Genomic DNA, 212,305 nt, shown 5'->3' with positions numbered 1-212,305 from the left:
TTTGGATCATTATAGATGCATATCAAATGAGTTATTAGAACATGTATTTTGTGAATTTATTAATATGCAAGTATAAATTCATCTGTCAGGGGAAAAGCCATGACCATTTAGTAAAGACTTGGCTGTTAATGACTTGATAACAAGAAAGAGTTTATAACAAGCCCATTGTTTTTCCTGTTGTTCTGCTGGCACATCATTTGATGACTGTTTATAATATAAATCACTTTAAGAAGCACAGATAACAGTTATCCACATGTTAATATGCTATAGTATTATAGCGTCAGATGTATGTATGATGTGTCCTACAAATATTTGCTGTAGCTAACACATGAACACATGAGGAAAACACAAACGTAAGAGTAAGGCAGGGTTTTTCCCTTCAGAGAATTTATTGATAAGATCCATGGCAAAACAGCAGACAATCAGGTTTTACAATTTCATCTTAAATTTGAATGAAATGAATGAGTTTTCCTTTAAAAGGATCACCGTGATAAAGTGGCATGAAAACAAAGAAACTTTGGGACAAATGGAACATGGAGAATATCATAGAGGTATATGCTATAGACAGAAAAACTGATACTGAGGAAAGAATCATAAACGATTCAAGGCTACAGACACCCATACCTTCAAATTCAAATTTCCATGTTTCTTTTTACAACTCACAATAAAGCAGCAAGAGTCCTTGGACAAGACGTACGCATGGACTTCACATCGTCTTGTCACTGGAAACATTTATAGCTCCACAAGCTGAAAACCACAGTTTGCATCAAAAGGACAGGTCATTCTGCACGTGGCAATGAGTAGATAGTTGTACAGAGCAAGGGGAAGGACAAATCACCAAACTATAGACATATGGCCACAATTTCAACCAGTTTGCTTACTCAGGGCTGAAGAAAGTAAAGCTGAACAATATGAGAGTTTCTGACAAGCAAGTTTGAAGAATCTTTACATATGTATATATTCAAATACTTCAAATGAGCATATCAGCTTAATTTGATTTCCCTTTGCTTTGATTTCCCATGACCTCAACATAAAAGCAGACAAAATGATGTACATATCTCTCTCCTGCAGTCAGTCAAAGACATGTTTCAGCCAATGTAAATTCGCAAGCTTCAGCAAGACTCTTACCCCAAGAATGGAGTCCAAACCACGAGTGGTACACAAAGCCAGTGGATGCTTTACATACCACAAACTGAACTCACTGTACAACAATCAATATTTGACACTCTATACAGAGAATTGCTAAAAATAAGTTCAATGTGGCTCTCAAGGACGGACTTCAACAGTGTGAGTTCAGTGTCACATGCTTTACATCTGCCTCTGTTTAAAGGGTTCGTATTAACGCGCTGTTGGTTAAAGTGGTTTTACAGGGACAATGGAATACTAGCTCCTTGTAAAGATGCATTAAAGGGATGCTTCTCTTTGTAATTAGATTCCACTGATTTACCACTGAATTTTTACAGCCTGTGTTGTATTAATGTAGTAAAAGGGAGCAGCTAGCAGCTTGTGTGACATGTTGGTTACCTATAAGTATCATGTTATTACTGCTGAACACACTATGGTATGAGGTAAATTGCTAAATGGCTGAATTTGCTTATTTCAATGCTTTTCATTAGTTTCTTGTCTTACAGTAAAAGCTCCTGGTGAGTATTAAAGGGAAGATGCACTTGTTTTATACACTTATATCTGTGTACAGGTCTTGGGGCTTTTATTTGGCTTCAGTAATAAAGGCCATAGACCTCTATATAAAAGATGGACATGGTCACCGGTGACTTCACCCACTGGTTTCCACACTCTGCATTTTAAAACCTCAACATTTGCATTTTGGCTCTAGCTGTGCCACATTTTTAGAGCCAGGAATGACGAGCGGGTGGCGGTTTAGTTATGAGTTAAGTTATCAGCAATGGTAGCTAACATAATAGGCAAACTGCATTCGTGTCTTGGATGTCACTCTTTGCGCCACACAGCAACTCAATAACTTCCAGAAAAGACATTAACAGCACAAACATGGTAAAGAGGTCCAATTCAGGAAGTGGAATTAGGTAAAGTGATGATTAGCAGGAAGCTATCAACTATAGTACATTTAGCAGCCACCAACTTTAAGCCTTAGTCAGATCCAAATGAGTATCTGTACAGACCAAAATGTTTCCATACCAGGCTATAAACATGGTTAATTCTGAGGTAAAGTTTAACATGGGGGGCAGTGGGATTTATTTATGTTTAGAACCAGTGGTCACTCCAGGAAATGTGGTAAATGCGTTAAACTTTCATAGATTATAGATTCAGGGCCCACAACTTAAACAATTTCAAGTACTTAGTTGTTTATTTGTACATAATTTGGGCTTCCAGCTCATGAAATCCATGAAAACATGATTTCAAAAAATTAGAATACTATGAAGACATCAGCCCAAATTTACAAACGTACAAATAAACAACTAAGTACTTGAAATGGTTTAAGTTGCGGGATCTGAATCTATAATCCTGAAAGCTTAACGTTTTGAATGGAATTATGGAAATAAATAAACTTTTCCATGATATTCTAAGTTTTTGGAAAGGGTCTGCATACTCTGACCTCATCTTTAAAACTTGTATGTAGGCAATAGGGACACTAGGGAAAAACAATTAGGTCTACATTAAGGCCTCACGCCCTTAGAGGGACAGGCTTCAAAGGTTATTAGTTTGGAAACTGGGATCAGGCCCTTTCCTTTCATGCTTTACTGTCCACATGCTTTCTGTTCATCAGAGCTTCAGCACAGTCTCATAACAACATCAGTGTTAGCCTCTCTCACTTCTCAAAGCCTTTCAATTGAACAACTCTACAAATAATAATTAAAAAAAAGAATTACAATAGAGTTTTTTTTGTGACTAGCGCAGCCAGTTCTATATCTTTGGCAGGGTTTCTGTTATTATGCAGACCCCTGCTGTTAGCTAGTGATTCAAGATAGCTCTGTAATGCATCCAGCTGTGTTTATGCTAATTTATGATGATGTTGCAAAGCAGTACATCACAAAAAGCCTTCATTTGCTATGATACACACATAAACAGCTCCAAAGGTGAGCGTATTAGCACCTAGGGCCACGGTCTGAGAGAAAAAAAAAGTTTGCAATTTTGACTGTTTTAAGGTGACATTTACTTTGCTCCAGTGTAATATTCCTTACCTGGACAGACTCTGTCTTCAGTGATCAGACAGTCATTAAACTGGGTCAGCTCTTCCTTCAAGAGTTATTCACAAACATGAATACTGCTACTGCAAACCCCTTAAAATATACAAATTCTTGAATTCAGTGATAGTACTTGTGAAGTAGCTAATCTACAATCTAAAAAATCTGTCAGATAAAAATGATTAGTTTATATATATATATATATATATGTACAGTACAGTACATATATATATGTACTGTACATCTAAAAATACAGTTTATTAAAGCTTTGCAGGGATTATAAGTGACACATGGAGAGAATGCACAAGCCAGGTGAGAGCTACATACTGTATAAGGATATTGTGTTGTAACCCAGCGTACAGCATAGCAGCGACCTATATACAAACACAGCACTGTAAGCGTGTGATGCACTCTAGTGTACAGCGCCGCAGTGTGAAGCATGACCTGGATTATGAGGAAAAAGGCTACTAAATATTTCAGCACTTGGCTTTGGGACGCATGGCAATGAGGTTAACACTTCTATCCACTGCAGGGGACAAAGGGATAAGATGAGCCAGTAGTTAATTTAACCTAATTTATTATAGTTTTGAGGTTTTCTTACATTAGATTAAGTTTACTCTACTTCATCCTGCATACCAAGAGTTATGCATTTAGCTATTACTTCTGAAATAACAATCATAAAGATGCAGGTAATGGATCAAATCCTCAGTTTAGTAGAGTTTTGATCATTATATCGGTTATGCTGTGTTTAGAGTTTGATTGGTGTAGATATGTGTTAATTAAACCAGTGATTTTATAACTATCTGTATGGGGCACAGGAATATTTTATCTTAAACAGAGTTGTTGTTTGTTTGTTTTTTTTACTATATTTTTGACTATATTGGTGTTTTATGTTAAATGTTGTTAACTTTTAATGCAAAAGTTGATATTGTACAGTTGAGGCCAACAGATCTGGGTTTGTTTTCATTTGCTTCATTTTTTATTTAGTTTATTTTTCATGTTTCTTTGATACAGTGAAGAACCATTATAAAGATTTAATATGTTTCAAAAACTTAATAAATTTGTTGTGCCACCTCCAAAACTTTTTGTCATGACAGTGAAAATGAAAAACAATGAAAATACCCTCAAAGCAACAAAGCTTTCATCCAATTTAAGCTTTTCCTTAAGAGGGACAGCGGAGTATCTTCATCTTTTAGCACTATAGACAAAAAAAGCTGTAATGTCTATTTAATAACCGGGAGTTGAGATCTAATTCTAAATAATTACACGTAGGGTTAGAAGAATGGTTTGTTACTATTTTCTCAGATGGATCATCATCTGTTTTAAGCTCAACTTCCCACATTTTGAGATGAAATATCTTGTTGTTTAGTTGAGTTAGCTACGTCTGATAAGTTTTCAGGCGAGATATAATTTCCTGAAGTTATTACTCCTCTTAGCTAAAGGTTGACTCAAGTAAAAGCTGGCTCATCGTTACCCATTCTCCCTTGCATAGCCTTGGAAACAGGAGCTTCTTCTTCCAGAGTCACTCATTACTCTAGCTATTATCAGGGTGGTTTTTTAGCTTACTAATTTCACCTTCATCAAATTTCACATCACATTTCTTAAGCAGCAACTGGATTCTACAAAGGAGATCTTCCGATCCATCAGGCTGGCCTTTGACCCACGTGGGCCTTTTACACAGTTCCACTTGTAGTTTTTGGCAAAAACATTTCCTTATAAAGGCCCTGATTACTTTTTCTTTTAACCAGGAATGGGACGTGTTACAGGCACATGTAGGTATTACTGGGATTACAAGGAGGAAGGACCTGAATATAGATTAACATTCTATACATGAAAGCCTCGTCCGATATAATTTATCAGTCTATACTATGCAATAGCATCTGTGGTCTATTAGTACTTTAAACAACAGACAGCTAAGGTAAAACACACTTCCTGCTGGGGATTGGCTTGAGTTTCAGTTCAGCAGCCACTTCGTCATCGTCTGAAGCTGTGATTGGTCACAAATCAGATCAGGGGAGGGACATCGAGTGGCACATTTATGCAGCACTGCAGCATTTTTAGCCACAGAATTCTCTCGCCCCCTTCCATGTAGAAGTAGACACAGGAAGTAAAACATAAACCGAGTAGTGGGGACCGATCAGGTAAAGTGTTCTGATTGGTCGGTAAACTCGTCTTCCTCGACTCTCATTGGCTCCACTGCCCCAGATGAGTGTTGCGACTGGCTCGAACAGCTCTGTGTGTCATCCTCGTACTCTGCCATCACTGCCCTTGTCCTCCTCCTTGGGTGCTCCTCTCTCCTCTGCACCACCCTCTCCTTCTTCTCCTCCTCCTCCTCCTCCTCATCCCCTCCCCTCTTTCTCCTCCTCGCCCCTCCTTTCCTGTGCTCCCCTACTGTCCACATGCTCTCCTCCTCATCCTCCTTCCCTTGTACCTCCCTGTCAAAGTCCAGCAGCTCTTCCATCATCTCCTCTATCTCCATCTCTCCATCCAGCTCTTCCTCTACTTCCGAACGGAGCTCGCCCATGCTCTCAGTCCGGTTGGTGTCGTCTGTTTCCTCCTCTTCCCCAAGACCCCGTAGCCTTTCAGGGGGGTCGCTGGCCTGGCTCTCTCCAAACTCCTGGATGGTGGGCAGGTTGCCTTGCTTGGGACAGCGCTTCCTCAGGCTGACCAGGAAGGGCTGCGGCAGGGAGAAAATATCCACATTGTTGCCCAGGTCAATCCATGTCACGCTTGGAAAACTGCCCGGATCCTGAGGAAAACAATATTCCCATGTTGCAGTATAAGCACTATGTTCAATAGGTATTTTCAATATAAATGCAACAAATCAAGCTAAAATCCTCAAATTGGTCAGTCTGTTAGTATAAATTTCAAAGAAAGAAACAAATAAAAACTAACATCAGATTAGATCACAGAAAATATTTTTTGATTTGTCACTTTCTCTCAGATATTATTTACCCATGTTTTGAAGAAAGAAAAACCAAGCTGCTCTAGCTAAGTGATAAAAAGCCTTAGTTGTTAAGGTGGAAACCTGGAATCATTCAGGAACTACTGGAAGACTGATTTCAGCACTGAACACTAGTGAAAAATACTTTGCAAAAAGGATTATTAGTGACTTGAATTTTATATTGTAGCGCTATCAAAGGCTCAAAACTAAATTTATTTTGGTTTAAGCAACAGTTTCCACTTTTCTGGAGTTTCCTTTGTCAAATAGAAGTATATAGTAAGCAGCTTCAGACACTCCTAACATCTGAGGGATCTGAGTATATAAAATAGTAAAAGCACTGTATGAAAACATTGATATCTGACTTTCTGACCTTCAGGGCATCTGTCAGCTCCTTCAGAATCGCTCTGGTCAGCCTGTTTCCGTTCAGTGCCAGAGTCTCCAGGTGTGGGAGAGAGGCCAGTGTGGGGAGCAGCAGGAGGAAAGCCTCGTCTGTGAGCTCAGTGAAGCCCAGCTCCAGGCTGATCAGAGTAGACGCGTAGCGCTGCAGGTGCGCACACAGACGCTCCATGTCCCGAGCTGTCAGAGGGATGCCGGAAAGATCCAATGCCCCGCTGGATGGAGGGGCTGACAGCACTGCCTTCAGACTGGAGACAGACAGAAAATGATGCTCTGTGTCAGTTATGAACTCCAAAAACGTTGGATGCTTTGCAAAATGTAAACAATGAAATGATTAATTAATGATTTGCAAATCTCATGAGTCCATATTTTATTCACAATAGGGCACAGAAAACATTTAGAATGTTTACACTGAAACATTTACAAATAATTGCATTTTGAGGTAAATTTCACACAGCACGTCCAGTGTCTCTAAATAGGGGTCGTGTCTGAGTACTCTTACTCTGTAAATAATTCACTTTCTGACCATTTATCCACAAATAATTGTTATTGTGTAGCATTATATCAGCCGACTCCATTAGTCATAGAAGTGCTGCAGCTTCACAATTTTTACAACAGAATGGCAACGTGTGAATAAAAAAAAGGCAAAAGTGGATAAATCTTTCTTTCCTCATTTCCAAACTCAGTGACTCACATCGTCTGTGGCTGTGCAAGTACTGACTGAGATTCCACTTTTTCCACTTATAAACTCTTTCTGCCTGATTTAAAGTCTGTCCAGCTCACTGTGTGGAACTCATTGGATTTAAATGTAAAGTAACATAAGGCCAAAACTATCAGTGACACTAATAAGTCCTTGTGCAGTCCCTGGCAGAGAAAACTGTATTTAATATTCAGTCATGATAAGTCGTATCACGGCTACTTAATGAGATCCAACCATCCAAAGATCTCTGCCAACCACCATCCAACTCACACTTGTCTGTCTCAGACGTCTGAAATAAGCTTCAAAACTAGAAAACAATATGGCCACACTGCATAAGGTCAAGTACATTGGAAGCTAATGGAAACTACAAAAAGAGCAGGCTGGGGTTAAAGGGATATCTGGGGGCACACAAGCAGAGAGACAGACACACTGAAGGGATTTAAGGCTTAAGAAACTGAAGTGCGCTGAATTAAAAAAATTGCAATTGAGCATCAAATCACCCAAACCTTTATACTCTCCAACTGCACGGATGCAGCTAAAAATAAACCCAGCGGGTTGCCTGGTCGAGAATTACATAATGAACGGAGCACAAAGAATTCATCTGGGGTCGGGTGAAAAGGAAGAAGAATACTAATCAGAAGTTTCATTTTGCCATCTTGCAAGTGAAAACAAGCCGTCAGCCAGCACCAATTATTGCTTGCAAATAACACACACATTGTTGTGACGTTCTGGGACACACACAAAGGAGGATATTTAATTGAGGATTAACCCACTGGAGGTAAATCTGCTTCTACCAGCCACTATGGTGGTGCCACTGCCAAAACTTTGTGCCACGAGCGTTTACATCGATGGAACATGAGACCTTCAGCTCTGAGCAGCACAAAGTTTTCTGAGAAACAAGTAGCTGTGAGATATAATTGTTATCATCAACAGCTGAGTATGCTTATCTACTCACATACCAGAGGGACATGAGAGGCATCAAAGGCAGAGCAGCCTAAAGCAAAGCAGTGGGTCAAATTTAGACCTCCAAAAATGTTTTCCTCACTATCCCATACATTCCAGAAAGTCTTCTGTCGCCAGAATGTATTTTTAGTTTGATTTGTGTGGGGGAGGGGAACCTGCTGTCTGTCTCTGGTATTGGAGTGATGTGTTCATCCGTCTTTGTCACAGTGATGGTGGGGTCAGCAGAACCAGCATCCTATCGCTGGGGTTTTTTTCTGGGGGTCTTGCTCTAAAAAGGTCATATCTGTCACATATACAACCCGAGGCCAATGAAGGCCATACACATATAGCAAGAAACAGCTCTTTTAATTAGCATCAGTATGCTATGCCATGATTTTCCATGTTGTCCCTTTATGTCAGGGGTGTCCCACCAAAGACTCCAATCTGACCCACTGAGCAAGTTTGGAAAATGTACAGACTTTTAACAATTTACTCATAAGTTTTACATCACAATAAAGACTGTAAAAAAGTAATAGATAAACAATAAATGACATTCCTGGTTTTTTTACTCTGTGGGTTCAAGTAAAAAAATGGAAAAAAAGAAGAAGAAATACTATACATTTTCCAATTTACAATTACAGGGCATTCATATCTTCATTTTACACATTTATTTCTTACACTTTAAGCTCTAAGAGTCTAAATCACAGCTATTAAATGTGTAGTTAGACTTCTTTTCACTAACAGAAAGGGGAGTTTCACTTATCCAGCCCACTTATGGCCAAAGTATGCGGCCCATGAAGTAAAATGAGTTTGACATCCTTGCTTTTGTACAGTGTTAGTATAGTGTATTTAAGTGCCTCTTGATGGGTTTGTGCTTCTCCCGTTTAGTTTTGTTTGCTTCTCTTGAATATCCACCTTCTGCCTCCATGTCCCTGAAACTCTGGTTTTTCAAACTCTGGATGTGAGGTGTATTTCTGTTTAGCTGTCCAAGAGATGTTCCAGTGACTGTGAGAGTTTTTGTCTATCTGTCATGGCCCGGAGTCTGACTCCGTGTTTATGTTTAAATTTATTAATATTCTGTGGTTTTGTTTATTTTGAGTTGTTTGCAATTATCCCTAGTATTTTGTGTCCTCTGTGCTCTCCTGTTCCACATTTCAAGTTCATATGTTCTGTCTCCCCAGTCTGTGTTAAGTTTGCGTGTTTAGAGTTTTGTCTGTGTTTCCTGTTTTATTTTGAAGGTCCGTTTCTCTTGTCAGTGTTTCTAGTTTCGCTTCCCCTTGTCTCATTATGTCCAATTAATCCCACCAAAACTACAGTGAGGTTTTGTTTCCTCATGTCTTTGTACATTCAGTCGAAACCGTTTGAGTGAACTGCAAGTCACGTTTCTTTTTAAATTTACATTATACAGCCTACGTTTTAGTCCTGACCTTCTTGGATATTTGTATTAGGGGACTGAAAATATTTTCAGCCCTGATTCATACAGTTAAAACTAAAAAATCCTGTTCTAAAGATGCTGAATGTCTAAAGCAGCTTATATTTAAGTTTAACAAGCCAGAACTTGAGAATTTGGGGCTTTTTTTTTTTGTTAAAAATTTATACTATCACTTCTCCAGCCTTGCACAGGTCTACAGGGTTTGTCACTTGGAATATTCTCACCTCACAAGGAATGTAGAGCAAAGACAGTAAGATCCTTGTAAAGGGAACTAGAATCAATCAGATCCTTCAGGTGGATGCTGGCGTGAGTGACATGCTGAAAGCAGCAGCAAGAAGCAGCACCGCATTCAAGTGAGCGATGTGGAAGCGGCTATGCAGCAAAACAAGCAGATCACTGATAGTTCACATACACCGACATGACTGAACACTGGATATGTGTTGCGGTGAGACCAGTATGTCATGTGAGCAGAGCTGCCCGTAAAATCCTTTCATCAAGCATCCATTAAATTACAACTTTACAGACTTTTGGACAAATTCCAATGAAAATGCAAACAGACTTGCAGCACGCTGTGTTCTCCAATCGACAGTGTGCAGCTGCAATTTCAGCCTCTGGCCTCAATGTGACAGACGGCATGTTAACAGCCTGGATAGCTCTCGTCTGGTTTCTGCCCCTTTCACATCCTTTATCTCTATTTGTAATGGATATGCCTTTCTGGGATGGGATTTGATGAATTCCCCGAAGAAGTATGCAGCCTGACATCTTAAGGGATCTTAGCATGTCAGTGCAATTTCTTTCCTCAGTTACTAAGAAAATTGTAGGATTGTACAACACTTTAGCGATGTAGCAAACTAAATGTAGAAAAAGGTTGTTTTAGCAGCAGCTAAATCCTGACACAGAAGCCCAGCCACTGGAGTCTGTTTAAATCAAGCCACCATATTCTGGTATGCGTATTAATCCACTGCTGCAAATAGTCCCTAACATTGATGCTGGTATTTGTGTGAGTAACCTTTGCTAAAACCTACAGGAGCAGTTTTAGAAAATGGCAGTCTTAATAAGTTATATAATCACCAATCAAATGTGAATTAGTGATATTAAAGATTCAATAATGTTGGCGACATCACAGTGAGGTGCAAAGTTTCACTCAGATTTCCACTTGCACAGAAACCGCTCATTATACTGATACCGACTGCTGGCATGGGTGGAGAGCTGGACCGAAATAGATCCCTGAGGTGTTCCCTAAGGATCAATTTTTTTGATCTGATGACACATGACCTCTGAGGCTGCTGTCTGACGAATTTCAAATATCAGAATCTTTTACTGCTAAACCAGGATCAAAACTGAAACCGGCCTTAAAACTGTCAAAGTTTCATATTTTTATGCAGTGCTCCATCAGCTGCAGCTCCAACGGCAAATGCAGGTCCATGTCATAGTCCAGCACTGGTTTCATGGTGTTTCGGACTCCGTAACACTCTGGGTCTAGGATGAACTGAGCAGAGGTTTCTCCGCTCTTGGGTGGAGGGCTAGTGTTTCCGCCCTTCAGCCTGACCACCTGCATCTCATCACCGGCCAGCTTCAGCACCCAGTCTCTGCCAGGCTGCTTCTTCAGTGTTTCTCCATGTAATTTCGGTCTCTGCATAAGTGTGCAGGAACCAGCTCTCAAAGGGTCCTTCAGACTGGATGGATTGTTGTAACTGGCTAGCAATGACTTTTAATTGGTCAAAATAAGAGTCAAGTAAATCACTTGAGTATGGTGGTGGTCTTTCTGATGGGAAAAAAAAATGGTAATGCATATGACCAAATGTGGTTTGTACAGCAGTTAATATAACTGGAAGCTTGGCCATTTAAAAAACAAACACACAAAATAACTGTCTTTGGAAAGCGGTTAATGGAAAGGCCTAGGATTGCAGTAGCCTGTATAATGGCGCACGCAAGTACAAATTATTGTATTTTCTCACACCGTTTGTTGACAGTGAGAGAAAAATAGTCCACCTCTAGCTACTTACATATGTACTTTATAATTCCTTACAGGAAACAAACTTAGAAATAATGCAAATAGGGTGGAAAAAAACACCGCCAGGCTATTGTGGCCACCCCTCACAATCTGGGTATCAGACTTCCTCCCACATTGGCCCAAGAGGTTTGTGCGGAAACCCAGCTCAACGCAGCAGCCCATTTCCTCCTTTCTAAGTGAAAGTGTGCTAATTAGTTAACACAGCTGGTGCAGCAATGCCCTCAGCTCTCCATTACACGTGGTTTGAAACCGTTGATCTAATTGATAGAGCTCATAATCTCCTCCCATGCTCACTGCTCCACCCCAGCCCAGCTCTGTCTGTGCGGAATGTTTTTCTGCCCTGAACAGGAAACAGACAAACACACACAATTGTAGAAAACATTTATACACTTATCAGCCTGAGGGCTATCTTCAATCATAGCCCTCCGTCTGATGTGTCATCAGCTTGGACAAATGTTTCTGGACTACTTTCCCATGGTTTGCCACCCTCCCCGGTTTAAAATAATAAATAGAACAGGCAAGCCTTGCAGTGTACCCAAAACAGATAAGATGCTGAGAGAGCTCATGATACATTTGGCTTCAGATCAGAATCCCACGCTTTAGAGAAAAAGACCCCCCCCCCCCCCCGATCAAGCTGAGATCCCCTCTCCCCCAGATGAAAAACAAACAGGAAGATGGTAGGGTAGGTCATTTGAGGCATATAGACCAGAAATGTAGACTTTTGACAGTACTGCTTTGGAAGTATTATATTAGAGGGTCACAGCTACTGTTGTTTTGTTTATCAGAACACCAGTGGAGCACATTACAAAGACCTGTATTAACAAATGTAATTTAAATCATTTAATCTCAAGGTGCTTGTTGATAAAACACCAACAAGGTCATGTTCCTCTATGAACAGAGAGCTGGTGAGTGTGGGAAAGAAGAACTCCTTGTTCACAAGAAGACTCCACCAGCAGAGCCTGGATCAGCCACCCACATGACTGGTTGGGAGTGCGGAAAAAGAGAGCAAAGAAGTGCACAGAAAGTAAAAAGAGCCAAACTTGGACTAGGAAAACACACCTACAGTCTGCTTTGGAAATCTCATTGTGTTTCTTTTCTTTTTCTTTTCTTTCAAAAAGAGTGTACAAAATCTGAATAAAAGTAAAATAAGTAGTAGTTAATAACACTTTTATGGCCCTTGTCATAGTATGTCAGTCACATTGAGATAACAATAAAAGATTACTGTCAGTAATAGAATTATTTGGCTTGAACTTACAATATGATCCTTTAAATATCCTTACTGTAAACACAGTTAGCCAAAAGGTTCTTTCAGCTGCTCCTTTACTCAAAAGGGGTCACCACAGCTGGAAGCACCACGTCTTAATTTGACAGTTTTTACTTTTTTAACAGTCACCCTTCCTGATGCAACTTCTAAGCTTTTTGTCTATTTTTTTGCACCAGTGATCCTTCCCTTGTTGGGCAAATGTGCAAACCCCTACACTATTAAGCTAAGTTTAAATTTCACTCACAATCATAATATGAAACAATAACATGAAGTCTGACACTGCGGTGGTTCAATGGCTAACACTGTTGCCTAGCAGCAAGAAGCTTTGTATTTAACCTTCCTGTGGTGTGTCCAAACACATGCATGTTAGATTAGCTGGTGGTATGGTACATGGACTGCAGGTCAGAGTCAAGAGTACAGTCACATTACTGAAGTGCATCATTAAGCCCCCCCGTCCATCACTCCTATTGCAGACACCAGCCTTTTCCTCCTTTTCTTAGACTCAGGGCAGCCTGGTCACTACACTGACTCACTACACCTTCTTGTGGTGCAAACCAGTATTACAAAGAAATTACAGTCCAGACATGTTTTAAAATGTAGTTAATATCTCTGCAGCGCATCACATAGATGTTTCTGATATAAATGACAACTTCATGTCAGTTGTTTCTTCACATTATGTTGATAGTTTTAGTTAATTTTAAAAGCTTTAAACTATTTTCATTTACAGTACCTTTAATTCTTCTTATAGCTCTGTGGGGTGCTATTTGCCTTGAACACACTGTCATTCTTGAGTATGAGCTGGATGTGACCCGGTATGGCCTAACTGAATGTGAATATTATAATATGTTATAATCTAATCTATTATCCATGATCATATTTGGAGTTCCCAACGTTCCCATGCTGATAGAGGTTACACAGGTCATCGGACTAATTATAACACTGTATGTTACTCCTTCACTTTTCCCCTGATGTGTGGTCTGTATGGAAAAAAAACCCAAAACAGGGGCCTCATCATTGCCTGAATTTCATATCGCATCTCAGAAAGTGCCAGTTTTGTCCCGGCGCATCTTCAGTACGTCACTGTGGGGCTGCGTTTCACCTCCATCCCTGCACCATCCTCTTCGTGTCTGTCTCATTCTGACTGCATCTCTCGATACGATCTGTCCAGCTACATATATATCTCCGTAAACCCACATCACACACACACACAATCTTCTCTGCATGATCACTTCTGCTGAAAGATCTGAAACCACCCGCTTCTTTCCCAAAAAAGATTCACAAGGTGAAACTAGGTAAAGCTGTGGCATCCTCTTCAGACAGGAAATGTATATAAACCCAGCAGGGGAGGCTGGGATGTATACTATATTAGACAATGTTCTTAATACAGATTCAAATCCTGACCTTTTTTTTCTGCTCTACCTGCCTGCCTGTGTGTCTGTCCGCATCACAGATCATTTATCACCCCGTCAGCTGGTGTGTGTGCTCTGTGCTGTGACAGAGAAGGTGACGATCACAAACCCTCTTCGTTGGCTCCTGTGGAATGAGGCATAGAAGTTCTGAGTTCTGCTGTTACCTCACAATCGAGCAGAGAGAACTTTTGTGATATGTTCGTGTGAGACATTTCAAGAGTCGTTACTGACTCCTCTCCAGATGCCTAGATCTCTAGTTGTATCCAATCATTCTCCATCAGGAGCCGCATTTATGCAGAGCCACTTTCCAAGTAATCACTACAGCATTTGATTAGGATGATTTCAGCCAGAGAGAAGTGAGCTGGGGAAGTATGTATTATTAGACAAAACACTAAAACCACCTGATGCTGTGCAGGTCTGCCAAAACAGCTCTGAGCTGCCGCAGGACCCATGGGAGTTTTGCTTTGCAGTGATGTTTAGGTGGGCGCTAGGTGTCACATCAAAGCCTTCAGTTTTCCAGCAGATCGCTGCGTTTCAGCATGATGATGGGTGTTATTCACATGTCACTGGTGTTAATATTGTGGCCGATCATCAATTTCTCATGAAACAGTGTGATGTCTGTTTTTCCATCTTATTCAGGTGACGCACACGCGTATCTCCCTGGTGTATGTGTTCAAGTAGCTGAATCACAAACACCCGGTGACTCATGTAAAGCTCTCAGCTTCCTTGGATTCTTTCACCGATATTCAATGTTATATTTACATTTATATTTTTATGAAGTGAAGTGTCTTTTTTTTAAGTATTCTATGGACCATTTATGAATTAACACAGCAACTAGTAGCTGGAAAAACTGAACCGATATTTTTCACAAGTGTTTGGTCGGTGCTGTTGACCCATCCATCCACCCCAACATCTCTGTTGCTTCGACTTATCAACGTGGTCCTGACATTTATATAAAATAAATATAAATGGCCTGTATTTATATAGCGCCTTACTAGTCCCTAAGGACCCCAAAGCGCTTTACATATCCAGTCATCCACCCATTCACACACACATTCACACACTGGTGATGGCAAGCTACATTGTAGCCACAGCCACCCTGGGGCGCACTGACAGAGGCGAGGCTGCCGGACACTGGCGCCACCGGGCCCTCTGACCACTACCATTCGAAGGCCCTGACACCATGAAACATGTAGCTTTAGACTGTAATAAGGCACTTTATGGGGTATTTGCAGTTTGAAAATTACTTTGAAAGCTGACTTGCAGCATAATCAGAAACTATTTGGAATTTTCTGCTTCATTTTCTTTCATATGTGAATCTGGACGTAATCAGCATGTTGAAACTAAAAATGTTTTCAGTTAAACAGCTGTTCTGTCTACAAAAATCACAAAACCATACCTATTCAATTTTTCAAAAGCAGCAGCTTTTTTAAATTTTAAATTTGTTTTGTGAGCAGCAAAACCACACGATTTATATTTACTCAACTATAAATTCACTGTAATTTACTGAAGCACATTTGCTAATTTCCACATTTATTCCAGTGTGTTTTGGAGTCTAATGATGAAGTCTGCACTCTGGTGAATCAATTTAAAGCCTCAGTTCTTAATTATGTTTTAGATATAATAAAATAAATTCACTATTTACTTATGCTAAATAAATAATTATGATCCAGTCCAATAGGACATCTAATTGAGAAGTTTGGGAAACAGACTGGCAACCAGTCCAGGGTGTTCCCTGCTTCCCACCCACTGTCTCCAAGGATAGCCTCTAGCTACAGTGTGATCTGAGGAAAAGTAGCTTTGAAAATTAGCCAATTATAAACTAAATAGGATTAATTGCCTATCGACACCTATTGGTCACAGGTCCTGTATGCGTTAGAAAATTGCCCTTTGTCTCCAGAGGATAGGTCAGCAGAATGGGCAATAGGCTTGACAGCCAATTTTTCCACATAGCAACTAAACAACAAGCAACTAAAGGGCACCAACAACTGCAAATACATACATGTATGTTTTTGTGGCCTCTCATGGCCAACTGCTGATTACTGCATCTTTAAGTGCCAGATACTCTGAGCTCTAATCAATTTTCACTCTTATAGGAAAAAAAAAAGTTTGATATAATCAAAGATCAGAGATATTTTTTTTAGCCTAATAATGTCCAGAACAAACAGTGACTGCAGCAGATAGTTTCCATTCAGTGATGCATCTAGAAAATACACTGAGATCAACTGAAAGCAGCTCTGTACAAAGTGTCTTTATCTGTGCCGAGCAGTGGTGGGGCTCAGTGGGTAATACCATTATTCACACGGCTACAAGAGGTCATTGGTCCACTGTGAATAAATATGAGTCACAACAGATGACAGTGTTGTATCGTGCAGGAGGACAGGGCTGCAGAGGAAAAAAAGCAAAGCCTTAGTCCCGCTTTATCGGATTCCAGTGTACTTAAGTATGCATATTCAGCCATGCCAATGCCTTTATAGTGTGACTGCTGAGGCTTTATGTCACTGTTCAGCTGTCGGCTTTACTTCACAGACACAAACAGCAAAGGTTACATTTGAATTTCCTGGCGTCACCACAATGCTTTATCTGACTGGGCTGATCATGTTTCCACCAGTATGTGCTTTGCAGACGAGAGTGGACAGACCCTTTGGCGCTTTTCTTTTCTGAAGCAACAAGAAGGTGCCGGGATGTAAGCGTTTTGGTTCATGACGCCATCTGGCCGCACAAATTCACTGTTTCTTCTGAGCCTTTTGAGAGCACATCATTAAAATGAGCCTGAATCACCTTTTCTCCTGGATCTCCTGCTCTTGCTGCATTGCCATTGGTTGTGTGCTCATCTCCTATATTTTTAGAAATGGGTGCTTCATTGTTTCCTCTTTTCTTTTCCGTGTGCTGCTAGCAGACATTGTAAAAGGCAGATCAGTCTCTGGGTGACCGTGCTGTACAATTTCAGAACCACAGAGGGCAAAGAGAATGATTCATAGGGCGAGTCGGGGGGGAAAAAGATTAGGATTAAAGCGGAGAAAGGAAATAAATCCAAGTGCTTTTGAAGTGCTGAGATTAATTCTGAAACTTCATTATCTCCCGACTGTACGTTATAGCTGGCATTAATATTTCAGTGCTATTCTGATTAACAAATGGACGTTCAGATTCAAAAGATACATTTTTAAAGCATTTTTTTTCATACCCAAAGCAATCCAGCATACATGCACTAAAGTTTTTTAATAATCCAAATTTGCAATTACCTACTTCTTACAATTAAAGGAAAATGAGACAAAAGGGTTTAGGGGTAACTCCACCTGGTCATTACATTAGTGTGGATATTAAGGCCTTTATTAAGCTGTTACTTTACCTGATTCACTCAGTCTTGTATCTTGTTCCTCAGGATGATTTGCTGTCCAACTATAATAGCAGTCGTTGTCCAGCAGCTCAAATTTTAGAAAAGCAGATTTGAGAAGCACAGCTGAAATAGCATTTTTATGACAGTAACAATATAACCACGAATCTTCCTCCACTATTGTTCAATTTTAGGCCAAGACCATAACAAATGCATCCGTATCTAATGAGAATTTGATGGTTTGATCCAGGAGTTGAAGCTGTATCACAACTACTTTCATACATATGTCAGGATGTTAGTGGGACAGTTTGAGCTCTTGATGGCGACTGACCCGGAGCCGCACCTAGCTGTGTGTCTGAGGTTAAACAGGATTATTTTATTATTTTCACATCACTGTATATTCAGTAACTGTGTGTGTTTTGAGCTAGGAGCACACTTGTTACCAAATGCAGTGGTCTGAAAAAAGAAAAAAAAAGGGCTGCAAATTCGCCCAGCAAAATTACGTGGTCGTGTGAATGGCTGCATTAAGAAAAGCTGACTCAGGCCAGATGTGATTCCTTTTTTGTGTGTGTGTGTCTCTCCCATTTGGTTCTTTAGCCATCAGATGTGATTCCTAAATATCACAACACACCTGATATCTGGTCTATAAAGTGTAGACCTGAGCTGGTACAAAAAGACTTACCCTGAGTCAGCGCCCATAAAAGTTGGCCCATAAAAGATCTAGCTGTAGACATTCATATGTATCTGGATAGATAACAGAGCAAGGCCAAAAAGTAAGCCAAAGCTGTGGTCATCCCTGAAGAATGAATACAACTCAAAAGTTCTTACACTGTATAAACACACTTAAGGCTTTAGCTACCTTAGCTTTTCTAAGTGAGTTAACCTGAAGTTAAACATTTCAAACTTGACTCACTAAATATGAGAAAAGACAGCATAAAAAATAGACTTGAAAAGTGAAGCTAATGTGGAAAGGCTTTACGCCTGCATACTTAATGGTCATCTTGATCTTCTATAGTCCGTTCCATAAATCAGTTTATGGCTCAGTCACTCATTGCAGGTCACGATTTAAAAAAAACAAAAACAAAAAACATATGTAGTCAATTTTTGTAAATTTGGGTCATTTTAAGTGTCAGAAGTGTAAAATATCCTTTGCCTCGTGACTTGTGATTAAGAAGTTGTCAACCAGTGAGCGTGCTGTTCACAGACAGATCCACCCCTCGCTCACCACATCTGCTTATGCAAATGCAACCAAGAAACCCAGCAAGGACTCTTTTTCTGAGAGAGGAGATTTAAACTATTTAAACTTAAAGCCAAGATCTACATGACAGTCATACGGCCGGTGGCCCTATATGCAACGGAATGCTGGCCAGCCACCAAGAAACACGAGCAGATCCTCAACGAGACAAAGATGCTCAGGTGGATGGAGCGCTTAACCCGCCTGGATCGTGTGACAAACGAAGATGTTCGAAAACGAGTCGGAGTTGCCACGATTGAAAAGAAGATGAGGGAAATGCGCCTACATTTTGGCACGTCATGCGCAGTGAGGAGGATTCGGTGTGAAGAACAGCCCTCCGACCGCGAGGAAGACCGAAAAACCGGTGGATGGACGCAATCACCGAAGATATGCACGCAGTGGATCTCACCCCAGAGGACACTCAAGACTGATCCAAATGGAGAAGATAGAGTCACGCAGCGGACCCCGTGCTGGGAAGAGGCGAGGAAAGAGGAGGAGGAGGAGGAGATTTAAACTATGTTTAAAAAATACAAAAAAACCCCGCAATACAGTGCTCACTCTTTGCCTCCCTTATTCTGCTCATTTACAAGCATATAAAGACACTGTGATTTTTAAGGCCCTATTTTCACAAAAACTTATTTATAAAGAATAACAGAAGGAACAGTTACTACCAATAACACATGCTGCATCTTTATTTTTTGATCTTTATTGCATAAACCCATCCTCACTAGAGGGATAGAGACTATTTCAATTGACTGTTGCGCAGGTGGGAAACTGGAACCCCGTATCTCAACTGGTAACAAGGTTTTTCAGGCACTTCATGAATACTTTTGTAGGAGTCTCAGAGTGAGACAGAAGGGACTTCTGACATTTGTAACTTTGAAAACTTGACTAAAGAAAGGGAAAACACGCAAAAGCGTAGTATGGCCGTTCGTTTGGAGGAATGCTAGCAACTTGCTGCTTAGCATAGTGCCACATTAGCAGCTAAAGACACACACATTTCCCTCAGGAATTCATACTAGACCTTATTTAAGACTTTGTAAGACTCTGTTAACCTTCCTCTACAGTCACAGTCTTCATCACCAGCTCATCTATATAATGCTTTAAACAAAAGCAACATCGATGGAGCGTGAAAGGATACAAGCTGGCAAATCGATGACTTCCTACAGGTGGGAAAATGGGTTAGAAACAAGAACGGATATTTTCCAATAATTGCCTCTTCTCTGTCTGACAGGTGATTCTGTCAAGTCACGCTGGCCATTCGTCTTTATCATCTGCTCTTGCTGAGTGTACCTTCAAATATCAGAATGTCACATGTTTGCCACTCATTGTTCAGATTGGCTGAACAATGAATGAAGCTTTCTTAATTTTTTACATCTCCCCTGACATACAGAAATCTAAATATAAGCAATGGTAACACCCTCTCTGCCTGGTTTTGCCTCCTGGTGATGGGAAGCAGACGAAGGAGATATAGAGTCAAGAAAGGCCTGGGCGAGGCACAGACAACCTGAGTCAACACTCAGCTTCTCTCTGGGCTGGCTGTCAGAGCTCAGGTGGGAGGCAGCCTATAAATCTGTTGGCAGGGCAGCGACACCCAGCCAGTCAGCAGGCGGCAGACACATGGCTGGCAGAGAGCCCGGTACAGAGACAGACGGACAGAAAGGAGAAGACTGAGGAAAAATAGATGGCAAGACAAGGTACAGGGCGTGCCACTGTCTGAGGTTGTGTGTGTGTGTGTGTGTGTGTGTGTGTGTGTGTGTGTGTGTGTGTGTGTGTGTGTGTGTGTGTGTGTGTGCGCGTGCGTGCGTGTGTGTGTGTGCAGGCAGGTTAGTGTGTGTTTCCATGGCAAAGAGTGCTGTGGTCAAGCAAAACCTCTGCAAGACCTCATTATTTCCCTTCCAACATCATGAAAAACAAACGAGCCATTTGGAAAAAACACAACAAAGGACACAAGGGAGACAAGACAGAAAGAAACTCAGATCTACGTTCAGTTGGTTGGCATACAGGAAGTTGTTTACACGCTGGTTACTGTAACTAGTCAGTGTCTTGCCAGGTAAAGTTTTATGACTAGCTGCTTCTAAATCACTGTGGGATCCACACAGTCCATATGACTGCAGTGCAGTAAGTATCCAGATGCTAGTTTTACTAGCAGTGACTTTAATCCTCTAAGTCTAACTAACACATTCTGAAAGTGTGCAATTTGTATTGGTAGAATTTGTGTCTTTCTGAGAAACACTGTGATTGCAATTTCTTCAGCTAATAAGAGTACGTTGCCAAAAATGAGGTGCTCAAACAATCCCTTTCATATATAGTTGCATAGTGTTTGCAGCCTGCCTGGATCCAGTCAAGGCTGCAAGTCAGAAACTTAACACCACAACTCCACTAAGGCATGACAGTAGATTGTTATTTTAAATTTTTGATTATGAGCTCTAGGTGTTGTGGTGTGGAGGTATATGAAATGAAATATGGATATAGTACCAATATTTTAACACGTCCTGTAACTGTTGTTTTTATGCTTTCGTACAGCTGTGATTACAGATTCTGACCCACTCCATACATTTGTATTTTAAGTTTAATCAGTTTGATAAAAAGAAAAAAATACAACACAATAAAAATGTAATACAGCAAAAATAAGTTATGCTATTTGTATATGTGCAGTACTTTGTGAACCCTGGTTTATTTAAATTACTTTAAAAATGAAGGCTGCATGGTATGGACATATGGCACAAATGCCCAGCATAAATTACTCATGTTAAATTGCACAATTATCGGCATCCTACAGAGCTCCCCAGATAACACCATTTCAGATTAGCAGGTAAGCTAAAGGATGAAGAGCAGCCAGTGTGGTCCATGTTCTGCTATCCTCTATGCTGTTGCATGCTGGGGGAGCAGGCTGAGGGTTGCAGACGCCAATAGACTCAATAAACTGATCCGTAAGGCCAGTAATGTTGTAAGGATAAGATAAGATAAGATAAGATAAGATAAGATAAGATAAGATAAGATAAGATAAGATAAGATAAGATAACCTTTATTAGTCCTGGATGGATGGAGCTGGATTCCCTTAATGTGGTGTCGAATGTTGTCCGAGATAAAGACAATTTTGGATAATACCTCCCACCCACTCCATGACATGCTGGCTAGCCACAGGAGCACGTTCAGTGAGAGACTGAGATTACCAAAAAGCACCACTGAATGACACAGGAAATCATTACTGCCCGTGGCCATCTCCCTGTACAACTCCTCCATCTAATACACTGTAAACACTGCAATAGTTACACCCTTTTTGCTCATGCTCTTTCTACTCTGTATTATTCCTGCCAACATTCTTGATATTTATTATTGAGTGATTTGTATATATTGTTCTATTTCTTAAATTTCTTAAATCTGTAACATATTGTATTATTAAATAGTCTAGTCTGTTTCTGTTACCTGTTATTTATACTGGAGCAACTGTAACCTACATAATTTCCTTAGGGATTAATAAAGTACGCTGATTCTGATGCTGATTAATAATTAAAACAACATTTTTAGATCTAACAGTATTTTATGTCATTCTTATGGCATATCTACTCCAAGGCTCTTCTTCTGCATGCACATTTTCAGGAGCTGAAATCAGCGGAGGACCATCGGTTTAAAAAAACTATCTACAATGTCCATCAGAGTCTAGCAAAGCAACCTGTAAGTGAATCACAACAATATGACTAATAGCTTTATGACGACGTTTTTCTTTTCCAAATAACCAACAGATATCATGACAACACTGCTCTCAATGATACTATCTCATGAAGTTTGACATTTTGGCACACTGATGGGAAAAAAACAAGACAAAAAACAAAACTAACCTGTGTGTTACACATATTGTACTAACAGCACTCTCAGACACTATACAGTATTATCTAAAAGATTACTGTGTTTTAACCTAATACCCTAACTGATGCAGTTAGAAATGAGCAAACATATTACAGTATGAGGAAATGACTTTGGCCATGTCCACACCAATACGTTTTCATTTGAAAATGCATCTTTTTCTCTCAGTTTTGGCCTTCCCTCCACACTAAGATAGCAGAGGACGTTACACAACAGTTGTTTTGTTTGCTCTCAATTTTGACAGCCCTATTAAAGATTAATATTAGTTTGTACAATTCTCTTCCGCTTTTGCAACTTTGTACTTTTGTGTTACTCACAGCAACAACTCCACCTCATTGTTAGTCCATTTAATAAACTCTGTGCTTTTCCTCAACATTTTGCCGCGACGTTTCAAAGAGCCGGAAAGTAAATAAACGGCAGACAGAAATGAGGCAGGTTGAATCGGTTTGTGTTTTATGCATGCACAGTATTAGAACATAAGCGTTTTTGTCCGTTTCAATGTGGACGCACATGAAACGGTCGTGAAAACGACTGAAAATGATAGTGTGGACGTGGAGCGTTTTCAGACAAAAACACCGTTTTCAAATGTATCCGGGCTAGTGTGGACACAGCTTTCGTGTATGGCATTTAAATTTGACACCAGAGGTCTGTGTTCATTTTCTGTTCCACTTATTTTATTTTACCGAGAGAGGTTAATTTACCCATAATTTAACGTAAGTTTACTACTAGTAGTTATGAAGGCCAAAATTAAAAAGCAAACAAACAAGATTTCATTGACAGAATGAAGTAGCTGTGTTAGTAATCTGGCCTAAAGCTCTTAATGTTTAGTGATGATATTTGTGGCGAGTGCGAGCTGTTGAGTTTTTCTTTTCTGTCTCCTGGCTGATTCTTCCCACCCAGAGCACAACTTCAACCAAACACAGCTGACAGGCATGTGAAGATGCCTCTTTTTGAGGCATGATGTCTTGTGGCTAAAAAAGTAAGCAGACCCCGAGAATATACGCTGTCACACTGTTTACCTCACAGTTTTCTCTGCGGGGGTTCAAACCTCAGAGTAAAGCAGAGAGGATGTCTGCTGGCTGCTCCGCACATTCAGCTGTGCAGCTGCCTCGTTTCAGACCACTGAGAGGACTTACTGAGGACACTGAAAGGAGCTGTTGTTAAGCAGCCAGACCGCTAACAGTAAGCCTTCACAACTATTCTCGATGAATAGACAATAAAAAAAGTGCCAGCCGTGATTTACATTTTATATGCAGTCATTCTGTATAGCAGCAATGACTGCTGAAGTGTCTTTAACTACTGTCATCTCACAGAAAATTCTAATCAGCTCGGATAAACAGAGCTGCAAGGAGTGCTGTGCAATACAGCAAGTTTGGTACCGATCCGATGTCAAGTAAATACAGGGTCAGATACAAACACTGACACCAATCTAGGAGTCTAATAACTTTTATGATATTTCATCTGAAAGAAAAAACTACTTTTCAATCCAAGAGGAAGAAGTAGTTTTCTTGGAGGCTCACCAGCTTTTCAAAGTTTCCTTTACGTATGAAAAACGCTCGGCTTTACAGGTTAGACGTGTGAAAGAGTTAGTCACTTCTGAGTCATGATGTTGGCTGCTCCTATGTGTTTAACATTAGGTGGAGATTATATCAAGTATTCTGAAAATTTTAAAATTGCTTCAGAAATGATTAAAAATGTCATCTGTAAACAGACATTAAAAAGCATGTTTACAGCCTGATCAAAGCACAGCTTTAGTATCTATAGCTCAGGGCTGCACAATCCATTGAATTTTGATTCTAATCACAGTTTCGAGCTTCCCATAAGTTAAATTAACACAATCAAGACAAAAAGCAAATCAAGCGCTTCCTAAATCAGTGCCTGATCATGTGGAATATCATCCACTGTTTGAAAATACTTTACATTTACGTAATGTTAACCAAGGTCAAATTCCAGGCAATGTTGTAGAGTTTTGCCTGCGTCAGAGAGCATCACAGCTAACTTAATCAACCGTCTGAAAACACATCACAAATTGCAGCATAACCAACGCATGAAGAGCAAGAAAAACAAAGCAATGCTTATGTGAATTATCCAACATGAACTCAGATGCCCATAAAAAGTGGTTCTGTACAATTCATGCATATGCATCCAGCTCACAAAGACAATCACCAATCAATCACGTTCCATTTAGCCAGAGATATGTGCCCAATAAACATGGAGAGTAACAGAGGATTCAGGGAAACGGTCAGCGTGATGGACAAAAGATATGTTGTTCCCTCGTGCAATTGTTTTTCCAGTGTTTACAAAACGTCACAGGGGAAAAGGACGGGAATCTCACAGCCGTTGAGTGCTACGAGTTTTATTCACATCCATCATGCAGGTACAATGGATGGATATTTTGGCTTCAAGGAGATGATCTAAGGTCAGGTGACCTCACATTATTTGTCTGCAGAGATAAAACACGATTGCTTGAAAAGTTTAGAATGAATTGTTTTTGCTTTTTTTTTTTTTTAGGTGATATTGATAATATAGCATTATTATCACCTTTAACATCTGTCCTGTTCGGCAGTTGTAACAAGCAGCAGTCACGGTCTGAGTGTTTTGTTGTGCCAAATTTATTTGCTTTCCCAGGAGGAGCACTATGGACTTTTGATGGAGGTTAGCGCGCTCGGAGTTCTTCAGATTTTCTTTATGTTTTTCTTTTTATCTCCTTTCGATGCGCTGAATTTAGGCAAATAAGAAGGACTGATTTTTTTTCTCAATGCAAAGATTTGTGCATTAGTAGGAAAGTCGCACCACGTGGATGTGAAAGCAGTGTTTATGTGACTTGTGATTTGAAATTGGAGGCAAGTTTTCTTCATGGACAGGTGTGCAGACATGGGCAGCTGTAGCTGAACTCTGCCTGCTGCACAGTGAGTTAACTGATGTATAACTCATCCCTCTGGAGTCAGGAGGCTGTTTAATGGCCTAACCATACAGCAGACACAGAAGCAGAGTAAAAGTCTGTACCTCTGTTTTAGTGGTCACAAACCATGGGCTATACCCAGATAGACAGTACAGGAAACACACATGGCCAAACCACAAGGTAAGGCAAGAGACTAAAATAAGTCCCATACCCCATCCAAAAAGAAAGAAATTGGAAAAACCTTACGAGGATAAAGTGAAAACAGAGAAGAAAATTGGTAGCAGGTCATAAATAGGAAAATGAAGTTTGGCAAAATTCTGAGACGGTCTGACAAAGGAACAAAGGAAAACATGGCTGCTATTGTACTGGGTGAGCAATTAACTGACTGGAAACAGTCGCAACAGAAAATTGGTGTGAAAAATAAAACAGGGAATGATTATGGAGTCCATGTGGTTTGTTTGACAGATATCTGTCTAGATTCACCGATCTGTAATTCTCATGGTGTCAGTGCGTTACACGGGTAAGGTGTAATTCATAATTTAAAGATACTCCAAGTGTAGAGAGTTTTAACCATCTCTTCACTAAGAAAATACTAAAGCTCAGCTTAGCTTACTTCTAAACTTTGCACAAAAAGTGAGGACAGTTGTGTCCCTAAATGATGCCACGATGCATCTGTGGGTTCAGCAGCAAAGTTGAGTATATGGGTTGCTTGCCAAAGCTCTGCAAATGCCAAACAATCAACACAACCACATTGGCTGACTTTCAACAAATGTTGGTTGAAGAATGGGATGAGTGTGAAGCTGGTGACCAGCATGAGGAGGAGGTGCCAAGGCCGTTGTGGCATGTTGTATGGCACTTCCACATGCTACTGAGACTTGCTGAGAGTTGTTCGTGGGTACAACCTACATACTCAGAACTCTATCATTACATGTTCTACCTGAAAGATTCAGACAATACACTGGCAAAGCATACCACACCCACACCCTAACTCATTAACAGCCAATTGCTGTAGGAATTTAAAACATGTAAGAATTCAGTTTTAGGAAATTCACTAAAAAGAGTTTCAGTTGCATAGCTGTCCTTTTAACTGGACACCTGAGTAAAAGCACAAGCTGACCAGGGTTTTTACACAGCTGGAAACAGCTGCTGCATGGATCATACACAGAGACACAGGTGTTCTTCAGCACCATCAGAATTAACAGCCCGGTCTGAGAACAAAATTTCACAGAAATCTGTTTGTGTTCATGAACAACATTTTGTTATGTTTTTTTCCACGGCATATATATATATATATATATATACATATATATATATATATATATACATATATATATATACATATATATATATATATATATATATATAGATAGATATAGATATATAGATATATATATATATATATATATATATATATATATCTTCCTAAAAGGTTCACATTCAGATGTTTTAATCCACATCAACACCAAGGCTAGATTCTGTAATGTCATCAGATATCACAATAGATGTTTTTCTTTTGAGCCATAATCCAATCCAGTGTTGATTAGATTACAACTGACCACCTGGACCAATATTAATGTCCCCTTCTCTAGAGATTTAAATTCAAATGAGTCTTTAAGAGACAATCCTCCCAGTTGTCACCCAAGAACTGTTTTTTGGTTCCTGACATAAAATGGAGCTTAGAATGGAATTAGTATGGAGATGTATTGTGTGTCTGTGTGTGTTTGTGAGGGAGGGAGGGAGGGGGGCAAGCTTTGTGGTCTGTACAAATGGATGACTCAATCTCTGCCCTTGCCCTGAGCCTCAGTGTAAATGGACCCTGCCTCTCCTCTGGCTAATCACTCCGACTGGAGTTCATGACAGCCTTAAGTGCCGACTGCACCGCTGTGTTATTAAATCCAATCCACCAGTCAGGAATTATTTAGGGTGATTACCAAGTTTATTTTAATTTTCATCTTCAGCTATCACTTGGTTGCATTAAAGCGGAGGCACAGTGACTTTTGGGCTCGCTCAGATAAAAGGAGAGCAACATATCATTTTAGCTGACCGTGAAGGCAATGACACACATAGACACACTCACTCCTGAAGACACTCACCAAGGGTTCAATCTTATGGCCATATTGAATTACGTCTCTCCACTCCTGTGGTGCAAACTGCTTGGTAGAGGAGGTGACACCTTGCATTTATGCTAACAGCCGAAGAGAAGAGATTGCAATTTCCTGCTGATTCTCCTTTCTCACAGCAGTGGGGATCCTTTCTGCTAAACCATCCCACTACAACGCCAGTCTTCCACCATCTGCTCCCACCAGGCTACATTTTATAGCAAGTCTCAATTTAGGTTGTGCAACATGACAGAGAGATTAGCTTTGCAGCTGAAGGGCTAAAGTACAGAGACACACAACTTTCCAAGTTTTTAGGATAAAAAAACCCAATTCAATGATACAATGATGGATACAAATATGATTATAGAGTAACTTTTTAGTCATCCATCTACCTTCTACTGCTTTGCAGATCCAGGCCATGGGAGCTGCAGTCTAAAGACTGGCCTCTGCCTTCTCGGCCACCCCCTGGTACAACAATGTTGACTGAGATAAAGTAAGCAAAGGGCTAAATAGCAAACCGAACATGGTTACAGGTCACAGGATAAAATTTATTACTGATTAAATCTCCCTTAAATGCTATACAAACATTCAGACATCACTGCAGTTGAGACGCCTCAGCACAATGCTGCTTCTTTTCCCTCTCTGGGAGTTGAGGTGTTAGCCTTTAAGGATGTTGTGGGCTGAAATGAGAGAGGCCTTGAGTAGTCTGAGTGCTCTAAAGACAACATATGCCCCGAGGTTCTAACAAGCCCTTGCCTATAGAGGCAACTCTTTTTGGGCGCTTCGGCTGCAGGCTCATCCTGTAGGTCACTACCAACACTTTGAGGTTACAGGTAAAGGTAGGAAATTGATAGCTTGACCTTGAAACTCAGCTTTCTTTTTACTGCAATGAAATGCTACATCATCCACATTACTGCTACGATTCATCTGTCAGTCTCTTGTGTCACTCTCCCCCGACTCATGAGCAAGACCCTGAGATACCCTGAGGTCCGTCACTTGAGGGAGGGACTTATTTCCACACTTTCCCAGCATCTGAACTATGTGACAGTGTTAGAAGTCAGTTTGTTTGTCCAAGCACACAGAGGATTTTTCAAGGTCAAATCCTGGTTGTCCTACTAAAGGATTCTGAGGGCACAGCTGGAACATTCATAAACTAGATCACACTCAGGGTGGCTGGAGGTGATCACGCTTTCAGAAATCCATCACTTTGATTATCTGAAATATGGAAAAGAAAACCATAAAGAATACAGAATTCCATTCAACATTTATTTTTTCAGTAAATTTTGGAACAAAAACCGACCTGAAACATCAGGTTTACATAGTGCAGCTTACTAAAAGTGGTAAGATGCCAAAATTAGAGAAAGTTCCAGAAGCTGAGGCTGCTGCGATGTTCCAAATCTGCCAAGAGCTCCCAGTGGCGGCAACAATTTGTTGACCTGATTCATAAAATGAAAAAACAACCTACAGTACATCTGTCAGCATATAACTGATGTGGTCATACACTTGGTTACATGCACTTCTTAGTTAAATCTGCAGTTATCAAGCTCAGCTCTCTTTTTTAATGTATGCTTTTCATTGTTTAAATGTAACCTCTGCTGTCTCTCTCTGTCCTTTTATGGTCGTGGTCGGGCCTGATGACACATGACCTGATATCCCAGTGTTGGTCCAACATCATCATAACTTTGGTCGAGGATCAAGATTGCAACTGACCAATGTGATGTTAACAGTTAACATTAGCCAAGAAGTTAGCTAATACTTTAAAAAAATTACTACTAGAAAACCAACATGAGTAACCTAAATTTGGCTAACAGCAAACCTAAGTTGATAAAAAATATTTATTATGATGTATAAATGAATAAAGAAAACACTTGAAATGCCGATTATTTCTTCCAGAAGAAATTTTTATATTCCTACATTCCTGCAAAGCTATGACATCACAACAATGTTGATCCTGAAAAAGCACATTATGATGCTGCAGGGATATCAGATACGTCAGCTGCCGACAGTCATTTAACACAGCTCTGTGTGTAACACAGCTCTGTGTTAAATGAATATTGGCAGGCTCTATAAAATTTACAGAGATTGTATTTATTAAAGTGGAGTGTAGAGAGGAGCTGAGAAGGGACAATTCAAGTAAAAAAAATATTAACTGAGTTGACGATTCAACAATAAAATAGTGACACGTCGCGACACAGCCAGAGGTTCAAAGGAAAGAGTTGTTGGAGTATTCCTTACAGCTCTTAAGGTTTAGATTCAGAAGATTCTAGCCTTTGACTTGGACTCCTATATAAACCAAGTGAGACTCACCAGACATTTAAGAAAGTTCTAGATACTCCCTTTACCCTTCAAAACCAGAGGATTCAAATATCCTTTTTTCCACATATGCAGCAGTGCACCCTAAACACCTGTAAACAGGCTTTGATTTATTAAAACAGTCCACAACAGGATTTAGCCTTTAATTTCCTTCTTTGACGCATTTTTGCTGATGTTTAACTGCACTTTGCAGATCAAGTATCACTACATGTTGTGCACCAGAGAGCAGAGAAGTATATATATGCTTTGTATACAGTACATGAATTACCTTGAGTGTTTCATATATAGCACATTTACTGAGAAACTGCTGTGGTAATGCAGGACCCAGCTTATATTGGAAATTTCATTTCGAGAATTGCTTTAGAGAATTTAATCTTTAATGGCTGTACTGGAGCTGAGCCAAAGAAGCATATGGATTAGTAGTTTATACTTGGTGTTGATAACTGATTTGCATATTGTGTAACACTGCAGTGTAAATACAGACTTTCCACATGATGCAGGTGCAATGAAGAAGAGTGGTGAGAAAGCTAAGTGCTGAAATGCAAAGGGAATCAAATAAATTACTAGACATACAGACTCGTAAAGCAATATTTCCAATTTTAACTGGGACTGAAAGTCAGAAAAACAATACACAAAAACACAGCTCAGGAATTATGTATGAATAAAAACAATGGTCTTCTGACAGCCACAGGGAAGCCGACAGGCTAAAGTGAGTCAGTGAAGGTGACACAGAGAGGAAAGATTTCATCTCCAACTGTGTTTGTGAGAGAGTGAAAAAATAAAGAGACACAGACATCACAGAGCTTTTCTTTGGCATCCAAAGCGGCAGCAGATGATGACACACTGGTGACACACTAGGATGTTAACAAAAACAGAGATACATGCTGTACGACACACACTCACCAGGCCTGAGGTTTCCTCTTGAGCAGGCCCTGTCTCCTCCATCGAGAGTGGGGGCTGAGATGGTAGGTCAGCTGACGACAAACCTTTTCCATCGCCCCAAGAGAGTCTCCCTCCTATTGAACACACACAGACAGAGGCACAAAATATCAGCTTAATTACAGACGGCAGCCAGAAAATAAGAAAAAAATTTCTTTGTAGCTTTATTTTCACAGACATCAGTTCTATTGGTATTTACATGCCCAGCCAATGACAAAAATTAAGAACGAGCTAGCAAGTCAGCATACCAGAGGAGACAGCTAACGGCATATTTATGTTTAAAGTGTAGTTTTTGCACCTTCTTGTTTGTGTGTATAGTATATTGTTGAAATTGTACTTTTCACTGCTCCTTGCATAATTTGTTTTACATATTTCCGAGGTGCTTTTTAAACCAAGCTTTGTAAAACAGCTTAGGCTAGAAAGACAGCCTGCATTATCAACATGTAGAAAGTGCAAAACTGTTAGCTGATATAGCATCATAACTCCTTTAATTTCTCCTTAAAATATCCTCCTGTTGGTTTAAATGAGAAATTACTTTAAACAAAGCAGCCCCAATAGAATAAGTGATTTTATAATGGTTACATCCATCGTTTATATAAGGGGTCCCCAACTCCAGGCCTCGAGGGCAGATGTCCTGCAGTTTTTAGATGTGTCCTTGATCCAACACAGCTAATTCAAATGGCTAAATTACCTCCTCAACATGTCTTGCAGTTCTCCAGAGCCCTGGTAATGAACTAATCATTTGATTCAGGTGTGTAGACCCAGGGTGAGATCTAAAACCTGCAGGACACTGGCCCTCAAGGCCTGGAGTTGGAGTCCCCTGGTTTATATACAGTTTTTGAGTTCTAACATTTCTTTGTCTGCTGGTTGTGAGATCGTGTCAGTGATACAGTGTAATGATTTTGTGGTGAAGCAGATTTAACACTGTGATTAGTCACTTACTGGTTGAATAAACATAGAAAATAGGTTATACTGTCTACATACAAGATTAGAGATAAATATATTATAATATTAATCTCTGGCTCTCTTCCACAGCACGTCTTTTATCCTGTCTTCATTTTCTTACACCAACCGGTCGCTGAACCTGGTTCTGCTGGAGGTTTCTTCCTGTTAAAAGGGAGTTTTTCCTTCTCACTGTTACCAAAGTGCTTGCTCATAGTGGTCATATGATTGTTGGGGTTCTCTCTATGTACTATTGTAGGGTCTACCTTACAATATAAAGTGCCTTGAGGTGATTTGGCGCTGTATAAATAAAATTGAATTGAATTGAATACAAGATGTATACATTTCATACCACTGGAAAAAAATGCTCTCACGTTAGAATATTTACAGTGGGGCAAAAAAGTATTTAGTCAGCCACCGATTGTGCAAGTTCCCCCACCTAAAATGATGACAGAGGTCAGTAATTTGCACCAGAGGTACACTTCAACTGTGAGAGACAGAATGTGAAAAAAAATCCATGAATTCACATGGTAGGATTTGTAAAGAATTTATTCGTAAATCAGGGTGGAAAATAAGTATTTGGTCAATAACAAAAATACAACTCAATACTTTGTAACATAACCTTTGTTGGCAATAACAGAGGTCAAACGTTTACTATAGGTCTTTACCAGGTTTGCACACACAGTAGCTGGTATTTTGGCCCATTCCTCCATGCAGATCTTCTCGAGAGCAGTGATGTTTTGGGGCTGTCGCCGAGCAACACGGACTTTCAACTCCCGCCACAGATTTTCTATGGGGTTGAGGTCTGGAGACTGGCTAGGCCACTCCAGGACTTTCAAATGCTTCTTACAGAGCCACTCCTTTGTTGCCCGGGCGGTGTGTTTTGGATCATTGTCATGTTGGAAGACCCAGCCTCGTTTCATCTTCAAAGTTCTCACTGATGGAAGGAGGTTTTGGCTCAAAATCTCACGATACATGGCCCCATTCATTCTGTCCTTAACACGGATCAGTCGTCCTGTCCCCTTGGCAGAAAAACAGCCCCATAGCATGATGTTTCCACCCCCATGCTTCACAGTAGGTATGGTGTTCTTGGGATGCAACTCAGTGTTCTGCTTCCTCCAAACTCGACGAGTTGAGTTTATACCAAAAAGTTCTACTTTGGTTTCATCTGACCACATGACATTCTCCCAATCCTCTGCTGTATCATCCATGTGCTCTCTGGCAAACTTCAGACGGGCCTGGACATGCACTGGCTTCAGCAGCGGAACACGTCTGGCACTGCGGGATTGATTCCCTGCCGTTGTAGTGTGTTACTGATGGTGACCTTTGTTACTTTGGTCCCAGCTCTCTGCAGGTCATTCACCAGGTCCCCCCGTGTAGTTCTGGGATCTTTGCTCACCGTTCTCATGATCATTTTGACCCCACGGGATGAGATCTTGCGTGGAGCCCCAGATCGTGGGAGATTATCAGTGGTCTTGTATGTCTTCCATTTTCTGATGATTGCTCCCACAGTTGATTTTTTCACACCAAGCTGCTTGCCTATTGTAGATTCACTCTTCCCAGTCTGGTGCAGGTCTACAATACTTTTCCTGGTGTCCTTCGAAAGCTCTTTGGTCTTGGCCATGGCGGAGTTTGGAGTCTGACTGTTTGAAGCTGTGGACGGGTGTCTTTTATACAGATGATGAGTTCAAACAGGTGCCATTCATACAGGTAACGAGTGGGGGACAGAAAAGCTTCTTACAGAAGACGTTACAGGTCTGTGAGAGCCAGAGATTTTCCTTGTTTGAGATGACCAAATACTTATTTTCCACCCTGATTTACGAATAAATTCTTTACTAATCCTACCATGTGGATTCATGGATTTTTTTTTCACATTCTGTCTCTCACAGTTGAAGTGTACCTCTGGTGCAAATTACTGACCTCTGTCATCATTTTAAGTGGGGGAACTTGCACAATCGGTGGCTGACTAAATACTTTTTTGCCCCACTGTATTTGTGATTTAACATTGCATCAGCCTGTAACAATTTCTGTATCTGTGCTGTCTTTGAGGTACCCTGATACCAGAGTGGTATCAGATACAAACATCTAGACCCACGCTATCACTGGTGGCCTTTTTTGCCATCACTGGATTTTGCTAGAAAAACAAGTTGTGATATATTTCACAAACAATTCACATGCAGTGTAGAGTAATTGGAAGCATAAGATATTTAATGCTGCATTGATATGGCATCAGATAAAGAGTGTTACCAAAAAACAAAGCAATAGCTATCGATCTATCGTGGTTAACAACATTTCTGTTAATTTCCTGCATTCTTTTGTCAACAGGTCTTTACAGGTTAGTATAATAGACCTTATATAGGAGTTGATTTAGTTTCTGGGTCTAAAAAGCGAAGGCAATGTGGAAGTGCCTTAAATCTGGATACCATTTAATGACCTGCAGGGGTTGACGCATCCGCTGCCGAAGAGCTTCAGGTGTATAGAAGTGAAAACAACCCTCGGGCTCCATGCTCTGTGACCTCTGCAAACATTTCCTTGATGATCTTATGGGAGTCTTGAAGAGGATAAATCAGGGTTTGCTCATAAGCTAATGATTTATTAATCACAAGTTTGACAATGTATATGCAGTGTCCCTCGCTTTCTCAGTCAGATCCATTTTTCATCATGTCTGGTTTCAAAATGCCAAGATAGCAGCAAAGTACTCAGGTTTAAGCTTCACAACTGGATTCACTAACCAATGGATGTCACAAAGGTTATGTCCTTGTTTAATATACTGTCCATGTTTGGGAGAGCCAGGTCTTGGGGAATTCTATACAATAGTACATTGCCAGCAATTTATGCTTAGTATGTCAAAGGAAAGAAATATATAACCCTTTGCTAACAAAGGACAAGAGGCCTGTTGGTGACTGTACATGTTTCTTCCCTGACCACAACCATAACATTTGATATCCCAGTGTCGGTGTTCTTCCCACATCATCATAATAATATTCGTCCAGGATCATTATTGCAAGTGACAAATGACATCTGATAATCCAGTTAGCATTAGGCAAGAACAAACAATAAACAAATCAACATAGGTAAATTGGGCTAACAGCAAACTTATTGTAAAATTAATAGAGAAAGCATTTGAAATGATTACCTCTGTCCCAAAAGAGAGTTTTATATAAACAAAGGCCCATTTTTCTTTTCCCCCCACATTACAAAGCCATGACATCACAACAACATGATTGGTCAGTTGCAGTGTTGATTCTAGACCAACACAGGTTACCAGTTCCACCTACACACCAGCCACCTAGCAAATCAAAATCTGAATTTCAGTTGTGTCTCATTTGCAGGAGCTCACAAGGATTTTAGGTTGCCAAGAAGCGGCCGAATGGTCCCTCAGCCAGTGTGGCTTTAATAGGCCTCTCTATAATGTATGAGCATCAGTCATCACTTATGAAGCTATTCCACATATGAACTCAAGTGATACATATGCATGTACATTTCAAACTATGCAACAAGTATATGATTTTGATGTCAGTTACGGGTGTTGCTAAGTTGACATGAGGAACAGAGAGGAAATGTCACGTCTGACATGGCATCACCACAGAATAAAAGAGGGCAGTGAGGTGCTACAGCAGCCAACAGGAACTGATATAATTCAAGGATACAAGGACCACTGGAGCAAAGAATTACTAAACACACCTTCTGTCAAGTTTCTGATATGACAGGACACGCACAGACACACACACAAGTCTGGGGACTAGAACTCTACAGGGTGTGCTGATTGGCTGCCCATAATCAAACCATTTGGTGCGCTGCATCACAATCACATTGTGTCATTAAGTCTGAGTGTCTGAATTGCACCTTTACATTCAGTGTGGCACTCTAAAAATGTTTTTTGATGAAACAGAAAAATGTCATGTACCAAGCATGTTCATGACTTTCTTACAATGGTACAGTCCTCCCAGGGCCTTGGATGAGTGACATGTAAAATTACATCTGTTGCTTGTGACGCAAAATAATGGTGACTCATAAATATAAATATAATCCCAGAGATGGCTTCTTAGTTTGTATCATAGAAACTAGGAAGCAATTTGAGAAACGGTGTCACCCAAACCCTCCACTACATCGTAGCTGTGTGTGTATGTGAGACTTCCACCCACACTGAAATACATTTATTCAGGTGGTTAGTCAGGTCCCCTGTTATCCAGTACAAAACAGATGGTGGAGAGTTGGGGGATGAGGAGGGGGGCGTGGGGGTGGTAGGGTTGAGGGTGATGTCAAAAAAAGCTCTTCTATGTTCCCCTGTTGTGGGGTGAGGATGGATGTTTGTGAGCGACTAGGTTAAAAGCCGAAGGGCAAAAAGTGGAAGGAGAAAAAGAAAAACTATGTTCTTGCTTTTGAAAGTTACTGACTCTCTGCCCAGAGGGGAGCTGATGGAAAAATTCATTTCTCAAATTAAATGAAGTGATAATGACTTCCTTTGAGAAACTGTGAATATGTTCTGCAAATGTATGTGTGGTCAAACATGGCAAAAAAACAAATTGAGAAGGCATTTTTGTTGTGTAAATTCAGATTTTTTTGATTCCCGCATGCTGTGACAGAACAAGCTCTTATTTTCGAGATTCAGCATGATAAATGTAGCCCACAGTATTTTTTTCTTTTCTTTTTTTTATCTTTTGTTTTGTTTCGACTCATTTGATTTTGATTCATTGATTCATATCAACACTCATGTTTAAACTTGTGCTTTACTTGAGCCACAGTGAGTGTAACAGCTAGCACCTCAACCTGACTGAAATGCTGAGCTGTGCAACAACAAATCCTGCAAAACTCAAAGTGCTTAAACTGTCACGTTCCCTGTGTTTAACCGGCTGGCTCAGTGAGGCTACAGATATTTGTTACGGTTTTCTCCTACTCTTGCTCTCTCTCTCTCTCTCTCTCCTCCTTGCCTGGACCTAGCTCATTGGCCAGCACATCTGAAAACGGTTACTCACCTGCGGCTCATCATCCTGCCACTCCCAGACGCTATTTAAGGCAGAGGCTCAGTTCTTCTTATCGCTGGAATGTTGTACTACACATTTCAGGGTAACCTCAGCTCAACCTAATCTCGTGATCCCTCCTGTTTTTCTGGCATTGATCTGTTTTGTGCATAGACTTCTCTATCCTATCCTCAAGCCCTTCCTTTGGATTTCCTGAACGCGTGCGAGTTTGCAGAGTGGACTCGAGCGAAGAGGAGTGTGTAGTGTGGCGTGGCTGAGGAGGAGAGTGAGAACCCCGCCCGCAATACCCCGTGGACTGTTGAAGCCCCATGGATTTCCCTCACATTATACATATATATATATATATATATATATATATATATATATATATATATATATATATATATATATATATATATATATATATATATGTGTGTGTGTATATATGTGTATATATGTATATATATATGTGTGTATATATACACATATATATATTGTTGGAATGCTACTACGCAAGTAACCCTGGCAGAAGGGGTTACATGAATAGGATGAGGGACCTATGGATTCTTCGATACCCAACATCCACAATGACGGCGAAACAACTAGTAGCTCAGTGTTCCAATATTCGAAAGAAGGGACTGCTCTCACAGCTAGAGATTGACGAGGTACAACATAAATGCTACGGCAAGGGGGAGCCAGGACGCCAGGTCAGGGGGGAGATATCATCACCCCCACCCGAGATTGGGAACCAAGCCCCAAGTGCGATAGGAGAAGGATCGTTGAGTGCGAGAGGAACTGACCTGAAAGATAGGTTCATGGCCAAACTTGAAACCTGGACCCCCCGTAGCCAAGATTACGTGAAGTACCCTCAGAAGGTCTGCTAGATGATGTTAATGCAGCACTACGGACAATACCTACAGCCACGATTACCGACACTAACAAGCTGATCTAAAATACGGCAGCAGTGATCAGTGAGATCACAAGGAGCAGTACCCTCCATGGAGAAGGAGGCTAGAGGCTAAGATCAAGGTAGCACGGAGGGAGGTTAGCCAACTATCGGAGTTGCAGAAAGGCGCGATGAGGAAGGTGCCTAAGAAGTACAGGAAGCTGTCCATACCTGCGGCCTTGGAAACTGCCAAGCAACGACTCACAGCCTTGGCCAGTCGCTTGAGGAGGTACACCAGAGAGATAGAAGGCAAGAGAATAAACCAGCTGTTCTCCACGGAACCAGCCAAGGTGTACTCTCAGTGGCAGGGGAACAATATGAGAACAGCACCACCAAGGCTGGAGGCAGAACAACACTGGAAGAGCATATGGGAGAAGGACGCAACCCATAATGGCAATGCTCAGTGGCTAGTGGCAGACCACAGCGACCTCCCCGAACAGGGTCCAGTAACCATCACAGTGGCCGATATGCAAGAAAGGGTCTCCAGTATGAAGAGTTGGACAGCACCAGGGCCCGACATGGTTCACGCCTACTGGCTGAAGAAGTTGACTGCACTGCCTGGCAGCACAAATGAATCAGCTGCTAGTTGACGAGAGACACCCGGAATGGCTACCCAAAGGCCGGACAGTCCTGATCCTCAAGGACCCCCAGAAGGGACCTGTCCCCTCCAACTACTGACCAATAACCTGCCTCAGCACCACGTGGAAGCTCCTGTCAGGCATCATAGTGGCTAAGATGAACAGGCACATGGGTCAATACATGAGCGGGGCACAGAAAGGGATGGGCAAGAATACCAGAGGCGCAAAACACCAGCTACTGGCAGACAGAGCAGTCAGCCGAGACCAACCTGTGCACTGCCTGGATTGATTACAAGAAGGCCTATGACTCAATGCCCCGCACCTGGATCCTGGAATGCCTAGAACTATATAAGATCAACAGGACCCTGAGAGCCTTCATCAGGAACTCAATGGGGATGTGGCGGACAACACTGGAGGCCAACCTCAAGCCCATAGCACAAGTCACCATCAAGTGCGGGATCTACCAAGGAGATGCTCTGTCCCCACTGCTGTTCTGCATAGGCCTGAACCCCCTCAGTGAGATAATTGACAAGACTGGCTACAGATACCGACTACGAAACGGAGCAGTTGTCAGCCACCTCCTGTACATGGATGACATCAAGCTGTATGCCAAGAGTGAACGAGACATCGATTCACTGATCCACACTACCAGGCTATACAGCAATGACATCTGAATGTCGTTCGGGCTGGAAAAGTGTAGTCGGATGGTAACAAAGAGAGGGAAGGTAGTCAGAACGGAGGGGATCAAACTACCAGAAGGCAACATTGCAGACATAGAGGACAGTTACAATACCTGGGGATCCCACAGACGAATGGGAACCATGAAGAGGCCGCTAGGAAAGCTGCAACAACCAAGTAACTGGATTACATCCGACTCCAGCAGGCTACACAGCGTGAGGTTAGAGACTGCTGTGTCTTTGTTTTCACGGAAACATGGCTCAGCGACAGAGTACCGGACACCGCTATTCAGCTAAATAGGCTGGCCTCGTTTCGCGCCGACAGAAATGCAGCTCTGTGCGGTAAGACTCGCGGTGGCGGCTTGTGTGTTTACTAGGGGTGCAACGATACACAAAATTCACGGTTCGGTTCGATACTTTGATGTCACGGTTCGATATTTTTTCGATACAAAAAAAAATGTTCATGCCTTTTTAATTTGTCATTTATTAAAATTATAAATATATATTTTAACTCAAAAGTACAGTCTCAGCAGCATAAGGAGAATCATGTGGTAACAGCTGTCTAAATGACTCGGCTAAAGTTAGTAGCATGCTTGTTGTTTTTGTCTTTGCACTAGGATGATGTAAATGTGCAGTCATATTCGTTGTGTTCCCACTAGTGCTTTCAGGTTAATCTCGTTGAAATGACCTTAACGCCACAACACGGCAAATCTCCGTTAACGAGCTACCGCCGATCGCCCCGTGCATAGGGTTGCCAACCGTCCCTTAAAATATGGAATCGTCCCGTATTTCGAAACAAAAGTACACGTCCCGTATTGAGCTAATAAGGGACGCACTTTGTCCCGTAATACAGTGAGAATCAAAAGTAGTCTATAACTTTTAATGGAATTAACGCTTTGTTTGAAAACATAATTCCCAGCCCCTCTCCTGCTTTGTTACCAATGAGCTGACAGCACACTTATGACAATTCGAGTATGACAATTCAGATTACCGCTCATCTCATTGGTCGAGGAAAGGTCGCTTGCGGAGAAAATACCGGAAGACAACAGATGACCACAACAACAAGCATGGCCAACAGGGAAACAAACGCCGACACTGCGGTGCAAGTCTCGGACGACAGTACACCTAAAGCTGGGCAGACACTGTGCGATTTTTTCAGTCACGTTATTCAGCTCCTGCTCAAACTGCACGATTGACTCGCAGGGGTTAGAAGTTCGTAGGTCACGATGCAGGTCTCACACTATACGGCCCGATGCTCTGATGCGACCTGAGTGCTCACACTGTGCGTCCATAAAATTAAGGTTATAACAGAAAATCTGTCGCTCGCTCTCTCTGTCTTTCACTCACACAGACACACCACCACCATCAACTTTGCTAAATTGCTAATGAAAAACATTGATCAGGCAGCTGTGATTGAGCAGCAGTGTAAATCCAACTATTTTCACGGTTGTTGTGGTCGTGATCATTTTGTGATGCCACATCGAAAAGGCTCGGATGAGCTTTCCAAAGTTCTACAAGTTGTGCCTCCATCGCTTGTGTCCAGATCACACGCAGCACAGCCGTGCTGCTCCGTCTTTTTCACCGACGTTTACGTGTTTGCGCGTGAGCAGTGTGAGCGGCTGTGGTGAGACCCTCACGAGCGATTGATGATCGGGAGCTGGTCGTGAGGTGTTAATCACTTCTCGTTACCCCACGTATACTACACGACGCACGATGAAGGCCAAAATCGGGCCGATCGCCAAAACCGTCGCACGACTCAAAAATCTTCTCAAAATGGGCCAAAAGTCGCACAGTGTAAGCCCAGCATAAGCCCAGCATTAGAGCAGCAATATTTGTTCCCCTCAGAGAAAGGGAAGAATGGGAAAAGGAAAACACCTGGCTGGAAAAAGTTAATATGGGCATGTGCAGTGAATATCAGCGCTATGTGGCCAGAAGTGTGATAATATAACTTATTTTGTGTAATAAACAACTGCAAGGATAGATGATTACAACAAATAGATGACTAATACATAAAAGTAATACATAGGTGAATAATGATGATGAGTTATGATGCGTAATCATGGGAACAAGCGGGTTTACAAACAGGAGCAGCTGATTACCATTAGAAAAGCTGAAATAATACCTCAACTGAACTCAATTGTACTAAATGCACTAAATGTGCACTGTTACAAGAATGTTTTTCTTTCTATTATTTTCTATTATTATAAGTTAAGCAGGACAGAGTTCTTTTAAAGAAAGATTTACTTATATTCTCAAAAGTTAAGCATGACAGGCTTCTGTTTAAGAAAGAGACCTGTTTTATTGTGTTAATGTTGTCATTTTGAGCTAAAAATAAATGGCTAAATGATCACTTGTTTCACATGTGTTCTTATCACAAAGAATAGAATATGCATCTACTTAAATCAACTTCAAGTCAAATGGTTAAAAAGATGGCCAACACGTTAACAAGCTAACTGCGCTAACACACTAGTTCCCACCCATGTAATTGAGCATTGCATGGCACATCCAACATACTGTTTTACTTTAGTCCATGACTCGCTTACCTTCAGGGTCATACGTCACATGAAAACCAAAATAATTCCAAACGCCAGATCTGAATGAGAGTGGGGGAGGTCCATGTTGCAAGGAGAGCTTAACTTCTGTCTTGCTAGCTTGCCCTGCGCTCTTCCTTCTGACTATGCTGTCTGTGTTGAGCACTTAGTGGATCTGCGCTCGACAGTGCAGCCTAGGCGGAGTAGTCGAACGCAGATTCACTGAGCGCTCAACACAGACAGCATCGTCAGAAGGAAAGTTGATAAAATAAATTACAAATGTTGTATTGTTCGATACATATGCGTACCGAACCGAAAGCACTGTATCGAACGGTTCAATATCGATACGAATATCGTTGCACCCCTAGTGTTTACATCAACGCGAAATGGTGCAAGAACTCTGTGCTAGTTTCTAGTTATTGCTCATCGCTGGTGGAGTTTGTGACTGTTAGATGCAGACCTTTTTATTTACCACGGGAATTCACCACTGTTTTCATTATCGGAGTGTACATTCCACCTAGCGCTGATGCTAAGGAAGCGCTATGGGAACTATATACAAAGATCAGTGAACTGCAAAATACACACCCGGATCAACTGTTTATTGTTGCTGGAGATTTCAACCATGCAAATCTCAAGTCAGTGCTTCCTAGATTCCATCAGTATGTGGACTTTGCAACGAGAGGGGAAAACACGCTGGATCTTGTTTACACAAACATCCCCGGCGCATATCGGGCAGAGCCCCGCCCCCACCTCGGCTACTCAGACCACATCTCTGTTATGCTAATTCCAGCATACAGACCACTCGTCAGGCGATCAAAACCGGTTCTGAAGCAGGTGAAAACCTGGCCAGCAGGAGCCATCTCTGCTCTTCAGGACTGTTTCGAGAGCACTGACTGGAACATGTTTAGGGAGGCTGCAACTTACGGCGACTTCACTGACTTGGAGGAGTACACGTCATCAGTGTCCAGCTACATCAACAAGTGCACCGATGACGTCACTGTCTCCAAGACCATCATCTCACGACCCAACCAGAAACCGTGGATTACTGCGGAAGTGCGTGCACTTCTAAGGACCCGAGACTCTGCCTTCAAAGCGGGAGATAAGGTGGCACTTAGAAGAGCTAGGGCCGAACTTTCTCGGGCCATCAGAGAGGCGAAGCGCGCACACGCCCAGAGAATCCACAACCACTTCAAGGACAGCGGCGACACACGGCGCATGTGGCAGGGCTTACAAGCCATCACTAACTACAGGACGACATCACCTGCCTGTGACAGTGACGGCTCCCTCCCAGATGCGCTGAACAACTTCTACGCTCGGTTCGACAAGCAGGATGACGTGGCGGCGAGGAAGACCACCCCTCCTCCGAACGACCAGGTCCTGTGTCTCACTACAGCTGAGGTGAGGAAAACTCTACGCAGAGTCAACCCACGTAAAGCTGCTGGACCAGACAACATCCCAGGCAGAGTGCTCAGAGAATGTGCTGAACAGCTGGCAAATGTTCTCACCGATATCTTCAACATCTCTCTGAGCAGTGCCGTCGTTCCCACGTGCTTCAAGGCCACCACCATCGTCCCCGTGCCCAAGAAGTCTTCTGTGTCCTGTCTCAACGACTACCGTCCTGTTGCACTTACACCCACCATCATGAAGTGCTTCGAGCGGCTCGTCATGAGACACATCAAGACCCTGCTGCCCCCCTCACTGGACCCACTGCAATTTGCGTACCGCCATAACCGCTCAACGGACGACACCATCTCCACTGCACTCCATCTTGCCCTCACACACTTGGACAAGAAGGACTCACACGTTCGAATGCTGTACATAGATTTCAGATCAGCATTCAACACGATCATCCCCCAACAACTGATCGGAAAGCTGAGCCTGCTGGGCCTGAACACCTCCCTCTGCAACTGGATCCTGGACTTTCTGACCTGAAGGCCTCAGTCAGTACGGATCGGGAACTGCACCTCCAGCACCACCACACTGAGCACTGGGGCCCCACAAGGCTGTGTGCTCAGTCCTCTGCTGTTCACACTGCTGACTCATGACTGTGTAGCAACACACAGTTCAAATCACATCATTAAGTTCGCTGATGACACGACCGTGGTGGGTCTCATTAGCAAGAACGACGAGTCAGCGTACAGAGAGGAAGTGCAGAGACTAACGGACTGGTGTAAAGACAACAACCTGTCTCTGAATGTTGACAAGACAAAAGAGATGGTTGTTGACTTTAGGAGGACACGAGGCGACCACTCACCGCTGAGCATCAACGGCTCCTCTGTGGAGATCGTTGACAGCACCAAATTCCTGGGCGTCCACCTGGAGAAGGACCTCGGCTGGTCCCTCAACACCAGCTCCCTGCACAAGAAAGCCCAACAGCGTCTCTTCTTTCTGAGAAGACTGAGAAAGGCCCAGCTTCCACCACCGATCCTGACCACCTTCTATAGAGGAACTATCGAGAGTATCCTGAGCGGCTGCATCACTGCCTGGTTTGGGAACTGTGCCATATCGGACCGCAAGACCCTACAGCGGATAGTGGGAACAGCAGAGAAGATCATTGGGGTCTCTCTCCCCTCTATTGAGGACATCTACACCACACGCTGCATTCGCAAAGCCACCAGCATTGTGGCTGATCGGACACACCCCTCTCACACACTCTTCACACTCCTGCCATCTGGAAAAAGGTACCGAAGCATTCGGGCACGCACATCCAGACTGTGGAACAGCTTTTTTCCACAAGCCATCCGTCTCCTCAGCAAAAAGGGACTGGACTGACACACACACACACACACACACACACACACACACACACACACACACACACACACACAAACAACCATTATCACTCAGCTTAACTCAACTACCTCAAAACATTGAGACTGGACTGACTAATCAGCACAAGCGCAAACACACTGACCTACACCACCAAACTATCGTACACACCAACCTGTAAATGCTCTTTTGCACAATATTATTACTGGACTTTTTGCACTGACTTCTTTACTTCCTAATTTTTGCTGCTACACTAAGGAATGTTTACTGTTCCTCCACTACCTCAACTCATCATCACAAAACCTTATTATTATGTTACGTTGTGTTTTTTTTTTTTTTTTGTCCCACTGTCACTTTGCTGCTCTTGTTTGCACATTTGCACGTGCACTTTGTTGTCTGCTGTCTGTTAACAAAAAAAAAAAAAGTCTTCCTTAGATAGTTAGTTTTTGTTGTAATTTATGTTAGGTCAGTCTGTCTTGTCTCTGCTAGCCAGCTAACTAGGCCTCTTAGTTAGCTAGTTTAGTGTTTTCTGTTAATTTATGTTGTAAATTTATGTTGCATGTAGCACCTTGGTCCTGGAGGAAGGTTGTTTCGCTTCACTGTGTACTAACTGTATATGGTTGAAGTGACAATAAAGCCAACTTGACTTGAAAAAAGGAAAAAAAAAAAGTCCTGACGAGTCAGCTGTACGGTAAGAACAAGATCCGGGCTATCAACACCTACGCCCTGCCCGTGATCAGGCACTCTGCTGGGGTAATAGGCTGGCCAAAGGAGGAGATAGAAGCCACTGACATCAAGACAAGAAAGCTCCTTACCATGCATGGAGGGTTTCACCCCAAGTCCAGCACCCTGAGGCTGTACGCTAAGCGGAAGGAAGGGGGCCGGGGACTGGTGAGTGTCAGCACCACAGTCCAGGATGAGACAAGGAACATCCACGAATACATCACGAAGATGGCCCCAACTGACCGAGTGCTCAGTGAATACCTCAGGCAGCAGAAACCCAAGAAAGTGGAGGGAGACGAGGAACCATCATGGAAGGACAGGCTCCTGCACGGCAGATAGAGAAGGTGGCTGATATCCAGAAATCCTACCAGTGGCTGGACAAAGCTGGACTGAAAGACAGCACAGAAGCACTAATCATGGCAGTACAGGAACAAGCACTAAGCACAAGATCCATTGAGGCTGTCACACCAGGCAAGACCCCAGGTGTAGGCTGTGTAAAGATGCTCCAGAGACAATCCAGCACATAACAGCAGGGTGTAAGATGCTAGCAGGCAAGGCATACATGGAACGCCATAACCAAGTGGCCGGCATAGTGTACAGGAACATCTGTGCCGAGTATAACCTGGAAGTCCCGGGGTCAAAATGGGAGATGCCCCCAAGGGTGGTGGAGAATGACCGAGCTAAGATCCTGTGGGACTTCCAGATACAGATGGACAAAATAGTGGTGGCTAACCAACCGGACATAGTGGTGGTAGACAAACATGAGAAGACGGCCGTAGTGATCGATGTAGCGGTTCCAAATGACAGCAACATCAGGAAGAAGGAACACGAGAACCTCGAGAAATACCAAGGGCTCAGAGAAGAGCTCGAGAAGATGTGGAGGGTGAAGGTGACGGTGGTCCCAGTGGTAATCGGAGCACTAGCTGCAGTGACTCCCAAGCTAGGCGAGTGGCTCCAGCAGATCCCGGGAACAACAGCGGAGATCTCTGTCCAGAAGAGCGCAGTCCTGGGAACAGCTAAGATACTGCGCAGGACCCTCAAGCTCCCAGGCCTCTGGTAGAGGACCCGAGCTTGAAGGATATATAGCTCGGTATGTATGTATGTATACATACATACATACATGTATACATACATATATGTCACTTGGTGTTTTTTGTGTGTAAATAAACCTTTGCCATTTACTCCAAATCTGCACCTGAGTCTGTTCCGTCATTCGTGACATAAGCAATGTTGTAAATAAACGTGGGCTATAATTCATCCAAGATGAAGTGCAGATGTTAAAGATGTTAATACAAAATAGCTAAACTGGTTCTACAAGCCAGGACAGGCTGGCTGTAGTTTTTCCACATGATTGAGTTCTGTGAAAACGTTTTGCACAGGGCTGTAGCCGATGGACTAATTGCAGCATTTCATATATACATGTCATGTCACATGATCAGGATTTTGTTTTAAATATTCTGAGTGAGTTTCGGTGTTGTTGCAGTGTTGAAATTACAAGGTTGCTCTTTTGATTTGCTTTCTTTTGGAAAAAACTTTTATTGATACCTGAACTGAAACAAATGCACACCTTATTAGCTTTCTGTTGTTCCAGACTGTAAGATACACTCTGTGACTTTTGATCTAATAAAAAGGCAAAAGTTTGAATTCAAGTTTCATACTAACAAAGCACCCTCTATCAGCTGCTCCCTTTTTACAAAGGGTCACACAGCAGATGGATCTACATCTTTGATCAGACACACATTTTTACACTCAACGCACACCCCGGGGTCTCCTCCCAGTGTCAAGCTGCGATTTTGAATATGTTAACCATTGCACTATGGAACCACCGTTCATACTAATCAACTATTATTATTTATAGGCAAATATTTGACCCTAATTTCTCCTTCTTTTTATTGTGTGGTCTTTTTTACTGGCACTCTTGGTATTTATTGTAAGAGTGGTCTCATGGTGTCAATAAAGCATGAGAGAATGAGAGAGAGCTTGTGTTGTTGGGAACAGCAGCAGTGTTCTAGCCTCACTGCATGCTTTCCACCTTTTCCTGCATCCACTTATCACAATTCCTTCATCTGTTCCCTCCTTCACTCTCTCTCTCTCTCTCTGTGTTGTGTTTCCCCCCCTCTTTTTCCTTTCTTCATACTCTGGTGTCCTGCTTCCCTCTCTCCTCTTCCTTGTTACATTATTGATACAGAACACATCTGTGAATCTTTCCAGTCTCCAGAGAACTAATGACCTCTCCATCCTTTACTCTCCACCCCCACCTCCTTTTATTTATCTGTCTGCCTCATCTCTACCTCTTCCCTGCAGGCTAGCAGCTGATGAGGTTAGTTTGCACAGTACAAATGGAACCATTACTTTGGTCCAATTTTTCATGCTCTGCCAAATGACCATTTCCTCTGTACTGCAGATGAATTGTTTGGATAATTCAATCTTATTGCTCTTGTTTCAGTGGTCAGGAGGTGCAGGGGAAGACCTAGCAGATGGCTGATTTGGAACAGTGGTTTGATCTCAGGGAGTTATCACTCATAAAGTCCTTGCAGAGCTACCTACAGTGCTGTGCATAAGTCTTGAGCCACCACTTATTTCTTTATATTTTGCTTTCAAGGAGGCAGAATTGGACATTCACTGCTTTTTCACATTTAGTTCGTAAAAACACATCTAATAAGCACATTAGTTCCGCTTGAAATGAAAAGCTCAGCACAGAAATTATTATTTTAGAAACTATAATTTCCTACTGACTGTGACATTACGTGCTGTGAGTCATTCTTTGTCAGACAAACTTCATGCTGAGCAATAATATCCTTGGCCATTACTAATAATCTCTTAGAAAGTAATATATTTTGTGGGCTGACAATTGGCGTCTGTCTTGTGTCAGTGACGTAAAAGACGGATTTAATGCAACATGACCATTCAAACAGCAGTCGCTTTCTAAAACGTCAGATATGTATCGTATTCAGTGCCACATACGAAAGTGACCCAGGTCGGATTTGAAAATATCAGATTTGTGCCGTTCACACTGTCATACCATGATCGGATATGGGTCGCATAGGGTCAAAAAAGTCGGATTTGATGCGCTTTCGCCTGAAGTGTGAACGTAGCCTAAAGGACTGAATGCAGCGACTGAGTTCATTTGGGTGTGTTTCTTGCTTGTTCTGATGAACATCCATGCTTGAATGTGCGAACTAGCAACACTGTAAAACCTACTATGTGTGATCTTTTAAATCACAATGAAATCACCTTTCATCATCATGCTTTTAGTCATTTTTAGTGATGAGCTCATACCATAGTGAGGCATCCATTGTCTGTCCACATTTCACTTTAAGAGTTACTACACCTCTTAGAGTACTGGTTAGAATTTAATCAAACTTACACACAGTCCTTACCTGATGAGTCTTTACTTGTATCGTGCTAAAAGTCAAGCTCACGTTTATCATTTTACTGAAATATATAATTACATTCATGAGCACATCACTGCGACATAAATGATATCCTGGTTTGGGTATTAACTGAGATCTGTGGTAATAATTTTGTCATGGTCCAAGGTGTATGCCTTCTCCGGCAGGGAGGTCTGTAAACCTTTCCACGTGTCCCTTGTTGTTGCCATTTTGTTTTGTGAGCGTGTCTGCAGGTGGCACACAATCAGTCTCCAATCAGTCTTCATCCTCAATCAGACTCTGCACCATTTCAAACCCAGCTTCTCCTCCAGTCCTTGCCAATCTGTCATATCTGCATGATACATGCACATGATAGTGAACTGTAAGGCTCAAGACTTCAATAAATGTACCTGATTCTTGGTTTAAGAACTATAATCCAGCTTTGCCCGGCTGCCAACTCTCTCAAACCCATATCTGCACCTTCCAGTCCAATCTGCCAGCTAAAGTAAAATAAATTCTTTACGCTTGGACTCAGTGGGTTGCTCTTTGGTCTCTGCATCAGCAAATGTTTTAATAATTCAAGGGAATGGACTGGTAAACTCTATGAAGGCTTTAGAAACAGCAAGAAGGAACAGAGAGTTAATGGTGGCTGAGTACACGGTATCTTGTTGTGACTACAGACAGTCTGTACAGTCTGGTGCCTGCATGCATTTAATTGAAAATCTTCCACGTGCATACATATAATGAATGAGTAATGTAAACAGTAGATAATGAGAATCCCCATCAATACCCATGTTCAAATGCCCATCTTAACAGCTTTGAAAGCTTGTTCCATAAAACTGTTTTAGCCTCCTACATAAAAAAAACATTTTGGCAACTATTAAACTATAAAACCACTGATAAAACTATTTTTATTCATTTGTCAATAAACTGTTTTGAAATCCTTGCAATTGTTCCACACAATATTATAGAAATATGTCAAAAAATACATAAATAAAAATTAAATTTAAAGTAAACTGAAATGACAAAATGTCACTAACAAAAGTCTTGGCCACGACTATATACAGGTAATTTCATTCAGGTGGATTTTGTCAATGCTAAAGATAGGAGCATGGGTACTTTGATTGACAGGTGCACCAACACAGGTAACTGGTGCCTTTTGGAACAATTTATATTATGTTATTAAATTACTGATTTGATGGAATAACAACATGGACTGGATGTTAACTAACAAAGGGGAAATAGAAATGATTCAATTAACGACAATTACCAATCCCTGTGATCCAAATGATTAGTTCTTACATTTATATAGATCTAGATTATCTATATGCGCTTCCTATTAGGCTGTGACGCTGGTCTCCTAAATTCGAGTCGCTTATGCTACATTCACTACGCAACCTGTGTGGTACAGGATCGTGGGGTGTGGCTCTAACTCTCGAGCATAAACAGCTTGGATCGGTGGATTTGAGCCACACGACCTTCATGGTGATAAAAGCACTGCTATGGAAAGTCTTAAGGTTAGTCATGGGTTAAACCAAACAAATCAATCACTTTTTTCTTATGCTTGGTGCACTCTGAATCGCCTCTTCGCTGCTAGCTTCTTCAAATAGCTCCACGCTATAAAAAGCACCTTTATCTGTGTTTGAATTAGAATGGCTCTAGCTGACATTTTGAAAAGTAAATGAAATAATTCAAATCTGATAATGTGATGAGGTGACAGACTGGCAAATATCTGACATTTGACTAACCGCAATATGAGCAGAGATGAACCCGCACACATCCAGGAACAGATACTGTTATTATGAGCAAAGTCAAGCTGAGCTGTCCGATTCACAGCTCGAGAAAAGTAGAGACACAGACACATAGATGGAACAACACATAGACAAATTAGAAATTAAGAGAGCAGACAGAAGAGGTGTGAAACAGGAGGAATAAAGAGGTAAAAGAACTGAGAGCAGAAAGAGAGAGAATCGGAGCAGCTGCAGTGATAAAGCAGCGAAGCTTTCCGCTGCTCTAAGTAAAGATTCACTAGTCACCCCACTTAGCTGGAGTCACACAGCAATGAATAGACCTTTCACACACTCTGTGGAGGCTGCTGTGCTGCTGTTTGTGACACCAAATGTGTGAGAGCAAGTGAGCATTTGAGCGGCTGCACATATATCTAAAGCGTACGCTTTTTTTGTTAATCAAGTCAAATCCTTTAGCACATCTGCAGGCTTGTATCAGCATGCATATACGTGTGCTAATGATGGATGTTTCTTAACCTTAAATATGAATGTGTGCATTTGGATGTTGCGGCTGGTCTTCACCAGCTGTTGTGTGCTTGTATTTAGAAAAAGGTGCAGGGTATGTGGCAGGAAGGATTAGCGAGTTATCAGAATGTGCTGAAAATCAGCTCTCAGCTGGCTTGGGGCTCTTTCAGTGGCAGAGCTGTCAAAGGTGGCAGAAGTATGGTTGGAATATGGTAGAAATATGTGCTGGCAGGTTTATTTCAACATAAACCTCCTAAAATGTCTACATATTAATAAATAATTAATCAATCAAATCAGGGACCAGTGGTGCATGGAGCCTGTCCAACTAGCCAATTTATAATTCAGTTGGTACATTTTCACAAGTTTTATCAACTACTGATCAAATCCAACGTAGAGCTCCAGGTTGTGAACTTTCTCACATCATTACAACATTTTATTGTTGTTGATTTATTTATTTCCATCCATCCATCCATTTATCTGCCTTCTACTGCTTGTCTGGAGTCACAGCAGTCTAAGCAGAGAAGCCCAGACTTCCCTGACCTCGGCCACCTCTTCCAGGTCATCCAGGGCAATACACAGTCGTTCCCAGGTTAGCCAAGAGACATAATCTCTTCATTGAGTCCTGGCTCTGTATTGAGGCTTCCTTCCCAGTAGGACATGCCTGATAGGTGTCCAAGAGGCATCATAGTCAGATGCCCGAACCAACTCAACTGTTAATTTATTTCAGGCCTAAATTTCCCTATAGAAATTCCCCAATTTCCCTATTTTTAAATATGTTTTTTTTCTAAGACTCAAGCTACAACTGTAGAGCTTGCTAATAAATATAATTAGCAAGTATGAACCTGTTCGGTAGAAAAATGAAGCCAAGGGTTACTGCCGCTTCCACAAGTGAGTCATTCATTAAAGACTTCCATGTTAAAACTTCCAACTAAACTGCATGTTTACAGCCTCAAATAAAAAAACGACAGGCTTCACTTCATAACAACTCTGTGGGAAGCGGGGCGGTTGGAGGTTCTATTTACCTGATAAACACTCGAGTTACAGGCATGAACTGGCATTTCTCTGAACACACATTTGTTTCCCAACCTAAACTGACAATACAGCATCTATGCTCATCTTTATCTCTATGGTACTTACCCTACTGTTACCATCAACTTTATTTTTTATTTTTTACAAAAGAAAATATATCTTTTTACAGACAGGAAGAGTTAAAAGACTTTTTTTTTTTTACAAAGTCAACAACAACAAAAAAGAATCAGCCTAAAATCTTCATGTTCAATTGTTCAGCTGGTATCAGTTCCCACTGTTCACTCTTTAAGGTAGGCTACATAATTTACTGCTTCCTCTGTCTTTTCTACAGCAGTAAAAGATGCACCAGCGCCTGTGCTACACCACTGTGGGTGTACAGCAGCTCTTAATCTTTTCATGTGGAAACGCAGCTTTGTATTATGTGCAGCGCTGAGGAGTGACAGCTGCTGGTAATTGATATCATTGCAATGAATTCCGATCAATTTTATTTCGATATTTCACCTCAAGGCAACTCTGGTTCAAGTTGATTATTTCAAATTACTACTTCAAATAATCAAATTTATAATACCTATTTAAAACCAGCATGGTGGCACAGTGGTTTGCACTGTTGCCTCACAGCAAGGAGGTGCTGAGCTCAATTCCACCATCAGGTCTTTCTGTGTGGAGTTTGGGAAGACACTTTTTGCTTTTGTGGTGCTGCCTGATGGGAATGTGTTTGCATAGTCTGGGTACTCCAGCTTGCTCCCAAAGTCCAAAGACATGCAGTTAGTGGGGATAGGTTAATTGGAAACTAAACTATCCATAGGTGCGAATGGTTCTCTGTCTATGTGTTAGCCCGGCGACAGATTGGCAACCTGTCTGGGGTGTACCCTGCCTCTGGCTCTAAGACAGCTGGGATAGGCTCCGCAACACTGAAAAGGATAAGCGGCAGAGAACGGATGGATATTCACACCCTTGACAGGCCACACCTCTAAGCTAACAATTTAGCTACTAGTTTTCCTTACAGTTTATGCTAAATGGTTCATTTTCTCATTAAATCTATGTTGACCTTATTACCACATGCAGTTTCCATTAACACTGAAACAGATATCTGACAGTCAGCCATGATTAATAAGAATTTACCCAATGCATAGCAATGTCACTGGGACTCTTGTCACTTGGATATTTTTTTCTTTCTGATTTTGAATTCTTACAGCTAACATGTCAAAAATAAATGCCACAATAGTTACAAAGACAAAAAGGTGTAGCCTAATTTTAGAAGTTGTAACAACTAACCCAACAGAAATTAAAACAACTTCATTCTAACTTAATAGACAAACTTCTATTAATGAAGCTATGAAATGACATTATGACGCATATGCTATGTGTCATAATCATTCTGTTGTCTGACTACAGAAATACCATAGTATTAATAGTATTCACAGCCTTTGCTCAATAATTTGGAAGCAATTACAGGCTCAAGTACCAATAAACTAGTTTCAGTAGATTTCTGGTCCTCCCCTAGAGTCCACCTTAAACTTCCACCACCACTGGTGTTGACAGTGCAGCCTCCGTGATTAATCATTTTCATAATTTCATAGAATTTATACCATAAAGGTAAAAAAAAAAATGCTCATTTTCTTCTTTGTGGGTCTTTAATTGTATAAAATGAAACATGCAGCAACTTTTATTAAACAGAAATATAACAGCTCATGCAGTCTGTCTGGGAAACTACATTTAGTAACACAACACAGCACATTAATATATATACCTGCTTCTTTAGATGGACCTTTAATGAAAGGTCACTTTGCTCCACATTTGACTTGATGAATAGGATGCAGTTTGATTGGTCTCATATTTACTGTAAAATCAATACATGCTCATCTGGGATTGACTGTAATGTGTTTATATCTACGTGTGTGGGAGATGCTTTATTATCGACAGTGGCAGTATTATCCAGGAGTGTGCTTTCTTTCTGATGTTTAGTTTTCCTTGTTAGTTGAAAAACAGAAGCTCGATATGTATTTCAGGGTCTGTTTCCCCTTTCATTCACTTATACAGGGAGTGCAGAATTATTAGGCAAATGAGTATTTTGTCCACATCATCCTCTTCATGCATGTTGTCTTACTCCAAGCTGTATAGGCTCGAAAGCCTACTACCAATTAAGCATATTAGGTGATGTGCATCTCTGTAATGAGAAGGGGTGTGGTCTAATGACATCAACACCCTATATCAGGTGTGCATAATTATTAGGCAACGTCCTTTCCTTTGGCAAAATGGGTCAAAAGAAGGACTTGACAGGCTCAGAAAAGTCAAAAATAGCGAGATATCTTGCAGAGGGATGCAGCAGTCTCAAAATTGCAAAGCTTCTGAAGCGTGATCATCGAACAATCAAGCGTTTCATTCAAAATAGTCAACAAGAAGCGTGTGGAAAAACCAAGGCGCAAAATAACTGCCCATGAACTGAGAAAAGTCAAGCGTGCAGCTGCCAAGATGCCACTTGCCACCAGTTTGGCCATATTTCAGAGCTGCAACATCACTGGAGTGCCCAAAAGCACAAGGTGTGCAATACTCAGAGACATGGCCAAGGTAAGAAAGGCTGAAAGACGACCACCACTGAACAAGACACACAAGCTGAAACGTCAAGACTGGGCCAAGAAATATCTCAAGACTGGTTTGTCTAAGGTTTTATGGACTGATGAAATGAGAGTGAGTCTTGATGGGCCAGATGGATGGGCCCGTGGCTGGATTGGTAAAGGGCAGAGAGCTCCAGTCCGACTCAGATGCCAGCAAGGTGGAGGTGGAGCACTGGTTTGGGCTGGTATCATCAAAGATGAGCTTGTGGGGCCTTTTCGGGTTGAGGATGGAGTCAAGCTCAACTCCCAGTCCTACTGCCAGTTTCTGGAAGACACCTTCTTCAAGCAGTGGTACAGGAAGAAGTCTGCATCCTTCAAGAAAAACATGATTTTCATGCAGGACAATGCTCCATCACACGCGTCCAAGTACTCCACAGCGTGGCTGGCAAGAAAGGGTATAAAAGAAGAAAAACTAATGACATGGCCTCCTTGTTCACCTGATCTGAACCCCATTGAGAACCTGTGGTCCATCATCAAATGTGAGATTTACAAGGAGGGAAAACAGTACACCTCTCTGAACAGTGTCTGGGAGGCTGTGGTTGCTGCTGCACGCAATGTTGATGGTGAACAGATCAAAACACTGACAGAATCCATGGATGGCAGGCTTTTGAGTGTCCTTGCAAAGAAAGGTGGCTATATTGGTCGCTGATTTGTTTTTGTTTTGTTTTTGAATGTCAGAAATGTATATTTGTGAATGTGGAGATGTTATATTGGTTTCACTGGTAAAAACAAATAATTGAAATGGGTATATATTTGTTTTTTGTTAAGTTGCCTAATAATTATGCACAGTAATAGTCACCTGCACACACAGATATCCCCCTAAAATAGCTAAAACTAAAAACAAACTAAAAACTACTTCCAAAAACATTCAGCTTTGATATTAATGAGTTTTTTGGGTTCAGTGAGAACATGGTTGTTGTTCAATAATAACATTATTCCTCAAAAATACAACTTGCCTAATAATTCTGCACTCCCTGTAGAGGATGTTGGATAATATTATCCACTCGACAATTCCATTTGTGTTTAAGCACTAATCTGCTAATCCTGTCCTTAGCTAAAAGGTTCTCAGGACCTCTGTTTAGTTATAAACAGTGTGATTAATACTCCACTGACATTACTGCTTTTTATACTATCCGACAAGCTTCATCAAGAAATTTGATACTGGAAAAAAAAATGCAACCGGCAATATAACAGCAGCAGCAGCCATACACACAACCACCACAGTATAAAATAAAGTGGAAGTGCAGCACTCAGTGCGCATTGTGCTAAGGAAAACATGCTCAGTCCGCCTCAAAGCAGCCGGCTTTATGCAAGAGCAGGTTGAGTGCTGGGTGGAAGGGGTCTCTGGGAAGACGCTTTTTGCTTTTGTGGTGCTGCCTGATGGGAATTTCCTGTGTAGGGGAAGCTGTGGACCAGTATGTGGAACTGCCCGGATTCTCAGGGCTGCAGTGACAAATGCCGGAATAAAAGGAAGTGCATTCACACAGTCAAAGATCTGTCAAATATTATATTACTCTGCTTTTGTAGTTCATAGTTTTGGTTTTGCTACAAGTCTACCTAGACTACCTTTACTGTTTCAGTTGACTTTCACACTCTTGCCGTGTACCTGTCAAATGCCTATAAAAACATCAAGATTAAATATCACCTTATATATGCCGAACCAGTTCATCTGCCCTTAGGAAACAAGGCTTAATGAAACAGTCGAATATACAGGACTGAGCATCTGACAGCATATAACGTATTACTGAGAGGCTCAAATTAGATCTTCATGCAGCCAAAGACAAAACATTTATCCTTAACAAGGTGTGAAATTGTTTTTCAATAAAAATAATTAGCTGTCACACAAGGGAATACAGAGAGGCTGTTTTATCCAAGCCTTACAAACATAACACACTCACTGGCCCCACTTCATTAACTCAAATACCTAATCAGCCAGTCAGACTGCAGCAGCTCAGTAATGCAGTTAGGCATGTAAACATGGTCAAGACAACCTGCTGAAGTTCAAACCTGGAGCCTCAGAATGGGGGTGAAATGGGATTTAAGTGACTTTGAGCATAGCATGGTTTTTGGTGAAAGAAAGGCTGGTTGCAATATGTTAGACACTGGATTTTCCCACAGAACCATCATCTAGGGTTTACAGAAAATGGTCTGAATAAAAGAAAATATCCAGTGAGCAGCAGCTCTCTGGTGAAAATGCCTCATTGAAGCAAGTGAATAGAACTGAATCTCTGGCTATACAACATTTTTTCCCAAGACTGGAAAAATGTTGCCTGCTCTGATAATCTATCTATTCCATAATTTAAAAAGAAAAGAATAAACACTGTTATTGACAACCAGGTCAGAAAAGTAAAAGAACAGCGATGCAATGTGTCAGACAGAATGGCCGAGTGAAACACGTGAGATAACACCTCTCTGTGCTTCTGTCTGTACGCTATGTTGTGTTTCTCTCTTCACTGAACAACACCCTTTCTCATTCCTGCTCTGTTCTTCTCAGACACAATCCATTCCCCTGTTATGAACCACACACAGTACCCTCCTTTTTGACTGTAGCTGTGTGTCAAGCATTTCTCCCACAATGCACCTTATTGCAGTGATATAAGTGAGTATTTTATACCTTACCCTTTTCCCTTAGACTACAGATCACTGTACACAATGTTTTCATTAAAGAAGTCTGTCTATAAAGTGAGTCTGATCCATTTGTTGTCTAGTTGTGTAATCTAGTTTTACTTTTGAGCTTAATTTGATCTTTCCAAAGGTGCACCAACTATTCTTCAAAATAAAGTTCCCTGGCTTATTTAAGCATGAGATAAGCAGAGAAAACTGCAAACTGTGTACGTGTTGGTACACATCAAATCAAATCAAATCAAATCACTTTTATTGTCACATCACATGTGCAGGCACACTGGCACAGCACATGCGAGTGAAATTCTTGTGTGCGAGCCCCACAAGCAACAGAGATGTGCAAACACAACAACACAAACGAGCAAAATACAAGAATGGCCAACCTGAAACTAATAAATATATGTACAATATATAATAGTGTATGCATTTCTGGATGTGTATACTAAATATTTTTCTACGTGTGTGTGTGTGTGTGTGTGTGTGTGTGTGTGTGTGTGTGTGTGTGTGTGTGTGTATACACATTTTTACAAATTAAATAGTAAAAAAAAAAAAAATAATAATAATAATAATAACAATAATAATAATAATAATAATAATAATAAAATATATAAAATATACAGAGTTGAAAATGTGCAAAACAAGTGGCATTTATATACAGTGTGGAGTGCATAATGTTGAAGTTCCAGTAGTGAAGCTGAGGTGTCTATGACGTGTTCAGCAGTCTGATGGCCTGATGGAAAAAGCTGTCTCTCAGTCTGCTGGTACGGGACCGGATGCTGCAGAACCTCCTTCCTGATGGAAGCAGTCTGAACAGTTTATGGCTGGGGTGACTGGAGTCCTTGATGATCCTCCCCGCTTTCCTCAGGCAGCGCTTCCTGTAGATGTCTTGGAGGGAGGGAAGCTCACCTCCAATTATCCGTTCAGAGCACCGCACTACTCGCTGGAGAGCTTTGCAGTTGTAGGCGGTGCTGTTGCCATACCAGGTGGTGATGCATCCAGTGAGGATGCTCTCAATGGTACAGTGATAGAAGGTCCTGAGGATGCGGGGGCTCATGCCGAATCTTTTCAGTCTCCTGAGAAAGAAGAGGCGCTGCTGCGCCTTCTTCACTGTTTTGTTTGTGTGTACTGACCACGTAAGATCCTCAGCCAGATGTACTCCAAGGAACCGGAAGCTGCTCACTCTCTCCACAGCAGCGCCGTTGATGGTGATGGGGGTGTGTACTTCTCTGCACCTCCGGAAGTCCACTATCAACTCCTTTGTCTTTGCGACGTTGAGGGTGAGATGGTTGTCTTGACACCAGTGGGTCAGGGCGCTGACCTCCTCCCTGTAAGCCGTCTCATCACCGTTGGTGATAAGACCCACCACTGTAGTGTCGTCCGCAAACTTCACAATGATGTTGGAGCTGTTAGTGGCTGTGCAGTCGTAGGTGTAGAGTGAGTACAGGAGAGGGCTAAGTACACACCCCTGTGGAGCACCAGTGTTCAGTGTGATGGGGGATGAGGTGATGCTGCCCAGTCTGACCACCTGGCGTCTGTCAGACAGGAAGCTAAGGATCCAGCTGCAGAGGGAGCTGCTCAGTCCTAGATCCTGCAGTTTCCTGTCCAGCTTCGAGGGAACGATGGTATTGAATGCTGAGCTGTAATCTACAAACAGCATTCTCACATACGTGTCTCTCTTCTCCAGGTGTGACAGGGCAGTGTGTAGTGTCAGGGCTATGGCATCATCAGTGGACCTGTTGTGGCGGTATGCAAACTGTAGAGGGTCCAGTGAGTCGGGTAGTGCAGAGCAGATGAAGTCCCTGACCAGCTTCTCGAAGCATTTGCTTACGATGGGGGTCAGGGCTACAGGTCGCCAGTCGTTCAATGAGGAGATGGTGGAGGATTTGGGTACAGGGACGATGGTGGCCATTTTGAAGCAGGCTGGGACTACAGACAGAGAGAGGGAAAGGTTGAAGATGTGTGTGAACACTCCAGCCAGCTGAGCCGCGCATGACCTGAGGACGCGGCCGGGAATCCCGTCCGGACCAGTAGCTTTGCGCGCGTTCACCTTCCTGAAGCACTTCCGCACATCCTCCTCAGACACAGTGTGCGCACTGACGTCATCCGCGGTGCGCACACTGTCCGGTCTCATGGTGTTCGCTGCGTCGAATCTAGCGTAGAATACGTTTAGATCCTCACACAGAGAGGCCGTGGTCTGCGGTGTGCTGGTTTTCCCTCTAAAGTCTGTGATCGTGTTTAGTCCCTGCCACATACTCCGAGGGTTGTCAAACTGTTGCTCCACCCTGTCCCTGTACTCACGTTTGGCTGCTTTGATCGTCTTCCGGAGTTGGTAATGTGCGTGTTTGTAGTCCGATGTGTTCGCGGAGGCAAAGGCGGTGTTCCGTGCCGCGCGAACATCTCCGTTAATCCAGGGTTTTTGATTTGGGAAGGATTTAACTGTTCTGGATGGGACGACATCTTCCACGCATTTCCTGATAAATCCACAGACTGAGTCTGTGTACTCATCAATGTCTCTGGCGGCCACGTGAAACATTTCCCAGTCCGCGTGATCAAAACAGTCCCGCAGCGCAGACTCCGATTGGTCCGTCCAACAGTGCACCGCCCTCCGGGTTGGAGCTTCCTGTTTCAGCTTCTGCCTGTAGGCGGGCAGGAGCAGGATGGAGCAGTGATCTGATTGGCCGAATGGGGCGCGGGGGAGGGCTTTGTACGCATCCCGGAAAGAGGTGTAACAGTGGTCGAGTAGCCGGTTTCCACGTGTGTTAAAAAGGATGTGTTGATGGAGTTTTGGTGAGACTTTCTTCAGGTTTCCCTTATTAAAGTCTCCGGCTGTGATAAACGCTGCCTCTGGGTGTGCGGTTTCCTCACTGCTGATCGCGCTGTACAGTTCCCTGAGTGCACGGTCAGTGTCGGCTTGTGGGGGTATGTAAACAGCCGTAATAATCACTGCTGTAAATTCCCTCGGTAGCCAGAATGGCCGGCACTTAATCATCAGGTACTCCAGGTCCGGTGAGCAGAAGGATTTGACCGGGTGCACGTTCGCATAATCACACCAGCTGTTGTTGATCATGAAACATACACCACCGCCTCTGCTTTTCCCAGTAAGATCCTGTGACCTGTCCGCGCGGAGCACAGAGAACCCCGGCAGTTGTATTGCGGAGTCCGGTACTTTGTCCGATAGCCAGGTTTCTGTGAGGCAGATCACGCAGCAGTCCCGCATCTCTCGCTGGAATGAGATCCGTGCCCGAAGCTCGCACAGCTTGTTCTCCAGAGACTGCACATTAGCCAGTAATAAACTGGGTAACGGTGGTCTGTAAGTGCGCTGTCTCAGTCGAACCAGAACGCCAGATCTTCTCCCTCTGCGTCGGCGTTTGCGGCCTCCAGGGCCAGAGAACAAAGGCGTCTCAGGTGAGATGAATGGGGGGTCTGCAAACGGAGCGTCCGTGTTGCAAAACTTGAACTCCGGAAAGTTATAAGAAAGACCGTCTTTTATGTCCAGTAAGGTTTGTCGGTCGTACACAAGGAGACAAGTGCTGCTCGTGAAAAAATAAAGGAAAAGTAAAATTAAACACAGAAGAAAGCCGTTGCTTGGGGGAGCTCGCGACGAGGCTGCCATACTCGGCGCCATCTTGTCAATGTCATCTTGACATTTGCAGTATATTTCTGTACTACATGTCGGAAAGTTTAGATGGCTGTCTAATAGCAATATGAAAGGGTGCTATTACATCCAATGCTATGCTAAAATTAGCTTACTTAAAAAAAATAATGCTAATCTTCAAGTTTTCATGTTTTGTTTCTAAGCAGCAAGCAAGGCAAAAACTCACTTTAATGGGGAAAGAGCAAGTCAGTTTCATAAACTGCATATAAAAGATGGATAAAACCTCTTGGTTATAAAAAGCCAAAGGGGACTGTTTTCACTATTGTCATTGTAGTGAAGACTAGATGTAAAGAGCTAGCATTAGCTGATAGCGTAACACTTCACACTCTAATCCACTTTAAGTCAGTTAAAACCTATATGCCTGCAGTCTAAATGCTGAAGTCAAGGCTTTCAAACCAGTGAGTGATGCCAAATCTTTTATATGGAGATTATGTGTGTTCTGGGTGTTTCATCAATGATCCTTGTCCAGGATTACTAATGCAGTTAGCCTTTTTCTTTGAGAAAGCGCATTATGTTAGCAAGCATTAATGGAGATAACTTGATTTAGGGCATTGGTTCTCAAACTTTTCACAATGAACACAACCTCATAAAATATATGGCTCTTAAAGTACCACCCTTATGACTGACATTAAAGTACAGTAGTATAGGCCTATTTAACACCACATACAGTTTACATGAGACAATTTTATTTCTTATATGAATGTTATTTATTTTAACTGTCATAAAAAGGATGTGACAAGTGATAATAATAACAACTGTACTGCATTAAAACATTCACAGCAGGTGGGATATCCGATCTTTAAGTGATGACGTATAAACCCTGCTTCCCGTTCAAAACTAATCTGCGTTTATTAAGGCTGTTGTGTTTTTAACGTTTTAATGCTTTGTATCTTGTTCTATTTAATCTAAACAAGCCCCTAAATAAAGGCAGAGATCACTGTGGGCCTATCTTGGTTTTTGCTACCACTATTCATTTCAAAGCTCAGCTGTTAAACCTTACGATGTAACTACAGCCCAGCCCATACAGCAGTATATTAATGACTAACCTCGTATTGTTGATGGATTATCTCAGTTGTTCTCCTGACTGACGTTTGGTCCATTTACAGCATCCTGCTATGCGATTGCATTTGTCCCTAACATTGGGAACCCTCATGTTAACTTTTATCGAGTGGAAAAAAGTTCGTTTTCATCCTCCAGCTTCACTGTGTTAATGTGTTTACATCATGCAAACATAGCTGTGTCGCTAGCGATCACATAGCACACCATTATATACCAGCTAGCCCAACTTCAGTAACCCTACAAACATCACTGCTGTTTAGTTTCCTGTCTTCATTTATGCAGCATATAGCAGAGGTGTGTGTTTTAATTTTTCAGAAATCCCCCAATAAGTAGTATATATAAGACATATATCATTTGATCTTAAACAAAAAAAAAGAGACTTCCCGCGTAACACTAGAGGGAGCCCACGTACAACCAGTGGTATGCGTACCACAGTTAGAGAACCACTAATTTAGGGCACAAACATGCTAGTTATTATTATAAAAAAAAATCTGAAGCTACTTTTTATCAGATAAATCATAATCAATTAGCAAATTCTGAGCACATTTTAATGACCACTAAATCACTGTGATTTTTACTTTCCAAAATTATTGAAGGCAACAAAAACATACCAGCTTTTCATTTATTTTGAAATTTTTGAGACTTGAAATGTAAAATGTCTGTCTCTAAAGCACTTTGGGTGAACCTCTGTTATTTAAATATTTTATAGAAAAATAAATAAAATAGATGCAACAGTCAACACAAAAAGGTTCAGACATTTTTCATAGTGCATGTTTGAGGTGCATCGTTTCATTTCCAAAAAACTAATTTCAGTGGGCTACACACTGAACTTAGAGCATAGAAACAAAGCATTGATTCTATCACACTAGTATAAATTTGTTGGTGTCTATACTAGATCGATCGGCCCACCTCTAAATTACGTGGGGACTACAAAGATTCCCTGCAGAAACCTAAATCAGGCATAAAATATCATCAGAGGGTGGCTGCTCTCAGTTTTAGGCATGTCTAGGCATGTCTCGGTGTGTACGAGGGAACGCAAACACATGGTATCCCTATATAATTGAGCTTTCCACAAACATACACACTCACACTTGCCAGCGTAATTAGCAAATTCTGCCATGATGACGCACAGCTGGTAAAAATGTATTGACTCTTGGGCAATCATGGGTCTGCACTAAATATTTGCCATTAGTGTTTCTTTGCCTTTTCTCTGTGGAAGTTGTGCAGATATGCAATACTTATTTTTCACATCTCAAGCATTCTGTTTTCACAGGAAACCCATCAAATTAAAGTGCAAAGCCTGCTTTAGAAAGGTCAGGATTTATGGCCACAAATCACTCACATATAGATTATACCAATTAGTTAATCATTTCAGTAATGTTTCTGCATCATCATAGGCTGAGAACATTGAAATGGAGTCAGTGTTTGCTTGAAAAAAGACTTTTAACGCAGCCAGCTTCAGGGCAACAGTGTTTCACAACAGAATGTACTGAAATGACACATCAGGCCTCTGAATTCCTATCTTCATCTCCATCACTCCTTCTTCCTTGTATTATTCATTGTGTGTCGCTGCTTCCATGCTCTCTTTCCCTCTCCTTTTCTGTCCTTCAGTGACACCGGACTACATGAGTGAACAAACACAAGCAGCAGTAGTTCCCTCAAGGACGCACATATAATACACAGCCACTTTAGAGCACTTCCGTAACCAAATAGTATCAAAGAAATGAGTCAGGAGATCATCTGATAGCAGCAACGCAATAAATAGCATCAGTCAGTGACAGTGTGTGTGTTTATGTTAGCATGCCCAGGAGCCTTTACAGTAGGAGGTACTAGGTTTTATTAACATTTATTTACACTGTGTGTGTGTGTGTTTATGTTAGCATGCCCAGGAGCCTTTACAGTAGGAGGTACTAGGTTTTATTAACATTTATTTACACTGTGTGTGTGTGTGTGTGTGTGTGTGTGTGTGTGTGTGTGTGTGTGTTTGTCCTACCGTCTTGGGGCAGTGTACGTATCGCGCCAGACTGATAATCAGATCATGCGTGATGGGATCAACCAGGTTTCTGAAGCTGGCGTAGCGGTACAACACGTCATCCAGTGATGTTGATTCCATGCCTAGGTCCTACACACACATTAAGTAAGACCATATGTATTAGCAATATATTTATGTAGCACATTTCATATAAACAGGCTTTACATTAAAAAAAAGGAAAGATAATGAGGGAAAAAAGAGAAAAGAATACAGGTTCCATGACTGCTACGAATTCATTCATTCCCTCATATGTAAGTCCGAGCGAGTATGTCAAAGACGTTTACATTCTGAATGCAGCTTTTTAAACTTCCCGACCCCCTAAAGCATTGAATTAAAGCCCTCTGAACTGCTTCCTGCTGTCTGACTGTCTGGTTTCTGGAGAGGAGGCCAAAAAACAAAATTTGTCACATCTCAAGCCCCATCAAAGCCAATGAAGCATAAACCTGCTGGCAGAGCTTCACGCATGAACAGCAGTCTTGTTAAAACTTCAAAAGTCAACATGAATGACAACGCCACATGAAAGTGTGCAGGAGAGGATTAGACTGCCACAGTTGAAAGTATTTTGAGGAAAAGCTCCTGTCACTGACTTTAATATGAAGCCTAAAGCAGAGCACAGGCTGTGTATGCTGGATGCAGTACAACTGAGCAAAACAACCATGCTATGCTATTTGTTTGAGCTCAAGTCACTGATGACATTAATCATTTACATTATCCATCATGCTCCATTATAAGGACCCAAAAGTTGATTTGTTTGGGAACAAAATTAAAAGGTTAAAACACTAGCAAAGCTTTATGTTTGGGTTTTTAACAAGTACAACAAGAGTATGAGAGTGCTCCATGTAACACAAATACTACTGTCAATCTTGATGTTTTTAGAACTTAACTAACAGCGGGACCAAAAATTGTAAAGTTTGTCCTGAGTGTGGGAGTAAAGGAAAGGTCACTTTCTTGGTAGCATGAATGTGCTCATTTCATGGCAATCTGCCAATTAGATTGTGAGAAATCCTGACATTTTGCTCTAGCTCGTGCAGTGTGCAGGGGAAAGGTTTAATCTAGGCACAAATTTGTTCTGTAAACGTCTGGTCCAGCTCCCAAATACATAACTGTAGTTCTAAAATACTACATTTATTTCCTGCTTGATCCTGTCAAAGCAGAAAACGCTGGAACACCAAAATATTCTGCATTTACGCTTTGCAGACCACGAGTGAGCTCTAGGACTCTCAGTTTTTTCTGCTTGAGTGCTCATTTTTAGCTGTGCTGCTGGCAAGACGTTGTGGATGGTAATGTCCTTCTGCTACCATCCAAAGCATTAGCCTATATATTTTACATAAATTCAGGGTTTAGTAACAACTTCTCCTCAAGCTCCATCATCAGATCAACTAATTTATCTAATATCACACTTTCAAAGCTAATGACCATGCTTAAAGCTTAGGCTGCACTTTAATAAAAAATGTCACTAAATATTTCTTGATGCATGCTCAATCATCCAAATAAGTAAATTCCCAAAAGTTCATTCTGTTGTGGTTGAATCAATACACTGTGTGCACAATTATTAGGCAAGTGAGTATTTTGGCCATATCATAATTTTTATGCAAATTTTCAAGCTGTATAAACTTGTGTGCTTATTGGATTTAAGCATATCAGGTGATGTGTATTTGCATAATGAGTGAGGGCGTGGCCTGGGAAGATCAACACTCTATATAAAAGTGTGCATAATTTCTATGCAGCTTCTCTTCCTCAGGCAAAATGGGCCAAAAAAAAAAGATGTAAAGGTATTTCAGAGGGATGCAGCAGTCTTGAAACTGCTAAGATATTGGGGCGTAACCACATCAAATGTTTTGTTGCAAACAGGGTCGCAAGAAACGTATTGAGAAAAAAAGACGGAAATTAACTACCAAAGATTTGAGAAGAATCAAAAGTGAAGCTATCAGGAACCAATTATCCTATAGGGCTGCCATATCCCAGAACTGCAGCCTACCCAGAGTGTCCAGAAGTACAAGGTTTTCAGTGCTTAGACACATGGCCAAGGTAAGGAAGGCTGAAACCCCACCACCACTGAACAAAACACACAAGTTGAAACATCAAGAATGGGCCAAGAAATATCTGAAGACAGATTTTTCAAAGGTTTTATGGACTGATGAGATGAGAGTGACTCTTGATGGACCAGATGGCTGGGCCCATGGCTGGATCTGTAAAGGACACAGAGCTCCACTTTGACTCAGACGCCAGCAAGGTGAAGGTGGGGTACTGGTATGGGCTGGTATTTATTAAGATGAGCTAGCTGGGCCTTTTCAGGTTGAAGATGGCCTCAAAATCAAACTTACTCCCAGTTTTCTTCAAGCAGTGGTACAGGAAAAAGTCTGCATCTTTCAAGAAGACTAGTATTTTTATGCAGGACAATGCTCCATCGCATGCATCGAAGTACTCCACTGCATGCTTAGCCAGTAAAGGCCTTAAGGATGAAAAAATAATGACATGGCCCCCATTCCTCATCTGACCTAAACCCTATTGAGAACCTGTGTGCCCTGCTTAAGCAAGAGATTTATAGTAGAGGGAAACAGTACACCTCTCTGAACAGTGTCTGGAAGGCTGTGGTTGCTGCTGCACAAAAAGTTGATCATCAACACATCAAGAAACTGACAGACTCCATGAATGGAAGGCTTGTGAGGGTAGCTATATTGGTCACTGATTTTCTTTGACATGTCAGAAATGTTTATATGTAAATTCTGAGTTGTTTTATTACTCTTACTTTAATAATTGTGCACACAGTGCATAGTTACTAAAAAAGTTACCATTTAATATACTTATAACTGCAAAGAAATATAGTTTCGGTATATTTTCTTTTGAAGTTAACATTTGTGAGACCAACTGATAGTGAGGGCAGGATTTCTGTTTTGTTTGGGTTTTTTTTTTTTTTGGGGGGGGGGGGGGGGGGGGGGTTATTATAAAATACAGGAAAAAATATTGGGCAAAAACAGTTTGCCACTTTGGTATTTTGTGAAAATGTATTTCACTTTGGGGTAAAGTTAGCGTTCCCCAAGATCAAACTTCAAGCTCAGATTTATAGTCGTGATTTATGCGCTTCATAAAGAAAATATTGAAATTGTATATTTTCATTATATGTGTGGTCTGTATATGTCCCGTGTAACAGGATGCATATTGTATCCAGTATGTAATTTGCTTTACTAACTTTTTTATCTATACCATTATTATTTGTGTGGATGCTAGAATGCTGCTTGGAAGATGCTCTGAGAGAAAGAATGTGTGTAACAAGAATCCAGACACTTTTTAGCCTGTAGGTAAGTGCAGATATATTTTCATGTGTTTGGATTTGTTTTGCAGGCATTTTATTGCCAGCTGAGTGGCAACAGGACTGACCTTTAGAAATGAGAGAAAAGGGAAGAGCGAGACTGATGGATGCTCAGTCTCCTAGAGAAAGCTATGATTCACTGAGGTTTCCATGCTGCTTATTGTTCTGCGTAGGAGTGGCTGCAAATAATGACAGCAGCTTCGACTGACACAAACACACACACACACACACACACACACACACACACACACACACACATACATACACACACACACAGGGACATTAATCAGCGGCTGTGTTTTCAGATAACGGTGGCATTAATAGTTAATAATCACCACATAAGAGAAATGTATGATTAGTTCATCAACAGGTGTATGCTATAGTGGTCAGCGACAGTAGCCTGAAAATAACTGGCTAGTTTTAAACCTTTCCACAATGTCTGACTTCTGGCTTACAAACCTCTGGACTAACGATGAGGTCTGATCTGTGAAGTACACTAACAAGTGAATGGAAGAAAAAAAATCTGTCAGCAGAACTTGTTACCAGTAGTAATGGATTTAATGAATATATGGAAACAAAAGTATCCATTTTTGCTCAGTTTAGGACACTGATTATATTTCTAGAATTCTTCCAAGTTTTTCCAAGAGCCTAATTTCATGTTTCAATACCACACTAACAATAGAACAGGGGGGGGGACAAGACGGGAACAAACAGTGCACTTACAGAAAAATAAAAAACCAAAGATAGTTGGATAACTCATTAGGATGTGGTAATAACTGGGAACATTTAGCGTGTGATAGGAGAAACTGTATGTGTGTGTGATACTTCTATTAGTTAACAGCTCGAGAGAAGAAAGATAATTTTTTTTTTACATTAGCTACTAATAACGACAATCATTATGGAAAAAACATATAAATAATAATAATCACTATCATCGTTATCGTGTGCGTTCATTTATATTCACTCCAGAAAGGTATTACATTATTAACGTTACCCTCTTATGAAATATGCATGACAAAGCATAAAAATGCATAGTCTAATATCCTGGCCTCTGTGTGTCAAATGCATAGCCACTCACACACATGCATACTGAGAACAGTTCTAGTGAAAGCAAAGTCCACACTAATTAGGATCGGTCAACATCAAAGCAGTGGTTGGAACCCAGCTGAATATTAACAAAGGTGGAGCTGAAGAGACGCGGCAAACACAAACACAATGGATCAAGTGCAGCTCTTTGCTAAATAAAAGGAAATGGCAACAGAGGCAGGTGGAGCTATATATGAAGCAGATGTTGAACCTTATCAAAAATCACATCCTGACCAAACAGTATGCGCCACCTCTGACAAGACAGGCCTCCATTTTGTTATTTTTGTAAGAGAATCTGGACCGGGATCTCACATTTGGTAAAGAATAAGAAAATAAATGCCATATTTAACAGCCTTGCACAAACACGAAATGACATGTGGAGCAATCACTGTCGATTGTCACTGTCGATGAAGAGCCACCTCGACAGGACAAGACTCGGCTGACAAAGGTCACTCTTTCGAGGATGCCAATGTTCACATTTTGGACAGAGAAGACACGGTTTGAAAGAAGAGTGAAAGAATCCATCTATGTCCACTGTAAACGACCATCTTTGAACAGAGGCGGTGGCTTACGACACCAACCGTCTGCCATCTATAATCCAGTTTTGAGATCCTTTCCCAGACACCTTAACGCCCACTCACATCCTGGACCATTTGACCTCAGGAAATCACATGATAGGGTGGGGCTAGGTTTTACAGCGGGTTCACCTGAAACCTTGGCTGATTGTGACCCACACCAGTTTTCACCCCTTGGCTAGTGTGATTAGGTAGAGTATCAACAGTGGGTTCATGACCCTCTTGGGGGACACTCCCCTAAGACTTAAATCTGGGACTCTCCAGCATTTGACGTTAGAATTTAAGAAGCTTCTCGGATGAGAGGTGAAACATCTTCAAGCAACTCAAAGAAGTCCAGACGTTTTTCTTTCCAAGCTCCTTAGACTACGATGACCTGGATGACTGAGAACCTTCACAGACACTGTCGATTATGTATTTATTTATTATTAACATGGTGCCAGCCTGTGGTTCAGCTTCCGCGACTCCCTTCCATGTCGAAACCATCAGCCGCAGTTTTGGCTGAGGGCAACAAGGGATCTGTTTCTGACAGGCCAGCTTGGTGCGCTAGCCGTTGTTGGAGACCGTTAGTTAGCTACCATCTGGCAACGCGAAATAGCCAACACTCCTGTCTGTGGACAGCTAGCTAGCCTATGAAACTAGCTAGCTTCTTAGGCTACCTAAGAAGCTAGCTAACTTGAGATATATGCCCTGAAATGAGAATAGGTTTTTGAATACCGACTATGTAACAGTGCAAGCTATTTAAAGGTTGGGTGGCTCTGCCCAATGTGATTGTGGCAATCAACACCCAATCAGGATTGGCAGAATGAGATACATGCTTCTGAGGAATACTCAGGGAGGTGCATCCCATAGTGAGACATTGAAACAAATGCTAAGAGTCAGAACCTTTATTCACCCAGGAAATGAAACTCCTGAGAACAAGATTGTCTTTTAAGACAGTGTCCAGGGCCCAGACAGGCAGCATTAACCTAGCACGTATGAGTCTACAGTATCAACCTGTTAATTACAACATAGGCTCACCCTAAATCATGTCCTGATATATTGTCTTTGCGGACTCTAATGAGGACCATTGTTTATAAAATGTAGATCATGCTGTTATTGAAGAAAACTCTAAGGTAGCGATGGAGCCCATAAACCAATCACTGAGGAAGTTGATGGCCATTTTTTCATAGGCATGCATACAACCTGAGGAGTCCCCCCCCCTGCTGGCCATTTGAAAGAATGCAAGATTCACACACTTTGGCATTACCACAGCCATCTTTTATATTCAATCTATGCATAAAAGTTATATAGTGTATATGCTGATCATATATTGGTAGTCAGATAGTTTTTACTATTATATGTATGCAGACATTAAAAAGAAATTCTCACATGACTATATCTTTTTTTTCTTTTTTAATTTTTGTTATTTAGATTTATTTTATCATATTTTTATTAATCCAATGGCGAGTCTGTTCTAGTCTGTTCTTCTAATAAACAGGTTAACTGGCTAGTTTATTATGACAATTATGAGGGAAAGAGTTTTCTTTTTTTTTTAATCTTGTTTTTCTATCTATAAAACAAGGGGCAGCTAATGTAACTGTTGGGGCTTCTTTCATGACGTTTTGACTGCCATGTCATTGTCTCTATTGAAATGGTGCCCGACCGATCTTGAATTTGCTTATTAGCACTGCCGGCAGGACTCAACCCATGGTGATTCAAAGAGCCGCGGACAATATGAATCATTCAATCAAATGGCACCATGTTGAGACACTGCCCCTCAAGTGCTGATTAGACAAAAATAAAAGATGGCTGAGCGAACATCAGTGCAATGTATGGAGATAGATCCACTCTTTTATGACGTGCTTTATCAAAACAGCACAAAACTCCACAGGGAACTTCTGCAGTTCTGGGAAAACGGCGAATCTTTGGAGGCTCTGGACACAAATCATGCTGCTGTAACATGAAGTCACGGTCTTTGTCTTGGTGTCCTTTACAGTTCACTTCCTTGGTTATTTTGAAGGTTTTCCTGTGTTTTTACATCCTTACTTTTTCTTTTTCCCACTCTTTCAGTGTCATACACAGAGTTGAAACATCTTAATAGCCCTTTCTCCTTGATGTGGATTTAGTCTATGCTTGTTTTAATCATTTTTGCCATTTTTCTGTTCAGCCCTCATCACATATCTAATAAAATAATTTTAGCAGCACATGTCAGAGTCGAACCTTATCCATAACGGTAGATTTGGATTTCATTTGTGTTTTCTAACATCACTGCCACAATTCAGATCTATGGGATACCTCCTCACAAGGCAGGTGCCATTCTTTCATCGCATGCTTGTGATGAAACAGAGTTTGGTGAACCAGACTTACTCCCTGAGTTAAGCTCCACAGGATTTCAGCAGCTGACTGGTATCTTCAGACGTTAGAGGCAACCGCAACGCTACACCACTGCTGCTACTACTACTGAAACCCTGGTCACATGTGATGGCTTCAAAAAAATCCCATGCAGCTGAGTGGAAACACCTGAAGGAACCCTGCCAGATAAATTTAGCGCCAGTAAAGCATGCTCCGGCGCTCTTTCTTACAGTTAAGCGATCAGCTGTGAGGGGGCCCGGGGGCGAACGGTGTAGAGAGATGCCAGTTTTTGGTTGCGAGTTAATTGAAGAGCATTGATTGAGAAGAAGGCCTCCTCATTATCTCTTAACAGAGCTCCTGTTTCATTAATCAATGTCTACTTGATTCAAGCTCGCCAGTTTATCGCCATTGTTTCCAAGCAACAATAAAGAGACGCTCGTAACCAACACACTCTTCAAAATCAGCGCTTCACTTTCATCTCTCCTTGTTTCCCTTTCCCTTCTCTCTCTCTCTCTGTCATGTTTCCCTCTAAGTGCTGTCTTTCACTGTCTCTGAAATCACTCACCACCACTTCTTGTCTGTCCTCTGCTTTAGCTGAACACTAATGGTAGTCTTTCTTTTTTCTCTCCTCCTGCTTCCCTTTATTCATAGTAATTGTCTTTATCCAATTCATCCTGTTTCTGTCCGTCACATACTGTTCCGGCAGAGCACAGGCCCTACGCAACATGAAACTAAATATCATCATTATATTACTGGAACTCCTCCAATTATGCCTTCATGACCCAACATCAAAACCTGTTATTATCTCTATTATGTTAATGCAAATGTAAGGCAACCCAGTTTGTTTTCAGCCTTCTCCGTTTGGCCTCTAAAGCTGGAACACCCTGCTGATAAAGAAATACAGACCACATCCTTCAGTCTCCAACATCCCTGAGTACCTATTTGGTACTATTTGGTGCTCAGGAAGCAGCACCTCAGGCTTATAGACATACAGCTTCCCCAGATTGCTGTTTACTGATTACTCAGTGCTAGTTGGACGTTTTCTTTCCACCACTCAGCATTACAACAAATGGCCTAAATCCTCCATCACTAAGCTAGGCTATACATTTTATTATAAATAAAATAATGAATAAATTATTATAAATAATAACATAAATAATAATTATTTGATTATTATTGTTACTGACACCATGAGAAAGAACAAGGTGCTGATAGAGATCTTGTAGATATAGTAGTGGCCGTTACAGTGGTTAAATTGATTGCCATTAGGTAGAGGTACCTGAAGCAGCCATATAAGCTGCTTCTAAAGTGGAAAATCTCTAAAAACAAGCAAACAAAACAGATCTAAAAGTAGCTTATTCTTTCAAGAGGAAATAGTCTGAAATTCCTACAAGAAACAGGAACCATTTGGGGAAGTCGATTTTTCTACCTGTTTCAAACTAAATCTTAATCATATTTTGTTTCAGGCAGTTCTGCTTTCAGGAGGTTTACGAGCATCTGACTTGGAACTTGTGATGCTGAAATAGCTGATTGTGAAAACAGAAACAACCAATAATAACAAAATAAAAGAATAAGTGCTGGAGGAACTTGTACCTGTTGGGAAAACAATCAACTTGAGCAATTAAATTAATTCTTGAAAAATTAAGTTTCCTGAAACTTTTTGTGGACCTATAGTAAACCAGTAAGCATCCTGGTTCATTTCAACATCTTATATGCCTAATTTTCCCATTTTTGTGGTTACTGGCAGTCTAACATGGAGTGTAAGTGGGGAAAAGGCTATGCACAAAACATGAATTATGAGTCTTTCTAGATGGAAGTCTCAGGTCTGTTTGGAAGTGCTTATCTCATTAGATCCCACACTAGGGATCACAGCCTGGAGAAAACTTACTAGATGACCAAATTACCAGCGTATTAACATTAATTTGTTTACATGGAAACAAAAATTGTTTCTTTCCACGTCTTGAAATTAGCTAGACACAACCTCACATGAACTACAAAACATTGCATATTACACTGTGTCACTATTATTTCAGCATGTGAAAACATAAAGTATAATCTCAGTTACAAAAACGTTGGGACATTGAGTAAAGTGTAAATAAATACAAAATGCAACGCCTTAAAAATCTCACATATCCATATTTGATTTGAAATGGGATACCTAAGGCATATCGAACATTTAAATGAACAGATTTGACTATTTCATGAAAAATATTAGCATGAAACAAGTTCAGGAACATTTTTACACTGATTGGTTACTTGTGTAAAAAGTTGAAAATGTATTAAAAGATCATCTGAGAGAGCCAGTGATTCTCAGAAGTGTAGACAATTGCAGATTAATACACCACTGTCCAGACTCCTAAATTTGCAAAGATTTTGAATATCTCATCATCTCCAGTACATGACATCATCAAAAAGACTCAAAGAATCTGGAGGAATCTCTGTAAGCAAGGGACAAGGCCAGTCCTGTATTGGATGTCCTTGACCTTCAGGCCTTCAGACAGCACTGACAGATGTGATCAGGAACACTTCCAGAAATCACTGTCTCTGAACACCCACGTATGCAGGTTAAAGCTCTGTCATGCAGAGAAGAAGCCATATGTGAACATGATTCAGAAACACTGCTGTCTTCTCTGACCCAAAACTCATTTAAAATGGACTGAAAGCAGAAAACTGCTTTGTGATCAGATCAATCCAAATCTAAAATTCTTTGTGGGAAACATGAACGGCGTATCCTCCAAACTAAAGAGGAGAGGGCCCTTGCTATGAGCATCTCTGGTGATACTGGGGTGCATTATTGCCTATCAAAAAGGTAGCTTGCACATCTGGAAAGGTATACACCAGGGGTCCCCAACTCCAGGCCTTGAGGGCCGGTGTCCTGCAGGTTTTAGATCTCACCCTGAGAACCTTCACAGACCTTTGTGTTAACGTTTGCTTATCACCGCCATCTGCCACCAGTGCATAGAGCTTTGATCAGTAAATAGTAACAGAACAATTCTGATGAAAATCTCCAAAGTCCAAACAGTAATCTGGGGAAGCTATGTGTCTATAAGCCTCAGGTGCTGCTCCCTGAGTTTGAGTCACGAGGGGATAAACTATAAACACTGCCAGCGTATGGGCTCTGTGAAGTGTGTCGAAATCAGTTTCTTCCCTCACTGTCTTCATCTGCTCTTTTTAGTTTCCTTACTGTCACAGTAATAAACACAGATTGTTTCTCAGAATTTTACCCCTGTCATCCTCAGACCCTTCCCTTCTCTGCCGCTCTCCACATCATCCCATTCAACTGGTGGCATTTTCTTTCTCCTGCTTCCCTTTTGTTTCTCGCCACACCAGATTCTCCCAGCCTGTTGTTGGGCTTTTTCTTCTCTCTGTAGCAACAGCAGCATCCAGACTGAGAGAGGTTGTAAATCACAGCACTCTCTCCACTCTGTACCCATGCAGCAGACTCAGGCACTGCCAGGCATACTTGCAGGGAGGACGTCAATTCATCAGGCATGCAGGAAGTCAGTCTCTGAATGGCTTCAGTCAGTGAGCATCAGCGGTTAGTCTGAGCCTGGCTTCTCTTTCAGCATCAGTGTTGACATTAACTTAAGGTAATAGAGCACGACAGGAAAGAACAGAGGAAGTGTGCAGAAAGAAAAAGCATCATTCACACAGCAGACTAAGCGACTACCTGTCGGAGCGTCTTCAGCATCTCCGTGGCCTCATCCTGCTTGCCCTGTTTGGCCATCAGCATCATCTCCTGGATCATGCCGATGCGGCGCTGGTAGGGTGGTGGTGGCGTCCCGCTACGGCTCAGCCTGTCCCCTGACTTCAGCATGAGGGAGGCTAAGATGTCTCCCCGCTCCTTGGTGGGTGTCCGCTTCCAACTGTGCTGAGGACTCGCTCCTGCAGGCTCCTGGCCTTTAGCCTGCTTGGCACCCATGGTGCTGCCTCTTAATGTGAACTCTGGCAACAAAGAGATTGGTCCCACAGAGCAGTCATGCAGCGGCAGCTTTGATTCCTGTGTCAGACACCTGCTTCAGTAAAACGTCAGCAGCTCATCACGTCTCTGTGAAATGTGGAAAGTGTGCCTGCTCCCAGAGTACAGTACAACACTGCAGATACGCTGAGAAGGAGCGCTGGTAGTTTTGTGCTGTTACTCACAGGAGCTGGAGCTCATGTAGGGAACAGGTCTTTGGATGCTGCCTGCCGCATGGCCGCAGAGCGCGGACTCAGCAGAGTCAGGCTGCCGGAGATCCCCAGCAGTGAGTCTGCCTCAGCGACAGCCTCCTATCCCGGACCCAACTTCAGCACCAAATATTTACCCTCTCCTCCTCCTCCCGAGCTGTCCTCTAGAACACAGCGCTCTGTCCTGGAGCAGAGGAGGAGCAGCGGGCGGAGGATCGCTGCTGCATGAAGCAGGGCATGGCAGTGTTTACGTCTGCGGTGCTCCTCGTTCTGCCCTGTCCCTCCTCGGCCGCTGGAAGTCCCGCTGTACCTGCAACAAAAGCAGCGCTGGTCCTCCTCCCGGCCTCACTCTCCATCATTCGCAGGCAGGAAGCAGAAGTCGCATCCGCGCCTCGTCCTGCTGTGTGCAGGCTGCGGCTCAGCGGGCTTTGACAGAAGGGGCCGGACTGAGGTGTCCCCTCCCCGGGACCGAATTATGTATCGCACCCTCTGTTCGAGTGCACGGGGGCGCGCAGCGAGTGCACGTGACCGCAAGTCTTCCTTCCTCCTGGCGGGGTGATGAGGAGAGGCAGGAGGAGGGCCGGGAGGGTATGAGCACTGCCAAGTGTCTAGTTACACGGCGCTGACGCTCCGTCTCCGCACTTGTGTCAAGCCAGCCTCCAATTCGAGACTTGCAGTCAAGCCAGCCTCCAGTTGATTTTACGTTCCCTGTGTATTCAAAGTATTACGGGAATGGATGTGGAAACCGGATTTCAAAATAAAAGCCAACTTCGAGTGAATTAACAGATATGTTAAGAACATAATAACATATAATTTAGGCTTTTTTTTTTTTAGAAACTCTAATGTTACATTTACATGACACAGCCTTGTACCCTAATTGTGCCCTGTCACTATCAAGGCCATCTTATTTTGGATTTCAAAGTAAAAGCCCTGTGAATCTTCATTTTTGAACTACTCTTTCAATGAATTCATAATGCTCTTAAAAGCAAAAGTCGTATTTCCAAATACTATTTGAACTTTGTATCAACACTTTCCAACCGCAGTCTTTTTCACAGTAATACCATATCAAATAAATTCTTTCTGATTTTGCTTTTCATAGTAATGGCCCTTTGAAATTGCCGATATTTGACTTAATCTCCTAACGATTCAAAATGCTCTAAAATGAAAAATTCTTGTTTCCACAGGGTAATTCCACTTTAGATCAACAGTATACAACCCCGCAGTGATACCATATCAATATCAAGTCATTCTGATTTTGCTTTCAAAAATAAAAGCCCTTTCAAATTGTCCATAATTGACCTAACTTTCAGTGATTTCAAAATGCTCTAAAATGGAAAATTCCTGTTTCCACAGGGTAATTCCACTTTAGATCAACAGTATACAACCCCACAGTGACACCATATCAATATCAAGTCATTCTGATTTTGCTTTCAAAAATAAAAGCCTTTTCAAATTGTCCATAATTGACCTAACTTTCAGTGATTTCAAAATGCTCTTAAATAGAATTTTGCTGTTTCCACAGGGTAATTCCACTTTAGATCAACAGTATACAACCTCACAGTGATACCATATCAATATCAAGTCATTCTGATTTTGCTTTCAAAAATAAAAGCCTTTTCAAATTGTCCATAATTGACCTAACTTTCAGTGATTTCAAAATGCTCTTAAATAGAATTTTGCTGTTTCCACAGGGTAATTCCACTTTAGATCAACAGTATACAACCTCACAGTGATACCATATCAATATCAAGTCATTCTGATTTTGCTTTCAAAAATAAAAGCCTTTTCAAATTGTCCATAATTGACCTAACTTTCAGTGATTTCAAAATGCTCTAAAATGAAAAATTCTTGTTTCCACAGGGTAATTCCACTTTAGATCAACAGTATACAACCTCACAGTGATACCATATCAATATCAAGTCATTCTGATTTTGCTTTCAAAAATAAAAGCCCTTTCAAATTGTCCACAATTGACCTAACTTTCAGTGATTTCAAAATGCTCTAAAATGGAAAATTCCTGTTTCCACAGGATAATTCCACTCTGTATTTACAGTATACAGCCCCACAGTGATACCATATCAATATCAAGTCATTCTGATTTTGCTTTCAAAAATAAAAGCCCTTTCAAATTGTCCATAATTGACCTAACTTTCAGTGATTTCAAAATGCTCTAAAATGAAAAATTCTTGTTTCCACAGGGTAATTCCACCTTAGATCAACAGTATACAACCTCACAGTGATACCATATCAATATCAAGTCATTCTGATTTTGCTTTCAAAAATAAAAGCCCTTTCAAATTGTCCACAATTGACCTAACTTTCTGTGATTTCAAAATGCTCTAAAATGAAAAATTCTTGTTTCCACAGGGTAATTCCACTTTAGATCAATAGTATACAACCTCACAGTGATACCATATCAATATCAAGTCATTCTGATTTTGCCTTCCAAAATAAATGCCCTTTCAAATTGAACATATACGGCCTACTTTTTTGACGATTTCAAAATGTTCTTAAACAGAATTTTGCTGTTTCCACAGGATAATTTCACTTTAGGTCAACAGTATACAACCTCACGATGTTACCATATCAATTTCAAGTAATTCTGATTATGCCTTCCAAAATAATGGCCTGTTGAAAATGCCCATAATTTACCTAACTTTCAGTGATTTCGGAATGCTCTAAAAAGGAAATTTTCTGTTTCCACAGAATAATTTCACTTTAAATCAACAGTATACAACCCCACAGAGATACGATGTTAAGATCAAGTCACTCTGATTTTGCCTTCCAAAATAAAAGTATTTTCAAATTGCCCATAGACGACCTACTCGTTTAACGATTTCAAAATGCTCTTAAATTGAAAGATGCTGTTTCCACAGGATAATTCCACTTTAGATCAACAGTATCCAACCCGACAGTAAAACCATGTAAATTTCATGTTGGTCTGATTTCGCCTTTCAAATTAATGGCCCGTCGAATTTGTCCATATGTGATATACTCTTTCAATTATTTCAGAATGTTTTAAAAATGAAAATTGCTGTTTCAACACATATTGGGTTTTCATTTTGAAAAGCAAAATCAGACTCAATTGATTATGACAGAATTGAATCATAAAGATGATGTAAAAGGAAGCTGAAATTGCCACTAGGTTGTAATTGATAGTACGTTTATATTTTAAGTCTGTGGAAAGATGTCATTCTAAATAAAGAAATTACAAAACAGCTTGCAAACCAACCATGACATCTTTCCACAGACTTAAAATATAAACGTACTATCAATTACAACCTAGTGGCAATTTCAGCTTCCTTTTACATCATCTTTATGATTCAATTCTGTCATAATCAATTGAGTCTGATTTTGCTTTTCAAAATGAAAACCCAATATGTGTTGAAACAGCAATTTTCATTTTTAAAACATTCTGAAATAATTGAAAGAGTATATCACATATGGACAAATTCGACGGGCCATTAATTTGAAAGGCGAAATCAGACCAACATGAAATTTACATGGTTTTACTGTCGGGTTGGATACTGTTGATCTAAAGTGGAATTATCCTGTGGAAACAGCATCTTTCAATTTAAGAGCATTTTGAAATCGTTAAACGAGTAGGTCGTCTATGGGCAATTTGAAAATACTTTTATTTTGGAAGGCAAAATCAGAGTGACTTGATCTTAACATCGTATCTCTGTGGGGTTGTATACTGTTGATTTAAAGTGAAATTATTCTGTGGAAACAGAAAATTTCCTTTTTAGAGCATTCCGAAATCACTGAAAGTTAGGTAAATTATGGGCATTTTCAACAGGCCATTATTTTGGAAGGCAAAATCAGAATGACTTGAAATTGAAGTAGTACCATGGTGTGGATGTACACTTTTGATCTAACATGGATTCATCCTGTGGAAAGAGCAAGTTTCATTTTTAGAGCGTTCTGAATTCTTTAAAAGAGTAGGTCGTATATCGGCAATTTGAAAAGTCTTTTATTTTTGAAGGCAACATCAGACTGATTTGATATTGATATGGTATCACTGTGGGGTTGGATACTATTGATCTAAAGTGGAATTATGCTGTGGAAACAGCAATTTTCCATCTTAGAGCATTTTGAATTCGCTCCAAGAGTAAGTCATATATGGGCAAATTGAAAAAGCTTTTATTTTGAAAAGCAAAATCAGACTGACTTGAAATTGACATGGTAACATCGTGAGGTTGTATACTGTTGATTTAAAGTGAAATTATTCTGTGGAAACAGAAAATTTCCTTTTTAGAGCATTCCGAAATCACTGAAAGTTAGGTAAATTATGGGCATTTTCAACAGGCCATTATTTTGGAAGGCATAATCAGAATGACTTGATATTGATATGGTAACATCGTGAGGTTGTATACTGTTGACCTAAAGTGAAATTATCCTGTGGAAACAGCAATTTTCACTTTTAGAGCATTTTGAAATCTTTAAAAGAGTAGGTCGTATCTTGGCAATTTGAAAAGTCTTTTATTTTGGAAGGCATAATCAGAATGACTTGATATTGATATGGTATCACTGTGAGGTTGTATACTGTTGATCTAAAGTGGAATTACCCTGTGGAAACAGCAAAATTCTATTTAAGAGCATTTTGAAATCACTGAAAGTTAGGTCAATTATGGACAATTTGAAAAGGCTTTTATTTTTGAAAGCAAAATCAGAATGACTTGATATTGATATGGTATCACTGTGAGGTTGTATACTGTTGATCTAAAGTGGAATTACCCTGTGGAAACAGCAAAATTCTATTTAAGAGCATTTTGAAATCACTGAAAGTTAGGTCAATTATGGACAATTTGAAAAGGCTTTTATTTTTGAAAGCAAAATCAGAATGACTTGATATTGATATGGTGTCACTGTGGGGTTGTATACTGTTGATCTAAAGTGGAATTACCCTGTGGAAACAGGAATTTTCCATTTTAGAGCATTTTGAAATCACTGAAAGTTAGGTCAATTATGGACAATTTGAAAGGGCTTTTATTTTTGAAAGCAAAATCAGAATGACTTGATATTGATATGGTATCACTGCGGGGTTGTATACTGTTGATCTAAAGTGGAATTACCCTGTGGAAACAAGAATTTTTCATTTTAGAGCATTTTGAATCGTTAGGAGATTAAGTCAAATATCGGCAATTTCAAAGGGCCATTACTATGAAAAGCAAAATCAGAAAGAATTTATTTGATATGGTATTACTGTGAAAAAGACTGCGGTTGGAAAGTGTTGATACAAAGTTCAAATAGTATTTGGAAATACGACTTTTGCTTTTAAGAGCATTATGAATTCATTGAAAGAGTAGTTCAAAAATGAAGATTCACAGGGCTTTTACTTTGAAATCCAAAATAAGATGGCCTTGACAGGGCACAATTAGGGTACAAGGCTGTGTCATGTAGATGTAACATTAGAGTTTCTAAAATAAAATAAAAAGCCTAAATTATATGTTATTATGTTCTTAACATATCTGTTAATTCACTCGAAGTTGGCTTTTATTTTGAAATCTGGTTTCCACATCCATTCCCGTAATACTTTGAAAACACAGGGAACGTAAAATCAACTGGAGGCTGGCTTGACTGCAAGTATCGAATTGGAGGCTGGCTTGACACCAGTGTCTCCGCGGGGGAGGTTTTTCTACCAGAGTCCATTCAAAATGTGTCGGCTTGTAGCTGCACTGCTCACAGGCAGAAATGGATAGGGTGTATCTGTCGAGATGAGTCATGCATTTTAAACTGTAGTCTTCTAAGAAAATCGGCCAACAGTGGACCTTGATTTAAGCATTTTGTATCTAACAATTAAAAAAAAATTTTTTTTTGCGGAAATTGTAAACCACAACACCAACTTACAAGTTAATACCCGATTAGAGTAGATCTACTTTGTGCACTGCTCTGTGCAGTCACATTTATTTAAATCACACCTAAAGGGGCTTTAAATTGTAAAATAAAGAGCCCACAGAAAAAACCCCAACAATCACTTGGCGACAGTGGGAAAGAAAAACTCCCTTGTAAGGGGAAGAAACCTCCGGTAGAACCAGGCTCAAGGCTGCACCTCCCTGAGCCCTGACACATAATTGGAGGGGTGCTCTTTTCTATACCCACGCTCATCGTGGTGAACAAAGAACTAAGAACACCTGACAGTAGTCAGGTGTTCTTAGCATCACATTTTTCTGCCCACATTTTATTTTTAAACCTGTTGCTAGAAGTTTAAGTGTCAGCCAAAATGATTTTCATATCAAAGCATTTTTTTTTGAAAGTTTATTACAAGTTTTTGTGAAATCTAGTTTTAATTGATTTTGTTTTTTTAGTTAGTTGGGATAAACTAAAACACATACATGAGTGTTTTCTCCAAAAAACAAATTGAAACAGCTGTCAGTTATTTATACTACCAGGGAAAGACCTGCACTGACATCTGGTGGCAGCTGTGTGGAACCATTACATCAATGTGGTTATATTTAGCATCCCTAATAATTGTGGTAAGGCCTTACTTTTCTTGAGCTAGATAGTGACTCTCTCAAATAGCCCTAGAGATGGGTCGGTGACCCCCTGGCAACCACCGGTTACTAGGACTCAGGTTTAAGCCAATTTTCCTGCCCACGTACAGGAAACAATTACACAAGTCTGATAGCTTCACACAAGCTCAAACTCAGCAGAAAGTCTGAATATTGTTCAAAAGGTGTATTTATTTTGCTTCTAATTACATCGGTATTTACAGTAGTATTTTCAACCATCAAATCACTTTATCAAAGCAAAAAAAAAAAAAAGTTAGTTTCTTTCCTCATTTTACAACTTTTAGGCTCATAACTCTTTTACAAAGTCACAGTCAGCCTTGACGACACATCCACATGTGCACAGGATCAAGATGACGGTTTGGTTTTTGTAGGGCGCAGACGGCGGGAGGAAGGCGGACAGCTTGCACAGAAAACTCATCTTCTGGTAACATCATCGCTGATGACTCCACAGAGAGCTGCTTCTGTTCACAGTCAGTGGGGACCTGACCTGCCACCAGCAGGAGGAGAGTTCACAAGTCTTAGCCTTGTGACTTTTAGTTTTACTTAACACTGAACAAAAGTGGATGCATTTCAAAGTGTCTGAAGCACATTTAGAAAGCAGATCTCCAAAAATCTACATCAATAACACACCATTAGTTATAGGCATTTATCCAATCACGGACACCTAAATGATCACACAAGTGAAGAATTCTAGAGTTTTTTTTACCCAAATTCTTCATCTGGAAATGTTTATGGCAGTTTTTATTTTTATCATCATCATCATCATCATCCCCCCCCCAGAAACAGCAGCATTAGAACAAATCTGGGTCAGGTTTAACGTTTTTCCTTTATGAACAGCAAATTAATACATGCAAAGCAGACAGACCACTCTGCACTAACTCAAGATAGTAACTGCTGACCACTTCTAAACTACCAAATACTGCTATGCTGCCATTTTGACTTTCTGTACTTTAGATTTATAGAGATGTGGTTTCATTTTTGACATTTCAGGGTGAGATATTTTTTAAATTTCCAGTTTGCTTCATTGTTGTGACACAGTAAATCTTATGTACTTTTACACTAACAGGCCCACACTTTGACACGTTCTCTGTCTCTTTAAGTGTCTAAAAAACCCAAAACAACAACAATTGGGGGAGAACGAAAAAGGGTTTAGGACAAGAGTACTGCATCATGTATAAAAATAAACTGGTCAATATTTCAGCTCAGCAGCAATAATTCACCTTCCAAACTCTCAGCTCTCTTCCACTTCACTGTGCTGATCTCCTCCAGTGCACAGGCTTGCAGATTGATTTTCTAGCCTAAATGAATTTAATGCTGGGGGGGGGGGCAGAAAATAGGCAAGGTGGGCCTGCATTTAGATAATCTAGAAACTGCTAATAATTTCCCCTTTGCTTAGCTTTCCTGATGCTAGACTCAGGTTGAAGGCTGAAGCAATGTTACAAGTCAGGGGCAACTCTAGATAATGACACAAGCAGGACTGGCAGCATATCCCGGGCTTGAGGGTGGTAGCACACACTTAAAATGTGTAGCCAGCAGGAGGCGCTTTGTCATCCTTGTTGCTCTCCAAGGAGAAGGGAGGAATGCGGACATCAAAGTGGGAACCATCAGTTCTTTCGATGCGAAACGTTCCCCTAAAACAACAATAATAAAAACACTAAGTGAGAAAAGCTGAAGATACTTTGGATTTTATAGCATGTGAAGAAAGAGGTAGATGTAGACTCACCACATATGACCACTTGGGGCTTGTAGAGACACGTGGCTGCTGTATTGGAAGGCTGGCTGTTCTTTAGACAACACCGGCTCCTGTTAGGTAAGTACAAAGAGCTGAGCATTTCTAAACAAACGCGACAGTCTCCTCCTCACAGCCAGGATGACAGTCTGTTCATTCAACTCTGGAATCAGATCAAAATACTAACAGACAAGTGGAGCCAAGGCATCTGTATCATATCAGAACTGGGGTCTTGAAAAAATTCATCATTCATACTCTGGTGTTGAGGCCTTTGCATCAGTCAGGCATGTTTATTTTTAATATGATATGTAATATTAGGGATGGGTATCGTTTAGGTTTTATCCGATACCGGTGCCAAATCGGTACTTTTGAAACGGTGCCGGTGCTCAAACGGTGCTCGAACCGGTGCTTAAAGAATGGAGAACACAAAATTGGTCCAAAAACCTCTCATGGTCAGCTGGTTTTTTGTAAAAAGATAACAATGTTAGCCTTTTCTGCAGCTATGGGGCATATATGGTATCACTCTTAGCTGGAAGCAGTGCTTAAACAATGGAAAAAATACAAACTTTGTCCAAAAACCTCTCATGTTTAGCTGTTTCCCTCTTTTTCTTTGGTCATTTTAGCCTTTTTGGCCAGGATGAAGGGAGTATCTGCCATCAAACAAGAAGACAGCCACATGTAGCTATGATGATGTTTGCTAGTTCACCTTACATGCATTAATGTAATAACGTGGTTAGCCTACTCAACGTAAATTACACACGAACAACATTAAGCTACTCACGCAGAGAAGAACGGCTGCTGCTGCCATCAAATACGGCGCATTTCTCGGCTTTTAAAAAAAAAACAAAACGCTATGCGTCGCCAGGTGTTTCATCGGATTCGAGGTGTTACTTCCTTTGACAGTATCACAGTATCAGCTTAAAGCACTTGTTGCAGGCTGCTGAGTTTGCATATTTTGCTGTGAAGTACAGCCAGACTTTTGACCGCTTCGCCTTGGGCATTTTTAATCTGTAGCTCTGCATAAAAGAACGTACGTACCTGGCCCCGCCTACTATCCTCGGAAACGTAAAAATGATTGGCTAGAAGTGTATCACAGCTCAGGAAAAAAAAGCACCGAAATAAAGCACCGAAATGTGCGCTGCTTTTCGGTCTGGTTACTACCGTTTATGTCAGAACCGGTGCCATCATGGCACCGGACACCGGTACCCATCCCTATGTAATATGCAATGTAATGATACGTAATGAAAGAATACAGTAAAAAAAAAAATTACATCTCAGATGTCCTTTAAGTGGACTATGTTTGGTTAAAGGACGTCTTATGAAGCATGAGATCAGAATTCTATAATCCAAATGTAAATCGCCGCTTGATTCATTTATTTGCTTAACTTGTTTTGGACTGTAAACAAGGCGCGAATAGGACACCGGAAACAAAGCTCCCCACAGGAGTTTCCGCACCGGAAGTAGCATATGCTAACGTGCACATAGTCTATTACATACCTCAGTGTCAAAAACAAGTAATATAATATAATATAATATAATATATGGCATGCATGCATATATGGTGTGTAATATTACTAATGTAATAGTATTATCTTAGAGGGATTGTGTGTCATTGCTAATCGTGTCTGTCGTTCTGTGGCCGGCTGCGTTTGTCCAACTCCACATCTCGTTGCCGTCTGTGGTTCTGCTCGTGTTTGTAAGCATGCTCACCCTGCCTACGACACCTCGTCCTCGGACCGTCTCCAGAGTTCCTGATAGGCTGAAGATCCTCCAGTGTCTCTCTCTCAGCTGAACCACCTCGTTGCCCAAGTTCTCCAGACGGATACAGTAGCGCCACTGCAGGAAGACAACACAAACAGATTTGAGCTGTTTATTTCTGTGTTTCACTGTCTTTAATTTACATGATAAAATATAAAACTACTCACCCAATAAACATGAGAATTCTGGGCCTCCTAAGGACAACAAAGAATTAACCTTAGATTTCAAGCAAACTACAGAGGAGCATTTAAGCCTACAAATTAAAAAGAAACAGGCTGTAAGCCAACATCTTGCCAAGCACACCTAATAACACCAATGAAATGTGTTTGAGCTGTGAGGTGGTGGGGCTCAGGCTGTGCTGCAATAACAAATAATATATAAGTAATATCCGTAAAGATCCAGCTACCCTCATTCCCATGTAGAAGGGGATGACAGTGACTCTGATGTTCTCAGTTGTCTCTCTGTGGACGTCTGAGAGCTCCAGCCAGGGGTGGTTCTTCTCTTGCCATGCTTTAAGGGTGTCTCTGGCTGTGAATGGAGGAACTACAAAAACAAAAAACAATCACATTAAAAATAGTCTGCTTCTTAGGCATTCTAGGTGGCCATTGAGTGGATCTTATAAGGATCGGAACCAAAAGTCAAACTACAAATGACAGTTTCACATAGGAGGGATAAACTTTAACATTACAAAACTTGCCACTCAAGCACTCAATCCTGCAGAAATTACCACCACCTTTATTCATGAAACTGCCCAGAGGATCGTCATGTTTACAAGATAAGACCTACATACATAAGATATGTAGGTCTGTCACAACTTTATGAAACAACAATGCTATGGAAGGAAACATGTCGACTACATCTGTTAGATATAGAAGAAACCTGTTGGACTTATACAAAACCACAGAGCTGAAAAAAAGATCTGCGCTTACTTTTTGAAGGGTTGTACATGAGGAAGCGCTCAAACAGCTCATGCTGGATGGGGACCTGCTCTGTGGAGTTATAAGGCAGAATGTCTTCATGGCTCACATAGTCCAGACCTGAAGAGGAAAGCCAGAAACAGAACCATCATAACTACTAGAGCAGGGCGATACTAAAAATATTTATCACGATATACATTTGAAAATTTGCGATAACGATATAACTGACGATATAATTGACACTAGACAAAATACTTTACAACTTCACAACTTTATTAGTGCAAAATAAACCATCAATGTATTTTCACTTAAACAAGCAGCTGTTTTTTGCATTAAAGTTATATAAAAATGTAACAGTGCAAATGCAAATTCCTTGCTGACAGTTTAACCAAAAGGCATTTCCAGTGGACATTGCACCACTTGATGGGTTGTCAGAGCATTACGTCTATCGTAGGGAGGAGCCTCGCGGAGTGATACGTACTGTGCTTCAACATAATATTACCATATTGCGTGTGTATAAGCTCTTTTTAAGTTTTGTGGATATTATACACTGTTATGCTGAGGATATGTCGGCCAATGTCCAGGGTTAGGGTCACTGTCGACTTTCAGAAAAATCAAAGGATTGATTTTAAGTGTGCCGTATTTTCCAAACAACACAGTAATAACGGCGGTCTGCTAGCATGCTCTACCAAAAATAGTGCTTTGTTGTGTATCTGATGGACGAAAGCTAAACCAGTTCCACACCACTGAAGTTGCAGCATTTTTACAAACCAATTCTGGTTCATCTGTTTCATTCAACGATCCGCTTTCGCCCTTGTCATTCTCCGTCGCCGCAGTGCCTTTTTCGCCATGTGCGTATGAAAACAAAGGCACAGCGCATGCGCGTTTTACCCATATTCTATCGCAACATTATACCGGTATTACCGTGACCGGTATGATATGGCCCAGCCCTAATAACTACCATTATCAAAAATGCTCTTTTCACAGAATTCAATATTTGAACATTTTGAGTAAATTACGTAATTTCCTCAGCACTGATAAAAGAACACCAGCTGCTTTTTTGCCCTTTTCTCTCTGACAGCAGGTTGGATGTGACTGTGTAAAAATAAGGTGTGCTCTATTCGGGCCAGACTCAAATTTAATGCTTAAAGTATGACCGCCAGTTTCTAATGCCAACTGTAAGACCCCAAGATAGACATCACCAGTAGGGGTGGGTTTTTATAATTGATTTATCGATTAAAATCGATTCTGGCTTGGATAACGTAAAATCAATTCATTAAAATCCTGAATCGATTTTTTAATATAAATTTATTTTGCCAGAATCTCTGGTGAAATCTCACAAAATTTCAATAACCACCAAACAGCTAAGACAGTAAATGAGAGCAGGAACACGGATTCTGCACAAAGACAAAACCCGTGGATCAGAATCAGTGAGATGTCGCCTTTCTCACAGTCGGGGCTGAAAGCCGACAGCTCGCTGATTCTGATCTGTCGGCGGGTCCGCGCTTTGTGTTCCCTTTATGTGCGGATTCTAAAGCTGTTAATTTTGATGTCTCTCCAAACAATATTGACCGAACCAGCAGCAAAAGAAGATCCAAACTACGCTTCACATAAACATCGTCATGTATTCACTCTTACTTTTACTGTTTTGCTTCGACCACGATGCACAGCTCTCTCTCTCTGTCTGTCTGTACTTCAAGAACAGTTTCCTGTCTAAAAATCAGTTTTCTTCATTATTCGCTTGCTTGTTACGCACAAGTCTACCGTTGTGTACAGCGCTGTCGGCTGACATTTTTTTTTCGTTTTATATACTTCCGAAAAGAAAACCTAATTTCTGCCGTTCAATACTGAACAAATTTAAACTTTTTAAAATTATGCAAAATGCAAAACGCTTAGCTGTGTCTCTAATAAAACCGCTGTAACTTCCGAGGTAATGTTCATGTGTTGATTAATGGTTTTCTTTCATTTTTGATCTACTGCAGAATATTTTTATAAAATCCCAGGCCAGGAAAATCACCTTCATGTTTTTCTGTGTTTTATCCTCAGCTACTTTGACACAAAGGCATCTGCTGTGATGCTTACACCTTTGATAAAGTCTTGCGTGTGTCAGCTTCCTTTTTATAGATACAAAAATATGTAAATGTACTGATCTGAGTTATAATATTTCTGGCTGTCAAAATTTCCCAGATTCAAATTGAATTGAATCGAATTAAGTCGAATCGTGGATCAAATCGATTCGGGACCTTGTGAATCGGAATTGAATCGATTCTAGAAATCAGTGACGATACCCAGCCCTAATCACCAGCTATCTCCCGTCTTTTATTATGACAAAAGCCTCCATAAGAAATAAATGAAAAACAATCAGAATGTGAGTCAGATGTATGAGTGAGTGGCTCCTGACCAGTGTGCATACCTGGGATGGCGTACAGAGCCCTGCTGTCATCGTGGTTGGCCAGAAACGTCACTGCCTCCGTCTGGGACCTCTGAGACTGTCACAGCGCACAGACCAACAGTTACATACCTGCAGACCTCAACACTAATAAATACCTACAGTTTGAGTCCACCACAGTGGAGGGTTTGTCACCTAGCAACATTTCCACCCACTGCACTGCCTGAGATCACACAGACTGTGTCCACAATTGAGCTCAAAACAGTGGTTGAAGCTCTGAATAACTACATGATCTCAGTACAAGCACAAGTTATACTTACTATATGAGGGCAGTCTCTGGTGTCAATGAGGACTTGGTAGTAAGTGTGAGTCTTCCCCTTCACCTCCTTGGAGCCGTGGGCCCCTGGGGGCTCAGGTTTGCTGCAGGAAGAAGCACTACAAAATCAGTACACAACACACAAAACAACCACGCAGAAAGTCAAGCTGAGATGGGCATTTTAGCCCAGACCACCCTACCTGTCAGACATGGGAGGGGTGATGTCTCGATCATAGAGGCGGGCGTGCCATGGAAACAAGACGATGCCTCTGTAGCCAAACACGCTGTGGAGAAACAGCTAGGGGAGAGCCCGACAACAACAACGACGAGATAAGGCTTTCAGAAATTATAGATGTAGGACGCTCAATACACACAATGTTGTATGGGATTACAGTCACTAGAAGAGATGATGCAAACAGGTTATATGGACAACACTGAGTTACATAAACTGTTTCATAGGCCTGTTCTCTCTCACTCACTGTTCTGGCGTCGTTCATCATGTATAACTATAGACAAAGGTATGGGCAGTAATGCTGAACACTGGAGCAGAGCTGTTTCTATCCTCTCCACACTGTTGCTTTGTTCTGCACTACTTAAGATCCATCATACAGTGCCAGAGTAGGGAATTAAAGTCTGACCACTAAAGTAATAAGATTAAAGAACAAAGAAAGAAAGTCATGCAAGGGAGACACACACACACGCGGTAGTCAAAGGGCATTTCTTATTCATCTCTGGGAGTTATGTTAACTAAGCAGTTCCACATGCAGCCTCCCTGGGCAGGCTTCTAAAGTATATTCTGCCCCCAATTTTAATATTTTTTTTGTAATATTCTCATATGGAACTTATTTTTTTGGTCCAGAGCCTCTTCCCACTCTCAAACTCCAAGTGCACTGCTTTGGAGGTCTGCTGTGACCTGCAGCAGGCAGAGAACTGCTTCATGAGCCACTAGCCCAAACTCACCAAGGCTACAGAGTAATCTAACTCTGTAACACTGTAATGGTCCGTGTGCAGTAGAAGGGCCTATGAAATTTATGTTAGTCATCTGTCTAATACAAGAGAAAGAACAAGAGCTAAACCAGATCATCAGCTAAACCAGATCATCAGCTTCGGTATAAGCATGAATAAAGTGTGAAGGTCTTACCTGTCCGGTTTCATATTTGCCGTGCTGCTTCACAGCCTCAAACACTCCCACAGTCTCTAGAATCTTCCCCTCAGGCCTGTTCCTGCCAAAAACAGGCAACATCATTACACTCTGAATCTGTGTGGGTCTGCATGCTACACAAAAATTGAACCAACAAATCATGTGTGGGACAGCACACCGGGTCGGGAAATTCCATAGATGCAACGACAGCAATTTGGAATTTGCCATCCTATGGAAAAAATATGCATTAAGCCCTATAGGAAGACAGGTCCTGCAGACTCTTCAGCCCTGATCTCAATCACAGTTTGATAATATTGTTAACACTTGACCGTTGAGGTGTTTTGTTCAAATACAGTTGGTCTCAAACTCCATGCCCCCATCATTATTTCAGAACAAAACAAACAATACGTGTTGGCACCGATAACAACAGCTGGTCACTTCATATAAATAACACTCTTATTCTGTGCTTCCTGCAAAGCTAATCTTCACAACAGAAATGAAGAGCAGGGATTAATGAGGTGGATATATGGACGGGGAGATTTAATATTACACACCAAGTTGGACAAGTTGTATTGCACAAGAATAATCACAAGGTAAGCTGCTTTTATTAGAAATATGGTTACAAAACAACGAACATGCAGATTCTGAATGAATACCTCTGGGTAAGATCGGGAGGACAATACTGTACTCAGTTCTGATGGGTGACCATCTCAACTTTGCTTGAAAGACAAACCAAGTTCAGATGCAATCCAGGCAGAAATGTCAATCATGACGAGAGAGGGCTGAAAATTGAGTCAACGTGGAAGTGCCAAAAACTGCAGGGGGTATAATGGCCACTCAGTGCAATACGAACCTGCGAAACTGTAACCACTTGGTGACAATGTTTTATCAAAACAGGTTAGGGTTGTTGTCCCACTAATAAGAAACAAGAGAGTGCAGTATTTGCCCCGAGGTCAGGGTGGTGCAGTCTCTGTGCTGCTGGGATAGCCTCCAGCCCAAAGACTTTAGAATATGGATGAACACTTTAAAGATGTCAAATGATGAGAACAAGAATGAGCCTATGCAAACATGCACAACTGGCCTAAGTTACTCTTTAACCCCTCTGGGCTCCTCTTCACTTTCTACTTGTGCAGCAATCTGAGACAAGTCGATACACTGTCCACAGATAATCGCCAATCTAAATTTAGCCACACTGCTACAAACTCTGGACCCAGCCTCAGCCAACAGCTAGCCCTTGTCAACAACACGCCTTGCCAAGAACAGAAACTATCCATGTCACTATCCATCCATTTGGGTTGGGGATTTGTGCCATTGAGCAGTCAACATATCACAGAAAAGCTTGGTAAAAATATAAAAATATCAGTATGTCATCAGATATCATTACACAAGGAAAAGGTTGCATAAACAAATCTTAACGATACAAGAGTGTGCTGATTCACCGCTGCTATTCCAACCAGCGTGTGGGCACTCACCCACCTGTCCACCCACCTTTACTCTCTCTCACAGAACAGATAAATCAAGCACACTCTGCCTCTTTCTGTCCACACCTGCAATCTTTGGGCTTTCACTGGTGACCATTGAGGACGTGAAACCAAAGCTGAGAAATCAATAATGAGCTAACCATTTCACTGTCCACACAACTAATTAATAAACATTAAGAATATCTAGAAAAAGACTGAAAGCCAGAGCTACAGTACAATAAAAGCATGAGTAGTAAGCAAAGTTAAAATCTTCACTACTCCTTGGGAGCTTTACTACGGTCTTTTCTTACAGTAGGTTGTGTTTCATCTTCCTCCTTCAGCTGACACAACTGTACTTTCTTGTCTGCTGGCTCTTTTCTATTGTCTCCATTGCGGCTCTGTTCCTTGCACTTCCCAGTTTACAGAGCAGTTCCATTATAAATTTGAGCTACAGATACATACTGATCCAGTTAATCTGAAACTTTAATTTTGCTGTTGCTTCTACTAGAGATGACACGTTAACCTGTTTAACATCAATTTCACTGGCACGCCTGTTTACACACGTCCTTTCAGCATTTTTTTCCTGAGCACAAACAATGTCAGTTCATATATATTTATATTTTTAACCAGCTAGTCCATGCCTGGATTCCTTCCAAGCACACATCTCTGATTCCTGCCTGTGTTTGCTACTGAGTCTTCCTGATACATCCCAGTCTTGCAGAGACAGGGAAAGATTGCAGAGTGCTTGGATGTCAGCTCACGGCTCTTCTTGCCAGTCTTACTGTACACATTAGATCACTGAAGTCATGTATAAATTTACAATATTATACAAGCTTTACAGTTAATACTTGCAAGCCTGTACTGAATTTTAAGGCCTGATAATGACCCGGGGAATTATATGCCCAATTTTAAAATTAAGAATAACTAGATTAAGTGTTAATCTTAAAGAAATACTGCTTTTGTGGTTGCTGCAATGCTGTCGGTGGTTAATACAACTCCATTTTTAGTTTCAGTATATAATATTTGGTACAAGCCTGTCAGCAGTAAGACAATTAACTTTATTTACACCAAGGTAATTCTCCCATTACCAGGTCTGACTGTATAAGATCAGTCCACCAATCATCAACGATTAAGTATTGGGTTGATTTAAGTCCTAAATAACAGGAGAGGCAAATATTAACACACAAAACTGAGATACTGACAGGGAGCCAACAGGTGTCTGAATGATGTTAATAAGACAGTGCCTCTGTGCAGCCTGCAAACTGCAGCCTGTGCAGCACCAAATGTTTTAAGGGTCTCTCAGTTGTTCTCTTCACTAAAATGACAGTGCCAGCATTAATAATAAGGAAATAATACAATACACTATCAGGATAACGCAGATATTGCTGAATAACTTTTCAAAGCCTATATTTGTGCTACTAAATTCTTTCAAAACTGCCAAACCACTGAAGAAGAATCTTCCCAAATGTTTACTGTGTAGTTAAACATGTACTGAATTGACGCCATAGGTTGGAAGCAGTAACAACATCAAGTGCAGCTCAACTAATGCTGGCAAGCTACTTAACAGCCAATATCTGTGATTTCTTCATTTCTTGCTGGTAAATCCTCCTCTTTCAGATGGACTCTAAAGTAGGGCTGGGCAATATGAGGAAAATCTAAAATCACAATATTTTTTTGGCTACATCACCATATATACACAGTGATATGTTTAACCTCCAAAATCCATATAGAGCCTAAAATTGCACTGGTATACGCATTCAAATCGACCATTCAATGTTCTTTTTTTCCCTTCTTTGAATACAAAAAACCTGAATGAAATGAAAGGTTTTATTTCAACTACTTTTTAACCATTAGTTCTACACAGAGATTTTTCACAAATGACTACAGTCACAGTAAGTCTCTCTGTGGTCAACACTAGACCTTTAACAAAATATCATAGCAACAAAAAAGGACATCAAGCAATAATTCACAAGACAATATAAAACAACCGAAATGAAAAGGGTGCTTTTTATGCTTATGACGTATAAAATCTATACAATAAAAAATGTGATGACCTCAAATTACAGAAACAAAAGTCTAGATAGTGACTACAAAAAGGACTGACCAAGAACAGTCACAGGAAATCACTAGGGGTGCAACGATACACAAAATTCACGGTTTGGTTCGATACTTTGGTGTCACGGTTCGATATTTTTTCGATACAAAATAAAATGTTCATGCCTTTTTAATTTGTCATTTATTAAAATTATAAATATATATTTTAACTCAAAAGTACAGTTTTTAAATTTAACCCTAACCCTTGTGCGTGTTTTTTATTTTGACAGCGAATGCGCACCTGCGGACCACTTATGTGCAGCCCTGGTTATTTAGCTCATCATATCGCAGCCACAGAAATTATTTTGGTCATGAAACCATAAAGCTGCACTTTCTTTTTGCCTTATAGTCTGATGTGTCATAACTTTTCCGTTTTGCGGTAAGCTTTTCTTTGGCTGTCACTTCTTCACCCTGACCTGTCTTATTTGGCTCAGCAGAACTAAAATATATATCCTGCTGCTTTTACACACGCACTCACATAAGCTCAGCGATTCTCTGCGCGATCAACCTCTCACATGTTTAAGCTGCGGGAGATTTCACTTGTCATGTTTGCATAGTAAGCTAACGATTGATAAGACGATGTCAGAGGAATTGGTGCACAAATTATCATCACTCACCAATCAGTGCTGTCGCTCTCTATACACATGCCTTGCGATTGCAAAGTGAAAGCAAAAAAACAAGTGCAAATTCAAATGCGATTTCAATATGTCACATATTGACAGTGGCTCACCGATGCCAATGACATAATTACCCAGCTACATTTCCGAAAGAATGCAAAAGCATTGACATATATTTTTCCTTCCTACAATAGCCGGACAGGCAGGGCAGAGATAGATTTTGGTAGCCCGACTGGAAAAATTGCTAGCCCCAGGACGTCGGGCTAGCGATATTGCAAGCCCTGTATCTGATTGAGGAATCACTCATCTTTGGAAAAGAGTTTATTACAGAGAAATGGCTCTTTCCAAAATAAAAGCTATACTATCCGCTTCTTCTGGGCTATATTCTCAGCAGCATATTAAACATATCAGGTCCCCATAAGGAGAATCCTGTGCTAACGGCTGTCTAAATGACTCAGGTAAAGTTTGTAGCATGCATGCTTGTTGTTTTTGTCTTTGCACTAGGATGATGTCGGCGTAAATGTGCAGTCATATTCGTTGTGTTCCCACTAGTGCTTTCAGGTTAATCTCGTTAAAATGACCTTAACGCCACAACACGGCAAATCTCCGTTAACGAGCTACCGCCGATCGCCCCGTGCATGGGGCTAGACGGCCAACACGTTAACGAGCTAACTGCGCTAACACACTAGCTCCCACCCATGTAATTGAGCATTGCGTGGCACATCCAACATACTGTTTTACTTTAGTCCATGACGCGCTTACCTTCAGGGTCATACGTCACATGAAAACCAAAATAATTCCAAACGCCAGATCTGAATGAGGGTGGGGGAGGTCCATGTTGCAAGGAGAGCTTAACTTCTGTCTCGCTAGCTTGCCCTGCGCTCTTCCTTCTGACGATGCTGTCTGTGTGGAGCACACAGACAGCATCGTCAGAAGGAAAGTTGATAAAATAAATTACAAATGTTGTATTGTTCGATACATATGCGTACCGAACCGAAAGCACTGTATCGAACGGTTCAATATCGATACGAATATCGTTGCACCCCTAGAAATCACAGCTGGTTTATTTAACATTTTATTTGCAGTATTTTCCTATCTGGTAAAATATAAACATGCATGTTCAGTGCAGTGTGCCAGGTAGAAAAGAAGGGGGAGATTAAAGATGCATTCGCAGCGTGTGGGAGAAAAAAAACATTTCAGCGAATTACATGCAGATAGCTTATTAATGCTATTGCAATTGATACCCGATGGTTACAATAAAGACATTTCAACTATTGTACGTGGAAAAACTCGAGGTACCCATGGGTCGCCACAGCAGATTATCTGCCTCCATCTCACCATATCCCAGCATTCTCCTCTGTCACACCATGTTCTCTTTCACTCACTACATCCATGAATCTTTTATGTGTTATTCAACTTTTCTTCCTGCCTGGCAGCTCCATATTCAATGTGCTTTAGCCAGTTAATCAGCTTTCTCTCTCTTATGCACATGTTCAAACATCTCAGCCTCACCTTTCTAGCTTTGCCTCCAACCTGCTCAAACTGAGCTGTCCCCCTGAGGTCTTCGTCCTGGTCACTCCAAATGAAAATCTTACCATCTTCAGCTCTGCCAAATGTGTTTATGTTAGTGCCACCATCTCCAAACTATACATCACAGCAGGTCTCGGTTACTACCATGTAATCCTTCCCCTTTTTTGGACAGCTGGACCCATGTATTTTAAAACATCTCCCTTTACTACCTCTGCTGCCTGCATCACTCTTACACCTGCCTCCTGCTTATTCACACACATGCATTCTGTCTTGCTTCTATTAACTTTCATGTCTCTTCTTTCCAGAGCATACCTCCACCTCTCCAGGCTCTCTACCACCTGCTCCTATCTACTCTCACTACAGATCACACCTCGCTTTCTAATGTGTTGTCTGCAAACATGGCACGGAGACTCCTGCCTAACCTCAACTATCAGCCTGCAAATAAGGAGCCCAGATCTGATCTCAGTTGTAAATCTCACCTTTTACTCCAACCACACACCTCAGCACTGTCTGGCTTGCCCTCATACATGTCCTGCACCACCCTTCTATACTTCTAACACTCCTGACGTCCACATGCAGTACTACAGTTCCTCTCTTAGCACCCAATCACGTCTTCTCCGATCCACAAAGACACAGTGAAGCGCCTTATAAACTTCTCTATACTTCTCCATCAACACTCTTAAAGCAAACATCAAATCTGTAGTGCTCTGAAGCCACACTGCTGCTCACTGATCACCACCTCTCTTTATAACCTAACTTCAAAAACTGCTTCACATATCTTTATGGTATGGCTCATCAGCTTTCTTCCTCTGTAGTTACAACAGCTCTGCACATCACCCTTGCTCTGAGTCCCAATTCATTTGCACATCGGACTCACTATGCAGGTATCATCTACCTACAGGCAGCTGTCCACTTAATAGCAGCATGGCCAGTGTCTTTAACTAACGGTGCCATTTTGAAGAGCTCGTGCTTAGCTAAAGTCTTTAGCATGCTAGCTCTGGCATATTAGGACAGTTGAGGATTCTTACCGTGACGACATAAACCTCCTCTGCTGAACACCGTCAGGCAGGCCGCAAGCTCGGCATAGTAACCGCGGTCTGTATGCCTCGAACCCGCAGCTGGTGTCAACGACACTCAGTATTCTGTGAGCATGCTTCTTGTTGTATTTACTGACACTACTCAATAACCCTCGACGTAATGCACTAGCCGCCATCTTTCCAATACTAGCACAGTCACACACGTATTATATCGTTTGTCCTCCAGCGCTGAGAGCCAATCATAGCTGAGCTGCCTTCATGGAACGACTGTAATAACAGAACCAAACGCTTAACGTTCAGTAACCTTCTTTTAATTATTTTCGTTTACAACAAATATGACCTTCATTGTAGTCTGAAAATAAAAGTTTAACACTCCTTTATTTTCATTCCACCATTTCATTGGTTAAAATGCTGATTGCGCACCGGTAGTTTGGGACAATTTAGTGTTGGAAAGTTGTGTCCCATCAAAAGTACTGTTGCTTAAATTTGTGTCAAAGCTTAGTAATGCAAAAGCGGTAAGTTCTACGAGTTTATGATGAGTCCTTTAAGGCCCCAAAAGGTAAGGTGTCATGTCGTGAGAAACGTTTAAGTTAAAAATGAAACAAATCATTATTATAAACTTGGCGTATTGGCGTCTTGGCGTTTTCACAATAATATATATATGACTGATGTTTTACAAAAAAAAAAAGAAAAAAAACGTAAATAAAACGTCAGGAAGATGGTCACGTGAGCGATTACGTCAGCCTGTCACAAGACAAGCAATATGGCTGCGTACCAGGGTTTTTATTTGTTTTTAGCAGATGCTGGGTTTCGTTTTTAAACGGTACATTTCAGTAGATATAAAGTAAAGCCCGTGTTTATATTGAGGCCAGGTTTGACAGAAAACGTTATTTAAATAGTTGCTTCGAAAAAACTCGTTTAATTTTTGGTGCATCATGGCTTCTGCATTTGTGGTGGGGGATAAATTCAGAAATAAAGTGACACATTTACTGGGAAAGTCGGAGTCAGCTCTTCCTCGAGCATTGGGAGAAGAGCTGGAGGAGGTTCTTGAAAAACCGGAACCAACAATCCTGCCATTCAGTACAGCGAGGAAGATCAAGAAATATCTTCAGGACAATGGTGAAAAAAGAAAAAACTGAATTGTGTGTGTGTGTGTGTGTGTGTGTGTGTGTGTGTGTACAATTTCATAACATTTTTTACCGTGCCTGCATTTATCCAGGGCATCCATTCTACCTGCATGAGTTGCTGGAGGATAGCTCGCTTCACCTGCCTGAAATCGTGAAGCCTCCTAGGGTAAGTAAATTCCTGCACGTTTTGTGATGTACACTCATGCGCATCCTTTGCTGTTACACTGTATTCACATGTGAGTGATAGACCATAGGTCTGTAGACCTACTGCAGTGTTAACATGTAGTAATTTCTGCAACTTGGCCCCGTGTAATTAGAGTGTTTTCACAGAAGGCCCAGCCAGTGTAATGAGAAAAACTAAACTGTGACTTCTTCCTCTCACTTCAGAACCCTGAGCTGGTCGCCCGTCTTGAGAAGATTAAAGCTAAACTAGCCAATGAAGAATACAAAAGGATCACAAGAAATGTCAATGCTCAGGTACATTTTTTGTTAATATTAAAAGCATCTTTGCCATTTCAGGGTCGATACACTGGGTGTGCTGTTGAAATGTTTGGATGTTTGTTTGTTTTTCTCATGGTGAGGAGTACAAACCATCCTCGTCCATGCCAGTTCTTAAAACGATGGGATGGTGATGTAATGCAAATAAAAAAATATAGATAGATTGCAAGTTAGAATGTTTATGGATGGCTTCCAAGCTTGAGGTTCATAATGTACATCTGAAGAAGTCTACTTTCTCACTTAACGACATGATAAAAAAAAATGCCAGAACAGAATATTTTGCAAGTCTTATAGAAATTATATAGAAATTTGGGTGTCATATTTGACAGTTCAATGTCGCCAGAGAGTCACTCCAAACAGCTGGTTCTGAACTGTTTTTATCATCTAAGAAACATGTCTAAACTCAGACTACTGGTGTCAAAGGCAGAACTTGAGATGATTATTCATGTTTCTATTTCTTCTCATTTGAATTGTATTAACGGTCTTTTTTACTTGTTTCAACAAATCAGCTTTGGATGGCCTTCAGACTTTACAGAATTCTGCGGCAAGACTTTTAACTGGCACTAAGAAGAGGTCACATATTACTCTAGTTTTGGCTTCTCTTCATTGGTTGCCAGTAAACTTTAGGTTTCATTTTAAAATTTTAGTTTTAACTTTTAGAGCTCTACATGGTGAAGCTCCCCAGTATATCTCTGACCTGTTGAAACCTCATGCATCTTCCCAAGCACTTAGGTCTTCAGGTCAGAAGTTACTATTGGTCCACGTACTAGTTTCAAAACACGTGGGGATTGGGCTTTTCAGGCACCAAGGCTGTGGAATTCTCTTCCGTTGTCTTAACCCTGTCTTTTAAAATGGCCTAAATGGTAAATGGCCTGTATTTATATAGCGCTTTTCTAGTCCCTAAGGACCCCAAAGCGCTTTACATATCCAGTCATCCACCCATTCACGCACACATTCACACACTGGTGATGGTAAGCTACATTGTAGCCACAGCCACCCTGGGGCGCACTGACAGAGGCGAGGCTGCCGGACACTGGCGCCACCAGGCCCTCTGACCACCACCAGTAGGCAACGGGTGAAGTGTCTTGCCCAAGGACACAACGACCGAGACTGTCCAAGCCGGGGCTCGAACCGGCAACCTTCCCATTACAAGGCGAACTCCCAACTCTTGAGCCACGATTTAAATTGTTCTCATTCATTTTTTTAAAATTATGCATTTTTCCAAAGACAGAGAAAATGTGCTCATTTTTTCCAAAGTGCTGAGTTTGATTGTGGGGTTCACACACAAGTTATATTTTGAAAATATTTAACAGTTTTCTTTTTTTGTTTGATTTTCCAGGAAATCAACCGCCATGGCGTGCTGTCAGATTTCGGACAGCAGGGTGAGTGTACTGTTGAGCATCTCATTATAGAGGCTGGATTGTGCATCCTTAGCTTATGTACCTTCTCTCTCTGCAGTGCGGTCAGTCAAAGCAGTTGTGGTCACCATATTCAACTTCCTGGTTACAATAGTTGCTGCTTTTGCCTGTTCCTACATGGGCAGTCAGTACTTGTTCACTGAGACTACGGCGGTAAGAGAAGCGGTCCTGCTGCTGTCCGTCCCATTATAAAACTTCTCTGTATTTTGTGACGTTCTTGTTTTGCTTTACTGAAATTGTTTCCAACATTTGTTTTGCAGCGGGTGATCTCAGCGGTGATCGCCGCATCAGTAGTTGGGCTTGCTGAGCTGTATGTCCTGGTCCGGACCATGGAGGGAGACCTAGGGGAACCATAGCAGCTGTTACCTTTGGAATCAACACCTTGTAGGCAGGAGTCTGTAAGGCCTCTGGCAGCCACAGCCAAGCCCGTGGTTCAGAGCAGAACGCTCACTCTGAAACCTCTGTGGTCTTTCTTTCTTTTTGAATTGTTTCAGGAATTATTGATGAAAAAATAAAACGTCCTGAGAATTTCTAAATAGAAATGGTTCCAAGCTCCAAAGTATTTGTTCTTTGACATTCTGCATCCCTTTCTAGTGAAATGAAAATACTCAAAATACTTCGTATTTATTTCCCAGATTTTTGTTTTTACTCTAAAACTACAGCGTAGTTTTTTCCTCTCTGCTGTGTAAAATGAATGATGAGGTTCTTTTCTGCTCTGAGATGAAATCATATTTCATATGATTTTTATCAAATAAATCATCTAAAACAGTCCATTCATCTCAGATGTCCATTTGTGGATTTTCTGCCTGTTGCTGTTGGTAGATCACAACCAAAGGGGGGAGCACAGGGAAGACAAAAGAGCAGCTTGAGGTGGCAACGGATGACAACCCTTAAAAAAATTTAGTTTAGATCATGCAGTCCAGTAACAAATAACAATAAATGTCCCAAAGCATTTTAAGAGGGCTGCCAAGTGGGGAGATTTGCATCTTGGACACCTGCACGCATTAAATGTGGTATTAGCTTGATGAAAACATTGATACTCAAAGTTCTTAAAACCTGCAATGTTGGAGGGGTCTATAGCCTATTTCACATGGTGTAGGCCAAATCGTATGCTTTGGACAAGTTGTCGGTACCATGAAGTCTTCGTTGCACTTACAACTTTTCAGATATATAACCACCTTTAGCTCTTTATTATTTCATCTATGAAAACTTGGGCAGCACAAAAGTGATGTGACCCAACAGATGAACATTGTCTCCTGACACTGAGAGAGTCATATTTTCCAGTACGTCAAAACCAGTCAACAAGCTTAATATATCTGGCAGATCCAATGCATATACAGAGAAAACTAACCAACAATGATAAATGCAAGTTTTTTTTTAAACAATCAAAAGAAGCTAGCATACAGACTTTAAGTCATTTGGCTTATTGTTTTGCCACGAGGATGTCCTTGTGTTGACTTTTCTGGAAAAGTCACCATCTGTGGCCAGTAATAATGGTCAGTCATAATGTTTACTGGACGGTTTCCACCTGACAGATGTGCTAATAATAATCTCCTGATCTGTGCTTACTATATCTGGTTTGAAGTGAAATATCAAGCCGAACAACACGTAAACAACCGATTACTGTCCAGTACAGTAGCTGTGCTTTAAGATCATCATGCTGAGAACAACAACACAGAAGATCCTTTTTTACTGATCCCCTCTCCAGATAAGGTTTCATAGTTCTGTAAATTATGCCCCCCCCCCCCCCCCCCCCCCACCCGTCAAGTTCTGTCATATCAGTGGAAGGATTAAAAGATGTGACTGCATCCTGGAATACCAAAAAAAAAGTCTCTTCCTAAGATCTGAGATTTGACACCAGGATTAAAGGTTTATTGAAAGATTATTTGGTATTAAAAATGATTATGATATGCAGAGATCTCTGTCCAGCTCTGGACAAACAGTGGGCACTCCCGTCTGTCATATTTGCCTCTGTATTATGCCTCTAATGTAATATTTCAAAACTTAAATCCAGGTCAAATTACAGAGGCGGTAAGCTGATAGACCCAGAGCTCTGACTTTAATTTAGTTCTTATTTTGCTTTCATTTTTCCCCTTGCCCTTAGGCCATGTAAACCCTGTGATACTTACAGCACAAAGAGATATGATAAAAATATATTTTGATTTAGAAAATAATTATTCCTGTCGTGGTATCCTACCACAAGGAATCATTTTAATCTGGATGTTTTGAAAAATAATACTCTTGGGGTCACAGCATTAAACATGTCCTGGTTCAGCAGGAGAACAGGAGCTGGCTTCTGTGAGGAGAAACCATGATATATACAGCAGTATCTCTCTGATGGAGAGATCTCTCAGATCTGACCATAGGTTATACAACTTCTGACATTAATACATTTTCAAAATTTCATGAGCTTTGTGTATTTGGCTCTTTAAAAAAATGTTAATAAGAACAAGTTTCATTAAAAATGCCGATAGGACATCAACATACCCAGTGGGTAAAGGGCAAATTGTGTGATTCAAGTAGTTTTTTGGTTTTGGTTTTTTTTTTGGGGGGGGGGGGGGGGGGGGGGGCTTGAAGATTGTGCTTGAACTAAATACATTACAAAAGATACTGCTTTGGCTGATGACTTTATACTGTCTATGACACCACTGACAAAGATATGAAACAGTTAATAACAACTATCAGTTTCAAGTAGTTAGCCAAAAGTAGCTCAAATAACAAAAAGTACAGATGCTAAAACTACTTGATAAATGTCTAGAAAAAGGATATAAGCTAAAAGCTATGGTGAGCTGCTAAAACTAATGGGTAAATGTTAAAATCACTTAGTTGGAATTAGGTAACTATTAGCCAAAATACCCTAATAGCTAATTGTTAGAGAATTGATATTACCTAAAGCCATGCTGTCCCCTAAAAGTCCCCTAATTACTGTTAGTAGGCAAACTGTTACTTGGTTAAATAAAACTACATGATAAATCATTAGCTGTAGCATATAATGGTTGAAAAGGATATAATAAGTGACTTGATTATAAAAACTTGACTTACTTAAAAACTGACACTTAAATTTAATAAAAAATACTGACAAAAAGTACATGTTACAAGTTTATGAGGCTTCAAGTTTGGGAACTACAGTGGTACAAACTAATGGGAACTTTTTCACTTTAACCTATGATGTTCGCTAAATATTATTTATTTTCAAAACTAGATAAAAAAATGTGGGGTTTTTGGTAATATTAGTACTGTAAAGTAGTTCCAGCCTTGCAAGCTACAATATTAAAACACAACATACAGTTAACAATAATGAATAATAATAATTTCAATGAACTGATATTTTCTGCATATTTTGGTAATAATACCTTTGTATTGCTACTGAACAAAATAAACTACACAACTGAACAGTTATGTGAAAATATGATTTGCGGTTGTATTATTTGATTATACAAAAACATGAAACAAGCTTCATGTTACATATGTTGTATGTGCTTACTTCCAGCTTCACAAAATGCAGTTTATACTATCAGAAATTTTTAAAAACTAACTTAAAAAAAACATTTTTAATTAATTTGTATTAGATTTTAAAAATAACAGATTCTATTAAAATAAAAACAAGAACAATTGTTTTTGACAAGTAACAGTAAGATTCAAAACTGTGATCAGTTGCCTCAGTTTATTCCCCAAAATATACAAGACATAATTCAAAACATAAAATATACAACTGGACAAATCAGCATCGTAACAATTCTACTCTACTTCACAGTATTACAGCCTTGTCTGAAATTCATCAGCTGTGGTAAAACACAGGACAGATTTTGATACATTCATCAGAATTCAAGAAAATTGGTAACAATAGCAGCGTTATAGATCAGGTCTGAGATATATCCCATCGAGGTCTGTGGTCCCAGTTGTGGGTGATGATGGTGGTGGTGGTGGTTCTGTCCCTGACCTTGAGAGATTTCCCAGTACATTGGCTGAGGGTGGGAAGGGACAACCTGATCTACTGAGGCATGACCGCCAGTTCCAGTGCCTCCGCTGCACAGTGCCTGATGAGGTCCAGATGGAGCCAAGCTCCGAGACTTGAAGTTCCTGAAGGCCTGATAGGAGCATGTAGATGCAGCGTGGTGAGGCTGCCTGGTGATGGACTGATGAAACGAACCAGGAATGAAACCAGTGAGTGAGGCTCCTAAGTGCTGTTGCTGCTGCCCGTGGTACTCCTCTTCCCAGAGACGAGACTCTGAGGGTTTGGAGCAGCTACGAGTGGACTGCTGATGGAGGGATGAGGAACATGGTGGCGATGACATGGGGTTACTGTAGATTTGCATCCAATCTGAGTAAATCTGCGGGACCTCCTCACAGGAGTGGTTCTGTTCTGGCCTGAACATGTCTGCCAGAGTGTTTGAATACGTGGAAGTCGCAGGGCCGGAGGAGGGATCCACAAAACCTCTAACTCCAAGGACAGACTTGGTGGACTTGGAGAGTCTACCGGTCTTAATACTTCTAGCTCTTCTGTTTTGGAACCACACCTGTGGGAAATGGCAAAATTTATAATGAATTAGTCTTACATAGCCAATTTCAGTTTATGCATCCAAATTCTGCTCAGGTTACCATGTTCATCAAAACAAATACTGGGGTTAGATAGATTTTTTGGGTTGTAATTTTCTTGTCTTCGTAAATGGACTGACTCTTATATAAAGCTTTTTTACTCTACTTGAGCACTCAAAGCATCTTAAACAACATGCCACGTTCAGCCATTCACACAAACACTTTTTGTGCACCTAAATGCTTTCTTTCTAATGTTCATAATCCAATAAAGCATTAGAACAATTTGGGATTAGTTCCTAATTTCCTTACATCCTCTCCACACTTTTACCCTCTTTTGTGACTCTGCATACAAGCTCTGCCAGATATTGCAACTAATAATGCTGAAGTATTTAACAGTATTAACAGTAAAGAGTAGAGGAAACTTTATAATGCTGTTTGACATGTTAGCTCCGGTCCTATGCTGGGGTAACATTGAGACTTTGCTAACATGTGACATGGTTAAGCTGTCTCCTGACTTTGATTGGAGTTTTCATGTGTGACAAAAACGTTTATCACACATAAACATTTACTTCATAAAGGAACACAGAACATGGACAGAAATATTTAGAAGGAAAGAAGGCAGATAGATGCTTGGTAAATATAAAAGAAAGAGAAAACGGGTATCACATCATCCTCTGCCTGCCTAAAACAGACTTAACTTCAGGTATGACTATCCTTATATGAGTCATATATATAGTCTATATTTAGTCATATGGGCTCATTTGTTATTATTTTAAGTTCTTTAATGATTTTGATCTTTAATTGAGAAAAAGAAGAACAGTATCATTTATAAAGAATAGCTACAAAATATGTACTGAAGATATTTTTTTTGCTGTAGTGGTCCCAATTATTGTCTCCGTGGTCTAAAGGAGACCTATTCTCTGTGGGTTCATCGTGACCAACAACAAATCAGTCAAGATAGTGTAAATTAAATTAAAATAAGTAAATTGTTTCATTACAGCCACTTTAAATAGGCTAGGAGAAACTTGGAGTTTCAGACTGAACATCCGACCAGCAGCCTCACCTGTATCTTGCTCTCAGGCAGGTGTGTGTGCGCGGCCAGCCTTTCCCGCAGGGTGATGTCCGGGTAGGGGGTCACAGCGAAGGCCTGCTCCAGCTCAGACAGCTGCGCACGGCTGAAGATGGTCCTCTTCCTTTTCCTCTGACCCTCCATCAAACCGATGCCTCTGTCCGGCTCCGGAGAGGATACGGCACTCCCACTGCGGGCATCTTCCAATTACAATGCAAATATCAAGAAAAATGTCAAACAGTTGAAAAAATAATGGTCTATAATAAATAAATAAACAGCCTTTCAGAAAGGGAAATCTTGTTGTGGTGATGGAAAATATCACAACCCATAAACTTGTCAACATTTAGGTTCTTTTGTGTTTGACCGTGGATTGTAATAATAACTATTGTTATCATTATTATATTATAATAATAATTATTATTACACTTATTTATTAACAAGAAATTAAAGAACAAAAAAAATATTTTCGTAATTTAGAAATTATTTACTTTATAGAATACATTTTATTATAGCCTTGAACCTAGGAATATGTGTATCTGTTAAGAATAAAAAAAATTTATAATAATAACTTTCAGATTTATTTTCTCAGCCATCTTTTTGTTTACTTTTATCCTATTAGACTATTTTATTGTAATATACAATATAATTCAACCATTCATTGAGTTTTGTTGGGAAAAGCTGATTCTATGAAGCAGCCGGTCAGAAAGTCAAAAGTGTTTTTTGCTCTCTGTGACTCACCTTTTGAGTGTTTCTGTTCTCCGAATAATGCCTTGAAATCTGCCAGGTCTTTCTGCTGGTTCTGCTTGAGTAAAGAGAAGTCTGAGTCCATGAACAGAGCCATAACTCCACACACACACAAACACACCTCTGCCGCTCGCCTTCACCGATGCTGAGAGTTGAGGAGGAGTCAGGAGCTTCTTATACCGCGTTCAGATCAGATGGGACACCCAGCCCTCTGCATCCAGTAAATCTCCAATTACTTACTGACTTGTTTTCCTGCCTCTTTAAGTCTTCCGGACCTGCTCAGGCACCATTTATAGAGTCATTTTTATAGGTCCTGAGAGAAGATTTCCGAAATGAGCCTACATTTATTATTTTTTTTCTCAGCCAAATGTCATCATGATACAGATCATATATTCTTTAAAGTCCATCTTGCAGAAACACACACACACACACACACACACACACACACACACACACACACACACATATATATATATATATATATATATATATATATATCGTACATTGAATTATTCTGCATTTTTTCCAAGTAGGTCGTTAGACTATTTAATCTGCTGCAGTCTTTATGACCTCTTCCCCCCCCCCCCCACCAAACAAAACATCTCATGTGATGTCAGATTATGACACTTGATAATCTTTGTGTTCTGCTACATCGTCCTTCTCAAGCTAACAGCTAATGTGATAAATGTCACCAGTAAACAGTGTGGCTGTACTTGCAGAGTACATCTGAACACTGAAATAAACTACTGAGCACACACAGAAAATAAAGTACCTTATTGAACTAAAATATATCTCTGCCCTGAGACCTAGTGGAACTCAAATAGGTTTAATCTGTTTTTGCTCACTAAAAGCGCTCACCACCTGCAACAGTCACACTCCTCCAAAAATGCTGTTTATGTGGCTTATAAAGATAATGTATTATTATAAAAAAAATTCTCAAGAGGCCTGCTGCAACTAGACACATGTTTGACATAAAATAACTCACCTGCTTCTTCAGATATCAGTGAGGCTGGTTCAGTGTCAGGTGTGTGGGTGTGGGGTGATATGAGTGGGACAGCCAAGCCTGAGCCAGAGGTTTGGTCTGTTGGTTCTTGCAGCAAGCCGGCAGATATGTGATTTAGTATACATATGCACAGAAGGTCTGCCTGCACCAATTACTTGTTGACTAAAGTATAAAAAAAATAATAAAATAAGAAATGAGGTAAGCTAGCAAACACTAGGAAAGTCAAGCAGTTTCTTTCATGTACAAGTATATTTCCACCTGTCTCTTTTCCTACCGCTCCAAAGTTCAGCGTCAGCGCGTGCACCTGGACTAAACCAAATCACGAAATAAGGACGGGGGAGGTGGGGTCAGAGGTTGACTGGATTTACTCTTTGTTTCGAAAAACAAAACAAAACCAATATTAGGAAACAAACACCTTTGAAGCAAACCGCATTTATGGTCATGTATGGAAGCCATATTGATGGGCTAATAATTTTTGTTAAAAAATAAAAAATAAAATAAAGTTACGGGCGCTTAGAATCCGTAATTTTTCTCCCCCTGACGGCGCCCATGGGAAATATTTATTTGAATTTTAAATCCTTCGTAGGGAGTTTGGTTATGTAAGAAAAATAATGAACTTTTCACTTTAGCCCTATTTCTGAGAGTGTACAGGTGTTAGGGTCATGTTTTTGTTTAAAGCTTGAGAACACAATATATGTAGATGCCTTTCCATTACACAGTTTGGTGTCAACACTAGTTGGACACTGGAAAGACAATAATGGAAAAATAATCTTATTATTCAGTCTTTTTCAGTAACTTGTGCTGATTTTGTTCAACCAGGTCAAGAAAAGCAGGAATCCCAACTATCCTGGGGTGTCACATAGTAGGTTTTGTCTTCTGTGTCTACCGTTACATTGCTCCTACAGTTCCCATGAGATAATTTACATTCTAGACGTCAGGCACAGTCCACATTATGAGGTTGGATCATGGTTTGTTCATGAGTTGGGCATCCCTTTGTGTTTTACACTTGCTTTTTCTCACTTGCTGTTTTTTCTTTCTTTTCTTTTTTTTTCTTGCTTAATACTTATACTTAATCTTCTACTCAATTGTCAGGCTTAAAAACTACTTGGTTAGGTTTTGAAGAAGATCATGGTCATAACAACAAACCTGACCTGCCAGCTGTTATAATTTAGGAGAGACAGAAGCACAGCACTATGGCTTTCTGACCAAGTAACACTGAAAGTCTATCCAGTTAACTGGAACTTCCAAGCAGAATCGATCTTTAGGTAATATATTTGAGCTTGTACGATGTGGAGGAACCTAAGATCATATCATACACATGGTATAAAATCTCCACACATTGCAGATGGTCTGGAAACCGATGCTGTCCAGCTGCAATCAGCTCCAACAACTGGAAGAGACACTTAAAAACCACACAGACCCAAACAATCACACAACTTGATGGATTTACAAAAGCCTGATCACATGATCAACTATTTGCAATTGTTATGTTTTATGTTACTCTTTCATTGTAACTTGAGTGACCATAAATTTAGCGTTGCTTAGTTCCCAATGAATCCAGGATAGAAAAAAAACTGCAACATATAAATTTCACTGTTTATTTAAATTCGTTTCACTTGTGTCATAATATAGAAGTAGATATTAAGAAAAAAAACCCAGTTTTCCCAGAGAAGTAAAATTTCTTGATGTTGTTTTCCATATTTCAGCATCATCTAAGTGTCATCCAGCATATGTGGATTGAAAGATTGCTCACCATCCATCCATCCATCCATCCATTTGCTACCGCTTATCCTTTTCAGGGTCGCGGGAGGTGCTGGAGCCAGGACCTTCTTGCTGTGTGGCAACAGTGCTAACCACCGTGCCACCGTGCTGCCACCGTGCTGCCAGATTGCTCACCATCATATCAAAATATCATTTTATTTTCTACAACACTGCGTCATATATGCCCTAAACAGTCGGACGTACAGCTTTACGGAATGTGACATTTCTGAGACATACCTCCTCTCCACAGGTGCGCAAGTTGAAATTAATATGGAGGTTAACCTACAAGCATGTGTGACAATAATGAACACAGCAACATTTCTGCTCTCTCTCCAGTATATCTCAGCCATACACACAAATACTCATACACAAAGTAAAAACCTAAATATAAACCACACACACATACACAAAAACTGCTGACCGCTGTGTATGAATCCATCTTCATGATTGTTCATACACAGCATGGATGAAACACTGTCCACTCTGTCAGTGACCCAAGCTGTGAGCACTTCCCCTCTGGGCTGCTTCTCCTGCAGCACAATAGAGGATTGTTTATTTATCCACCATTAGGGGGCGACCTAGTCCTTCCAACGTGCCAGCTCTGTCCACCAGCCCTACATGCAGAGGCCTCTGCCTGACAGCAAACCAGAAATTAGCTGATAGCATGTTGATGTTTTCAAAGAGGTCTTTGAGCGTCACTCGAACTTCCGCAGGTGATTGTAGAGGGACTGCACGTAGGTGAAGACGCACATGGGGTCTGGCTTACGGCCCATGATCATCATATCGTCCACCTCAATCAGCCGGTCACAGCCTGCCTTCGTTCTGGAGGTGGAGATAAAGGAAGACAAGTTAAGAAAAGGGAAGGCTAGAGAAGTGGCATCAGGGGTATTTCAAAGAGTGGACTTTCTAACTTTCTAAAGAAGAAGATTGAAGTTACCTAATTATTGATTTACAGGACTGAACTGTATCATGCAAAAAATACACAGCAGCCAGTCGCGTTCTGAACCTGTAAAGCTGCTGAAAATGGATTTTTAACAAACATGTTTTGTTACAGTTTGTTACAGAATGACATGGTGGATGTAATCATCCTGATATGTGTATTCACTGTCCTGTAAGTCTCAGATCTCTTTAAGAGGTCAAGTCTAAAGCTGGTCACTGAACCCACTGAATAATGCTTTTCAGTCAAAACAGCTTAATTCTGCTGCAGGCACAAAATAAACTTGTCTTTAATCAAGTAGTGCACGTCCACGCTGTAGGTCTGTGTAGTGCAGTGGGATAATAAGCTGGGCTTTATGAAGCCATTTGGTCAGTGTTACGTTTCGGTGTTGTCAGTGTGTTGTTTTTGGCGTGACTGTTATGTGTTTCCTGTTTTACTTTGAAAGTCTGTGTTATCTTAGTCTTTTCAGTTTACGTTTCCCTGTCTTGTCAGTTCTGAGTTGCCCCAGCTGTGTTTCCCTCTTGTTGTCCATTTTCCTGATTGCTCCCTCTAGGTATTTAAACCCTGTGTTTCAGTGTGTCATGGTCGCGATCTCCCCCGTGTTGTAAATAGTTTGGTGTTTTGTTGTAAATAAATAGTTTGTTGTAAATAGATTTGTCGATACTTTCGTTTCGGGATTTTGGTGGTGAGCTTTAGTGGGTTTTTTTTGTGTGTTTTTTTTTTTTTTCTTTATTTTTACTTTTTTTCGTGTTGCACTCCGGTTGCCTAGGCCGGGGTGTAACATCAGGGAAAAGGAATGCACACCTTTCATCAAATGTGAAAAAGGGAGGGGGAAAAAAAGCATGGAGAAATAAAAAGGACTGGATCTGCAGGAGTAATGATCGTTTAAAACGCGTGCATTTGGGTCTTTGTGGAGAGCTATAAAACAAACCAAGAGAGAAAAGCCATTCAGAAACATCCAACCACAATAAAGCAGACATGCATGGCTGATGGAGTTAAGGCTCATAAATCTTTTAAAGCCATATTAGCAGAATCCAGACACCACAACTGAGCTCCAGCTAACTAATAACTGTTTGTGTTTGTAACACAACAAGAGTGGGAGGAAGTTAAAGGAAAACTGTGACATCTGGGCTAATTTATGTCAAACACAATTAGCTTACTGTACATTTAACATGCTGAGATGGAGCTCTTGGGTTTCTTGCAGTTTCTCTGAGTGCTGGACCTTTGAGAGAATTTGGTTGGACATCTAATCCTGCGAAGGTTGTGGCATTGTGTTCACACACACACACACACACATACCTGCTTTTACAGATGCGCTCACACTCTCTGATCAGTTAGTCAAGGGCATTTGGTTATTGGTTACTATCTATCCTCCTCCTCCTGTAGAAGGGAATTTTTTTATAGTACTGCAAAGAGCCGTGTGAAAATGTATCTGTTTTTAGTGAATTAACCTTCCATCAAAGCAAAATGAAAGGAAATATTTTGGTTTTACAAAACTAAATGAAATATTGAAATGAAAAATAAAAAAAATAAAAAAACAGAATGAAAATAAACATAATGTTTGAGAGAAGATAAAAAACATTAAAATGAAATAAAAAAAACATTCTTGTAGTGTCTTGTTAAAAATAAAATATACGTGAATGTCATTAAGAATATAATTTAAGGCCTGGTAAGAATGAGAAACATAACGTCTTCTACATATAATATGTAAAACCTACGAATTGACAGAAAGTGTATTTTTTAAGCTTGTGAAGCAGCACTTTGTCATATCTTCAAAAATAAATTATCCACAGCCTATTTTCATATTGTTATCACTCACTCTGCAGTTCCAAAGGCCAGCTCAAAGTTGTGCCTGCGATTGGCCGGTGACAAAGAGGTGTAGTCAAACTCGGTGGGAAAGAAGGAGTGAACCAGGGCACAGAAAGCCATCCCATCACTCCAACTGGATGAGAAGTTCTGGATGTCGATGTTCTGAGGATAGGAAGAAGTGATGATGAGTGTGTGAGAATACTGCATTTAGGAGAGCAGTGAGAGGTAAAAGATAGACACGTGACTTGTTGCAGCTTCATAAAGCTGTCTCCCCATCCGGCGTCTAACCCATAATTATGATGGCTAAAACAGACTTCCCCCTGCTCTGCTTCTCTCAGTCTCTGACGTGCTCTTGAAATCACGCTGTTTCAAGGATACCCCTTTATTGGTCTGGAGTTTGGCTTGAATGAAATGCAACACGTCACGTAATCGAATGAACATCTCCCTCTTCTTCTTGTGTGTGTATGTAAGAGTTTGCTACAAGTTAATGAGAGTCTTGCTTGCTTGACTGTAACCAAAACCACATGGAGCAGCTGGCTCAGGCTGCAGTCAAGAAAAAAGGCTTTCAGAGTGCAGCAAAGTGTCACTTTGCACTTTGGGACCTCAGCATAAACCACGCCTCCACACCTCCGCAAAACACACATGTGCAATTAGACGCACCTATTTACCACAAGGATGCTCACTGCTACTGTAGTTGAAAGGAACACAGTAAGCACATTAGCAGTCCCTCTGTGTACCAACAGGGTAAATCAGCATGAAACAGCTGCATGTATCTAGGTCGAGTATTCTAATTTATAGTTTTCTATCTCTGACACACATTATGTACCCTGTCCAGTTTATTTGGGGAAGTACAATTATTTGTGTCACTTCCAAGAGTCCTATAAGTCAGTCAGTAGAACTGCTGTCACGTGTGTCCAAACAACAAGCAGCAGCTCCAGGAGCTCTAGTGCAGTGTCAACATGTATGAAAGATGGCTATAGCTAGCGTGACATTAGCCACTAGTTTGTAAAGTTTTTAAGTTAGTCATACACGTCATTGTAGTCTTGGGAGTTTAAAAAAAAAGAATGGGACTGGACTTCTTTAAGTTTATGATGTGTCTCTCATCCAAGAGGCTTCTTCAGTCTAAAAAAAGAGTGGAGAGTCCCAGGTATTTAAACCTGAGTAGAGGTTGTTCCCTTTGGACTTGGTTACTGACCCGCTATTGATCATGTGAGTCATTACGTCAGGAAAGGTGTGGCTCATTACCATCACCGGGATTAAAACCACCTTCAAACGACTTTACTTGTATTTTCAAGCTCCTAAAAGCCCTTACACACTCATCACACTGCGAAAAAAATGACAAGAAAAAGAAGAAACAGTTTCTGGATCTATCCAATTCTCGCAAGAAGGCAGCAGCAGGGAAGATTTCACGGTTTGATCCAGGGGTTGAAGTTGTATCATGACTACTTTCACACATATTTCAGGATGCCAGTGGGACAGTTTGACCTCATGTTGGCAGAGTTGGGATCACATCTGAGGAGACAGAGTAATCATTTTAGAGAGCTGACTGACCGGAGCAGCAGGTGTGATTATTTTACTATTTCCATCTCATTGTGTATTCAGCAGTAGCCCATGTTTTGAGCTACAAGCGAACTTACTGCCAAATGTAGAGGTCTGATTGTTTATATCTGCTTATTTGGATCTGAATAAAATAAACACACAAAATATTATATGCGTCTGGTGTGTAATTTTTTAGGGTCATGAAGCTTTTTTTTCTTAATATGCTAATTTGGGCTAATTGCTGGTTTGCCCACTGCTTTGTACTGGACACCGTGTCACTCTCAGAAAAAAATTAATTAGTCTATTTGTCAAAACGTTGAGCTAATTAGGACTATTTTATTTGGAAGCACATAAAAGTAAGGTTAATATCTACCTTCTTGTATTTATTAACTCTTGTAGCGAAAGCTAATTTCACCAAGGCCTGTTTTCTACCCTATGAATTTACCTTGTTCTCCAATGACTTCCTTATGTCAAGTCATTTATAAAAAAAATCTGAAAATGTCAGGATGATCAAAAAACACAAAACAAAAGAACCTAGATGCAAAAATTCCGATGACATTTAGTATTCCATTATCTACTTATCCTTATACCGCTGTGTAACGTAGTATGCTCACTTGCTAGCAGGATTTTGTGGGGCTCGAGAAGCAACCTTACAAACTACCACAAAGTCAAACTGGATAGACCAACAGCTGTAAAACATTATGGAGAGGACAGTATGAATGTATTTGCGTCTTCCATTAGCAGCCTTGTGTTCTTGTGCTTCCAACTGTAAAGCACAGCTGCAAACATCTAATCAGCACACGAACATGTTGTCAAGTTTCCACTACGTTAGAGTGCAACAAAAAAAAATAAACAAAGAAGAAAAAAGTAACTCTGGCTGAAATATACTCAGGCACACTGGATTATCTATGTGGTGCACATCTCTGAAAGTTTGTTTTTGTGCTATGGTGAAGTGAAGTGATGTCAGTGACTGTGTGGAGAGCAGGAAACAGTTGACGAAGGTAACTGACCATCATCTGTTCTGGAGAAGGTGAAACGTAGAAAATCAGTGTTTAAGCCTATTTGTCAAAATATTCAATAGCTACAGATAATTTAATACATTTAAAAAACATATACGTTTACAAAAGTGTGACACGTTCCCCTCCAGGCTTTATTGGCTGGTGAGACTAATGATAATGAGTGTTTTACCTGGTAGCCGATGGTCTTGGAGCGACACCACTCGAGAAGGATCTGTTTGATGCTGCTGGCAGTGGACACCCCGAAACTCTGCGAGCGCTTCAGCTTGGGCTTCGACTCCACTGGTTTAAGACGACTGCACACAGAAAGAAAGGGGAAACAAAGATAAATAAGACCGCTGTGTTGATGTGCTGCCAAAGGTAGCATTACGATGCTCTCACCTGGCCTCAGAATCCAGTCTTTCAAAGATAGCTCGACGGGCTTGAGCACCGATGTTACGGGGCAGAGTCTGTGATCTCACCAGCTCCCGCCTCCTTTCTCCCATCTGCCCAAAGGAGCCGTCACTGCAGGATGACAATGCACAAGTGTCAGACAAAGCAAAAAGATACTTCCTCTGTTCTGAGAGTGTGATGTTTGCCATCCAATTACCTGTCAGACTCCCGTAGACCTGAGTAGGTCACAGACTTAGCAGGAACTGAATTTGCCTTCTCTGGAATAGACAAGGCAAAAAGTAAATTATGCATATCTGCAATACTTTTATGTCTAGAACTTTCTGAAACAATGACTCACCCTGAAGATAAGGAGATCCCAAAGCTCTGATAGGTGTAGGAGTCCAGGATTTTACAGAAGGTGCTGCTCAAAGGAAATTCTAATTTAGTTACAATTTATGCTGCGTTCATGTGTCATAACATTACTTCATGATGTAACTGTCAGCTACCTGGTTGTATCGGAGACTCCTCTATTGGCTCAGGCAGGGTGGTGCTAGAAGCTGGCTGGCCACCAGGTGAGGCCTCGGAGGAGGCCAGAGAGGTCAGAGGACTTGCAGGGCTACTTGGAACAATGGGTGAGCTTTTGATTTCTGCTGTCTTGGTTGTAGCAGTAATGGGCAGGTGGGGCATCCGCATGGTGACAATGGGAGCGTGCTCATGTGGAGAGTCAGTGGGTGGAGAGATCTTTCCATGTACCAGCACTGAATGTTCTGATTGGATGAAAAGGTATAAAAAGCTGATAAAGCATGCTAAAGATACAATCTAGGAGCAAAGAAAGACAGACAGCACTTCATAATAACTTGCTGTCATTCCCCAACATTTACCATGAATTCCTCTGAATTGGAAAGGACACACAGGAGACTTCAAAAATGAGAAATTAGACACAAACTAAACTGTAAATATTTGGGGACTTATAGAAAAAGTACAAACACTGTGTCTCCTTCTTACTGTATTATAGACTTTCCTAACCTTACCTTCTTACACTGTAAATATAGATTACTTAAGGTGCTAGTGTTAGCTGATAACTCCCCCACTTTACCCTCTGTTCCAAAAATGGTTCTGCTTTGATTTTTATGGTCTACAAATGATACACTTCCTAACGCTATAGCCACAAAACATCATAAATCTGTTTCCTTTGGCTAAGCACGCTGGGTAAAATAACTGGAAACTCCCTGAAACAATGCTTTGTGACTGTATCATCATTAACTGCGGGGACAAGCTGCACTGCGAGGATGTGAGACCATAGCTGTGTGATTACCTTTAGAAACAGCGTGTCCATTTTCCTGTCCAGAATGTGTCGGGGCTGGGTCGACTTCAATTGGCTCCTCTCGCTCAATGCTCTGAAACACACATGAAGTCATAGTCAACGGCATGCCAACAACAGACATGAAGTTATGTTTGACCTTCATTTGTGACAAACAGGAGGGCCATTTTTCTTCACTGCCACAACACAATGTCATACACGTAAGATGAAAACCAGCAACTTAAGACTCTTGCCATTTAATCGTTGTAAGATTGATCAGCCGATTGTCTACTGGAATTGCCTTCCCCAGTGGACTAAAAACTGCACTTGGTCACCTTTTTATTCTCCTCTTAGTTTCATGTTTAGCTTTTCAAACACCAATATGTTATGTTTGGATTGTAGACAATTCATGTTCCTCTGGCTTGAACAAAAAAAAGAAGAAAAGAAATCCAGATGCTCACTGAGTCATTGTTGGACTCTTTCACTCCTTTCAAGTTTTCAACTTTTTCTCCAACATATGGCTTTTTTTGACACAGCTTCAGACAAAACAAAACAAATTGGCATGCCACAACTGAGTGCACTTCAAAGCCATTTATTTTGCACATGGACCTCAGTGAAGGCCTGCAAGTGCAAGAGGCAGAGGGATGCTTTGTTCCATGCTCGTCCCCCCCCCCCCTCCTTTGATAAGACTCGGAAAGTCTTTGTTTTAAATCGGGTGCTGCATGTCAGCGACGTGCTCAGGGATGGGAGAACAGCCAAAATCCACCCGGTTCTGAGTGCTAAAGTGACTGGGATCAAGTTTTTAATGTCAAACATCATCAGTATCCAGAGTTCGTATTTCAGCATTTACGTGTCCCACTTTTCTTCCTGCCTCTGGAATCAGTTCAGTCTTGTAGCTAAGGAGAGGCTGTCCTTTCTCTCTCACCACACCCTGTCGGCCACATGGGACAACTAATCACCATCCTTACCTCTATCTCACACGCTTAATGCATGGAGCTGCTGTTCCACATTGGTTGTGGCCAAAGTTGCTGTACTTTCCATGTGGCCTTGTCAGATAGATAGGCAGAGTTTAGTGTGACTATCGTCAGAGCAACACTGCTCAGGTCAACAGTGCAGCACTGACAGTATTTGCTCAAGGTCACAGGTCTCTGGTTCGCCTGTGTCAGCAACTGCCTCAGATAGTTAATGTCTGAAATGGCATCATATCAAATTTAATCTACTATTATAGCTTTTATTATGACGATCGTATAGAAATTCCCTCGGGCCTTGTTAAATTCTATTATTTTATATTTTTGTAAAATGTTATATATGATGTGCAAATTTTACCCTAAGTGATCCTGAAAGAGCTCTTCACAGACGTAACGTACCTTCGGGCAGCCATGTTGGGCAGCCACAGCTTGTTGAGCAGCTGGTTGTACTTCAGACTTGGCTGTCACAGTGGAATTAAGTAGACAGGGCCGATTCTTGCACAGCATTTGACTGAAAATATTATATCTTCAGTGATGCATCTGATGCACCAATTGTGTGTTTAGATAACATCAGTGTGCTTGGAAGCATTTTTCAGTTTCTGTTCACTCCATGAAATTTTTAATCTTCTTTTCCCTGATAGCTTAATCTTTCACAAAAGATGACTGTCGCTCCCTGTTCCTGTTCAAAGGAAGTTCTTCCTTCCCAGAATTGCCACTTTCTGCCATGTTTTAATTTTCAATTTAAATCAATTCAATTGTATTTATATAGCACCAAATCTGTTGCCTCAGGGCACTTTAGATTGTAAGGTAAAGACTACTGAAAAACAGAGAAAAACCCAGCAATCACATGAACCCCAACAAGCAAGCACTGGCGACTGTGAGAAGGAAAAAAACTCCCTTTTAACAAAAACCACAAGCAAAACCAGGCTCAGGGAGGGATGGGGGTTACCAGATGAAGACAGGACAAATAATTCCTATGGAAGAGGGCCATAGATTAGTAATAACCAATAATTAAATGCAGAGAGGTGTATAAACACATAGTGAGTGAAGAAGGTGACTGAAGAAGAAAGACTCATTTGCATCTTGGGAATCCCCCAGCATCCCCCAGAGAGTTCTCACTCCCTGTCTCATCTTTTGGGTTCTCTCTCTAATATTTTAGGGTGTTTACCTATGAAGCTCTCTGTTACAACTGTTGCTGTGAACTGGCATTATAGTCAAAGGAGCTTGCAAAGAAAAGCGTCTGGACTTCTTTAAGTTACTTGAAGACGTTTCACCTCTCATCCGAGAAGCTTCTTCAGTTCTAAGGTCAAATGGAGAGTCCCAGATATAAACCTAGTGGGAGTATCCCCCCACAGAGGGACAAAAGGACCCCCTGATGATCCTCTAATCGCCTGAGCCAAGGTGTGAAATTGGGTGTGGGTCCCAATCAGCCAGGGTTTCGGGTGAGTTCATTGTGAAACCTGGCCCCACCTTATCATGCGAATTCCTGAGATCAGATGGCCCAGGATGTGAGTGGGCGTTAAGGCGTCTGGGAAGGGATCTCAAAACTGGATTACAGATGGCAGAGAGTTGGTGTCGTAAACCCCCGCCTCTGTTCAAAGATGGTCGCTCACAGTAGACATAGATGGCTTCTTTCACTCCTCTTTCAAACCATCTGTCCTCTCTGTCCAAAATGTGAACATTGGCATCCTCGAAAGAGTGTCCTTTATCCTTAAGATGCAGATGGACAGCTGAGTCTTGTCCTGTGGAGGTGGCTCTTCTGTGTTGTGCCATGCGCTTGTGAAGTGGCTGTTTGGTCTCTCCAATGTAGAGGTCTGGGCATTCCTCGCTGCACTGTACAGCAAGAAAGAGGAGTGAAAGAAGCCATCTATGTCCACTGTGAGCGACCATCTTTGAACAGAGGCGGGGGTTTACGACACCAACTCTCTGCCATCTGTAATCCAGTTTTGAGATCCCTTCCCAGACGCCTTAACGCTAGGTTTATATCTGGGACTCTCCACCATTTGACCTTAGAACTAAAGAAGCTTCTCGGATGAGAGGTGAAACGTCTTCAAGTAACTTAAAGAAGTCCAGACGCTTTTCTTTGCAAGCTCCTTTGACTACGATGACCTGGATGACTGAGAACCTTTACAGACAAGTGGCATTATACATTCAAACTGTACTGAATTAAAAATTCACTTTTTGGTTCAGACTTCAAAACTCCTTAGACAAAGTATCTAGCTCTATCTACCCGCTGATAAAAACTTTTTTTCACCCAGGCAGTTTGGCAGCTGGTCTGGAGCCAGGGTCTTATCTTAAATCAGTGCTTTACAAGCCAAAAGCTTGAGGCCACAAACGCTGTTTAGAAAGCGTCATCAACACTTTGCTGGTCTAGAAAACCCAGAAAAGCGTAGCACATATGCACGTCGCCATGCAATTGAGCAGATGTGAATATAAACATTCAAACAAGGAAATAAGAGTGCAAACACTGTCAAGACTTTAAAACCTTGGAAAGAATTTTCAAGTGTGAAATGACCCAAATTATAGAATAAAACGGCTTATTACTTCACTGTAGCAGTCTGGAGCCATCGGTTTGCTGAGATCTCGACCCACCCAATACAGTGGAGATATATTCACTGGATAATGTGTTTAGGTATTGGAACCATAAACAAAACCCCAACAACACCTAAAGAATAAAGAAACAACCTCAATTGCAACGTCTCAGAAGACAGAAACTTGAAACTTCTGCATCCCCTCTGTACATACATGTATATACAATGTGCTGCTCTGGCTGTGAGACAGCACACTGTGCTCAGTTGAGGAAATCTTGGGGCGTGTATATGTGTGCATGATAGACAGAGTGAGCTCAACGTATAGGAATGCTGCTGGGTCATGTGTGTGAAAGCAAGGCAACAAAAGAGAATGTGTGCACGGACAGGGGTGGTGTCATTTTATTAAATTGTGATGACACACTCAATAAGGGTAATGTATGATAAAGTGAGGAAAGCAAAAGACAGGGAGTGATTTTATATTCCATGATGGGAAATAGTGTAGAGGGGCTGGGAATAAGGGTAGTGAGGTGGAAACAGCTGGCTATCCAGCAGGAGGAGGGAGACAAATTGCAGAATGTCTGGCTTTGGGGAGGGGAGCTTCCCCGACTTAAGTACTCAGATCATCAGATGTCCACTTTAGGTCAGAGGGGGAAATATGAGAGCATAGCTGCTGAGGTTCCTGTAAACTCTCTGGCATCTCGAGGTTTATTTGCTGGCAGAGCGCGCAGCTGAACGCTGTGTTCTGCACACTTCACGTGGCACAAGGTTGACCAGAGACCACACTTCACGTGGCACAAGGTTGACCAGAGACCACAGGACAGGCCGCACTCATCACATTTCTGCATGCATTTGGTTAAACAAACACTTTGGCACAAGAGCCTCATGAGTAGGAAATCAGTCAGCTGATATCTGTTGGATTGCTCTGCACTTGATGTGCTGATATTTTATCAAAAGCTGGATGTCAGCCAGACAGTGTCTCCTAACATTTGGAAGTACTAAAATGTCTGTAACGTGATGAGTCTTTTGAATGTCAGTGTGCAGTAGATAAATATTAGTACTATTCTTTAGGGGTATTTTTTGACCAGTGAAGGTCAAGACTCAGGTTAGCAGCTGCTACACAGCTAATATTTATACACACACGAGTGAATACGCATGTAGTACTGACAATGAGGTCAAGCAAACATTACAGAGTTTCAAGTTGCTGAGCAGGATTAGCATTAGCATAGCTCACTAGGACATCATTACTCCCAGCTATGTAAAAATCTACGATTTTGCGAGATTGCTCCATGATTTCATGAAACCCCCGAAGTAGTTTCAGGAGCTAAACCTGTATTTCACATAAAAATGCAAATGTTGTTACAGTCTGTGTTGTGAGCATGGTTTACCTCCCAATCCAAATCTTCATTAAAAGTCACCTGAACTAACTTTAAACTGTTTAGATTTAGACTTCACCACTTCCAGCCAATTAAATTATTGCTAGACAGGCCACCTACAAATGCAGTATTTTTGTGCCATGACACTCAGCATAACTACACCCATGCCAAGAATTAGCATCTGCTTGAAATCCTGTATCCTTGTTAATTAGGCCTCACATTTTAAAGACATCATCACCTCCTCTGGTTCCAGATTCATGAACCTTTAACATCCAACAGTCATGTCTCCCTGTACTGGCAGACACGTGTGTAATAGTAGCTGTAAGCAGGAATCATAAAAACACAGAGAAAGCCAAAGTGGATGGACTTTAAGGAGGTCAGCTTACATTGTCTGCTTTCTTGTTTTGCTTTAGTCTTGCACAATTACATTAATGATGTTAAAGCTCAGAGGTAACTGCTAACTATTAGCATAAATGTGAATATGCATGAACGCACATGTATATTCACATTTATAAAAGCTCCTTTTTCTTTCTTAGAGGTACAACAAATCCACCAGTGCGTCACTGCATCGTGAGTGAGGAACTATAAAATATCTGGACCAAACTGTTAAAGCAGAGCAGAAAATGTAATGAAGCCCCCAGTCTGAGAGTAGAGACAGAGGAGGAAATATGAGGAAAAGGAGAACATATTAGATTTTTGCACTCTGAGGTACCCCGTGGATAAGTGTCCGACCTCCACTGAAGGAAACTGTACAAAACACTATCATTTCGTTTAACCCCCAGTCAAATAGCTGATTTGAAATCAGGGTATTCAGTTAAATATTTTATTTGTTAACCTTCAGAAAAACTCACACATCTAATCATTACAACTGTGTAAATGTTTGCAATTTAGCTCAAACTGAAGACAGCTACCATCCCTCCTCTAGTGCAAGTATATACCAGAATATTTGCAAATGTCAGCTGTTGCTTTGGGACAACACACCCGGCATGTAAACCTGTCTGTTCAAACAGGACGAGGTATGAGGGTGATGGTTGAGCGCCATATCCTGTGTTTAGTCACAAGACATTGTTTAGCTGTCAGAAGCGTCTTCATCAATGACACCTTAATAAAGACTCTGAAAGGGTGGGGGGTGAGGTGAGGATGGGAAAGAGACTGAACCCTGAGCTGCCCTCGATGAAAATGTGTGCCTGTCAGACAAGTAGAAAATAGTGCTTGGCTGGGTGAATGAAGCTTATGGTAAAAATGACCGTTCACTTAAGTGGAAAAGCGCTATGAGCACCAGTCTATTTTCTTTAAGCGAATAGTCTGCTTAATAATCTGCACTCTGAATAGCTGCGGTTTGGGGAAGGCCTTGAAGAGGACTGGCGGTGGCTCCCCGGCCTGGCAGATCCCCATGTACTAATGAGTACTAATAAGAAGCGAAAGAATTGAAAAAGGGGAGGGAGGGGCATAAAGATAAGAACGAAAAACTTGTAGAACTGGGGGGACTCATATATAGATAAGACCCGCAAGGTGCGTGTCTGGAGGCGTGGTCCCGCTCCTGAATTTCAGATAATTTATCTCCAATTAATGAAGTCATCAGGGTCTCTGAGGCCAAAGATAAACTGCTCTGCTTGGTGACATCTTGTGCTTTAGCCCTCTCTGAGTTCCAAGCCATCACAGTCAACCCTAACTTGACTTTCTTTGTTCTCTAGGAGAAAAATAATGCTAATGCAGTGTCCTGGTACTTCAGAAAATGTTGCTTTTAAAATGTGGTTGGCTGACCAGGTGTATAGCTAAATGTCTTTCTTATATCTGTTGTTTTTTCATCTTTCCATCTTGTAAGCCGTCCTCTGTCCTTCACTCTCTTAGAGTGACCTTTGAGTGCTGGAGGAAAGAAACAACCATTAAAAAATGGAGGCAAGCTGGCGCCCTTCCAACAAGTGCTAGTGTGAAGGAAAGTGTGTGTGTATGTATGTGTTACCCATTACCTAACTTTAGTAGCTACTTATTTGCAAAACAAATGCCCAAACGCAAAGATTTCCATGAATACACGCATGATTACAGAGTGAAGACTTGTGCGCTTGTAGCGATACAGGACTATAAACTACATATTGTAAATTTTTACAGAGCTTGCAAATTATCATACATCACTGTGAATGCGACCTTCCATTTTTCTATAGCAGCAAGAAAAAGGTCAAAGCAGAATACAGATAACAGCAAACTGTCCAGAAACATATGAAGCAAGAAGCATGTTATCATGTACAGAAGCTACTGTAATGCTATCAGAGGAAACAGTTACACAGGACTCCAACTCTGTAATTTCCTTACTGGGGTCTACTGAGGAATCATTTTCTGAAGGAAATAGACACACTCACACCACCTGTTCTTCAAATACATTCACACAGCCTGCAATTTCTTAAAGAAAAATCCCAGGGAACACCACTTAGGGTTGGGAGTGGAAAATATGCACAGCCTTTGAACTGAGACAATATAAAAACCTAATTGCAGGTGAGAATTACTGTACAGGGAAAGGTTTACTTCACTAACATAGCACCACTGAATGCAAGATGCAGTCTTAGCTGCTGCTGCCAGCATGTGGTTTCACTTGTGCTTTTCAGACTTTTCTGAATTTTCTGATAATCCTGTGTCTCTCAGAGACAAAGGAATAAAACGTGGCTAAATGTAGTGAATACATTTGAACAGTGAACCTGTTGTTCGGTGAATGTAAGCTATGTTAAGAGTATAATTTACAATCCACTACCTGCCGCATCTCAAAAAAGGACATTTATAAGCTTTTCCTTGTGTGTTGGTGGTTACGTCGGATTCATTTGTGATTTAAGAATAATGGAATAAGAACACAGTTTGTTCTGTGTCTTTCAGGCCAAGTACTGATGACAAATGGGTCCAGGTGGGCTTTTGGAAATGGACATTTCTCACAGTAACATCTCGCTCCAACATGTGGAAGCAATAAAGACCTCCCCTCCTCCATCCTCCTCTTTTCCAGGCAATGAGGCAGAGGATGTCAGCATAAACGGGGGAGTTTGACATGCTGACCTCTACTATGTTGGTGAACATGAACGGTCTGGATCTCCTCTCCCTTCACTCTCATTTGTAGCATACAGCTGAATACACCAGACAGGTGTGTTGTTATGTTTAGAGAACCAGGTGAAAAAGGAAGGCCGCTTCACTAATCACCTCACTTTAGTATTCCAGTGCCAATATGTGATGAATTATGCCCAGTTAACACTCAGTGGATGTGTGGCACCAAGTATGTATCTATTAATTTCCCAAATGTCCAAAGCAGCTACAACATCAGGCTCAGCTGTCTGTGCCGGAAGACTCTACTTCTGAAAAAACATGTAAATTTTTGTGCACTCTCACCAGGACCTTGTCAAAGTGTCACCTAACCCCTAAAACCAGTTTTCCTTAAAGTACCTTCTGGGCATTGCTCCAAGACAACAAAGCCAGAGTGCTGCTAAATGAAATCTGTAAAGTATTCCCAGCATGGGACTGAGTTGAGATAGCCAAAGAGGCAACCTTAAAATCTATCAACTCCTGAAGCTGACTTCCAGAGGGCAGCGAGAGTGAGTGGTCCCACAGGCTGGTTGGTCAGTTATTAACCTGTTTCCAGAGAGATGATGACAGGAACACGGCCTATTGTCTGGAAGTCATTAAGAGAGCCAGGGGTAGTCTCTGGGAGTGGCTGCATACCTCTGTTAAACCCCCAGCATGTGTACACACACACACACACGCGCGCGCGCGCGCACACACACACACACACACACACACACACACACACACACACACACACACACACACACGTGTGCACGCAATACTTGGTTTCTTTTCAGCTGTTCCTCAGTTTCTGTTCTGCATTTCCATATTGGTTCAGACTCAATAGCTTCAGTTTAGGAGAATAATTGTTCAAAATAACTCTGATAAGCAGTGTGTACCTCCAAACCTGCTTAATAACAGCCAATCACGAGGGTAGACATACTTCTATAATATGTTGTGTATTGATAACTGACTCCAAGATAGGAGTTATGATCTCTTAACATCCATCACTTAGAGACACTAAGTGTCATTCTGGCCTTACAGTGCTTCTGGTCTAAGATTTCTACTTAGTTGTACTACATAAGAGAAAATCCCATATTAAGGTGTGGACATAAGTAACCCTATACCTTCCTGTAAAAATGAAGTGGTGTTTAGGGGACTAGTGACCTGGTGGATGTTAAAAGGTTAAACTCTGTTTTCTGTCTCACTCATGACTGTATTAATAGCCACAAAGAGGAGGATGGGGTGTTGGTGCCAGGAATCCAGCCTTAAAGTGCAGCCCAGCTCGGATGGGAATATGGGGGAAGGTTAAAGGGTGAGGAAGGGGCCACAGAGCCACACAGAGAGAATAGATAGATGGATGCATGTATGGATGGCAGACAGATATCAGGAGTTGTTCGTCACAGCTATCAGAGACTGTGGGGAGTCTCCACAGGCGGGTGTGTAAATGTCAGCTGTCTTTATCACAGAAGTATACAACACCATGCTCTTTACCCTGCAGTGTAGCCTTCTAACTCATTTATTTGTCTTTCTGCACCCAGACACACATTTTCAGTCTGTTAAAATCTGACCAAAATTTGAGTAAAGTAATTAAGCAAACCGATTAACTTTAAGTCTTGGACAATGCAACCCTCTCAGGCTCAAATTAAAGTCCTGCAGTGGTACTTCTGAGTAAAAAAACCTCATAAAATATGTATGTGGAGTCAGGTTGTTAGTTTTTAACTGTTGTAAATCGGCAACGCCTGCCTCAAGAGGGTTAATCACTGTTGCCTAATTCAGAGTTTCAAATAATCCCTGTTGGTCTTAGACTGGGTCTTGGAAAACTCTGTTAGCCTATCCTCTGTGTAAAGTTAGTTATTATTAATCTCTTTCACAGTGTGTCTTGTGTCCTGTCTTCTTCCATTAACCTCCACAATCCAGGAGATAGTTGTCCCTCCTTGAGCCTGGTACTGCTAAAGGTTTCTTCCTTTTAAAAGGGAGTTTTTCCTTCCTACTGTCACCATTTTTTTTCATAGGGGATCATCAGATTGTTGGGCTTTTCTCTCTGTTATTGTAGGGGTTTTACCTTACAATGTAAAGTCACATGAGGTTTTGGTGATTTGGAGCTATATAGATAAAAGTAAGAGGTGGGAATGCAATTGTGGGTTGCACTGCTGCTCCTCCACATTGAAAGGAACCAGTTAAGGTGGAGTGTTCAAGGTATGTCCCTGCATAAAAAGCCCCTGGGGTAGACCCAGGATACGCCAGAGAGATTATATCTCTTGGCTAGCCTGGGAACACCTTGGTGTACCCACCAGATAAGCTGGAGGAGGTGGGTAGGGGAAGGTAGATTGTTTGCTCATGCTGCTTCCTCTGTGACCCAGCCACCCAGAAAGTGGATGGATGCATTGAACTGATATTTAAAACAAGCCGTTTTTGGTTCTCTTTCCATTTCCTTTAGAAAACTGCCATTTGCAGCTCCATCCCTGAAACTGTCTCAAACTGAGAGCGTAAAGCAGATGGACTCACATCTAATATCTGCTAATGTTATTATTGCAAACTTTGGCTATATTAGTGGCATGAAAATAAAGAATACTACGATAGATCTACTTTTTAAATCAAACTACAACGAACCCAGAAAAATGAAGTTGGCTAACATGATGTGTGTGTACATTGAATCACCATATATGCATAATTTATATGTGCGCATACAAAGCGAGAACGATACTATTGCGGTTTTTACTAATTTACTGCTAAATGAGTGCAGCAGCAGGCAGTAATCCTGGCAAAGGATGTGTACTGCAGTTTGGACTTGGGTCAGTGCATTTAAATGGCCTGAACATGCAATCATCAGTTTCTTCTCAGTCTGTGACTAAACTAAAAGAGTGTAGGCTGACTGCTACAATGGTCTGTTGCTCAACTGTGTAGATAGCATCAGTGCTGGATTTTATAATGTTAGTGGGAGATGGATATCACGGGTGTATGGGGAGGGACTGAGGGGGTGTAACAAATCTAAAGATTAGACCACAGCTTAGCTGCTCGAAACTGATAAATATACAAGATTTCCCTTCAGCTTGCCAGTATATTATTACTGTCATATGAAGTTTAGGAGCTTGGTATAATTGCTGTAAAATAAGACATGGGTTGAGCCAGTGGATAGCTTCTGTCTTGAAGCAGTGGTAGAGTGCAGATGTTCTTTAAAATTAAAACCACATTTCCCATAAATCCTGTTGCTTCCTGCTAGGTCTGCCATCACCAATAAAATCCTTTGTTGAATTTGTACCAGACTGCTGACAAGAACAAAAATACCTCAAAATGTGCCTGGTAATGATTTATTGATGTTTTAGATGGTGCATGAAAACAACACATCGGCAACTGCCCAATATGCAGTTTTTCCATTGTGAGTCATAAATCAAGCACACCCATTTTCCACACACTAAAAACAAGTGAGAGCCTCCAGGGATGAAAAATAAAGGCAAAGCAAACATCAGCTTCAGTTCCTGTAGTGGTCTCCATAGACTGCCATCTAAAATGACCAAAATACTGCCCAAACTGACCATTAGTAAGCTTATTTATGGTCTGATATAAGACTGTTTTGACTTTAAGTCTATAGTTAAGAGCAGTAAATGGATGATTTTATTTTTAAAATCTTATAAATATACTTATACCTCAGCACCAAATCCAGGACACTGTTGCTTCAATAAAAGACACCCTGGGAATAAGAAAAGGCCACTAGCTAATGAAAAAACACAACTCTGTTGTTGTTTGTGCATTGCCACTGACCAATAATGCTGCTTTGTGACTGGGGAAAGACAGTGGAGAATTTGTTCTTTCTGTGAGAAAGGCTTTCTAAAATGCTGACTCTTTTTAAAATAGTTAACAATGTAAAATAATCTGTTTCATCCAAAACCACAAATTTTTGTTGAAGTAGTTTTGTTGTGCAAACCTAACCAATGAAATTAGTAGATCAACATTGATTTTTGGTTTCAAAACAGATCCCGTGGTCAAACATAGAATGAGTGCTGTGCACTATGTTGCTTTTCAGTATCTCATCTGACATTCTAAAGGCTGAAGGAAAACATCTCCCAATACATTTAACTGTCCCTATCACCAAGTTGCAAAGCTGTAGCATCTCAATCAGTTGCAACAGTGGTCCTGGAGCACGACGACCTGAGGTCATCATTGGTAACAGCCACAACTCTAAACAAAAAAAACAAAACACGCACACACACACACGCACGCACGCACGCACGCACGCACGCACACACACACACACACACACACACACACACACACACAAATGTGTTTCCATTTTAAACGAATTTCACCGAACTTAATCAGATGAAACAGAACTTCTCATATACACAGTTATGATCATCTTGATGAGGCAGATGGACATGACTAATAACCTCAGTGAAAATAAAAATACATAAAGTACATTTCCACTCAGCTTCTTCTTTAAAGAGAAGGGAGACCGCAGCGAAAAAAAAGAGACTGATCATGAATAAAGACGCTCATAACTCACTCACAGATACATGCTGCAGGTGCTTTCACTTCACTACCAGAGCGAAGGTGAAATGTGTGCACACAGGTGCGTGTGTCCGCTTGTGACCGCTTGGCATGTACATTGATGGTGAGGAGTAACAGCTGGAGAGCAGGATGGAAGACGACACGCCTCTGGCTGCAGATAGCTTCAGCCTGGACACGAGCTGTGAAGTATGCCTGCAGTCTTTGTATTTTTTTTAACAGAAACTGAACTCTATGCACCGTATCCTCCCCATCTCACCTTGACAGCCAGGTGAGGATGTGGCACCTGAGCGAGCTGCAATTATGATTTCAAACAGCAGCCATGAAGCTAATTACCACAACACAGAGCACACACAGCCAACCTCTGTGAACACATGCATTATTCTGCTGTGTGTGGCTGACAGTGGGGGATCTCCCACAGCAGAGATACACAGAAACAAAGGTGCCCTTGTGTTGTTTAGCTCTGACCACATGATTTCACAGAAGATAACATTCTTCTGTTGTATCCACGACATAGTTTGGTAATCACGGATACAGGAGCAACAGCTATTACCATAAAGTGTGCAAGTGCTTTTAACGTTTTTGTAAGACTTGTAACTCTGCATGAATATCATATCATCAACAGATGTAATCATGTATAGGTGCACCCATGGCTTCAAAAGCTAGCAGTGCCCATTTAGCAGAAATAAATTGCTTGTGGGTAATTTCTGATGACCCTTCGAGGTAAAAATGCAAGATGCTTGTCTTGCATGTACTGCCTGTTTCTCCAGCAACATATCAATGGAGCTCCTTCCATAATGCTGCATTTCTTTTGAGACATTCCGTGGTGGATTTGCAAGACTTCTTAAGACCACTGTGCATCACAGTTGGTATGAGGACCCAAAGTTATCTTTGGTTCTCACAAAATATTTGCACAGTGTGTCTGTCAACACAGACTAAATTATTTCAAAAGGCCTGCTCTCCAGCTAATTGTTCATTAGTTATTTGTTTTGTAAGGAGATATAAATATATAGAAATATAGTGCTCTTTGACACTAAAAGCCATTGAAACACAACGTAAATCCTACAATGAAATCTGGGGCTTTTTGGAGAAACTATTTACTCTTAATTTGGTGGTCAAGTCCTTCCTTACTTAAAAAAAACTCTACATCCACCTTTTCTATCTAGCATTTTAGATGTTCGCAAGATGACATGCTAGAATAGCAAGGAGAAAACCAGACCCCAAAGACGTGAGAGGTTCAAATTAGTGATGCTCTGGCCTATTTAAAAGGAAGAAAAAAGATCAGACAAGTCAGCTGGTCTAAAATGCTAAAGTTACATTCTGATTGATGTGCATGTGTATTTCTGAAGCTGTCAATGACATTCTTTGTGAACCAAATCATATTTTAAATGCTACAGTATGTGTGGCACTTTTCAACATGCAGCAGATGGCACATGCGCAATGCTAACTTGCTGAATGTAGTTAAAGTTAGCAGAGGTAGCACCAGCAGCTTTCTTTTCAAGTACTAGTAGTAAGAAGCCAGCAAAGCAGTAAGGTGCCAGCTGGTGGTGGATGGCTCCATTGATAAAGCCAACATCTAACTTCTGTTGGACATTAATAAAATAATAATATAAATATTTTATTTCACTGACTACCATTTTGGATGCTGCATGTCCATGTCTATGTTTAAGGAGTTCCAAACTGCCTCTCATATGTTCATAGGAGTGAGATAAATACTTCATGATCATGTGTGTTAATGTGGTGTAGTGTAGTGCATTGAGTGAGTCATTCAAACTATCTGAATGCCAGTCCAGTTGACATAACCTGGAATTCTAATTACTTGGATGTAAATAACCACTTTTTCAAAACGCTGACTAGTTATGTCAGCCGTTTCCATACAATGTGTTTACTACTTCCCATGATGGTATGTGTATCTCCCAGCTTTGTGTCAGCGCTGAGTGCACAGGAAAGGCTAAATTCGGGAGCTGCCCTGCTCTGAATAAAAAGCAGACTTAATACTAACCTCATGATTGTCACACTTTCCACAACTTTATGGTGTGTCTTCTCAGGACCTCCTCCTGCCATACAAGTTTCCCAATGCCACTTTAAAGTACTAGTAACAGCTTGACATGTGACTTCACATATTATCTACTGTTGATGGACTCACAATGGTGGTCATTGAGTTCAGCAAAGCGAACATCTGCTCTGCAAAAATCTTTGGCATAGAAAATGAAAAAAATAGAACCAAGATTTTAATAATATACTATACAATCACATAAATGTAAGCACATTGAACAAGTTTAGGTTTTGATAGGGCAACTTGTGTATCTCACTCACTCTCAGCTGGGATAAGTTGGGGGTCATAGGTAAGATTGGTGCATGCCTTAAAAATGCATTTAATATTCTCAAGTTCCATTTAATTCTATCGCTCTGAAATTGCAAATACTTGAAGGGTATAATCAGTACTCCAAACCACTCAATCGCCTAGGAACGGGAAGACATTAAAAAGCATCTTGATCGTCTTAAGCTGCTGTCTAGCCTAAATATTTAGAAAGTTTCCTTATTTCTCTAAGGAACCCATAAATTTATCATGAGGACAAGGCCAGGAAAACCACACGCTCATCATCAACCGGCTGAGTGATGCAGAAACCACAGGATGGATAAAAGCCAGGAGATTCTCTTTCGGTTTCATCAGAGGCTAAACAAGCCAAGGAGGAAAACAAAACCAGCTGATGTAAATGGTTAAGAACAGTCATAAGACAGAAGACATACTTTCATGAACTGCATCCCAAGTTGAACTTAAAATAACTGGGAATAGCTCAGAAAGCACAAAACACTAAAACTCTGACTCACAGACTCATTGATGTATTGTGATGTAACCCACATGGACACATCATGAAACCAGCTCTAAAACATTCTTGGCATCTGAAAAAATATCAGCTTTACAGAAACTAAGAGAACAAGCTTGTTTTGTTAGCTTCACCCACCAGTTTCTGGATGCAGTCATTAGAGTTTCAAACGACTTTCACAAGACCAAAGGAGAACTATGTAATCATTCAGGTGAAGCTAAGGCATGAAAATCAAACCAAAACTGGATAAACGTGGTACATCCAGGACTAAGGCAATAATGACTAACCAGAGCCGACATTTCACAATGCTGACTTCAAATATTTAGTACAGGTCTGAAAAACCACACAACCGCACTAACTTCACCTCCCAGGAGCCTTCTTGACTCATGTTACTGCACTTCATAAATCCTTAAGCATCCTGGCAGAGGGCTATTGTGCAACCACAGTGACATAGCCAGTGCCTCGTATGACACATCTACACACCCACAATTCAACATTGCTTCATTTAAACTCATAAATCTGTGTCTTTACCACTCTGGCCATTGCAACTACTGCTACTTTGCAGTTGCACTATATTAAATTTCCATTCATGTTACAAAGTACATGACAAATCTGAACTGTAAACTAGAGAGTAGATAAAAATATGCGAAGAGCTTCTACAAGAACCCTGGAGGGCATCAAGTGTACATTTTTTTGGAATAGATTCCTTGAAAGAGTGTAACATTTCTTCCCTTGCAGGCTAAAGCAATGATTTTCAGTCAGGTTACTGCCAGGGAACAATCAAGAAACTTTTTAAGGAACAATTAAAAAGTTAAAGAAACAATATATATTGCAGTAATATTACAACAATTTAACTGCTAGCTAAAGTAAAACTCTATTTTTAGCCAAATGTAATTATAAAACTGAGATATTTAAATGTGTCTACAGTTTCAATTATTACCAATAATATAACAGATAAACTGAAATTGTGAACTACAGATATATAACCATCTATATAAATGTATCTGCTAATATATGCTAATGGAAGTTAGCAGTTAGCTAAGTTAGCACAACATTTTAAGGTAACAGAGGCACATAGGCCTAGGCCAAGACAGGTAGAAACGGAAAAATGTATATTCCCTGACAGGTTGCTGATGGTTACTGTTGTCAGTAAAAACCAGTTCAATATCAGTGAAAATAAAAATAAATGCGACATGGCAAGGTTGACTGAAGAACTTTCACATTTGTTCATTCGGCACATTTGTTCACTCTAGACATCAAAAACCTCTGAACCACTAAAGAACTCTTCATGAATGGATTTCTGCTCTATGAAGTACTCACATTTGTCTTGCTGGACACAGCAAAAGTGGCTCGGCTGGAGAAGCGGGTGATGGAGGGGCTGCTCCCAGACACTGGGCTTGTCACCATGGAGGAAACTCTGGAGCCAGCTGGAGGACTACTGGAGGTGGAGGAGGATGAAAAAGTGGCAGGGGGGGATGCAGGGATAGTCTGATTGCTGAGGCTGCTGTAGGTCTGGGCTTGGCTTCCCAAGGTGGAGGTCTGCATGTGTAGATGAGCCTGACTCTGTGTGTGAGCCTCACCTTTTCCGTAGATCACCTCCTTTATCTCATGGTGATTCTCCTCAATGTCATCTAGGTGGTTCTTGTGGTTTTGGGCATGTGTGTGGTGGTTGTTGTTCAGCAAGGTGCTCCTGTCACATGTGATGCCACTGAGGAGCTCCACCTGTCGAGTCAGAGAATCCAGCTGACTCCTGAGCTGCCGATTCTCCTGCTGGAGATGAACCACGGCTCGTCCGAGGGGCCCACTCAAGTTGTTCGTCTCCTCCAGACGACGCTCCATACCCAGTTTAAAAGTACTCACATCCACATGGATCTCCCTGATGGCATCCCTTAGAGTGTTCTCATAACGGGCTAGTGCTGCACACACAGTCTCGCCCTCTGGAGAGCAAGATCCTGGGCAGCACACTTCTCCCATGTCACCCACTGCTGGGGCTTCCATTGGCACAGATGCCACCACTGCTGACCCTTGGGGAACAGGCCAGATAGTCTGCAAGTTAATGACTCCCTGGTGACGGTCTGCCTCAGTCAGTGATCTGAGAGTTTTGCCGGAGGGGGTGGGGACTGATGGACAGGAGTTAAAAGGTGAAAGTTTGAAAGGGGTTGCAAAGGACTGGTCTGTGTTATTACCACTCCTTCAGCTACGTCCCGAGATAGGATGCTCAATAAGGTCTGCTTTCCAGGTACCAACTTCACGCCAGCTTCTGTCTGAAAATACAAAGTGAATAAAATGCAAACACACTGTTAAACTCTTCAAAGATCTGCTGAAGCTCAACTGAGATGACTGTCTGTGGAGGATAATTAGGGGAAAATTTAATATCTAACAAAAACTGACACAGCAAACTTGATTCTAAGCAAAAGTTCAGACTGAAAAAAGCTACATTGTTTCAAAGAACTGAGAAGAACAGAATAAAAGCATTCATTTCTTTGAGCCTGATCTGATTTACAGCTGCTGAGAAACACAACGATGAGGTCATCTTCACCCACAGCTGCAAAAAACCTACCTCGGTTTTGCTCTTTGCTACAGCTCACCAGACTTTCTTCGGCAGCTGTATGTCTGTGTGTGAGGGTGTGCGAGCTCTGCTCTGCTCTGCTGGCTCTCTGGTTTGTTTAAAGGTTGATCACTCCTCTGGCCTTGGGGAGGGAGGAGAAAGGGAGGGATAAGGGAGGAGGGTAGTGGTGGAGTGGAGAACTTGCATGCAAAGAGTAGTAAATGTGAGGGGAGGGGAAGCGGGGCGGTGCAGTGGGTAGATTTTATGTCCTAACACTGTCTAAACTGTCTTACTCCTCCTACCCTTTATGTTACAGCAAGTTTTCCCTGTTTAAATGTATACATGTTAGACGATATTGGAAGAAGAAACAATGAAATATGACTGCTGTAAAATAGAGTATTCGTGTTTATCAAAGCCTGTAACTTGAATGTATTTTTTGCACGTATTATATAGTGGCCACTCACAACAAATTGGTTAAACACCACTGACATTCTCCTAAGCTGAACTGACGATTCTGTTTTTCATACAGCTGGTTGAAATACTTGAAATGTGTGCTGCTGTACTTATAGAGAAGAACCCGCAAATAATTTTCCACTAATCTTGCAATTCCCTTCAGCTCTGTGCTAAAGCCTTAGCATCTTTCAACTTATAAAACTGAGTCTGTGGTCTGCAAATTTCCAGTCTAAGGCTCTCATCAGGCTCATTTATCAAAACAGCAAGCAGCTGTTTTCAGTGAAAAGCTCTGCTACAGATACTCTACACTATCTGCTAGCCATTTATTACCAAATCATCACAATCACATAGCATTTTGCTGTTATGCTGCTTTGTGTCCACTGGACATGAAATTCCCTGGAACCTGTTTTTTTACAAGGTAGAAGACTAGGTTTTATATCACGATTAGAGATTAAGTGAAGCCAGTTAACTGTTTCCCTAGATGTTGTCACTTTTCAAAAGAAAATCTGTCCTATTGTAGTTTGTGCCTGATGGCCAGAGGACACAGGCTGAGCCCCCCCCCCCCCCTTTGTAATTAGACCCCAACACAGCAAACATTCCACAAAAGATAACAAGTGTGTGTGTGTGTGTGTGTGTGTGTGTGTGTGTGTGTGTGTGTGTGTGTGTGTGTGTGTGTGTGCATGTGCAACAAACAGAGTCAGGCTAATACTTTACTCCACCCTCCTGCTTACTGTCAACAGTGTGTGCGTGTGTGTTAAGGACAGAGTGTGAGACTGAGGTGTAGCTATGAGAATATAAGCTCAAATATCTTCATTATGTAATAAAAGAATGGAAACCCAAAATCTCTGATCTAATGAAAACTGCCGTGCTCATCAATGAATTAGTTCTTTGCCAGTGTTAGAAATAAATATTGAATACCAAAATCAAAAATACCCAAAATCACTGCGAACATCACCATCTGGAATAGATTCCTGTTTCTCTTTGTGCTTTCTGATTTTGCCCATTTAAACAAGATAACAAACAAGAAAACACGATTTGGATTAAATTACCATGTGTTTTTAATCTTGTGGAGTTTTATTATTACACAAATGGATTAAATTCCAACCAGAGCTTTGTACAAAAGATTCTGACATTCCTGTACTATTTACCTCATTTGCCAGATGGCGGCACTAATGCAGCATTATGTCCTTTCAAAATCTTTAGTTATTTATTCTTTAAGTAACAGTAGGTACAAATAAGCCAGTTTGATGCTTAATCCATGTTTGAGTTGAACTGCACCGTTACTATGTAACAGTGAATTGTAACAACTGATTAAAGGAGTATGAATATAGTAAATGTGGCTGCTCATTGCTTTGTTTTTATTTTGGCTCACTTTCACCTCATCCGCTTTATAATATCTTGTTAGTGTTGTATTTACAGAAAGCTCAAAGAAAGAAAATATGGCTTTGCAACATCTACCATTCATTTTGTGACATCATTGCCTCATTACATTATAAAATTTAATTCAGCTTTGTTGTAATGAAGGCAAGCTGTTGTTCATTTTGCCCAGGGCACACTGAAAGTCCCTGAAGCCAACCTGTGGGGTCCAAGTGGGGCCCTGACTCATTGTTACTGGAAGTATCAGTGAGTCAGCAGGTAATGCGCTGTTTAATCAGAAGGTATGAAATACAAAAACCTCAGCTGTAGTCACCATAGTGTAGTCTTACTCACTTACTCGCTTGAGATTATTCATTGTTTTACAGTCATCAAACATTTTTGACTGGCTCTGCCTCCACAGAGCTGAGGTTGTACAGGTCCACTGGGATTATTAAAGGGAGAAGGATATATGCTTTGATTTTCTTCTCATCTGGTCTTCAGCCAGCGTAACTATCTGTTGATATTACAGACACATTTGCACATATACTTCTTCCCGTATGCAGTGCCGTTGCCCCAAGTGATTAAGTGTGGATTAGGTCAGACCGAAGGATATCTGAGGTTTGCGATATATAACACACTTATGGTTTAACATATATCACACTTGTCAAGGGCCCAACATCTGGAAAAAAGTAAAGAGTAAAAAAGAGAAGAAAGCCATTGTTATTTTGAAATGCCTTCAACACGGGAACGATCTGAAAACTATTTGTACTGCCAAGCATGAAGCTGTTAAGTTGATAAAGCTCCCCATCACAGGCCACTCTGAGCAATACTTTTTCATGTAAATGATGGTATAAATGATGAATGTAAAAATGTTGCACATGGTGAGAAACTGACAAAGGCTAACTTGAACAGGTGGGGTATGGAAGGCGGAGGAACCCTAACATTGATCTTGTGATGTAGTGTGGACGAAAGAATTACTTACAAATAAGTCACATCCCAATATGTGGATTTCATTCAAAAGCACATGAGCAGATATTACATGAATCTTTGTTCATCAATCTTTGTTAATTTCCACCTCCTAGCTAGTATGAAAGGTCAAAGTCTAACCACCATCGTCAGTTAAAATTTAAATTGAATTAAAGCCTGAATTATACTTGGGTGCAGACGTAGACCTGACTTATTAGTAGTCATTCCTGTCATGCCTGGGTGTATGCATAGTTGGTGCATTGTAATGTAAATTCCCCACGGACGAGTCCATGCAGTCACAAAACACAGGCAGGCATTGAGGCTACGTCGCTTTCTCTCCGTTTTGGCCTCCCATCCACAATGAGATGGCATTTTCCCCAAAGGAAAATGCAGCGTTTTCAAAACGCTCTCGAAAACACATACATTTGAAGACGGTGCTTATGCGTCGCAGTGTGGACTTTCGAAAACGATGACGCATGTTAGTCATATGATACAGTCATGTGACCAATTAAACAAAGATAGCGGAGGCCATTATACAGCAGTTGTTTTGTTTGCTCTCAGTTTTGACAGCCCTATTAAAGATTGATATCAGTTTGTACATGCTTCAGATAGCTTTTCTTTGAATTTTTTAATTCTCACTCGCTTTTGCAACTTTGTACTTTTGTGTTACTCGCAGCAACAACTCCACCTCATTGTTAGTCCATTTAAAAAACTGTGCTTTTCCTTAACATTTTTCTGCGACATTTCAAAGAGCCGGAAAGTAAATAAACGGCAGACAGAAATGAGGCAGGCTGAATCTTCTTGCGTTTCACGCATGCGCAGTACTGGAACGTAAGCGTTTTTGGCCGTTTCAATGTGGACGCACAACTCTGTGAAAACGACTGAAAACGCCAGTGTGGATCTATCCGGGCTAATGTGGATGTAGCCTGAGATGACACTGGCTCACTGGCGGCTGAAGAAATTTACATTACATAAATTCCCATGACATCAAACCATGAAGACCACAGCAAACTTTTCTCTCTCTGGGAAATAAATGAACTTTTTCACTGCAATATTGACAAAGTAATATGAGCTGAGTGACACTGAACTTCTTCATTTCACCTGTGGACTAGCTTCTCCTTTACACTGGCTTCTTTAGTTAAATAAAATGCTTCATGAATGGGGGTTTTTTAGCGGTTAACAGCCATTCAATTTAATGTTTCTTTATTACTCTCTTTTAGCTCAAGGTTTGGTCTCTACCCACTCATATGGGTAGAGACTGCTTCTTATTCCTTATCTTTAGCAGTGAGTAACTGTGTGCATGCGGTTTGGTGCTAAGAGTGAGGTGCATGGTGAGATTTCACTGAAAACATTTGTGAGAGTAGACAAAACAGCGAATAGGAGGATTATGCAGCAAATCAGGCAGATTCAGCAAACAGACAAAAGATACACAGTTATTTTATTTACACAACCATTTCATTCATGTTGTCACATTGTGATTTAATTTTCATATTCTGGCAAAAAAATATGTTAACATTCATTCTCTGTGATTCTCGGTCACACGCTTGTTATGAGAGATGTTTCACTGGACCATCTCTGACGTTTAAAAGTGAAACAAAAATGAAAGAATGTAGATGTAATCAGGTCAATTCCCTGGTAGCGTTAACCGCCCTCAGGTAAATGGGTGTTGTGCAATAAGTCAAAACAAGACAGACAAACACAGGTGGATGACACAATCAGATGCGAGGAAGGTTCTCACACTGTTTTCCTTGTGGCTTTTATGGGAAAACATGATGACTTCATGATACAGTTCACAAGAGTTCTCAGGAAACTGGCGTAATCTATGTTTAAAGCCAGTAGAGATTGATTTCAAACCACCCTCTAACAACCTTCTTGTTGTTAGATGATGCTTTCATGACTGTTGGTTATGTTAATGTGTACAGTAGTTTTATAGTCTGTACTGTCACTGATCCTACTAACTTCAGGCTGCTTTGGATGTAATGTCAGAGTTTGAAATTTACATTGTTCCAGGAAACATGGAAATGAAAGATGTAAATCTGTATTCAAATCTGGATTTGGCTACTTATTTTAAAATACTTATTTGTTTTAAATACTAACTCTCTAACTTCTGTTTATAGAAGAGTTACCGGTGGTTTCCATTTTAATACATTTTTGGTTTATTTTACAGCTGGCAACAATTTCAGCGCTGTATTTAAGCTAATGCTGTGTGATGTGTGGTCATTAAAGAACAAGCTGTTTATAATTAAGATGTTAATTATAAGTATGAACATGGTGAGACTATACGGCTAAACATGCTAAAGATAACCACGTTACGCCTTCGTCCCTTTTCATTTCTCCTGCGTCATCACGTGTACACGCATGCACGCACTTAGTCAAACACTTACAGTGTCCTCGCTTCATCATTGTTGCACTCACTCACAGCACACACTCTGACTTCTGCTTACAGACTGTTAACATTAACAAAAAGGCCGTGAGCTTGCCAGCATTTAACAGTGTAAGTCACTGCTGCTTTAAACAGAGCACAAATATGTCCACACTCGCTCAAACTCCCATAAACACACACACAGAATGCATGCAGAAAGCAGAGCTACCAAACAGTTCCTTGTCTAAACATGACAATGAGTCAGACTACATGTGGGCCAGTTTAAACAATACTGCTACTGATAATCGATGTTAGTGCACATTATAGTAGTTTTATCTTTCTTAGTTCCCACTTGTTTATTCAGTTCATTACTCAGTCAGGATTTGTGGCCTTTAAGTAAGACAGTGGACTTAAATTTAAAACGAACTTCATATTTAGATAATTCTTGCATTTACATTTTTAATCTTCTACAAAGTATGATGCATAGAGATTAATATATGGATGAATATAAATTATTTGATCACCTGCATATTAAAACATCTGTCATCATTTATTGACACAGCTCTATAGAAGCTTGTTTTTCTTGTACAGGAAGTGGCTTTCATACCTTTTTTTCTAGGTGACCAGGTCTGAGTATGTTAGAAGCTGTTGATTTATGGGGATGTTCCAGCACAGCCGTCTTTAGGTTTTACCCAGAATGAGCTGAAAAAAAGAAAATGTGGTCAGAAGAGAATGGACAGACTGCTTCAAGGAAGCAACAAGGAAGACAACAGTAACTCAAATATCCACTTGTTATAACCAAGAGATGCAGCAGAACATGTCTGAAGGCAACACACATCAAACCTTGAAGCAGACGGCCTACAGCAGCAGAAGCCTTTAAGACCACACAAGCAAAGTGTAACTAATAAAATAGCTGGTAAGTGTAGAAGCATACATTGATACACACACACAACAACAACAAACATAAGAAAATGTTGCTAAAACTACGGTCAAAGTTAAACGGAATATGAGACCATGGCTGCCTTGATTTGGCCAAGAAGGCTTGGTTCTTGTAGAAACTGGACCATTAAAATTAGACCATTCCTCATAGTCAGTGCAGCTAGGACATTTTTATACTCTATGACTGTATAAACATATTAGGTTTTACAAGGCGCACTCATTATAAAGCGCACTGTCGATGAATGGGTCTGTTTAAGGCGCACCAGATTATAAGGCGCATTAAGCGAAACAAAACAGTCAGATAAGTCAAACTTTACTCAACTCATTTTTCTTGCTTCCTCCACTTCCGTATCATTGATTCTTTAATGTTGAATTCTCTGGCAGCTGCTCAATTCCCATGTTGTTGCAGTATATTAATGACAAACCTTGTATTGTGGATGGATTACCTCAGTTGTTCTCCTGACTGAAGTTTGGTCCGTTTACAGCGTCCTGCCACGCGATTGCATTTGTCCCTAACCATCGGGAACCCTCATGTTAACTTTTATGAGTGGAAAAAAGTTAGCCTTCATCTTCCAGCTTCACTGTGTTTAGGTGACAGCTATGTTAGCATATAACATAGCTGTTTTGCTAGCGATCACGTGGCACAATATCATATACTAGCTAGTCCAACTTCAGTAACCTTACAAAAGTCACTGCTGTTTAGTTTTCTGTCTTCATTTATGTTGGAAGTGATAGCAGAGCTGTACGTTTGAATTTTTTCAGAAATCTCTCAGCCAGAACATGGTATATCAGGTTTAGGTGGAAACTAGTGAGCTAAATTCCTGCTAACTTCTAACTGTTAAATTTAATAAATTCTGCTCTCATGGATGCCTGGGTGTTAAACTTAATTGTTATACCTGGTAAAGCAGCAATGCTGAACATTTAATTAAAGATTAAAAAATTTAGACAGTTTGTAACTCTCAGTGATGCCGCAGTGTTCTTTTGACTTTGGGACCTGAAGAAGACGGAGTTTTGGACCCAGATTACTCTGTGAGGCTCCTGACTACCAAGCAGTAATGCTCTGACAATCCATCAAGCCGTGCGGCTTTGTAGCTTACCAAAGTTGTACTTTTTTGACAGATTTTTGAACGTCATGTACCACATAAAATTGGTTCGAGGCCAGTAAACACAACCAGAATTCATACATAAGGTGCAGTGGATTATAAGACGCACTGTCGAGTTTTGTAAAAATTAAAGGATTTTAAGTGAGCTTTATAGTGCAGAAAATACGGTAAATATTTACAGTGGTGGATTTTATTGAATAGTTGGATTGAATAAGTTTAGAAAAACACGGCCTCTAAGACAGTGAACATCCTTTGTCCTGCAGCCTCTGCAAGAAACTCTGTTGCTGCTTTTCATGCAATGCAAAAAAAGCTTCACAGCCTAAAAAACTGCCAGTGCATTAAACTCTTTGAAATGCAAATCATTTTATTTCAGGTATTTTCTACAGTGAGGATTTAGTGCAGCAAGGTGCATTTTTATGCCTCTGTTTGTTGAGGTTATTACCAGGTAAAGGAGGTCCACACTGCTGAATACTTCATCTGCTAGTGTAGCAAAAGGTATACCTGAGTAAAGACCTGAAATAATTGTAGTACTAGCAGTACTTAGGTCAGTGTAGACAGGTACTTTCCAGCAGGCTGAAGGATGTACCGCAGAATGTCTGACTTGAGACCACAGACAGGTGGCTGTGCCCTGTCACAGACCTGAAACCTACTACACTCTCAAGGTCTCCAAAGCTAACTGTTAGCCTAAGCTTGTTTGGTCAGTTTTGCCATTTCTTTATTAGGACTCCCTTTTTAATTTTTTTTAGAAAAGCTAGGTTTATAATAAGTCCACATGGGGAGCTGATGTGCAAATTCAAAGCTCCTTCAAACGGACCAGAGTATTTCTAGAAGTGCAAATGTGTGAATTTGACTACTTTCTGTTGGATCCTACATGTGAGAACAGGAAACCTGAATTGACCCGACATTATCTGAAGGTTATATTTATATATATATATTTTTTAATTATTGGCTGTTGATGACAAAACCAGAAACCAGTAACCTAATGCACCCATTTACTTTTTTTAGGTCTTGCATGAGTAGACATGCAGGGCCACTGGTGGTTCTCATGCTTAAAATGGAGCTGGGCCAAGTTTAGTCTGGGAGTCTGTAGTCGTGTCATTAGTGGACTGGAGAAAGCGGTTCTTCTTATGATGGTTTGACCATTCCTCTGTGTGGACCTCCTTATGTATATAATGAACAGTGGTGGAGCTCTGAAGGAAGATGTTGCAAAGCTACTGAAGGCAGATGAAGGCAGTTTAACTGTTTTCGAGCTTTAACACTTTGAGTGGAAAGTTGTAGCCCAGCCCACAGAGGATCTCCTCAGAGAGGTTTATTATTTAGCTTGTTTGATAGTTTCTTTCTCCAGCTTTGTAACTGTTTCTCTCTGTGTGTCAGGACATCATGAAGCAGCTAGTAGATGCAGCCTTAAAAATGCACACAGAAGCTATGTCCCATCGAGACATCAAGGCTGAAGATCTGCTCATTCAAACCAACTCCGGTGACCAGTGAGTGTGTATCACAGAGGCTTTTAGATGTGACTGCATTGTGAGGGAAAATCCATACTGCCAATTCTCTGGTATGTCATCTGGCTTCTGCTCTTCATTCATCTGTCGCTCTGTGGAGTGTTGATCTTGATTTCAGTGCTCCCGATCCGTTCTTTCTGTCTGTGCTTAGGAGGAACCAGAATGTGCGCACCTTCAGAATTCTTCACAGCTGCTGGGCGCTCCGCTATAGGAAAAGTTGGACGGAGAGAGAAAATTTACAACATCCTCTGTGGGACAATTTCTTTCAGTTGTGAGATGTCCCATGGTGAGAGTGGTAGAATAACTGTGTTTGGGGCTAACACTGTATGGAACAGTTTCCTTGCAAAAAATTACTGCAGTTTCCATCTTGATCTGGGCTTTGTTTTCTGTCGTCCCTCTAACCAGACTGCCATATTTTTTTGGGGCTATGTTGAGCTTGAAATCCAAGGAATTGGGCCACTTTGGGAGAAATCTAGTAGCACCCATGGTTCCAAAACAAAACTACAATCACACCTCAGCTTCACCTTTGGAGGTTAAGAATCACCTTCGGAGAGGACTAAATAAGCTGGGCCAATTTAGAGCAACAAATCATCTCCAGATTTCTCAATATTAGCTTTTGTTTTCAGCTTTGTCTTTAGCTTTGGAGCAGCATTGGCAGAGGTCAACTGAAAGAAAAGAAATTACTCAAGCTAAATAAAGATGACCAAAAACATGTTTTTCTACTATGATGTGATTTATATTTATTGTTTATTTTTTTATTTATCAGGTTATTTTATTTATTATTTGGCCATGCTAATCTGTCCACTGCCAGAGAATGCTGTTTTCACCTTGTATAAAAAAAGAGTTCAGGAATGTAATTCTTATCCAACTTCTTTCAATATGGAAAAACACGCATACGTGCATCTCTTAACAGCAGTGATGTGTCAGAGTTTGCACTTTATAAAAGTCCTATTTTGGTCTATTCATTGTCGGAACACTTTCCCCAAGGAAAGGCATTCAACCAGGTCATTCCTCTTTACATCGTGTTTAACTCACACTCTGTAAATTCAAAACAGCTCGGCTGTGATATTTCTGCCTGGAAACCAGCAGCATGACACAATAACACAATAACACACAGTGTTGTGGCAGATTGTCCGCTGCGTGAGCCTCCAGGTTGAAGGACAGGCTACCTGTTGGCTTTGATCCCAGTCTGACAGTTTGACCCCCCCCCCCCCCCCCCCCCCCATCAGAGTTTCCATGGGAACCTGTCGTGCCCAAACAGGGCCACAGAGACAGCATGATGTCATTGACACTTCAAAAGAACAGCTTTAATTACCTGCATGTGGATCTTAGAGAAGGAGAGTGAAGGCCATGTGGCTGTTCACTAGAGGCAGTATGTGACAGAATAAACTAAACTACTTATGACCCATCAAAAATACCAACATAGCTGAATTTGTTATGAACAAATATCTTGTAGTTGTGCCTCTGCCATAGGTGCTGGATCTCCTTCAGTGTGCATCAGAAAAGCGATCCAACAGTTTATTTTCTATTTTCAGGAACTGGGAAAAGTCAAAGGGAGGTAAACCTGGCAAACGGTCCAGGTGGTGAGTGCAGATTGATAGTGTGGTCAAAAAAATCTTGTGTTTTCAATGCAGTCTTAGAAACTGGATTAAAGTGCTGAAAGCTCCTTGTTTGGGGGGGGGGCACCCAGCTTCAACACCAGCGATGATTCTGCACATGGAAATTGGGTCAGTTTTAAACAGAACTTGGTGTTTGCTCTCTCCACAAGTTTAAAATCAGCAGCGTGTACAGAGTGCACATATAGTCAAACAAACTATGACAAAAGTCCTTGGTACAAGTAAAACTTTTTATAATTAAAAGGTTGACTTCTTTAAATTAGGTAGTGATTTTTAAATAGGCAGAAAATATTTTGAATGAAAATGGTGTGCAATGAAAAAGGGGAGCACTTGTGGTATGAGAAACTTTGGAAAACTTGCAGAAGGACAGGAGAAGTGTTGATGGAACCCAGACCAAAAGAAGCAGAGACAGAAACAATAAGGTTTGAATCAATCCAGGCAGAGCCATGGAGAGAAGAAGGTGTGCTCAATAAACATCTTTGGGAGCAACAGCATGGGATTTGTGTATATCAGGGGTATCAAAAGACCCCACTGGGTCACTTTCAGTGTTAGCACTTGGTTTATTTTTCTAGCGTCTTCCAGTGGTGTTCAAAAGGAGAGCAAAAGCTCCGCTTTTTTTCATCGTCTGTTTCCAATCGATCAGTGTGCTGCCTCCACAAATGAGGCTTTATTACTTTGTTTTAACAAAAACTGTGCGTGATATTACTCAAAATGAAGTATGAAGCTTTTTGTTTGTGTGAACGCCGTAAGAGTGTTAATGCTGTCCGGAGTGTAAAAAAGAAGACAGGAAGCTGTGGTGAGTGAGGGTATAAAGGAAAAGTGATGGATGACACATTTTGCTGACCTCAGAGGTGAGTCTGACCTCCAATCTCCAATTACATATTCTTGTACTTCTGAGAAGTTTTTAAAAAATTAAATTGACCTTTCAAAGTATTCCTTTTACTTAAACCTCTGCCTTATTTTAGATGGAAGACACACAAGGTACACTTGAAGGGATTTTTCAGGCTCAAACAGGCCTTTGACTAGACACATATATAAGTGTAAATTTTTAAGGCAATGAGATTGCGTTATCTTACTTAACAGAAGTTTGTCAGAAGTTTGTGGTTTCCAACCACTGTGTAGGTAAAAGTGTTACTGGGAGAAGGCCAAAACAAAACCTGTTGTCCATATGCTAGCATAATATTGAACACTACAATGTAACATGCATAAATACAATGCAATAAAATTTTTATTTATATAACACCAAATCACAACATCATTGGCAAGGTGCTTTATATTGTAAGGTAAAAACCCTTCAACAATACAGAGCAAACCCCAGCAATCAGATGACCCCCCCTAAGAGCAAGGACTTGGTGACAGTGGAAAGGAAAAACTCAAAACTCCCTCTTAACTGGAAGGAGGAGTTAAGCAGGAAACATCTACTTTGAGTGGTTGGGGGAGAATGTAAAACAGTGCCACAACACATGTAATGTGTGATTTTGCTTGTAACACATGGAGAAAAAAAATCTTAACACCAAAACTGCAAATAATGTGTCCTCCTTCTACTAGCCTAAAATTGTTTGGTGGTTCCTCCTGTTCTGCTATACAGCAATATGGTGACCATTGAGCACCAAAAGTCAGAAGCTTTGAAAACATTTTGGGAACACCCCCCTGGTATTCACAGATGAATACCTCATGTGGCCATACTTGATACTTCAACACAATTATGTATTCAAAATAGTAAGAGTGAGTATGGACGAAAGACAGTTGAGATACGTTAGCATTGCCAAATCTACTTAGTTTACTCAGAAAACATGCATGTCTCGTGGACACAGCAGGGGAGAATTTGCGCAGTGTTTCAATAAATGGAGACAGTGCTGTGTTTATAAAAACATAGATGGTGATACCAAATTTGCAGCCTGGTACCGCTGAAAACAGCAAAGTGGAATAATAGACATAATGTAAAAGTTACATAATGTAAAACATGTAAAAGTGAACAGGAAACGCGTGGTGTGCTTGTGCGTGAGTGTTCACTGCTCACAGTCACTGATGGAGCCGCTCTGTCACAGTCCAATAAAACATCTGGAGCTGTCTGCTCATGTTCTTGCTCAGGTTAGGTAAGTGTTTTTCAGACATTTTGTGCCCAAGGCCAAGCTAAAATATTGCACACACCTGTATTCATATCAACACAAAATATACCGTCTGACATGTCATCAGTTCTTCTTCTGACTGTATTTGTCAGAAGAAGGGTTTGAGCATGACAGTAGACTTGGCGCTCATTTAAAGTGGATCAGGTTTCTATCAGAAGAGACGTTTGGTTTCTAGATTTTTTTAAATCATTTCTGGTGTTTGTCAGCTTCCTTAGAAAGATGACATTTCCTGTACAAACTAAAGCCACAAGAAGGGTTAGCAATTGACAATTTTTTAATTCGCTTGTCAGCGGTGGGCACACTAGACCGCACCATAAAAAAAGAAGACCCATTTAAGTATATATTCCAACAGCGCGGCCTCCGACGGATTCTCAAGATTTCGTATCGAGATCATGTTACCAACGAGGAGGTACTTCAGCGCATTGCCTCACTACTGCTAGCGGACATGGTATTGGAGCGACGATATTGTTTCGTCGGTCACGTTCTTCACCAACATCCGGAATGATTACCGAAGATAGCCATGTCGTGGAGACCCACCCGGGGGTCACGGAGCCGTGGACGACCAAAACAGATGTGAGGACGGTCATTCATTGAGGACCTGAAAGCAGTCGATCTTTCATGGGACGAAGCTGAAGATGTGGCTGCAAACTGAGCTCATTGGCGATCCCTTGCAGCCCAATGCGCCATCCGGCACAGGAGGAACTAAGTCTAAGTAAGTAAGTTAAGTATATATTACAACTATAACATTTGACTGTGTATTTGTAAATAACTCAAGCTAAACATTTATTCCTTGCTTTGTGTGCAACAAGTGTTGCAATAATAATATATGATTAACAGAAAATTCCAAGGCACACTTGAACTTACCTCGGAGTGTAACAGTGCATTTTAAATCGACAAGAAAGTGGCTACCCAAACAATTCGACTTGAGGCTTCACCTTACAAACTACCGAGGGACCTGATGGTGCCTAATTCCATCTTTTATACACAGTCAGTGGTCAAAAGATGTGAATGATACATTTTCTAAAAGCCAATTTTTGGAGCCATGTGCACCTTTGGTTTGCCTGCAGGCAAAATTAAGACAAAACAAGCATTTCTGCTGTTTCCTAACCTTTAATTACATTCTCCACCAGATATTGTGCAATATCTGCATCTGCATCTAAAACAGGGGTGGCCAACCCGCGGCTCTCGAGCCGCATGCGGCTCTTTGCCTGGTTTCATGCGGCTCTTACGTTCATATCAAAGTTTGTGTTTTGATTTTTTTTATGTTGTTGTTTTAAAATGTGCGCGTTCGCTTCGCTTGAGTTCAATACGGTATTTTCATCAAATGCGCATGTGTGTGAGATGAAAATACCGCAAAGTTTCCCAGTAGGAGCAAGTTCGCCCTTAAAATGGCAGGAAAAAAATGCACAGCAAAAAGAAAATATGAAGATGAACACAGGACGTTTTTAACAGAGTGGGAGAGTTTATATTTTTTTGTTGAACGCAATGGTAAGCCATTCTGCCTTATATGTCAGACGCCATTAGCACATTTCAAAGCTTCAAATCTTCAGCGCCACTTCAGCTCACTCCATGCTAACATCGACCAGGAATTTCCAAAAGGGACTGAACTTCTTAAGCACGAGTTGGCCACTTTGAAAAGTCAGGCAGAAAAGCAGATACAGTTTTTCCAAAAATTTACGAAGCGGTCAGAGACCATAACGCTCGCATCCTATCAGCTGGCTTGGAACATTGCACGGGCTAAAAAGCCATACAATGAAGGGGAGTTCGTTAAAAAATGCCTCAGTGATGTTGTTGAAATCTTGTCTCCTGAAAACGACAAATTAAAACGCATGGTATCAGACGTCCAACTGTCCCGCCACACTGTTGAACACAGAATATCGGACATTAACACGGCTATTGAATCACAGTTGCACTCTGACCTTCAAGCATGTGAGTATTTTAGTGTCGCATTGGATGAGAGTTGTGATATACAAGACAAGCCTCAGTTGGCAATATTTGCACGGTCTGTTTCAAACGATTGTGTGATCAAAGAAGAACTCCTGGATATTGTGCCATTAAAAGACAGAACCCGTGGCATAGATGTGAAAGAAACCATGATGGCTGCATTTGAAAAAGCAAATCTGCCCATAACAAAATTAACTGCAATAGCCACGGATGGAGCACCAGCCATGATGGGATCTGTGAACGGGCTTGTGGGGCTGTGCAAAGCTGACCAAACTATTCCTGACTTTTGGAATTTCCACTGCATCATCCACATGGAGCAACTCGTGTCTAAATCATTGAATTTAGATAACGTCGTGAAGCCTGTGATGGAAATCGTCAACTATATCCGCACACATGCGCTTAACCACAGGCAATTCAAGAATCTCATCGCTGAGCTGGACCAAGGGCTTCCAGGTGACCTGCCGCTGCACTGCACTGTGAGGTGGCTGTCAAAAGGCCAGGTACTCTCTCGCTTCTTTGAGCTTTTGGATGCCGTGAAACTGTTTATGGAAAAGAAGGACAAGGACTATCCCGAGCTCTCGGACCTCAAGTGGATTATGGATCTGGCCTTTTTGGTCGACATGCTGTGTCACTTGGACAGACTGAACCTGACCCTGCAGGGTAAGTTAAAAATGCTCCCTGACCTAGTGCAAAGTGTGTTTGCGTTTGTAAACAAACTGAAGCTGTTCAAGACACATATTCAAAAGGGAGATTTAACGCATTTTCCCACTCTGCTAAAAGCCAGCGGGCAAGTCGCCAGTGCTGCCCTGAGTAAGCAAAGAGCCAGATATGCAACGCTGATTGAAAACTTGCACGAAAGCTTCGTGACCCGGTTCCATGATCTACAATTGAAAAGGCCACAGATTACGTTCCTCGTCGACCCATTTAATGCAGAGACCGGCTGTTTGAAAGTCCCGCTAGTCACAGATGAAGCTGCGGCTGAGTTGGAGATGATCGATCTTTGTGAAGAGGACCAATTGAAACCTGCTTTAAGGGAAGGGACCAGTGAGTTCTGGAAAAGTGTGCCAATGGAAAAATACCCCAATGTCAAACGGGCTGCGCTTAAGATACTGTCAATGTTTGGGTCAACATACGTCTGCGAGTCTGTGTTTTCTACCCTAAAACATGTGAAATCAAAGCATCGATCTGTTCTGACTGACACACATGTGAAAGAATTGCTTCGAGTGACAACAACGGAATACAAGCCAGATTTAAAGAGGATTGTTCAAGGCAAGGAATGCCAGAAGTCCCACTAAACAACATGCATTATAAAAGTAAATGCTATTGTAGATTATTATATTTTTGTTTGTGGACTTGGTTGAACTGAGAGTTTGTGTGTGTGAGACAGTGCACACAATGTTCATTGTTGAAAATGACTGGCCTGTGGTTTTAGTACTGTAGGAGTCCATTTCTGTCATTAACATGGGTGTGTGTGACATTTACAATAAATCTGGCTGAGCAGAGATGTGTGTATTTTGTGTGTGTGTGTGTGTGTGTGTGTGTGCGTGTGTGTGTGTGTGTGTGTGTGTGTGTGTGTGTGAGAGAGAGAGAGAGAGAGAGAGAGAGAGAGAGAGGAAAGGATGGGTGATGTTCATGTGTGCCCATGCGTATGATGTGGCTCTTTGCGGTAACACAGTAAAAAAAAAGTGGCTCTTGGTCTCTGACTGGTTGGCCACCCCTGATCTAAAACATGAATGTTAAATTACACACATACCGGTTCTCACACACACACACACACACACACACTAGCTGACTAACTCCTCCAAGAGAGGTGAGTCAGATACAGTGTGCAGAGGGTGGGAGACATGTAGTGAATGAGTCTGGACGGGGTGTCCTATGTGCGACAGTGGCAGGATTAGATAGTGGTGGAAGTGGACGGGCCCCTAATTTCAACAGTAGAGAGGATACTCGAGACTGCCGTAAGGATATGACCTCAAGAACTGGATGTGACTTTGGGGAAGTTTTGTGGATAAGCAGAAACTACACATGCATGCCTAAAACTGTGAAGTACTTAAAGGTTCTTCTTTGGATTGTCTTTTTACTGAACTTGAACTTTAAAATCACAGGAAAAAATCAAACTGAGTGAGAAAAAAATAAACTCTGTATGCACGTCCTGCATTTTTTCCTACAAACTAATCAGTAAAAACCCAATGATAAACGATGACTGACGGTTAAGCAAGACCACTTGCGTGTATGTGTAAGTGCAAGATGATGTCATGCAAGCACACTGAGCCAAAATATATCTCAGTCATATCCATCAATTGTTCTTTCTCTGCAGTCAAACACACACACACACACACTCTCTTTCTCTCTCTCTCTCTCACACACACACACACACACACACACACACACACGCGCGCGCGCGTGCGCGTGCACTCTGTCTTATCAAAACTTCTCTGTGTTACCACATCAGCCCTGCAACTTGGCAGCAAGGCCCCGATTTAGCATTACATCACCCTTTCCTCGTCCAGACCCTGGAGCTGAATGCACAAACTCAACCACACATGCTCACGCATTTGCAGGCAGAGCCAATTAGTACCGTTATTAGAGAACATCCATCAAGCTGAGGCCACGTATTTCCTCAAAGCCAAAGTTTGGAAAGACAACATCATTAGTTCCAGCCAGCAGCAGAGGAACATGTAATTGTGAGCACTTCTGCAAACACAAAAAAAGATGTACTGAAGCCGCTGATTTCAAGTGGACGTCACAGCTCCACGAACGCCATTGCATGTAAAAAGAATGTTTGCATGTAATGGAAGCAGACTACATGAAAATAGAAAGTGACGTCAGCATGCAATGTGGAAAAACTGCCCTCACATGACAAGCCACATGCCCAAAAAGCCTGTGTTTTTTCGATTGTTAATTTTAACACATTGCAATTTTTGTCTTAGTCTTTACATTCAAACATTTTTAATTCTCAATGATTTTTGTTTTTCAAAACTATGTTACTTATGGAAGAGGAATTCACACTAAAAATGAAATAGGGGAATAGAAGTATCATTATATGTATATAAAACAAATATACAGTGCCAAATAAAAAAAAGTAAACAGAGTGGAAAGCTTAAAGATAGATACATGTACATATATGTTGTAGCATTTTCGTGGCTGACACTGAAGAATAATACAGAATATATTGAGAAATCTATAAATGTTGTAAATACTCAGTTATGAAATATACATAGACAAAGTTGACCTTAACCAATACCTGCTTCACCTTTAGATATTTCATATGCTGTAATCTCTTCCTTGCTTTTCCTTTTAGTGTTTACTTAGATCCCATGGTCACATAAACAATCAGGTGTTACTCAAACTAGATACTAAAACAGTGTTAATAAATGGAGTAAATGGAGAGTCATGTTCACACAGTAAGGTAATTATGGAGTTCCACAGGCGTCTGTGCTAGGACCAGTTCTGTTTACATTATACATGCTTCCCTTAAGCAGCATCATTGGAAAACATACCTTACATTTTTCACTGCTATGCAGACACTCAGCTTCGGTCGCGGCAGATGGCCGCCCCTCCCTGGGCCTGGTTCTGCTGGAGGTGTCTTCCTGTTAAAAGGGAGTTTTTTCTTCCCACTGTTGCCAAAGTGCTTGCACGCAGGGCTCATATGATTGTTGGGGTTCTCTCTGTGTGTATTACTGTAGGGTCTACCTTAAAATATAAAGTGCTTTGACTCACTCCCACAATTCACTTCCCACTGTGGAAAGTGACGTTGTAATTATGTCTTTTATAAGTCATTTTTGGACCACTAAAGGGGTTGTTTTTTTAACACTATAGGCGACATCTTTTTTTTTTCAACATCTGCTGAATGTCTAGTGTTGTCGCTGGCAGGACCTACATATACAGGCTATTTATAGTCCAAATGCGGTTGTTGTGGACGTCTTTTCAAAGTCAAACTTAGACTTATTTTAGACAACATTTTTAACAATGGTTCTACATGTATAGGCTCTGTAATCCCATGTTTTCAGAGGGTGGAGGGCAGGTTTTCTGTAGAGAAACAGCTATGTGTGAAGGAATGCAGAGTGATCAGCAGGCATCTCCAAGTTGGCGTGGGCTCTTGAACTAAAACAAAAGGGAGCAGCTGCACAGTGGATTTGGAGCAGAAATGTCCCGAGCTTCTCACAGACAGTTTGCAAAATGTGCACATCGACAAAGACTGCTGAGCAGATAGCTCAGTTCATACACACTTGCGCAAACTTCGCTTACTTTCCGTCGTAACTTCTGTCAGAGCAGGCTGCCGATCACAACATTCACTTCCTCTTGCAAAGCTTTTCAAATAAAAGCCAGATACTTGTAAAAAATGAACCATATATAATGCAAATGAGCACGGTGCAGCACGGTGGCACGGTGGTTAGCACTGTTGCCGCACAGCAAGAAGGTCCTGAGTTCAATTCCACCATCAGGCCGGGGTCTTTCTGTGTGGAGTTTGCATGTTCTCCCTGTGTTTGCGTGGGTTCTCTCCGGGTACTCTGGCTTCCTCCCACCGTCCAAAGACATGCAGCTTGTGGGGATAGGTTAATTGGATAATTCAAATTGCCACTAGGTGTGAATGTGCGAGTGAATCTGAGTGTGAATGGTTGTCTGTCCCTATGTGTTAGCCCTGCGACAGACTGGCGACCTGTCCAGGGTGTACCCCGCCTCTCGCCCTATGACAGCTGGGATAGGCTCCAGCGCCCCCCGCGACCCTGAAAAGGATAAGCGGTAGCGAATGGATGGATGGATGGAGCTGTTAAACATATGAAACACATTGTTTCATATGTTTAAAAGAGCAAAAGGGATTTCAAATTTTTCAAAATACTTGATCCATCATTATTTTACATTTTAACATGGATTTCAACACATTTTAATAAAATGTGTTTTTATTCACATGGATACAAACAAATAAGTTGATTAACTAAAATAAATAAACCAGTTAAAGAAAATCAGGAAAATGTAACATAATCCCCCAAAATTGCCTACGTGTACTGAATAAATCAATAGGCTAACACATAATGCCAACATGGATGCTGCCTACTGAGCCGGCTCTTCTTTCTACAAAGGCTCAGATCCTTCAATGTATGCAGCAGGCTGCTATATAAGTTTTATCAGTTCATTGTTGCGAGCACCATCTGCTGTGTCATGCTGGGGTGTAGGCATCAAAGCAAAGGATGCAAACAGACTGAACAAACTCATCAGGAAGGCTGAGTCTGTTGTTGGCATGAAGCTCGCCACCCTGCAAGCAGCAGGGTGGCTGCTTGCAGCAAGACTGCTGGCAATCATGGACAATGACTCCCATCCCCTCCATAACACACCGGGCAATCCGAAGAGCAGTTTCAGCAAAGGGTTCCTTCAGCTTCGCTGTCTGAGGGGACGTTCAGACTCTTTAATTCATCCAGTTGGGTCAGGTCCACATATGCAAAACAGAATGAATCACACCACACTGCACCCTGTTACCTGTGTACGCCATGACATATATTTGCACACATATTTGTGTCCTTTTATATTTAGATGTATATTTATATTTATACCTATATCACTATTTTTATATTAATATTTATTAATCAATATCTCTGTTTCTAGACTTCATTTTATAGGAGTGCTTGATGTTTGTTGTATATTTGTATGACAACTCAGTTTCCCTCTGGGATTAATAATGTCTCTCTGATTCTGATAATAAATCAATAATGTTGATATATACGCCTATCGCCTATTATGTATAAACAAAAACAATGTTTGTTTATAAATAATCGGTATTCATATATATCATGTTGATAACATGATATTTGTAAATTAAAAAATATTACATTTTTTAATCATATAAATGTCACGCACCTGTCATAGATGTCCGCATTTATTTCAGTTTATCTTACATCTGCTTCAAAAGTCCAACAGTTTTCCTTGTTAGATTTGGACAGCCATGTAACATCTGCCAGTTTGTCACATTAATCCCCCAGCCTATCGAAATCATGCAGCTACCTTTAAATAAATCACTCTTCGTCCTAGTCCCTTTCACTGAGCACACACCTTCCAACTTGTCCGTAATCTCAAACTCTATCCCATGTACAAAGATGATTAACTTCACTGTATCAGAGACATCGTGGCTCTTCTCTGGAAAGTGTTGTTTCACAGCTGAAGCTCTAGATTTCCCACAGTGTCCTCGATCTGTTTTGTTATGCTTTCACACACTCTGAAATGCTTTTTTTTTCACAGGGCATATAAGCACTTACATAGTCCACCAAACACTCTTACACAAACACTTGATAAATTCCTTCTCAGAGAATGGCTTACTGTTCTTTGCCATTTTATGGGAAATCACAAAGTTCAATCATTATTATTGAACTTTGATTTTGCCATTATTTATCATTTCTAGTCTTTTGGTTTCTTAGAGTTCTGTCTTCTGCTTTCTATCTCTGTGTTCCATAGTTGCTCTCTCTCCCCTGTCAGCTGTATCTATGGGCAGAAATCTGTGCCATCAGAAACTGAATTTGAATAAGTTAAATTTGAATTTGAATTGCTCAGATTGAATCTGAATTGTAACTTGAATAAATGCTTTTGAAAACTGAATTTGAATTAGTCTAATTTGAAATTGAATTTATGGTTTGAAAATGATCATCACTAAATTGAAATTGAATTTTATATTTTGAAAATGAATTGATTTGCTTTGAAACTGCATTTTATCCTTTAAAAATTCAGCTCTCGAATAATTTCAGTTTCACTTCTCACCATTCAGTTTCAGTTCTACAATTCAATTTCAGTTCCAAAATTCAGTTTTTTGGAACTTACATCCGGTTCCGGTTCAAGCGCAGATTAATAGAACTACGTTTTACTAGCGGACCGAAAGTGTTACTGACGGGAATCTACAGCGTCTTGAGCTGAATTAAGACTTCAGAAGTCATTCGTCATGTCGAATGACCAGCGGATAAACTCTCAGGTTGGTAATAAATGTATTACATGTATAAGAACAAGCGTTATGTTAACAAATGATAGCCGTAAGGTAACTTTTATGCTTATTGTAGCTGTTAGCTAAAAACGCTAATTTAGCGTAGTTTGCCCTGAATTCAGCTTTGACAACAAATATGATCGACTGTTTCTAGTAGAATTCCAAAGTTGTCATCTTGTACCCTCTCAGAGTACCCCCTCTGTATGCTTGCAGAGACCCCTACAGTAGGGAAACATGCAAAACAGTGTCCAAACCTTTTGTATTTTAGCTTTACACAGCATCCCAACTCTTTAGCTAACTTAATAACTTTAGCTAAAGTGAATAGTTAGTCTAATTCATTAGTGCAGCATTACTGGATCACCTCTGTTTGAAGTGATATAATATGATATACAACTATCACTGAAACTTTGTAAATAAGCAAACAACACTACTCATTCTCTAAACGTTTGGCCACAGCTGTAGATTACACTATCAGTGCTTGTTCACTCTTGACAATAATTACATTTCAAAATTTACTTTGTGCATTTACAGGTAAACAATATCTAATATTTTATCTAAATGACTGCTTTGTCTTTGAAAAGGGTGAAGAGCCTGAGGCCGGTGACAGTCCAGTTCTACTCTAAGTACATCCTTACGGTGGCTCACAGGACAAGGCCACATTCCTGTCCTGCCAGAAGAGAAGAGAAACTTCAGAGTCTTCATGCAGTTCAACCACACCTGTCATATTCCATATGACAGGGGTCTCAAACTCCAGTCCTCAAGGGCCAGTGTCATGCAACTTTTCCATGCCCTCGAGGACTGGAGTTTGAGACCCCTGCCGTATGGTGTTCATGCTGTTTTCTACCCCACAGTTACAGCATGTCTGACTGCCTGTTCAGCATATGCAAAAATATATGATGAGTTTAAGCATATGATGACTAAGGCCTTCCATTATGGTGTTTGTCATCACATGTCACAGACATCTGGATGATCATTTGGAATAAACTAAAAACTTGTTACTTCATCTTTTATCTTTATTATTATCATTGTTCTTATTTTACATTTTTCATTGTTAGGCATTGGGTTTATTTGTAGTAGTCCTTTCCAACTTCTTTCCCTCTTCCATGTTACTGTGTCAGCTTGTCAGCATCTATTTGGGTTTGGAAGTAGAACAGAAAGTAAGGAAATCCAAAGTGCCATTAAAACCAGGAGAGGTTCTTATATTTCAGAAGAAGGGATTAATTCAAAAGAAATGACCTCAATGCCATATTTTATTTAGGCACCCTAGAGAGCACTTTGCAAAATAACACATTCTTATAATTTCACCCTCAGATGAGCCAAGCTACAACTGTCAGGGAAGGTGATGTAGGTACAGAGCATATGAGAGTGGTTAAGTTAATGTCTCTTGTCTAGATGAAGGCACAAGAGGGATCAATGGCAAGGCGTAGAGATTCAGTATCTTCAGTCTTCAGTGGACACTCCATTTCTGGCACAAAACACCTGTAAAAGATGGTCGATTTAGGAGGTGACCCGACAACTTCAGCCTGTCAAACATAGTAATGGAGCAGTATGCTTTAAAAAAAGAAAAAATCTAATTAAGCATGCACTCAGTACCCTAAGAATTATTATGGTAGTTAAACACAGTGATAGTTGTATATCATATTATATCACTTCAAACAGAGGTGATCCAGTAATGCTGCACTAATGAATAAGACTAACTATTCACTTTAGCTAAAGTTATTAAGTTAGCTAAAGAGTTGGGATGCTGTGTAAGACATAAATAAAGCTAAAATACAAAAGGTTTGGACACTGTTTTGCATGTTTCCCTACTGTAGGGGTCTCTGCAAGCATACAGAGGGGTACTCTGAGAGGGTACAAGATGACAACTTTGGAATTCTACTAGAAACAGTCGATCATATTTGTTGTCAAAGCTGAATCCAGGGCAAACTACGCTAAATTAGCGTTTTTAGCTAACAGCTACAATAAGCATAAAAGTTACCTTACGGCTATCATATGTTAACATGACGCTTGTTCTCATACATGTAATACATTTATTACCAACCTGAGAGTTTATCCGCTGGTCATTCGACATGACGAATGACTTCTGAAGTCTTACTTCAGCTCAAGACGCTGTAGATTCCCGTCAGTAACACTTTCGGTCCGCTAGTAAAACGTAGTTCTATTAATCTGCGCTTGAACCGGAACCGGATGTAAGTTCCAAAACTGAAACTGAATGGTGAGAAGTGAAACTGAAATTATTCGAGAGCTGAATTTTTAAAGGATAAAATGCAGTTTCAAAGCAAATCAATTCATTTTCAAAATATAAAATTCAATTTCAATTTAGTGATGATCATTTTCAAACCATAAATTCAATTTCAAATTAGACTAATTCAAATTCAGTTTTCAAAAGCATTTATTCAAGTTACAATTCAGATTCAATCTGAGCAATTCAAATTCAAATTTAACTTATTCAAATTCAGTTTCTGATGGCACCGATTTCTGCCCATACTATGCCCTTATCAAGTCTATGTCTCTGTGTTTCCTGTTTTACTTTGAAAGTCCGTGTCTCACGATAATGTATCTGGCTTTGCTTCCCTTGTCTCATTAGCCCTGATTTGTCCCAGCTGTGGTTCCCTCCTGTCTCCCATTCCCTGATTGCTCCCTCTGTGTATTTAAGCCCTGTGTTTTCTTTGGTCTGTGTTGTGATCTCCTTTGTCCTATGCTGTGTGTTCGGTCGTCTTACGTGTGTAAGTTTATTTTTTGTTTTCAGTTTTGTTACATTTGAGTTCATGTTTTTGCCTCAAACTGTCTGCACATTGGATCCACCATTACTGGTTGCACACAGCTCATGACAAAAGCATGTCTATTTCATGCTTTGAAGAGGAAAAGTGTGAAATGGACGCAGTGGAACGGCGTTAAAATCTTCTGGTGCTGTATGGTTTCTGATGGGGGGGGATGTAAGTAGGAAGACTGATTAGACAGCCACATGCAGAGAGCTTACATTTATTACATTTCCCTGGGCATGCAAAGGATTGTATATGCAATGATAACAAATGCAACTTTCATAGCTTTTTTTGGTGGGGATTGTTCAGCTTTAAAAGCCAAAAGCCCATACACAAGATAAACAGGAAAGAGCAGAGTAATGACAAACATGAGAGGAAGTGAAGAAATCCTGAACAAACATGTCAGTGGCAGAAAACACTGATTTACTGGTTCATGACAAGACTTGCGTTGTTTCTAATTAACCAAAACACAAGTGTTGCAAAAGAATACTCCTACTCGCCAATTTTCACCCCCAAAATGCACACATACACACGGTACACACACTCTGCTCTGTCGTCTACAAATGAGCTAATTCATGATGAGTTTTATCAGGGCTCCAGAGAGCCAATAAATTCAGGAGTGTGTTGTCTTTACACCATGCGTATGTCAGACGCACACATGCAAACAGAATATTATGTCCCTTCTTGCTGTTTCAGTCTGGGAATCCATCATCCTGACCTTTTGTGCATTGTGGAACTGTGCGCAAAGCGTGTGGTGTGCGCAAGCGTGTGGTGTGCGCAAAGCGTGTGGTGTGCGCAAAGCGTGTGGTGTGCGCAAAGCGTGTGGTGTGCGCAAGCGTGTGGTGCCAGTTTCAGCTGGGTTTACAGTGTGGTTAGTACATGCTGCATTACCACAAAGTATTTTTTTTCTCCCCTCTGATCCTCCGTGCCTTCAGGTCTTTAACTCAGCCGTCTGAATGGGTCCGCACTGAATACCACCTACTCGTAAAATCAGCTGCGGAAGCCTGCCTCTAAATTATAGTGTAAAGCATGTGGAGAGATGCAGTTTGGAAAAGGGGAACACCATCTTTCAAACCTGTCTCGAAGAGGCTTTTTTAGAGCGTCAGTTTTCCAGCTGACAAAGCTTCTTTGATAACCTAATCATAGAAATGCTGGGTTTAAGGAGGTTTCCACACAGAGTAAGTCCTGGAAACTTTATGTTGTAGATATCCTCATGTCTGAGCTTGGCTGTTCACATACAAATACAGGACTTACTCTTGGATAAGCGATGAAGTGGGGTTTTTTTTTTTTAGTTTGTGTGTTTTTTTTTTTTTTGTTTGTTTTTTTTTGTTTTTTTAATTCCACTTTTTAGAGGAGACCTGAGATTCTGTAGAAGGTTTTCAGCTGGACAGGAAATGCCTTTGACTAGACCATTAAAAATCATGACATCTGCCATTCTTGAATTCATGAATAGTCGTTAGTTTAACATTAAACTGAGGACAAATTAAATTTTATCTATAAACGGCTACACTGAATCATTTGACAGCTTTCATTTTTAAATTTATTTTTTATTTTTTACATATTCAGCTTTTTGCCACACCACAATGAGGACAATACAGAAGACTCATTTATTCTCAGCTTCTAATTAGCATAATTCACACAACCTGTTATCTGGATGTTTTAAATCTTCCAAGGGCAAGAGGACAGCTGACTGACAACAGCTGTGCAACTGAAGAGGTTTCACTTCTTGACAAGTTTGCAGTAATGGGGATGTTAGTGTAACTGCAATTATGTTTTCATACAAAATACCTTCAAACTAGTTTTTAATTCTAGTCTGTAGTTTTCTCTTAATTACAGTGCATGATGAACCATTAATGTAAATGTACAGTTCAGTTTCCTCAAGAACAACACCAAGCGCCACAGCCTATGGAGAATTCTGGTTCACTCATTATTTCATTACTTTTACTGTTCCTACATGTTCATGTTTTGTTTTGTTTTGTTTTGTTTTTTTTGGGGGGGGTAAAAACAACAATGCTTTTCAAGTACTTGGGGACTGGATGACCTATAAAACCAGACCAAGTGGGTATCTGCAGTCTTTGGTCCTGTGGCTTCAGTTTTCAACTTATTCTGACTCACAAGTTGTTGCAAACTGACTCTTGGCCAAGACCTTTGGCTTCACATTGTAACGGCTACAGTACGCCTTAACTTTTACAAGTATAGGTCCGACTTTGGGAAATTAAACTGAAACTGCACCAGATTTGAGTCAAACTACACTTTGGGTTGGAGCTTGTTTGATTACCACCACCCTATATGCATCCTAAAGCAGATTCTCAAGGCTAAAGCGGTATCCCTGTGTGTCAGATAATGAGATAATGATGTTAAGGGCCTTGCATTACAATCCCAGTGAACACTTCAACATAAATGGTTCAGAAACTAAATCTAGCTTCTTAAAAATTATTTTATATTATTATGTTGTCAGTTAGAACAAATGGTATAAATGGTCCCTAGGCATTAGAAGGGATGGCATACAATCTCACTGTTATGCAGATGATACCCAGCTCTTTTTCTCTTTTGAAGCCAGAAGACACACACCAAAAAGCAGGACTGTCTTAAAGACCTGAATGACCTCTAACTTCCCGCTTCTAAATTCAGATAAAACTTGGGTTATTGTAGTCAGCTCTAAAAACATTTAGAAATATGGTACTATATCTAACCAGATACTCTGGATGGCATTACCTTGGCCTCCCATGACACTGAGGAATCCTGGAGTATTTTTTTGATTAGGGATATTGTCCTTCAATGCACATATTAAACAAAAGGAGATCAAACGGACCCAAAGTCCAGGAAGGCCACCAGCCGGCACAACCAGAGCACACCTCTAGCAGCACAAGGTAACCCAAGCCCGCCTCTGTTAAGCTGAAATGCATCTTGGATAATCATTTCTACATAATTAACTATCAAGTGTGTATGATTAGTGTTCATTAGCTTGCAGAGAGAAAAAAGAGACTGCAAACTTTTTGTATGGCAAAAAACCCTACAGGTCAAATTGAAACAAGTCATCCAATTTTGTCTGTGCTTTGTCTTTTGTCCTTAAGCGCTTTTTTTAAATTTTTTTTTATTTTTTTATAAACGTACAAGGAATATGGCATAATGCTAGCAAAATGTGTCTTACTCGAGAGTTGTGGGCACATATATTTTCTTCTTGAGGAGATGCTAATTTCATCCAAGCATGAAAAAGATTGAATGTCTCCCCAGAGAGAAGGAACTGTGAGGCTCAGAGTTCAGCTTTCAAAGGATGACGGCCAAAATGAGTACCAACCTGTTGCTATGCTGACCACACACCACAACAAACACAACACTTTACAAAGCATCTATCATCTGACTCAAAACTTTTCCCAGCTCCATGAAACCCTGGCCTACCCTCAGAGTGCTATACCTTCTTGGCCCTAGAGCTAGGCCCTAGCTGGCCCTAGGTTCTTACATGGCGGCGCGGCAGTAGCACGCAGCGGCCACTCCGGAGCCCAAGTGGTGCTGCATTATCGAGACCATCCTGAGTGGCTGCATCACTGTCTGGTTTGGGAACTGTGCCATAGCAGACCGCAAGACCCTACAGCGGATAGTGGGAACAGCAGAGAAGATCATCGGGGTCTCTCTCCCCTCTATTGAGGACATCTACACCACACGCTGCATTCGCAAAGCCACCAGCATTGTGGCTGATCGGACACACCCCTCTCACACACTCTTCACACTCCTGCCATCTGGAAAAAGGTACCGAAGCATTCGGGCACACACATCCAGACTGTGGAACAGCTTTTTTCCACAAGCCATCCGTCTCCTCAGCAAAAAGGGACTGACACACACACACACACACACACACACACACACACACACACACACACACACACACACACACACACACACACACACACACACAATATCACTCAGCTTAACTCAACTACCTCAAAACATTGAGACTGGACTGACTAATCAACACAAGTGCAAACACACTGACCTACACCACCAAACCATCGTACACACCAACCTGTAAATGCTCTTTTGCACAATATTATTACTGGACTTTTTGCACTAACTTCTGCACTTCCTAATTTTTGCTGCTACACTAAGGAATGTTTACTGTTCCTCCACTACCTCAACTCACCATCACAAAACCTTATTATTATGTTACGTTGTGGGGTTTTTGTTTGTTTGTTTTTTTTTGTCACACTGTCACTTGCTGCTCTTGTTTGCACATTTGCACGTGCACTTTGTCTGCTGTCTGATAACAAAAAAAGTCATCCTTAGATAGTTGTTTCGCCTCACTGTGTACTGTTAAACTGTATATGGTTGAAGTGACAATAAAGCCGACTTGAGTTGACTTGACTTGAGCTGGAAGCAAGTGTTACACAGGTATGGCACACAATGAAGACATTTAAAATTCATGTAGTAGGTTGCAGATGGGGATCAGATCAGATAACATAAACTGTGTCACACTCTAATCACTGAAGGTCGCTCTCATTTACAGTTCTTCCCCTCCAGTTTCCATGCAAACACAAACAGATGGAGAAGTTTAAAAATACAAAGTGCCAGATGTGATTAACATGACCGATTCTCTTTTAATCACGTCCCATTTTGCTCCCCATTAAGTCGTCAGTTCTTATCGCTGCCCAGTTACAACATAAATTGTATCTTTTGTTTTGGTTTGTTTTTGTTTTTGTTTTTTTTGTTTTTTACTATACAGATCTAAAAAGGTTTTCCTAAAAACAAAACCAAGTGTTCCCCTGTGAGCGGATCCTAGCTATTTTCTTCCTACATGTTCATGACACTGACTGCATAGCTATCCAGTGACACATCCCCATTTTATGATCTAACTTAAACATAGGGTTTGAGGCATGTCATACAAATCATATTTCACTCTCTTGCGCAACCGTGATGTTTCAACATGAAAACTTGAAGCATCCATAGCTCCTGGCTGATAGTACCCCATTGTCAGCCAGGCCAGGTACTGCAAGCATGAGCTCATGCTCTCCAGGCTGCTGCATGTTGGGGGTTTTTTTTTTCGTTGTTTGTTTTTTTTCCCTACGTGCTGAGATTCCATGCACCCTGACCTCACCAGAGAAACTGGCAGGGCACAGAGTTAAGTCTGAACATAAACTGCACGAGTCAGGTTCTGTCAGTGAGAACCGTGACGGCAATTAGCTGCTTTGCTTTTCCAAACACCCTACATGTTAGAAATCTGACTGATGTGTCACAACAGCTTTGGAGAGGAGAGCCAGACAGCCAGGCTGCCGTTAGAGCTGTTTATTATTTCACCATCACAGGAGGAGTGCTCTGAGAGCTCTGAGCTGAACTCAAGAAGCACGTGGAAGAAAGGCAAAGGAAGAAATCCAAAGTAACTGTGGGGAGAAAAGAACCAAAGCCGCCGCACAGAGATTAAAGCCCAAACAGTAAAGTAATATCCACATGATCTCTAAACACACTCAGACACTGATTTTCTACTCGATATTCCCAGATCTTCATTATGTGTGCCGTGAAGAGTGTAGCCAGCAGCTGACATGAATTTGCCTATGAGTTTAAGATACCAGTTTTTCTTTGGAGACACAGCAGGATCAGTACAGTCTGTACGGATAGGACACCATTAATAAAACACCTTCCATGGACTATGACAACAACAACAACAAAAACTCAACATGTGGTCCTGAAGAGAAAAACACCGGTTCAAAGGTACTGGCTAAGCCTGTGCCACCTACCATGCTGTATGGTAATTACATTGTGTGCTGTATGTTATGGTTCTCATTCATTATTGACATCAGAGATTAAATTAAATTAAATTCATAGAAATTACATCATCAAAGCAGACATGAGGCTGAGTGACAGTTCAGTGTTTTACCAGTTTACCTACAATATAATGTAGCTATTACAGCAATTTGCAGTTTCTGTGGCACCCACTGACTTTAACAACACTTGAATGTGATAATCATTTTTTACTGTGTTTCCAGTGTTTTTAAAGAAAGTAATGGAGGGAGGCGTAAGAGATCAGTGATCAGTGTGTCTTGTGATCTTACTGGTTCACAGTTTGCAGTTAACTCAAACTGTTAAAAACATGCAATGAAATCCACACAGAATATGGAGATAGATAGATAGATAGATAGATAGATAGATAGATAGATAGATAGATAAAAAATTGGCCATATTATATTTACTTCCGCACTTCTCGTACGTATAGTACGCATCGTACGTAGTGCGCGTACTTCAAGCGTGCAGACCCTGAATTGGGGCACAGCCATAGAGAGGTGAGGCTGAGATGGCGTGAACATATGAATACTGAACAAAGCATGTTGAAGATGGAGCTGCCAGACAGGAAAAAAGTCAAGTTTTTGGATCTACTACTATCTACTACTGAGCATTTATGGGTATTTACAGCCACAGCCTTTCTCCTCTTTCACTTTCTTCGGGATTCAGTTACTGCAGAATATTTTTTCATGACAGGGGACTCCAGCCAGTTTTGCATATTTGTACAAATTTTAATATTTGACTTCTCCACAGTCGGGTCTGTCTTTTCTTTCCCAGTGACTTGTACCAACAAGTCCACAGACATAAGATCACAGATAAGCATTGAAACAACAGAGAAGAATAGTGTTAGATCAACATTAAATCATCTTCAGCCTCCTGCCTTACGGTGAGTTAATTGTTCCCTGTACTTTTACAACATCCAGGGATCAGAGAGTGTGTGTGGTTCAGTATATCAACAGTGAAATCAGGCCCCATCCAGCACCGGCCTCAGCTTGCTGCCTGTCTCTGCAAACTGGATTATCATCTTAAGATCTGTGACTGGATAAAGTTGCAGTAATTACACAGAACTAGGCCATCATGGAATTTCACAAATGTCATGCTCATCTTTTTCTATGGAATGATAATCTGTAACTGATATAGCCGTTGATGATGTTGTAAGTGCTGATGTCGTTTTAACTGAAATTACACAACTAGCATGTTGTACATTTCTTTGGCCAATAAATGGAGGTTACCGGCAGAGCTTCCACTGCAATTGTAGACCTCACTTCAAACTTGAGCACACAGCCAGACACACACAGCTCCTCTAGAGCTAGATTTGATGATAGATATTGATAAAGACCCAAGATTTCTGTCATTTTAACCATTTTTTAAACTTGTTTACTGTCAGCTACATATTCCTGCTCTTTGGCCTTTATCTTTGAAGAGAGGCCAACGCTACATCCATTATCCATGATTTATATGAGAATATTCTATATTGAGATAATCTTCCACGACACACCTGATCATTGCTCGTGGCACACCTATGTGCTGTGGCACAATGGTTGGGAAACGCTGTATTATATTATACATTTCTTACATAAAGTGGCAAAAAATTAAGGTTTGATGCCATGTATATTCTTTACAATCCCTGTTTTGACTGGTGTGAAAAAAGTATTTTGAAAGTGTCTTTTTCACTTGAGTGATAAATCAAGTTTGGTTGGCTGTTGGTTGTGGTCATGACACAGACTAGCAGACTCTCACACCTGTGAACAGACAGAATACATCTCACAAGGAGACAACTGATAAAATCAGAATGGAGAAGGTAGGAGCAGGATTTATGTGAACTGTGGTTTTACTTTAAAAACACTGCAGCACTGATAACGTTTTGTTTTTGTTTGTTTTTTTCAAACATGACGTATATGTGTAAGCATATCATCCCTCTTATCATGAAATCTTGATGGTATCTGGTCATCATTTATCCTGAGATTGATAGCCTTTGTCTGGTTTGTCTGTAATTTTTAATGGCTGTGTTTTTGCTCTGCTCTTGTTTGTCACATGGCATTACTTCAAAGAATATGAAAAGCGAAGTCTGTTATATTTTTTTTAATTAATTTTCTTTCCTTTCCTCCCTTTTGCCTGTGGCACATCTTAGACAGCTTTAAATTTGCTTTAATGTGTTTGTCTCTCCTAAACATTTGTGATCAAACCCTGGGCCACACACACACACACACTTTTATCCCTTAGGGCACCAGAGGCAGGCATCAAAACGGATGTGATAACACCATTATTCTTCTGAAATTCTTTTTAAAAGGAGAGCGACAAATGGGTTATTTCACACAACTCTTCTCCTCAGTCCTGCAGTTCATGAATGTCCATTTAAACAACACTGTGCCATGAAACAGACTTTAACAATATAGATGATTTCTCACTAATTGAACTTTACTTACAAATATAGCTACATCTTTCTCATGTAGTTGTTAAGACTTTTTTTTCCTATACCTGACATACTGTATTTTCCACACTATGTCATGGCGAAGTGTATGCCAACCAGATGTGGGCCAGGTCTGGCAATGATGGCACTATTTATGTTCCTATTTTCTTATTTTAGTTAGAAGACCCAAATGCCATGTTGCAATAGTATACTGCTATGATAGACAACATTTCAAATGCAGGTTTGACAGGTTTGTGAGTGTACACTTTATCCAAAACCTAGTCACCTACTCATGCTTATCACTGGGTGGCTGTAGCTCAGGAGGTAGAGCTGGTCACCTACTGATCGGAAGGTTAGTAGTGCGATTCCTGGCTCCTCCAGTCTGCAAGAGTGTGAATGTGTATGAATATACAGGGTGGGCCATTTATATGGATACACCGTAATAACATGGGAATGGTTGGTGATATTAAAGTCCTGTTTGTGGCACATTAGTATATGTGAGGGAGCAAACTCCTCAAGATGGGTGTTGACCATGGTGGCCATTTAGAAGTCGGCCATCTTGGATACAACTTTTGTTTTTTCAATAGGAAGAGGGCCATGTGACACATCAAACTTATTGGTAATGTCACAAGAAAAACAATGGTGTGCTTGGTTTCAAAAATTAATGCACAAGTCATGTATTTTATAAAGGAAGGGCTCAGAGACCCCAATTGGGCTCCCATGAGCAAGATGAAAGCAGGAGATTCATGTCACAAGTTGGGATGTGGCATGTGTGTGTTTAAGTCAACAATATGTTACACTGCAAATAAAAAGTCAATTCTCATTTCACACATACAACATTCTGCTCATACAACTGAAAAGCAGAGGAACTTAGACATTAATAGTAAAGTTGTTGGTTTTTTTTAAATAAACATGAAGACAACTTTTCTAAAGCAAAGCTATAAGATCTGTAAGGTAAGTATGAGAGGAACATTGAAACGCATCTACAAAACAATCACATAAATAAGCAAAAGTTAGATTTTCCCACAAAAGAATTTAGCAATTGCCCTCTCTTGTTCTTTCTTTTAAAAATTCTTTTAAAATGTGTTTAATTACATTTTTAAGAATACATTTGGGTTCAATCCAAAAGTCTCAGCTGCAAAATGATGCAAAAACAGATACACAAATGTAAAAAATTTTTCTGCAACAGAGTTAATCTGGTTTTCATAAACTATGATTGAACAAGTAAGAAAGCCAACATAGAAAGTTGAAAAACTGTCTATTTGCATTACAAGACTGCAGCAACTATTTAGCATTCAGCAGCACACATCAACCTGAGGAATCTGATGAAACACCCTCATTGTTGAGTTAGTGAGTGCTCCAAGTCCAAAATATTCAGAAAATACATTTTAATTCCAAAACATTTTATTATTTAACCATGTGCTGCCAAGATAGTGCAAAAATGTTTCATAATATAAACTCCATAAGCTATTAAGTTAGTGGTCGTCATTCTCATTTATTCCCATTATTCAACAGGTTTTCAGCAGTAGAATCGCTACAGATACGCAGTTATTCCAAGTGCCTGGTACACTTTTCTTGTAAATAACAAACACTCCAGTTATCTTCAGTGTTTTTAATCAAAACTATTCTGTAATTCCACAAAATCGAACAAAACATTTTCATTTCTTTATCGGAGCATGGATTTGATTTGTTTGTTTGAAAAAAAACACACACCTGAAGATCATGAACGTGTTCAAATTTGTTCAGAAAACCTTTCTCTGCAGCACTTTAAGTGGTCTAAAACACCACAAGGCACCTTCAAAATGTGATTGCTGCATTATGAACATTGAGTGGTTGCTCCAGCTGTTCTTTACCACCCCTGATCCCAATTGATAAAATGGGTTTCGTTAAGACCAGTCTCTAAAAAGCAGTTCAGACCAAGCAACAGTCCTTCAAGAGTAAAAAAAATAAAAATAAAAAAGCTGCAGTTCCACTATTGGCCAATTAAGGTTTGCTAAAAAAAACAAATCAATCCCCATAGATTTCCATGTTAAAAAGCATGTTTACAGACTGGTATAGGGAAGTCTCCTCTATGGATAGTTTCGACCTTTCCTTCTCTTAATGTCATGTAATGTGTGATATTTTTCTATAACTCATCTATTTGGACACAAGTAAGGTTTAAGTTAGGGATGTTATATTTGTAATATAATTGTCCGACAAATAATATAACCTGCTGTGTAGTTTGGCATGTTCAAAAAGTTTGTAAAAATACTGGAATTTCACTCTCCAGAACTGAAGCCCCCATTTAGCAGATACTTAATTTAATGAATATTGCTTGCTAACCAAGTTAGCTAGCTAATATCTACAATCTACCCCCATCATCAAATATTGTCTCTTACTGCTCCTAAAAGACAGCCTGGTATCGTCCAAAATCCCAAGGCTTAACCTTCAAAGTGAGGAATCCAGAAACTACTGGGTGAGATCACTGTGGCTACATCCATCTTTTACATACAGTCTGTGGGTTGCGCCAAACAACTTTAAGCCTGATAATAATAGGCTTAAGGTGTCTCTTAGTGGATGATGATTCACATGAATAAACATGTGAATATAGCCATTGCCTAGCAGCAGTGCTGTCCTGCTAATTTGTTGTTCCTGGGGTAAAAGAAAAGGCATTTAGATTAATATTATAGTAAGAAGAAAACAGGAAAATGAATAGGACTCTCTCAGGATTCTAATAAACACAAGAACACACTGATAGCCAAGCAAACCCAGTTAATTACAAATAGGAGGAAATGCAAAGCAGGGGCGGACTTAGGTTGTATGGACGTGGTTTACTACAAAACAATCAGACTTTCAGAGTCCATGAAATTAAACTTAAATCAGTGCAACACAAAAACAATCAGTTTCACAGAAACCCAAATACACCTAAAAACTAAAATCAAGCATTTCAGCATTTCTAAAATTAAAAAAAAAAGATGGGGGGGTGCTGCTGTTCTCACTGATGGGTGTGATGCTCTGCTCAGGCCATCAGCGCTGCTCAGTATGGCTTCTTCTGCTCGTGACAGGCACAAAAACACACACATCATTGAAAACAAAGGTAATTAAATATCATTGTGACTGGTGTCATTACATCAAATGCATTTTTTAAATAATATAATCTTACCTCTACTGCCCTTTTCCTTACTGTGGAGAAAATAAATGAGAATTACTCTTTAGGACATCAACACCTCATGTAGCTCCACAAACAGCTAACACATGTAAGCTGTATATGTTTCCAGGAAGCGCTGGTGGGTTTGCGGCCTGTTTATATCACTCACCTGAGTGCAGGTAGCGCAGCATTACAAACAGGATGACCAACAGGATTACAATCAAACCAAGAACAATGTTAAACATCCAGCTCCCTGGCTCTGAAACAGATAACACACATGAGACTCTGCTGCTCCCTACTGATAGTTTACAGTATTACACTGAGACGTCTCTCACCTTCCACATTCAGAATGAAGCTCTTTTTGATGGGCACTTTCAGGGAGTGATGAGAGACACTGCAAGTAAACTGTTTGCCAGACTGCCTGAGCGAAGCCTTGAGGTAGAAGAAAGCTGACAGCGAGTAGGTCCTGTCCTGGTTATGTTTGTGGCTGGACAGTAGGATGTTATCCAGTACCTTGGGCAGAGGAGCACCAACCCTCTGGCCTGATGCTGCCGGGTCCTGCTCGTACCAAACTATCTCCACATCCAGGGGGTAATAGCTGTTTGCCTCACACACAACTTTCTGCTCCTGGCCCTCCTGCAGTGAGAAGGTGGGTCCCACATTGAGGGAGACACGAGGAGGCTCTTAGGAGAGAAAGAATGGAAAATGTAAAAAGTTATCCCAAATGTATGAATCCACAGCTTCTGTGTTCTAAGTGATGGAAACATTAAAAAAATCACACGTGAATTTCATTAACCATCATGGAGGGATGGATGGATAATTGTTATTAATCTCTGTCTCTCTTCCACAGCATGTCGTCTATCCTGTCTTCCTTCCCTCACCCCAACCGGTTGCAGCAAATGGCCGCCCCTCCCTGAGCCTGGTTCTGCAGGAGGTTTCTTCCTGTTAAAAGGGAGTTCTTCCTCCCCACTGTCACCAAGTGCAGCTTGAACTGACTGTTGCTGTGAATATAACTGACACAGGAAGCCACTGCTTTAATTTCAAGCTAACAATATAACAAATGAATGAGAACAATGTGTAACTCAGCTGGAGTTAGAGAAGAATAACTCAGTGATTATATGTAGTAGTAGCCAAGAGGTGTGGTCTCTGTGAAGGAGCAATGAAGGATAAACTGGGGGGGCTGGATAGCTGTCATAGGGCCGTCATAAGGAAAAGTGTTTGTGATCCCTGATGATCATTTGAATTGGAGACATTTGAAATTTCTGAATATTTGTAAAAGTTGACAGTAAGACACAACTTACTGAGCCACATAGAGCCCACTTTGATCTTAAGCGAGCTGGACCAGTTAAATTACCATTTCTATCAGTGTAAATGAGTTTAACTAATTTCAACAATACATCTCTGTTGTTCTACATGAGACATACAACATACTGCTGTAATAAACTACATTAATCTGTTAGCGCAACTTTTTTGGCTTAAGTTTTTTTTTTTTTAAAGTGTAACATTACAGAAAACTCTGGTAGCTCCTTACCTGTAGTGCCCTATAATTATAAGGCAGAAAGTTAAATTTCCTATTTTTATTATTTATTTTACTCTAGAAGCATTGTTTTGTTTTTTAAAAAAGCTGACATTTCTAGAGCAGACAGTAAAAATACAGTAACTTTTCTGTCATTTAATTTTTTATTTGCTATTTTATTGTTGTAGCATGAATGGCTATGGGGGAGTTCTCGCAGAGCAGGTCAGCCACTAATCAGAAGGTCGGTGGTTCGATCCCAGGCTGCCTCCTGGCTGCATGCCAAATATCCTTGGGCAAGATACTAACCCCATGTTTGCCTACTGGTGGTGGTCAGAGACTGTGTCCGGCAGCTGTTCTCTGTCAGTGCGCCCCAGGGCAGCTGTGGCTACAATGTAGCTTGCTATCACCAGTGTGTGAATGTGTGTGTGAATGGGTGAATGACTGAATGTAGTGTAAAGCGCTTTGGGGTCCTTAGGACTAGAAAAGCGCTATACAAATGCAGGCCATTTACCATTTATCAGCAGGATAACTATAACATTTATAAAAATACAGTTTTAACTGTATTTTTTAAAACTTCTTCTTCAAAGCTCTTCTTCACATTTCCAGTGGCCGATTAGAGTCTTTGCCTAGCTGACCTTATGTCAAACAACGCTAGGCAATGTTTGGATGAAGTCAGGACCTAGAAGGGCAGGTAATATGCTGCCTGAGCATGAAGCACTGAAAGGAGCTGGTGGTGTCAGCTGTGAAGAGCATGAAATGAAAGTAGATGAAATCTCAGCTGAGGCTCATTAAAAGTTCTCAGGGTCCACTGTCCATTCAAGTGCCCATTATCCCTAACTAAAGGGAACCCATTAAACTAATTTCCAGCCCCATTTGTTTCATTCTTGCTGTACAGTAGAGCAGCTTTACATGATGCACAGTTCAAAATAATCTTGATTTAACTGGGTCTTGAAATTGCTCTTCAGCGCTAACTCCTCCCCCTTTACACCAAGTTTCTTCTGATTGGTTGGACCTTATGAACAAAAGATTAAAAGAGTGGATGGGTTGGGCTTCTCTCCTTACAACCACATTAGGGATATCCACTCTCACTGACTTCATACAGATCTAAAAGTAGAAAAACTGTTTAAAGTCTAGATATGGATACTTGTTATGAAAATCTGAAAATCTGACCATGTTTAATATGGAACAGTATGACAGAAAAACTAAAAAAAAAAAACAGAATCAGTCCCCTTTATAATCCATTTTTCAGTTTAACTAATGTAACAGGCAGAATTAGTATTAGTACTTTGTGTCATCTGATTTCCTCACCTTCGATGTGCAGATTTATGTCCACATTGCCAAACAGTGGATTCACTGACACTGAACAAATGTAGGTCCCTTCACTGCTCATCTTAGACAGGGGGAGGGTGTAGGTGGCATCGCCAGTCGCCAGAGCCTTCAGCCCAACGCCGCTCCCCTGGGTGTGCCCGGTGCGGCTGGTGTAGCTGAAGAGTTTATTCCTCTCTCCCCGGTGCTGCCAGTGCCACTCCACAGTGATGTTGGCACCCTTGTGGTCAACGTCAAACTGGCAGTGGAGCTTTTGCTGGGACATCAGGCCTGCTTTCACTGAAGGAGTCTTTGTTTTGATGACCATGGCAACTGTGGAAACAGATCTGGTGACTGTCTGCACAAATTTCTCAAAACAAGTGGCCCACCATGTCCCATAACTACACATGCATCATCAACAATAAGTATCATATGATAGATATAATTTTCTGATTCTGAAATCCTCATATGGTGAGTTTACCTGTGGTGGTGAGAACCTCTCTGTCAGGGATGGGGGGCCATTTGCGGTAGTCCTGCTCTCCTGGGGGAGGCTGGTCAGAGGGGTGCCTGAGGAAACCAGTGACTGTAAAGAGGCCCCTGCTGTGTCTGAGGGTACAGAGGAACCAGCGGTTGTACTCTAGGGCGCCCATGACAGGCCAGCGGACATAAATGCCCTCTGTGCTGTATCTGCGTAGCTCACACTCCAGCTGCTCTTCCTCCACCCCCTCCACATACCGCCTCAGGTCCAACTTTGATCCTAGAATAGGACACATGCAGTCAAATCAAATGTCTTTCAGCCTTCTCCTCATGCAGCCTGCAGTAACTCACCAGTGATTAATAAAGTGATGGCGTTTGGGTTAACAGGAGCATCTTCTTTCTGACCAAATTGCAGCATAGCCTCTCTGTGGATGAGTCGAGTCTCAGTGTGCCCCTCATTATTAGTAAACACATGTTCGTCAGTGAACTGACAGGGCAGCCACGGGTTCTGGATACTCCACACACCTAAATCACACAGACATATGCACAAAATCATCATTAAGCATATGATTCCATTCATGCAGTCGAGTGTAGCGTCCACACTAGCTCTAAAAACGCGGTGACAAAGCCTTGCACAATAACTCACCTGCACTTAGATACAAGTAAATAAGGATATTTAAGATTAAACCCATGATTCTTCATTGGTGACCCCGCAGAAAATCCCCTTTAGTTCGGTTGCCACTCGAATTTTCTCCGGATACTTTCACTTTCATTTTCAAGGAAAAAAAACTGGCTTTGCAGACGCTCCGATCACGTGACAAGCAGCACACAAAGTAAGAGGGAAAATATGAAATTATAATAATATTCGCCGTTAAATTGCACTAGTTTCAACGTTAGATTGTTAAAACCCCTAGTTATTGTTTTGTTTAGTAGTAATCTGGCTGTGTCCAGTGCGCACTACTGTGTGACAAGTTACTCACAAAATATCCATAATCATGCCCACAGTTGTATTTCTACAGAGGTTTCTCCACACGTCTCAACGAGTCAACTGTAGGTTATGCTTCCATTTTTTTTACGCCATCAAACTCGTAGTACTGCCTTTGACCTGAGGTGTTGCTGTGAGTGCACCAGAGCACATCCACAGCCACAGCACAGGAAGGTTTTTTTTTTGTTTGTTTTGGTTTTGTTTGTTTTGGTTTTTTTTACAAAAATTTTTATTCATGAACAATAGCACAAGAAACAGACAAGAAACTTAGAGTATTCATCAAATAAAAATCATGTGTAAAAACTGTGTGTTTAAGAAGCTAAAACAAAGTTATAAACTATCAGAAAGCAGTAACTTGTCTCAAATTAATTTAAAATGGCCAGGTAAAGCAACTTCTGTATTTATTTTTATTTAATGTTAATAACTGTACAATACTCTGTTTTTGGTAACTATTGTCCATGATGTAAATATGTAAAAAAAAATGTGCATGCTTCTGTTCTGTGTCCTGTGTGTCCTATTTGTTTGTATACAGTATGTGTTTTTCTTGCTGCTGTTACAACCAAATTTCCCCTTCTGGGACAATTAAAGGATTATTCTATTCTATTCTATTCTATTCTAAAGTAAGGGCTTTCCTATCACTTGCAAGTTTTAGCAATTTACTCAAGAATTTAAATTCATTAAGCAATCAGTTTTTCACTGTTTGGTTTTAAAATATTTACATTTGTGGATACAGTATTCCCTGACAACAACAGAGTCCAAACAAATATCCCATACTTGATTGCTTTATTGAATCCCAGTGGACTGTAACTAGCTCCATTTCATAAAGAGATTGCAATAATGTGGAAATAGTGTGGAAAAAGCAGAAGATCCAGACTTCAATATCATCTTCACAGAATACTCAGGTGGTCGTATCCAAGTTAAACCAGTTTAAATTGGTTTAACTTGGATAATAACTTGAAATTTCTGAATTTCATCTCCTTGTTACCTGAACTTAACTGAATTAATCTTAACTGAATTGTGACAGTTACAGGATCCTGTTCAGGGAGGGTGCTGTCCTAGCTCCACTAGTTACTGAAACATTACTATTAGGGGTTGCATCCTTCTTCCATATGGTCTTCCAGTGCTTCCACCAAATGTTGCCTTGGTGGGCCATTGTTATATGGTTTCCCTGCCATTGAGAGGGAACTGTAATAATGTAATAATGTAATAAACCAGCTGTACTCCACTGAACCATTCATGGTTCAGTGGAGTACAGCTGGTTTATTCTCCTGCCTTCTATCTCTCTGGTATACATCTGGCCATGGTTGTGATTCTTTGCTTGGCAGTTTCCAAGCCACTTCTGTACTTCTTAGACACTCCTTTCTGCAGCTCTGTGGAGGGCTAACTTCCCTCCACACTGCCCTGATTTTGGCCGCCTTCTCCATGGAGGGCACTGCTTCTTGTGGTTGTTCATCTTTTAGCAAAGCATCTCAGTGATCACTGCTGCTGTGGTTTAGACCAGCTGGTTGGTTTCAGTTTGTCTGTAACGCTGCATTCACATCTTTTAGTAGTCCTTCAAAGATTACTTTGAAAGTTGAACGTTATAGACTTGATAATCAGCCGCAGCTTAGCCACAATCTTCTCTCTCTAGCACTCAACACCTTCATCGAATTAGTTGTACTTGGGGCTTGGTTCCAATATGGGATGAGGGTGATAATATCTCCCCCCTGACGTGATGTCCTGGCCCTGTCGTTGCCATAGCATTTGTGTTGTACATCATCGATCTCCAATTGGGATAGCAGTTGCTTCTTCAGAATGTTGGAGCACCTAAGCTAAGTTGTTTCGCTTTCAGTTTACAACCTCTTCTGTTCCATGTGAGAGGATTTTCTCTAAGGCAGGAGAAATTATCTCCAAGAAAAGAAACAGACTCGGCCATCACACAGTGGAACAAATTCTCTTCCTAAACAAAAACCAAACAGGATAACCTTAAATGCATCATGTTTTTATTTTACAAGTTAATAAGCATTTTCCTTTTTCAGAACAGATAAAAAATGAGCTTAGAGTCCAGGACCAGCTCAAAGAAGAGAGGGTCAACTTTGAAAAAAGGACATCAGAATATCTTGTAGAGGCTAGCACGCTGTTTCAATGTAGAGACAGACTTAAAACAGTGGAGGCACTAGAAGAGAAATTAAAAGCTGAAATTAAAACATGGCAAAAAAAAGCAGAGGATTTTGAAGAGCAAAAGGACAGGGTCATTATGGAAAAAAACACATTGATAATGAAAAATAATGAACTGTCAGATTTTCTTTTGGGAAAGGACTTGGACAATAACAAACTAGTAAAAGAGTTAAAAGAAAAACAAGAGGAAGTAGAAAGTCAGACAAAGGAAGCCTCAAAGCAGCTTTCTAACACACCTGGAGAAAGTCCTGCAGATGAAAAATGAACAAATAGCCAAACTTGAAATTGAGAGGCGGGAATCCTTCAATATAATGACATACAATGTGAAAACTGAAGATGGACTGATATTAAGGAGAAATCGGAGGAGTTTACTGTACACTCAAAAGACAATGGGACCATCGGAAGGACAGTGTGATGACAACAACACACCACCTGAACCAACAGGTGGTGTGTTGTTTTACATGCATGGATGTGAGCCACGTTAAAACAAAGAAGCTTGCTCACTACTATTGATGTTTTATTAAAAACATGACAGCGGCTGCCCAGTCTTTCACCGATTTACGAAGGCCCGGCCAAATGAACCTAGAGCTGACCAGCTTGACCGAGGCCCCGATGCCTGGATGAGAGAGGGCGTGTACGGAGTCGAAAACGCGACGACGCCACGAAAGGGGAACTACAGGGCGTGGACGGCTGGTGGAAACATCGCACAGCCCACCGTTCCACACGGGTCTGTCCTCCAGTAGGGGAGACCGGGGATAGTTGTAACGTGGGTCAGTTGTAACACTTCCAATTTCTCCAATCAGGGCTAAGTTTCAAATGATGTGACTCATCCTGTGCATGCCCAATTCAGTTCTGCTATCACATGTGAAAAATCAGTACATTTTGTCAAACACAGACAATTTAACATGAAAAAAAGTAATTTGTATACCAAAAAGTAAGTTTTTCTACTTTATTTCAATGTTTAATAGCATTATCTGCTTTGCAGTTAAACTCATCAAACTTGAATTATGTTATTTGTATGTCTATGGGGATATATTCTGTGTAGGTCTTTAGTGCTAATGTTTTAGCCGTTGACTGTAATGTTAGCTAGTTCATAGCTATAGGAGTCTGGGTCAGTTGTAACAGCAACAGTCTGGGTTAGTTGTAACAATAATGCAGATGTTACCACATTATTACTTTAACTTATATTAAACAAGTTGGGGCAACGACTTCAGCAGAGAGGTTCACTGGTCACCTTTGTATATGCAGTTAATGCCACTGGCAACACAATTCCTCCACTGTTTGTGTTCCCACACATACATTATGCAGACCACTGTGTCAGAGATGGACCAGTAGGAAGTACTGGTAGTGGAAATAAATCAGGATGAGTGCAAGAAACAGATTTCCTCATCTTTCTGAAGCACTTTGCAAACCACACCAAGGTAAGCCATGATAAAAAGTAATGGAATTGCGATGCTGGTGAACAACTATATTTTTTCAGCTTCATTGTTATGTTCAAAATTGGTGCAAGAGTTGTAGGTTATAATGCCCACTGAGCCAATGAGGCCAAACTCAAGGAAGACCAACCAAAATTAATGAAATATTCAGTTGCAGAAAATTCCATAACTTGTCTTTTTTGGGGGGTTGGAATATGTTCAAAGTTAGATTTCTGCATTCTGTCACACACACACACAGCTACATAAATGGCTCCAAGTGCATTCATGTGTTGAATAAACAAAGATTACATGTTAATATTTTGTTAGTACCCTTATTTCATTGTGTTACATTTCACCCCAGGATATGTTACAACTAACCCAGACTATGGGGTTACCGGTAATTGTAACATTTCACTCTTCGTGTTTGAGACCATACCATGCAATGGGTAATTGTGCTGCAGAGAAAATAGCTGCACTATTTAATAGCAGAGACATGTAAATACTTTGCATTACATTTTGAATCCACTACCTTAAAAGAGCTTCAATTTACAGACAGAAATGTCAAAAATGTTACAACTATCCCCGGTCTCCCCTACAAGGCCCGTTTGCGCAGACCGAAGGGCTAGGACGTCCGGGTCGGCCTGTTGGTCAGCGGCCAAAGCCTCAAAGTCTATGCCAACATAAACGGGAGAAACCAGCACGCGGGATAGACAGTCAGTTGGACTTACCAGCCGCGTGCTCAATGTCAGTTGTGAACTCGGAAATGGCAGCCAACTGGCACTACTGGCGCCCGCTCCATGGATCAGAGACCTTGGACATCGCGAATGTCAAAGGTTTATGATCGACGTACGCGGTGAAGCTCCGACCCTCGAGAAAAAAACGAAAATGCCGTGTCGCGAGGTGCCAGCAACTCCCTGTCAAAAATGCTATATTTGCGCTCACTGTCCCTAAGTGTGCGACTAAAAAAAAGTGAGCGGTTGCCAGACACCGGAGACCCGCTGTTCTAACACTGCGCCACGTCCGACACGTCAGAGGTCAACGCAATCTCCGCCGACGGAAACGGGTGGGCCAGCAGGGCGGCGTTTGCCAGCGCGGTCTTGGCCCCAGAAAATGCCTGGATGCGTTCAGGGAGCCAATCAATTGGGTCCTTAGCTGTTTTACCCTTCAAGGCAGCATAGAGAGGCTGCAGCAGGTGCGCAGCTCTGGGGAGAAAGCGGTTGTAGAAATTGATCATCCCCAAGAACTCCTGCAACGCTTTAATGGACGCGGGACGCGGAAAAGCCGAAACGGCCCGGACCTTGTCTGGCAACGGAACCACACCGTCAGCGGAAATGCGGTGGCCCAAGAAATCCAGAACCGGCAAGCCGAACTGGCACTTGGAGGGGTTGACGATCAGGCCATGTGCCGCCAAGCGCTGGAAAACCTGATGCAGATGCGACGCATGCTGACTCTCAGAACAGCTGGCCACCAATATATCGTCAAGGTACACGAAGACGAAAGGCAGCTCGCGCAAGACAGAGTCCATCAACTGCTGAAAAGTCTGGGCGGCGCCTTTCAGGCCGAACGGCATGCGCAAAAATTCAAACAGGCCGAAAGGGGTAATAACGGCAGTTTTGGGGACGTCTTCGGCGCGCACGGGAACCTGGTGATACCCCCGCACCAAGTCAATTTTAGAAAAAATCGAGGTGCCGGCGAGGTGGGCGGAAAAATCCTGGATGTGGGGAATGGGGGTAACGGTCGTTCTCCGTGACATTATTCAAACGGCGAAAATCCCCACAAGGCCGCCACCGACCGTCTGACTTGGGCACCATGTGTAGAGGAGAAGCCCAGGCACTATTCGAGCGATGCACAATGCCGAGGCGCTCCATTGCAGCAAACTCTTCCTGAGCGACGGAGAGTTTCGCGGGGTCGAGGCGGCGCGCGCGTGCGAACACCGGGGGACCGACCGTCGGAATATAAGGTTCAAGCCCGTGCTTCGTTGCCGTGTTCGAGAAATTAGGAACAGTTAGTGAAGGGAACTCCAAGAGCAAACGCTGAAAAACATTCCCTGAAGTCACTAAATTAGCCTGATTCAGGGGCTCGGTGGCGCGAGTGAAACAGGGTATTGAAGAAAAAGACAGGGCATCGATTAAGCGTCTGTTAGCGACATCGACCAGAAGTCCGTGGGCACAAAAAAAATCGGTGCCCAAAATAGGTACAGAGCTAGCGGCACCAACAAAGGTCCATTGGAAATCCCGACCATGAAAACAAACAGTGACGAACCTTTCCCCGAACGTTGCGATGGGAGAGTCATTAGCCGCAATAAGCTGCGGTCCGTAGCCCGCTGCTAAACTGTCGGCTCCGGACGGGGGAAGGAGGCTCTTCTGGGAGCCGGAGTCGAGGAAACGTCTCCCAGAGCGCGAGTCTTCTATGAAGAGCAGTTTTTCTTTGTCGCCAGCGGTCGCGGCCGCTACAGCGCGCTGGCGGGGCCCGTGTCCCAGGGTCGGAGAAGCGCAAGGCAGCAGGCAGCGGTGCGCTCCGGCGCCAAAACGCTGATGGTAGAAACAATTTACCCTGAAGCAAAACTTAAGCCAGGCAGTAATTGACAAAAAAGCAAAACAAGTAAAAGAGAAAGAACTCAAGCAAAAAGAAGAATGTTTAAAAAAGGAGATCAAAAGTCCAGGACCAGCTCATGGAAGAGTGGGTGAACTGTGAGAAAAGAAAAACATAATATGTGAAATGCTATACATATAAAGGCTAACCACTGAGCCCTGCTCTGAAAAACTGCCATGGATGTAACTCTGTCTGTAAAGTTGCATTTAAGAAATAAGTGCTTAAAGTTTAAAGCGCCATCTTCTGTCACTACGGAACATGAAGTCACGTGGTTGGTTGGTTAATAGACTTGTGAAAGTTGACTAGTTGATAGACATCGTACACTTTCTGGATCCATATATTATATGTGGGAGGTCCTGGTTTTAACCATCTAATAATTATGCATTTTAGGGCTGCAGTGAGGTAAGTTTTGGCTTTGCAGTCAATAAGTTCTGGAATCCTTCCCAAAACTGCTACTGTAGGACTTAGTGGAATATTTACTTTGAAAACTCAAATTATAGGATCAAATATCTGCCTCCAGAATACACAGAGTTTAGGGCAGAGCCAAAATATATGGGTATGGTTGGTAGATTGTGTCCCACAGATCCTCCAGTATGAACTCAGAAGTGTGGGGCCCATCTTATCAGTTATTTCTGGTGTTCTGTAGAATCTGCTGATAATTTTCCATTTAAACTCTCTCCATCTGTTTGAATTAGTGGTCTGGTGTGCTTTAGTACATATTTCCCACTTGATATCATCAGGTATTTTTCATTTATTTCTGCTTTCCACCTTCCCCTCATCCTCAGGGAATTATGCTTAATCATTGATGCAAATGCGTCATAGGTTTGACTAATAGTAGTAGTCTTGTCTCTGTTTCCCATCTGTTTTTTGGGTTGTTGTTGTTTTTTTTTTAGAAATTCTTCAATTGGTGTGGGGTTGGCAATGTTTCCCTAGCTCTCGAGTGTTGTCAAAAAGGACCTTAGTTGTAGGTGTCTATAGAAATCTGTCCTGGGGAGATTAAATTCATTCTTCAGATGTTCAAATGTCTTAAAGTTCCCTTGTTCCAATAGTTGATGTTCACATTTCAGTCCATTATATGCCCACTTTTAAATGCAGTATCCAAATACTGCATTTAAAAAGTGGACAGGGAAAAGGGTTTCATAGATCCAATGCTTGATAGTGATGAATGATACTTTTGTGGTCCCAGTGCTGACTGAATTTTGTTCCAAAACTCTAATGTATTTTTTTTTCTCCAGATTGCCATTTATTTTACGAGACTATCTAGAAAAGGAAGTGTTTCCATTGGTTCAGGATATTTTCTATTTTCTATATTGAGCCAGCAAGTATGAATATCACTTGGCAGCCATGTCAGCAAAGGTTTTATTTGTGCAGCCCAGTAGTAATGTTTAAAATTAGGAACATTAATACCCCCCCTTATCTTAAACAACTGCAGGGTCTTGAGTCTAATTCTACGCTGCTGTTTATCCCATATGAAGTTAGAAGTTATTTTGTCCAGCTTATCAAGCATTGTCGTTTGGATTTTCAACTGGTATCATCTGTAAAATAAATAGAATAGTCTGGGCAGAACATTCAACTCAGCTCATTCGGGACAGGAGAATAGACCACTGCTCTCAATCATTGCTGATACGTTGAATTATTTTATTAGAATTTTTCTCAAACAAGTGGTCCAAAGGTATGGGAATGAAAATTCCTAAGTATTGTTAAGGGTTCAAATATTGAGAAGGGATACAGGAGGGTTGGTCAAACGATGATTTTAATGAACACACGTGTGGGAGATGAACACTGTACGCAGACAGCATCAATCTCTCCCTAACAATACACAAGCAGCTGTTTTATACCATTAGGGTTTACCTTTATGACGCCCCCTCATGCGTCAAGCAGATACAATACATGCATAAGTTTCAAAACCACAATGACTTTTAACAGTTTGAAAAAACAACATCGCCTCGTCTCCATCCCAGGTGTCTTCCTGTCGCTGCCGGAGGCTCGCTTATCGTCTGGAACATCAGGCACACATTCTGCAACAAACTGTTCTTTTGCAGGCACAATTTTGCAGTCACAAGCAACATATTTTGAGGGATTCTAAGTGTGTGTGTGTTTGTGTCGACCTGAAATGCACTCAGTTTCACCTCTCACCTCACCAGCTAAATCTTGTAACCTTTCCACAGAAGGCCAGCACGTACACAACTGAAACTATATGTGTAATGTATTGAATAAATGTTTTAATCAAGTGATACTACTTAAAACTTCATAAAAGAATATAAAAGAATAAAAGATAACAATGAATAACCTGGTTATTCAAATAGCCTCATCCAGACAGCGCATGTGTCACAAAAATCAACACACTGCTTCAGAAACACTGTGCCTGTGTCTGAACAGAGTCGTATGATCAATGACATCTGAAGCTTCATTCGGCATGTCGCTGCTTCAGTACCTAATTCAATGGTTTGTAAGGAACTGAATCACTGGCAGGGCTTGTGCTGTGTTTTGGTGGCGATTTGTGCGCGAGAGAGTGAACTAGTGTACAACATAATGAGAGTCATGGAGCCATCGAGGAAGAGAGGACCTACCTACTCCTAAATAAAAGCCAGTTCACAACCTATTTGGTCCACTGGTCTAAAATGTAGAAAGAAATACACTATACATATAGTGATGGTTATAATTATATAAGTAGTAGTATATTATATATATAAACGTACCTTAATTACATAATCATGCGGAGGAGCTCCCACAGCACAACAATACTCTAAATCTATTATAACATTGTGTTGTACATTATTATGTACAGTGTATATTTTATTTGTCTTAATAAAAAAAACACCAAGACGTCCCAATCAAAGGGAGAACACACCATAACATATTTAAACAAGAAAGGTTTATTTGTTAAAATAATTTCTTAATAAATTAGACAGAATGTCTTTGGCGTGGCGTTTTCAGTGGGAGAAACGTTTCGTTGCTCATCCAAGTGACTTCTTCAGTCTTAGCTGACTGCAGGTTTCCACATTCTTATAAACAGTACACTTGCACAATGACTGAAACTAGCCCACTGAATGAACAATGGGCTGTGAGGTTCTTTCAACCAGTATCCAGGTTTAAGGACCAAAGCACAACATTCTGAATCTAATCAAAGAACATGTCAGCATCTCCAAAAGAGTAAGGTGAGGAGTAACCCACATAGCAAAATTGGTATGGCCCGGATCTGGCTCACACAATGTGCTTACACATGGCCCACATACTGCAAAGAATGACGGCCCTTTGGTGGCCCAGATCTGGTTTGCCAGAGGTGGCCCACACATGGGCCAGCACAAGGCCAGTTGCAGACATACTGCTGGGGCCCTGTGCTGGCCCAGAACAGTTTCAGCTCTGGCCCCAGATGTCAGCCTAATGTGTACCTTAATCAAGCCATGTAATAACAACATGTGCCGGAACATAATAGTGCAAAAATAACATGACGAAACTCTGTTCAGACAGTGAATGGACTGATTCTTACAAAGCACTTTTCTACTCTCCCAGATTACTCAAAGTGTTCTATACAACATGCCACATTCACCCACTTTCTCTAAACTGAGTGCTTCCTAACTACATTCATACACATTCACACTCTTGACATGCAGACTGGAGGAGCCAGGGATTGAACCACTAACCTTCCGATCAGTAGGTGACCTACTCTACCTCCTGAGCTATAGCCACCCAGTGCGAAACATGAGATAAAATGTACACTCACAAACCTGTCAAACCTGCATTTGAAACGTTGGCTACCATTGCAGTATAGTATTGTAACATGGCATTTGGGTCTTCTAACTAAAATAGGAAAAGAGGAACATAAATAGTGCCATCATTGCCAGGCCTGGCCCACATCTGGTTGACATATACCCTGCCATGACACCAGTCAGTCAGAAGTGCCAACTTGATGCCGGATCCAGGCCAGACCTGTTTTGAATGAGCCTGGGCCACATAAACCAAACCGTAATCGGGCCAGATGTGGCATGCCATCACATAGACAGTGCCACCTATGCCAGGCCTGGCCCATATCTGGGTGACATACCACTTACCATGCCAGAAGTCAGCCAGCAGTGGCAGCTAGACACCAGATCCGGGCCAGACCTGTCTGCTATGTGGGAACACTCTGGAGTAAAAAACGTGAGTGCTTCCTCTTGTTACCCTCCATTAGTGAGAGTGCTTCTCTTTCGACTCTTCTTTCAAATCTTTGCAGTTACCAATAAACCTGTGACTGAATTTTGTTGTCTTTTCTAAAACTGATAAAATATGAGGAATTCTTCTCATCTGCTCAGCTTAATTTTTTCTTGTGATTTTTAATATAAAGGGATCATGAACTCTGAATACAGGCTGCTCTTGGACATACCATCATAACATCATGATAGGCAAGTTTAGACTCTTTTTGGGTGTGCTCAAGCATGCTATATAGGGTCAAAAGCATTAGCTGATGTAGCTAATTTTAACCTTTAATCCACTAGTGTGCTGGGATATTGCGAGTTGCCAGCCAAGGAGCTGATGAACTTTACTATTAATAGTTTGTTACAAATTTCTATTCCTATTCTGGTCAAATTGGGCTTCAGTGTTTGTTTACTGTACAGCTCCAGATCCAGGTGGCAGCAAGTCAGAATGTTGTTATCTATGTATGTCAGCAGCAACCTGTATTCAGTTTGAATATTGCTATAAACTGATATGGATCAGTTTATCTTTTATTCACTGCAACATTTAACATTTGGGTGATGGCACAAAGACTGAGAGAGAGGAGGATAGAGAGGGAGTAGGGTGAAGACAGCAAAGAGAGAGAGCAAAAAGAAACAGGTAAGAGTGGACATGTAGTCACATTCACCAAAAATTATAAAGCTGTAGCTTCATTTTTTACCCACATTTATTAATGATGATTTCACGTATCTAAGTAGTGGGTTGTACTGTTGTTGATTATTTGGAACACCAACCTGCTGTTATAGTAATTATAAGATTATATTTTTATCATTTTCCAAAAAATACAATTCCAGGAATATGGAGAGAGACACACAGAGTCAGAGGGAACAGACTACAAATCTGTTCTCCACTCGTGAAATTAGGGTACATGATGCTTTGTGCTGAGTCTGCATAACAAAGGGAGCATTTGTATGAATTCAAAAACATATAAAACAACTCTATTACAAGTTTGCTTCATGTACAAGGTCTATGCAGGGATTTTCCATTGTTTATACTATGTAATGCTACTTTAAGTGCTTGGTGACTCAGTGAGCTGGCTCTATGTGATTAAGAAACTGAAATAGTGCCTCTTTAATGGCTGAGCCTTTGCCTCAGTTTGGATCCATGCTAAAATGGGTGGATTAGATTGAAATCTCTCACAATTCACTCTGAATTATTCTTAGAGGAACTCATTTCCTTTTGAAGGTGACATTGTGATGTTAATCAAAATGAGTTAAGGTTTGCAAGTGTGAAAAAGGTTGATGACATTTGCAAACAGCATGTTCCATTACTAATAAATAAAGGCACTGCATGCATGACTGGGAGCTGAACCCCCCCCCCCCCCCCCCCCCCCCCAAAAAAAAAGGTTTAAACCTAGAATTGCCCGCGCTCTCCAAACATCATCTTACTTGGTTTATTTTTCACCTGAGTGTTTAAATAAAAGCTTATAGTAAAGGTAGTGCATATTTTATTTATCACAGATTTTACATTGGATGCCCTTCCTGATGCAACCCTCCTGTTTATCCAGCCTTGATAAACCAGCACTAGAAGTACACTAGCTTGGTTTGCATTTCATTCCAGTCTGAAAGAGATCTTTCTGTTCATGTTTACTAACCTGAATCTACAGTGGATTCATTCTTTTCAGCATCCTTATTATATTTATTAATTTTACAGTAATCTTCATTTAGTAAACTGACATTCAGTTTCCAATATTCTGTTTTTATTCAGCTCTATATAGAACCTTGTCTCCCCAGTGTTTAGTCCAAAAAGTGTCTCGTGCATCAGAAGAATCAGTCCTGGCTCCTGAATCCACTGGCTCAGCAGCTGCTAACCCGTAATCTTCAGTAGTTTTAATGTTATTGCACTGTTTTACATTCATACATGCAGGAGTTTACACATCGACACAAATCTACCTTTCACTGGTGTTTCTATGGGGACCCCAGAAAGGACAGTTTGCCAGCCAGCCTTGTGTGTTGAGAATGGGGCCACATCCTCTCGCTCTGATCCCAGTCCTCCAGTTTGTTTGTTTTTATATCGCCTTACCCGCTAACGTTCTCCATGCTGTGAAGAAAAATGACAATTACCCTCTAGAACATCAACGAGTTATGTCATAATGATCTTCATATTACATGCTTTCATGTCAGTGACTCCAAAACAGCAAGCTCGTGTGACTGTATTCTTTCCTTGTGTGTGTGTTTTGATGTAGCAGCAGGTCTGTATCACTCACCTGAGTGCAGGTAGCGCCGCTTCACATACAACAGCAGGATCATAACAGAGCCCACAGCGAGGTACAACATCCAGTTTGTTGGCTCTGAAACAGAACACACATCAAGCTCTGCTCCTCCCAGATGCTAGCTCCTAGTATTACACTGAGACTCACCTTCCACAATCAGGGTGAAGCTCTTTGTGATGGGCACTTTCAGGGACTGATGGGAAACGCTGCATGTGAACCTTTTCCCAGAGTCCCTGAGCGAAGCCTGGAGGTAGAAGAAGCCCGACAACGAGAAAGTCATGTCCCGATTTTCTTTGTGGTAGGAAAGGAAGACATTCTCCAGTGACCTGGGATGTGGAGCGTCCAACATGACTGGATCCTGCTCGTACCAAATTATCTCCACATCCCGAGGGTAGTAGCTGTTTGCCCCACACACAATCTTCCTCTTGTTACCCTCCACTAGTGAGAGACTGGGTCCCACATTGAGGGAGACATGGGGAGGCTCTGAGGAAAGCAAAAAACATTACTTTAAAAGCTGAAACGAACAGTGGCTTTTCTGCTGACTTTCTATATTTCTAAGTTCTAAAAAACACATCCACACCATACGACTTTTATCACATAAGATGAGAATGAACACTTTAAGAGCCTGATTTGCTTTTTTTTAAAAAAAAAAGAAAAAAAAGACTGAATAAAAAAAAAAAAGTTAAAAAAATTTTTTGTCAGCATTTACAAAGATACTTTTACACGCTATTTTGTCCTATTCAGGAGACATGGTTTTACAGACATGTTCATGTGCAGCCCTCCAACAGCATGTAGCCTGATGGCGATGACGCTATGCTGATAATGCTGAAAAGTGGGCGTGAACAGCAGAGTGAGTGACAGCAGGCATGCAACAGGAAACAGCGACGGACTGGTTCTACCACATATTTTTGACGTTGCTCCTGATAGCAGTAAACATCTCCAGCAAACTTTAAACAGTAATAATAAGAGTATTTATGGTTGTCACACTATGCTGCACACATCACAAACAGCTTTTTCACAGTCCACCTTAAACTCCATCAGTAAATGTGGTTGAAAGCATATAAGCACAATTTAGTATTAGTACTTTTGTCCATGGCCTATGAACTCTCTGACTGTTTTCCTCACCTTCAATCTGCAGATTTATATCCACCCTGCCGAATAGTGGATTCACGGACACTGAACAAATGTAGGTCCCTTCACTGCTTATCATGGTGGAGGCGAGGGTGTAGGAGGCATCTCCGGCTGCAAAGGCACGTAGTCCAACACCACTTCCTTGGGTCTGTCCTGTGCGCCTGTTGTAACTGAAGAGCTTGGTCCTCTCACCGTGGTGCTGCTTGTGCCACTCCACAGTGACCTTTGCACCTTTGTGGTCGACATCAAACTGGCAGTGGAGCTTTTGCTGGAACTTCAGGCGTGCTTTAACTGAGGGAGTCTGTGTTTTGATGACCATGGCGACTGTGGAAAAGTGTGACAAACATGAACACATGCGAGTTGTTAAGCACATTTCTCAATACAAGTGTCCAATAACAGTGTAGGAGCCATGGGAAAGGCCATATTTCATTTGTGTATTGAAAGTTGAAGATGAACCCTAAGTGGTGCAACATTTCTTAAATCTGAAATGTGACACCTCTGGCAATCCCTAATTCTAGGCCATTACGGCTGAAGATTCCTGGTTAGCTGGGTACATATACCACTCAGTTAACAAACCACCTGGGTACAGCCTACTGTGCATATAGCTTAACACAAGGATCCTTACCTCTTATCTGTGTACATGTGTTTATTTGTCTCATCCATGTAATCATTAACACCAACTGGCTGATATTAGTTACACAGACACAGGTTCCTGTTACATGCATGCAATCTTCCTCATTAACTCAGTACCATTGTTCCACATGATAACACTTTCTTATCTTTAATTAGCTTAAAAATTCCTGCACACGTTGAGGAAATCCAAAGCACCTGCCACAGATGCTCTTTGTTGTCATTAATGATGCATTCAACCACATCTTATAGGACAAATACACATTTGTTCTGGGACGCACTCTCTCTCAAACAAATACTAATATTTCTAGGTTATGTGCTGGTGTAATACATTTTGTAGATATGTAAATATGTCATCGGGTGAGACTGCTGATGTCTAACTTTGATTGTAGTTCTTCATTTAATTATTAATCAGACTGACCAAATCAATGTATTTTATGAGAAGAATTAAGTACATTTTTATTATTTCATTATTTTAATTATTTTATGAACATTTTATTATTTGTTTTAATGGATGGTTAGTCATTTGTAATCAAGTTAATTGTTTTATTTTCCTTCAGTCAAAGTTTGTTCCCATAATATTTATATTTTCTTCCTTTATGGGGTCTGGCACAGCAATACTAACGACTAGTCATAACTCCAACAAAAAACAAACTTTTAAGACAAATATATTCAGTTTTAGTCTGAAATCCTCATATGTTCAGTTTACCTGTGGTGGTGAGTACCTCTCTGTTAGGGATGGGGGGCCATTTGTGGTAGTCTGGCCGTCCTGGGGGAGGCTGGTCGAAGGGGCGCCTGAGGAAGCTGGTGATGGTGAAGAGGCCCCTGCTGTGTCTGAGGATGCAGGTAAACCAGTGGTTGTACTCATGGGCACCGAGGACAGGCCAGCGGACGTAACCGCCCTCTGTGCTGTATCTGTGCAGCTCACACTTCAGCTGCTCTGCCTCCACCCCCTCCACATACTGCAGCAGATCCAACTTTGATCCTAGAAGACAATAAAATAAACTCTAACACACTGTTGTTGTTGTTGTTGTTGTTCATGTTGTTTTCAGCCTTCTCCTCATGCAGGCTGCAGTAACTCACTGGTGATCAGGAAAGTGATGGCGTTTGGGTTAACAGGAGCATCTCCTTTCTGACCAAACTGAAGTATAGCCTCTCTGTGGATGAGCTGAGTCTCTGTGTGGTTGTCCTTATTCAAAAACACACGCTCATCAATGAAGTAGCAGGGCAGCCACAGGATCTGATGGACACTCCACACACCTGAATGACACACACGGGCATAGAAGATCAAACAGTGTTAAGTTCATGTGGTAGCCTGTAGTGCCGATACTTGTTGCTGACCTACACACAAGCTGTAATCTGTGACAATAACTCACCTGCACTTAGAGACCAGTAAATAAATATCGTGAATATTAAACTCATGATTCTTCCCCGGTGCCCTCCACGGTCATACCCCTTGCTGCGCGATTGTCACAGGAAGTTTGTCGGGATACTTTCACTTTCACTCTGCAGGGGTGAATGCTGTGCAGAACAGGATAACGAGCTGCTCACAGAAGAAAATAACAAAAAAGAAAAAATCTAGAATATTTGCTGTTAAATTGCGTTAATTTCCCCGGATAGCCTGTACAGGTGTCCTAATTATTTTATTGTCAGTCATTATGAGGATGACTGTGTGTCCTGTGTAAACTACTGTCTGTGCTGTGTCATACATAAAAGCTGGATTTTTACCGATTCGTTTTCCCACAAAGATCTATTGTAAATTCACGGCGAATAGTTTTGTTTTTGTCTTTTGTTTTTTTTTTGGTGGGGGGTGTCTTTTTTGTTTTTTAACTGTATTAAACTTGCAGTACCTTTGTTGTCCTGAAGTGTCGCTGTGAAAACTGACCGCATGAAAATACCAGATCAATAGAGAGAAGTCCTGAAATTCAACACACGTCGTACAAGAGAACTTTTCCACCCAATTTTATTAATGAACAATAGCAATACGAACAGATGAGGCGCTTATCCACCAAACAAAAATAAATTATACAAAGGCTGAGTGTTTAGGAGACATATCAAGAGACATATCAAATACAATAAATATTAAAAATATTAATTAACATGAAAAAAGCATAAGCATTAAAAAAAAGTTCCTAAAGAAAAAAAGAGTCCTGATACCAAAGCCCCAAAACATATTCCATACTGTTTTATTGAATCCTGTTGGACTGTAACCAACTCCTCCTGTGATTCCAGAAAGCCAGTGTGGAAAAAGCAGACAATCCACACTTTCTATATCATCTTCACAGAATACTCAGGTGGTCATATCCAAGTAAAACCAACTAAAGCCTGAATGATTATTTTGTTGGTAAATTCATTTACAATTTTGAATTTCTCTTCTTTCCCTTTGGGAGGAAGAGGAAGTGAAATATGCTTACTCCTTGTTACATGAACCTCCTCAGCCTCAAATTCCTTCAAAATAAAAGAAGATTAGACTTTCTGCAACTGAATGCTTCTAAAAACCTTTTGTACATTTATCATCACAAAAGTCAATTGCTGCTATGCAGAGCTGTCTGAGTCCAGGAGAAGTCTCGGAGTACACAATGTCTTCTTTATCCATCCATCTTGAAGGCAGTGGGATAAGTTTTTATCTCATCTCAGAAGGATGGTTTGTCCAGTTTAACCTATGCAGCATTCTCTTTTCCAATGTCTCAAAGTGATTTAAGATATAGATAATGCAATTTTAATTTAGTAAACAAATTTTGTTATACAAAGAAAATAAATGTGGTTAAAAATGTTGATGCATTTGGTATAAATGCAACTGAATTTGGAGTTTATGGATTGCGTGTTCAAGCTTCTTTCCAAATCCAAAGTAGTGCAAAGTTTTCATTTGAAAAAGATGTCTGACATCATCAAATGCACTACAAAAATATAAGAATACAATATATCCATGCTCTTGAATTAAATAGGCTTCCATCAGTACAATCTGACATCAGTCCAGTGTTATTACAACTGACCATCTGTTCTAAAATAGCTGTGAGCTGGTATGTCCCTGTATATTTCTTTGAAGCCATCATCAGGATCACTGAATTCAGATCCTCAGTTTTCAGCTCTGATTCACATAATCTTTGAAAGAGTCCTGAGTATACAGGATAACATCCTGAATCCAAAAGAGTAATCTGTGGAGCATAAACTGTAATAAAAAGTAACTACTTATTTGTTAGTACTTCAGAAAACTATTTGCCAACAGACTTGTGATTGACTTACATTGGATGTCTCAATCACTGATATCTAAATTAATAAAACATGACGAACTCTTCATACCTGATAAAAAAGAAGCCATCAAACTTTTGCCCTTTTGCAAACTAAAAAAAGGGCCTCTCTTAAAAAGCCCTGAAATTTAATGACCCAAACAAAACTGTAATGTTTACCATGAATTTTAACAAAGAAAAATAAAATAAAATACAACACTTGTTCAAGTCAACCAGTTCACTAGCTGGTAACCCATCATTTTAAGCAGAGTTGTAATGCACTGCCTCACTGTCACACATGGAATGCAGGAGTTCACCAGCCCTCAGTCCGTCGATGTATCTGTGAAGACTCTGAAGGAAGACTCGTTTAGCAGCTCACCTCTCTTATTCAGTCTGTGGCCACAACCTCTTCCTTTCTTCCTTTCAATTCAATTCCATTTTATTTGTACAACACCAAAACAACAGTCATCTCAAGGTGCTTGCCATTCCCTTTTTTGTTTTTTGTTTTTATATCACCTTACCTGCACCAACTTTCTCCACACTGTGGAGGGAAAAAAAACAATAATTACTTTAAAGAACTTCAGCATCTCACATGTGATACAACAAGTCCCAAAAGAGCTGGGACAGTGTATGAAATCTGAATAAAAGCAGAATATAATGCTTTACACATCTCATGATCCCATATCTTATTCACAAACATTGAAAACATATCAAATGTTAAAACTGATAAAATGGAAAATTTAAAGAAACACAAATAATTCATTTTGATTTTAATGGCTTATTTATTGTGAGGGTCCCAGGGGGCTGGAGTCTGTCACACCTACTGCAAGGTGAGAGGCGGGGTACACCCCGGACAGGCTGCCTGTCTGTCACAGGGCTAACACAGAGAGACATACAACCTTTCATGGGTAATTTAGAATTACCACTTAACTCAACCCCAATAACTGTATGTCTTTGGACTGAGGATAGGCTCCAGATACCCTGCAACCCTGATAAGGATAAATGTAAGAGAATGGGTGGACGGAATTTGATGGCAGTAACTCTATGGTGTAGAGCTGTGTATTGAGTGTATCAAACCCAAATGCAGAAATCAGGATTCGGGAGTGAACTGATAAGGCTGGGACATATAGGAAAAAAAATAAAAAAATCAGGAATGATGACACCACAGGCTTTAAACCATACACAAGCACAGGAGACAAACAACGCCTAACATACAACATGAAGTACCTAAACATGGAATTACAAAGAGGAAAGGAACACAACCTAATAACCCAGAACAGAGCCCAGAGAAGTAAAACTAAGGCCTCAAACTAGAAACACTACACAATTATCAGTAAACTAACACAAGGAGCAAGTGCCACAATACCGAAATGAGATTAGGTCTGATACAAGAATACAACAGAGGCAGGAACACATAACAAACTAAATGGATACAAAATAGACTAAAAACCCAGAAGGGAACTAGATCAGAAAAACAACTTTTCCCCCCATTAAACCTGTCCTGCCTAATTGTAATCCGAATTATTAGCTGACTCCCATGTTGTGCCAAACATATTTCGCTTTTCCAAGATGAGCGCCATAAAATCTCTATATGCTCCTCCATTTTGTGTGTTTCTGTATTCGTTTCTGTATTCATTTCTATTAGTGTTATTTCAGTTATTACAGTGTAATATGACCATTTCTAAGCTAACAGGCAGGAGAAAAAAAAAGCAAGTGGGAGAAAATAGGAGAAAATATCAAAGATAAAAGGATAGAGCACAAATAGAAAAGCACCACCTGCTGCACCTGTAGTCCCAGAACTGCCTGGAAGGTGGCAACTCCATAAACACTAATGCACCTCTAATCTATCAGAGATGCAGGCTTTTGAACTTCCCTGATAACAAGTCTGGGAACTTGTTTTTTCCAAAAAGAATTTCTCTGTCATGGTCAATGGGAACACTAGCCGGGGAGCGTTCAGGTTGCCTCGGTGGCCACGCCCTTGGGTTGGGCCATCAGTATTGCACCTGTTTTCCATCCCTGGCAATTACTCCAAAACTATTTCACTTACCGTGGATGGCTGCTCCACGCCAGTCCTTTATTCACTCTTAGTTAACTTGGCTCTCTTAACCTCTGTGTTTATTCAAGTATTGAATATTGACTCTGATTGTAGCCCACAGCATTCTTAATCTGGTTTAGTTTTAACTCTCTGTTTTCCTGCACACAAGTAATTGTTCCCTTTCTGTTGCAGCTTCCCACAGTCCCCATCACGGATTCTCAGGGCATTTCAGTTCCCGGTTTCCTCGACTTGAGTTATATTCTCGTTCCCCTGGTTGTTCCTGATCATTTATGTTAAAGAAATAAATCTGTACATAGTTCCTGTGAATTTTGTATCAAGTCTGCCTTTAGGTCCCTACTGAGTGTGAACCTTGGTTCATGACTTTCTCATTTTGATTCATCTGACCAAAGAACATCTTTTTTCCTTTAGCTTCAGTCCATTTTTCATAAGCTTTGGTTAACACAGTGGTTCCCAAACTTTTTTTGCTAGGCCCCCCTTTGTTTTACAAGACAAATGTTGCCCTCCCATCCCCGCCATCCTCCAACCACACACACCCATATTTTGTTCCATTGCGGTTTATTTCACACCTCAAACATTTAGTAAACAATTAAGCAAATAAAAGTAATCTGCAATAAATTACAGGTAGTAATAAAATAAACGACTAACTCCTTTACGATACGTCCACACCTACACGGGTAAGTCTTTGGCTTAGAATGAAGTTGGTTTGGAAATATATTCAGCAATGCGATGCTTCATCTCCTGCTTTGCGTTTGTGTGGGCGCCCTGTGCTAGCAGTTTCCAAGTGTTTTGGGTTTTATTTTCCCCTTTTCATATTTCATATTTCTCCCCCCTTGCAATGGCTCCGCGCTCCCCTCTAGGAGGCGGGCCCCACACTTTGGGAAGCTCTGGGTTAACAGAAGTTCATATTTAGATTCTTCTTTGTGTGACAGAGCTTCAACCTGCATTTGTGGATGTGACCTGTATTCACAGACACTCACTTGTAGAGGCGTTCGTGAGCTTTGCATTGATTTCCATGACAGAATCCCTGTTTTTAAAGCATGGCCCAATTCTGATTGGATATTCTGCCTTGTCTATCGTCTGTTGCCTTTCATTTGCCAGGTGGCATATTATTTGATTAACTATCAAATTTAATGCTTCAATGCAACTATTTAAAAAAGAAATTGACCTTGTCCCTTAGACACATTCTCTGAACCTTTTGATGATATTATGTACAGGAAACTATGACATATTTAAAGTTTGCAATTTTATGGAACATTATTCTGAAATTGTCAAACAATTCTTAGACACTTCTGGGAAGCTCTGCCCCTCTGAGATGCTCTTTTTATACCCAGTCATGTTACTGACTCCAAAAATGTTTCTCCCGCTTTTTTTCAGTACTGCAGACTTTTCCAGACTTTTCTTGCCCAGCACCAACATTTTTTTCTGATATGTTGCTGTCATCAAATTCAATAGTCTAGTATTTTTCTCCGTAAATTTTGTCACTTTAGTCTTTTTACATGTTTTCCATTTTCTTTTAAATTCCAAATCATCGATTCTGTTTATTTATCTATATTAATAACTATTTTCTGTAGAATAAATATCATTTTCTCTAATATATGTTATTTATATTATTTTCTTTACATTTTACACACAACTTTGCAACTTTTTTAAAATTGGGGTTGAACATGCTTTATATGTCAGTTGATCCCAAACAGCAAGCACGTGCTCCTCAGGTGTGATTTAGCTGGAATTCTGTATCACTCACCTGAGTGCAGGTAGCGCCGCTTCACATACAACAGCAGGATCACAACAGAGCCCACAACGAGGTACAAAATCCAGTTTGTTGGCTCTGAAACAGAACACACATCAGGCTCTGCTCCTCCCAGCTGCTAGCTCCTAGTACTATACTATACTCATAACTTTTGCACTGTCCACTTCCTGCTGTGACAAAACAAATTTCCCACGTGTGGGACTAATAAAGGTTATCTTATCTTATCTTATACTGACACTCACCTTCCACAATCAGGGTGAAACTTTTTGTTATGGGCACTTTCAGGGACTGATGGGAGACGCTGCATGTGAACTTTTTCCCAGAGTCCCTGAGCGCAGCCTGGAGGTAGAAGACACCTGACAGCAAGAAGGTCATGTCCCCATTTACTTTGTGGCTGAACAGAACACTATGGTTTAGTGGCTTGGGATGTGGAGTGCCTGGATCCTCCTCGTACCAAATTATCTCCACATCCCGAGGGTAGTAGCCATTTGCCTCACACTTAACCATCAAGTCCTTGCCCTCCTGCAATAACAGGGTGGTTGCAACATTGAGGGAGACGTGGGGAGACTCTGAGGAAAGGAGAGAGAAAAATAAATAATAATAGTAATTTCAATACCTAACAGCAGACATTTATTATAGTAACTGGGCTGTTTTATTTAATTCACTCGTTTTAATTTAATATTCTTTCAGGTCAAAACTGGTGACATTTAAAAGTTGAGATTTGGTCTGAGTTCCAGAATTCTAGGAAGTCAAATTTGGTAAGATGCATTTCAGGTTACACACTTAACAGAATAATTTAAAAAAAAAAAGTTTCTGACCACACTTAGTGGAGTGTAGTGGAGTAACAATCCAACAAATGGATTTAACAGTTCATTAAAACTGAGATTCTTAAAAGGGTGCTGTATATTGACAACATATAAAAAGTACCATATAAAGATTTCAAATATCATGTCACATTTGACCTCTTACATTTCCTTCAAGGTCAATAGATTGATCTGAAGGTCAAAGTAATAAAATGCTATAAAGAGCTATTTAAAAATAGGTTTCTTACTCTCATTGTTTGTACTGACAACATATACAGTACCAGTCAAAGGTTTGGACACAGCTTCTTATGGCAAGCACAACAGTCAATCATTACTTTAACAACTGAAGATCAGTCAGTCTGGAAAACTGCTAAAATTTTGAATGTATCCCCAAGTGCAGTCCCAAAAACCATCAAGCACTACGATGAAACTGGCTCACATGAGGACTGCCCCACAAAAGGAAGACGAAGAGTCACCTCTGCTGCTAAGGATAAATTCATCTGAGTCACCAGCCTCAGAAATCACAAGCTAACAGCACCTCAGATTAGAGCCCAGATAAATGCCACACAGATTTTCCAGTAGCAGACATCTCTACATGAACTGTTCAGTGAAGACTGTGAGAATGAGGCCTTTGTGGTCAAATAGCTGCTAAGAAAGCACCACTAAGGAAAAGCAGGCGAGGAGGTGTGATGGTGTGGGGGTGCTTTGCTGGTGACATGTTGGGGATTTATTCAAAATGGAAGGCACACTGAACCAGCATGGCTCCCACAGCATCCTGTAGCAACATGCCATCCCATCCGGTTTTCTATTAGTTGGACCATCATTTATTTTTCAACAGGACAATGACACCAAACACACCTCCAGGCTGTGTAAGGGCTATTTGACTGAGAAGGAGAGTGAGGAGTGCTGTGCCTGATGGCCTGGCCTCCACAGTCACCTGACCTAAACCCAACTGACCTGGGTTGGGATGAGATGGACCACAGAGTGAAGGCAAAAGGGCCAAGGAGTGCTCAGCATCTCTGGAAATTCCTTCAAGACTGTTGGAAAACCATTTCAGGTGACTGCCTCATGAAGCTTATGGAGAGAATGCCATGAGTGTGCAAAGCAGTAATCAAAGCAAAGGGTGGCTATTTTAAAGAATCTAAAGTATATAAAATGTTTTGAGTTATTTCACGCTTTTTTGTTTACTGCATAATTCTATATGTGTTCATTCATAGTTTTGATTCCTTCAGTGAGAATCTACAATGTAAATAGTCATGAAAATAAACAAAAACCATTAAATGAGAAGGTGTGTCCAAACTTTTGACTGGTAGTATAGACATTTAGGGAATGATCCAATCCTATGTACCTTCAATCTGCAGATATATATCCACCTTGGTGAACAGTGGATACACGGACACTGAACAAATGTAGGTCCCTTTACTGATCATTGTGGTGGAGGCGAGGGTGTAAGAGGCATCTCCAGCCGCAAGGGCACGTAGTCCGACACCGCTCCCCTCAGTCTGTCCTGTGTGCCTGTTGTAACTGAAGAGCTTGGTCCTCTCACCAGGGCGGTGCCTATGCCACTCTACAGTGACCTTTGCACCCTTGTGGTCAACATCAAACTGGCAGTGGAGCTTTTGCTGGGACTTCAGGCGTGCTTTAACTGAGGGAGTCTGTGTTTTGATGACCATGGCGACTGTGGAAAAAGTGTGACAAACAACACAAGTGTCCTTTACTCAAACAGGTGACAACCACTTCCTGTATCTATGACATGACAATTATTTGGCCATCCACCATTCCAAGTCAATATAACTATAACTGTCTCTCTATTTCTACTCTAATCTCCAAGATACAAACACAGTTTCTTTTCAGCACTCTGTCCTTGAACTTCTGCCACTGCAACAGGCAGGCAATTAACAAACCCCTAGGAGATGGTCTGTATGGCTCAAAAGAAAAAAACTGAATCCTCATATGTGAGTTTACCTGCGGTGGTGAGTACCTCTTTGTCAGCGATGACAGACCAGTTGTGGTAGTCTGGCTGCCCTGGGGGAGGCTGGTCAGAGGGGTGTCTAAGGGTGCCAGCGACTGTGAAGCGGCCCCTGCTGTGTCTGAGGATGCAGGTAAACCAGTGGTTGTACTCCCGGGCACCGAGGACAGGCCAGCGGACGTAACCGCCCTCTGTGCTGTATCTGTGCAGCTCACACTTCAGCTGCTCTGCCTCCACCCCCTCCACATACTGCAGCAGATCCAACTTTGATCCTAGAAGACAATAAAATAAACACTAACACACTGTAGTTGTTTTTTCAGCCTTCTCCTCATGCAGGCTGCAGTAACTCACTGATGACCAGGAAAGTGATGGCGTTTGGGTTAACAGGAGCATCTCCTTTCTGACCAAACTGAAGTATAGCCTCTCTGGGGATGACCCGAGTCTCAGTGTGGTTGTCCTTGTTCAAATATAAACGCTCATCAATGAAGTAACAAGGCAGCCACTGGATCTGATGGACACTCCACACACCTGAATGACACGAATACATCAGTCAGACAGCATAGCCGTTGGAATTCATGCGGTAGACTAGAATATCTATAGTCACTGTTGACCTAACACGCACAAACTGACCTAAGCTAATCTGTGACAACGTGTTGCACTATAACTCACCTGCACTTAGATACAAATAAACAAAAATCCTCAAGATTAAAACCCTCATTCTTCTCCACTGTCGAACTCCTTGTTGTCCGATGTCCACACAAAGTTTCTCTTGACACTTTCACTTTCATTTCAAAGGAAAAAGAAAAAAGGAGTGCGATTTCTGGCGTGATGAGCAGCTCGAAAACATAACCTTTAAAAAAACATTAATCATAATCAAAAAAGTTAATAAAATCGAGAATATATGCTAGGAAGTTGCAAATAATAAATAAATAAATAAATCAGGATACAATGTCCTAGTTCTTTTTACAGCGTTCCTGTTTTAATGTTAGACGTAACATTATTGTAGCTGCAGCCTATCCCAGCTGCCACGTGGCCAGAGGTCTGTCTGGTAGGTGCATATTTTACTTTATCCATTACCACACAAACGGACTCTAAACTGTGAGCGGTACCCGGTGTACTTGGAGTCACGGGGCAAATGTACTCCATATTTGATTCGAACTCAGGATTGCTGTAATGTGACTATGTGAACCACCGCACCACATAGTTTAATAAATAGTTCACAGGAGTTCATGAGGAGTCAACAGCTTGCAACAGGTGCTTTTGCTTTTGACTTTATATAAAACTCGTAGTATTGACTTTGCCCTGAGATGTCGCTGTGAGGGCATGACGACAGCAGCCTTACTAGTCTTTCCGGCACCAGAGCTGATGGACGAGAGTCATGTCACTTCCTGTTAATCTCGTTTCACTATTTAGTTCGCCTGAAAGTCCTCAAATAATAGCTGTGAATGTAGCGAAAGCACTCAAATAATTATTTCTCCATGCCCGATTTTAGGTCTAATAATCTACATCATACGTTATTTAGATATTGGGAGCGTAGTTAAACCACAACAAAACCTATCATGCATATGAGAACACGCTGCTTGTGGTGGTCGAAGGTTTTTGTTTTTTTTTTTTGTTTTTTTTTCGTACTTTAATTAAATTTATGCACATATTACAATCTCTCGTTGGGAGACAACATTAGTGCAACAACATCTTGAAAAGGTTGAATAAGAAACCAAACGAAATAGGAAAAAAAAAAGTGGTGGTCGAAGGTGATCACTGTCAGGAAGTTACTGTCAGACGTTTTCCGCGGCTGTGTGTTTCATGCCTGAAAGTAAAGTAGTCGATGCATTATGCGGCTCTTGGTGCTGTTTGTATTACACCGAAATGTTGGAAACCATAAAAATGTGAAAATGAAGCTACATCTATTAACTATTAAGGAAAATATTTAAAAACAAAACAAAAAACAATAACCAAAATTGTTTACCCAACAAAAATGACATTCTGGGGCTGAATAGAGCTCTATTCATTCTGCCATATGCTTAGAGCGCCCTCTATGAAACCGGAAATCCACAGAGTGGGAGTTCTTGATCATGAATACTCTCTGGTTGCACACGCTGACGCTAACAGCGGAAGCGCTTTATACGAAGTTTGTGTCACTCTGATAGAAACCTTTGCTGGGAGGTAGTATCGTGTTTGCTCTCTACTTCATTATACTCTGATGTAAAGTATTAGAGCTGTGGTACAGCTTATAGTTGGAACTAAAATTAGCAAACTAGCTTCTCAGCATCCAGGTCCACTCTGCAGCTTTGGCACTAATAATGAACAAAGGTAACCGTTACACTCCTCACGTTCCCATACAGAAAACACGAGTCACAATTTCTGTTTTGCTACAGTTAATGTTGCATGTGCAGAGATTTTTCGCCATAATCAACCCCCACAAAATTAAACAGTATCAGCTTTAGCAGTTTAAGAGGTAATGCTGTTCTCTAACCGCTCTGCTGTATGTGTGTGAGAATGACAGAGCAGCGACATTTTTTTCTATATATATTTATATAGCTTGTATTCATTCTGTGTGGAACTGAAAAATAGACACCAATACCTTATTCTACAGAGTGTGGATGTTCATATACAAGATCACGATTTAAAATAATGAGATATAAGTAACCTCTCTGAGCTCAGGCTTCAGACCATGTTCCTTCCACTGTCAACTTAAGATGAACCAGAGTTGAACTTCAGCTTATCTCCAGTCAAAAGCCATTTTCAAAGTGGCATTTTTTGGTCTTAAGATCAACTGTGTTGTTTTTTGCGCAGCTTTGCCATTTTAGGCTACTTTAAGGAGCCGAGAGGACAGTTAAAAATTTTGAAAAAAATCCATTTCCTCTGGCAAATTTGAGTTTTGATGCCTTTTCTCTTGTTCTTTCAGACTCGACAGTGCTTCAGGGAGCTTTCCTCCTGGCTGATAAGCTGTGTTCCCCCTCATCTCTGTCCACCATTCAGAAAGCAGACTGGAGCCGGGTGGGACATGTGATCCTGGAAGCACTCAAAGAAATCTGCAGACAGGATGAAGTCAGTGACTGTCCCAACCCAGCAGCTGAGAGCTGGAAAAAGAGGATGGTTTGTGTTGTGTGGCTGAAGCTGCTGTGCAGAGAGGCTGAGGAGAACGTTGAGTTTGCTTGGAGGGAGAACCCTTTCTTCTCTCTCCAAAACAGCCTCCCTGAGGTCAGCCGTGTCGTCCTGCTGGAGCTGGTGAAGTCAGCAGCAGCTGCGGGTGTTTTTGCCAGTTTCCTCCTGCATCTTCCTCACGCTCAAATCTGTGCTGAGCTGGAAAGGCTGGTGGAACATGTGAGGAGCGATCCCATAGGGGAAGACGATGTCCGACTCCTTCTGGAGGTTTGGTGGGAGCTGTGGAAAGGCAGAGTGGAAGAGGAGGTTGGAGAAGAAGAGAGCATAGAGAAGATGTTTGCCAGCCAGCTTGCTCGCCTCTCCTCTGAGTCCTCCAGTCTGTCCCCTCAGGCTGCAAAGAGGTTAAAGTTAGACGCGCCAAATTCAGCAGATATTCTGCACATTCTTCTTTACGCACTCAAAGACATGAAAGGTCACATATCCTCACCTGACCTCTGCTTTCAGGCCTTATCCATTTCCCTCGATGCTCTTTACACAACCTTCCTGATAGACCAAAACGTGGCGCTTCCAGCTAAAGAGAAGTTGGACTGTTTGTGTAAAATCCTCCGAGCCAGGGAGGAGAACATGGAGAAGCTGAGTCCTGAAATGATTCAGGAAGCTCTGAAAGACTTGCGTGCTTCTCACACACCTTCTCAGTTTAATCTGCGGCAGATGAAGCTGAGTGAAGCCCTGAGGATTATCACAGAGCTTGCACAGTTTTGGCAAAGCGGTGTTCTCAGTCAGTGTGACCACTCCAGCCCTAGTTACTCTGCTTTCCAGCTAGAACAAAGCATCCAGAGGGTCCTGGCTTCTCTAGAGGAAGCACCCGGAGCTGGTAGTGACGACTTTGAAGGAGAGAATGATACACTCAGAGGTGTGCTGAAGTCACTGTCCCTCCCTGCCGCAGAGAGCAGCCCTGAAGTGAGCGCAGAGGTTGCTGCTGTCATCATCACCCATCACCTGGAAGACTGTGAGGACTTTGCAGCGTTGTTTGCCAGCGAGCCATTATGGGCAGAACGTGCGGATCGCTGGCTCGACTGCCTGGAAAAAAACCAGGGGGCATTCCGGCAGCACAGCACCCTCATGAGCCTCGCCTCCACCCTAATGAGCAGACTCCATAGTGAGAGCGCTAATGTGAGGCAGTGTCACAAACTGCTGAAAATCACTTCAGGTATTTTCTCCACACTCACATTAGAAGACCAGAACAAAGCGTTGGCTGCCATGCTGAGATTATCCAGCAGGGGGTTCTTCGAGTGCTCTGTACCTGCTGCTCTAGCTGATGGGTTTGAACAGGAGCTCAACATGGCCTTCAACTGCATCATTCAGGGGGCGGGCGGAGCTTCAGTGGGAGCTTCACAGGGCAATCTGACTACGGCAGCCTCTCTAGTTGCAAGAGTGGCCTTTCAGAACCCCAAAGCCACTTTGAGGTCCTGCTGTCATTCGGCTGTTTTCAACAAAGGAGCTTTCTCTCTAATGGCTAAGATCCTGGAACAGCTGCCAGGACTCAGAGAGCAGAGGGGAAGAAGAGATGGAGGGAGGAAAAATGTGGTGTGCAGTTTACTTTGCAAGTGTTTACAGGACATGATCCAGACCAAGTCACTGTTAGCAACTGAAAAAGAACAGTTCCTCAAGTTTCTGGGTCTGCTCATGGAGCCCGTCACTTCAGCTGAGGGAGAAGGAAAGAGGGAAAGCGTTCTGTCACCTCAGGAAGTCGTGAAAACCTTTGTCCTGCCTAACCTCTCAGCTACAGGTGAATATCACATGTTTATGTTTACCACAACCTACATTAGCTATTTTATTAGCATTTTACAGTTGTGATCAAAAGTTTAGATCCACTCGTCATGGATATGAATGTCATGGTAAACGTGGTGCTTCCATCACGTCTGGGCTTTTAACATTTCCAGGGTGGAATGATTGTACAGCATACATGTGTGATGACTTTGAAAAAACCCAAACAAGAATTGGATTCACAGGTTTTAATTTATTTTCACTGATCCTGACAGGGTCAAAATTCTAAATGTTAAATGAAAAGGTTAAGTGTACCGTAGCATGTTGCATCTTCATCAGACACTTTTAGTAGTTACCAATAAGCATCTGGCATAATTCTTGGCAGAATTGATAGGTTATTCAAAATTATTGGTTTCCAGGCATAGACCACTAGAGTTGAGGTCTGGGCTTTAGGAAGGGAATTCCAGAAGGTTACGGTAACGTCAGCCTTCTTTATCCACGTTTCAACCATCTGACTGTTGATTTGAGCCACAGAGCATGATGCTACCACGACCATGCTTGACAGCAGGTACAGCATTCTTAGGTTTGAAAGCCTCTGCAGCTGCAAGTGTCAGTTAAGTGTGAAGATGTCGATTTTGGAACAGGGGCTTCTATATTGGCACCTTCTTGGTCCATGGCGATGTAAAAAAACAAAAAAAAAACAACTCTTCACTGTGGACAGTGATGCTGCTGTTCCAGAAGTTTCCAGTTAAAGGCAGGCTTGATGGTCCCTGGGTTGTCCCTGAACCACTTTCATCTTATCTGAGATTGACTGTTTGTCTTTTCCAGAAATTGGAACAGCGGTTCAATTACAGTGTACTTGTTCTTACATACAGTTGTTTGAACTGGTGATCACAGAGTCTAGCTGCTGAAAGCTGGCTCCATTAAGTATCTGGAATGACCTTCCTAAAGTTCTGAACTGAACCCTGTTTAAAAGTTGTGCACTATGACCAACCAATTTAAATGAAATGTGTTTAAATTAAATACCAATTCTGCCAATAAGAGTGTTTAAATAGCAGCCAGAGTTAAGGCAGATGACTACTAAAAGCATCTGGTTAAAGTGTGGTTAAAGGCACATTTAATCAAATATTAGTAAGGTGCATGTATATATGAGAGCCTGTATGTTAAATCTTGGCCCTGTGTGCATCAAAGAAAATCTAAAATAAATTCAAACTTGCATTCAGACATGCACCCTATTTTTTTCTTTTTTTAAAGTCATTACAGATGGATGCTATACAAGCATTCCAGCCTAGAAAAGAAACAGGTTAAGGAAATCATGAAAAGTCACCCAAATCAACCTGACATGAGTGGATGGAAACCTCTGACCACAGCTGTAGATTCATTTTAAGTTACATTTGGCTAATCTACCTATAACCCAAGGCTGTCACATAAATGCATTGGGATGTAAAGTAAATTATTTGTCACTGATAGTTATTCTGTGGTTCTGCCAGCTCACTGTTCTGTGGATGCAGAGCTGAGTATCCAGCTTCTTCAGACTGCTTTGTCTGTGGACGTGCAGGAAGCAGCCACCACTCCTCACTGGGTGTTCGACTGCTCTCCTTTCCCCCTCCTCTACATGCTGGCCCAGCTACACAACCAGACTCTCAGGTTTGTATCATAAGTAAAGCTTTCCACTTTTTTATTTCTGAGCTGTTAAACCTTTATAGCGTTTAACATCATTTGATTTCAACTTAAACCCACCTGATCCCTCCTAGATGTTGGGAGCAACCACCAGACCACCACATCTGGTCCATGGATATGAAGGAGCTGCTGTTGTCAGTGCTGACCACTCTGGGGCAGGTGGTGGGTGCGGAGGTGGCAGCGGCCCCCAGCAGCTGGTCCCGAGCGCTGTTCTGGCTCCACAACAAGATGGAAGAGCTGGACTGGACGGTTCAGTTCCTGCTGAACCCTGTGTGGGGGGAGCACTTTAAAAATGAAGTGCCCTCCTCTCTACTTGCTGTGTGTGATCTACCTGAACAGGTATGTCCTACTGCGGAACCCGCCTACTCCTGAATTTCTTTGAAGAACAGTGTCAAGTATCAACATCCAATCTGTGAAAATGCAAACCCAGGTCTGGGTAAAACATAAATAAAACAGAATGAATTTATTTGCAAACATCTTAAACCCTCATTTTATTCAAAGTACAACACTCAACGTGTCAAATGTTTAAACTGAGAAAATGTACCTTTTTTTAAAAAAAAAAAAAAAGAAGAAGAAGAAAAAAAATCTCCTTTTCAATTTGGAGGCAGAACTTTAAGACAAGGCCTTAAAAGACTGGAAAAGTCAGTGTTACTAAAACAAGTGGCTGATAACTAATTGGGTTAACTGGAAGCAAGTCAGTAACAATACAGAGTACAAAGAGCATCTTTGAGAGGCAGTGTTTCTCAGAAGTAAAAGATGGGCAGAGATATACCAGTCTGCAAAGAAATGTAATCGCAAAGATTTTGAGTATCTCATCATCTCTGGTACATAACTTCAAAAAAGTTCAAAGCATCTGGAGAAATCTCTGTGGCAGAGGACAGGCCCTCAGAAAGCAATGGATTAAAAAAAAAACAGCCATGATTCCATCATAGAAATCAGGAACGCTTCCAGAAATCACTGTTTGTGAATATGATCCAGAAACACTGCCGTCTTCTCTGAGGCAAAGCTCATAAATGGATCGATAGATCCAAACTGTTCTGTGATCAGATAAATCAAAACTCGAAAGCCCTGAAAGGTCAAATTAACTGAAACTTTTTTTAAAAAAACAGAAAATAGAAAAACGCGTAAAAGCACACAAACCACAACTGAAGTGTTAATCAGGACACAATAATGTGATGGACCGGCTAGAGAAGTGACCAGAACCAAAACATGCACACGATCACACTGAGACATGCTTAAAAGAAGAGGACTCGTCAGAGAAGACGATGCAGGATAACACAAGATTCATATAAAACTGTAGATACTGTACATGTTTGCTATTAGCTGTTAAACAGCCATCTGTTATTATGTCCACAAAAACACTTCCATTTTTTTAATGATTTTTCTATTTGCTGGTGTTCTTTGACCTCTGCGGGCCACCGTAATGTACAAGTTTTAGGCTTTCAATCAGCAGATGCTGCTCAGCCTGTAGACCTTTAAGCCATTTTTGTAGCAGGCTGTAAACCAAATTTTTAATGCTGTAAATTTGGGCATTTTAACATTGAAATCTGGCTCACAGGCTCACTTTTTGAGAAAAAAAATATGTGATACTGTTATTTGTGTGGTTTCTCTAGAGCTGATTGTTTTTGCTCTCAGTTTGCATTGAACACTATGTCTGTCCTGTAGGAATGGTTGGGTGTGGACCTTCCCTCGTACGGTTTGGGCACAGGTCTTTTAGCCTGGATGGAGTGTTGCTCCATATCTGACTCTCTGCAGAGCACCATGCTGTCCTGTCTCACTCTGGACCAGCACAAACCTGACCACGTCAGCATGTTCAGCAAAGGCCTGCTAGTGGCTCTGACTCAGATGCTGCCCTGGTGCTCCGTCTCCCAGTGGAGCAGGCTGCTGAGAGGCCTCCGTGAGCTGATCACATCCAGCCGCCTTCACGTGCCTTTCTCTCTGGAGTACGTGGACTTTCTGCCCCTACTGGACCTGAGGAAGTTTTCATGTGAACTCCGCCTGTCAGTCCTCCTGCTTCGAGTCCTGCAGCTACTCTGCGGCTCCAGCTGCTCTGACTGGCTGTCGGCGAATGGCTGGGCACACGTAGGCAGGTTATACGCCCACGCTGTGAGGGACATGATGAATTCACTACGAGCCAAACTGCCTCTTCCTTCATCTGGTGCTTTTACTGCTTCTGCTTCAACTCCTCCTAAAACGCCAGCAACCACAGACTCAAATCCAACTCTCATATGTCCAAAGTCCAAAGAAGCCAGAGACACTCCTCTGATATCAAAGGATTCACAGAAGGAGACTGCTCCAAGCCAGGAAGTTCTTTTTGTTCTGAGCCAGCTCTTCTGCCATGTTCAGCACGTCCAGGTACGACTTCTTTACACCATTCTGTCTCTGATTGGCTAATTTTTTCCTCTTATAACCAAGCAGCATGTTTGCTCAAATTTAGTAATGCACTTGGATCAGCATGTGTTATATGCCATTGTATTTGACTGCTACAAAGTTCTCTCGGTGTGTTCTTTTCCTGAGTCAGGACTACAGGCTCACTGGTGAAATGTGTCTTCCCTTCAGGTGATGATGCCAGGAGGCCAATGTGAGCCTCTGTTCCTCTCTAGTCTGGAGATCCTCAGTCAGTACGAGGCCATTATGGCCGCCTTCCCAAACAGCTGCACCCCACTGGAGTGCGACAACACCCGCCACTTCTTCTCTACCATCTCAGACAACTTGGAGAACCTGGAGATGAAGGCTGTGCTGCAGCAGAAAATTGCTCAGCTCGTGTCCTCAGCAGCATTATGCACACACTGATCTATCTGCTGTTTCCCACTGAGCACTTTGAGTTTGCAAAAACTCAATCCTGAATATGCCTGCTGATTAACAACAGTGTAATGTTAAGGTCATGTTTAATATGAGCACCTCTCTAATAATCCGCTAATGATGTCAGTGTATGTACAAGTTATCCCTGTGAGCCAGAAGCTCAGGCTGGAGACGACTCTAAATAGTTTTCTTTATTTTTTTATTCTTGGCTCTATGTGATGTCATAGAAAAGATATTTTTAATATAATGAGACACGGACCTGCTGTATGTGAGGGCAGGACACAAAACTACTCATGTAGGGTGCAAGAATGAAAGCATGGAGATGGAAATAAGGAGGAAATCTGTCACACTGAACTCAAGTTAAGAAGTAACAAGCTTGAACTCTCTGTGAATTAAAAACCAAACTTAAAATCATATTTTGCAACACGTTGAGCAGTTATTCTTATTTGCATTAACATTGTAGACAGCATGAAAACGTAAGCTAAATGTGTGTACTGTACACCAGGGGCACTCAGTCATCATCAGTGTGTTATTATTTCATCCTATATTCATTAAAGTGACTTTAATTTATACAAACAGATTCTGTGTAGTTGGGTAACATTGTTGAGGCTCTAACATATAAAAGCTGAACAGACAAAAGGAAAACAGCACTGCTGACAGACTATGTGATAGAGTCACAGTTAAACAACTCTCTCCTTTTAAATCTGACTTAAGTTTATTATGAAAATAATAAACTTATTTTTTCATTAACTGTAGCAATAATCTGAGGGTTTTGTGTTGGTTTTTTTTTTTTGAAAATCATGGAGTCTTCAGTCTTTGCGGGCCGGCCCCTTCCTCTGCCTCAGGTACAGTCTGTTGGCTTTCCTCAACAGAAGTATAAACCAGTAGATCTGTGGAGCCAGGAGCACTAGGTTACCCACGTTGCATTGCAGTGGCAGGTGAAAGACCACTCTGTGCAGAGGAATCCCAAATTGCCGGCCATACATCCAATACATGAAGGGGAAGAGCAGGATCCGACATGTGAAGAAGCTGAGCAAGACAATGATGCCGTTGATCCTGTGGAGTCTGGTGTTGTGGAGACCCAGCTGGATATGAAACACAGAAAGATGGTGAGGGGACTTCCCTAATACATCCATGTGCGTAACACAAAACACTTTTATGCAAACATGATAAGAATTTATGCCATTTGTCGTACTACAACACAATCTTTTGTACATGACCATTATAAACCCTGCACACGGTCCCACAATAAAAACACAGGACCAGGTAGGTTCATCATTAAAAACTGCATTTTGTATTTAAATCAATTATCTTTCTCTAACAGTAAATTTGCTTGATGATCTGAAATTGTTAGTGTGACAGATTTTCACACCCATATGTTTTGGCTAGTCTCTGGTGTCTTTGTACAGTCTGCCACTCTGGTCCTGTCAGCTGTGGGAGACTCCTCGATCTATGGATCGGGAGCTTAGGTCCTGTTCCTGTGCTGCCAAGATCGAAGCCTCTGTGCTGTACTTTAAGCAGACCTTTTCTTGCCACTAGTGGGATTTCTTGATGTCAGCCTTCCTCTAAAGGTAAATCCCATGCATTACCTGGATGAGAATCTTTCCAATGGAGACAAAAGGAGTGCTGAACTCTGTGATGAACAGGCAGCCGATGAAGAAGTCCCCCAGTCCTCTTCTGAAGAACTGCAAATCAAACATTTAGTGGCAAGTCAGCTTGAACACACAAAGCGGAAGAGACTCCTCAGTGTTCTCACCAGAGTGATGGGCATGAAAATGAGAAGCAAGGCCATATGATGAAGAACCAACATGGAGTCCTTGATGAGAAAAGCCTTCACTGTCTGAAGAGAGTGGCCGCTGTATGAGCTGGAATGACCTTTGAGCTTCTGAGTATGGTAGTGGCTCAGATACATGGCATAGATGTCAAAGACCATGTAGGGCACTCCAAACAATACAAACGCGTTCACCAGCCAGTGACTGTGAAGAGAGACAGGAAACACTTTCACTGAACTAACAAACTGACAATCTAATGATAACTCATGTCTTCATGTGCAACAAACTATGAAACACTAACCTGTCAGCCATGACGTCCCTGCAGGATGTCATGACTGTGACTCCAGCTGCAGTAGCCAGAGAAGCATGTATGGCAGAAACCAGCCTAAAGTAAGCAAAGCAACGGTTTGGGTAGACAGAACTGCACTGGAATACATGCACGTTTATTTGTTGTCTGGCTTTTTAATAGTCCCCACTGCACACGCAATGAATATTCAAACCCTCACAGGCGTGTAATGTGGTGCCTTCGGCACATATCCTACAAACACATAACCAAATTATTATGTCAAATTCTAAAATCTAAGTCAAGCTTATATTTAACGGGAATCAGAGGATTCCTTACGTCAAAAACGCCTCTATGGTTTGTTATATATGTGCCGAATTTAGCTGCTCTTTCCTGTTAGTAATGTGACAAAGGAAGCAAATCTCCGCAGTGTGTGTAACGAGACAGATAAACAACACAACATTAAACTGGCGTTTGTGTTAACGTAGTCTGATGAGGTGACCCGTGTGGATGCTGACCTCTCACTGACACAAACCACGTCAGCGTCGCTCCACTGTGTGAAAGTGGATTTAAGGACTTTTCTGGAGCTGCAGAAAAGTCCAGGGAACACCAGAGCGCCACAGACCAGAGCAGAAAGCATTATGTTAGCCGGCCTCCTCCTGGTCCCCGTAACCGTTTTAACACAGTCTACATACCAACACCTGCCGTAGGGACACCATCGTATTTCAGTAAGCTAACGGCAACTAGCTTCTCTGATGGTTTGTTGAACTTCCGTCAACCTTTATTTAGAGGGCTATGATTGGCTGTAGGAGAAGAGCTTTAAACCAATAGAAATCCTTGACTTTAAACTACCTTTGAATTTCTCAGTCTACTTTATTCGAATCTGTTTCAATACGTTTCTTCTCTTCTTTGGTGATTGAAATATGTATAATATTTAAAAGCTAATGATATTTAAAATTATTAAAAAATACTACCCATCTGTACTTGTATTATTATTTTTATAATGTCCTTTTCACATTTTTCATTGAAAAAGAAATGCACGTGGGAAGGTAATGGTGATTCAGTACTACAGGATTATATTATGTATTTATTTTTTAAAGAGAAAGTTTTAGGAAATTCTATGTTTTAATAAAATTATAAGAAAATGTCGTAATGACAGTGACTTACCAATAACAGGACATGTCAGTCCAGTCTAAGATAAGTCTTCGTTTAACAATATTATGGATTCATGTCCATTTAGATTAAATTACTCATTGAAAAATTACAAATGAAATAAAACACAGGGGCTTAAACAGTTTCCAGTATGCAGTCTGCGATACCAACATATAGTAGAACCAGCGTGTCATATATTTACAGGCAGCAAGCAGGAAAGTGTGCTTGGTTCTCACAGAGCAGGAATGCAAGGCGGCTCCAGCCTTTCTCCAGAGGCATTATAACAGAGAGAGACATGGTACTGAAAGGACCCTGGACTGGAACCTACAGTACAGAAGAATCCTGTACCAGCAAAGATGCTGACAGAAATATAACTTCCAAGGGAAGAAAAGCTTATTTAAAACCATATTTTAATGAAAAGTCAGCAAAATTCTGAGTATTAATTTAACAGATTTGACAGAAGATTCAGTTAATGATCTTCTTGATTTCCTCTTGCCAATTAAAATGAAAGCATGTAGCTAATGAAAGCTACATACTTCAAATTAAGTGCCCAATAAGTGCCCAGAGAACTGCTGCAACAATGGTTTGGAGTTTCTTTGTGACCTCGGGGCAGCAGTCTTTGACCTAAAGCTTAGAAATAGTGCAAACTGGCAACTTGCTAATCTCCTACATCAAGCATTATTTCCAGTTGTGTTGATTATGTTTGACCGCGTGGCCGCAGAGCCTTCAGTTTTCAGGCCCCTCTTCTGTGGAACCAGCTTCCAGTTTGGATTCAGGAGACAGACACTATCTCTACTTTTAAGATTAGGCTTAAAACTTTCCTTTTTGCTAAAGCATATAGTTTGGGCTGGATCAGGTGACTCTGAATCCTCCCTTAGTTATGCTGCAATAGGCATAGGCTGCTGGGGGATTCCCATGATGCATTGAGTATTTCTTCTTCAGTCATCTATCTCACTCACTATGTTTTAATAGTTGTACAAAGTTTTAAAACTTTTTAGTAATCTCTGGCTCTCATCCATAGCATGTCTTCTATTCTGTGTTCCTCCTCTCACCCCAACCGTTCACGGCAGATGGCCGCCCCTCCCTGAGCCTGGTTCTCCCAGAGGTTTCTTTCTGTTGAAAGGGAGTTTTTCCTTTCCACTTTCGCCAAAGTGTTTGCTCATACCCCTTATGATTGTTGGGTTTTTCTCTGTATGTATTATAAAGCGCCTTGAAGTGACTGTTATTGTGATTTGGCACTGTATAGATAAACTAGACTAAACTCTCAGCAGTTGGAGGATACTCAACTGCAGAACCAGACTGTGACTGTGACCTATAATACAATGCCATTTTTGAAATCAAATGTATTTCTTTAGAATATTGCAGCACTTTCACAGGAACGCCTCACAGTTGCCTGTTTAAATAAATACACTTGAGTGTTTAATTTGACTGTTGGATTTGTACTTCAGTGCTAGTTGTACTTTATCATACATGTGAACTTTATGAGACCATCTTCTTCTTTCAGCGTCATTTTAAGGGTTGACACAGCAGATCGTCTGATTCCATCTCACTATATCCTGGCATCCTCCTCTGTCACACCAACCCTCTGCATGTCCTCCTTCACTACACACTCTACTGCCCTAGTCGCCTGTCTCAACTTCTCTCTGAACTCTGTGTGCTACATTCTTCCTATTATTAGACCACATTAAACTTTGCAAAGGCTCACAGTTTGGAATTTCATTGACAGGCTTCCTGACAGTGTCGATGCAGCTGTCTGCTTGGCTTCAGCTCTGCTTTTTGCAGTTGGTGAATTGGATTTCTCAATGTGTTTGCCCTATCAGTTGTTTCACAAAGTAGAATTAGATAAGTTATAACAGAACAGTATGGAAATCTATCAATCTGAATGGTTACTTTCAGGTAGAAGATACACGGTTCCACATTTTACATTTAAAAGATATAGATTCACTTAATGCTGCAGTGTGCAGGTCACACGATCAGTGATTTGTTGTGCTTTTATGTACTGCAGGTAAAATAAGTATTGAACATGCTTACCGAATGTATTTAATACTCCATACAAAAGCCTTTGGTTTCTCCATACAGTAGGCATCTTGAAGCTGGCATCACCAACAGTCACATGCATTTCTAAATGTGATTCTGTCTTCAAATCCTGTAGGTTCCTGGATTTCTGATTCTCATCATTTTCACTCTGTCTGAAATCTGGTGTGGGGAGCACCTAGTTGTGGATGTTTTTTCCACTTCTAGATTATGGCCACAACACTGCTCACCGGAACCTTCAGTAGTTTAGAAATACTTCTGGAACCGATGCCAT

The 212,305-nt window shown here is 41.0% G+C and overlaps 10 protein-coding genes across 14 annotated transcripts; 2 read left to right on the top strand and 8 right to left on the bottom strand.

Moving 5' to 3' along the window:
• Positions 1-2,291: 2,291 nt before the first annotated feature.
• Positions 2,292-75,785, bottom strand: lrrc75a (leucine rich repeat containing 75A). Its single transcript, XM_086260733.1, has 5 exons — positions 74,685-75,785; positions 63,674-63,802; positions 30,915-31,027; positions 6,476-6,749; positions 2,292-5,910 (listed from the first exon to the last, which is right to left on the bottom strand). The coding sequence occupies exons 1-5, from the start codon at positions 74,934-74,936 to the stop codon at positions 5,299-5,301; spliced, it is 1,380 nt and encodes a 459-aa protein (XP_086116859.1). The 5' UTR covers positions 74,937-75,785; the 3' UTR covers positions 2,292-5,298.
• A 6,059-nt stretch (positions 75,786-81,844) lies between these two features.
• poldip2 (polymerase (DNA-directed), delta interacting protein 2) lies at positions 81,845-96,903 on the bottom strand. Of its 2 annotated transcripts, none has more exons than XM_086260707.1 (11): positions 96,673-96,903; positions 89,944-90,019; positions 89,003-89,100; positions 88,807-88,906; positions 88,511-88,586; positions 86,110-86,217; positions 85,587-85,723; positions 85,348-85,374; positions 85,133-85,258; positions 83,417-83,496; positions 81,845-83,324 (listed from the first exon to the last, which is right to left on the bottom strand). In XM_086260707.1, exons 1-11 carry the CDS (start codon positions 96,855-96,857, stop codon positions 83,210-83,212), a joined length of 1,128 nt encoding a protein of 375 aa, XP_086116833.1. In that variant the 5' UTR covers positions 96,858-96,903; the 3' UTR covers positions 81,845-83,209. The 2 variants fall into 2 exon arrangements, with proteins under 2 accessions (XP_086116833.1, XP_086116832.1); XM_086260706.1 differs by having other exon boundaries at positions 89,944-90,025; positions 96,673-96,902.
• Positions 96,904-97,312: 409 nt separating this feature from the next.
• On the top strand, positions 97,313-100,495 carry vma12 (vacuolar ATPase assembly factor VMA12). Its single transcript, XM_086260708.1, has 6 exons — positions 97,313-97,800; positions 97,901-97,974; positions 98,196-98,285; positions 99,646-99,688; positions 99,765-99,877; positions 99,985-100,495. Exons 1-6 carry the CDS (start codon positions 97,617-97,619, stop codon positions 100,078-100,080), a joined length of 600 nt encoding a protein of 199 aa, XP_086116834.1. The 5' UTR covers positions 97,313-97,616; the 3' UTR covers positions 100,081-100,495.
• Positions 100,496-103,357: 2,862 nt separating this feature from the next.
• On the bottom strand, positions 103,358-107,385 carry LOC147313943 (homeobox protein SEBOX-like). Of its 4 annotated transcripts, XM_086262745.1 has the most exons (5): positions 107,335-107,375; positions 107,059-107,238; positions 106,068-106,128; positions 105,324-105,529; positions 103,359-104,241 (listed from the first exon to the last, which is right to left on the bottom strand). In XM_086262745.1, exons 4-5 carry the CDS (start codon positions 105,471-105,473, stop codon positions 103,543-103,545), a joined length of 849 nt encoding a protein of 282 aa, XP_086118871.1. In that variant the 5' UTR covers positions 105,474-105,529; positions 106,068-106,128; positions 107,059-107,238; positions 107,335-107,375; the 3' UTR covers positions 103,359-103,542. The 4 variants fall into 4 exon arrangements, with proteins under 4 accessions (XP_086118869.1, XP_086118871.1, XP_086118872.1 ...); XM_086262746.1 differs by having other exon boundaries at positions 106,068-106,131; positions 107,059-107,385; XM_086262744.1 differs by having other exon boundaries at positions 107,059-107,385.
• Positions 107,386-108,660: 1,275 nt separating this feature from the next.
• smtnl2 (smoothelin like 2) lies at positions 108,661-133,747 on the bottom strand. Its single transcript, XM_086260705.1, has 10 exons — positions 133,613-133,747; positions 132,373-133,316; positions 115,826-115,907; positions 115,017-115,277; positions 114,869-114,931; positions 114,728-114,788; positions 114,520-114,642; positions 114,311-114,434; positions 111,594-111,745; positions 108,661-109,659 (listed from the first exon to the last, which is right to left on the bottom strand). Exons 2-10 carry the CDS (start codon positions 133,048-133,050, stop codon positions 109,533-109,535), a joined length of 1,671 nt encoding a protein of 556 aa, XP_086116831.1. The 5' UTR covers positions 133,051-133,316; positions 133,613-133,747; the 3' UTR covers positions 108,661-109,532.
• A 33,600-nt stretch (positions 133,748-167,347) lies between these two features.
• dhrs13b.2 (dehydrogenase/reductase (SDR family) member 13b.2) lies at positions 167,348-173,072 on the bottom strand. The gene is made up of 8 exons (XM_086260702.1): positions 172,944-173,072; positions 172,649-172,822; positions 172,302-172,577; positions 171,824-172,153; positions 169,335-169,682; positions 169,169-169,258; positions 169,015-169,034; positions 167,348-168,903 (listed from the first exon to the last, which is right to left on the bottom strand). Exons 1-8 carry the CDS (start codon positions 172,987-172,989, stop codon positions 168,889-168,891), a joined length of 1,299 nt encoding a protein of 432 aa, XP_086116828.1. The 5' UTR covers positions 172,990-173,072; the 3' UTR covers positions 167,348-168,888.
• An 11,953-nt stretch (positions 173,073-185,025) lies between these two features.
• Positions 185,026-189,120, bottom strand: LOC147313940 (tapasin-related protein-like). Its single transcript, XM_086262742.1, has 7 exons — positions 189,008-189,120; positions 188,715-188,891; positions 188,341-188,616; positions 186,996-187,325; positions 186,018-186,353; positions 185,865-185,948; positions 185,026-185,698 (listed from the first exon to the last, which is right to left on the bottom strand). The coding sequence occupies exons 1-7, from the start codon at positions 189,051-189,053 to the stop codon at positions 185,667-185,669; spliced, it is 1,281 nt and encodes a 426-aa protein (XP_086118868.1). The 5' UTR covers positions 189,054-189,120; the 3' UTR covers positions 185,026-185,666.
• A 328-nt stretch (positions 189,121-189,448) lies between these two features.
• Positions 189,449-198,503, bottom strand: LOC147313939 (tapasin-related protein-like). The gene is made up of 7 exons (XM_086260701.1): positions 198,106-198,503; positions 197,788-197,964; positions 197,433-197,708; positions 196,816-197,145; positions 194,907-195,233; positions 194,659-194,742; positions 189,449-191,399 (listed from the first exon to the last, which is right to left on the bottom strand). Exons 1-7 carry the CDS (start codon positions 198,152-198,154, stop codon positions 191,371-191,373), a joined length of 1,272 nt encoding a protein of 423 aa, XP_086116827.1. The 5' UTR covers positions 198,155-198,503; the 3' UTR covers positions 189,449-191,370.
• Positions 198,504-199,567: 1,064 nt separating this feature from the next.
• gemin4 (gem (nuclear organelle) associated protein 4) lies at positions 199,568-207,545 on the top strand. The gene is made up of 6 exons (XM_086260699.1): positions 199,568-199,746; positions 200,342-202,330; positions 203,799-203,955; positions 204,063-204,327; positions 205,654-206,343; positions 206,548-207,545. Exons 1-6 carry the CDS (start codon positions 199,737-199,739, stop codon positions 206,779-206,781), a joined length of 3,345 nt encoding a protein of 1,114 aa, XP_086116825.1. The 5' UTR covers positions 199,568-199,736; the 3' UTR covers positions 206,782-207,545.
• On the bottom strand, positions 207,484-209,633 carry LOC147313937 (ceramide synthase-like). The gene is made up of 5 exons (XM_086260700.1): positions 209,364-209,633; positions 208,864-208,947; positions 208,547-208,766; positions 208,380-208,475; positions 207,484-207,875 (listed from the first exon to the last, which is right to left on the bottom strand). The coding sequence occupies exons 1-5, from the start codon at positions 209,483-209,485 to the stop codon at positions 207,600-207,602; spliced, it is 798 nt and encodes a 265-aa protein (XP_086116826.1). The 5' UTR covers positions 209,486-209,633; the 3' UTR covers positions 207,484-207,599.
• Positions 209,634-212,305: the final 2,672 nt, after the last annotated feature.

The sequence above is a fragment of the Aulonocara sp. 'chitande type north' Nkhata Bay genome, linkage group LG14 (genome assembly GCF_057382095.1).
Source record: "Aulonocara sp. 'chitande type north' Nkhata Bay isolate Kocher_YH1m ecotype deep benthic linkage group LG14, A_spYH_male_GT1.1, whole genome shotgun sequence".
NCBI lineage: Eukaryota > Metazoa > Chordata > Actinopteri > Cichliformes > Cichlidae > Aulonocara > Aulonocara sp. 'chitande type north' Nkhata Bay.
This window is presented reverse-complemented; position numbering and strand designations above follow the sequence as displayed.

What these genes read in the sequence shown, in the direction of transcription:
- smtnl2 (XM_086260705.1), bottom strand. Translation starts at nt 133,050, where the DNA reads ATGGAAGCCCCAGCAGTGGGTGACATGGGAGAAGTGTGCTGCCCAGGA. An exon ending in GGAGTCTCCGATACAACCAG is followed by an intron (nt 114,932 to 115,016) that starts GTAGCTGACAGT and finishes TCCTTTGAGCAG; the next exon opens with CACCTTCTGTAAAATCCTGG. An exon ending in AGACTGGATTCTGAGGCCAG is followed by an intron (nt 114,435 to 114,519) that starts GTGAGAGCATCG and finishes TTCTGTGTGCAG; the next exon opens with TCGTCTTAAACCAGTGGAGT.
- LOC147313943 (XM_086262743.1), bottom strand. Translation starts at nt 106,170, where the DNA reads ATGGCTCTGTTCATGGACTCAGACTTCTCTTTACTCAAGCAGAACCAG. An exon ending in AGAACAGAAACACTCAAAAG is followed by an intron (nt 105,530 to 106,067) that starts GTGAGTCACAGA and finishes TGTAATTGGAAG; the next exon opens with ATGCCCGCAGTGGGAGTGCC. An exon ending in TGCCTGAGAGCAAGATACAG is followed by an intron (nt 104,242 to 105,323) that starts GTGAGGCTGCTG and finishes CATTTCCCACAG; the next exon opens with GTGTGGTTCCAAAACAGAAG.
- LOC147313937 (XM_086260700.1), bottom strand. Translation starts at nt 209,485, where the DNA reads ATGCTTTCTGCTCTGGTCTGTGGCGCTCTGGTGTTCCCTGGACTTTTC. An exon ending in TTTTCATGCCCATCACTCTG is followed by an intron (nt 208,476 to 208,546) that starts GTGAGAACACTG and finishes TTTGATTTGCAG; the next exon opens with TTCTTCAGAAGAGGACTGGG. An exon ending in TTGGAAAGATTCTCATCCAG is followed by an intron (nt 207,876 to 208,379) that starts GTAATGCATGGG and finishes TTTCATATCCAG; the next exon opens with CTGGGTCTCCACAACACCAG.
- LOC147313940 (XM_086262742.1), bottom strand. Translation starts at nt 189,053, where the DNA reads ATGAGTTTAATATTCACGATATTTATTTACTGGTCTCTAAGTGCAG. An exon ending in TTACTGGTCTCTAAGTGCAG is followed by an intron (nt 188,892 to 189,007) that starts GTGAGTTATTGT and finishes TGTGTCATTCAG; the next exon opens with GTGTGTGGAGTGTCCATCAG. An exon ending in CTTCACCCTGATTGTGGAAG is followed by an intron (nt 185,949 to 186,017) that starts GTGAGTCTCAGT and finishes GTTCTGTTTCAG; the next exon opens with AGCCAACAAACTGGATGTTG.
- dhrs13b.2 (XM_086260702.1), bottom strand. Translation starts at nt 172,989, where the DNA reads ATGGGTTTAATCTTAAATATCCTTATTTACTTGTATCTAAGTGCAG. An exon ending in CATCACTTTATTAATCACTG is followed by an intron (nt 172,578 to 172,648) that starts GTGAGTTACTGC and finishes GTCCTATTCTAG; the next exon opens with GATCAAAGTTGGACCTGAGG. An exon ending in AGAGGTTCTCACCACCACAG is followed by an intron (nt 172,154 to 172,301) that starts GTAAACTCACCA and finishes CTGTTTCCACAG; the next exon opens with TTGCCATGGTCATCAAAACA.
- lrrc75a (XM_086260733.1), bottom strand. Translation starts at nt 74,936, where the DNA reads ATGGGTGCCAAGCAGGCTAAAGGCCAGGAGCCTGCAGGAGCGAGTCCT. An exon ending in TGCTGAAGACGCTCCGACAG is followed by an intron (nt 63,803 to 74,684) that starts GTAGTCGCTTAG and finishes ATGTGTGTGTAG; the next exon opens with GACCTAGGCATGGAATCAAC. An exon ending in AGCTGACAGATGCCCTGAAG is followed by an intron (nt 5,911 to 6,475) that starts GTCAGAAAGTCA and finishes TGTTTTCCTCAG; the next exon opens with GATCCGGGCAGTTTTCCAAG.
- vma12 (XM_086260708.1), top strand. Translation starts at nt 97,617, where the DNA reads ATGGCTTCTGCATTTGTGGTGGGGGATAAATTCAGAAATAAAGTGACA. An exon ending in GTCAGATTTCGGACAGCAGG is followed by an intron (nt 99,689 to 99,764) that starts GTGAGTGTACTG and finishes CTCTCTCTGCAG; the next exon opens with TGCGGTCAGTCAAAGCAGTT. An exon ending in TGTTCACTGAGACTACGGCG is followed by an intron (nt 99,878 to 99,984) that starts GTAAGAGAAGCG and finishes TTTGTTTTGCAG; the next exon opens with CGGGTGATCTCAGCGGTGAT.
- gemin4 (XM_086260699.1), top strand. An exon ending in TGTGTGATCTACCTGAACAG is followed by an intron (nt 204,328 to 205,653) that starts GTATGTCCTACT and finishes TCTGTCCTGTAG; the next exon opens with GAATGGTTGGGTGTGGACCT. An exon ending in GCCATGTTCAGCACGTCCAG is followed by an intron (nt 206,344 to 206,547) that starts GTACGACTTCTT and finishes TCTTCCCTTCAG; the next exon opens with GTGATGATGCCAGGAGGCCA.
- poldip2 (XM_086260706.1), bottom strand. Translation starts at nt 96,857, where the DNA reads ATGGCGGCTAGTGCATTACGTCGAGGGTTATTGAGTAGTGTCAGTAAA. An exon ending in GGCTCTGTACGCCATCCCAG is followed by an intron (nt 86,218 to 88,510) that starts GTATGCACACTG and finishes TTTCCTCTTCAG; the next exon opens with GTCTGGACTATGTGAGCCAT. An exon ending in CCTTCTACATGGGAATGAGG is followed by an intron (nt 85,375 to 85,586) that starts GTAGCTGGATCT and finishes TGTTGTCCTTAG; the next exon opens with GAGGCCCAGAATTCTCATGT.
- LOC147313939 (XM_086260701.1), bottom strand. Translation starts at nt 198,154, where the DNA reads ATGAGGGTTTTAATCTTGAGGATTTTTGTTTATTTGTATCTAAGTGCA. An exon ending in AGAGGTACTCACCACCGCAG is followed by an intron (nt 197,146 to 197,432) that starts GTAAACTCACAT and finishes CTTTTTCCACAG; the next exon opens with TCGCCATGGTCATCAAAACA. An exon ending in GCGGCGCTACCTGCACTCAG is followed by an intron (nt 191,400 to 194,658) that starts GTGAGTGATACA and finishes TTCCCTCCACAG; the next exon opens with TGTGGAGAAAGTTGGTGCAG.